Source organism: Nyctereutes procyonoides, unplaced genomic scaffold (genome assembly GCF_905146905.1).
Source record: "Nyctereutes procyonoides isolate TBG_1078 unplaced genomic scaffold, NYPRO_anot_genome, whole genome shotgun sequence".
Lineage (NCBI taxonomy): Eukaryota > Metazoa > Chordata > Mammalia > Carnivora > Canidae > Nyctereutes > Nyctereutes procyonoides.
The window spans coordinates 14,436,225-14,673,570 of record NW_026575130.1 but is presented as its reverse complement, the minus strand read 5'-3'; the positions used below and the strand labels follow the sequence as shown (position 1 = coordinate 14,673,570).

Sequence of the window (237,346 nt, the reverse complement as noted above, 5' to 3'; positions counted from 1 at the left end):
TCTTTTATTTTAAAAGAGATTTATAATATCCATTTGACCAACTCTGGAGAATAAGACTAGCAAAATGGCTGGGATTAGAAAAGGAAGAGGTATGCCATAGTACCACCGTCTGCATACACTGCCCTTGGATCTGTTGTAGATATAGAACCAAAGAACAGGGTTGGGCACCATCACAGACTAGATCATATTAAAACCATTTCTAAAGTAGGTTCAGAGATGCCTGGGTTTTAAGATAATTAGATAACATTTATATCACTGTCATGTTTACTCAGATAAATCCCTGCTGAAACTTTAGAACTCAGTATTTATGACTACAGCTCCAATGTCATCAACAAAATATCTGTAATTTGCTCTCTCAAATCCATAGTTACTACAGCAACATAATTACTCTGAAGCAATCTGGTCTATGGGACAGGTCTGGTGGAGGCCTACTATGAAGATAAGAGCATTTTCACTGCATCATCCAGATTCATATGTAGTTGGCCAAATGCCATCTTTTTCTTACAGATGTTATTTTGGTCATATAATATGTCTTTGAATTGCCAACTGGCATTTCAATTCTAACAAGTCAACATTTGGAAAATTAATTCATTGCCTTCACCAGAACTCTTCACATATAGTTTACATTCTTAAATATTGGGAGTCCCTTTAAATCAAAGATAGGCCAAATACAGAAAGGCAAATTGGTTTTTAAATGTTGCCTCATTTCAAACAAAGACCAACATAAAATCATAAGCAGCATATATTTCACATTTTTAATCTTCTTTTAATATAAATATTGATAAGGATGGTAAAAAGCACTACCTGCTAATAAATTGATGTATGTTTGAGAAAAAAACAAAATGAGACAACGTCCGGCAGCCCCAGTGGCTCAGCAGTTTAGCGCTGCCTTTAATTGATCCTGGAAACCCAGAATCGAGTCCCACATCGGGCTCCCTGCATGGAGCCTGCTCCTCCCTCTGCCTGTGTCTCTGCCTCTCTCTCTCTCTCTTTTTCTCTCTCTCTCTCTCATCTTTCATGAATAAATAAATAAAATCTTAAAAAAAAAAAGAAAGAAAGAAAGAGAGAGAGAGAGACAATGTCTTGTCACTGGGCTTCTTGCCAAGAAGCCAGGTCAAAGTACAAAGAAGCTGCAGTGTTTGACCAGCCGGTTAAGTGGGTTATGACGAATCCAAGTGTGCTTGTTCATGGTACTTTTCTACCTGCAACTCTTTTAGAACTGTTAGAATGGGTTCTCCTTTGTTTCATTTTGGTTTTTTGATTTTGTTTTTTGATTTTGGGTTTTTTTTTTTTCCACTTCTTTTCTTGGCCTGGATTCTTCTACCAACTATTATCTAAAACATATGACAAAAATAATAATATGGAGTTCCTAAACATTTGAAAAGACAAAAGAGGGACTTTTTGCTTTGGTTGGTTTGGGACCACTTGATCCTGTCATTTATAGAACATGGTTGATTATTGATAAACATTGATTTTGTTTATTTATTTGACTGAGAAAGAGAGCACAAGCAAGGGGAGCGTCAGAGGGAGAGAAAGAAGCAGGCTCCCTGCTCAGTGGGCTCCCTGCTCAGCCCCAACTTGGGGCTTGATCCCAGGACTCTACGATCATGACCTGAGCCAAAGGCAGATGTTTAACTGACTGAGCCACCCAGGCATCCCAACAATGATTTTAATAAAGTGGATTTATTTGGTAAATATTCACTAATTTATATCCTAAATATTTCTTTTTAAAAAGGTTAAACTGTTCTTTTCAACTTTGCACTTATTACATTACAACCTTCACAGGACTAATTGACATGTCAAGGCACTATTAGTTAACTTCTGGACTACTATGTGAACATGTTTAATACTTAATCCAAATCTTTGTGGTATATAGAAAAAGAGGATCTTTAGCCAGGAGATGCCTTTTTCAAATATTGTAAGAATTAGAGTAGGTCATATATGTAGAGTATCTAGCATAAAGGTGTGTGTGTGTATGTGTGTGTGTGGCACTGTGTGCATGTGTGTGTGTGTGGCACTGTGTGCATGTGTGTGTGTGTGTGTGGCACTGTACTGTACTGTCATATCCACCCCGGTTCCCTAAAATAATACTAATTGCAATTATGACATTGATCTGAATTTCAGATCAGAAACATTTGTTTCTTTAACCCCCAAAAGAGAAAATTATTTTCCTACATCAAATCTATAGCCCACCCTTACCTGAATTCTTTTTTTTTTTAAATTTTATTTATTTATTTATGATAGTCCCACACAGAGAAAGAGAGAGAGGCAGAGACATAGGCAGAGGGAGAAGCAGGCTCCATGCACCGGGAGCCCAACGTGGGATTCGATCCCGGGTCTCCAGGATCGCGCCCTGGGCCGAAGGCAGGTGCTAAACCGCTGCACCACCCAGGGATCCCCCTTACCTGAATTCTTAAACAACTTTCCCCTCTGGTAGAGCAAATGAACATTCTAGGCTTTTTTTCAGGACCAGCCCTCCACTGGAACAATGGATCATATCTTCTTTTCCTTACTCAGGTTCTTTGTCCCCACGTTATACCTTCTCTCTCCTACCACATCATCGGTTTTTCCCTCTGTACTAGATCATACCCAAGCAAAAAGCGTTCTCTTATTCCTTAAGAGTTCCTTGCACCCTGTAAATCTCTCAAGCTATCACACTCTTTGTTATAAGTTGAATTGTTTTCCTCAAAAGAAGACAGAGTGAAGTCCTAACCCTCAGTAATTCAAAACACGACCTTGTTTGGAAATCAGGTCATTGCAGATGGAATTAGTTAGGAGGAGGTCACATGGGAGTAGGGTGGGTCCTGATCCAATATGACTGGTGTCTTTAAGAAAATGGGCATGTGAAAACAGAGACACACAGGGAAACACCACGTGATGATGAAGACAGAGATTGGAGTTGTGCAGCTGCAAGCTGAGGAATGCCAGATTGCTAGTAAACCACCAGCAGCTAGGAAGAAGCAAGGAGAATTTCCCCTAGAGGTTTCAGAGGGAGTAGGGCCATGTGAACTATCTGATTTCAGAGTTCTAGCCTCCAGAATCGCGTGAGACAACAAATTTCTGTTGTTCTAAGCCACTCACTTTGTGGTACAGCAGCCCTGGAAAACTAATAGATCATTTCCATTCTGTATTAGATCATTCCCATGAGCAGAAAACATTATCTTTCATCACTTACAAATTCCCTTGGCCCTAAATCTTCCTTAAGCTAGCACCCTATTCCTGCACTTCCTTTTTTATAGGAAATGTCTTTTTAGAGTCATTTCTAAGTGTTGCCATTACTTACCCTCCTCCTGTCCTCTAGTGTACTCATTCTGGTCAATACCCTCATCCCTCTCACCAGTCTTCAAATACCATTTTTGTCAAGATAACTTTTTTTTCAAAACAAATAATAGTATATGTTTATTTCTTAATTTAGCTATTGTCTATCTCTCTTACTAGACTCTAAGCTCCAAAATGACAGGGAATTGATGTGTCTTCACTTAGCACCCTCCAAGTCCTGGCACTCAGTAGGTCCTTAGTGATATTTTGTTGAATGATGCAATGCATTTACTTTTAGGGTATTAATTACATGTGATACATAAAGTTTCTATGGGGATTTAAGTACTCAATTATGAATGATAGAAATTTCATATGGAATTTGTTGCAGTTTTCAGGAATTTGAAGACGATAAAAAGTGATTTATGCTTTGCAATCATACATTATCACTAATATCACACCCTAAGGTAAACTATGACATCATTATTTTATATTATACATTCAAAAGCTATTAACAGTTATTAATCTTTGCATTCATCCTATGTATTGGGGAAAGGCAATTTTTTTTTAACTTTTATCTTACAGATTTGGAAACTAAAGTGACTTATGAATTAATGGGCCTTCTTGTGACATCTAAGTAGGTAAATGAGAAAATGCAAACTGACCAAATCAGTTTAATTTCCACTAAAATCACCCATCATCAACCCTACCTTATAATTTCATTGACATTTAAGATTATTATCTTGATTATACTAAATGAGAAAAAATAACTTCCTCCTGCTTATTATGACAATTTATAAATGAGGAGTATGAAATCAGATATATTATGCAAACAAATGCAATAAATGAAGATTCCTTGCTCAGGTCAGTGCTCTGAGGAGCAGCAGAAACTTAGCGTAATGAACTGGTAAAAAGAGAAAATTAAGGAGCACTGCTAAACGTATTCATAAAGTGTACTATCTACAATGTGAACAAGACTATGCTCACATTAGTCTATGATGTGACAGTTCACAGTCATCAATCATCTATAGCCACATAAACTTGTCTTCCCATTTTCTCATTGCCCTGCATATCAGTAACAGTAAGATAAGAGAGCAAATTCAAGATATTGAATCTTTGCTAATGAAGATATCAGAGGTACATTATTACACTTCCTATGGAGGCCTCTATAGAAAAAGAGCACTATTAATTTTATTTCAAGCTATTTTTTGGAAGTAGGAGTAATATAACTATAGTATTTTAATCACTTATGTATATATATATATATAAACAATATATATATATATAAACAATATTGGCTGACCAATACTTTTATGAATACTGTGTTTCATATTTCCACTAGCCTCATCTTTTTAAAAATTATGTTAACTCACTAATTTCATGAAGAAAATTCCAGCAATTTCAAGGAAAAGTGATATTGGATTTAACAATACAATAAGTATTGATAAAAATACATTTGCATTCCATTTTATGAAATCTTATTTCTTTTTGTTAAAGCAATTTGCATTACTTTTTTTGTTGTCAAGATTTTATTTGTTTATTCACAAGAGACACGGAGAAAGAGAGGCAGAGACATAGGCAGAGGGAGAAGCAGGCTCCCTGCAGGAATCCCAATGTGGGACTTGATCCTGGACTCCAGGATCATGCCTTAAGCTGAAGGCAGACGCTCAACCACTGAGCTACCCAGGCATCCCTGAAATATTATTTCAACCCTTGGTTTAATTCAACTATCTTCCCTCTCCCTCAAAACTCTGCCTCTTAATCACCCTTCCTTAGTCTTCAGTCAGATTTCCCATCATTTCCTCCTTCCGTCCTATACAAATGGAAGAGGCATCTCTACATTTATCTGAAGACAGTTCTGTACCTGAACTACAAACCCTCATCCCTTCCCTACACCTGAGGCACTGCTCACCAATGGTCTCCTCTCTCTCCCATACCTTCAGCCTTTTCCTGGTCCTCGGTTTCTTCCCAGCAGCACTCAAACCCATCCACATACTCCATGCCATGCTGGAGCCAACACTCTTCTTCTCCCTGCCAAAGTCTTCTTTTCAATTACCAATCCTCAGGCTCACCTATCTCATTGTATCCCTCCTTTGCTAGGCCTCTTAGCAGCATTTGGCATCGGCTGACCACTCTCTCCTTGAAACAACCCTCCTTGTCTTTCACGAAGCCACACTCACCTTGTTTTTCTTCTACTTTTGTATACTCCTTATCAGTCTGTTTTGTTAATGTTATATGTGGGTCCTGCTAGCAGTTCGTGTTACTCCCATTAAATGGTGGTATCCCTCTAAAGCCTCTTCTGGGGCCCCTGGCTGGCTCAGTTGGAAGAGCATGCAACTCTTTTTTTTTTTTTTAAGATTTTATTTACTTATTCATAGAGATGCAGAAAGAGAGAGAAAGGCAGAGACACAGGCAGAGGGAGAAGCAGGCACCATGCAGAGCCTGATGTGGGACTTGATCCAGGGTCTCCAGGATCACACCCTGGGCTGCAGGCAGCACTAAACCGCTGCGCCACCAGGGCTGCCCAAGCATGCAACTCTTGATCTCAGGGTCGTGAATTTGAGTCCCATGTTGGATTTGGAGATTGCTTAAATAAATAAAAAACTTTAAAAAGAAAAGTCTTAAATAATAATAATAGTTAAAAATAAGTGAACTCTGTTCTAGCTCCTCTTTTCTTGAATAAGCTTGTCTATTCCCTTTGTGTCAGTTACTACCTGTTAGAACTGAATTGTGTCCCCTCAAAATTCAGATGTTGAAATCTTAATGCCCAATACCGCAGAATGTGACTACAAATGGTCTTTAAAAAGGTAAGGCATTAAAATAATATCGTATGAGTGGGCTTCATCCAATATAACAGATGTCCTTATAAGTAGAGGAGATTTGAGCACAGGTAGACACAGACAAAAGATGAAGATAAAGGAGATAACCAAGGAGAAAATCTTCACAAGAAATCATCCCTGCAAACACACTGGTCCTGGACTTCCAACTTCCAGAACTGTGAGAAAGTACATTTCTGTTGTTTTAGGCATCAGTCTGTAGAATTTGCCTGGCAACCCCAGCAAATTCATGCATGACCTGTGATTAGGCTGTGGCTCCTAAACTCATTACTGTGGTGTCATCTCTAATCACCAGATCATATCCCACTCTTGCTCGATCTCACCGCATGGGTGACTCAAAAATATTTTGAGAATTCACCATATGTTGGGGCATCTGGTTGCCCAAGCCAGGAGCATGGTCACCGTGATGGATGCTACTTGTGCCCTATGTCAAACTCCTTCACCCACCTCAAACACCAGTTTCACCTCAAGTAGTTCTCTCCAATTTTGTGTGTTGGAGTTTTCTCCAAAATTCTAAGAACTTGCTCAGCAGTTCTCAAGTGCAGAGGCGTTATCCCTGGAGGCAACAACAAACCAAAGAGAGGAAAGTCCAGAAATAAAGGTCATCTCCAGTGATCCAGAGGGATGCTTCCAAGGAGCTTTCAACATGGTTTAGAAATGACAAATACCCACCATTTGCTTCAACGTGGATGGAACTGGAGGGTATTATGCTGAGTGAAGTAAGTCAATTGGAGAAGGACAAACATTATATGGCCTCATTCATTTGGGGAATATAAATAATAGTGTAAGGGAATAGAAGGAAAGGGAGAAGAAATGGGTAGGAAATATGAGAAAGGGAGACAAAACATAAAGACTCCTAACTCTGGGAAACGAACTATGGGTGGTGGAAGGGGAGGAGGGCGGGGGGTGGGGATGAGTGGGTGACGGGCACTGAGGGGGGCACTTGACAGGATGAGCACTGGGTGTTATTCTGTATGTTGGCAAATTGAACACCAATAAAAAATAAATTTATAAAAAAATAAAAATAAAAAATAAAAAGGAAAGAAAGAAAGAAAGAAAGAAAGAAAGAAAGAAAGAAAGAAGAAAGAAAGAAAGATCCCCCTCAAAGCTTGTGCTCCAGTTTTTGCAGCAATAAACGGCTCAGTAAATGTATACATTTTTGGTTTTCCTCCTTCCTAAATTGGCTTTTCTCTTTTTCTGACTCACTCTCTCCATTCCTCCACTCTTACTTCCTGGGATCACCTCTAAAATAAGCCTCCTGAACCCCAGTCTTTTTTTTTTTAATTTTTATTTTATTTTTATTTTTTTATTTACGATAGTCACACACAGAGAGGCAGAGACACAGGCAGAGGGAGAAGCAGGCTCCATGCACCGGGAGCCCGACGTGGGATTCGATCCCGGGTCTCCAGGATCGCGCCCTGGGCCAAAGGCAGGCGTCAAACCGCTGCGCCACCAGGGATCCCTGAACCCCAGTCTTTATCTCAAACTTGTTTTGAGAGGAAACCCACATGAAGATAGTCAACAACATTCTCATAGCTTTCCCCTTTAATCATTTTATCTGGCCATCTATTCCTAAATTCTGGTGATCCTGCCATGGATTTCAAATTAGTTTACTCTCTCTAAATCCACAGCCTTTATCCTGGGTTCAGGCTGCCATCAACTCTTAATTGGATTATACTAGAATCTTCTCACTAATTTTCCTTGCCTTGTGAATTGCTCCTCACCAAATTGTTCTCCCGAGGGAAGTCAGTGTGTGCTTTCTAAATAGACTATCTGATCCTACTTACTCACTCATAAAAACTTTCAAATATTCCCAATTGTCTTTAGCATGATGTCCTTTATGTGATTTACAAGGTCTCTTAGTCCCCCCCCCCCAGTTTCATCTTTCATTTCTCACTTGGTAGACTAAATCTATTAAGCTATTTTTAGGTCTCTGATCAGCCATGCAATATCTTGCTTCAGGGCCTTTGCACATGCTGCTCCCTGCTCTTGAAATGCTTTTTTTCCACTCTCCATCACCACTGCCACTCAGCTTTTCCATTCCTAGCTTAGTTGGCACTTACTGCCAAAAACCTCTACTGTTGATTTATTAGGTACCTCTTCTATTTGCTCTCAAGACATATTATGCTATATCTTAATTGCCTGTTTATTTATGTCCAATATTTGATTATAATTTTTGAAGGTTTCTATTTCCCATTATTCTCAAGTACTTCACAGATATTCAATAAATGCTGGTTAAAAATATGAATTGAGAAATGAAAGGAAAAGTGTTGAATAATGTTACTAAACATTTTTACAACAACAGAGAACCTGGCAAACAAGTGATCATATCATATAGAAAGGCTGAAGCAAAACAGAAGGAAGATTAATAAATAGAAAATCTATAAAAATCTAGGACAAAAATGCTATCTTCAGAAATCTTTGATACCATTACTGCTGTAACCATGGATACATGCCTACTCAGACTTTTTAAATCTATTACTTAGAAAGCAATTTTAAAAGCTTGTAATACAAAGCCAGCATTTTCAATGGAAAATTAAGTCAATAACACAACTTAATGAATTTTGAAATGACTTTTAATGAGATGGTTTTAATTTATGATCTCACTCGATGGAACACTAAGGTGCTAAACAGGACTGCCCTTTCAGTAAAACTGAGAATTAAGTAAAACTTAATTTTTAGGCCTTGACTGCATGATTTCTCACTCTGACAATGCATTCTCCTCTCACTACTTCTACCTCAGGTCTGTGCTCTAAAGTCAGAAGCCTCCTATGTCTGCCCACCCCCCTCTCTGCCCCTTGGTGAATCTAAGAGTCTTACCAGATATACTGGTAAATGGCCCTTCCCAACTATCCACCATCTAAATAATGTATAGTCATTACTATTCCCTTCCTCTCCACTTTGTTAGATACAAACAAATGACAGCACTTGAGTGCATGAGTGGGAATTTGAGGTGAGCTATGGTGAGGAGGTTGGTTTTCTGGGCATTCTATAGGAAATTTGTGGAACCTTACCAATCACTCTGGGTAAATGATTCCCATCCCAGAAAGACTTGAGAAGCATTTTCTAGCTGAGACTCTATCATCAGGGTATCACTGCTGCCATATAGGAGTTGTTTTCAGAATAATCCAAACAGTGTTGCTCAGCCTTTTGGCAACACAGTGCCATTGTTTTCAAGAGAAGAGGCAAGGCAGGCACCAAACTACCCCTTCACTGAAATACCCTAAATTGTAGACATATTGTCATCACTAAGTTTATGAGAGAGCCACAAGTACTCAGTTCCTTAAAAATGCTATGTTTGAGACTGCACAGTTATTTCAATTCCCAATTTAGCAGGCAATAACTTTTACTATAAGTTCTTGGGTGACTCTAAAGAGTTGGCTAATGAAATCACACAAATTTCCAAAATACAATTCTTTCATTTATGCAAGAAATGTTGTCGGAGTTCCTGTTATGTGTCTGCCAGGCACTTTTCCATATACTAAAGGATCTTTGATGAACAAAACAACAAAACAGACTAAAATCCTTGCTTTCTTAGAGTTCATATTTTAGTAGGAGTAGAATGAAATAACACATAGTTCATTTTAAAAAAACACTTATCATATGATTAGTCACTGTGTAGTTTTAAATATCATCTCCCGAAGAATAAGATGTAAAGCTTTGAAAATATGTACACATAATGTTTCCATGTTAAGTGGGAAAAAGACTAGGATACAAAACTATTTCTATACAATATATGTACAGTGAAATATATGTATATGATATAGTTCTCTCTATATATATGATTCCTAAGTTTGTAAAAAAAAAATTAATTGAGTCATATGTAGACATACAGATAGCTTCCACATATAGCTAGATACAGATTTAGGGGAAAAAACAGTACATATATACAACCAAGACTTACTAGTGCTATCTTTGGAGTGAGATGATCAATACCTTTTTTTACATTTATTTTCTTTTTTATATTTCTTGTACTTTTGAAATTTCGTGATGAATATCCTTTTATTAGTAGCAAATGAATACTACATTACGTATTTTTAAGGGAAAACTGAGTGAATGGAAGAGGACTTATGCAAACTCTCCGTACTTTTACTCATCTTCTGTACACTTAAAGCTACTCTAAAATAAATCAATTAAATTTTCTAAAGAAATAGCTAAGATGAACTCTATCTCTTTTACCTTACAGTATACAAAACACTGTACGAAACAGTGGCTCCCAGATCTTGGAACTTCAGAGACTGGTAAAATTTCCCAGAGATAGGTTTTTACACTTTCCTTTGCCAAGTAAGTACATTAAATACATACACATGTGAACACACACACATACACATATATCCACATTCACTCTACATAATATTCCTTTAGAAGGAAGTATATTTTATCACCTAAATGCAAAAGCATAATCTTAAAGTGAGAAAAATTCTATTAAATGCAATAAGCTTGGTCTCACGAACCCACGCAATTTTGTGACTTTTCTCATTTCACCATGCCTTTGTGAATAACTGTACCAGGTGGGTTAGGAATCACTGGTATACAGCCCAATGTTTTATCCAACTACAAGTCAGAAAAGGAGAAGGATGTGTTACAAAAATCAGGATTCTTCAGCCTAGTGTTTCAGAGGATGGAGAGGCAATCCCTTGAAGTCATTCTTGAGCAGTTGGCTGGTTGCATGTTCCATGCTACTCTTAGTTATTTATCACGGTTGTGAAATCATATCAAATGTGCAAATGCTATCCTCCTGTAGACAGCGAATTAGTCTTCCAAGGTGGTCATTTGATTTGTTTATGATCTTGAAGTTCTCACACCTCTTCTTGTGAAACAGAACTAGGAGTGAATGTTCACAGACCAGATCCCCCGGTAAAACCTTTAGAGTATGGTTCACTGAAGAATCAATGAAGTGATGAAGGAGTACTGCCAGAGGAAACAGGTCTTGTTACTCACTAAAGATCTCAAACAGGTACTCTCTGCTTCTCAACGAGAGAGACTCAGAACTTCCAGATCCAGTGCTGTGGTCCACTGGTTCTACTGCAGACTCTCATTTCTGCCCCAGGCTGGCAGCATCACAAGTGTGGCTTAGATAGGATTTACTTCTATCTCTGTGAGGGAGTAGAGAATGAGGGGCACTTGTGTTGAAGAGCAGGAGTCACAGCCATCTGTTAGTTGTATGTTATTTTACACAATTATTAGAAATGACAAAAGTCTTTTCAGGGCACAACATTCAGGGGGATTCTTGATCCCCACCACCCAACTAAATTCTCTTGCTACCAATCTAGAGCATGTGGGGACTCTGTGCATAATACAAGGATTTAATGGCAAAGTCACTAGGTGGGATGGGATGGTCACACCCACCCTTCCCTTCCTCTTCAATCTCAGGCAGGTAAGAACAAGCCTACATTCTTCCTTTTACACTCTCACCAGAGACTAGAAATAAAGACTTTGAACTCTGTGTTGGGCTTCTCAGGCACTTGAGTGTTGTTATTCTGGGATGAAAGCAATGTGGCCATATCCTTTTATCTGACTCCTTCTCTGTAAATTGATAAAGAGAAAACAGATGAACTCATCTGGTTATTCCAGTTCCACGGAAATTACTCTCAAATTAAAGAGAAACTTTTAGGTAGAAATCTTGAAGGTTGAATTGCAACTTAATATATAATGCCTCTATTTATTAAATAAAAGAAAATTGATCTTTCTTCTGCAGGCATTGGTCATTCCAGAGAAAGTAGTCTCACACAACTGATAACAGACTGTGATAAAATTTAATGCATCCATTGTGATCCATTTAAATTATATGACTTCACTCACTGGTTACCTTTTGTAATAAATTAACACCTAAGTTTTGAGGGTTAAACTGCCAAATTCTACATACTGACAAAGTGGCCTGGTACAAATAAGTGCATTGTTAATAAGTAACCCCTCAGCCCAGACAAAATCATGGAAGTGCAGAACATCCCCAACACAGCAAAATTCAAGCTTGGTAGCAGACTCTTTCTCTATGCACACAAATTTAGACATGTTCTCTAAGCCTATTTTCCAATGTGATTTTTTTCCATCTGTAGAATCACTAGGAGATTACCAGCAGCCTGACTCTTGTGTCCTCCTGACAAAACTATTGATGATCTCTGAACCAATTTTCTTAATTCTCCAACTGTTGATTTGTTTGGACAGATTACTCTGGTGGGGCTGAGTCTTGGTAACAAAAGATAGAGAACCCAGATTAGACAATTTGTATAAACCTGAGGACCAGAGTAACTGTTATTATGGCCCATTAATACATCTTGCTTAAAAGAGGTAAACTCTGGGGCGCCTGGGTAGCTCTGTCAGACATTAAGCCGCTCCCTTCAGCTCAGGTCCTGGGATAGAGCCCCAAGTTGGGCTCCCTGCTCAGCAGGAAGTCTGCTTCTTCCTCTGCCATTCTATCTCCCTCTGTCCTTCCCCCTGCAGAGCCAGGTTCCCAGGTGCTCTCTCTCTCTCTCTCTCTCTCTCTCTCTCTATATATATATATATATATATATATATATATATGAGGTAAACCCTATATTTTCCCTCCTTTCCTCTTCTGGTAATTCTAGACCATTCCCCTTCCTGTCTTCCATCTTCCAGCTGTGCTGGTTAATCCTTTATCTGCATAATTAAGAAATGATGTATTAGTGACCTGTTTGCCAATCCTGGTTTAACTTTCTTCCCAAATTCTTTCTTCCTCATTCAGAGAATGAACCACTAAGGTCTTGTCTTAGCAAGAAATAATACTTTTATTTTGGACATACAGCAGTCAACTCTAGGTAAAATGGTTAAGGTACATTTATCTCAGCACCTCTCTCACCTTTGGTCCCTTTCAGGTACACATTTCAGTCTTCCAGTTTTTCTCCACTCTTCCCTCTTACACAACTTGCTTTCCAGAAAAATTAATAAATCATTCATTCTCGAGTACAAGATTAGCAATAATTAGCCCCATTCCAAAGATGTTTTCTTTAACAGAGAACCGAAAGCTCATTTCTAGTGCTAGAAGTGCAACATCAGTAAAAAGGTCTTAGGGAAAGATACCTTTGTGATATCCTTTAAGTCATACCCCTTGGGACATAGTACTCAAATTGGGGATAAGAGTCCACTGAGTGGGTTAACACTGGGCTATTTTTAATGAAATAGAAATGTCCAGGCAACACTTAAAGGTTTAAGTGTTTCTTACAATTTTCCTTTCTGTTTCTGTTTTACACATACATGTATTATTCATATATATACTTATATGTGAAATATATAAATGTCTGTCTTATAATAATCATTATCAATAAGTTTGAGAGTTATTTGCCCCTTGACTCTTAAGTTGCTAAATTCTTCTGATTTTTCTTGTATAGCTTCACTAACACCCAGCCTTGCTCTCTTTCCCACCACTATTGACATAGATTGGACTTTCATTTCAATTCTGAAATAATCACAAACTCTACATAACTGTAGTCTTGGTTTTTCTTCTGGGTTTTTAGAGTTTCCGAAACACAGCATGACCCTATCCAAACTCATTTTTAATTCTCGAACATTTGCAGGACAAAAACCTGAATTCCTTACCCTGGCCCTCTACCATCTGCCCCTATTTCACCTTGTCAACACTTCCCACCACCACCACCACCCCAAAACTCTTATACATCCCTGCAGGCATTCTTCTCCTGTCTTGTCTCTGCGGCTATGCTCACACCCTTCAGCCTGAAATGGCCTCTTCATCTTCATCCACATCCTCATTGTCAGTGTTCTGAATCACACCATCTTTGGAGGCACAGCTCAATCCCCTGCCCGATATCCTCCATAGATAAGTCCTGTCTTCCAACAATCCCCAGACCCTCCAAACTCTACAGTGCATGCCATTGATCACTCAGTACCTCACCTTCCTGGGAAGCCCTATATTTTATCATTTTTAACCATTCATTGGACATACTGTCATTGTCCTTATATTTCAGTTATTTTTTCTATTTTTATCTTACCTGTTCAAAGAAATTATAAGCCCATTAAAAGGCAGAATCTCGAGATTTTCTTCACCATCCACAGCACCTACAACAGAAGTCTTCAATAAGAATGCTTAACTGATAAATTTCTCCTATTATACACATGATGATCACTATGACCTAAGTAGTTGAAAAATTGACTATAAATTTAAAGAAATACTATTCAGTTTATTTTTGATATTTGACTTTCCATCAAATTTCATTTTCTAAGTTAAAAGGAATTAATATTTATTATTCTTAAATTATATGGGAGCGATTCATTTTAACTTCTAGCTAACTGTACTACTACTGATAATAATAATCTTATTTAGCTTACTTTACCACTCTCTGCAGAAGATTTTAATGAGAAAAAAGTTTAGATCATTGAAACAACAAATGTTCCAAAGTGCTCAAGGTGGAATGGGATGGAATTATATTATAGAATTTCTTCTCACCAGAGGGTTTGAATCACAGGTTACATACATACTTAGAAAAACTAAGTGTAAAGGGAATTCAAACATTGGATAATGGTTGAACTTTGTGGACTTGTAATTCCAACCTTGAAATCCTATGATTCTAAATTCTACTTGCTCAATAAGCAAGTCTTGAACAACCAAGAACTATCATTTCCCTCCCTCCCAGTTCACCTCTAAAATATGTCTTGAAATTTATTTAGCTCACAGTAGTTCATTACAGTAACAATAATAAAATTTAGAGTGAATGACAAATTATAAAAGAACTAGCTCTTTAATCTAACATTCTATACATTATCTTCTGGATTTTTAAAAGATTATTGTACATATTATAATTTGTAATATCCTAGTCTAGATTTATTTATACTTTACATAAAATGAAGGATTACCCTTTAGAATCTTAAAGTGGGGATCCCTGGGTGGCGCAGCAGTTTAGCGCCTGCCTTTGGCCCAGGGCGCGATCCTGGAGACCCGGGATCGAATCTCACGTCGGGCTCCCGGTGCATGGAGCCTGCTTCTCCCTCTGCCTATGTCTCTGCCTCTCTCTCTCTCTCTGCATGACTATCATAAAAAAAAAATCTTAAAGTGTTAAGATTTTGAATAGCCTAAAAAATGATAAAGTGAACCCTCACAGGAAGGAGTGGGCTGAAAACACAGTGGAGATACAACTCACATCTTATATATCTCTGATTGAAACAGAAGGGTCACCACTAAGATTAGTAACAAGACAAGGATGTCTGTTCACACCAGTTCTATTCAATATTCCATTGGAATTTCTAGCTAATGCAATTAATCATGAAAAAGAATTTAAAATGTCTAGATTGGAAAGGAAGAAGTAAAACCATTCACAAATGATACATTCTTATATATAGAAAACCCTAGGAAATACACATACACAAATATTAGAATAAATAAATGAGTTCAACAAGGTTACAGGATATAAGATCAATATACAAAACTCAATTGCTTTCCTATACAGTAGCAATGAACAATCTTAAAATTAAGAAAACCATTTCTTTTTTTTCTCAACTTTTATTTATTTAATTTCTATATCCAATGTGGGGCTTAAATACAAGACTTTGAGATCCAGAGTCATATGCTCTTCCAATTGGAACAGCCAGATGCTCCTAAGAAAACCATTTCATTTAAAATAGCATCCAAATGAATAAAATGCTTAGAAATAAATTAAAAGAGATACAAGACTTGTGCACTAAAAACAACAAAACAACATTGAAATAAATTAAAGAACTAAGTAAATGGAAAGACACCTCATTTCTACTGGTCATAAAATTTAATATTGCTAAAATGACAATACTCTCCAAAATGATCTATAGATTCACTGAAGCTCTACCAAAATCCCAGTAGGTTTTTTTTTTAATTTATAAGCTGATCCCATAATTCACATGGAATGCAAGAAACATAGACTAGCCAAATGGTCATGAAAATGAAGAACAAGTTTGCATATTTCACACTTTCCAACTTCAAACCTTACTACAAGATCTTACTACAAGGCTACAGCAATACAACCTGTATAAAGATAAACATAAAGATCAATGGAATAAGTTAAAAGTCCAAAAATAAACCTACACACGTGGAAACTGATTTTCTACAAAGGTACCATAACAATTCAATTAGAAATGAATAGGCTGTTCAACAAATGATATTGTAACAACTGGTTAGCCACATGCAAGAGAATGGTGTTAGACCCCTAACTCATACCAATATATAAAAATTAACTCTAAATGGATCAAAGATCCATTAAAGATAAGATTATAAAACATTTAGAAAAACATAGGTGCAAATCTTTGTGACAATGGATTAGACAATAGTTTTTTAGATTTGACAACTGAAGCACAAGTAATGACAGGAAATATAAATAAATTTGAATTTCAAAATTAAAAACATTTGTGTTTGGGGGCACCTGGGTGGCTTGGTGGTTGAGCATCTGCCTTTAGCTTGGGTCGGGATCCTGGCCAGGGTCCTGGGATTGAGTCCCACATCAGGCTTCCCTCAGGGAGCCTGCTTCTCCCTCTACCTATGTCTCTGCCTCTTTCTCTGTATCTCTCATGAATAAATAAATAAAATTTAAAAATAATAGATAATTAAAAAAACTGTGTTTTAAAAATACCATCCAGAAAATAGTGGATAAGCAATATGTGATGTGTCAATACATTAGAATATTATTCAGCCATAAAGAGGAATGAATTAGTGATATCTGTCAAAACATGGATGAACCTTGAAAGTATTACACTAGGTGAAAGAAGCCAGACACCAAAGGTCATTTTTATAGGATGCTTTTTATAGGAAATGCCCAGAATACGCAAATCTATACATACAGAAAGTAGATTAGTGTTTGCCAAGGCTTAAGAAGATGGGGAAATGAGGAGTGACTGTTTACGGGTTTGAGGTTTCTTTTCAGGGTGATGAAAATGTTCTGGAATTAGGTAGGGGTGTGGAGTGCACAGTCTTGTGAATATACCAAAAACTATTGGATTGTATATTTTAAAAGGGTTGATTTTACTGTATATGAATCAATTCCCAATTAAAAATAATAAAAGAGAAAAATAAACTACTTATGATATTAAGAAAATATTTAAATCAGAGATTAATTTTATGACAGGAAACCTAGTCATCAGTTATTTATAGTTCTTGATTATCTTTTGATTACTTGTAGTTATTTATGTGTCTGACGTATTTTAACAGGTGACTCTCAAACCAAGATAAAACTTTTTTTTTTTGTTTTCAGTCTGTCTCAGACTTTTTAAAAATATAATAAGAATAAATTACTAATAGAATAAAATCAACATAAATTATTCTGTTAAATTACTATATATTTCTTAAACAGTACTCTCAATCACTGTACTTATTTCACAATAGACTGGATAAGAAACAGTATGTGGAATGGCACTGGTCCATGACCCATACTTTGGGTAGCACTGCTTTAGGATATATATATTCCTAGATGATGCGGGCATGTTTTAACCACCTTTGTATCTCCTCACGTAGCACAGAGTGGGCCCAGGTAGCATAGATGGATTGCTAGTTAAATTAGATTAATCAATCTACTTATAGATAGCAGCTTCAGTGATAAATAATTCAAACAACCGATGAAAAGACTTAGAATCAAAACTCAGGCAATAGATATTGGCTAAAATCAGCTCAACAAGAATTAGTACCTACAGAGTCATGGTTCATAATGGCAGCACTAATTATTCTTCTACATTAAATGGTAGTTATTTTTTTCTCACTTCATAGGTTTATACCTTAACTTCATTAAGTAGGGTGACATCTTTAGGAGTTCAGTTACATAATCCAAACAAAGCCTAAAATAGAGACAGAACCATTTTAGCTCTAAAATGACAAAGAACTTTGCATCAAACTTGCATACAGAATTCATAGATTATTTACAGAAAGTGATTCCTAATGTTACTGAGAATAGCCCTAGCTTTTTTTTTAAGGGGGGCAGGGGTGCAGAATTTGAAATGCTAGCAATTATGGAAGTGGCTGCTAGAAGTCTTTACAACCAAGAGAATGAAAAGTGTCTGAGAAATGGAATCTGTGACTGGGCTAGGGCACCACACCAGATTTCAAAATACAGCTTTCCCCTGCTATCTGAAAACAGGGTGTTCCTGTGAAAATGTTTGTAAGCCCAAATGACCTAAAATGAAGGGTATAATTCAATTTCCAAAATTTCCAAAAATTCATGTGAGTCTATTTCATTTTTATGGAGGATCTACACTATTACAGTAATGGTGTTTTTCCTAAAAATGAAAATCCTCTTTAGATTTCTTTTAGTGAAAACAGAGACTAATGTAGGTCTCTCATAAAAGCAAAACAGAGTATGGGTTGCCTGGGTGGCTCAGTCAGTTAAGCAACCAATTCTTGATTTGGGCTCAGGTCTTGATCACAGGGCTGTGAGATCAAGCCTCAAATGGGGCTCCACATTCAGCGGGGAGTCTGCTTAAGGATTACCTTCCTTCTTCTCCCTCTGCTCACTCCCCACCCCACCCCATATGCACACACTCACATCCTCTCTCAAATAAATAAATAAATAAATAAATTTTTTAAAAAACAAAGTGGGGGATCCCTGGGTGGCGCAGCGGTTTGGCGCCTGCCTTTGGCCCAGGGCGCGATCCTGGAGACCCCGGATCGAATCCCACGTCGGGCTCCCGGTGCATGGAGCCTGCTTCTCCCTCTGCCTGTGTCTCTGCCTCTTCTCTCTCTCTCTCTCTCTCTCTCTCTCGTGTGTGTGTGTGTGACTATCATAAAATAAAAATAAATAAATAAATGTGGTAAATTAAAAAAAAAAAAACAAAGTGGGGTAATGCAAACTTTTGGAAAGTGGTGGATAGCTATACCCCTTTATTATTGCATAGAACATATAGAACAATGATTTTAAGTCTCTACAAACCCCACCTAAGGAGAAGATGTTAGCTGAAAAATTCCTGAGGACAAGATTTTTAGTCTTAGGAATGTTCCCAATTCTATCTAGGGCTTGAAAAAGTATGCCATGCTAACTTTATCAGCTTTTCACCACTGGAGAGTGAACAAAACTTTCTTATGGTTGCTCGTCTTTAAAGAAGTGAGGCAGGGAAAAAATAAAAAAAGAAGTGAGGCAGGGGAAGTGCTGGTGCACAGGAGTTACCCAGAATAGGATACCCTGAATGGGATCCACAACTATGGACCCAGATTATGGCTATGATCCCATGCCCCAAAATGTCTGGCCACTAGGACAGCCTTTCATGGAAGTACATCTCTTCTTTTTCATTTTTTGGAGATGAAGGTATTCTATTTCCTGAATGAAAGAAATAAAGTGAGGGGTGCCTGGGTAGCTCATTGGTTGAGAGTATGACTTCAGTTCAGGGTGTGATCCCGGGATCCTGGGATTGAGTCCCGAAGCAGGCTCCCTGTTATATATTTCTTAAACATCACTCTCAGTCACTGTACTTATTTCACAATAGACTGGATAAGAAACAGTATGTGGACTGACACTGGTCCATGACCCACACTTTGGGTAGCACTGTTTTTGGATGTATATTCCTAGACAATGGGGGCATGTTTTATCCACCTTTGTATCCCCTCAGGTAGCACATAGTGGGAGTGTCTCTGTCTCTGTCCTCTCTGTGTCTCTTATAAATAAATAAATAGGGGCAGCCCCGTGGCTTAGCAGTTTAGCGCCGCCTTCAGCCCGGGGTGTGATCATGGGGACCTGAAATCTAGTCCCACGTCGGGCTCCCTGCATGGAGCCTGCTTCTCCCTCTGCCTGTGTCTCTGACTCTCTCTCTCTCTCTCTCTCTCTGTCTCTGTGTCTCTCATGAATAAATAAATAAAATCTTTAAATAAATAAAATATTTTTTAAAAAAGAAATAAAGTGAGATTAATAGAATATTGTCAACTTTGATCCTCACATATTAACTCAATGAAGTAACTCTGTGATTTCTAACTTTCTTTTCTCCTGCAATATTTTATTGCCAAGTAATTTATGAAGTAAAATTTCTTATAGAAGCACAAGGACAGAAACTTCCATAAGGATAGTGATTTAATACAATGTATTATGTCATAGGGCAGACAAACAGTAGTAATTTGCCTTGCTTTACAGAAAAATTATTATGTGGAAAGTGAAGAGCAATAGTTATATTAGCCAAATACCATTATTCATCAACGTTTTTATTGTGCTAGTTTGTTTCTCCTGTGACACACACACACTCATGATGTATACCTTGCCAAAAGAGCCATTTTTTTTAATGCTAGCACAATTGCTAGCATTGTAGGTAAGAGAATTTTTTAAAAACCTTTTTCAAACCCCCTCCCCCATACATACATAAAATTAATTATTCACTTTCAGAGGGTGATATGGAACCAATTCCAATTCTTTACTTAAAAAGAGGGCATTAATCAAAAATCTAACCTGCCTTTTCTATATACTTTGCACTAGTAGAACTAATCCAGTAAATGAAGGAAGCATCTCTTCATAAAGTATTTTAGATAATAATGGAAAACCATGATAGAATTAGAGTATTACCCTTTTACAATTCTCAATGAATGAATAATTTGAGGCAATAAGTGTTAATGTCTGCTAACATCAGATAAAGTAAAGGAGCCAGACATATGGGTCAATGGAATAAAATCTGAGTCTGATCAAGCTCCTGAACCCATCTGCCAATGTCTAGGAAACACAAAAGATAACAGAGAATGCTGAACTTCACCATCAGGATGCAATAAGAAAAGTCCAAGGTGTAAGACACTTTATGTTAAACAGCCTACGTTCTTCAACAGATAAACTGAGGCAAAGAATGTAATGGAGGATAAGCCTATAGAATGAAAGAAACATAAAAGTCGTACTAATTTTTTTAAGACAGGCAAAATCAACTATATTATCGGAAAAAGCATACCCACATGATATAAAATTCTAAAGAAGGAAGTGATTACCATAAAAGCCAAGATAGTGGTCATCTTTGGAGAGGGATAGGTGTAATTAGAACAGATCACCTGGAAGGCTTCTGGAATGGTTGGCAAAGTTTTACATTTTGATCTGAGTGGTAGTTAAAAGAGTGTCCAGCTTATAATAATTTGAAGCCACACAATTCTTTTGTGTGTTTTTCTGATCTGTATTTTATTTTACAATAATATATATATGCCTTGTGTTAAAAAAAAAACAACAGCAACTAAACAAATTATCTTTATTTGACACCTCATCATTCACATGGACAACACCACACAGGCTCACTCAAATATTTTCCCTGCATGATTTACAAGTATTGCTTTCTCTAAAATGAAGAGCTCTTTCCAGTAAGTACAAGTGTTTTAAATTCTTTCCATATCTACAAAGTACACAGTTGAAACTGCTCCAGTGGTTAGTTATCACATTCTGAGGTAAATTATCAGCTTTGCTAGCAATTAAAAATCATACAAATAGTTTACAAAAATTCTGGGTGAAACATACACATACATTCTGGCTACAGGCTAGGACAAAATGCTGGCTTCCCAGCTTCTATTCCCAACCCCTTTCAAACCTCTCCACACTGCAATCAAAATGGTTTTTAAAACTCAATGAGAATGGCATGAGCAATTCAAAAAGGGTCATCTAGTTTCTTGTAAAATGAAACAGACCTATTCTATGACTTATCAGCACTCCCAGGTATTTGCCCAAGAGAAATGAAAGTACATGTTTATAGAAAGATTTGTACAAGAATTCTTTTTTTTTTAATTTTTATTTATTTATGATAGCCACAGAGAGAGAGAGAGAGGCAGAGACACAGGCAGAGGGAGAAGCAGGCTCCATGCAGGGAGCCCGACGTGGGATTCGATCCCGGGTCTCCAGGATCGCGCCCTGGGCCAAAGGCAGGCGCCAAACCGCTGCGCCACCCAGGGATCCCTGTACAAGAATTCTTATCACAGATGCCCCTGGGTGGCTCAGTGGTTCAGCATCTGCCTTTGGTTCAGGTCATGATCCCAGGTTCCTAGGACTGAGTTCTGCATCAGGCTCCACGTAGGGAGCCTGCTTCTGTCTCTGCCTCTCTCTGTGTATCTCTCATAAATAAATAAATAAAATATTTTTAAAAAAAGAATTCTCATCACAGCTTTATTCATAATTTCCAAGCACCACAGACACCCCTAAATGTCCACCAATTAAAAAAATAAACTGGAATATTTATATAATGGACTACTATTCCATAATAAAAAGGAACAGGTTACTGATACATGCAAAAAAATGAATGAATTTCAAAGAAAACATGTTGAATGAAAGACATCTTACACAAAAGAGCACATACTGTACAAATATATTTATAGAAAGTACTACAATAGGCTTCATTAATCTATAGTGTGAGAAAAATGAGCACAGTACCTGCCTCTGGAGCAGAGAGTAATAACATTAACTGGAAAAGAGCACAAGGTTTTTGGTGTGATGCTAATTGTCTGTGTTTTGATAAGAGTTCAAGCTGGAGGTGGATGTATTTGTCAAAAGTCAGCAATTTGCAAAAATGAACTATTGAGATTTGATCAGGATAAGAAGCTTTTGCACAGCTAAGGAAATAATCAACAAAACTAAAAACCTATGAAATAGGAAAAATATCTGCAAATGACATATCAGATAAAGGGCTTAGTATCCAAAATCTATAAAGAACTTATAAAACTCAACACCAAAAAAAACAAAAAATCTAGTCAAGAAATAAGCATAAGACATGAACAGACATCTCTCCAAAGAAGACATGCAAATCACTAGCAGACACATGAAAAATTATTCAACATCTCTCATCATTAGGGAAGTACAAATCAAAACCACAATGAGATACCACCTCATACTGGTCAGAATGGCTAAAATTAATAACTCAGGAAACAATAGATATTGGCAAGAATACAGAAAAAGGGGAACTCTCTTACACCATTGGTGGGAATGCAAACTGGTGAGCCACTCTGGAAAACAGTATGGAGATTCCTCAAAAAGTTGAAAATAGAGCACCCTATGACCCAGCAATTGCACTACTGGGTATGTGATAAAACAAGTTTGGAAAAATGTGAATAGTAGAATCTAAGGACATACAAGTATTGGATGTAAAATTCTTTCAACTTCGTTGTATGTTAAAATTATCATAATAAAATGTTAGATGGAGGAGCAAATTTCATTCCTTATATAGAACCTAAGGAAGCTTCTCATCTCATTTGAAATAAAACACAAACTCCTGATGCATAGCCTGCATTGCCCTGTATAATCTAGGCCCAAGAGAGCTCTCTGTTTTCATCCAAAATGACTCCATCACAATGTCGTTTTGCTCCAATGATTTTGGTCTCTCATCTACTCTTAAGTTTTCACCAAGTTTATTTGTCCTCAAAGTGTCTACATATGGGTCTACCTGGAATCCTCATGTCCCAAACCTGCTCATTGCTATTCTTTCCCAGTCCACTCCTAGCTCAGCTATAACCTCGCAAAGACTGTCCCTTACCAACCAGTCAATGCTACCATACCTAATATTCCCACGTCCATTCTATCACACTGGCCTGATTTATTGTTCACATACCACTTACCTTCACTGAAATGATTTATTCATTTGGAACTGCCTAAGGTCTAAAGGTCTTCCAAATACATGTTTCCAGACAAGAAGCTGGCATCTCCATAGAAATACTAGGAACTGTCTATGTAACTAATCTTGTAAGCAATATTACCAGTATAAAAGAAACAAATCAAAATGAAAAGAATCTACTACTTGGAGAAGAATTGAAAGTAAGCATAATAATTGTCCTTAAAGACACACAAGAGTATAGTAGTGATACAAAAAAGGAAAAGAAGTCATAGAAGTTGAAGAAATATCATAATTGAACTAAAACACAATAAGCTGGATAAATAAGGGATCCCTGGGTGGCGCAGCGGTTTGGCGCCTGCCTTTGGCCCAGGGCGCGATCCTGGAGACACAGGATCGAATCCCACATCGGGCTCCCGGTGCATGGAGCCTGCTTCTCCCTCTGCCTATGTCTCTGCCTCTCTCTCTCTCTCTCTCTCTGTGTGTGTGTGTGACTATCATAAATAAAAAAAAATAAAAAATAAATAAAAAAAAACAAACATCTTAAAAAAAAGCTGGATAAATAAGCAGATACTATTAATGAATAAAATAAGTCAATAAAATGGAAGATAAAGTGAAGGAACTTCTCCCAGAAACTGTCAGAAAGTGTGAAAGGACAAAAATATAGAAGAAGGGGTGCCTGAGTGGCTCATTCAGTGGAGCATGCAACTCTTGATCTCAGGGTGTGATTTCAAGCCTCATGTTGGGTATAGAAATTACTTAAAAATAAAATCTTTTAAAAATAAATAAATACAAATATTGGAGAAAAACTAATAGGTATGGAGAACAGAAGTAGAAATGCCAGCATCTTGAAAATAGGATCCTAGAAAAAGAGAAAATATATAATTTCTTAATATATAATATAACTTCTCAATTTTAGTGAATTTTTCAACTCAAGAAACTCAGTGAAGTAATTATAACATTGATATGAAAGAATAAATGGCCACAAATAACTAAAGCAACTTTGAATGAAAGAGCAAAGGGGAGGACCTCCTTGCCAGATATTAAAATCTATTATGATGATACTATAATGCAAGAAGAGAAAATGAAACAATGTACCAGAACAAACTACTCCAAAATAGATTATTGTATACATGGGAATTTAGTATAATTAAAAAGACATCATAAATCAATGGGGACAGTAATTACTGTTGCAGTGGATGCCAGTAGAAAGATGAAAACTGTATGGATTGAAGATCTAACATGATAAGCATCATGGGGTCACAGAGGATTACAGACCCAAGAGAGAATGCTAAAATGATATGCTTTAGAGAGGCTGATGTAGGAGAGTATCTTCATGAAAAAGAGAAAGAACTTATATAAAATCCCAGTAGTACAAACCATAAGGTTAAATTTTACTCGCTTGATTAGACCAAAAGTAAAGCTGTCTTTCCAACAAATAACAATGTCAATAAAATAAGCAAATGAGTGGTAGATTGAAATAAATATGTGCTATTTACTAGAATCTAATATGTAAAATAGATAAACTATATAAAAAAAAGAAGACAGGTATATGTTATGAACAGGCAACTCACAGAAGAAACCAAACTTATCAGCTCTTAGAGAAATTCAAATTTAAGCAACAGAGAATTTCACTTTATATGTTATATTGTCAAAAATTAGTAAGCAAGCAGGTAATACAAGTATTGGCAGGAATATACAGACAGAGGAACCCCATGCCCTACTGACAGGAGTGCCAACTGGTGCAGTCTTTCTGGAAAGAAATATGATAATCCCTTAAGTCTGTGGGAAACATATTCAAGGCTGCTCATCACAGCACTATCATAAAAGTGAGCCAAAGACAATTTCACAGCCTTCTTTCTGGAGAACTGATAAGTACAATGTGATGCACAGTAAAGAATATTACACAATATTTGGAAAGACTATGCTATTTACACAGTTACATGGATAGATCTTACATTAAGAAGCCAAGTTCAAAAAAAGGGGGGAATAATGAGATGAATCTACAAAAGAATAGCACTTCTATTATCTCTTTTTAAAAATGCACATAGATAACTATACAATTTAGCAAAACAAACAAATAAATGGATCAAGTCCACATATAAATTTTGGAATAAGAATGCAAATAAGGTCTGCATATATTTAAAGATTTAAGAGTTATAAATTAAGCCAATAAGTTGTGAAATAAAATATTTTATCCTTTTATTTTGACAAATATACCTTCCTAATGATATAATTTTAAAGCATATGTGAAGATATCTTTACAAATATATATATATGTAAAAGAAAATATCAGCAATGAGCTTGAACTTCATTATTACAATGCACATATCTAGGAGTTCTACTATAGTATAACAATGTTTGGCTGAGTAATTATTGCATTACAGACTATTCCTTAGCTGCCAGGTATTACTGTTGCAAATAACCCCCTAATTTACAAATCCTTCTTGAACCACACAACTTGAACACAAAGAGAAGCAAGAAATGTACCCAAAGAGAATTCAAGAAAATATTGAATGCTTAAAATGATATTTAATTTAGCCATAATCTGTGACATTCATACTAAGAGCAAGGATTTGAAAAAGTAATTTGTCTTTTCTCTTACCTAAGTGTTTACCCTGCTCAAACCCTTCCTGCACTGTAGACACTGTCTGTTCTGATGGTGGCAACAGCCCAATGCACAAACTTTCTGTGTATTGGCCCACAAAGGATACAGACAAAAGACACAGATGTTCTCCCTGGAGTAGTAAGAGGTGTTAATCAGGAGTATGAATGTTGAGAGATACAAGCTATGTTGTATCTCTGAACACTGGATTTCAAGTGATAGAGGCTCCTGGTGCTCTTAAATAAATTTGTTTTTGTGATATTCAGGTCCCTCAAATGTGGAGTCTAAAAGTCAACAGCCAAGGTTCAAAGGATAACATCACTTGGATACACAATAAATATGTTAGAGTTCATATGGGAGGTTGCTGAACAGAATTAGGAAATAGGGTAGAAACAGAATAGATGAGATAGATGAGAGATGGATAGGTGACGTTGTTGATGACGATAAGTAGATAGATAACAGACAGAACAAGAGAAGGGCCTAATAGAATAATAGTAACGGTATGCCATGAGGCAAAAAGTATTATTAACTTAACCTTTTCCACTTGTAATCAAACAAAAGAGGAGTAAAAAGTAAAAAATATGAGCCAAAGTACTATTTGGATTTGGGCGTCTTTTGGTAGAATTTTTCCAACAAAATTCCAAGAGGTCACTGTATCCTTCACATTTGATCATGCAGCATGGTCTAAATGTCATCATTTTTGTAGAAATATTTGAGTGCTGGTACAGTAGCCTCCTCTCTTATCCATATGGATATGTTCCAAGTCCTCCACTGTATATCTGAAACCATGGATAGAACCAAACTCTATATATACTGTTTTTTTCCTATGACAAAGTTTATTTATAAATTAGGCACAGTAAGAGATTAACAATAACTAGTAATAAAATGGAGTCATTATAACAATATATTGTAATAAAAGTTATGTGACTGTGGTCTCTCTCTCCATATATCTTATTGTACTGTATTCACCCATATTCTTCTTGCAATGATGTGGGAAGATAAAATGTCTACATGATGAGATGAAATGAGGTAAATGATGTAGGTATTGTGATAAAGTGTTAGACTACTGTTGACCTTCTGACAATATGTCAAATGGAGGATCATGTGCTTCCAGACCATGGTTGCAGATAAGGGGCGGGGGTGGGGGGGCTAATGTATAATTCTTTATCCTTTGATATTCAAAATGTATTCAAATCAATCTTTTGAAGTTCCAATTATTCTGTCATCTATGTAGATTTTTGCTATCTTCTATCGCTCAGATTTAATTGCACTTGATGTTCTTTTTGCAAAAAAAGGGTTGAGAAATTCTTCAACACTGTATATAATCCTCCTTTTTTTTGCAAGATATGAAGTTTCACATTGCAATTGATTTGCATTTTATCTTGGTATCTAAAAATCTATAAGGTGCAGATGGAGAAGGCACATTATAGGCCTCAAAATCTTCAGTGGTGATAAGGGGAAGAAAAGTATAAGTGAGGACTAACTTTTTGAGTAAAAGTTCATTAGTAAACACTTCCATATTAGAAGGACTTTTGCTTCCCTATGACAATTCATAACTTTATTTGGGGCATGCTACGAATCTCAAGCTCCTCTAGTGAGTGTGATTAAGACTGACTCAGGTGGCAGATGTTGAATTATGACTCTACTTGAGCAACGTATATATTAATCTCCTTTAATTCATATATCTTTTAATATCAAATAATTGTAACTCTTCTCCAATATTTCTGGATCTGACAGTGAGAAGAGCTGTGGAGTTCTAGGATTGTCATAGGAAACACCAAAGAAGAATTTCAAAGGAGAGCACAATCTAGAAAAGCAGTCACATGTGAGAACAGGGTTGCCAGGGAAAGGGTCATACTGACGGTATGTTCAAAGGGAAGACTGTCATTTAACCTGTTCATAAACATTAGAGCTAGTTTATTGTGACAACATTCAAACAGAAATAAGATGAGTATGTACTATAGCTACCAAAAAAATTTTAACAGTTAGGCAAACATAAAAGATTCTAATGACCACAGTTCTAGATATTTTTAAAAACCTTTGAACTCATACAAGTTTTACAAAAAAATTGTCAACATAAACTCTTTACCTTCCTTTGGCCTTAGTCAACTCCTCCTGCCTTATTTCTTTTTGCTCAGATATTCAGAAATGTACTACGACTAAAGTCTCAATTATTTAACAGCTGACTATTTAAATAGCTGGATTTCTTGAGCTCCTTTGACCCTTCTTCTCTTCCTTTGTATATTGGGCAAGTCTTTCCTAAGGTTCAGGAGGACACAAAGAAGCAGAAAGATTAATCACTTGACTTTAGGAAGTCTAGTAAGAATTTTATGAGAAGAAAAGTATAGGCTATTATATTAGTGTTCTTCAGAGAAAACAGAACCAATCTGATGTACATACATTTCTATTTTTCAACTGAGGTAAATGAACCATCATTGCTTCACAGTAGAACCATCTTTTTAGGGAGGCTAATTACTAAAAGCAAAGATAAAGTCCTCTGTTTCCTGAAAGATGATATGGCTTTCCACTAAAGATCTATTTTGTTAAGTAATAATCTTCACCTTTAGAAGCTTCACATGGGTGAAACTGCAGTTATTTAATTAAGCAAAGGGGTCTGGCTTTCTTCCTAATAGACCAGGCATTCAACAAGTATTTCTCATAGCCCCTCCCATCCTGTAGCTAAGTATTAAGGAAGAACTCCTTGACATCAAGTTAACAGAAAATAAACTCAGCTCTGTTTTACTTCTTCCCAGTTTTAGAGACAGAGATATTAATTGGGAGCATATTACTCTTTAGGTTTCAAGTAACAAAAGCCCAATTCAAATTGTCTTAAGCAAACAAAAGGATTTACTGGATTACACAACATTGAAGTTTAGGGATATGAAACAGTTTCAAGCACAAACTGCTCCAGGGCTTAAGGGTGTCATCAGGAAGCTCTCTTCAGCTCTTGGCTACGTTAATAATCAGCCTTTTCCTAAATTATAATCAAGTCCATCTTGAGGCTCTATTTTTCCACACAGTGCCAGATTTACCTCCTATCAATTTGACAATTGCAGTAGAGAGCCTCCCTTGTGAGAGCCCCACAAAAGCCCCCAGTTGTTCTCATTAGACAGGCCTGTGGCCATGCCCACTCCTAGAGCCAGGGAGTGGAGTCAACCCCATGCTTGGTCATAGCTGAGAGTGAACCAATGGTGGCAATGAGATATCTCCCAAAAGGAAAAAATGGTAAACCAAGAAAGCAAAAACAACAAATGCTCACTGTAATATGGAATCATATTTGATGCTTAAAAAAAAATAGACCATTTTCTAAAGCCCCAGAATAATCTAGCAAAGACAGAACCTTCCAGAGACTCAGATATCTTGATTTCTTGTTTAGACTAAGGGCTCTAATTACTTATGTGACCTTTCCAAGTAACTTATCCTCTCAGAATATCTATCTCCTGTGTTAAATGAGAGAATTTGATTAGAAACTCTTTAACTGGGACGCCTGGGTGGCTCAGAGGTTGAGCATCTGCCTTAGGCTCAGGGCATGAGTCAAAATGTCCTGATGTCGAGGGATCGAGTCCCACATTGGGCTCCCTGCATGGCGCCCGCTTCTCCCTTTGCCTATGTCTCCGCCTCTCTCTGTGTGTGTCTCTCATGAATAAATAAATAAAATCTTAAAAAAAAAAAACTCTTTAACTTTTCTTTTAGGCTTCAATGTAACAATTCTATAATAATGGCTATAAAGCAACACAATCTATAACTTGAGTTTCCAAAAAGGTAATGACTATATAAATGGCTTTCCTTTATATCATTAACATTGTGGGTGTTTCTTCAAATTCTTCCCTTTCTTTCTTTTTTTTTTTTTTTTTTCTTTTTTCACTCTCTCCTTGATGGCAGCCAAGAGATGGCCAGGCCCACATGAGGGTCCCAGAGAACAAGAAAGCAACCTAACAGAAATCAGAGTCCATACAAGAACGGTGTCTGAGTGAGTCAGGGTTCACACAAAGAGAGTGGTGAAATGGGACTGCAACCTAGTGAGGCCAAGAGAGCAATATTTAGAGGGATTGAAAAATTAGGTATGAAGAGAATAATGGTAGCAATGTTACTCAATGTCAGAGAAAAAATGTACAAATACAGAAAGGAGGAAAGCTGGAATATACCTTGTGGTGTTGAGCTTGAATAGGAAGCATGGGTGTGAACTCGTGTTTTGCAATATATGTAGAAATAAATAAGATAGGGATGTGTGCATACCTATATATTTTAGCAGCAATAAGGATACCTATCACCCAGATCTTGGGCTTCTAAATATCACTCTCCACTAAGCAGAACCAAGGTGCTTGGAAAAAGTGGCTAGTTCTAGGACTTGAATACAGAAAGAAGAAAATGATTCTAAAATATGTCCAAAAATGATAGAGATGCATCAAAAAGATTTAGAAACCTGTTTGAAGTGACAGTTAATGGCAAAATCTGGAATAATCTGAGCATCACAATAGGTAGTAACAGCAATGAATTATAACCCATTTATTAAAATAAGGATTCAAAGGACCGTGGATATAAATAAATATATGAGTAAATAAATGGGAGAGGAGTAATTTTCTCTTTAGAGTCGAATGCCAATTAATAAATGTAGAATGAATGACAAAATTAAAAATCACAATTTGACAATCACCATCATAATAATTTGCACAATTATTATGAATAGTTGCTAAAACTAATAGGTGAGAGTAGGAAAAGGAAGAAGACTTTACCAGATCTCCACCTAAATATAAGATAGGAAACCATCAAAATCCTAGAACAGATAACAGGCAGCAACCTCTTTGAACTTGGCCACAACAACTTCTTACTAGACACATCTCCAGAAGGAAGGGAAATAAAGGCAAAAATGAACTATTGGGACTTCATCAGGATAAGAAGCTTTTGCACAGCAAAGGATACAGTCAACAAAACTAAAAGACAACCTATGAAATAGGAGAAAATATCTGCAAATGACATATCAGATTAGTATCCAAAATCTATATAGAACTTATCAAACTCAACACCAAAAAAAAACCAAAAAAATCTAGTCAAGAAATAAGCATAAGAAATGAACAGACATCTCTCCAAAGAAGACATGCAAATCACTAGCAGATGCGTGAAAAAATACTCAACATCTCTCATCATTAGGGAAGTACAAATCAAAACCACAATGAGATACCACCTCATACTGGTCAGAATGACTAAAATTAACAACTCGGGAAACAATAGATATTGGTAAGGATGCAGAAAAAGGGAGCCCTCTTATACCACTGGTGGGAATGCAAACTGGTGAGCCACTCTGAAAAACAGCATTGAGATTCCTCAAAAAGTTGAAAATAGATCTACCCTATGACCGAACAATTGCACTACTGGGTGTTTACCCTAAAGAAACAAATGTAGTGATCTGAAGAGGCACCTGCACCCCAGTGTTTTTTTTTTTTTATTTATGATAGTCACACAGAGAGAGAGAGAGAGGCAGAGACACAGGCAGAGGGAGAAGCAGGCTCCATGCACCGGGAGCCCGACGTGGGACTCGATTCCAGGTCTCCAGGATCGCGCCCTGGGCCAAAGGCAGGCGCCAAACCGCTGAGCCACCCAGGGGTCCCCACCGCAGTGTTTATAGCAGCAATGTCCACAATAGACAAAACATGGAAAGAGCCCAGATGTTCATGGACAGATGAATGGATAAGAAGAAATTGTATGTATGTGTATATATATATATATATATATTATATATAATATGTATTATATATGTATTATATATAATTAATATATATAATATATGCATATTATATATAATATGCATATATTATATACATATATATATAGGTATATTATTCAGCCATCAAAAAGTGAAATTTTGCCATTTGGAATGATATGGATGGAACTAGAGGGTATTATGCTAAGTGAAATAAGTCAGAGAAATATAAATCCCATATGATTTCACTCACATGTGGAATTTAAGAAATAAAACAGATGAACATAGGGAGAGGGAAGGAAAAATAAAATAAGATGAAAACAGAGGCGGGGGACAAACCATAATAGACACTTAACTGTAGGAAACAAAGCGAGGGTTGGTGGAGGGAGGTGAATGGGGGTTGAGTAGTTGGATGATAGGCATTAAAAAGGGCACTTGATGTAATGATCAGTATATGTTACACACAGCTGATGAATCACTAAATTCTACCCCCAAAACTAATAATACAGTATATGTTAACTAAATTGAATTTAAATTAAAAAAAAATTTTAAAGGGCACCTGGGTAGCTCGGTCGATTAAGCATGTGACTCAGGATTTTGGTTCAGATCATGATCTCAGGGTTGCAAGATTGAGCCCCCACATTGGATTCCACACTGGGCATGGAGCCTGCTTAAGATTTTGTCTATCTCACTCCCTCTGCCCCTCCCACCCCGCTCACACTCATACTCTCTCTGTGTCAAATAAATAAATACAAAAATAAAAATAAAGAGCGGGGCAAACCATAAGAGTCTCTTACATATAGAGAACTGAGGGTTAATGGAGGGGAGGTGAGTAGTAGGATGGGCTAGGTGGTGATGGGCATTTAAGGAGGGCACTCTTTGGGATGAGCACTGAGTGTTATATGTAAGTGATGAATCAATAAATTCTTTTTTAAAAATATTTTATTTATTTATTCATGAGAGACACAAAGAGAGAGAGGCAGAGACACAGGCAGAGGGAGAAGCAGGCTCTATGCAGGTAGCCCGATGAGGAACTTGATCTCGGGCTTCCAGGATCAGGCCCTGGGCTGAAGGCAGCGCTAAACCACTGAGCCACTGGAGCTGCCCGAATCAGTAAATTCTACTCCTGAAACCATTACCACAGTATATGTTAAATAACTTGAAAATAAATAAAATTTTAAAACAAGGAAAAAAAAGAATCAAGTAGTTAAAAAAAAAAAGATTTTAGTTGATCTCCAGGTGTCTCCCCACAAATATTTATTAATTAGGTGGAGTAGCAACTTTATAATAGAAAAACCAGGCAGATACATCTTGATAAAGTGAATAATATTAACTGCACCAGTAATGGGACAAATAGGCACAGTATGATCCCAATAGGACACAATGAGAACAGAAATTACTTCTGTGATTCTGCAAAAATGTGATATTCTGCAAAAATACAAAACTTGGCCATAATCATGAGGATACAATGGACAAATCCAGATTGATAGAAGTTCTATAAAATGATTGACTTATCGTGTTCAAAAATACCATGGTCTTGAAAGTGAAGGAAATATTGAGGAACCATTCTAGAATGAAGCAGACTGGAGACCTTGACAACTGGATATAACACATTGTGCCCAAGAGGATCCTTTTGCTATAAAAGCCATTATTACAATAATGGGAAACTTAAATGTAGTCTCTGAACAAAAGATTTATGGGAGTTCTTTGGAATATTCTCATAACTTTTCTGTAAATTTAAAACTATTTTCAAAATTAAAATAGATAGATACTTCTCCAAACTGTTTTACCTGGCTTATGCATGCAATCTTTCTCTACATGATTGGTATTATGAACTTCTTAACTTTTCATTGAGCATTTCGGAGCTAAAAAGATAAATTAAGGAGAGTGACACTTCATATGAATTTTTCTTATTATAAAGTAAAATATGGTTATTATAGAAAACAGAAATAAGCATAAAGGAGAAAATAAGAACTCTCCAAATCTTCTCCCTTCCTGCAAACCCACACACACACCCCAGAATGTTAAGTTGGAAGTTGCAACTGTAGACCAAGGTACAAAAGATTATCAGATATAAAATTTAGTTATTGCTAAAATGTGAATTTCAAAGGCAATTTTCAAGGATTACATATACAACACTTGGTGCCCTTTTCTTGGATCAGAAAAAGAGTTTAAGAGAAATCTGTGAGGAAAATTCCTTTGGAGAGAGCTCCCCAGACAAGAAGCCACAGGCTCAGAGCCCTGACCTGCGTCATTCACCTCTAGCTTCAGGCATGGCGAAGGCTCACAAGTCACCATGATCTATAATTAGATCTCCAAAACCCAATCCCTAAATTTAGTACCTTCTTTAATTAAACAGCATGTCTGGACTAGACTGAAACAATGGTAACAGTCTCACTGTAACAGCTACTCAGATACTGTTTAAGGAGTTCAGCCTCAGTCATGTTTAGTCCCCTTGGGAGTAAATCACTAACCCTCCTGTACGGAATATTGCTTTCGTTTGTTAAGTTTTATTTGTTTTTGTTCTCGTTTTTGTTTTTGTAGTGGTGGTGCAATGTGGGGAAGAGAGGGATGTTAATCCAAACTTCTCTCTTCTTGATTTTAGCAGGGCTGACGGATGATTTGCAAAACTCAGAGTGGAGGGGGCCGGGGGTTGGGGCATTCATATGCGGGCAAACTGGAGGGAGATATGTAGGGTGGTTTGTGCTTTGCAAAATTCAGCTGTCACTCTGGCCATCCTAGTCCGTTCACATGCTATTTTTTCCATTCAGCAAAAATGGGAATAGATGCAGTCTCTTAAAAAAAGAAAAAGAAAAAAAAAAAAAAGGAAGACTGTTTACTGAGAGCTTTTCCAGGAAGGTTCAGCTTCAAATCACCTCCTGGAATAAATTCCTGGCAGATATCTGCAGAACATTTCACTGCTCAGCAGCCTAAAACTAGGGCTCTTTACCTGCCTGGATTTTCTTGGACTATTGATTATTTTTTCTTTCTAGTTTGAATCTATAGTTCAAAGTTCTCTTCAAAAAGAATACAGTCACACACAACCTCAGAATGTTCAGAGCTAGGCTATTCAGTAGATACGGTCAAAGGCCCTTCAGAGATTAGATACACATCACCATTATCCGATTGCTAAATAACCCCACTGACCCTGAGGTATCTTGCCTCATTATTATTTTCTTAGAAAGTATGTCCTTTCTTCAAATAAAAAACTTGCTGCACCTTAAGACCCTGGCCCATGGGTGAAACTTTAATCTCACACCAGCCTGCTGAGCTCTTGTCCTGCAATACTCAGCTCATCCTGGACTCCTTGGTGAAGAGCCTTTCACATTTGCCACTGTTGGCCTCCTCTGGCACCCCTTTACAGAGGCTCTGCTTTGCCCTCATATGTACTGGATGTGGTACCACAGTTTCCATTTTAAGTATGTATCTTCCTCTGATCCCCCAATGTTTAGGCTTCCCCTCATATCTATGCCCAAAGTACAGAGAAAGATAGAACTCTATTGTTCCTTAAATAAATGACAGGGGCACCTGGGTGGCTCAGTGGTTAAGCACGTGCCTTTGGCTCAGGTGTGATCCTGGAGTCCCAGGATCAAGTCCTGCACCCGGCCTCCCGCAGGGAGCCTGCTTCTCCCTCTGCCTATGTCTCTGCCTCTCTCTGTACATTAAAAAAAATAAAAATAAGATAATAAATGACAATCAAGTGACCAAGAGCTGAACATCTTTTTCATGATTAATCATTGTGGTACTGCATCTTATTGAGAATGCCCTGTATCCCATACATACAAGTATATCTCGGAGAAGGAAATAATGTTGACATGGGCAGGGTTTGGGCACCTGAAGTAAAGGGTTAGGGAACTAACATGTGAAAAATGCCCAGTATGTACAACTCCACACAGGACATGCTCACACTACAGTATTAAGGATGGTGCTGACAGAGCCGGGGCCTCCAGGCCTGTGGTGCCGGCTGTAGGAGCAGGCTGTCAGCCCCACAGGTCTGCCTTGAATCCTGGCTCAGGCACTCACTCCTGATGATTTCAGGTATATTATTTGACCACCTTGTACCTCATTTTCTCTTCTATTAATGAGAAAATCGTGCTTAGTTTATAAGGTTGGGTATTTTTGTTAAGGTTTTATTTATTTATTTGAGATCGTGTGAGAGAACACGAGCTGGAGGAGGGGCAGAGTGAGTGGGACCAGCAGACTCCTCGCTGAGCAGGGAAGCCCAGAAAGTAGGACTCAATCCCATGATTCAAGCCAAAAGCAGACACTTAACCATCCGAGCCACCCAGGCGCCCCTATAAGGTTGTTTTAATTTTTTAAAGATTTTTATTTATTTATTCATGAGAGAGAGAGAGAGAGAAAGGCAGAGACCCAGACAGAGGGAGAAGCAGGCTCCATGCAGGGAGCCTGATGTGGGACTCCATCCCGGCTCTCCAGGATCAGTCCCTGGGCCAAAGGCTGCACAAAACCGCTGAGCCACCCGGGCTGCCCCTATAAGGTTGTTTTATAGACAAAAATAATGAATGTGAAACACCTGGTAGGTGCTCACTATACAGAGCTATTATTATTGTCTTTATTCTTCAGAGAAGGAAACGGGCTTAAAAGAATGTAAACTGAGGCACGGATTTCTTAATTTAAGAGCCACTCAAGGTATCAGTCACCTTTTGATGGATACACATGTGCTTGGTTTTGCTTCTTTGGGCAAGATTTTCCAAGTAAGGTGTTTCAAGGGACAGGACAGACCATAAAGACAGGATGGAGGAAATACTGCTTGGATTGGGAAACACATGCCTTTTATACCACCCATTTCCCAGGACTTCCTCTCTCCTGGTGTCAAAACACCATTCCCAGATGCAAATGTTATAACCCAATTATTACTACCGAACTTTGCTCTTAGGTACCTGTCAATTCATTTCCCTGGAGTCTCTCAAACCACATCTACATTGCTAATGTTAAATCACTGGATGGGTAAGAATTAACATTGTCCATTGAAAAAAAATCACTCTAATAAAAGAATGAATCTATACCCGACAGCAGGTTAGAGCAGGGGAAGATCAAGCCTCTAAGTCACTACTAAGCATTTCAGATCATCTTGGAATAAAACAGCATTTACTGGAAGTCTTATGATAAAACCTTTTCTGTCCTTTCATAAACAAATAGGTTCTTCTTTTTTAGGTGCTTCCTTATTTTTTCTTTCGCTATCTCAGAATTGAGAAATATAATAAATGCTTATTGAAAAGGCCTGGCCCTTATTCAGTACTTGTGCAAGCCTCAAAATAGTTGATTCACATTATGGAGCTTCCACTATTGCTCAATTGGCACACCCTTTTCAAATTCCTTAGAGCCCTGCAAATCTGAAACCATCAGAGAAGGTGAGTTTTGTCCCATCCCACGTGCCAAAAAAAAAATTCTTTCTCTTTCTTGGAAAATTCAAGCTCTTCTATGCTCCAGGTCAAGTAAATACAATAACCAACACTACACACACACACACACACACACACACACTTTATGGCCATCCTTGGCCTGCCCACCTGCTTTATCAGCCATGCCTCCTGTTTCCTTCCTCCTCCAGCTCCTGGAACTCTGTGCATAAGCTATGACATATGTCTCCCCCAAACACAAAGAATACCACTTATGAAAGATAATACAAGCCTGATCTTATTCCATGGGAAATTAACATAGAAGATCCATAGATTTTAGAGATAGATCCCAATTTGGGGACATACATGGCAGTTAAAAACTCAAAGAATGGCACAAATATCACTTATCTTCAGAGTTCTCAGTACCTCTCCCTCTTACTTTCCACCACCCCTCTTTTCTCTTGCACCTACATCCCCCTGCAGTTTACGGCCATGCAGGGATAGGAACCAAATCAGAGGAGCAATTCTATCTGAAGAATTGGACTCATAGAACACTAAGACTCATAGAGCTAAAATGAGCTGCACAAGGTCAAATAAGTAGGTAGTCTCAGAATCAAGACTTAAACCCTGATGGATCTGACTTCAAATCTTACTCTTTTTTCTGTAAGACACTGATGAGAAGTGGGATGAGAAGGAAGGAAATAACAAGAAGTCTGCTCTGTGTCTGGACCTACTCAGGACCATCGACTTCTAAGGTTAGAAAAGTAGGTGCTGGTTACCTGCAAGACCTCTCAGCAAATTGTCTGTGCTCTTTTTAATGTTCCAACTGAATGAGACCTGGCCCCTGGGGATGTAAAAAACTTCACCCATCCACCAGTCAATACTTATGAAAAGCAAGAATAATAGCTCCACAATGGAGGTAATATTTAAACTGAGTCTTAAAAATGAGTCAACACTTACCAGGCAGTTCAGAAAGGAACATTTCAGATTTTTTGCTTTACCAATTGGTAAAGCACTTTCTGAATATTTTTGCACTTAACACTAAAGAAAAAGAAAAAAACTTTTGTGACCTACACAGGACTGTTATCATTATTCCCATCTCAAAGATTAGAAAACTAAGGATGAGGGAGGCTGAGCTGGCATACTGTACATCTTCATGACACATTTGGACAGCAGCGTACTAGAACATCATGAGGAGGGGAGCTTTTTGTGTGTATAGTGTTAAAAATGATTCAAGAAAAAAATTTAGGTAACACCAACAACTTCATCCAACACTTCATGAAGTGGGCAGCCTCTCTTCACAAGGATCCAGAGAACTGCAAAATGGGGTGAAAGGCAGGAAACTTTAATAGCATAAAGGATAAGGAACAAAATAGAAAAAAAATAGAAAAATGAATAAAAAACAATAAAATAAATATAGAGCCCAAAGTTGGCTTGGCATTCTGGAATTGACTGACTGGGTATACTATGTTTCTGGTCAAGCCCAACATTTACAGGGAAGGAAAGTTATCTAAGTACGGACTTAGCACCTGGGGCAGGAGTGGCTCCATCTTGGGCCTAGAAATTCACTTGAACAATGAGGTCATAAAGGTGGCACACCTTAAGCTGATAAGACTGGTATCCTTAGAAAAAGGAAGAGACAAAGATACCAGGGATGTGTGGCACAGAGTAAAGGCTATATGAAAACACAAGAATGAAGCCATCTGCAAGCCAGGAAGAGGAGTCTCACCAGAAACCCACCCTGCCAGCTCCTTGATCTTGGACTCCCAGGCCCTAGAACTGCAAGAAAATAAATTTATGTTGTTTAAGCCCCTCAGCCTAGGGTATTCTGGTATGACAACCCTAGCAGACTAATATACTGCCTAGCAAAGCATATGGAGAGTTAGATCAATTACAGATACACAATCTAAAGAGGCATCAGAATATGAAACAGTGATTACCCTTGGCCCTGCACCTGCAGCATGGTGCTCTTTCTAAAGTTTGTACCATTACTCTGGAAGGTAACTGGTGAGGAAAATTGAGTAGTTCAGTTCATTTAACCTGTATCTACTGAGCTCCCACATGAGCTAGATGTGAGGAATCCAGCATATCATTGGACAAGGTTTGTATGTAAATGAATAAATGTGATTCCATATAAGAAGTGCTATAATGGGACTCCTGGGTGGCTCAGCATTTGAGCATCTGCCTTCAGCTCAGGGCTTGGTCCCAGGGTCCAGGATCAAGTCCTGCATCGGGCTCCTTGCGGGAGGCCTACTTTTCCCTCTGTCTATGTCTGTGTGTGTGTGTGTGTGTGTGTGTGTCTCATGAATAAATAAATAAAACCTTTAAAAAAATTTTTAAAAAGAAATGCTATAATAAAGACAGGGTAGATAGAACATAGAATTGGAACCAGGTTAATCCAGTTTGAATTACAGCTGTCTTATTTATTCTAACATTATGAACTAGGGCAAATTATCTAGCCTCTCTCTCCAAGTCTGGATTTTTCATCTATAAAATCAGTTTAATACACATACCCCACAAAACTTTTGTAAGAACAAATGAGCTATATATGCCAAGCAAATCTAAAGTACATGACATACAGTAGACAATAAAGTGTGTATATTGTCATTATTGTAATTATGTACAAGGTCTATTGAAGGTAATCATAAAAGATTCTCACTTCTGCATGGAAATATCAAGGAAGACTTCCAAGAGAGAGTAATATTTAATCTGAGTCTTTAAAAACAAGTAGGAGTTTACCTGGCTGATGGAGAAAATGTATTTGAAAATGTATTTCTGGTGTAGGGAACAGCACAGGCGAAGGTAAAAAGATATATAAAACCACATTGCAGGAACACCTGGTGGCTCAATCAGTTAGGCATCTCTCTTTGGCTCAGGATCCCAGGGTCCTGGGATCAAGCCCTGAGGGTCCTGGGATTAAGCCCCGAGTTGGGCTCCCTGCTCAGCAGAGAGTCGGCTTCTCCCACTCCCTCTGCCACTCCCCCTGCTTGTGCTCACTCTCTCTGTCTCTATCTCAAATAAATAAAATAATAAACTTTTAAAAATAAAAGGTTAATTAAAAAGGACCCCAAACTTGGTTTAAGTTGGGACAGAAAGCTGATTAATAAATGAAAGAATTGTCCTAATTTAATTGCAATACAGAAAAGCACCTAATGATGCTGAAGTAGATGATTGAGTCTAACAGTAATAAGTGCATTAATTAAAGAAATGTTCAATATATTCAAGATTTTGTGCCCTATGGTGGGTGATTCAAGGAGTAAAAGAAAAAAACAAATTATATGACTTTCTTTCTGCTTGCCAGCAAAAATCTGCTTTTTCTTTGTTATAGAGCTTAACATAATATAGGCCCATGTGCCTAACTCAGTGGTTCTCAATCTATTTGTTCCTGGAATCACCTTGAAAGCTCTAAAAAATATATTGGAGTACCCAGGTGACACTCTAGCACCAGGAAAACAGACTTCCTGAAAGTGAAGCTTAGCAACCCAGGTGATTCTTATGTGCAGCCACAGTTGGGAGCCACTGCTGTAATTAGACTATGAACTCCTTGAGGGAAGGGATGATTTCTTGGTCATTCCTAAATTCATCACAGTGCCTGACACAGAGATATTCATATTTTAACTAAATGGCTAGATGGACAGATGGGTAAAAAGCTAGTATTTCCTACCCTCAAGATATTTATTATTATAAAGCAAGAAAAATACAACTTGTATACAGATAGTTGAGTGGATATAAGCCAGTGGATGTTGCGTGATTGCCACTGTATTTCACAACAGAGATTTTGATCTGAAAGAAAGCCTAGTTAAATGCATATAATGGAGCACTTTCATTCACAGGCCAAACAGGAAAGGTTCAATTACACTGCTGATTAACATCTAATTTTTAAAAAGAAGAAAGGAGTCATCACACAGATTGTATCACTTAGAAGGAATAAAAATGAAAATGCTATAAACAGTGAGGGAGTGCAAAGACTAAATCTTGGAAGGGAAATTCAGGGCTTCCATAAGCCCTGTCCCAGTATCACCCTCCTAGGGCAGACTAAGTGGTTTGACTTGGTTTGATTTGGTTTTATTGTGACTTTCCTCCACTGTTATGATTATTTCTAGGTCACCTGGCTGCTATATACTCTCTTCTACTCTACAAGCAGTGCTTTCATCCAACTAGATAATCCAGCATTTGGATATTAATCCTTCCGGCACAGTTAGCCAACATCATTCCGCCCTAACTCCACCACACCCGAGTTAAGTGTCACTTAACATCTGAACTGAGCCCAGATTCTTTGATATCAAACACTCTTCACAAGTGACTGGGCAAATTAAATGATTCATCTTAAACAATTGGAGCATTTATAATTAATACACTTCCCAGTGTAAACTGAATGAAAGAATAAATAAACTATGGAAACAAATGACATTTGGACAAGTCTTCTCTTCAGGTCAGCTAGCTTGTATATTTACGTTTGATGAGGAAAGAGAAAATTCTTACCCGTTTCCCAGAGAGGAAGTTATTAGAATAATTTGAAAATTTTTCCAGCATAAAATTTCATAACATGTATACTCAAAAACATTTCTAATATAATAGAAAGCAAAAACTTGTATTCGACCAGAAAATAACAGGGCGAAAGAAATTCGGGCACAGAAAACAGGTTTGTTGTTTTTGTTTTTTGTTTTTAAGATTCATTTATTTATTCACAAGAGATACAGAGAGAGAGAGAGGCAGAGACACAGGCAGAGGGAGAAGCAGGCTCCCTGCCGGGCACCCGATGTGGGACTTGATCCCAGATACCGGGATCACGCGCTGAGCTGAAGGCAGACGCTCAATCTCTGAGGCACCCAGGCATTCCCAGAAAACCAGGCTTAAAACTTAAACCTAAAGTGCTGTTACCTCCCCAGATACAGCAGTGATGTCTTCCATGTTTTTCACATTTTGGAAAATCGTGTCCAAGTTTCTAGAGTCTTCTCTTTCTCGGGAGTAAAACCAATCTGGAAAGTGTTCTAACTCCTTTCTGACTCCTGACTGGCAAGAACCAAGAGGGAGGGCCAGGAAGCACACAGGATACCACCTTCAGTGCAACCATCAATGGCAACCTCCCAAGCACCAAGACTGACAACTGACCCTTATTATATCTTTGTCATGACATGGCCAACATCTGACCCTGGCATTCACAGAACTTTGGTCAGCAAAGCAACATTACTCATCTCTTTGACCTTTCCTCTCTTCCAGGAGGCTAATCTTGCCCTGGTTCTCCTCCTTATCCACTGATTTCACATCTTTGTTGATTTTTTTTCTCTTTTGCCAAATATTTGTTTAATTTTCTGTCCATTTGCCTCTCTTCTGGCCTCCAAAAATGGGCCTCTACCCTATCTTCTCTCCCTATTTGGATTCATATCAAAGTTTCTAACTACCTATTTTTTTTCACTTGAATATCCAAGTATCCAAAACGAAACTTGATATCATTTTACAAAATCTGTTCCTCTTCCCTTTTTCTCCACCTTAGATTCATGATCTTACCATCCATCAAATGTTCCATACTAATGAGTGGCCAAGCATTCTTGATTCCACCTTAAAATGCTATCACAGAATTAACCTCTATGCTCTGTTCCTTCTTCCCATATTTTTCTCTGGCTTTCATTACTCTGTGTTCTAATCTAGGCTAATACAATAGTCTCCTAAGTGACCTTCCTGTCAATTGTCCTTTCCCCAATTCTGAGACCATCCTCCTGGGTCTATCTTCTTTTTTTAAATTCTTTTTATTTTATTTAAAATCAATTTGCCAACATATAGTATAACACTCAGTGCTCATCACATCACATGCCCTCTGTAATGCCATCATTCAGTTACCCCAAACCTCCACCCACCTCCCCTTCTGCAACCTTTTGTTTGTTCCCCAGAGTTAGGAGTGTCTCATGGTTTGTCTCCATCTCTAACTTTTCCCCACTTTGTTTCCCCCCTTCGCTTATGGTCCCTTTCACTATTTCTTATACTCCACATATGAATGAAACCATATGATACTGGGTGTATCTTCTTAAAGAACCATAAATCCCATTTTGTCACAAACCTATAAGTTTTTGCTGATTCTCCCTTGACTCTAAGATTAAGTCCAAACTTAATCAGAAGAGCTATCCATACAAGGCCCTTTACTGTATGACCCCAACTTACTTCTCCAGCTTCACTGATATGCCTCACTATGCTCAAAAATGAATTTCTCTTCATCTCCCAAACCACCCTGACCCTTGCTACTTCTTGTATGTGTTGTCTTCTGCATGAAATGTCTGATCTTCCCCACTCTATCTCCATTCCAAACTGGAAAACTTCTATTTTTTTTCATTAAAAAATCAATCAACCAATCAAATGTCACCTGACTAGAAAGGCTCCTCTGATTTTTCTCAGGGTCTGCACTACCCTACATTTGACTATGCTGGGCATATAATTCCAAGAGTTGAGGAGGCATCATACTAGAACTAAGTTCCCTGCAACCAGCTCACCACTATATCCCCAGCATCTAACATTTTGCCCAGCATATAGTTACTGTTCAGCTTATATATGTTAATGAATGAATCTCTTGCCCTCAGGCTTTAGAGCACAGATATAATAAACAGCTTTGAGATAGGATAATAGGAGGAGATGAATGCCAGGGAAAGAGATTAAAATAGAGGTCAGAACTTAAAGTAAAAAATCTAGGCAGAGGGAAAAACTGGGCTTGAAGACTATCAAAGAGACATCCTAGAAGTCCAGATAAAAGATAAGATTCAAAGGCTCAGATGCGGACAGAGAAGTAATGGTTATAGGTGCTAATCCAGGTGAACACCCAGGCAGGAAGATCTCCCTCTGAGATCACCTGATTCGTTTACAAGTAATGCCTTGTGTTGCAGTTTATCTGTTGGCATGCCCAAAACACCCACCAGACTGTGTTCTTTGTAAGCAGCCATCCTGCCTTATTCATCTTTGTATCTAAGCACCTGATACCATGCCCACCACTTAGCCATAGTTTTACTGTAAACTTATTGCTGCACTGTGAACCCTTAAGTATAATAAATGATTGTGCAGGGCCTGCATTCCACTGTTGGAACCACTAATGAAGGTAGATGTGGAGATAGAGAAGCCGACGTTATCATTGTGTTGGGTGAGATCATGCACGTCCAAATCACACGTGATGCCTGAGAAGCTTGCTTTTCTCAGCTTTATTTTTAAGGCAATGACTGAACTTTGTGACGCAGGCTTATTTCTACCTCAGTGTTAGTAAAGTTTTTACCTTTAGAAGAGGTGATTAACAACTCAAGCTCAATAAAGTACTTAATGAGGAATTCTTGCCATGGTTCAGTTAAAGTCTTTTCTGGCAAGCTGACTTTCACACTTAAAATCTCTCTTGGCACTTATAACCTGAAAGAATATGGTCCTGCCTGGTTAGACTCAGAATATACCCAGCCCTATGTTTTCAAAGAGCAACTTTTAAAAGAGCTACCACAAAATCACAAAATCATCTGCCCATTAGCATTTCTGTACTCCATTTTGATGCAATGCAAATATGAGCTTCTCAGATAACTATTTCATATGAGGGCTCTTAAATAATGACCACAAATTTTGTACCTGACATCCCATCAAAAGGTGGGACCCATGTGCTCATCCTCTGAACCTGGGTGCCCATGACTCCTTTGACCAAGAGCATACAGAGAAGCAGTATAATGGGATTTCTGAGGTGAGGTCATATAAAGCCATGCAGTTTCTACCTTGCTCAACTTCGGAATCACCTGAGTCATCATAGAAGAAATCTGACTACCCTGAGTCCACCATGACAGAGGGTACAGACAGAGGCTCCATTGACAATCCTAGCTGAGCTAGTTCTTCAGCCATCACAGCCCAAGAGAGATGTGTAATGAAGAAGCTGTCTTAGAAGTTGATCTCCAGGGATCCCTGGGTGGCGCAGCGGTTTGGCGCCTGCCTTTGGCCCAGGGCACGATCCTGGAGACCCGGGATCGAATCCCACATTGGGCTCCCGGTGCATGGAGTCTGCTTCTCCCTCTGCCTATGTCTCTGCCTCTCTCTCTCTCTCTGTGGGACTGTCATAAATAAATAAAAATAAATAAATAAATAAAATAATAAAAAAAAAAGAATTTGATCTCCACCCCCAATCATTCAAGTCACCCCAACCATTTGAATCATCCTAGCTGAGACCCCAGAGCCATCTCCACTGTGCTCTTTCTAAGTTTCTTACCAGTCCTCATTTCATAGTCCAGGTTACTGTAGCAGCTACCCAATGTCCATAAGAAAAAATATAGTCCAGGGGCATCTGGTAGTTCAGTCAGTTAAGCAACTGACTCTTGATTTTTGCTCAGGCCATGATCTCAGGGTTGTGAGACTGAGCCCCAAATTGGGCTCCATACTCAAGAGAGGTCTGCTTGAGATTGTCTCCTTCTTCATCTGCCCCATCCCAGCTCACGCTTTCTCTCTCTGTGTCCCTCTCAAATAAATAAATAAACCTTAAAGAAAAAAACAACAGAAGCAGAAAAAAGATAGTCCAAGTCCAGGTCCATTGAGAGAAAGGAGAAGCTGAATTCAAGACTCATGGGATTTCACATGCATGTACATACAGGTTTAGGAATGAATGAGCATGTAGAAATGTGTGAAAGGGTGGGCACCAGATTGTTAACATCTGTCACTTGTGAGGACTTAGGAGAAGGGGAGTGGGGGAAAAGGAGGTGGGAAAAATTATTAATCATTCACTTTTTAAATTTATCTTTATACTATTTTACTCACACTAAACTCACATTACTTTCACAATTTTTGAAGAGAGATTAAAAATGATTTAATCTCTCTTCAAAAATTGAAGATAAAAAGATTTTTAAAAGTTGTTGGGGCATCTGGGTGACTTGGTCAGTTAAACATCCTACTCTTAATCTTGTGACCTTGATCTTGGGGTGGTGAATTCAGGCCACAAATTGAGCCCCACACTGGGCATGAAGCCTACTTAAAAATAAAAAATGTGAAAAAATTGTTGTTTTAATTTTTTTAAAGTTGTAGAACATGCCAACTTTCTTTTTCCTTCCCCCTTCCTCCTACCCTCCTATGATGATGTTTGTTCATCAGACTCTGATAGCACCTGAGTTAAACGTAGAAATGAGGAAGGAGGCTTGAGCTCACTCAAAGGAGAAAAGCCATTTACACAAGTAAAATGGAATATGACTCATTATACACAAGTTCAGTCACTGAAGGCTCCTTCAACACATATACTTTTCTTGTTTTAGTAAAACAAAACAACAGGGGGCTTGAACTCACATTCCCTAGATCAAGAGTCCCATGCTCTACCCACTGAGCCAGCCAGGTGCCCCATACACAGTTTTGGTCCATATCTACTAAGTGGAAATTTTGAAGACCTCTGAGTAGTTATTCTAATATTCCACCTTTCTCAAGCTATTGTGTAGGAAATCCTAATATTTACAATTTGTTAATAACTTGTAGACAAATACCCATTAGCAGCAGCAATCTCATTAAGACTATCAGAAATTGAGAGACACCGATCTCAAATTTATAACTTGGAAAAAAAAACTGAAAAAGAAAACTATTTTGTGATTGTAATGGGCTCCATATACAATCTTCCTACCATGTAAGGGTCCAGAAAGAGTTCATTCAAGGTCAATTATCTCTAAACACACAATTCACATTTCTGGCAGATGTCTTCCAATGTTTAATTGACTTAAATCAACAATTCTAAACACCGCGTCAATACTTTTTATTAGTATAGGGTACATTGCATAAGTACCCCTAGAAGATTGTCTGGGAAGCTCTCAAACTCACACATTTCACAAATGGATTTCTAAAATTTTTCTGTGGGCAATTCTGCTTTGAAGATTTTCTAGGTTAAAATTGTCAAAGCCATGGTCTACAGTGTAGAACTTTGGAACCTTGTTTATTGATTTGCCCTTATCCTGGAGCAGACCCAGAATTGTTTTCTGAGAAAAATCTTTATACTGTCTACGGTGCTCCCCAGGCCTCTGCTCTGCAGAGGTAGGCCAATGCCTGCTCAAGACAAAGTCTAAGTTAAGCACCTTAATTTTCATAAGGGGACATTTACTTTTTTCTCTTTGCTCAGCTGATTTTTAAAATAAAAACTTTTCAAAGTGTGTGAGTTTTAAAAATACATGTACTTCAATGAATAACACCAAATAATTACTCGAATAACTACACCAATTACCTGTCACTGGCAACTTTAATTAAAAGTCAAAGTGCAGGGATCCCTGGGTGGCTCAGTGGTTTGGTGCCTGCCTTTGGCCCAGGGTGTGATCCTGGAGTCCCGGGATCGAATTCCACATCGGGGTCCCTGCATGGAGACTGCTTCTCCCTCCTCCTGTGTCTCTGCCTCTCTCTCTCTCTCTCTCTCTCTCTCTCTCTCTCTGTGTGTGTGTGTGTGTGTGTGTGTCTCATGAATAAATAAATAAAATCTTAAAAAAAAAAAGAGTCAAAGAGCAAGAAATAATATTCCTGAAGGACTTATTAAGGGTAATAGAATCCATTCAGCCCAGTAAGTAATTTAGATATTGATCCTTAGATCAACTCAGACATTAAGAAAACTTATTTGTTGTCTTGTGTTTGTTTTTGTACTACCCACTAATAGAGAATTGCATTTACTACCTCGTGGTAGTATTGGCCCTATGCCCTCCACTTCCATCGAAAGGCACTGTAGGAAATAGCTGCAAAAAACAAGCAGTTTTAATTTTAAGGGTGTTGTTGCTAATATTGTTCATTCCAAGACTCTGTGTCCTATTCTTAAGTATACAAAATACTAAATTTGTGCAGAAATTTTCCTCAAATTTTATAAGCAGAAGAATATTGACTTCTTTAGTTCTATCTGCATTTATTATTATTATTATTATTATTATTATTATTATTACTATACAGACAATACTTCACTTCATAATTGTGTCCTTTTGACTTTGATGAACCAGAAGTTTGGAATCAAATATTAATATGTAGTTCTCTTTTAAGGGTAGTATGGAACCTTGCAGCATATATTTCTGTGTATTAATAACTTTCTAAAATTATATTTCAACATTTTAAATCTCTTTTCCTTGAAAATAAATTTCTTTAATTTTTATATTATTGTACTGTGTGTGATCCAGTGAGATATCTCAAAACTTTTTTGAAAGGAAGTAGGTTGGGACTCCGGTGTGGCTTAGTGGTTGAGCATTTGCCCAGGGTGTGATCCTGGAGTCCCAGGATCGTGTCCCACATCAGGCTCCCTGCATGGAGTCTGCTTCTCTATCTGCCTATATCTCTGCCTCTGTGTGTGTGTGTGTGTGTGTGTCTCATGAATAAATAAAAATTTAAAAAATCTTTAAAAAAAGAAATGAAGTAGCTTATAATTTAATAAATGATCATGATCCTGCAATAAGAAAGCTTTCTAAGCATTTGTACAGTGGGTAGGATTTGGTAAGAAGCAGAATAGATAAAACTTGTAAAGACACTACTGTGTTAATCATGACAGATATCCCTGAAGGTATCACATATTTTTAACTAAATGAAAATTACTAAAAACCATGATCTGGTTTATGTGAAAATAATAATATATAGTATCCTAATCTCAAAAGGGAGCCAATTTTCAGTTTTCAACATTTCTATCGAAACACTTACTCTGAATAGTAATTGTAAAAATCTTGAAAAGTCTGGTATTGCCTTGATCAGAATTTATAGGTTTTATATAGCAAACTGTATCAAAGAAACATTAATCCTAAGTGAAATTCTGAACTGCCAAAATGTAGAAGTGGAGAGGCAGAATGAAGTTGCAAATTTCATTCATGCTGTAATTCAGATATGCAAAGAAAATATATCTCAGTTGTTTTGCCTCAGTTTAAAATGGTCTTGTTGCTCAGTGCCAGCCACTAATTAGGAGGAGGGAAAAACACACTTTTATCTTTATCCGGTTTAAAATATAATGCTTCAGCCAGTGTCCAGCCAAGAAAACAAAAAAACACACCAGTTATTTCAGATATGGAGATTTAAAATAGGGAATTGGCTACTCAGTTGTCAGAAGACTGAAAACAAAAAGTCATTAAGCTAACCCAGATGGCAGAGAGTGAATTAGTTGACTAGAATACACGGGTGTTATTTTTGAGAGAAAAGCTAATATTTTCCAATCTGTTAACACAGTTGCACTTGATTCCATACAGTCTCTATGTCTGTATTATCTTCTATTACTCTATCAAATTCTCCTTGTCAACAAATTGAACATTTTTAATTTAAAAACAGAACAATTTTTTAAAGATTTTATCTTATTTTTTAAGATTTTATTTATTTATTTGACAGAGAGAGAGAGCACAAGCAAGGGAAGCAGCAGGCAGAGGGGGAGGGAGAAGCAGGCTCTCCACTGAGCAGGGAGCTCAGTGATATGGGGCTCGATCCCAGGATCCCAGGACCCCAGAAACATGACCTGAGCTGAAAGCAGTTGCTTAACCAACTGAGCCACCCAGGTGTTCCTAAGATTTTATTTTCAAGTTATCTCCATACCCAACGTGGGGCTCAAACTCACAACCCCAAGATCAAGAGTTGCACACTACACTGACTAAGGCATCAGAAAAGTTTTCACTTGTGCATACAAATTTATATCATACAATACTAGAAGTATTATTTCTTTTGTTTGTTTGTTTGTTTGTTTGTTTAACGAGATTCCATATCCGGTGTGGGGCTTGAATTCATAATGCTGAGAGCAAGTGTTGCATGCTCTACAGACTGCATCAGCCAGGCGCCCCATAATACTAGAAATATTGGTGAAAGAATAAAGTTGGCTTTCTGATCTCTGGTATTACTATAGGAGACCAAAAATTTCTCACTAAATTTATTCATAGAGAGCAGTGATAAGCCTTTGGGGATTAATGATTAAAAATCTGGTATTTTTTCTCTATTATGAAGAGAGTAGAAAAAAGCCACTTTTCTAATTTTGGTTAAAAGCTCACAAAACTTCTACCCCTTATGTTAAATAGATTATCCCTTATGAACACACCAGAATATTTCTTAGTTTGGACTAGGAATGAAAAAGCGTCCAAGTGCCTATAAATGCATACCTTTCAATCAATTGAACAAAGGGCAAGGCTACCTCTCTGAGAGAAGGAAATGAGAAGACAGGCAGTGCATCCAGGATAATTATGGTACCTTTAAAATAGTCCCAGCTCTGGGTGAGAGAAGAGGTGCCATTTAAGATTTGTTCTGCATTGGAGCTTATCACAAAAATAAAACCTGCACCAAAAATTCACCAAACTTTTCATTATCTTAGCATAATACCCTTTAGTTCCATCCACGTCATTACAAATGGCAAAATTTCATTCTTTTTGATGGCTGAGTAATATTCCATTGTATATAATGCACCACATCTTCTTTTCCATCCACCTGTTGATGGATATCTGAGCTCTTTCCATAGTTTGGCTACTGTGGACATTGCTGCTATAAACACTGGTGTGCAAGTGCCCCTTTGGATCACACATTTGTATCTTTGGGGTAAATACCCACTAGTACAATTGCTGGGTTGTAGGGTAGCTCTATTTTCAACCTTCTGAGGAATCTCCATACTGTTTTCTAGAGTGGCTGCACCAGTTTTCATTCCCACCAACAATGTATGAAGGTTCCCCTTTCTCTACATCCCCACGAACATCTGTTGTTTCCTGACTTGTTAATTTTAGCCATTCTGACCAGTGTGAGGTGGTATTTCATTGTGGTTTTATTTGTATTTCCCCGATGCCGAGTGATGTTGAACATTTTTCCATGTGTCTGCTGGCCATCTGTATGTCTTCTTTGGAGAAATGTCTGTTCATGTCTTCTGACCATTTCTTGATTAGATTATTTGTTCCTTGGGTGTTAAGTTTGATAAGTTCTTTATAAATTCTGGATACTAGCCCTTTATCTGATATGTCATTTGCAAATATCTTCTCCTGTCTGTTGGTTGTCTTTTGGTGTTGTTGACTGTTCCCTCTGCTGTGCAAAAGCTTTTTATCTTGATGAAGTCCCAATTATTCATTTTTACCTTTGTTTCCCTTACCTTTGGAGACATGTCCAGCAAGAAGTTGCTGTGTCCAAGTCACAAAGGTTGCAGCCTTTGTTTTCCTCTAGGATTTTGATGGATTCCTGTCTCACATTTAGGGCTTTCATCCATTTTGAGTCTATTTTGGTGTATGATGTGAGGAAATGGTCCAGTGTCATTCTTCTACATGTGGATGTCCAATTTTCCCAGTGCCGTTTGTTGAAGAGACTTTTTTCCATTGGTATTCTTTCCTGCTTTGTCAAAGATAAACTGACCGTAGAGTTGAGGGTCCATTTCTGGATTCTCTATTCTTGTTCCATTGCTCTATGTGTCTGTTTTTGTGCCAGTCCCATACTATTTTGATGATCACAACTTTGTAACAGAGCCTGAAGTCGGGATTGTGACACCACAAGTTTTGGTTTTCTTTTTCAACATTCCGTTGGCTATTCCGGGTCTTTTCTGGTTCCATACAAATTTTAGGATTATTTGTTCCAACTCGGGAAATAAATTGGTGGTATTTTGATAGGGATTGCATTGAATGTGTAGATTGCTTTGGGTAGTACAGACATTTTAACGATATTTGTTCTTCCAATCCATGAGTATAGAATGTTTTTCCATTTCTTTGTGTCTTCCTCAATTTGTTTCATGAGTGTTCTACAGTTTTTGAGTATAGATACACTTTGAATAATTAATAAAGCTTTAAGAAGTGCATCTTGGGTCACATCTCCTTAGACAAGACATAGCAGATTTTTAATGCTAGGAGCACCAGTTGGCTCCCTCATTTTAATGACCTTATCAGCAGTTGTAGTGACAAGACAATCCATACATTCAAGCCAAATAACCAATTTGCATTTAGGTACTGATGGATTAAATATGGCTCATTAGTCAGACAAATCATTACAGAGATGTGCAGATGTTATTTCAGGGTATAAAACCCCTTTATCCTCATTGAACTTTTCCCACTTACTTTTACAAAATAAATTCATAAACACAGTGAGAAGCTCCTATTATTAGATGAAGAGAAGATCAAAGAACTGGTTAAATATTTTTCCACTAGTGCACATGACAAAGGAAAAATAAGAAGCCACTGAAATTATACTTTTGAGGGATAATTAATGATGTAATGTTTAAAAATAAGTGGAATAAACATTAGAATTCCACTTTTGCTAATGTATTTATATGCATATACGTTATATATATTGTGTGTTTGCATATTCACACAAACACACACATACACACAAACGTGTGTATCTGAAAGGAAATATCCCAAAATATGTACAGTGTGCATCTCTGGATTTTGAATTAATAGTAATTTTTATTTTCTTCTCTTCAGTTTCCATATTTTTCAAATATTCTGCAAGGAACATATAATATTTTTTTAAATGAGGAGGGGAAATTTGCTTTAAAATAACTCAGGGAAGCCTCATAATAATATAAATTAATGATAAAGAGCAGAATTCTGTACAGGGCAGAACTGCCTTAGACTCCAGCCAACAATATTTTCCTACCTGAAAAACTTGATTGCAAAATTTCACTTTTATGCTATGCACCCTAAAGTCTTCAGGTTTGAATTATGTAAACTTTTTCAAGCTGTATAGTACCTCTTGTCTTATTTTTTGCTCTCAAAATGACACAGTTGCATTATCTAATTTCTTTGTTTTTTAATTACTTTATTTTTATTTAAATTTTATAAATTAACATGGAGTGCAATATTGGTTTCTGGAGTATTAGATGAATCAATTCAATGATCATCACTTACATACAACACCCAGTTGTTGTATGCTTATCACAAGTGCCCTCTTTAATACCCATCACACATTTAGCCTATCCCCTACACACCTCCCTCCATCAACCCTCAGTTTGTTCTCTATCATTAAGAGTCTCTTATGGTTTATTTTCCTTTGTCTTCCCCCCACCTTCACATATATTTATGTTTTCCTTCTTAAATTGCATATATGAGTGAGATCATATAGTATTTGTCTTTCTCTAAACTGACTTATTTCACTTAGCATAATACACTCTACCTCCATCCATATCATTGTGAATGGCAAGATTTCTTTCTTTCTGATGGCTAATATTCCATTGTATATATAAACCACATCTTCTTTATCTATTCAACAGTCAGTGGACATTTGGGCTATTTCCATGATTTGGCTACTGTTGATAAGGCTGCTATAAACATCAGGGTACATGTATTCCTTTGAATCTGTATGTTTTTATCCTTCAGGTAAATATCTAGTAGTGCAATTGCTGGACCAAATGGTAGTTCTATTTTTAACTTTTTGAAGAACCTCCATACTTTTCCAGAGTGGCTGCACCAGTTTGCATTCCCACCAGTAGTGCAAGAGGGTTCCCCTTTCCCTGCATCCTCATCAATGTGTTGCCTAATCTCTAAAGTACTTATGTGATGTCATATCCTATTCACTAAGAGAAATATTTTAAATTCTCCATTAACAGAATAGCTCATACCACACTGTTCTACGTAATTCTTGACTCCAAAGTCTAGTAAGAATTTAAAATTGGGGGCAAAAAAATTAAGTGTCAGGGGAAAGAATCCATTATATGATATCGTATGATATCGAACTGGCTAAGATCATAAAGCTTTGCTAGCTATTTATGTCTTATCCTGGGATAACCTCTGGAATGATGTGATAAAAACACATTATGGCTGCTTTCTATTTAAGCCTTTCAAATCACTTAAATATAGAATATCCCTTTGATTTACATAATAACCCATTAGAAAATTAAGGCAAAGATTATTATTCCCATTTTTCAGATGGCAAAACTGACATGTGGTAATTAAAACTCTGGAATTCAAATTAAGAGTGATTTAAGAAATCAGGTTAAAGCAGAAAAATATCTACTGAACAGCTTTCGAGGTTACATTTTTCCACATCTCTGTTGAAGCTAAAAAGCAGCCTAAATGTTGGCAAAAGGGTTAAAGAGAAATTTGCTGTCTGTTAAGTGTAGTATCCCATCTAATAGTAGATAATAGGTGGGGTGCCTGGGTGGAACAATCAGCTAAGCCTCCAACTGATGGTTTTGTCTAGGGTCGTGATCTCAGAGTAGTGATCTTGAGGGTCATGGGATTGAGCCCTGCATCAGGCTCCATGCTCCATGAGAAGTCTCCTTGAGACGGTCTCTTCCTCTTCTTCTGCCCCTCCCCCCAGGTGCATACTGTCTCTCTCTTGAATAAATAGATAAACATAAAAAGAATAAATTAAAGAATGGCCTGCTTTTTTCCATCTATAAAATGATTTTGAACTACTTAATCAAAGGGTGTGACCTGGCAGGATAATGAACAGATTCAAGTACAAATTTCATTTGATGTGCAGAATGTTGGCTCACAGAAAATTTTACACTAAAAAAATCAGAGATTTCCAGCTTCTCTTAAAATCTGAACAATTAGTTACACTTGACCCACATTTTTGCATAGTAGCAATCAAATGGAGATCAGCTATGGCTTCCCAATTTTCCAGGGCATGTATTTCTTAATTTCCCGTGATCTGTACCACTTCTTATTACTTACACCTAAGTTGCTTCATTTACTTGCAATATTGCTTGAGTTCTGTAGATACTGGGTTTAGTAATCTCTATTTACTATCACCCATTTTGGCCCACCCATCTATTCACTTACTTGTGTGATTCAATGAGCATTTATTAAGCAAAGCTTATGAACACAGTATTCCACAATACTTAAAAGAAAGGGATGACAGAAACCCTCTCATTTGATGAGGATACAGACACATAAACAGATTACCATGACATGGGTGCCTCAGTGTTTGGACCTTCATTCATTCCCTTGGTAGTTTCATTCAGTCTCCTATCTTTAAACACCCTTTATATGCTGACATCTATTTCTGGTCTGGGCCTCTCTTCTGAATTCCAGTCTCTTTTAGCCAAATGCCTAATCTATAACTTCATTTGAGGGATGCCTGGGTGGCTCAGTGGCTGAGCATCTGCCTTTGGCTCAGGTCGTGATCCCAAGGTCCTGGGATCAGGTCCCACATAGGGCTTCCTGGGGGGAGCCTGCTTCTCCTTCTGCTTATGTCTCTGGCTCTCTGTATCCTCATGAGTAAATAAAGTCTTTTTTAAAAATCTATAACTTCCTTTGGATATCTAATATTTATTCAAACTCCATATACATGTCCAAAACCAGATCATGATCTTAGCCTCTAAAGCCTCACTCCTTCCCATCTCAAAGAATGACAATCCCATTCTTCTAGGTGCTGAAGCTCAAACCTTGAAGTCATCTTCAGTTCTTCCCCTTCTGATCTACCCCATCAGCAAGTCATGTAACACAGGGAATTAGCCCACAAGTCTTCACAGTGTGACACCTGGGAATGAAGAGGATCCAACTGGAGAAAAAAATTCCAGATAAAGGGGACTGCATTAGTACAAGCATTAAAGTGAGAAATACCAGGATATCTGAGGGAACACCTCATAATTCAACATAAATCAAGGGTAACTAATGGGAAGAAAGGAGCTGGAGATAGTTGGAGAGAAGTTGGTACGGTTTGTTTGGATCAGGGAAGGCCTATCTCATTGATCCTGTTACCACACCACACCGTGTCATCCAAGGATTTTTGGTGGGTAGGATGTTGTTACATAAAACCAGATTCAAGATGATTAGGGTCTGAACTGAAGCAGCAATAATTCGGATTTAAATTCAGTAGGATTGAAGATTGGTTGAATATAGGAGAGGAAAGGAAACAATGAAGATGACTCCCATAGCATGGCCCCTGAATGGAAAATACCAGAAAAACAGGTTGGGGAAAGAAGACAATTTGGTGTCAGAAATGTTGAGCTTGTTACCCGTTGGGGCATCTGTGGGAATGACCTGCTGAGTAATTCATGAATCTAAAGCTTCAACGATAGAGACAGGAGATAAGAGGTTGGGAATTATCAGCAAATGGAAAGTTAAAACCATGACAGCGATGACCTCCTGCATCTCCTTAGCCAAATCACTTTATGGCTCAGTGCCTCAGTTTCCTAATCTGTAATGTGGGGTTTATCATAGAGTTGTTTTGAAGGTTACTTAATAAAATTATTATATCTTTTAGTTAGTCCTTGATGTATGTTAGTTGTTTAAAGGCTAAATTAATTGCTAAGATAACCTTGGAAGACCACACAGAACAGTGATTGTTAACCGTTTAAGAGATATAAATGTCTTTTAGAATCTACTGTAAACTCTGGACTTCCCCACTAAAAAAATTACACATAACCAAACTCTCAAAATGCGGCACACAGTTTCAGGAGGCCTGTGGACCCCTGAAGAACTTGTATTTAAAGAAATTATTTTTTAATTTATTTATTTGCAAGAGAGAGAGAGAGAGAATGCAGACTCAAGTGGGGGAGAGGAAAGAGTAGAGGGAGAAGGAGAGAGAGAATCTCAAGCACACTCTGTGTTAAGGACCAGCCTGATGAGATGCTCAATCCCACAATCCTGAGATCATGACCTGAGCCAAAATCAAGAGTCAGATGCTCAACTGACAGCCACCCATGAGCCCCACCTGTGTTTAAAAATTTGTGATACCAAATGAGAAGAGGAATAATTTGAGAATCAAACAGGAGGAAATCAACATTTAAGGAATAAACAGAGTAAGAGAAGTTCAAACAAATTACAAGAAAACTACAAAGAGAACAGTGGATGATTTCAAGGAGAACATTATGATAAATTCAGGAAAATTTGGCAAAGCTGTCCAACAAAATAAAGAGCTAAAATGGTCTTGGCAACTTTCACAAATTATGTCAATCTAGTGAGGGGAGAAGAAACTAGGGTGTAGTGAATTGAGGAGCAAACAGAATGTGAAAAAATGGAGACAACTCACGGACAACAAAGGAAGGAAAAGATGGAATGCAAGTCAAGGGTGAATTTCAGGTTAAAAAAACAGCTGATTTTTTGTATGTTGTATCTGTTTTGCTTACTGGTTATGAGGGTTTTTAGAAATTGTTTTAGAGGGTATTTTGTTTGTTTTTTAGGGATGAGAAAGACTTTGGGTTTGTGGATTTAGGATCAGAGCCAACAACAAGATTAAAGAACCAAATGGAAGTGACTGATGAGGTAACATTCCAGCAACGGAGATGGAAGCGAGGGCTCAAATGAAGGGCTCCAGGTCTGGCTTTGAGCAGAAACAGGAGTACATCATCCCCTGAGGATGAAGGAAGGAGGCCAGGAAATGCTTCTATATTAGTAAGAGGGGAGGGGAGGCTAACACCCGACAGGTGGTCACAACTCTGTCAGTTAACAGACAAGTCTCTCCACTGAGAGCATTGGGAGTCAAATGTGGAAGAGAGTGATGGTGATTTGGAATAGAGGCTAGCAGGGATGACAAAGAAATCTAATCAAACAAGTAAATTTTTTTTAATTTGGGTATATTTAACACACAACATTACATTAATTTCAGGTATACAGCATAGTGATTGGACAAGTTTATATGGTGCGCTATGTTCACCTCAAGTGTAGCTACCATCTGTCCCCATACAACACCGCCGTAATATCATTGACTATATTCCCTACACTGTGCCTTTTATCCTGGTGACTTACTCATACCACAACTGGAAGCCTGGATCTCCCTCTCCCCGTCACCCAGTTTGCCTTTCCCCCCCACCTTCCTCCTCTCTGGCACCCAACAGTCTGTTCTCTGTATTTACAGCCTGATTCTGCTTTTCAAACAAGTATGTTCTATTGCTCTGTGACAAGCTATGGGAACTCATTTCTCATAAGCCTTTAAAATCTTGATAGTCATTACCAGAACATACACCAAAAAAACATTTTGGCAATTATTCTTTGTATTTCCCTAGCAAAAATATTTAGACAGAATCATTATATTTTTGCCATTAATATATTAGACTTACAAAATTGTAAAAGCTAAACAAGACAATATGGATGTATATGATATAGCCATATGATGGATAGGTGGACAGATGAATAGCTAGATAGCTAGACAGATAGATAGCTAGATGATAGATAGATGATAGATAGATGATAGATGATAGATAGATAGATAGATAGATAGATAGATAGATAGATAGATGATAGATGATACTAAATACCAAAACTGTACTTGCTGTTTTAATGTGTTTAGGGTACAGTGTTTATTTTAGCCAGCTGTTATGTTTTCAAACATTGATTTGTTTTATCCTTCTCTTGCTTGCATAACCATAAGGGAAGTCAGCTTATTAGAGCAATTTCCTCAAGAATTTTTTTGCCAATTAGAGGAAATGGAATTAATTTCATTTCCCACTGTCAGTCACTACTACAAAATTTGATGGTATCAAGAAACAAAACAAAACCTGATGTTCACATAATAGATTACAAAAATTTCCATACTGACATTCTTGATTTTCTGGACCCAAGCTATACATCACTTTATAATGAATTCTCATCTCTGGTAAATGCTCTTGATAGGGGTACATTTTTCCCACTAGATATAATCCTAAAAACAAGTTATCCCCTCTGATAACACACTTTTAAATACCAAAAAAAAAAAAAAAAAAACTGTTATGGTTTCATCTGAGTTTTTTTTTTTTTCCTTTCTTCTTCTGGAGTATGTGGGAAATTGTTCCATATTTTCACTTCGTGTTTTTGCAAATGTTTTAAACCTTTGTCCTCATGTTGAAATTGGTTTGGATTACAGTTTTATGGATAAAGGGGGGAAAAGATGAAAGGACAATCTAGTTTGAATTACTGAAAGTCATAAAACATCAAGAATCAGAAATTAAATCTGAAGGTGTTCAGGTTTCTCATGACTTATGTATGAGGTTAAACCCAAACAGCAGTTCCAAAAATATGTCAGATTGTCTTAGAAAGTATAGCACTGTTCATCTAAAAAGGAAAACAATGTATTTGTCACATTTAACAAGCTCTTAAAATCAAAGCTAAAGCAAATAATACGGAAATGGTGAATTGTGCCTCGAATATACTTGTCTGTAGCGCCACCAAGAGGCACTATCAGTTTACAAATACTGCTAAACACAGTAATTCAGTTATTCTAGGAGTTAGACGCTAGGTGGCAGTAGATCTCTTTTCTAAAGTGGCCTTGAAACCTGAAGAGTTGGAAATTTAGTCACATTCAAGGGCAATTATTTGTTTTTTAAAATATTGGGATAGCTATAAATCTAGCTCAAAAGCAAAGAAAATATGCCACAGTTTTGCATGCTTTTAAAATATTTGCAACATAGTTTGGTCGCATTTTTTAAATGACCTATTTTTCATGGTTTTAATCATCATTTAGTTCTCAAATAGAAGCAAAATATTAAAATAACTACTTGTTTCCTAGATGAGCATGTCCAACCTAGAAAACAGAACCTCACAAATTTTCTCTTTCTCTTTTCCTGTGATTAGCACTAAAAAAAAATCCAGCTGTAGTGACTCTTTAAACATAGTTACTAATTAACAAACCTTGACTAAGTCATGACTTAGAGACAGAAATGAGAAATTTATGCAACTAGTTAGCTTAGATTTACTCATATACTATTTTAACATAAAGAAAGAAATATGGGGATGGAGGGAGGAACCCTGTGACTGTCATTCAGCTTCCCATTTTTCTGAGCTTCCGGGGCTAAGGATTCTTTTTAATTTCTCCTGTGAGAATGAAATGCCATGTCACCTTGAAACACAAACAGGGCGCCTGGGTGGATCAGTTGGTTAAGCTTCTGACTCTTGGTTTGGGGTCATATGGTGATCTCAAGGTCCTGAGACCAAGCCCCCTGTGAGGCTCCTTGCTCAGCTAGGAGTCCACTTAAGATTCTCTCCCTTTCCCTCTCCCTCCCTCTCTGCCCCTCTCCCCACTGCTTGCCTACTCTCTCACTCCCTCTCTCTCTAAAACAAATAAGTAAGTAAAATCTAAAAGAAAAAGAAACACAAATACAAGACACATGGTTTAGGGGGTTTCCCTGGTTGCAACAGCAAGTGCCACATAATACATAAGAACCCAGCAAAGCCATGGCGCTTTGTACAAAAATTTGTCTCTTTCCTTAATATAAATAAAATCCAGATCTTCCCAAGTGGCCAAAGGATTGCCACACAAAAAAGAACAGCAGAGGCATGAAGACCATATCAAGTTGATAGATTCATTTCTCCTTAGGAAATTCACTTCTGACACCTTCCACTCCAAGATGACTCTTTACGTGGATGACAGAGCTTGCACATAAAGATGTGCACTCCTTGAAGCCTGGCAGGATCAGGGTCCAACGCTTCAGTGATCAGCAACCGCCTCCCACAGGCATAGTCCAGGATCTTCTGATGTATTTAGACTTAGACTAAGAGACTCAGAAGAGGAAGGGAATTCCTTCCTCCACCCTATGCCAGTCTGGTTCCAGTCTGAAAATCTCCTCTTCCCAGAGCACCTACCATCTGGGATTACCATCTCTGACAGGAGATCATATTCACCTACAGGGGTGTGGCTTTCCAGCCTCCTCAAAGCCTCATTTTAAAACTGACCAGTCACCTTTATTCACCGAGAAGACATATGTGTGTTTTACAAAATCACACTGATACCGTGTGGCACAGCATAACGACTATACATTGCCTTTCCTTGTCAGATGAGCACTTCTCATCCTAATCTTTAGTCATCTTGCAGTGATTTGGGGGGAACAGCTGTGAAAAGAGGAAACAAAGCTTCCCTTTCCCACTTCAGCACTATTGGAAACACATTGTTTTCAGTTTTGTGAATTTCTGGATGCACTGTTCTCAATACAGTTTCACAGGGTGGCTCTTTGTTCAGATCCTGGAATGAAGACTTCACAAATTTAACACACAAACATATGTAAGTATCCTGGAAACACAACAGACCCCAGATGACTGACTAAGCTCCACACTGCAAGGATGCAGGTCTTTAACCTTCTGTATACTTAAGGAGTGGCTTATTGCTTCTGTGAGTTCTGGCTTATTAATTATAACAATTATTTTGTTCACCTATACGAAATGTCAAATGTCATCTATCTGTTTAATCAGCACTTGAAGAACTAAAAAGCCATTGCCTGTGTAAGAAAGACCAGCTTGATGAAATGTCTTGGAGGCAGTCCTCAGTACTAATTAAAATCACAGACATTGTCACATGGTGTAATTATTTTCCAGAAAACAGCTGACGTGTACACCCTATGCTTGGCAAAATTCCTGGCCAGTTTCGCAAGAATGTTTATTCCAGACTGAGATCATCATCTTTAAAAAAGAAAAAGAAAGAGAGACAGACAGGGTGGGACAGAAAAAAAGGGAGGGAGGATGGGAAGAAAGGAAGGAAGAAGGAAGGGAGAGGAGAAGATTTCTTAATAAATCAAGAGAGGATTTTAGATTTTAAAGTTGCCTTCCTGCACTCTGACCAGATGCTAATCTAACCCTGTAACAAAATTTGGTTAATTACAGAAAGGACATTTTAGTACAAATAAATTTTTTAGTGGTTTAAAAAACATCTGGAAAGTAGTTCAAAAAGTTAGCATATCATTTCTATAAAATTCAAATATAATGTTTGCTATCTGTATTTCAACAAAAAAATTTTTTTAAGCTTTAACAATTTCAAGAAAAAAATAATAGGAAATCATGAAAATAATTACATATAGAACAAATAGTCTGGAGGTGAAATATTTCATTTTCGCTAGAGAGATTCATTCATTTAAAATATTATAAGATCGGGGAATCCCTGGGTGGCTCAGTGGTTTAGTGCCTGCCTTTGGCCCAGGGCGCGATCCTGGAGTCCCGGGATCGAGTCCCACGTCGGGCTCCCGGCGTGGAGCCTGCTTCTCCCTCTACCTGTTGTCTCTGCCTCTCTCTCCTCTCTGTGTGTCTCATGAATGAATAAATAAAAAAAAAAATCTTTAAAAAAAATAAATAAAAAATAAAATATTATAAGCTCAAATTCACACTGAAGAATTATAACATTTGATTTTTTTCAAATTTTAATAATTTCTGTAACATAAATGATATTATGGAGAATTAATCAAGATGAAACTATTTTCAAAAGCCTCCTGGAAGGGGAAACATAAAGTGAATATTCGCAAATAAAGGCAAACATTATAGAAATGCAAAGTTATTTACTCATTCCAATTCTGTAGATGCCTAGATACATCCATGAATAGTCTACTTGGCTTCCATAATAGACTATACTCAAACACTAACACAGCCACTCACAAACCCAGAGAAAGTGGGGCATCGTCAGACCTAACAAAAGTCAGTTATGACATTCGATCCCTTATCTGGGAAGAGGGAATCATAAAGCACTCTTTCTATCAAACTTAGTTTGCTCCTTACTAAAAGGCAAGGAGGATATATTTTTTCTTCCTCTTTTGATTCAGTCTGGAATTTTGGCTAAAAAAGTGTTGTTTTTTTTTTTATTTTTTACACTAGTCTAAAAGAGGTTTATTTAAGGACTGAAATTTATTAGCTGCTAATATTTTGACTTGATGAAAACTGGTATTTGGGGTTATGAAAGGAAAATAAAGTTTGTAGCTTGCTTTAAATTTATTGTGGTCTTCAAGATATTATTATTAAAATATAGGGGATCCCTGGGTGACTCAGTGGTTTAGCACCTGCCTTCAGCCCAGGGCGTGATCCTGGAGACGCAGGATCAAGTCCCACATCAGGCTCCCTACATGGAGCCTGCTTCTCCCTCTGCCTGTGTCTCTGCCTCTGTGTGTGTGTGTGTTTCTCATGAATAAATAAATAAAATCTTAAAAAAATAAAATATATTCTTTTTTTGTTTATCTGCTTCTATTGTTCTAAATGTTCTAGAGAAATAGATTTGGATAGCACTTCGGTTTCTTGCCAAAAGTGAGCATCCCAGATAATGGCTTCATGGTTCAATTTGGATGATCATATATAGTTTTAAGTTTTCACATAAAGATTGCTTTAAATGTTCCCTCAATAAATCATTTGCAAAATATGCAGAAAGAATTATGAATGAGTGAATAGTTGTGGGCTTTCTGAACTTCCAACTCTACAGATTCTCTATCAGAAAGTTTTTCAACTAATAGGGATGAAGTAGGATAGTCTTAATATAAAGAGATGAAGTGGGCTATAGAATGAGCTTTTCCTTTTTTTAATTGAGATATAAATTGACATATAATTTATATTAGTTTAAGGTGTAGAACATAATTATCTGATATTTGTATACATTGCAAAATGATCACTATAATAATTTTAATTAATATCCATCACCATACATAGCTACAATTTTTTTTCTTGTGATGAGAACATTTAAGATCTCTCCATGCAACTTTTAAATATGCAATAAGCTTTTCTTTTGTGCGTTTCTAATCTATAAGATCATAATTGTTCATGATAACTTTTTTAAGATTTTATTTATTTATTTATTTATTTATTTATTTATTTATTTATTTGAGAGATAAAGTGTGTGTGTGTTCATGAGAGCAGGGAGAGAAGCAGAGGGAGAGAGAGAATCCCAAGCAGAGTCTCCAACTGAGGAGCCTGACACAGGGCTCGATCTTAGGACCCAGAGATCAGGACCTGAGTTAAAATCAAGAGCTGGATGCTCAACTGACTGAGCCATTCAGGTACCCCCATGATAACTCTCTTTTAGGACTAAGCAAGATAGAATATTATCAACATCATAGCATTTTCTCTTTTCCATAACTTTGTCCATACAAATAAAAACAGAAAAAAAATTTCCATTATATTAGTTACAGTTTAAAATCAATTATGACTGTATCTTACTAACCTTTTAGATCTATTATAATCAGAAAGAAAAAAAATGTTCTAAAGAGATGTACTTTTGATAGGAAATCTTTAAATAAATGTTAACTTTCTGGTCTAACCATCTCTTTTTTTTTCCTGAGTGAATGTATTTCATTGAATTTTCTTATAAATTGTCATCTGAATTTCCTGTCTGCAGTAAAAAAAAAAAAAAGTTCAGCCCACATAAAATCTTTTTTTTTTTAATTTTTATTTATTTATGATAGTCACAGAGAGAGAGAGAGAGGCAGAGACACAGGCAGAGGGAGAAGCAGGCTCCATGCACCGGAAGCCCGACGTGGGATTCGATCCCAGGTCTCCAGGATCGCGCCCTGGGCCAAAGGCAGGCGCCAAACTGCTGCGCCACCCAGGGATCCCCCACATAAAATCTTTAAGAAAGCATTAACAGGAGTGACTGGCTGGCTTAGTCAGTGGACCATGTGACCCTTGAACTCAGGATCATAAGTTCAAGCTCCATATTGGGCCTGGGGCCTACATAAAATAAAATGAAATGAAATAAAATAAAATAAAAGCATTAAGAGACTTAAAAGGACCAATACTAACAATGCCAAATTACCATTATAGATTTATTCCTTCAGTCTAACATGTACTGAACTTCTACCCTGTGCCAGGTACTCTATTAGGTGTGGGGATACAAGCTGAATAAAATGCATAAGCCCTGACCTCAAGGAGGCAACAACTTCCTGGCGAAGACACTAACAGACAACGTGATTATGATGTGATCTTTGTTATGGATTGGCTTGTGCTCCTCTCTTAGCTTTCCCCTCATCTGCACTGGATTTGTTCTCAAGCTCCAGTGATGGCCTGGGGCAACCCCAGCTCATCTCTCACCATGTATTATTTGAGGAGATTGCCCTTTTATAACTCAATATTAGCAGAAGGGTTAGATTTGTAAACTTAGTAATATATCTTTATTTTGTCTTTCTCCCTTTCCCTATTGGTTCTGTATTTTGGCTTTATGGGGCCCTATTTCTAAGATAAACTTAGATGTACTAAGTATACCTAACAGCATAAGCCTTTGTCTCAAGTTCTGCTTTGGAGAGACCCAAACTAAGAGTGGGGTGTTATCCCAGCACACACTGACTCCCAATTGCCTCTCTGATCCATTGCAGAGACTTCCAGCAACCATGCTTACTTCTACTATGTAGTCATGGTCCCTTGGCCACAGGGACAGAAGCCTGATAGACAAGCTGGGTCACTAAGAATTTTCCCCAGAATTTGGGAAACAGAATGAGAAAAAGTTTTTCCCTCACTGTGGTAAATCACACAGGATGAAGCTTAATGGGTGTCCTCCTTCCCATGTGGTTCTAGAGCACATTCACATGGCTGATAGTTAAACACTCAGAAATTGTGTCCAGCAGCCTGTTGGGAGCTGGAAATATACCGTGATGGACCATTTACATTAAAAACATTAGCAACTGCTACAAATCCAGCCCTTTCTTCCCCTACCCCACCAAAAGTCGGTTTACTGGCACACCACTGCTTTCTTAACTCTGGTTTCTAAAACTTGACAAATATTCATAAGGATCCAGTTAGAGAACAAAGTACTGGCCAGGCATCAGAGGTCAGGTAAAACCAAATAATCCCCAAGCAGAGAGTTGGGTAATATATTGGGGCACACAATTTTCAGCTGAGGCCCTTCCTGAAATGAGATCTCTGGCCCCACAGAGCAGCTTCACTTGATCTACTCACCCATTAGCAGGCTTAGAACTCAAACGGCCTGCTGCAGATATGATTTGTCTGGCCTCCTTACTTCCAGGAGACAAAGGATAAGTGTCAACATAGGTCCATAAGAGACCAGAGACAAGACATTGCTACCCACATTCTAAAGCCATGATCTCACTGCTGGTTAAGAAAACTCAAGTGACTCCCCCAAGTGCTAACACCTAAAAATCAGCACAACAGGCCCTCCCCCAGAAGACCAGCTAGAAGGACAAGTTCCTGGGGAAGTCAAGGGACTTAAAGTATACAGAATCAGAAGATACATCCCTGTGGTTTTTTGGTTTTTGTTTTTGTTTTTTGTTTTTTGTTTTGTTTTTTTTTTGCTTTTTGATTTCTGTTTGCTTCCCCCACCCTTTTTTTCCTTTCTTTCTTTTTCTTTCCCTTATTCTTCTCTTTTTTATTTTTTTCTTCCTTTTTTCTTTTTTCTTTTTCTCTTTTCTTTCCTTCTTTCTCTCCTCTCTTTTTCTCCTTTTCCCAATACAACTTGTTTTTGACCACTCTGCACTGAGCAAAATGACTAGAAGGAAAAACCTCACCTCAAAAGAAAGAATCAGAAACAGTCTTCTCTCCCACAGAATTACAAAATCTGGATTACAATTCAATGTCAGAAAGCCAATTCAGAAGCACTACTATACAGCTACTGGTGGCTCTAGAAAAAAAGCATAAAGGACTCAAGAGACTTCATGACTGCAGAATTTAGATCCAATCAGGCAGAAATTAAAAATCAATTGAATGAGATGCAATCCAAACTAGAAGTCCTAACAACGAGGGTTAACGAGGTGGAAGAACGAGTGAGTGACATAGAAGACAAGTTGATGTCAAAGAGGGAAACTGAGGAAAAAAGAGACAAACAATTAAAAGACCATGAAGATAGATTAAGGGAAATAAACGACAGCCTGAGGAAGAAAAACCTACGTTTAATTGGGGTTCCCGAGGGCGCCGAAAGGGACAGAGGGCCAGAATATGTATTTGAACAAATCCTAGCTGAAAACTTTCCTAATCTGGGAAGGGAAACAGGCATTCAGATCCAGGAAATAGAGAGATTCCCCCCCCTAAAATCAATAAAAACCGTTCAACACCTTGACATCTAATAGTGAAGCTTGCAAATTCCAAAGATAAAGAGAAGATCCTTTAAAGCAGCAAGAGACAAGAAATCCCTGACTTTTATGGGGAGGAGTATTAGGGTAACAGCAGACCTCTCCACAGAGACCTGGCAGGCCAGAAAGGGCTGGCAGGATATATTCAGGGTCCTAAATGAGAAGAACATGCAACCAAAAATACTTTAGCCAGCAAGGCTCTCATTCAAAATGGAAGGAGAGATAAAGAGCTTCCAAGACAGGCAGGAACTGAAGAATATGTGACCTCCAAACCAGCTCTGCAAGAAATTTTAAGGGGGACTCTTAAAATTCCCCTTTAAGAAGAAGTTCAGTGGAACAATCCACAAAAACAAGGACTGAATAGATATCATGATGACACTAAACTCATATCTGTCAATAGTAACTCTGAACGTGAATGGGCTTAATGACCCCATCAAAAGGCGCAGGGTTTCAGACTGGATAAAAAAGCAGGACCCATCTATTTGCTGTCTACAAGAGACTCATTTTAGACAGAAAGACACCTACAGCCTAAAAATAAAAGGTTGGAGAACCATTTACCATTCAAATGGTCCTCAAAAGAAAGCAGGGGTAGCCATCCTTATATCAGATAAACTAAAATTTACCCCAAAGACTGTAGTGAGAGATGAAGAGGGACACTATATCATACTTAAAGGATCTATCCAACAAGAGGACTTAACAATCCTCAATATATATGCCCCGAATGTGAGAACTGCCAAATATTCAAATCAATTAATAACCAAAGTGAAGAAATACTTAGATAACAATACACTTATACTTGGTGACTTCAATCTAGCTCTTTCTACCCTCGACAGGTCTTCTAAGCACAACATCTCCAAAGAAACGAGAGCTTTAAATGATACACTGGACCAGATGGATTTCACAGATATCTACAGAACTTTACATCCAAACTCAACTGAATACACATTCTTCTCAAGTGCACATGGAACTTTCTCCAGAATAGACCACATACTGGGTCACAAATCGGGTCTGAACCGATACCAAAAGATTGGGATCGTCCCCTGCATATTCTCAGACCATATGCCTTGAAATTAGAACTAAATCACAACAAGAAGTTTGGAAGGACATCAAACACGTGGAGGTGAAGGGCCATCCTGCTAAAAGATGAAAGGGTCAACCAGGAAATTAAGGAAGAATTAAAAAGATTCATGGAAACTAATGAGAATGAAGATACAACTGTTCAAAATCTTTGGGATGCAGCAAAAGCAGTCCTAAGGGGGAAATACATCGCAATACAAGCATCCATTCAAAAACTGGAAAGAACTCAAATACAGAAGCTAACCTTACACATAAAGGAGCTAGAGAAAAAACAGCAAATAGATCCTACACCCAGCAGAAGAAGAGAGTTAATTAAGATTCAAGCAGAACTCAACAAAATCGAGACCAGAAACTGTGGAACAGATCAACAAAACCAGGAGTTGGTTTTTTGAAAGAATTAATAAGATAGATAAACCATTAGCCAACCCTATTAAAAAGAAGAGAGAGAAGACTCAAATTAATAAAATCATGAATGAGAAAGGAGAGATCACTACCAACACCAAGGAAATACAAACGATTTTAAAAACATATTATGAACAGCTCTACGCCAATAAATTAGGCAATCTAGAAGAAATGGACGCATTCCTGGAAAGCCACAAACTACCAAAACTGGAGCAGGAAGAAATAGAAAACCTGAACAGACCAATAACGAGGGAGGAAATTGAAGAAGTCATCAAAAACCTCCCAAGACACAAGAGTCCAGGGCCAGATGGCTTCCCAGGGGAATTCTATCAAACGTTTAAAGAAGAAATCATACCTATTCTACTAAAGCTGCTTGGAAAGATAGAAAGAGATGGAGTACTTCCAAATTCATTCTATGAGGCCAGCATCACCTTAATTCCAAAACCAGACAAAGACCCCACCAAAAAGGAGAATTATAGACCAATATCCCTGATGAACATGGATGCAAAAATTCTCAACAAGATACTAGCCAATAGGATCCAACAGTACATTAAGAAAATTATTCACCATGACCAAGTAGGATTTATCCCCGGGACACAAGGCTGGTTCAACACTTGTAAAACAATCAATGTGATTCATCATATCAGCAAGAGAAAATCCAAGAACCATATGATCCTCTCATTAGATGCAGAGAAAGCATTTGACAAAATACAGCATCCATTCCTGATCAAAACTCTTCAGAGTGTAGGGATAGAGGGAACATTCCTCGACATCTTAAAAGCCATCTATGAAAAGCCCACAGCAAATATCATTCTCAGTGGGGAAGGACTGGGAGCCTTTCCCCTAAGATCAGGAACAAGACAGGGATGTCCACTCTCACCACTGCTATTCAACATAGTACTGGAAGTCCTAGCCTCAGCAACCAGACAACAAAAAGACATTAAAGGCATTCAAATTGGCAAAGAAGAAGTCAAACTCTCCCTCTTCGCTGATGACATGATACTCTACATAGAAAACCCAAAAGCCTCCACCCCAAGATTGCTAGAACTCATACAGCAATTTGGTAGCGTGGCAGGATACAAAATCAATGCCCAGAAGTCAGTGGCATTTCTATACACTAACAATGAGACTGAGGAAAGAGAAATTAAGGCATCAATCCCATTTACAATTGCACCCAAAAGCATAAGATACCTAGGAATAAACCTAACCAAAGAGGTAAAGGATCTATACCCTAAAAACTATAGAACACTTCTAAAAGAAGTTGAGGAAGACAAAAGAGATGGAAAAATATTCCATGCTCATGGGTTGGAAGAACTAATATTGTGAAAATGTCAATGTTACCCAGGGCAATTTACACGTTTAATGCAATCCCTATCAAAATACCATGGACTTTCTTCAGAGAGTTGGAACAACTTATTTTAAGATTTGTATGGAATCAGAAAAGACCCCGAATAGCCAGGGGAATTTTTAAAAAGAAAACCATAGCTGGGGGCATCGCAATGCCAGATTTCAGGTTGTACTACAAAGCTGTGGTCATCAAGACAGTGTGGTACTGGCACAAAAACAGACACATAGATCAATGGAACAGAATAGAGAACCCAGAAGTGGACCCTGAACTTTATGGTCAACTAATATTCGATAAAGGAGGAAAGACTATCCACTGGAAGAAAGACAGTCTCTTCAATAAATGGTGCTGGGGAAATTGGACATCCACATGCAGAAGAATGAAACTAGACCACTCTCTTGCACCATACACAAAGATAAACTCAAAATGGATGAAAGATCTAAATGTGAGACAAGATTCCATCCAAATCCTAGAGGAGAACAGAGGCAACACCCTTTTTGAACTCGGCCACAGTAACTTCTTGCAAGATACATCCACGAAAGCAAAAGAAACAAAAGCAAAAATGAACTATTGGGACTTCATCAAGATAAGAAGCTTTTGCACAGCAACAGATACAGTCAACAAAACTAAAAGACAACCTACAGAATGGGAGAAGATATTTGCAAATGACGTATCAGATAAAGGGCTAGTTTCCAAGATCTATAAAGAACTTATTAAACTCAACACCAAAGTAACAAACAATCCAATCAGGAAATGGGCAAAAGACATGAATGGAAATCTCACAGAGGAAGACATAGACATGGCAAACACGCACATGAAAAAATGCTCTGCATCCCTTGCCATCAGGGCAATGCAAATCCAAACCACAATGAGATAGCACCTCACACCAGTGAGAATGGGCAAGATTAACAAGGCAGGAAACAACAAATGTTGGAGAGGATGTGGAGAAAAGGGAACCCTCTTACACTGTTGGTGGGAATGTGAACTGGTGCAGCCACTCTGGAAAACTGTGTGGAGGTTCCTCAAAGAATTAAAAATAGACCTGCCCTATGACCCAGCAATTGCACTGTTAGGGATTTACCCCAAAGATTCAGATGCAATGAAACTCCAGGACACCTGCACCCCGATGTTTATAGCAGCAATGTCCACAATAGCCAAAGTGTGGAAGGAGCCTCGGTGTCCATCTAAAGATGAATGGATAAAGAAGATGTGGTTTATGTATACAATGGAATATTACTCAGCCATTAGAAACGACAAATACCCACCATTTGCTTCAACGTGGATGGAACTGGAGGGTATTATGCTGAGTGAAGTAAGTCAATCGGAGAAGGACAAACATTATATGGTCTCATTCATTTGGGGAATATAAGTAATAGTGAAAGGGAATAGAAGGGAAGGGAGAAGAAATGTGTGGGAAATATCAGAAAGGGAGACAGAACATGAAGACTCCTAACTCTGGGAAACGAACTAGGGGTGGTGGAAGGGGAGGAGGGCAGGGTGTGGGGGTGAATGGGTGACAGGCGCTGAGGGGGGCACTTGATGGGATGAGCACTGGGTGTTATTCTGTATGTTGGCAAATTGAACACCAATAAAAAATTAAAAAAAAGAAAGAAAACTCAAGTGTATTCCAGTCATGGTTCCATGTCACCAGTAATATAGTCTAGTCCTCCTCCTATGAGCAGGAACATGCCACAGGAATAGGAAAAAGGGTAGAATTGTTTCTTCTGATATTGCTCCCTTCTGGATGGGAAAGGCGAAGGGTCTGCTCCTTTCTAAAAATGTGAGCAGCTGGGCAGCGGCCATGTTTTCTGCTCTAAGATCTGAGGAGCAGAGGAAGCCGCGGCTGAAGAGAATAAGGAAGCAAAGGATGCAAGATGAAGAGCAGCACTGCTGCTTTAGGTTCCTGGTGACTTGTAATTTCTTTTGGAGGCCAGCAGATAAAGCACTTAATTCAGTGTGAACAATGGTATTCTATGAGTGTTGGCAATTATTTATTTATTAATGCCAGCATGCTGTTTCAAAGATTTTGTTTTTGAATTTATTTAGTCAACCCACTACTATTAAATATTAAGGTTGTTTCCAATTCTCTACTCTAAAAAGATAGATGATAATGGTGATAGATAGATAGATAAATAGATACATAGATGATAGAGTGAATCAGTTAAAAACAAATTATTCTGATACTTGTTAAAATAGTAAAGAATTTGTTCACTCTATTATAATACAGTATTATATTATATTATGCTATTATAATAAAAGTATTGCAATAAGAAGGAAAGATTAGGCTCAATTCCAAATACAGCAAGGACAAATGGCAATGTAGAGCCAAGAAGCAGAATGAGGAGGTCAGTGGATGGGAAATCAGCAAGAGGAGCCATCAGAGATGGGAGGGATTCTTGCTAAACTGACTTCACATGAATCTTGCTAAAGCCAACCAAAGACTTAGACTTTGAAGGTAGGGATAAGGAACTTGATCAGATATCAAGGGTGGGGGAATTCTTGCTAAAGTAATCTAATGCAGGCCCAGCTAGGACAAGACAGACAAGGAAGGCCAAGGTTAAGGTCTTAGTTGAAAAGAATGCTCAGAGGAGCCTTACTAAAGTTTGATCGAAGAGAGTCTTTATCAAAAGACAGAAAGACAATTACTTGATTAAAACAAATTCCCGGGGGATCCCTGGGTGGCACAGCGGTTTGGCGCCTGCCTTTGGCCCAGGGCGCGATCCTGGAGACCCGGGATCGAATCCCACGTCAGGCTCCTGGTGCATGGAGCCTGCTTCTCCCTCTGCCTGTGTCTCTGCCTCTCTCTCTCTCTCACTGTGTGCCTATCATAAATAAATAAAAAATTTAAAAAAAATATTAAAAAAAAACAAATTCCCCGGGGGCACCTGGGTGGCCCAGTGTTTGAGCATCTGCCTTTGGCTCAGGTTGTGATCCCTGGGGTCCTGGGATCAAGTCCCACATCAGGTTCCTCTGCCTATGTCTCTGCCTCTCTCTGTGTCTCTCATGAATAAATAAATAAAATCTTTTTTTAAATTCCCAATAATGGTTCTTGTTACAAAGTATCAATGGCTCTTTGAAAAAAATGAAACTGCTTACAATACAAATGCATGAGTGTAAAAGTTTCTCCAGTTTTTTAACAGCATTTCCTTTTGACTAATTCTTAATATATGTAAATATCTAAAATCCTTTAGTCATCCTGAAAAAGAAAAATATCTAAGCACAATCTTTGTTTTATTAACAAAATTGAATGTTTCCCTCACTAAACTGGCAGTGCTTTTGAAGCTTTTTTTGGAATTGTGGCCAACAAGCATATAACAGAGGCCACACATTCTTTTAAGTGTACACTGGAAATTATTTCACATGAGATGGTTTCTAATTTCTAACCACTTGTTCCACTAAAACCTAGACCACTGCCACACACAGGAGGATTAGCTTCCTAGTATTCATATTCTGCATGACTTTTTTCTTTCTGACTCAATCAAGAACAAGGTAACATCTTGGCCAGAATTCATTGTTCATGGGAGTTTTCTCTCCAATCACTGAACCATTCACTAGGTATTTACCCAGTCATTCTCTTCATTCAGCATCCTTCCCACATGCCTAATATGTAGTCAAGTTGAAGCAACACAGAAGATGCAGGTTTAATAGGAAAACTCTTAGTATCCTTGTCAGATTTAAGATCTTCAGAGCTCCGAGACAATATGCAAACAGTTGGAAACAGTTAGGACATGGACTCTACCCTCCACAGACAAACCTCACATATCACTAGAGGGTTCCGCATGAAACTTTTGTGTATGGAAAAACAAAAGATCTCAGTAAAAAACATTTTACTGAGATACTTCTGCATTATCTTCCTAAAACGGAGACCAGTCTGACTGGGACAAAAGACAAATAGTTCATGCTATCTTGTGCATTGACAATGACTAATAATGTTAGCCAACAATCACTGAGCCCTGTCAATGTACCAGTCTCTGTTTTGTACACTTTTCATGTGTTTAAATTCAATGAGTTTAATTCAATTCAAAATTAATTCAAAGTGAGGATCACCAGTGTCCCATTGTACAGATGAGAAAACTGATGAACTAAGAGGTTAAGAATTTTGCCCAGGGTCATATAACAAGAGGCAGAACTAAGACTCAAACCTAGGCCTCTCTGGTTCCTGCCACCAAGCTCTTGGATGTCTATCTCAAGGATAAGAGATAAATAATAATGCCAAATTTCCTCAATTACACATTAGGGATATGTGTCCCTTAACTGATCAAAGCTTTAAAAACACATTCATGTTTTTATCCCAATTGGTCTAGTTACTTCTATTAGTGTAGAATAATCCAATACCTGAAACTTTTTATTTAGACTAAACTCTCAAGACTTAAATTATTCAAGCTTCAATAGTATTTTGTCATTTGTTTTAAAAGTTGGTCGTACATTTTGTAATTCTTAAATGTTATACACGGTCAGGTTTGTTCTCCTAGACTGAAGCACCCTCATTTGCTAAGATGCCCATACACAGCAATTCCATCATCCTTTTTCCAGGTAGTTCTTGGACCTTCTACAACATCTTTGTATATTTTTTTTTAAAATGTGTTGACTGGAGCCACAAAGAATATTACAGATTTATACATAACAGGGGCTTTGTTGAAATGCAGGAAAGCTTTATTTTGCTTTGACTATGCTGCAGATGATGAATCTTCTTGGCCTTTTTGGCAATGGAGATTTAAATAGGTTCTTCTTGGAAATCTCTGCCTCTGGGGTCATAATGAAATGTCTAGAAATGTGCTGTAATGGAAAAAACCCTAGCCTATAGGTGGGCAACTCACACTCAATTCCCTGCTTTAGCAATTTATAGATGTGTGATTCTAACGAAACTCACACTCAACTTGCTCACTCACAAAATGGGAAAATTGATGAACAACTTTATCACGGTAGTTGAGAGCACGGACATTGGAGTCAAACTGGTTCAAAATCAATCAGTTGAAATTGATTCTCTACGAACATTGCTTGGGCAACTTATTTCACCCTTTTGTGGTTTAATTTCCTTATATGTGAATGAAAATTATAACAGTAACACCTATTTTCAAGAATCAATTGTTACAAGCAACAGATGAGTTAATACACGTAAAGAGTCTAGAACATTGTCTGGAACAATTGAGTTAATTATTGCTGCATCATAAGGGTATTGCCAGGATTAAGTGAGAAAACATGAGTGGGTGGTGCCTGAACTGTTAGCAAGCACCTAGACACTATTTCATTCATACGCTCACCTACATTGAGCACTTGCAAGACAATCCTTTTTTTCTGCTAGGAATTTTCTTGCCACACCTTTTTTCCATTAAAAATCTTCCATTTTGTACAACTCCTTCCAGAACTTCCCCTCTACCTACTAGATGGCATGCTGCCCAATTCACATATTATTTAATAAAGCCAATTAGACTTCAAATTTACTCGACTGAATTTTGTTTTTTTCAGGGAGCTCGATCTGGAATTAGATCCTGGGTCTCTGGGAGCACGCCCTGAGCCAAAGGCAGATACTCAACCACTGAGCTGCCCAGGCATCTCTAAATTTTGTTTTTTAACACCATTAAACCACAGCTCAAACCTACCACTGTTAACTTAAAATTTATTTTTTTATTTTTTATTTTTTTTCTGAGAAGACCCACGATGTCCCACCAGGCTTGGATCTGTCTGACTCTAAAGTCCCAGGCTCTTTCCAGGATCCTTAACCACCTACTAGTACACAGATCATTTCTACAAAGAGTGATTAAGTACCAGGACGAGACCTTCACATGTGTTAGCAGTTCATTTTTTCTAAATATGTTTTCTTTCTCTTGCCACAGGTTTCCAGACTTGCATACAGACCTCTTCTCAGGAAAAAGATGGCCTGGCCCCAGGCAAACTGCAGCTGGCACTGGTACAGCCTACTTTGTCTACTGGAGCTGACTTTAAATGTATATACTTAAGAGAAGCATCTCATTACATTGAAAAGCAAAAGAACAACTACTGTAAGTGCTTTACTATACTAAAACTCTTAGTAACTTTAGGCAGGTTAAAATCAGATGAAGTTGGGCACCTGGGTGGCTCAGTGGTTGAGCATCTGCCTTCCAGGGCGTGATCCTGGAGTCTGGGGTTGAGTCCCGCATCCGGCTATCCGGCTTCCCGCAGGGAGCCTGCTCTTCCCTCTGCCTATGTCTCTGCCTTTCTTTTTGTGTCTCTCATGAATAAATAAGTAAAATCTTAAAAAAAAAAATCAACCAAAGTTGCCTTTCTTTTTCTTTTTTTTTTAAATTTTTTTGTGGGTTTTTTTAAAATTTTTTTATTTATTTATGATAATCACACACACACACACAGAGAGAGAGAGAGAGAGAGAGAGAGAGAGAGAGAGAGGCAAAGACACAGGCTGAGGGAGAAGCAGGCTCCATGCACCGGGAGCCTGACGTGGGATTCGATCCCGGGTCTCCAGGATGGCGCCCTGGACCAAAGGCAGGCGCCAAACCTCTGCGCCACCCAGGGATCCCCAAAGTTGCCTTTCTAATAAAAACTAAGTTGTTGAGTTAATTAAGTGAAAAGCAAATAATTTACAAATTGGTGGCCCAACCCCCTCCATAAATTTACCCATAGCCAATCTCAGCCAGGGAAGAAAGCCTAAAGAAAAAGAAAAAGACTTGTGATAATTACTTTCTCCTTCAGGAGCTGTTAAAGTAATTTGAAGTAGGAAGTCTTCCCTTAAATTTGTGCCAGGTCTATACCATACTAAACAAACATTCTTTTATGGAAGAAAACTACATAAGCAGCAATATCTTCATAGCCACCCACTGGTCCAATCATTTAAAAATTTTAATCAGATGGTCCTAGAAGGGAGTTTCCCTTATAGAAAGCCCCCTGACTCACAGCTCAGCAGTAGGAATTCACAGTTTCTAAGCCTGACCACCCTTAGAAAAGAAACAAAGATGTGAAAACTTATTTTGCATACACTCAATTAGAAAGTAGTGCAAAGTCTAGTCATAAAAGAATTTTATTTAGGAAAACAGCAAGCTATGGAAGAATGAATTCTATAGCCACACAGAAATGATAATGGCAGCAAAGATGCTTCAAAGCAGTGCTTCTCAGACTCTAACAGGTAGAGGAATTGCTTGGGGCATCTTGTTAAAACGCAGCTTCTGATTCTGTAGGTCTGGGGTGGAGTCTGACATTCAGCCTTTCTCATAAGTTCCCGAGTGACACCAGTACTGCTGACCCCCAAAACACACTCTGACCAGTAACAATTGAAGAGTGTGACCCTGCTTATGGCAATGGCAATATCCACTGATTTTAAAGAGAATTTTATAAATTAATGTAAAGAATTCAGGCACCTTGGGCCACCTGGGTGGCTCAGTGCTTGAGTGTCTGCCTTTGGCTCAAGGCATGATCCCGTGGTGGTCCTAGGATCAAGTCCCGCATCAGGCTCCCCAACAAGGAGCCTGCTTCTCCCTCTGCCTATGTCTCTGCCTCTCTCTCTCTCTCTCTCTCTCTCTCTCTGTCTCTCATGAATGAATAAATAAAATCTTAAAAAAAAAACAAAGAATTCAGGAACCTTTACAAATGAAGAGGCTGGGAATTATTCATTTCATTAGCATTACAGAGCTTAGTATGTGCTAGGCTTTGTGGTGGTTATTAGGCATTCAACAATAACTAAACCAAAAAGTGCCTTAGAAACAACATATTTCAACAGATTGAATGTAAAAGTGGATATGAAAATTCAGTCATGTTCATTAAGCCAGGCATTAAAGAGACATGCAAAAATGTAAAATAATGTCATTCAGTGCATTGAATGTTGTTTTGGAGAAATTAGTTTGGAAAATATAGTTATTTTACATACATATTTCTTTATGTTACTGTTTAATAGGTTCATTTTTTTTAAATAATTTTTTTTAAGGTTTAGGTGCCTTTGATAAAGCTACTTTTGACTGTTCCCCAAAAAGAACAAAAGGAACATGGACTGAAAGACTTTTCATCAGTCAATAAATAAATGAGCTTTCTTAATTCACAGGTCAAAATGAATTAATGTGTTCCTTGTGTTAACTTTTTCCATATTTTTAGGAATTCAGCCAGACTGTTTACATGTTGAAAATCACTGTGGCAATTTAATCCAATGAACCAGCGTTGGTTTATTTTGAATTAACTAGTGATAAAATTTTTAAATTTTTCATATGCATGGCATAATTTACTAGCAACTACATTATTGCAAGCATTGCAGTAATCAATTAATCTTATGAATTAATTAATTGATCATATCAACTAAAATTAAAGCAAATATGCATAGTAACATGGCAAGAAAATTTTCAGTTAATTTTGGCTTGGTATGGCCAAGTGCTTCAAATTAAAGTCATGGCTTCTACCTCAAACTTCTGTGTATAGTATAAACAGCGTAAATCTTGTACTCATCAAAATTTTCACTTTTTTTCAGGAGCATCGAGTACTATCCCTGATACATATTAAATGGTAAAATAGAGTCACCAACTAGGTTTTCAAGTTCCATCAGGTTGAACATACTAGGAGAACAGATGTCCCAACCCAAGATCTTTTTGTTTTCCCATAAGCACCCCAACATGGATGACTCTAAGCAAGCAGAGAATAAATACATGAAGGGCCACATCTGAGGAGTGTAGTTAGTGGCAAATAGCATGAGAACCAAGTGTGCGAAGTCTTTGCTTACCAGATTTCATCTCTTCAAAAGGTACCAGGAGATGGCAGCATTCATTGCAGCTTGTGTGATTGTAATTCAACCAGAGGTTATCCGAGAAAATGGTCTGGTACATTCCATTCACAGGGAGTAAGAGAGTGTGATAAGGGTAATGTGGCAGCAGTCTGTTTAGATCGAAAAGGCATTGGGACGATATTATAACTTAATTTTGTACTTGAAATGAAATTAACCTGGGAACATAGGACAAAAATCTTGGCTAGTGAGAAGAAAAAGAAATTACTGCAATTTTCAAAGGATCAAAAGAGAGACATGAGGAGAGCACAGATTTAATTTAGAGACAAGGACCAAAGGGTAGTTCTGCAACTGTCTTCATGAATTGCTTCATACATTATATTGGTGTCAATTGGGCATGATGCCAAGTACACAGTAAGAAAACTCAATAAATGTTCATTCCCTTTTTTTAACCTATCCCCACTATTGCAGAAGATTTGCACTACGGATCATAGTTCCTAGCTACTTCTCAATCCCTAGGAGTTGTGTCTTCGCTTCTCACACTTTCCCCACAGGAAAGTCGTTGAAAAAGTATAATAGCCATGGATGTCTGCGAAATAGTAGCAGACAAACCTGGCAGAGAGGAAATCAGGAATAAAGTTGTTCTTTCTGAGCAAGGCTTCAGACTAACAATAAGACACAATTATTCTAGTTGCCACAGTTTCATATCGATGTTCATTTTGAAAGGTCTCCCTTCTTATCATCAATCAGTCGCTTAATCTATGCTCTTGTACAGAAAGATACTCATCATATGTCTCATCGTTTTAAATCATGAATAATTTGTAAAAAAGAAATCCTTTCCTAACTTAAAAAAGTGGCCTGTATATATCCCATTGAGATACACTGTTAAGACTTATTTGTGGGGGCACCTGATGGCTCAGCGGTTGAGCGTCTGCCTTTGGCCCAGGGTGTGACTCCGGGATCCTGGGATCGAGTCCCACATCAGGCTCTCTGCAGGAAGCCTGCTTCTCCCTCTGCCTGTGTCTCTGCCTCTCTCTGTGTGTCTCTCATGAATAAATAAATAAAACCTTAAAAAGAAAAAGACTTCAAGTTATGTTGATTAAAAGCCCATCTATTCTTTTCCTACAAAATTCTACTTCATCATTAATGTATAATATTCTTATTATTGGAAACAGAGCTTAAATCTTTGAAGACTAAAATATATTCTAGGATGATGTCTCCCTAGACATCATCTTGTATCTTGTGAATTTTTCGTCCAGAGTGAACTAAAAATGAACAAGCAATGAATCATGCGCAGTTTGGAATGACTCAAAATTCTAAAGAATAGACATGCTAATTGTTATAGATTATTTCCCAGAAAAAATATGTGCAAGTTTGTGACCCAAACTGCTTTTTAAAAATCCACCAAATTCTACTTTACTAAGGCTTAAAAGGGAAATTTAGAGCTAGCAGAGAAGCATATAGATAACATAACATTTTTATATAATAGATGAGAAAATCTAAAGAATTCGATGAAGATTTATATTGTTAAATGTTAAAAATGTTATTTTGAACCATATGATTTCACTGATATATGAAATTTAAGAAACAGATGAACATCAGGGAAGGGAAAGAAAAATAAAATAAGATAAAAACAGAAAGGAGGAAAACCATAAGAGACCCTTAACTCTGGGAAACAAACAGGATTACTGGAGGGGGCGGTGGGCTAACTGGGGGATGGGCATTAAAGAGGGCATTTGATGCAATGACCACTGGGTGCCATATACAACTGAAGAATTACTAAATTCTACCTCTGAAATTAATATAGTATATGTTAATTAAATTGAACTTAAATAAAAAATTTTTAAACATGTTATTTCAAAATATTTGTGGCTCTATCTATATCCATGATATATTCACAGATATATCCATATATCCAAATTATATATATATATATAATTACATATATATTTGTAATACAGAATTAAAAATTACATATATATATGTAATTTAAAGTATTTGGTTTTGAAGTCTTCCTTCTTTTCAGGAAAAAAGGTTACATTACTAATCATGTGAACGTGAATTGCATACAGCCAGTTATATGTTTTCTTACTTGAAAAGGCCTTTCCATGAGATTCTCTCTGGCTGAGCCTGGCGTACACTTAACTATAGCAAGCTTAAAAAGAGACAATACTAACATCTACGTACCTGTGTAGTTTAAAAAGAGGAGAAAATGCTTAGAGTGGCACAAGTATTTGTGGAAGAGGAAAAGAGATGAAATGGACTAATGCATTTTTGTGGCAACAAAAGTACAAGGAAACTCTGCTATATCACAGAGAAATTACAGGGGGGGAAGTACTTCTTTGTTTTGTGGGCAACAAGAAAATTAAAGAGAAAATTTTTCAGGACTTTAGGAGGCAGGTTCAATTTCCCCTAATAAGCTTCTTTCCAACTTTTCATTAACACACCCATGAATAGGGGATCCCTGGGTGGCTCAGTGGTTTAGCGCCTGCCTTCAGCCCAGGGCCTGATCTCTCTCTCTGTGTCTCTCATGAATAAATAAATAAAATCTTTAAAAAAAAAAACAAAAACGAAAAACCATGAATATAGTTGGTTTTTTATTAATTTATAATATAATCTGGCTCCTTTTTTTTTTTCTTTAAAGATTTTATTTATTTATGCAAGAGAGACAGAGAGAGGAAAACACAGGCAGAGGGAGAAGCAGGCTCCATGCAGGGAGCCGGACGTGGGACTCGATCCTGAGACCCCAGGATCATGCCCCGAGCAGAAGGCAGACAGGCTCAACCGCTGAGCCACCCAGAATCCCATCCTTCTGTCTTTCTTTCTCTCTTTTCCCCGGGATCCAGAAGAACTTTCATTTTTCTGATGTAAAACTGTATGATGTGACTGACTTGCAAGGGTATTTATCATCTTGCTACAAAATTATGTTTGGATGAAACAGTTGATATTACCCTGGTTCTTCTGTTTGTATTTCTTCTAACCCAGGAAAATAGTTACTTAGGGAAGACTAAGGTGGAAGTCCTGTGTCTCCAAAAGTAAAGAGAAAGGCACATTGATAATTCAAAAATGCAAACTCCCTTTTACTGAAATTCTACATTGAAATGTGCAAATACACTTTATTGTGAATATATGTATTTTTATACTCCACTTTAGGTCCCACTCCTTCACTTGTGGTCTAGGCTGTGGTGGACACATTAGACAACTTTATGTCCATGGATTTGGAGAATGTGCATATGTTCTGCTACTATATCTTAAAGATAGTTGAAGTATGAAATGTAAGGTGAGTTGAAATTATGTTCCCATCTCCTTCCAGACTGTTTTTGGTTTGACAGCAGAAGCATTTGCTATATGGTGCCTCCCTTCGCACTATTTTAGTGAAAAATTTACCCCAAATTTGGCTTAGGGTCTTCTAAGTTTACAGAACTATTTCAAGTTTAAAAACAAAACTAACTGGGGCACCCAGGTGGCTCAGAGGTTGGATGACTGCCTTTGGCTCAGGTTGTGACCCTGGTGTCCTGTGTTACAGGATGAGTCCCTCATCAGGCTCCCCATAGGGAGCCTGCTTCTCCCTCTGCCTGTGTCTCTGCCTCTCTTTGTGTGTCTCTTATGAATAAATAAAAAAATCTTAAAACAAAACAGAATATATTGTAAATATTATAATGTGGTTACTAAATTGAATACAAAAGCCAAAAAAATTGAAGTTGAAATTGGCATATTTCTAAAAAAGTGTTAAACTAGCTCAATGAACCTCAGTTACATGAACAAAGTCTCCATTTGAGGTGAGAGAATTGGAGTTAAAGAAGCAAAGTTCTGCTTACCCAAGCTCCTTTGACCATACCCACAAGGGTTAATAGAAAGTGTGGTGACTTTAAATTCTAGTCACAAACTCAAAAGCATCAGGAATAAAACTTATGTTATTCTTCTACAAATCAACTCAAGATCTATATCAAGATCCCATTCCACCAGGAGCCAGTCAAGGTGAGCCTGACTCCTCCCTTCGCCCCTTTAACGTTGTTTATATAGAAAGGCAGGACATTTGCTCTTAGGGTTGACCATCCATATAGGCACCAGCTGAGATGTTCCTCATCAAGTCTATTCCTCAGAGCTTGAACATCATCAGTCCAAACTAGATGACAACGAGACATGTCTCCACTCTAAGGTGGCCTGTCTTTCCTTCTCTGGGCAGATGCCATTTCTTAAAGCTCTGTTAATAAGACAGGATACAAGGACCCTATACAGAACTTCCAGTGATGATGTCCTCTCTTTCCAGCTTTAGGAATCTTTCTGTATTCAGTGGAGTAGCAGAAAATATCCAACCACCAGTGCTCAAACATTTTCTCCAAATCTCAGTATTTCCCTAAAGACCCTACACTTTTAAAAGACAGATTACATAACTATAAGAAATAAATTATTATTTCATTTTACCCTGTCACATCCCTTTCCTGAGCTAAAGAGTACAGATTGGCCTAGATGCTTGAATGTTGAAACAATGAAGGGGAATAAAAAGAAATATGGGTCAGATGGAGAATTGTCTCTAAAATTATTATCCCCATAGTACTAACATTTTCATTTTTATTGACTTTAGATTCTCTTTTTTATCCTAAGGTTATGGGAGAAAGATTTTGTTTTTTTAAGATTTTATTTGTTTATTCATGAGAGACACAAAGACAGAGGCAGAGACACAGGCAAAGGGAGAAGCAAGCTCCCTGCAGGGAGCCTGATGCAGGACTTGATCCCAGGATCTGGGGATCACGCCCTGCGGCAAAGGCAGACACTCAACCACTGAGTCACCCAGGCATCCCAGGAGAAAGATTTTTAAATTTTTCTATGAGTCTTTGTATTTCTTTAACCTTTTACAATTAATTTCTAAGATGTTACATTTAAAAGAATGTGTTCTTTGAAAGTTATGTTTTGAGGAATAAAATGAGGTTGTTTTTGTAGCTAGTATACTGCTTATTTTATTTTATTTTTTAAATTTTATTTTATAAGTTGGCTCCATGCCTACTGTGGAGCCCAACCCAGGGCTTGAACTTACAACCCTAAGATCAAAACCTGAGCTGAGATCAAGGGTCAGAAGCTTAGCCACCTGAGCCACCCAGGCACCCCATATACTATTTTAAAAAGAAGTACAGTACATCTCATTTCCAAATCCATTATTACTTTTATTATTCAAACTCTCTGAAACCTATTTTTTCCTGCTTGAACTGCTACGTTGTTAGGGATCTTTTCGTTGCAAATAACAAACCCAATTCAAACAGGACAATTCATTATAAGAACTAGTGAAATAAAAAAAAAAAAAAAGAACTAGTGAAATAATACAACTCAAATTCCCGAAGTACAAACTTCTTCAGCAAAGGCTGGATCTCAGGGTTCAAATGATGGAATTGGTACTGTCTTTCTTATTCTCTTAGTCTTGTTTCCCTGAATTCATTCCTCACTCAGGCTCTGTCTATTCAGCAATGACATAGCTCCTGGAAAAGCCAGATTTATGTGGTGCTTGCACGTTGTAATCACAGAGATTTCTAAAGACATTCTTCCTTTTTCCCAGCACTATTCCAAGACCAAATAAAAGATCCTGATTGACCCAGTTTCAGTAAATTGTCCATCTCGGGCCAATCCTTGGGTTAGAAAGACAAACCACCCTAACTGATCCATTTGGGTCACCTGCCATCTCTAGTCAGGCTTCACATGAGCAGATCTTGAGTCAGGAAATCCACTGAGAGTGATTTATTAGGACCAGCTTCTAGGAGAAAATGGTAAAGGAGTAGGCACAGCCCAAGAGGAAGGGAAAGAAGCTTACAATTCCCAAAGCCAAATAAGGGAGCTCCAGAGTCTAAGTTATACCTCCAAGTTTGTCCTCAGGGAAAGAGACCAGGCCAAAGCAGACCCAGCACCCAGATGCCAGCCTCTAAGGAGCTCAGCTAACAAACAAGCTGGGTATGGACTCACAAAACTTGTCAAAAGGGATCCAAAGAAATCTGAGTGGGGCATCAAGCATCTCCTAAACTCGCCCAGTCCTGTATAGTCACAATGCAGCAGCCTCTTGCCCCAAACCCACCAAAATATTCTGATGGGTTGGCAGAGGCAGTTCTCCAAAGAAGTGATGTGGAGCAGAAGAAAATAGATGCCCACTCTGTTCTTCAAAGCTCAAGATGTGAATGTTAAATTTTCCTGCAACTACAGGATTGTGTTCATTTCTTTTTTCCTCCTAATGGTTTTTTGCTCCGTATGTTGAATACTATTTTACTCAGTGCATAAGAATTTATGATTGCTATAACTTGATTGTGTAATGTTGTGTGCATGAGAGAAATTGCCTCTGTAGCCTTTTTGCTTAGTTTTGTTTTGTTTTCTTTTTGTAGCCTTTTAATATTTTAACCCTTAACATGTATTTTGTTTGAAATCATTAATCACATCTCTTTTTTCAATTTACCTTATGAATCTTTGTTCAATCTCTTATATTTAAAATTTGGGGTTTTTTTAGAAGTGCCCCTTGAAAATAGCCCAGAGATACTGTTTCTAAACCTCTTTATTTGACAAAAATTTGTTTTATTTTTTTAGTTATTTTTTTTTTTAGATTTTATTTATTTATTCATGAGAGACATAGAGAGAGAGGCTGAGACACAGATAGAGAGAAGCAGGCTTCCTTCAGGAAGCCCAATGTGGGACTCAATCCCCAGATGAGTATCATGCCCTGAGCCAAAGGCAGATGCTCAACTGCTGAGCCACCCAGGCATCCCCCAAAACTCTATTTTAGTTAGGAAGCATAACCCAGTTAAATTTATTATCAGAATTGATATGTTTCATCTTATTTTACTATCTTTGGTTGTGCTTTCTTTTCTTCCTTTTGGCAGGCTTTTATGTCACTTCCTCTGTTTTCTGTCATTGCTATTTGGGTTGATTTTATCTTCTACAGATTTGGAAGATTTCAGTCCTGTTTAAGTTATATTGCTACTCTATTTAAAAATTATTCTTTTCTAATTTTTGCTGACTTTCATGTAAGACTTTTTTAAAACGTAATATGCTATCTTCTTACTTTCTCCCAGTTAGCATTCTTCACAGTGATTCATTATCTTCATTCATAGTATCTGGACATTTAGGCCCACTTTATTGTGACTTAGTTTTATATATAATTTTAACATTATTCTTTTCAAAGAACAATTTCTGACATCTGCATTCACTTTTTATAACCAAACCCACAACAAAGTATTACAATCTAGCGTGATGGTTAATTTTATGGGTTAAGGTGGCTAGATCACAAAGTACTCACATAATGATGTGTTTGAAGAGCACTATCATAGGTGGGTCTGGAATGGGTGTTTCTGGATGAAATTAACATTTGATTCAGTAGAGTAAGTAAACCAGAGTGCCCTCACCGATGCAGGTAAGCCTCATCCAATCCACTGAAGACCTGAATAAAAGAAAAAGATCGATTAAGGGAGAATTTATTCTCACTGCTTGGCTGTCTTCAAGTTGGGATATCAGTCGCCTCCTATCTTAGGACTGGACTAGCACTTACACATCAGCCCTCCTATTTCTTAGGTCTTTAGATGTAGTAGACTGAAACTATACCATGGCTCTCCTGGATCTCCAGCTTACTGACTACAGATCTTAGGACTCCTCTGCCTTCATAATTGCACAGTTTTTCATTATATATATTATTATATATATAATCTTCAATTGGCTTTGTTTCTCTGGAGAACCCTAATGCACTTACTTTTATGTTTGAATTATTTCAACGTACCCTATAAGTCCATATGTGTGTGTGTATGTGTATGTATAAACACTTCAACATGTGATTAACATTTTGATTAACCTCACAGTCATCTGAAATATGTCTTTGTGTAGGTTTTCTAAAATAAAAAGCATTCAGATAGTGTGTTTTCTGAGCCATTTTATATATGTGTGTGTGTGTGTGTGCACATGTGTGTGTGTCCTTCTGTTGCCTTTGCAGATAAACAAAAACTTGAGTGGATTTAGAATTCTTGTACAACAGTTTTATACATTCAAAATTCTGTAGAAAAGATAACCTTATAAACTGATATTTACTACTCTGAAAGAAAATTCTCAAATCTGCTGACTTTTGTTTTAAAAGTAACATGTTTTATTTCAAAATGATTATATCTAAAATTTTTAAAAATTATTTTGCTTTATCCTTAAAATGGAAATTTTTGCTAAGATATGCTCCTCTCTCCATTAATTTTCTTTGTAACATGGTAAGTATTTTATTTTATTTTTTTAGAGAAGGAGAGAATGCAAAGAGGAGCAGAAGGAGAGGGAGAGAATCTTAAGCAGGCTCCCACACAGGGCTTGATCTCAAGACCCTGAGATCATGACCTGAGCTGAAATCAAGAGTTGGACACTTAACTGAATGGCCACCCAGGCACCCACATGGTAAGTCTTTTATTTTTTTTTAAAGATTTTATTTATTTACTCATGAGAGATACACAGAGAGAGAGGCAGAGACACAGGCAGAGACAGAAGTAGGCTCCTCACAGGGAGCCTGATATGGGACTCGATCCCCATACCAAGGATCATGCTCTGAGCCAAAGGCATAGGCTCAACTGCTGAGCCACCCAGGCGTCCCACCTGGTAAGTCTTACAAACCAATAAGCATTAGGATGTCTCTTTTTGTGCTCAGAAAAGCATTGGTTGGTTGATTGGTTGGTTGTTTTTTCCAATTTTAATCTTTGATAAATACTTCTCTGATTTAAAACTCTGAAAACCTATGTGGGTTTTTTTTTCTTATTTTTAAAGAAGCAGACTGCCATACACAAGATCTCATCTGGATGTGTCTGGAGTCTTGGAAGCTTGACCACCCACATTCTCCTACAAATAGACCTCAAGAGTTTGTTGGAAGTTCTAGTGGGAAAACACAGCTACTCCTATACCCATGACCAAAAAATGGCCCTCTATCATGGAAGGTCCTAGTGTTAGACTGAGCACACAGCTTTCGGAAGGGTGAACACACGGAGCAGTGAGGGAGGACCAGGACACCTGCTTAGCCAGCCAGATCAGCCAAACCAACCTTGGTGATCAGTGAGGTGACAGATATTGCAGCCAGATCACCCTCACATCCTGAAGACCTATAATTTTTAGTATGGATCATTGTTCTCTATCCTTTGTACCTATCATCTTTTCTTTCATAGTTTTTTTTTCTGCCTTTACATTCTAGGAAAATTTTTTCAAGACATTCTTTCATATCATTGATTAAATTTCCTGTTAAATCAAGTCTACTTTTGTTGACTACATTATTGATTTTAATTCTACTGGATTTCTCATTTTCTCGACAATTTCCTCATCTCAGGCAGATGATTTTATGTTTATCACATATTTCCAGCACATTTTATACTGCTATCTCTTTAAACTAATTTGTATTCTCTTCTTCAGATTTATGTTGCAACTTCACAAAGACATCTTTTCTGGTATTTTAATAATTTTACCAGAAAGTTTCCCAAAACATTCTCCTGGTTCTAGTAGTAAATCATTTCAAAATACACAATCCTTCTGAATTTTGAGGTAAAAAAAAAATGACTTCTTCTTGTCTTCCTTTTTCTTTTAAAAGCACATGTTAAGAAGCATCTGGGTGAGTTCATTCAGTTAAGCATCTGCCTTCAGCTCAGGTCATGATCCTGGGGTCCTGGGATCGAGCCATGCATCAGGCTCCTTATTTAGTGGAGAGTCTGCTTGTCCCTCTCCCTCTGCCCCTTCCACGGCTTGTGCTTTGCCTCTCTCTCTCTCTCTATCTCTCTCTCTCAAATAATAAATAAAATATTTCTTAAAAAAAAAAAAGCACATGTTAACTTTTTCCCTCTTTAATTCCATTGAATAAGAAAGATTTTTATCCAGCCCTTATAAATGCCAACTGTCAGAGTCTTACTTGCCCATAGTCATACCTCAGTATATGAAGTTAATAGAAGTCTCTTCTTAAAGGCTATTTCTGGGAGGCAACTTGATATACAAATGTACTGGTTTAATCTTCTCAACTAATAAACCTGAGTTAGAGTCTTCTGAGACCCAGACTGCCAGTTTCTTTGACCCTCTCATCCCACAGAATACACATAATCCACAACCCAGTGCTCTCCCAATATTTACCCTGAATAAGTTCATTTTCTTTCAGGATTATATTTCTTTGTATACAATGAGCCACTATTGTTCTCACTTGCACAGTGTCTAACAGGATCACCAAAACTCCGAATGTCCTGTCTTGTTTCTAAATGGTTACATAAAGATTACAGTTTCGAAATGGATCTATGAAGATGAGTACCAATTAAATAGGAAAGAGAGTGGGGTCAGAATAGGAAGCATCTTCTTGGTGCTCAAAAAATAATTCCTGGGTTACAGAGAGACAGTTGCCCCACTTTTTGTCCATCACCATAGAACTTTTTTTTTTTTTTTTTTTTGAGAAGGGAGCAGATGACAAGTTTCTTAACCTACTTTCAAGGAAATATGTTTATTCCATTTCAGAAAGAAAGAGAATAAAGAACAAACAAAACAAAACTACCCACCCATACTGGTCACAAATTATGAGCATGACCATCAAATATGATTACTCTTTAAATAACCTGAAAAAAATGCTGTCCAGCTTAGTTTTCATTGCTATAAGTTTTCATCTTTTACTGTTTCTTCATAAATATTTTTTGAGAAATTCAAGGAGTTACTAAAACAGTACCTGTTAGACTGTCATTTAAACTTAAAACTCCAGTTCAATATTTAAAGTAATACTGAAATCTTTATTTATTTTATTTATTTTTCTTCTTGTAGAACAGTAATAATACCCACCACTTGTTGGATGTTTATTATCAGGCAGGCACTATGGTAGGCTCTTTATTTAAACTTTTTCTAATTCTTATGACACTGAAAGGTAATTGTTACTAATCTTACTATTCATAAGGAAATTAAAGTTCAATGAGCTGGAGTAACTTCCCAAATCATACAGTTAATAAATTGTAATACAAAGATTGATCAGATAGCTTTGACACCAAGCTCCCTACTCTTGCTTCCACGATAAGGCAACATCTAGCCAATTATCCTATAGTTATAGAAACACAACCACCACCACTGCCACAACAACTGAACTTCTTCTTGCATGTAAATTTTAGTATAGCAAGCATTTTTATAGAAGGCTCACATAAATTGCCAATAAATCTCACTAGAAATATATACAGGAGAAAATGAGAAAGCAATTGATAATACAGCAAATTGAAGTGAACAACACAAAATTTCTGATCCATTATTAATGGCTGCATAGATACAGGTTTGATCCAAGTCTGTGATGCTGGTCCTGATGGTAGAGATAGTTTTTTTTTTTTTTTTCAATGCATCACGTCATTAAATGAGTTATTTCCTGTATTCAACTTCCTTCCTTCAGCAGGATTTAAGCTTGTTGATAAAAGAAATGTGAACTGTTTGAGGGAGTACAGTTTACTATTCACATCCTTTCAGTTAAAAGCCAAATTTAGAGCTATTGGGAATGAAAGTTTGAGTCCTCCCTATGAAATTGTAAAATAGATTATTTTGTAAAAGAACAGATTGTAAAAAGCAACTCTTTAACTCTTTGTCACTTCTTCGTTACTAGTTTTTAAAAACCTAAACTGTAAACAACTTCTACGGTATTGTAAGAGTTTGAATTCCAATCTTAAGTATGTCATCAGTGCTTTATTAGAGGGAGGCTGGAAATAAATATTCCACTTAAAATGAGAATAAACATGTGTTGTTCTGAATCACAGTTCCATACAGTTGGTAGGTCTTTAGAGACAGAAAGGATCTTAACTGGATAAAGCCTCTCATTTCACCTATAACTAAACTTTAATCCAAAGGGGTCAAAACAGGCACCTGGGTGGCTCAGCGGTTGAGTGCCTGCCTTCAGCTCCGGTCATGATCCCGGAGTCCTGGGATCTAGTCCCACATCAGGTTCCTCACAGGGAGCCTGCTTCTTCCTCTGCCTATGTCTATGCCTCTCTGTGTCTCTCATGAATATATAAAATATTAAAAAAAAAGGGGGTCAAACAGATATGTCAGGAATAAAATAGGGAAATCACTACAGACCCTGAAGACATCACAAGGTAGTAAAGAAACAACTCTACATGCACAAATTTGACAATGGAGGTGAAATCAATCAATTCCTGGGAAAATGCAGATTACCACAACTTATCCAGTATAAATAGTTGAATAGCCCTATAACTATTAAAAAAATTGAATTCATAATTATAAGGCTTCAAAAAAAGAAATCTCCAAGCTCAGAGAATTGTTCTGGAGAATTCTACCAAAAATTGAAAGGACAATTAACACCAATTCTACCCAATTTTTCCAGCAAACACAAGAGAAATCTATTTTATGAAGCTAGTATTACCCTGATACCAAAACCAGACAAAAACAGTAGAAAAAAGAAAACTATAGATGAATATCTTTTATGAATAAAGATGTGAAAATTTTATTTTTTTAAGATTTATTTATTTATTTATTTATTTATTTATTTATTTATTTATTCATGATAGACACACAGACAGAGAGAGAGAGAGACAGAGGCAGAGACACACAGGCAGAGGGAGATGCAGCCTCCGTGCTGGGAGCCCAATGCGGGACTCGATCTCGGGACTCCACGATCGCGCTCTGGGCCAAAGGCAGGCGCCAAACCACTGAGCCACCCAGGGATCCCCAAAATGTGAAAATTTTAACAAGTAGATTCAGCAATATCTAAGAAGAGTTACACTATCACAAAATGAGATTGTTTTCTGGGATCCAAGTCTACTTCAATATTTAAAAAATCGATCAATATAATTCACAGTATACAATACTAAAAAAAAAATCACATGATCATACCAATTGATGCAACAAAACTTTTGGCAAAATTCAAAAACCATTCATGATAAAAACAAAATATATAAAAAAAATAGAATGGAGAACTTCCTTTACTTCATAAACAGCATCCATAAAAGCTCACAACTATTATCACACTTAAAGGTTAAAGATTGAACGCTTTCTTTCTCAAATAGGGGCAAGGTAAGCATCCCACTCTCACCACTTTTATTCAACATAATGCAATAGGTCTGGCTATTGCAGTAAAACTAGAAAACAAATAAAAGGCATACAGTCAAAAAAGGAAGAAATAAAACTGTCTCTATTTAAAGATTTTTTATGTAGAAAATCACAAGGGCCCTACAAAAGAGCTCCCGTAACTAATAAGAAAGTCCAACAAGGTCACAGAATGTAAAATACACCTTAAAAAATCAATCGCATTTCTATATACCAGAGCAATGACTACATGGACACTGAGATTAAAATATAATACAATTTATATTCACTCAAAAAAATAAAATATTAGTTGTAAAATAGGTACAGGATGTATATGCCTAAAACAACCAGCTGGCAATAAAAGAAATTTAAGAGCTAATAAAATGGAGAGACACGTTGATGGACACAAAAAAGTCAGAGTAAATATGTCAATTCTCCCAACATTAGCATAGAAGTTTAATATAATTTCTATCAAAATCCTAGCAAAATGTTTAGTAATACAGACAAAAATATCCTAAAATAAAATGGAAATATAAAGAAACTAGAAAAACAAAAAAGAAAGGACAAAACTACTCTAGAAATATATATGGAAAGACAAAAGAATGGGAGTAGTTAAAATATTTTGGGAAAAAAAGGAATATTTTTTTTTTAATGGAAGGAACCGGTCTACCCAATTTCAAGACATTTTACAGCGAAAGCCATCAAGATTGTGAGATATTGGCATCGGGATAGGCGCACAGAACAATGGAACAGAATAGAGAACCCAGAAATATACTCACAGAAATATGCTCCTCTGATTTTTGACAAAGGTGCACAAGCAATTAAAAAGCGAAAAGAGGGATCCCTGGGTGGCGCAGCGGTTTAGCGCCTGCCTTTGGCCCAGGGCGCGATCCTGGAGACCCTGGATCGAATCCCACGTCGGGCTCCTGGTGCATGGAGCCTGCTTGTGTCTCTGCCTCTCTCTCTCTCTCTCTCTCTCTCTGTGACTATCATAAATAAATAAAAATTAAAAAAAATAAAAATAAAAAGCGAAAAGACAGCCTTTTCAAACTGTGGTGCTAGAACAATTAGACATCCATAGGCATTAACAAACAAACCAAAGAAAAATCTCCTAAGTTAAAAATTAACTCCAAATAAAACTTTTTAAAAAAACATAGAAGGAAATCTTTGGGATCCCAGCTAGGCAAAGAAGTCTTAGATTTGACACAAAAAGCATAATCTGTGAGGGAAAAAAGATACATTGGTCTTTAACAAAATTAAAAACTCTTGTTCTGCAAAAAGGTGGCTAAGAGGATCAAAAACCAAGTTGCTGCCTGGGAGAGTAGATTTGCAAACCACATGAGCAACAAAGGACAAAGTATCTAAAATATAGAGAGAACTCTCAAAACTCAAAATAAACAATCCAGTTAGGAAATGGACAAAAGACATGATTAGAAACTTAATTGGATAGACAGATGGCAAGTAAGTACATAAAAACTCCATTAGCCCTTAAGAATGTATAAATTAAAATCACAATGAAGTTTTATAATACACCTATGGCTAAAGTAAAAAAATAGTGACAATGCCAGTCAGTGTGAAGAAACTGGAGGACTCCGATATCACTGGTTGAAACGTAAAAATGGTATTTAGTCATTCTGGAAAGCAATTTAGCAGTTTCTTAAAAAATTAAACATGTGGGGCACCTGGCTGGCTCAGTCAATAGAACATGTGACTTTTTTTTTTTTTTTTTTTTAGAGAGAGAGAGAGAGCAGGGAGAAGGGGCAAAAGGAGGAATCTCCAGGAGGTTCCACCTTCAGTGCAGAGCCCAACACAGGGCTCAATCTCATGAACCTGAGCTTATTATACCTGAGCCTAAATCAAAAGCCAAAGTCTCAACTGATTGAGCCACCTAGGCACCTCAAGCATGTGATTCTCGATCTCGGGGTTGCAAGTTAGAGCCCCATTTTAGGTGTGAAGATTACTTAAAAATAAAATCTTAAAGAAAAATAAAAGTCAAAAAAAATTAAACATACAACTGACATATGACTTAGTAATTACACTCCTCGGCATTTATCCCAGAGAAATGAAAATTTACATTCACACAAATACCTACACAAGAATGTTTATAGGAACTTTATTTGCAACAACCAAAGAGTAGAAACAACCGAGATGTCTTTCTTTTTTTTTTTTTTTTTAAGATTTTATTTATTTATTCATGACAGACACAGAGAGAAAGAGAGAGAAGCAGAGACACAGGCAGAGGGAGAAGCAGGCTCCATGCAGGGAGCCCAACGTGGGACTCAATCCCGGGTCTCCAGGATTAGGCTCTGGGCTGAAGGCGGCGCTAAACCGCTGAGCCACCGGGACTGCCCTTGAGATGTCTTTCAACTGGCAAAGAAGCTGAAGCATCTATACCACAGAATACTACTCAGCAATATAAAGAAATGAGCTATTGACACATATAGTTACTTGTATGAATTTCCAAGGAATTAGACTCAGTGAATAAATTTTTTTCAAAAGGTTACATACTGTATGATTCCATTTATGTGACATCTTTGATATAACAAAAATATAGAAATTGAGAACATATCAGTATTTACCAGCTAGCCAATTACCAGTTAAATAAACAAATATCATTAAAAATATAAATACGAGGGGATCCTGAGTGGCTCAGTCAGTTAAATGACTGACTCTTGATTTCAGCTCAGATCATGATCTCCAAGTCCTGGGACTGAGCCACACATAAGGCTCCATGCTCAGTGCAGGAGTATGCTTGAATTTCTCTCTCCCTCGCTGTGTGCCCCTCCCCCCGTCTTGCACACACTCTCCCGGTGTCTCTCTCAAATAAAAATCTTTAATTAAAGATTTTGTGTGTGTATATATATATACATATATATGTATATATACATATATATATATATATTTATGGATAAATCTGACCAAAAAACTATGAAAATTTTAAAACACTGGAAACTACAAAACATTGCTGACAAAAATTAAAAGATTTTCTAAATAAACAGAGACCCTTATTTATGGGACAAGAACACTCACTATTATTAACACAATGATATTCCCCAAATTTACCTGTAATTTTAAAGGGGTCCAAAATCCTGGTAAACTTAGTGTAGAAAGTGACAAGCTGGTTCTAAAATACATACAGAAACTCAGAGGATCTAAAATAGCCCAAATAGCTTTGAAAAAGAAGTTGGAAAGCTAGTACTACCTGATTTCAAGATGTATTATTAAACTCTAATGGTTAAACATCATGTTATCAAGACAGAAAAAAAGATCAATAGAACAAAATAAAGACTCCAGAAATAGACCCACACATATAGAAAATTGTTTGACAAGTTGTGAAGGCAATTTCGTGGAGAAAAATTAGTCTTTTCAACGAATGATACTGGAGCAATTGGATAACCATACTTTAATAAAAGAAAAAAGGAATTTCAATCCATATTTTGCACCACTATACGCAAAACTTAACTGAAAATGTATCATAGATCTAAATTCAGGCTTCAAATTACAAAAGTTATACAAGAAAACAGAGAAAATCTTTATGAGTTTGAACTAGGCGAAGAGTTCTTAGGTATAATTCTGTCATAAAAATGGATAAATTAGACTTCATCAATATTTGAACCTTTTGCTCTTCAGAAGTGGATAAAAAGCTTTGCAGACTGGAAGACAATATTTGCAAATCATATATTTGATAAAAGAGTTCTTTTTTAAGATGTTATTTATTTATTCATGAGAGACACAGAGAGAGAGAGGCAGAGACATAGACAGAGGGAGAAGCAGGCTCCCTGTGGGGAGCCTGAGGTAGGGATCCCAGGGCCTGGGATCATGCCCTGAGCCAAAGGCAGATACTCACCCACTGAGCCACCCAGGCATCCTGATAAAAGAGCTCTACCCAGAACATACAACTCTCAAATTCAGTAATAAGAAAACAAACAACCCACTAAAAATGAACAAAATATTTGAACACATTGCATCAAATAGCAAATAAATACATGAAAAGATTAGAAATTAGGTTAATGCAAAGTAAATCACAGTGAGATACCACCATATATATTTATAGTGATTAAAATTAAAAAGACCATCCATACCAAATGTGACAAGGGTATGATGGATCTAGAGCTCTCATAAGTTGCTGGTGGGATTGTAAATACTATCGTCCTTGAGAGAACAGATTGCTGTTTCTTAAAAAGTTATACATATGCTGACCATTTGTGCCAGCCATTTCACTCCTGGGCATTTACCCATGAGCAAAGAAAGTATATGTCTACACAAACAATTATACACAAACGTTTTAACAACTTTATTTGTACAGCCCCAAACTGTAAACAACCCAATGGTTATCAACAGAGAAATAAGTCAATAGGTTATGGTATATCTATATAACAGAATCCTCCCCAACTATGAAAGGAATGAGCTGTTGATACACAGAACAACATGGATGAATTTCAAGATGATCTTGCCAAATGAAAGAAACCCAATAAAAGAGGACACACTGAATGATGCCATTTATATAAAACTCTAGGAAATGCCAGCTAATCTATAGTGACAGAAAGTTCATCAATTAGGGATGGAGGACTGAAAATGAGAGAGTACAGAAGGCCATGAAGAAACTTTGGGGGATAATATATATCATCATTATTTTGATTGTGGTGATGATTTCATGGTGTTTACACATATCAAAACTTACCAAATTGTATACTTTAAATATGTGTGGCTAATTGTATGTCAGTTATAACTCAATAAAGCCATTTAAAAAGAATACATGGGGAAGCCTGAGTGGCTCATCAGTTAGGCATCTGCCTTCAGCTCAGGTCATACTGTTGGGGTACTAGCATCAAGCCCTGTGTCAGGCTTCCTGCTCAGCAGGGATTCTGCTCGTCCCTCTCCCTCTGTCCCTCCCCACTGCTTGTAATCTCTCTCACTCACTCTGCTCTCTTTCTCTCAAATAAATAAGTAAAATCCTTAATAAAATAAAATAAGAAGAATGTGTGTATGAGTCAGTTCTGTCCAGTAAGAATCAAAGAAAATGTTGCTGAAAGTTTTGGGGAAAGTTCTACTTTGATCTAAAAAAAAAAAAAAGCTGTAAGAACAAACTCTCTCTCTCTCTCTCTCTCTCTCTCTCTCTCTCTCTCTCTGTCTCTCTCAATTTCTCAGTGTAAAAAAAAAAAAAAATGTTGTCCATGGTATAGCTGGAAGCCATCTTTTGACCAAGAAGAAAGCCAGCAAGAGAAAATTGCTAACACAGATACAGGAAAGCAGAAACAAATGCCTCTGAGGAGAAGGGGCCCAAAGTCCTGATCGCACTGGATCTGAAGTCCTCTTTATCTAAGGATTTCAACATTAGATTGAATGTATTCAATTGAATGATTGTAAGGATACAATCTAATAATATTCCATAATTGTTAAATCGTGAAAAATGTCCTAACCAAGATAAGCATATTCTCATTTGAGAATCACATTAACAATTACAATATGCAATCAGGATAGAATTCTTTGCATAAAGCAAAGTTCTGAATTTCATGGTCCCTAGTGAAAGATCATCCTGAGAAACATATTAACACCTTCAGAAAAGAGCTACACATGCTTATTTATGTGTCTGTTTTTTGTGAGAGGTGACCTCATCCAGACAGATAGTATGGAGGAGAGCTGTACCCATGAGATGAGTTGCTCCTGGCCCCCCAGGCTAAGAAAGAGTCCCCACTTGCACCCGGGGAGATCTGAAAGAAGAAAGGCTTTCTTCCAAAGCTTCAGCTGGACGTTGACTATTGCCAGTTGCTTCACCACCAGTCCGCCAGAGCAGAAACTTTCCTCCTTGCAAATTTGCCACTACATAAAAGACCCTAAACTACTTGACCCATACTTATAGGTCAGTGTATACAAACTCTGAGGTCTGAGCAGGAAATGGAAAATAACTACTTGCCCTAGTAGTACCAACAGCCAGAGAGGAAAACCAAGATAAACACTTCAAACAGGTGTTTCTCTGAAATAGATCTGTTGGCAGAATCAGATGAAAACCTTTTTAAAAAGTAATAAAATCACTCGAGAAGATATAACTAAAATTTAAGAGATTAACAGTTAAATCTATGCAGATGCTATAACTGGAGGGGAAAAATTATCATTCAAAAATAACTCTGTTTCTCAGTGTGCACTTCTTGATTGAAGTGACTAAAATGAAATAACTAATAGAAATAACTGATTGAAATCCCACATAACATGTTTTAAAAATTGATGAATTGCTGAGGTTGCATGAAAATCAGAAATTCATACACTCTCAAAGCTGAAAGCAAGAATGAACAACTGAGGGATGCCTGGGTGGCTCAGGGCCTGATCTCATGGTTCCGGGATTGAGTTCCACATCGGGCTCCCTGCATGGAGCCTGCTTCTCCCTCTGCCTGTGTCTCTGCCTCTTTCTCTCTGTCTCTCATGAATAAATAAATAAAAGTTAAAAAAAAAAAAAAAGGAATGAACAGCTGAAAAATTGCCTGTCTAAGCCCTGTCACTGTGTAAAAAGAGGAAAAAATTCTCTCCTGGGAATTCATAACCACTCACCCTATATGTGGAGGTCAAATACACTTGAGTGGGGAATTTAATTTAAAGTGTTCCCAAGCTAGAGGCACCTGGGTGGCTCAGTAGATTAAGCATCTGTCTTTTGGCTCAGGTCATGACCCCAGGGTCTTGGGATTGAGCCCCACATAGTAGTGCTTCTTGTTCACTGGGGAGTCATCTTCTCCCTCACCCTATGCCTCTCCCCCACTGGCTCATGTACTGCGTGCTCTCATTCTCTTTCAATTAAATTAAATCTTTAAAAAATAGAAAAAATTTTTATAAGTGTTCCCAACCTAATAGTGTGCCCAAAGTATAGGGGAAAAAACCCCATAAATATTCTTTAGAGCATTCAATTTCAACCTAAGCTTCAAACAATTTCCAAAGATACAGTTTCAAGAAATGTGGATATTTATTATTTTAAATTCAGTTGCTGTAGTAAATAGCAAATGAGATGTGGTTCAAGAGAGAATTGATGAACTGGAAGATAAATCTGAAAAGAGAATTAGTAAACTGGAAGATAAATGTAAAGAAATTATTCAGAATGTACTATAAAGAGAAAAAGATATTAAGAGATATTGAGACCTAAAAGTTACAGTAAAAACTTTATAATGGTATTTATAATATTAGTAGTAATGTTAGTAATCAGTAATATAATATTAGTCATAATAATGGGCAATATTGGAAAATGTAATAGATTAGGATTTTTCCAGAAAGATATTAAATTCTGAGATCCATAAAACCCTATAAAAAAAACAATAACATTGATGTGGATGGAACTGAAGGGTATTATGCTGAGCAAAATAAGTCAGTCAGAGAAAGACAAACATCATATGGTTTTACTCATATGTGGAATAGAAGAAACAGCACAGAGGATCACAGAGGAAAGGAGGGAAAACAGAATGGGTAGAAATCAGAGAGGGAGATGAACCATAAGAGAATCTTAACTATAAGAAACAAACTGAGGGTGGTTAGAAGGGAGGTGGGTGGGGGATGGGGTAACTGGGTGATGGGCATGAAGGAGGGAACTTGATGTGAGGATAACTGGTTGTTCTATGCAATTGAGGAATAACTGGACTCTACATCTGAAACTAATGATGTACTATATGTTGGCTAATTGAATTTAAATAAAATAAATAAAACTAAAAAAACACAATAAAATCTAAATAGGGCATATAAAAGTAGACCACACCTACCCTCATCACAACAAAATCAGAAAAAAGAAAAGAAAAGATCAAAAAAGGAGCAATCAGGCTGATCCAGGCTGACTTTTTGGAAGCAACAATGAAAATTAAAGAGAGTACAATGAAACTTTCGGTGTATGAAAACAAAGTAACTCCTAATCTAGACTACATATTCAATGAAACAATTTTTTAAGAACAATGACAATCAAGTGACACTAAAGGAAATTCCAAAATATACGTTTTGCTACTTGAATATAGCCAGATCACACTTTGAAAAAGAAAAAAGTGACTCGAATTAACAGTGTTACATAAATATGATTGTACCACTATTCCAGAGGCTGAAGGGCTTATGCTGCTATTTTACAAAGTGCCATTTATGCAGAAATGTGAAGGAAGTGAGGGAGTGAACCACATGGAGGGTTGCCAAATGTTTCAAGCATGGAAGACAGCGTATATGTAAGGTCCTGGGGGCAATGTGGGGAGTGTGCTTGATGTGTTCATGGAACAGCAATAACATCTTTCCTGAGACAGAGAGTAACCAGCAGAGAAGTAGAAGATGAAATCAGAGAAGCATCAAACAGATTTTGAAGGACCTTTTGAATCATTTTAAAGATTTTGCTATTTGTGCTGAGTGATTGAGGAAGCCTTTGGAAGATCTTGAACTGAGAAGTGACTTGATCTGACCAGGTGGATAAAATGCTTTAGAAATAATTTAGGTTCAAACCACCAAAAGTTAATCTTCCATGGACCAATGTAATCTGGTTTTAGGAGGGGCTTTCTGCTGATCTAGTCTGTTGTAAGAATAGGTAGTTCTCTTTCCTACTTATAATCTCCCTTTAACACGCTTGTAAACGGAACTGGATTACTGGGTATTTAAAATCACACTTGTATAATGATATTTCCCGGCATTGTACTATTCCACACCCCACAACCACCCTCTGTTCCCGTCAGGACAGATGAATTAACAGCAGGTGTCTGCCTGCACCACTATAAACTGACCAGTTGAATTCTTTTTATAATAATGACTTTGCATATGCATTATGGTCTGGATACTCTGCTTTTGCTCCTCCAGATCCACTCTCTCTCCACTTCTCTCCATCCTGCTCTGTGGCTTTGGCTTGCATTTCAGTCCTCTTAATGGGAAACACTGGAGATGTGAATTGGGGGGAGAGGTTGAGTAATATATTCTGTTGTTTCCCTTCCTGCCATGTGGTGAGTGGTCCCTGGCCAGTTTCTCTAGTGAAGTGCCCAACTCTTTTCTAAAACTCTTCTACAGCCACCAGCTTGCTTGCTCTCCTTAAAGATTTTATTTATTTATTCATGAGAGACATAGAGAGAGGCAGAGACACAGGCAGAGAGAGAAGCAGGGAGCCTGATGTGGGACTCGATCCCGGGGCTCCAGGATCACGCCCTGGGCGGAAGGCAGACGCTCAACCACTGAGCCTCCCAGGTGCCCCTACAAGCTCTTTCTTGATTCTGAGCAACCATTGTCTCTCCTTGCCCTTAAAAGCCTAGGCGTGATAAAGTCTCCCTGCTCTTGTTATCCCTGGGATGCCTCACCACCACTTATTGGTTTCCCTTAACTTTGCCCCACCCTTGTCAATAATTTCTTCATTAAATTCTCTTTCATGACTGTTAAGATACCATCTGTTTTCTATCCGCACTCGGATTGCTACATAGAGGAAGTTCAATTGGTTATATTTTATACTCTGTACTTTTCATTTGTGACATTATGTTTGAAAGTTTTACATTTTTTATATTAAAAATAATTAAATATGAGGGCAGCCCGGGTTGCTCAGCGGTTAGCGCCGCCTTCCGCCCAGGGTGTGATCCTGGGGACCGAGATGGAGTCCCATGATGGGCTCCCTCCGTGGAGCCTGCTTCTCCCTCTGCCTGTGTCTCTGCCTCTGTGTGTGTGTGTGTGTGTGTGTATCTCTCATGAATAAATAAATAAAATCTTTAAAAAATAATTAAATATGGACTTAATGATTTGCATGATATATATAATACAATTCAATATAATACAATTCAATACAATGAGCTAATAGTCCAGGTACTAGAGAAGCAAATAGGAGGATCTTAGACAACTTTGGCAAATGGAAAAGACTCCACTGAGGTCAGTAGGGTTTAGTAACCTCACTGCCCTTTCAACTCAGGATCTGTGGGTCTCACTGCGTGATAGCCTCAGGACTACCAGGGTTTGTTTCTCCCAGTGTCACTCCAAACTTTCTTCAGTAGATCTAATGGCATCTGCCTACAACTGTGTGGGCATGTGTATACACACACACACACACACACACACACACACACACACACACACCACTAACACCCTCAGAAAAGGTTGGCTGTAAGGACTATATAAGTGCTGTTAAAATAATTTACTTATGTGATATGGCTGTAATTTTAAAGTATACTGAACTGAAAGTTTTTAAAAATTGTTGAGACAAATAGTCAATAGATAAACAGCATTGTTTGAATTTGCACTTTGACAAGTCCTGATAATGTTTTCTATAGAAGTCTTGCTAACAATATCATGAATAGAGATCTATTATAATGGGTATTACTATTACAATGAGTTCTTCAGGTTTCTTTGAAAATCTTGTCACGAAAAAGATGTATGCAAGGACATAATTATCTTATTAAAGTTATAAATAGAGAGAGGGATAGATTATTAAACATATTAAAGATATATACAGAAAGAGATATACAGGCCTCAAACCATCACTTATGAATAGCTTTGACAGCTAGATATGGAATCTTTCAGGAAATAGAAACTTCCTTCATAAAACCAAGTAATTGGCACCTTTCTAAATGGGATGCCCATTAGCCAGTCTGATTTCACTCAAACTAATTTTGTTGGCTTCATGTAGCCTAATCAATCACCTTGGTTTGCCAGGGACTGAGGTTTCTTAGACAAAGTATTTCTGTGCTTGAGCCAGAATAGTTCTGGGCAAACTGGCATGAGTTGGTTTTCTAGCTCCATGTATTCATGCAAATCAATAGAGGATATCTCTATTATAAGATGAGTCGTGTCCTGACCAAAATTCACATGCCGAATTCTTTATCTGCAGTAGTTCAGCATGTGACTGTATTTGGAGAATACAAAAATTAATTTTTTTATAAGCCACCCAGCCTGTGGCATTTTGTTACAGCAGCCCTGACAAACTAATATACTCCTTATAAACTTTTCTTAGTTGAAGTTTAGTGCATTATAGCTGGTGATTAGAGTCTAATCTTCTAAGCTTCTTTTACCTTTGCTCTGCCTCCTCACTTTTCACACAGGAAGACTTGTCTTCCCTAATCTCTTTACCTAGATTGTGACCTCCACAGATCCCAGTTCTCTTTTCTTCTGGCACCTTGCCCCTTCCTTAATCCTCTTTCTCTTATGAACTCTACTAACCCATTAAACTATCTTTCAACCTTTCCAAAATTCCATAAATGTTAGTCAAATAAATGAAGAATCACACTAACTTCTCTTTCCTTCCTTCTCCCTCCAAACTCTGAGATTCTTTTGCATTTACTGTCTTCTCTTCATTTCCCACTCACTTTTCAGCCCCCTATGATCTGGTTCTTGGCTCTCATCATTATACTGAAACAATTGCATATAGTAACATCAGACCACAGCCACTGTTATCAGCACCATTTTGAGAGTTAATAAAATTCCCTTTTCTTCCAGAGAGAACAGGGCAAGCAGAATGCGGACTGTTTTTTTCCCCCTTGGCTGCACAACCATCCCCTATAGCCATGCTCGGGATTTCATAATTTCCAAATTCAACTGTCTTTTCTCATCCCCACCTTTCAAGAGCTGACTTCAGTATTTGACACTGTTGAGCACTCTGCTCCTGGAAACTCTCTCTCTCTCTCCTCTGGTTTTCTAGGCCTTCTACCTGTCTTTGATGGCACCTTGGGAGCCTTTAAGCATCTCCTGACTGCCCCCCCACACACACACATATCTCAATACCAGCAATAATTATTCCTCAAATTTCTGTCTTTGGTCCTCTTTTCTTCCAACTTTCTTTGGTCACTAATATTTGTTCATTACAATTATCACATCTTTGAAGTTCTTTTTTTTTAAGATTATTTATTTATTTGGGAGATATAGTGAGAGAGATAGAACAGAAGCAGTGGGGAGAGGGAGAAGCCCTCAGCAGGAAGCCCCACATGAGGCTTGATCCCAGATCCCAGGACCCAGGGATCATGACCTAAGTCAAAGGCAAGTTTAACCAGCTGAGCCACCCATGTGCTCCTATAGTTATTTCTTGATTTAGAGTTCCAACCCTATGTCTCTCTGAGCATCAGGCTTGAATTTCCATTTGAGCATTAGTCACTTTCACATGGAGATCTCATTGAGTTTACCAAACTTAACATGTCTAAAACTGAATGTATCATATTCCCATAGGTTCTTTCTCAGTTGTGATGTTACCATTCTGATTACCCAGATGAAAACTCTCAGAGCTGTCTCTCACTCTTCTTCTCACTCAAACTGCACATATAATCTATAAACATGTCCTATTGACCCTATCTTCTAAAAAATCTCTTAAATTCTTCTCATTTTCATTTTGTTGGAAATATAGTTTAGTTTAGTGGCTGAGAGCATGGGTGTTAAAGCCAAATTAACTGGGATGAAATCTGTTTTCCCCTACTACATAATGGTTATGAAAACTTAGAACAATGATTTGACTTCTCATCTGTCAAAACAGGAGGAATAACCTATCTTATACAATTGCTTGAGAATTAAATAAGTTAATAAATGTATAGCAATTATTAACAATACACTCACTTAACCTGTGTCCTCTTCCTAAACACCCAGCCAAACTTTTTCCCATGTCCATTGCATCTAAGTGGAACCATGGAATGTGAACAGAAGTACGGTGTCACTTCCAATAAAAGACGGCTAAAAGAAGATTACATTTCCTTTGCTCTCTCTTCCTTTTCTGAGGCAACACTGGAAACAACACATAACAATGGTGAAGTTAGATGATGGAAAGATTCTGGATTACTGCAAAAGAGCTGCCCAGGTGAGCTACCCAACCACAAACTTCTGCAGTGAGTTTTGTGTGAAAGAAAAGTAAACTTTAAAACTTTTATTGTGTTAAACCATCAAGATTTGGGGGGTTTAATTTTTATTTATTTTATTTTATTTTATTTTATTTTGATTTGGGTTTTTTTTTTTAAATAGCTGCTAGTATTATTACTCCAAACATCATATAAATATGACTGGAAACAATGTCACAAATAGTAAGCACTCAATAAATGATAGAGATTACTATTTCTACTATCATATATTAGCTTGAGTCCAAATCATCTTTTACTTAGATTATGAAAGGACCCTGTAAAATATCAACTCTTTCTGGCTTTACTGAGTAGTTCATTTATTTAGGATATATTGTGCTATCCAAGTTTTTGTAAAAAAGTATTTGTTTTGCTCACTTATATTGTTGGTAAATTCCAGAATGATTATTGTCTAGAAGCAACAAAAGAATTATTTTGTGATATCCATAAAGAGAAAAACAATGTATATTCCATTCCTTCTTTACTGACTCAAAGAAAAGTGTAAATGATGCCAGGACTTCTCTACATGTTCACAAATTGCAACTTGTTTCCCACCACCTGCATCTCAGCCTCCCGCATGTAGATGTCAGGTTGACTTAGAATAAAATCCTGGCTCTCTCACATCCTCTCCTTCTTCCTGAGTCTCTCTCCATGTATAGGATATGCTTTTATGGCCAATTCTTTGGTGAAACAATATGTGCTTCCCTTGTTTCCATCAGGCCCTTAGTTTACACTTTTTAAGAGAATAGTCTTAATATTTTCTTAATATTTATGGGACATATTTTAAATGCTATGAGTGTGCTTTTAGAGAGGTGATAGACAAAAAACGTTTGCAGGTGGGTGCCTGGGAATAAATCTAGATTTTTTTTTTAAGATTTCATTTATTTGAGAGAGAGAGATAGAGAGAGCATGAGCGGGGGGTGGGGGTAAGGGGGTGGAAGGGGTGGAGAGAGGAAGAAGCAGGCTCCCCACTGAGAAGGGAGCCTAACGTGGCTTGATTCCAGGATCCCAGGATCATGATCTGAGGTGAAGGCAGACCCTTAACTGACTGAGCCACCCAGGTGCCTCTAAATCTAGATTTTTTATATTAATTATTACAACATACAATTCTACTTTTAGGAAGTGGAAGTCTTTTTGTTGCAAACTGTGTTTTATTCTTTTTTTAAAGATTTTATTTATTTATTCATTATATATATATATATATATAGAGAGAGAGAGAGAGAGAGAGAGAAAGAGAGAGAGAGAGAGAGAGAGAGAGAGGCAGAGACACAGGCAGAGGAGAAGCAGGCTCCATGCAGGGAGCCTGACGTGGGACTCAATCCCGGGTCTCCAGGATCACACCCCGGGCTACAGGCGGTGCTAAACCACTGGGCCACTGGGGCTGCCCCACTAAGTGTGTTTTAAAGCCAGACTTCATGCCTTTAAATCTCCCCCCCTCATCCAATCTGTTTTCTTTCTCTTCATCAATTCACCATCATATCTTATTCACTATTCCAACATTCGCTAGGTGCTATCTTCTTCATCAAGTTTTTCCTTTGAAAAACAACAATATCCATAATAATAACCAATATAAATGAGTTTCCTGAGCATCTGGTATGCATCTCATTTGACCCTTACAATACCAATATGAGTTGGATATAATTGTCATCATGTCTAACACGTAAGAAAAAGGAGGCTTTGAATAATGATGTTCCTTTTCTAGGGTCACACACCTAGTCAGGGCAAAGCAGGAGGGAATTACTTTCTGTGAAGAGCACAAACAGGTACAGCTTCAGATCCGAACTTAGCACCCGACTCTGCAGCCCAAGGGCATAAGCACCCGACAATACTGACAGCATTGTGGTATCTCTCTCTACCTATACCTAAGTATTTAATATACCTCCATGAAAACATTCACTATACTTTGCCTTATATAATAATTTTAAGCACTCCTTTGTGTTTTGTGAACTCTTTGAAGGCAGTGATGGCCGTACATAAATATCTGTTTGAACAGATAGGAAAGACACAGGGACATTCTTCTTTTAATATTTTAATTTTTATTGTATTATTTTTTTTAGAATTATGATACTGTTTGGTTTTTGTCATTGCTGTTGTTTGTTTTGTTTTTTAAGCAAACTCTATTCCCAGCACGGGGCTCCAACTCACTACTCAGAGATCAGGAGTCATATGCTCTACCAACTGAGCCAGCCAGGTGCCCCAGTGACATTCTTCTTTTAAATGTGTTGCTGTCTCTATTTCAGTGCATCTTCATTGCCAAGGGAATAAAATTCTCAATTCTTTATATAATTGAAAGAGGAAGATGATTTCTTTGCCCTATCAGGTTGGTTTTACTCTTAGTGAAATAATCCATTGTACAAATTGCTTTTGTCTTGGTCATTCCATAAGGGGTCATTCTTCTAGTAGAGATTGTATCTTCTTTCTCTTTTATAACCACTTATATAGGCTAACTGAGTGTCCCTTCAATAAGACATGGTTTAACTGTGCAAGCACAACACAGAATATGGCAAGCACTTTAATGGTGGTGAAATGAAATACTCCACTATCAGTATGGAGAGACGTTGCAAGGATGAGAGAATATTACTCAGTGTCTTTCAATAGTGCAAGTACATATTCCCTGGAAGCCTATGACAAAAATTAATTTCAAGTCTTTTTTCTTAGGATAAATGTTTACATTTGTATAGGCCTTACATTCTTTATCTCCTCTTTTTCTCTAGAACTTTGTGAGGTAAGGTTGTTAATAACGTTATATATACGTTATTGTTTTGTATATATCTTAGTCTGCTAACTCGGGCAGCTATAACAAAATACCACAAACTGGGTGGCTTATAAACAACAAAGATTTATATGTCTCGTTTCTGAAGACTGATAGTCCAGCATGGTCTAGTGAGGCCTTTTTCCTGGTTGCAGACTTTTCGTTGTATCCTCACATAGCAGAAGGGAGGAGCTAGGTCTCTGGAGTCTCTCTTTTTATCAACAGCGCAGGAGAGAATTTAATAATCTCTTTAGTTGTTTGAATGTGATATTTTCTTTTAACATCCCTGAATGCACTGAAGGATAGGAAGTAGGGAAACCAGCCTTTGCAGTACTAAAGCTGTATATTTGCAGCTGCTGTCCATTCTTCAGGAATTGGTTTATATATGCCAGAAGATACGCTTGTAGCACAAATTGTTCCACAAACCATTGTAATAGCTTCCAAATAATTTGTTGATTTTTTGGCTGATGTGTGTGTGTTGTCTGACACAGCTGTCACTAGTCAAATGATACCCTCTTCGTGCCTCTACTGAATGGAGGAGCATATGTACTCCTCAATGGCTTCTCCATCAAACTGATAGTCATTGGATGATATATAGTCCATAGGTGGAAAAATGGTCCATAGTGTTGAATTATTTCTGTGTCATTTACCAGTGTATTGAAGGACATGATAAAGGATATGAATCAATAGCCAGATGAAGAGATCCACAGGGCAAGGTATGGGGAAAGGGCACAGAGCTTCCATGCTCACTCCAGGCATGCCATTTTTTCCCCCACCTCCATGTGTTCACCAGACTGGAAGCTCCTAGGGTCTCTTATAAGGATACTAAATCAATTATGAAACCTATCCACCTCCTAATACTTTCACTTTCAAGGTTAGGATTTCAACATATGAACATTCAAATATTCAGATCATAGCAATACAACATATAAACGTAAGAAATTATAGAAAGCTATTATACAGCAAAATAGATAATATAAGCCATAATGTCATGCTTATTGTACAGGTGAAGAAACTGAAATTCATAGAAACTATTACTTGGCAGAGGTTACACAGATAATTCAAGGCAAATCGAAGACTCCACCTCAAGTCTGATTTCAAATCTAGTAAAACCTTTCTATTTCATCTTGGCGCCCATGGCCAAGGCCGGTAACCTGGGTGTTTCTAAGCATCTGGAGGTAGTTTCATGACCTGAAGCAAGTTGTAACCTCTACAGAAATACAATTTAGGCCTGTTATATCACTAAGATGGGTCTGAGAGTTTGCAAGACTCAGATATATGGATCTGTATTTGTGAATCCCCTCACACCCTGTTTCATTTTTCATTGTCAATACACACACTATAGAGTTCTCAACCTCAAAATTCTCTGGACACTGACATTTCCAAAACTCAGCTTCAGAAGAAGGGATGTTTATGTAATTTCAAAGACTGGTGACAAACACAACACAACTTGCCCTTTCCACAGTCCTGATGTGTGAAATTCTATATTTAGGCTTTCTTTTTTCTTTGTAGCCTGATAATGGCAAATGCCCTTTGACACTTTAGGGTAGTGAATTTATAAGAAACATTCCTTAAAGCAGGTATGTACCAGGTGTAGAGAAAGTGTTAGGAAACAAAGCAAGAGTATAGGAAGATTAACCAGTGAACCAAAAAGAGCAGATGGGGAAATTTTACAGCTTTGCTTACTATAATACATGGAATTGCATTCCCCTAAAAGATAAGGTTGAAGTCTAACCCAAGGCACTTATGAACGTGACCTTATTTGGAAATAGGGTCTTTACAGATGTAATCAAGTTAAGATGAAATCATACTGGATTGGGGTGGGCTTCAATGACTGGTGTCTTGATAAGAGAAAGGAGAGATATAGCTATAAAGACACAGAGGAGACACAGAGAAGAAACCATGTGAAGACAGAGGGAGATGTGTGACTGATGCAGCTAAAGGCCAAGGAGTATTAGCGATTGTGGGAGCCCCTGGAAGCTAGGAAGAGGCAAAGATTCTTCCCTAGAGCCTTCAAAGGGAGCATGCCAATAACTCCATCTCTGACTTCTAGCCGCCAGAACTGTGAGAGAATAACTTTCTGTTATTCTAAACCACCTAGTTTTTGTAACTGTTATGGAGGCCTCAGGAAACTAATATACCTGCTTCTTCCCACCCCATCCTCAATTTTATGTTTCTCCTGTGGGACAATTTTGAATTTGAAATTTGATTTAATTCCTTTTTACTAAATAATGTTCTTTAATTTTTGTTCCTGGGGATCCCTGGGTGGCTCAGTGGTTTAGCGCCTGCCTTTGGCCCAGGGCGCGATCCTGGAGTCCCTGGATCCGGTGCCACGTCGGGCTCCTGGCATGGAGCCTGCTTCTCCCTCTGCCTGTGTCTCTGCCTCTCTCTCTCTCTCTCTCTCATAAATAAATAAATAAATAAATCTTAAAAAATTTTATTTTTGTTCCCAAAATATGTCATGCAATCCTATCTCTCCATTCTTTCATCAATGGGCCATGCCATCCCCACTTCCCCAGACCCCACACCCCTCCATGAAGCCTGTGAATGTTCACCTCTGCCTCATAAAGAAGAAAACTACTCTCCTAATGCTCTTTTGTCTAATGGAAATTTGCACTCTTCATACTCGTGTGAGTGGCAACAATCATTTTACGTACGCTATACATTCATCTGCAGAGACTCCCCCCAGACCCCCAGACCCAGCCAAATGGGTCTCCGTTCCTCCGCCAAACACTGGAGAACCTTGTCATAGCCTTGGGGAGGGAGGGAAGGGGGGTTGTAAAGGGGGGGGGCTGGGAGCAGTCTGGAAACAATGGCCAACTCTCAAGGGCAATCAAATGCCATAGCAACACCATAACACCACCTAGTTATTGCGAGATTATTAAGGTTTTAAGTTAAATTTACACAGTGGCCAGGGAACTCAGTGGTGAGATGATGAGCTTTGTAGTATCTACTTTAACGCAAGGTTTCTTATTCGGGGAGCTAGTCCATCCTCAAGTATCCCCAGCCCTTGCCTAACACAGTGCCTGGAACACGAAGAAGCCCCAAAGCTAGTGCATGGCGGTCGCTGGGGTTCTCGTAGTGGCCCCTCCAGAGAGAAAGAGAGGAAGACTCCCATCCGCTGGATTAGTTTTTCCTTCGTGGGCTGTGAACCAACAGTAGCGCCACCGCCGCTGCTATGATTCTGTCCACGGCGGTCATCACAAAGGCCTGACAACACCCTGCAGATGAGTGTTCTGAAGAAGTGTCACAAGCAGGAGGGAGATCTGGGACCTCACAGAAGGTCTCAAAGATGTTCGGAATCCCCTGGACAGAAGTCGGTCAGGACGTAGCCCTCGCACTTCAGTCTGCGGGGAGGTTTCCGCGTAAATGAGGCGGCTTACAAGGCATCTATAAATGAGATGCAGGCTCCGGGCCGCGCCAGCATCCCCTCCGGACGCTCGGGCCTGCCCCTGGGGCTCCGGACCGCCCGCGCCGCCGGCCGCGCCGCCCGCCCCCGCCCTCGGGGCTCCGCGGGGCGCCCACGCGTCCGGGCCGCCCCGGTCCTGCGCCCCTCGGCGGCCGGGAGGGGCGGGAGCCGGGCGGGGCGGCCAGGCCGGGCGGGGCGGGCCGGGGCGGGGCGGGCCGGGCCGGGGGCGCACGGCGGCCCCCAGCAGCGCGGGCTTCCCCCGCCCCCGGCGGCGACCCCACCTCCCGCCCCCGCTGCGTGCGCGCCGGTGTCCGTCTGTCTGTCTTCTCTCTCGACGTCAGTGGGAATTTCCAGCCAGGAAGTGAGAGAGTGAGCGAGAGAGGCAGAGAGAGAAGTGCACCAGCGAGCCGGGGCAGGAAGAGGAGGTTTCGCCACCGGCGCGGCCCGGCGACGCGCTGACAGCTTCCCCTGCCCTTCCCGTCCGTCGGGCCCCGCCGCCGCCCGCGCCCCGCGCCCCGCGCCCCGCCGCCGCCACCGCCAACGCCGCCGCCGCCGCCGCCGCCGCCGCCGCCGCCCCTGCTCCGACAGCGCCCGGCGCAGCCCAGGCCGGAGCCGCCGCGGCCCGGCCACCCGCGCCCTGCGCTTCCCTCGGCCCGCGCTGCGGACATGGCGCGGCGCTGAGCGGCCCGGCCCGGCCCGGCCCGGCGACACCGCCCGCCCGCCCGCCAGCCCCGGCCCCGCTCCGGACGCCCCGGCCGCGGTCCCGGCCCGGCCCCGGCCCCGGCCCCGGCCCCGGCCGCCGCTCCTCCCTTCGCCCGCCCGCAGGCCCGCGCCGCCCCGGGGGAGCCCGCAGGCGCAGGGAGGCCGAGCGCGGACTCGCCGCCAGGGTAAGCCGAACTCGGGCAAGCGGGGGCCACGCCGGGACGTGCGGCCGCGTCCCGCCGCCCCCCCTCCCCGCCCCGCGCCTCCCCGCCCCGCACCCCTCCCGCGCTCTCCGACTTCCTCATTCCCGCGCTGACCGCGGGGCTAGACCGACGCAGGACCCGGGGGGCCGCGGTGGAGGGGCGCGTGGGACCGGCCCGAGGGGCAGAGGCGCGCGGGGACCGGGACCCGGGGACCCGGGACCCCGGGGCCGCAGGGCCGCAGGGCCGCGGCCGCCCCGCCGCCCTCCGCGCCCTCCGCGCCCTCCGCGCCCGCGTCCCTGCGCCCGCCGGCGGCGGGAGCCCGGGGGGAACGCTTGCATTGAGACACTTTTTAAAGATTTTTGTGATGTTCACCCCCACCTCCACCCGCTCCTGGCGGGTGGCTGGACGGTGTCGCGGTGCGCCTCGGAGAGGGGAAGGTGGCTGGTGCAGTGCTGAACCAGATTTCACCTTAGGGCGTTCCATGAAATGAAAGCAGAAGCGTGTGTCAGTCCTCTGGACTGGGAAAGCCCTCCCCAGCCCCCCCAGCCCCCCAGGTTGGAGAGAACAGCCTCATTCCTTCATCTCCCACTTCAAAAAGAAGCCCCCACTTCACACACACGCACACGCACACGCTGGCCAGCCAGGACGGAGTATATTCACCTACTCTAGGGTCTGTATCTTCGTTTTCAAAAACCAAGGAGGGCCTGGTGCTGATCCTACACAGCCTGGCATTCGAGAAAAGAAATTGTCTACTTAGAGCACTTTTTAAACACCGATTATGTAAAACACTGGGACTGCACGTCAACGCCGCGATGTATGGTGCATGACCTCTAAAACAAAAACAATGCGATAGACAAAGACCATTTTAAATACAAGTTTTCTTACGGCCTTTAAAAACAGATACCAGTGTAGAAGTTCGCCCCGATTTATTTACTGGTCTGTACCGAAATCTGAATGGGACTTGATGATACAGTGCTTAATTAGGTTTAAGACCTTTTCATGGACTTTGCCAAGTAAGGTTTTTCAGCATTGCGGCTTATTAAATGCCTATATTTAACTTAAAGGTTTTCTTATAAGGCCCATAATCGGAGAAAATGACTATAGTATTACTAAAACCTTTAATAAACTCTGGAGTACAAATGTTCTGTAAACTGATGGTCTTTGGTAAACACCGAAGTTTGCGATCAAGAGGCTCAGTGCTTGTTTTTCCAGCAAACATCTCAACAGAATATTTTTGAGTAGTTTAAATTGCATAGCGTTTGTTAAAACTCAAAGGGAGTCTTGATTAACCTGAAGTTCTTAGCCGAAGTATGTTGTTTTCCTAATTTTGATATTGTGCTTTCTAGAGATAAACCAGTTTACTGTTTGATGCACTAAAGAAATGTAAATAACTTAAAGTGTCTTTTGAGCTTATGAACTTGGGAAGACAGGAGATACAAAGATTTGTTTCCTGTAGCATTTTACGTTTATCATGTAATTAAGTTGCTAAGGGGAGTTGAACATGTAAGTGGAAACATGAAATTTCCTGAAATTATTCATCCATATTGGTCTACCTGCAACTCTCAATGCCCTCTGGAGCTTGTTTAGATAAAATGTCTTCCTGGGCCATAGCCTACTGGACAAATGTGAACACAAAGAAAGGCTCATTATGTGTAGATTTAATGCTGGCACTGAAATACTGTTTGCTGTGGATAGTAAATCACTTCCAATCTGTTTGAAAGACTTTTTAAGGGAAATATAATCCAGTTAGGTGTTGGTGGGTTTGAAAATTATGGTTTCGAAAGTCTGTTATCTTTATTTTTCAGATTTCAATTTGATCTTATGTTCTGCAGCTGGCATTCAGATGGGCTGAATAAACACCTTGTTTTTCAAACCCAGTTAGTAAATACTGGAGTATACATACAAAAATAGTCGTTCCCCTTTGTAAGCACTACTTTGATCTTTGCACTTCCTTCTTATTTCTACCTCTTAAACAAGTTCATCTGAGATGACTGAGTTGCCGTTGGTAAAAAAAAAAAAAAAAAAAAGCTCAGTCTGAAATAGGCAGAATGTTAGATTTGTGATCATATTCCTCCTATTTCCCTTGTCCTGTTCTTGGAACAAACAAGCTAGTTTAAGAAACTAATACTTAGGTTGTTTTTATTACTGCTTTCGGACTTCCAGATAATTGATGGAGTAAGCTACTAGCTTGCCTTTCAGGGATTGCTCACTGTGGTAAGATAGAAGGTCTAGATAAAGAATTGGCAGCTGCAGGAATCTTGGACTATCATTCAATCAGCAAGATTTTTTTTTTTTTTTTTTTTTTTTTACCTAATTTATGAGAGGTATTCCCCTGTTCAGAAGAGGTGAAAGTTCTGGCTTCTGAGGGGGGGAAGTGGTTACTTCATAACCTTCAATTAGTTTGAACTTGGAAGAAGTAATAACAGTATTGACATTTTAAAATAATAAGTTAAAAAATATGAGTTTCCAGATGGATTCTTGATAAAGTAGTGAAAATACCTTTTTCTTCTGAGAACATGTTAGTAGATATGCTCTTCTGAGCACAGAGATGACTGCAGTAGAATGTGTATCTGGAAATGCAGAGTAGTTTAACCAATAGAATAAATATTGAGATTATGCTATTCTAGTCTACAGATTGAACAGGAATCATATTATCAGGAATGGATGTATAAGAGTCAATGGCTATGCAAATTAGTAGGGAAATTGTTTGTTTTATTGGTTTTCTGTTTATTGTATGAATCATATAAGGTGGCCTGATTGTTAACATTGTAAGAACAGAAGGAAGAGAAGGAGGAAAAGAATTTTAGTGTCATAGGACATTTTAAAATGTCTTACTCATAGATCTACATTTATGTCTGATTAGAGTTAATTGACAACTGCTTCTTGATGACCAGTAAACTACACTTCAGTGTAGAAGCAATTTGTGCTGCTTTCTGGGAAATAATTCTCGTTTGCATTCTTGCACCTCCCACAAATCCTGAACTCCACTGTAGTGTTCTTAGAGGTGAGCAGCTAAACCATCAGAAGCATATATACTCCTATGAGTTGACCCTGTCATTTCTAAGAGGACCTTGAGGATTTTCAAGAACTAGAAGCATTCAGCCTTAGGAAAGAATGTTTAGACTTGTGACACAGTCCTACAAGTTAGTTTGGCTCCTTGACTTTAAAAAAAAAAAAAAAAAATAAAGATTAATATTTCAAGCCATATAATTTGGTAGAGTTAGTAGAGTAACGTAACTGAGACTGTTGGTAAATTTCATTAATGAGTCTCTAGTGCCTCACTATTGGAAAAAAAAAATAGCATTCTTCTCATGATGATAAACTTGCTTTGTACCTTTGGTCTCTGCTATATTTGAGAGAGTGTTCCTGGGTACAAATTACTGAGCTGTCTTTTATATTTTGGCTGAGGTTGACAGACCTACCCTTGAAAATCAACTAATAGTTTAGAAATAAGTTGTGAAATAATATTTTATTGCTTCACTACAGATAATTTAAAGCCTAACAGTTTTATTTTATTTTTTTAAAGATTTTATTTATTTATTCATGAGAGAGACACACAGAGAGAGAGAGAGAGAGAGAGAGAGAGAGAGAAAGGCAGAGACACAGGCAGAGGGGGAAGCAGGCTCCATGCAAGGAGCCTGACTTGGGACTCCATCCTGCGACTCCAGGATCAGGTGGTGGGCTGAAGGCGGTGCTAAACTGCTGAGCCACCTGGGCTGCCCAGGCCTAACAGTTTTACATAAAAGTAGTATAAGATGTCATTTGTTAAAGATTACAGAATCTTTAAGAGTAGATTATGAATTAAAATATTTAGAGTGTTAATTATAAAAATATCATTGCATTATAAATCTTAAAAAGAAATCAATTATTTTCCTTATTTTTTCTGTAGTAACTCATAGATTTAATTATCAGTAGTACAAGTTTCATGAACTGCTCTAATTTGCTGCCTATTTTTGAAATTAGAATAATGAAATGGACTACAAATTGGCTTATTACTTTATATTTCACCATTAGGCCAAAAATCTTACAACCAGCTTTTATTCTGACCCATACTTTCAATAGATACTCAAGTTCTTTAAATGGTGAAAAAAGATTCTGACTAGTGGAGCTTTAAAGAAGACTATAAAGACTATATGGCCTATTCTAATTATTTTTTAAGATAATAGAAAGGAGAAGAAAAGAACTATCTGAAAGAATAAAAATCCTATAGTTCCAGCCAAAAAGAGATCATATCTAATTTACACTGACAAAGCAATATCTGATATTCAGCATTGTATTTGTTGGTACCTAGTAGGTCATCAATAACTATTTTTTGAGTGAAGGAATGGCATAAGTTTTCTTTGTTCAAAAATAAGACAGCTGTTTTCTGCAAGGAACAAAAATTACACTATTTTGCCTTGCCTTTAGGGAAGAAAGAAACCAAAATTTAGTTATGGCTTCCTAGATATTATATTCTTATCTAAAGATTACTTGAAGTTTACTAGAACAAGGAGCTTATTAAAAAGTACCCAGTGCCTTTCAAAAGGAAAGCATTTCATTCTGAAAGAGGAGTTTATGAACTGGAAAAGAAAATGGCTTTTAGTTTCCAGGTTTTAGAGGCACTTATGAAGCAAGGTAATAAAGTAATTGAAATGATAAAAGGTGCCTAAGCAAGTAAATAAATTTGACTTTTTTGGCTACTCTAGAATTTCTCCATTGAAACTGTAATTTCAACATTAGTATCTAAAAAAGGAAACAATGCTACATGCACTTCTTTGTAATCTAAAGCTTGTTAAAGCCTATCTAAATTAATCAATTAAAAAGTAAAAACAAAATAAGTTAAGCCATCCAGAATTAAATACTTACCACCTATAAAAAACTGAGGGGAAATAGTTACTAGCAGGAAATCTTAGGAACAAGCAGGCAGTTAGGAAGGTTTACTGTATTTTCCACTTTCATACTTTAGTGATTTTGCAATACCTAGGACCTCCTCATGTCAGGGTTTGGTTGATTATTTTTCACTCGTAGCATTTTCAGAAAACTGTCCTTAAAACTCTAAATCTAACCATGTATTGTCTGTGGACACAATTTATGAAATCTACCATCCAGACCAGAAAAGAATACAATGCCAGCACTCCCAGTCCTGGTGTCCTGACCCCAGGGAGAGTAAGAACCATTTTATTGGAAATTGCTGATTTTGGTCCACTGTGTTTTGCTGCCCACCTAATTCTGGTTCTGACACTTACCTGTCTTTGAATCACTTACCAACATACTTTCAGGTTTAAAAAATTAAATTTAAAAGTTGTTTACAAATATTTATATGTATAATCATTTTTATTGTTGCCAACAAACTGCAAAAGAAACTAAATGTTTACTTATATGTAAGTCCACTGTAAAGATGTTATTGTTGAAAAGTACTCCCAGCAGCAATTTGTAAGTTAAAATAATAAAATAATCCAACTACCTTGCCTGAAGTTTCCCTGCAAGAAGTTGCAGAGGATACATTCTGCTGTGTTCCATTACATAATCAGCTCAGTCTACAGCTCCTAGGCATAGAGAGAAGCATAAACAAAAACACAAAACTAATGTCCTTAGCTTTACTGTATTAGTCAAAAATCTATGGACAATTCATGTATTCCATCCTGAAAAATAAAGCTCTGGATTTTTCTTAGGTTTAAGGCTTTTGATATGAGTATTTGTAGGCAAGATTGTCTTTTTTCTAACTTCAACTAAAAAAATACAAAACCTGCATAAAGTTAAACACACCTCTATAGAAAGCATTTAACATTTAAAAAATTCAGTTGCTATAATGAATTTTGTCAATATAGCAGTCATTTTAAAAACTTGTTATTATTGTTTATCATGTGATTTGGACTGAACATATTACACTCTATTTCAATGTCAGGACATATCTCTCCCTCCAGAAGTCAGTTTTTATCTCCAGAAATCAATTCTAACATATATCGAGCATGAAAGAAGAAAAAAATGATGACGGACTCCCTAATCAGTCTACCTGCCTATTGGTCCTGTGTCCACACCTGCAATTCATTCAAATAGTGAGAAAAAGTTACTTGATTGTCTTAGAAAATATGCCTTCCAAGACAAGAATTTTAGGAATGGAGAGAATGACTATTTTTTGAATGTTTTAACTTGAATTCCTCATATCTTATTGATAGTTGAAGAATTTGCTAGTTCTTAATTATAAGTTTGTTTTTTTAGGATTTAAGCATTTATTGGTGTTTGATCATTAAGACCTGGTTTATAAACTTCAGTATTTTTTTTTTCTTTTAAATAGGGGCTAGGTATGGTGGTGAGGCGAAAGGAAAAGAATCCCTTAAAATTTATAGCATTTTGTGTAATGCTCTCTCAATAATATAAGCACTTTCATGGCTTAGAAAGTTAAAGGTAATACAAAAGGTTGGAAGTAGTACGAATGGCTGTTTATACAGAGGAAATTTAAAGTAGGAAGAAACATGAAGAAGATAAAGAATAAAAATTAAACTGGATGTTTTTAGTTCTGTTGGATATTCAGAAAAGTACTTGAGGGAATACACAAAACCATTGGTTTATATAAAATTAAAATTTAATATAGAATCCAGGCAGTCAAAAAGAATATATATAAATATATATATATATATATATATTTTTTTTTTAATGGAGGGGTGTGCAGTGGGGCAAAGAGAGAGAGAGAGAGAGAGAGAGCATCTTAAGCAGTCTCCATGTCCAGTACGGACCTTGATGCAGGGCTGGATCTCACAACCCGGAGATCATGACCTGAGCCAAAATCAAGAGTCAGATGCTTAAGCAGCTGAGCCACACAGGTGCCTAGAAAAGATTATTTTATAAAATGTATTCACACTGCTGATTTCAAGCGAACCAGGAAGCCTAGGAAAATACTTTTTGTTGGAGATGGATAAAATGAACCAAATCCAGAGCGAATCCCATACTATATTATTTAATTCATTCATTATGAAGTTAACATATAGTAAGGTATGTAAGTTAAGTATTTGTGTGTGTGTGTGTGTGTGTGTGTGTGTGTGTGTGTGTTTTAAACCTATAAGTCTCAAAGATTTGGTCACAATCAAGGATAATGAAAGCATAGGTAAGGACTTAGTGGGAGTGTTCTCTATAAAATTAGATCTTGAACTTTATTACTGACTTGAATATGAACAAGAAAAATAACCTAGAAAATGAATCAGAATTCCAGAGAAAAGAATAAATTCTCTGTACCATGGATGAGAAGGAGAGGCCATAATGAAAAGAGAGATTGAAAAAGAACATTTTTATAGGCATTCATCTGCGGATTATCCTATTTTTGATTAATTCAAAACAATGGTTATTTCCCCCTCATTCCTAAAATATTTTAGAAATCAGTTGTGATTAAGGAAACCTCAGTACACCTGGGAAATTTAAAAGCACGTGTTTAACAATTAAATGTATTTCCTTGCTCTCATGTCATGACATAGCATTCATTTGATAAAATATCTTTATGGTTTCTCTTCATGTCTTTACCCAATTTCCCATTTTAGTCATTTAAGTGAATTTAACAAGCACATCTTAGAACATCTTAATAGTTCCTATTTTGAAACATTACCTCAGCAGTAATTTATGCTCAAGTTCTTTTTATGATAGTCAGGGAAAGTATCCCATTTCTCTTAGAAAGTCTACTGTAATAGCCAAACAGGACTTAGAAAAGTAGTCCAATCCTGTGTTGAAAAAGATGGATGATTTGGGGGGCAGTTGCGCTATATTTACTAAATATTTGTTAAACTGAAGGAACCCAGTCATTCAAGGCAAGCCACAGAAAATAATTTTATTGCTGAGCCACTTAAATATCTTCATATAGATATCCCCATCAGTATGTCAGTATCAAATTTAGCGTCATCCTCATTTACCAAATTGCAACCCCCCAGCCCAACACACACATTAAGAAATGAAGTTTTTAGGAACACCTGGATGGCTCAGTGGTTGAGCATCTGCCTTTGGCTCAGGTGGTGATCCTCGAGTCCTGGGATTGAGTCTCGCATCAGGCTCCCCACAGGGAGCCTGCCTCTCCCTCTGCCTATGTCTCTGCCTGTCTCTGTGTCTCTCATGAATAAATAAATAAAATCTTAAAAAGAAAAAAAGAAATGCAGATGTTAGCCCACTGTGATCCATTCAGTAGTTTCCTTATGCCAGAAATCTAGGAAACTATTCTTCATGCATACTCACTTATCTCCTCCAATCATCAAGTTCTGTTAATTCAGCCTCTTCCTCATACCCAGAATCCATCCCTTCCTCGCTGAATTTATAACTTTCATTTTTGCATTGCCTCCTGATTCATTCATTATCTCCTTCTATTCCATCTTTCATTCCAGCATAAAGGTCAGCTTTCTAAAGTACAAGTCTGATCATGTCATAATCTTTATATATTTTTTTAAGATTTTATTTATTTATTCATGAGAGACACAGAGAGAGAGAGAGGCAGAAACACAGGCAGAGGGAGAAGCAGGCTCCATGCAAGGAGCCCGATGTGGGACTCGATCCCAGGTCTCCAGGATCACACCCCGGGCTGCAGGCGGCGGCTAAACCCGCTGCGCCCCCGGGGCTGCCCATGTCATAATCTTTATATTTCTGAAATGAATCTCTTGTTGTCTTCACAAGCTGATTCTGCACAGCTCACCTCCCACTCTTGCTCTTCACCAATCCCCTATTTCTCAAATCATCCACATCAATTTTCATTTCCTTATCCACTGTGTTTTCTCATTTTCAATGCCTCTGCATACACATTCCCTATGTGAGGAGTGTCCTTTCCTCCCTAGCCAACTACTCAACCTTCAGGGGTGGTTCAGACATTTCTCTCTCTTCTATCCATTCTCCCTGACGTCTCCATGAAGAGTTATGTGCCCCCCAATCCGTGTTCTCTTGACTTCTTATGTTTTCGAGACAGAAAATATCTTGAGGGCAGGCATTTCATCTTACTTTTTCTTTGCATAGCACCCGGTAAGTTTGCTAAATGAGTAAGTAAATAACTAGATGGAATGTCAGCAGATATTGACTAGGTAGCTATTGATTAAGCTCTGTGGCTCTGGGCAAACTAACTTTTCTGGGTCTCATTTTCTCTGTGTGTAAAAATGAAAGGGTTAGACTAAACCATCTAGTTCTAAAATTATTTGTTTCTTTGGTAGAGTAGTATTATTTAGAAGACTTGAGATTTTCTTGCTTTATTGAGACAGGTCACCTTAAGAAAAATGTATGTGGGAAGGTACAAAGACAATTCTTGTCATTATGATAATATAAGGAACTGTTCATTTTGGGGTTATTAGTTATCATTTATGGTCTCAGTCTAGTTTCTTTCTGGCTTCAGGTGTTTCTGGGGTTGCATCTTTTGCTTAATAATTAATCTCTGCTATGAACTTACATTCATATTTCTCCAAAGAAATTGAAGACAAGCTGGATACAGAAATTGAATATAAAATTCAGTATTTTAACTCTAAATGGGTTCAACTTCTCATTCATTATAGCTATAGTTAGAGGAGGAAAAAGGAAAATGATGGTATTGTGAGTTCAATGTGTCAGAACAAGAACATAATATCTAAAATAGACAAATGAAGAAAAAAGACATAAACATAGTATTTGGAAATATGAAAAAAACACCCAGGAAAACAAAAAAGAGAGTTAAAAGTGTTAAAAAGTTAGTCACTCTGAAAAGCAGGATTGGAGATGAGAGGTAAGGTAGGGGAATCTTTGCTTTCTTATAGGAGCTCGTCTATGTTTGCATAGTAGGATTTCTTTTTTAGCCATTGTTCATTTGAATATATGTTGGGTCCTTTACATGTGCCAGGTACTAGACATTGGAAAACTGAACAAGACAGAAATCCATAATTTCGCAGAGCTTAGATCATGTCATGTTTTCAGTTTTAAAATTTTTCTGTTTACATCAGCCTTTTTTAAATTGAACAATCACGTAAGTAAAAGATTGCATTAATCATAAGAGTACAGCTTTAATGATTTACCTCAAAGTGAATACACTTAACTTAGGTGGTGCTCTAGAAAGAATGTTACCAGTACCCTGAAAAACCTATTTCTGTCCCTTCATGTTCAGGACCGTCTACTCTACTTTACTGTCATATAAAAGTTTCACTAGGGGCGCCTGGGTCACTCAGTCCATTGTGTGTCTGCCTTTGGCTCACAGGGTCCTGGGGTTGAGCCCCACATAGTTTCCCTGCACAGACGGGAGCCTGCTTCTCCCTCTCACTCTACCCCTCCCCCTGCTTGTTTGGTCTCTCTCTATCAAATAAATAAATAAATATCTTACAAAATATAAAAATAAAAGGTTTCACTAATGACTTTTGGACTATATGCATGTTGAGTCCATAAGTCCACATATAAGTTCATCTACATAAAATTGAGAATTGACTGAATGAATTCATTGCTCCAAGGTGCTAATAATGAGCTTCACACAAGTATGAACTTGTGGTTAAAAGCCTTTAGGTCAGTTCACTTGAGACTTTAATCACTAAACAAAATATGTTAGTAAAAATACAAAACAAATCACACTTTCATGTTAATTTGTCATTTTTGAGTGTGAGTAAATTAACCCACACTTTATTCTACTATTCTTTATTGCCCAGCAGTCAAGGTCACTGACAAAGAGTCACGGGAGAAAGAAGTATTCACATCAGACCATATCAGACATGGAAGAGAATGTAGTTCATTTTTTTCTTCCTGTTCACTTTATACATTGACATCTGCATAAGTTGAAGGATTTATCTCTGTGAATGGTCAGTGTGGAAATGCCTTCATAACTTCCCATATCAGGCCTGATTTTGATGTTTGCAAATCATCATTTATGTGTATGTGCAATTGGAAGGTCACCGTTGTGCTTATTTCTTCAAGGAAATGCTTTTCTTCCTCCAGACCAATTGTCACCATATCTGTAGAACCAAGCAAGTATTGATGGTTCACATAATTAATCCTTTTCATTTAAAACATAAAGGAGCCCCCCCCCCCCAGCCGCCGTGCGGGTGAGGAGCCTGAAGTGGCAGCTGAGGGGGGGGGGCGGCTCCGGGCGCGGTGGGTTCGGGGTCAGAGAAACATGGCAGCTAGGCGAATTGCACTGGAGACTTTTGATGCTGTATTGCAAGAAAAAGCTAACCAATATCACATGGACCCCAGTGGTGAAGCCGTAGGTGAAGCTCTTCAGTTTAAAGCTCAAGATCTTCTAAGGACAGTCCCAAGAGCAAGAGCAGATATGTATGATGACATTCCTAGTGACAGCAGATACACTCTGGCTGGATCTGTAGCCCACCCTCGAGACACTGGGAGAGAAAGCTTGAGAGGTGATGTATTTCCAGGACCTTCCTTCAGATCAAGCAATCCTTCTGTAAGTGAAGACAACTACTTTCGCAAAGAGTGTGGCCAGGATCTGGAATTTTCCCACCCTGATTCCCGAGACCAAGTTTTTGGCCACCGGAAATTGGGACATTTCCGTTCTCAGGATTGGAAATTTGCACTCTGTGGCTCTTGGGAACAAGACTTTGGCCACCCCATTTCTCAAGAATCCCCTTTGTCACAGGAGTGTAATTTTGGTCCTTCTGCACTGCTTGGGGACTTTGGTTCCTCTAGGCTGATTGAGAAAGAGTGCTTGAAGAAAAAAAGTCGGGATTACAATGTGAACCGTCCAGGGGACACAGACTCTGTGCTCAGAGGCAGTGGCCAAGTCCAGGGCAGAGGCCGAGGTCTAAACATCGTTGACCAGGAAGGGGCCCTTTTAGGAAAGGGAGAGACTCAGGGCCTGCTCCCATCTAAAGGGGGAGTTGGTAAACTTGTCACACTAAGAAGTGTGAGCACGAAGAAGGTACCCACTGTAAATCGTATTACTCCCAAAACTCAGGGCACCAACCAAATCCAGAAAACCACCTCAAGTCCTGATGTGACCCTGGGGACAAACCCAGGAACAGAAGATATCCAGTTTCCCACTCAGATCCCTTTGGGGCTCAATCTGAAGTATATTTGGCTTCCCAGAAGAAAGATGAGCTTCGACCTCATAGATAAGTCTGATGTTTTTTCAAGATTTGGGATAGAAATAATCAAATGGGCAGGATTCCACACCATAAAAGATGATGTTAAATTTTCTCAGCTTTTCCAGACGCTCTTTGAACTCGAAACCAAAACCTGTGCTAAAATACTCGCTTCATTCAAATGCTCCTTAAAACCAGAGCACAGAAATTTTTGCTTTTTTACGATCAAATTTTTAAAGCACTCTGCTTTGAAAACACCCAGAGTTGATAATGAGTTTTAAAACATGCTTTTAGACAAAGGTGCTGTGAAGACCAAAAATTGCTTTTTTGAAATCATAAAGCCTTTTGACAAGTACATAATGAGGCTTCAAGACCACCTTCTGAAGTGTCATACCCCTGCTCATGGCTTGCAATGCCTATGAGCTGAGTGTCAAGATGAAAACCCTCAGTAACCCCCTGGACTTGGCTGTTGCCCTGGAGACCACCAATGCTCTCTGCCAGAAGTCTTTAGCCCTTTTGGGACAGACTTTCTCCTTGGCCTCTTCTTTCTGGCAAGAGAACATCTTAGAAGCTGTTGGGTTCCAAGATATAGCTCCCTCTCCTGCTGCATTTCCAAATTTTGAGGACTCTACTCTGTTTGGGAGAGAATACATCGATCACCTGAAGGCCTGGCTGGTCACCAGTGGGTGTCCACTTCAGGTCAAGAAAGCTGAACCTGAGCCTACCCAAGATGAGGAGAAAGTTGTTCCTCCTACCAAACCCAAAATTCAGGCCAAGTCCCCAAGTGGTCTCAGTGATGCTGTCCCCCAGCGAGCGGATCACAAGGTGGTGGACACCATCGATCAGCTGGTCACTCGTATTGTCGGAGGCAGCCTATCTCCCAAAGAGAGAGCTCTTCTCAAGGAGGACCCTGCTTACTGGCTTTTGTCTGATGACAGTAGTCTGGAGTATAAATACTACAAATTGAAGCTGGCAGAAATGCAGCGGATGAGCCACACCTTGCCAGGAGCAGATCAAAAGCCAACAGCAGCAGAGTGTGCGGTCTGGGCCATGCTGTATGCTCGGACAATCCGGAGCCTCAAGAAGAGGCTCCTCCCAGGCCTCCAGCGGGGGCTGCTCCACACTCAAGGGCTTCGGGGCTGGAAGGTGAGGAAAGCAACCACTGGGACCCAGACCCTCCTCTCCTCAAGCACCAGACTGAAACACCATGGCTGGCAGGCTCCAGGTTCATTGCAGGGAAAGCTGTCCCAGCCAGAGGGAAATGATACTGTCAAGGACTGCCCACCTGACCCAGTTGGACCCTCTCTTGGGGACCCCAGCCCAGAAGTCTTGGGCCTATCCCACAAGCCAGCAGGAGTGGAAGTCTCTGAAGCTCCTCAATCCTCCTCTCCCTGCCCATCTGCTGACGTTGACATGAAGACAATGGAGACTGCAGAGAAACTGGCCAGATTTGTTGCTCAGATGGAACCAGAAATTGAACAATTCAGCATAGAAAACAGTACTGACAACCCTGACTTGTGGTTTCTCCATGACCAAAATAGTTCAGCCTCCAAATTCTATCGAAAGAAAGTATTTGAACTATGCCGTCAATTTGTTTTTTCATCATCTCCACTGAACCTCCACACCAGTGAGAGCACTGATTCTCGAGAGAGCCCCCTTGATCCCATGGAAGGGGAAGGAGAGTTTGAAGATGAGCCCCCTCAGCATGAGGCTGAGTTGGAAAGCCCAGAGGTGATGCCTGAGGAGGATGATGAAGACAAGGAAGATGAGGATGAGGAGGGGACCGAAGAGGCCTCCACTCCTAGAGGGGCCTCCAGGCAACCAGGAAGGGCTGCCAAGTCCGAGGGCTATAAGGGCAGCACCCCCCCCCCCATGGCTTCCCGAGTGAGGCAGCCGAGGATGGTCTGGTGGGTGCACCTGCCCTATCACAGGCCACTTCCGGTGCCTGCTTCCTTCGGAAGAGGGTCAGTAGCAAGTCCTTGAAGGTTGGCATGATTCCGGCTCCAGAGAGGCTGTGTCTCATCCAGGAACCCAAAGTTCATGAACCAGTTCGAATTGCCTACGACAGACCTCGGGGTTGTCCCATGTCCAAAAAGAAGAAACCCAAGGATTTTGATTTCGCCCAGCAGAAGCTGACCGACAAGAACCTGGGGTTCCAGATGCTGCAGAAGATGGGCTGGAAGGAGGGCCACGGCCTGGGCTCCTGTGGGAAGGGCATCAGGGAACCCGTCAGCATGGGAACTGCATCGGAAGGGGAAGCGCTAGGTGCTGACGGGCAGGAGCACAAGGAAGACACGTTTGGCATGTTCCGTCAGAGGATGATGCAGATGTACAGACACAAATGGGCCAACAAATAGTTCCAGGGTCTCTTCCATGAGGACAACAGGCATCCAGAAAGTGCTAACTCACCACTTTGGGTGCTTACTGTCTCTGGCTTGTTTCCATCACTGGAAATCATATAGAGAATTTTAGCATTTTTGGTCCTTGGTAAAACCTAGAAGACATTTGTGATGTTACAAAATGGAAGTTTTTGGGTTTTTTTTTTTCTTCTTTTTTTTTTAATCTAAGAAGTTGTGAATGTTGTTAATCATTTAGCAGTTACAATAAATGTAGAGGAACCCCCCCAAAATAAATAAATAAATAACAAACAACAACAAACAAATAAATAAATAAATAAAGGATATACTTTTATCAATATGTGAAGATTAATAAGAATGAAAACCCAAATTGAAGTTGCCATACTCAAATTTAAGAGAACGTGATCATTTTTTCTATATCTGATTTAAATAATATTAATCTCTAATTCATAATTTTTGAGATCTACTTCCTCTTCAATCTGAAAATACAAATTCTCCAAAATGGTGTTCCAGACAAAGGAAAGAGATGATATTAAAATTTGGTTGTACTGCATTTTTTTAAATTAAGTCTTAATTTTTTAGAGCAGTTTAAGGTTCACAACAAAATGAGGGTAAGGTACAAAGATTTCCCATACATCCCTGCCCCTGTTTATGCATAGTCTCCCTGTTATCAGCATCTCCCATCGGAATGGTACATTTGTTGCAGTTGATGAACCTACAATGACACATTGTAAGCACCCGAGGTCCATAGTTTGTATATGGTTCATTCTTTATGTTGTGTGTTCTGTGGGCTTGGACAAATGTACAGTGACATGTATCCATCATTATGATATCATACAAGAGTATTTTCACTGCCCTAAAAATCCTCTGTGTTCCACCTATTCATTCCTCACTCCCTACCCCCACCATCACACTTTATTTTTAGTGAAGAAATCTATAGTAAATCAAACCTCTTTCTGATGCCATCTAAATGAAAGACTTCAAACCTTGAGAAAACTTACTGAATTGGTTTTTATGTGGAAGTGGAAGTCAGCAATACCTCATAAGTGACTTTAGTTATAACATGTAAGGTTTTATCTAATTTACTATAATCTTTAGAGAACTTCTATAGCTATACAAATTTAGATTCACCGTATTTTATTCTACTATACTATTAAAAATTTACTTAGAATGGAATCTGCCATTTAATATATATGACATTTAATTATAATATGATTAGAAAATGTTCAAAACATCTCTTTGATCCTATAAATTTTAATCATCTATGATTAAGAATACAAGCGTAGGCAAAGTTTGATACTTATGGATCACATTAGAATGCATTCTGATCTTTTTAAAGAAAATCCCTGTCCTCCATGGTTGCAGTGGACATGATACAGGAAGAATTTATATGCTGCTCTCACACAGGGAAAGAGGTTATGTTTACTATGTTTTATTGATTTTAAGAGGTATGTTCCCCTCCTCCCCCAGTTTAACATCTTGACTTAACTATATGCATTTGAGAATTTTCTAGGTATCTCTGTTATTGGTTTCTAATTTAATTTCATTGTGTTTAGATAACATATCTATATCCTTTCACCTCTTTGAAATTTATTGAGACTTGTTTTATGGTCTGACATATGGTCTGTCTTCGTGAATGTTTCATGTACACTTGAAAAGAATGTGTCTTCCACAGTCATTGGAGTGTTCTATACATGCACTTAGTTTTAATGATGATGTTCCTACATTTTCTATATCTTTACTATATATCTTTACTACTGAATATGATGTTCTATTGATTTGCTTTCATCAGTTACTGAGAGAGGAGTGTTAAAAATGTTAACTATAATTGTAGACATTTGTTTCTCCCTTTAATTCTGACACTTTTGCTTGTATTTTGAAGCTCTGAATATATGCATACACGTTAAGATCATTATTTCTCTGTGATGAATTGACTCTTTTATTCTTAAGAAATGTTTCTCTTTGCCCCTTGTAATATTTCCTTTTTTGAAGTCTGTTGTATCATATTTTAGTATAGCCTGCTTTTTTATATTTAGTATTTCCATGGTATAACTGTCATAACTTTCCATCTTGATACTTTTAAACTATTGGAGTCTTTAATATTAAAGTGTAATATTAATTTCTATGAGAACCATATACTTGAGTCTTCTTTTTGTTTTTGTTTTGTTTTGCCCAGTCTGACCATCTCTACCTTCTTTTGGTCCATTTCCATTTAATGTAATTATTGATATTGTTGGGCTTAAGCTACATCTTGGTCATTATTATTTACTTGTGCCATCTGTTCTTTGTTTTTTCCTCCTTTCCTGCATCTTTTGAATAAGTTTGTTTTTTAAATTCCATTTCATCTCCTTTATGGGCTGTATTTTAAACTGGTTACTTTAGGGATTACAGTATGCATCCTTGAGTCAACCATAAATTAATACTTTAACATTTCATATATAATGTAAGAACTTGACAGTGGTGTACTTCCACTTGTCCTTTTCCCTTCCTCTGTGCTATTTTTGTTATACATTTTACTTCTGCATATGTTATAAAACCCAAAATATACCATATTTTTTTAATAGCTCATAAGAAAAAGTCTTATATCTACCCACATTTTCATCATCTTTGGCATTTTTCATTCTTTCATGTAAATCCAAATTTCTGTCTGGTATCATTTCCCTTCAGCATGAAGAACTTTCTTTAACAGACTGCAGGCCTGCTGAGGATGAATTCTCTCAGCTGTTGTTTATTTGAAAAATGTCAATTTTACCTTAATTTTTAAAGGTTATTTTTTGAGTATAGAACTGTACACTAATCTTTTTTTTTTCTTTCAACATTTCCATTATTGTTTCTGATAAGTCAGCCATCATACTTATCATTATTCCCCCTTGTCCCTGGGTGCTTTTAAGATTGTTTTCTTTAGAATAAATTTTTATCACTTTGGTTGTGATGTGACTAAGCATGGTTTTGTCTTTATCCAACATGGGGATCTTTGAGATTCTTGGATCTATGTTTTTTTTTTTTTTTTTTAAACCAAATTTGGAAAATTCTTGGCCATTGTTTCTTCAAATATTTTTTTCTCTCTCTTTCTAGGGCTCTAAATGACACATATGTAAGACCACCTAGTATTGTCTCATAGGTCACTGAAAGTGTCTTAATTTCTTTTTGCCTTTTTTCTCTGTGTTTCAGTTTAGATAGTTTATATTGACTAATATTCAAGTTTTTTTATCCTTTTCTCTGTAGTGTTTAATATGCTGATCAGGTCACCCAGTAAAATCCCATTTTGATTTAGAATTTTCCATAGGTTCTTTTTCTTTTTATTTCCAGTTATCTTCCAAGATTCCCTATCCATTTATTATGTTCATCTTTTCCTTTATATTCTTAGACGTATTGCTATTAACAGTTTTAAAGTCATTGGTTGCTAATTCCATAATTTGTGTCATTTTTTTTTCTTTTGAGTCATATTTTCTTGCTTCTTTGCATGTTTTATCCTTTTTTTGTAGTACATTGTGGGTACCACATTGTAGAGTATGTATTTTTGTCTTCCTTTATTGAGTGTTGAGTTTTGTTGTAATAGGCAATAAATTTACTGGTGAATCATCTGGTTTTATAAAGTTGGCTTTAGAGTAGCCTTTATTCTAGAGTATGCCCCTTATTCCCATAGCATGGTCTTTCTGGGGTCACAGGTGAATGCTCAGATTGTTCAGTAATACCTCTTTATCTCTTTGCCCTGGATGATTGGAACTTCAATGTTTCTCATAAGTTCCCAAAACTTACGGAATCTCTGTTCAGCTTTTAGGTCACTGGCAGCTGTTTTTCTAGTAAGCTTGGTGGAGTCTTGTCCTGCACTAATACAGTTTAATATGTATTTGTTGGGATCCCTGGGTGGCGCAGCGGTTTGGCGCCTGCCTTTGGCCCAGGGCGCGATCCTGGAGACCCGGGATCAAATCCCACGTCGGGCTCCCGGTGCATGGAGCCTGCTTCTCCCTCTGCCTGTGTCTCTGCCTCTCTCTCTCTCTCTCTGTGACTATCATAAGTAAATAAAAAAAAATTAAAAAAAAAAATTTAATATGTATTTGTTGAGTAGAGGTCACTCGTATGCAGATTTCTGAGCCAGTTTGTCAGTGTAAATTACTCATTTCTGACCCCTGCTGAGTGGGATTGCTGTTCTCTGTTTCAATTCTACTTCCTTGTATCATGGTTTGGGACATACTCTGTCAAAATCTGAATTTAGAGCTCACCTCAAGTGTTGCCATGTCCAGTGTCTGCTATTATTGCTTCAAGTATTTTGTATAGTTTTACAGTTGAGTCAGGCAAGTTTAATAATCATTACTCTGTCATGACTGAAGCAAGGAGTCCACATTTTGACAAATCTGAAATTACAGTGTTTCCTACTATTAATATAATATCAATTTTTAAAAGTACTTACAATTTACTAATTTGATGATACAAAAAAGCAAAGCTTTTATATATACTTTTTAGGCATTTATACCCACTTAAGAAGATGGCAACTATATAAAGTTAAATTGTAGTAGAGCAGTATGTTGTCAAGTGTAAAATAACCAGTACACATAACTGTTATAGCCCTTATGTGGACTGCAGAGCTATAGGTTATGGAGTAAATACAGGGTTTTTGGGCAGGGGTCAGATTTGAGTCAAAGCTTGAGGAGTAGGTAATATTTAAGTAAGAGAGATGGCATTTCAGGATGCAAGGCTACCATGAACAAAATACAAGGTGGAAATGAGCAAGGCACTTTTGAATGCTCAGTCTGCTTATAATAAAGGATCTTGGTTAGGATATAGAAATAGATGACGCTTATAATGTGATTTAATGCAAGATAATAAGCTGAGTGGTTGAGGACTGTTGGGTTCATGACTACTACTGTCATGCAGAACTGAGGCAGTGAAAGCTCAAATACGAACAGTGGGAATGGAAAGGATGGGCAGATACAAGAAATAATACAAGGAAGAAATCAGCAGATCGGTTATTTACTGAATATGTGTGAGAGAAGGAGAGGGAAAGGAGGAAAAGGTGACTGAACTTTTGACCCTGAGTACCTGAGACAGTGATTTATTGGCAGAAATTAGGAAGGTAAGAGCAGGGCCATTGCTGTAGGAATGATTAATTAGTTATTAGAGAGTTGAAAGTATTAAAAGCATTATATTTTGTTTTTTAGTGGTATCACTGCCTAAAGCTAATAGCAGTGTATTAATATTTACATTTTGAGGGCTTTATACTGCTAATTTTATTTCTGTTTACATCACAGTATTTTTGGCTAATGAACTTGTTTCCTTTGTTTTATTAGGAAGCGAATAAGCAAATACAGCAAAAATGAGTACAAAGTGGGGGGTGGGGGCTGGGAAGTAGGTTCTGAATAGGACTCTAACAAAGAAAATGTAATTACTGAATTACCAAGATAACTAACCCATGCCCTTTTTTTAAATTTTTTTTAATTTTTATTTTTATTTATGATAGTCACACACACACACAGAGAGAGAGAGGCAGAGACATAGGCAGAGAGAGAAGCAGGCTCCATGCACCAGGAGCCCGACGTGGGATTCGATCCCGGGTCTCCAGGATCGCGCCCTGGGCCAAAGGCGGCGCTAAATCGCTGCGCCACCCAGGGATCCCACTATCCCATGCCCTTAAACACTCTTCTTTTCCTGTGACACTTACCATGTTGCATTGCTTTTGCCTATTTGTCTTCCTCCTTACTAAACTGTTGCATTGGTTAGCTTTTGCTGTGTGAAAAATTACCACAAAGCTAATTAAAACACAGACATTTGTTATTTCTCTCAATTTGGTGGACTCTCTAGGTTGTATGGTCTGGGCTGGCTCTGCTGATCTCTGAAGACTTTTGTTTAACATCTGATGCTGTTTGGTCTAGAAGGGCCTCCAATAGGACCTCTCTGCTCCACATGTCTCATTCTCCAGTGGGCTAGCTCGGGCTTCTTCACATGGCAGCAAAGTTCCAAGAGAGCAGGAATGGTTGTTGCAAGGCCTCTAGAAACTTGCATTTAAAACTCTTACTTCTATCTCATTCTGTTGGTCAGAGCAAGTTACAGGCCTTCCAAGATTCAAGGGATGGAGAAATAGATTTTACCATTTGTTGGGTGGAGTTGCAAAGAATGTTTGGTCATTGCTTTCAATCTACCACACCTGTGGACTCTTGTATACTTTGCTCTCTTTGGTAATTGACACATAGGAAGCCTAAATATTTTTTTAATGAGTGACTAAATTAATGAAAGGAGGAAAGCATTCAAGAAATATTTCAATATACCTTAGTTTTAAAGATATACATATTTTTATTATACCATTAGAGAGTATGGTGTTTTCTATGGACATATTTTAGAAAGAGTCTCTAGATTCTCCTCCTATCCTTTATAATTAAACAAGGAAGATATTTAAAACAAAACAAAATAAAAAGCAATATTGCTTGAGCTATGATTGTTTGGTATTTTCACCTTCGCATTTTATTGTCTCAGGAAGAACTCACTTGGATGCGTTGTCACAGTCCTATTCCCCTTCTCAGGCTCTGCTATAGGTAGACTAACTCCACCCTGAACATGCAGGAGACCAGGAGCAAAGATGCTGTATTAAAATTAATAAAATTGTAAGTCAAGGAAAAAAATCTTATCTGTCTCTTGGGTGAATGAACGAACCATAGTCTGTAGAATCAGGTTAGCTAGCATTACTCTGTCAACCTCAGCAAATGACTTAATCTCTGTAAATCTGTTTTCTCATCTGGGACCATATTTCTCAGGAAATATTGTGAAAATTAAATTGTGAAGCACTAGCTATAATTCCTGATTTATGGAAGGTAATCAATGAATTTTAGTTCTTTTTACATGTGAACCAAAGTACTGGAGTATGAAGGCATTCATCAGGGTTTCTCTTTTGTTGTGTTATTGACATTAGGGGGCAGATATTTCTTCATTATAAAGAGCTGTCCTGGTCATTACAGGATGTTTAGCAGCATCTCTACCTTCTACACACTAGATGCCAATAGGACCATCCACCAGTATGATAGCTAAAAATGTTTCCAGACATTGCCAAATGTCCCTAGTGGCAAAATATGCAAACATTTTATTCAACAGTTATAAGGATAGGGATATAGAAGAATGTGGCAATGTACCCACAATGTAGGATAGGAAAGAGAAGTACTTGATTCTTCTCAAAATGCCTAAAACCCTTACTGTCTTTTATTACTCTTCCCATAAGTTAACTTATTTATTATGCTCTAACAAAATGGTTAACATTTACTGTGTGCTACTGGCTATGCTAATAAGCCTCCTATGAGCTAATATTTGAATGTTGTGTATGTATCTGCCATCTATGAGAGTGGTATTCCATTATGAACAGGAACCTTATACCAGCTCTAGCCACAATGTATTTGTATTTATGAGGTAGCTATTCTACATTGATTAAATTGGTTGCATTGTACCCAAATAAAGCAATAAGGAACTGAAAATAGATGGAGGTGTGGAAAAAGATGGAAAATGAGTTTATACAAATCTATCTAAATGTGATAGATTACAAATATTGATTTAAAAAAAACAGCTATTTTGAGAAAAGTAAACCCACCATTAATTTTTCTTTCATGATCACTAAACCAAAATATCAGAAGATATAAATAAATATCCCCTTTAAAGTTAATTTTTTCTATCATATTTATTATGAAGAGGATTCCAGTAGTGTTTAGAAATTTTTCACTTACTCATACTTCATGTTTTATTCACTATATGCCATTAATTGTTAAACATGCTAAGCTTTTAAGTTCAGCATGGCGTTTGATTTTCTCTTTTTTTCCTTAAAAACATATATTTCTAATTACATATATGAGTTAGAAGATTAAAACAGGGGAATCCCTGGGCGGCTCAGTGGTTTGGCACCTGCCTTCAGCCCAGGGCATGATCCTGGAGTCCCGGGATAGAGCCTGCTTCTCCCTCTGCCTGTGTCTCTGCTTCTCTCTCTCTCTCTCTCTCTCTCTCTCTCTCTCTCTCTCATGGATAAATGAATAAAATCTTTTTAAAAAAATAATTAAAACAGGAAGGTGTAACTTAGGGAGTAATAGTCTCCATGTCACTATATATGGATCTGAATTATTTTTAACAGCTACATAATATATAAGGTGTAAGTGTAGCATAATTATAATCAAACAATCTGCTATCAAAGAACATTTAGATTGTTGCCAGTTTTTTGCAACAATGCATATCCTTGTACTATTTTTTTTTTTTTTTTGCACACTTGCTCATCTAGTTCCTTAGTACAAATTTCTGGGAGTAGAATTGCAGAGCAAAAAGATAAATGTCAGTTGAATATTTCACATTATATGTAGTACACATGTATTTGTGCTTTACAGTACACTTTCTCCAAAAAATTTCTCTATCTGGATAAACAGCCTTTATATCAATTTATTATTCAACAAAGAAATAGCAAAAAGTCACTCTTTTTCCTGTAATTTCATCCTCATTGTTGTCCAGGATGAGGTATTAAAGTGACACCTAGGTGGTGTCTGTACAGCTGAATATAATCTTGAAAATAGAGACACTGTATCTCTCTGATTCCCAGCTGCATCCTCTGAATGACCGAACATGCTGTTTTTCAGACTGCAGATTGTCACCCACTGGTGGGTCATTAATCAATGTGTTTGAAAAGTTTGTTGTTTTTCTTTTTAATGAAATGTAATAGAATTTTAAAAAGTATGTTTTCTTACAGTGGACCCTGATCAAAAAATGTGAATATATCTAATCCTAGAAAATTCCTCCAGATATAAGGAGGGAAGTGGCCTTGGTCTTGCTGCCTTCACTCTCTGTGCCAGCCTTTGATGTCAGTAGTGAGATTGTCACAGATGTGTAGAAAATAATCCATTAGGCATTTCATATAGAACTTGTCACGTATTTCAAATTTAGCCAGTTATAGCATTATGCCTCTCATGTGAGAAATACAAACAATGTGCTAGAGAAGCTGTTTTTCTTGCTAGCAAGTCACATTTTCTGTTTCTCTTTCCACTGTGTGAAAATTTTCCTGAAAACCTCACCCTTGGGGGAGAGAGATGCAGAGAGCTTAGGCCCGTCTTCTCACCAGTCAACCCACTATCTCCCTTTCTGTTTCAAGGTCCTTCCTCAAAAGCACAGAACTGTGCAAAGGGAAAGTGAGAGGAAGGGCTCAGGGAGCTGGGGGGCATTAGGGGCTTTCCCTGGTCTTTCCTAATCCTTCAGTTCTGAAGGCTTAGTTGGTATTTCAAAATTTTGAAATAAAACTTGCTTTTACAATTAATGCAAATAATTCTCATTGATTCATCCTTTCTAAATAATTCCTGGTTTCTTTTGACATTTTATTTTTAAATTATGATTTAACATTGACATCATTCTGAGGGTTACTGTTACTCTAGCTCTTTATGGTGCATTTAACTATAAAAGTTCAGATTTTAATCACCACCCACGTCTCTCTTGGGCTACTATTGGACTTTTTTTTAAATATTTCATTTATTTATTTGACAGAGAGAGAGGTACAAGCAGGGGGAGCAGCAAGCAGAAGGAGAGGGAGAAGGAGGCTCCCCACTGAGCAGGGAGCCCAATGTGAGGCCCAATCCCAGGACCCTGAGATCATGGCCTGAGCCAAAGGCAGACAGTTAAACTGACTGAGCCACCCAGGCACTCCTGCTGTTAGGCTTTTAAAACTGATCTTTTGGTACACGTTTGTGCATAAATCATGGGGATAATATTGGCAGGAGGACTGTGTTTAACTGGGTAGTGTAGTGTGTCTAGTGCCTACATATTCATTAAGGTTTTAACTACAATAAAGATCATGATAGGAATCCTGTGGCAGTTCTAAGAAAGTAAATTAAGTTTGTTTTTAAAATCTAAGTGAGGACCATTTTATATTAAATCCATATATTGGGCAGCCCAGGTGGCTCAGCGGTTTAGCATCTGCCTTCAGCCCAGGACGTGATCCTGGAGTCCCGGGATTGAGTTCCACATCAGGCTCCCTGCATGGAGCCTGCTTCTCCTCCCTCTGCCTGGGTCTCTGCTTCTCTCTCTCTTTGTGTCTCTCATGAATAAATAAAATCTTAAAAAACAAAGACAAAAACTTCTCACTTTACAGATGAGGAAACAGAGGCCACAGTGAGTGTCATTGTGTATCTAGAGTCACACACCCAGCAGCAGGAAGAACTTTGGAGTTTTGAATGACTTAATTCCTTTTTTTACTGCATCAGGGCAATTTTTCTTTTTTTAAACTGCTTATCTTAATTGATTACAGTTATTTGTGAATCTTTAGCAGTTTTATATTTTAGACAAGTATTTCTTTCAAATCTGCCTAGAGTTCTTACCCTACAGAATGTACCTTTCAACCTTCTGCTACAGGTGGACACTGCTCTGTATCCCACTAGCAGTCCTCACAAGGCTTGCTCACTCCTCAACAGGCACAGAGGTCTCTGACAAGAGAGGTCTCTGACAAGACATTTGAAGTCAGTGTCCTCTTTGGAGGATTTTGTTCTTACTGAAGATGTATTCATTAGGGTAAAGGCTAGTCTGTTTTAAGAGAGGGACCGAGCAATATTCTAGGTCAGAGAACAAAGAAATTTCTTTCTTTCTCATATCATCACCAGTATTAGCTATTATTCATCATCATCTGTGTGGAAGAAGCTAGGTCTTCTTCATGTCTAGATTTTATCCAGCAGCAAAGAGAAAAAACAAAAACAAAAATATGAAGGAGGAATGTCAAGGGCCTTATGCCCAGACCTGAAAGTGGCACACAAATAGTTTTGACATTCCATTGGTGAGCATTTCACCAAAGGAAGTGGAGAGGTATACTCTAGCTGAGCAGTCACATTTCCAGCTACAGCTGCTATCACCGTGCAAAAGGAGAGAACAGATTTTGGCATGTAATTAACATTCTCAGCCCAAGTCCCAAGGGCCCTTGAGTGCTTTATAGACTTCATGAAGGAAAAAAAAAAAGAAAGAAAGAAAAAAATTTGACTCAGAAATGCAGTATAACTGAAACTAATGTAAAATCATGTGTCAACTATATTTCAGTAAAAAATAAAAGAAAAAGTTATCTCAGGAATTAATATTTGCTTTCAGCCTTTTTTGTCCTTTAATCTTTTGTGTAAATAGATCTAAAATTTTATCTAGATAAATTTAAATAAAATCAGCTATATTTAAAGTAACAATAAGGATATTTCTAAAGTAAGTAAATCCAAAATGATATGTGATTTTTAGACACTGTTTTTATCTGGCCATGTGGTTTTTCACTTTTCTCAGGGCCTCTGGGTAATTGAAGATTGCTAGGGCCTGCAGTATGTTAGTATCTGGCTGCAGTTGTTTAAATCTGAGACTATAGCCTTGATAATAAGGATTCTTACAGTTTTTCTCTGCCACTGTTTTAAAAAAGTTTTATTTATTTTAGAGAGAGAGAGAGTGTATGCACACACAAGTGAGAGGAGGGGCAAAAGCAAAGACAGAATGGATCTCAAGCAGATTCCACTCTCTGAGTATGGAGTCCCAACAGGGCTCAATCTCATGACCCTGAGATTATGACCTGAGCCCATACCAAGAGTCAGACACTTAACCAACTCAGCCACCCACCCAGATGCCCTTCTGTACCACTTTGACAGTGGTAAATGGCTTACTGCAGTGGAACACACTAGAGGGCAGAGCATGGCACACGGTGGCTGTCCTCCCCTTGTGCTGTGCAAAGCACTGACCAGGCCTTCTGACAGCAGGAGGACCTTCTCTGAGCTCCTCCACTCGAGCAGTGAGCAGAAAGCTTGAGTACTGTTCTAGGACCATCACTGAATTCATGAAAGGTCGGAAAATAATCTTCACAAAAAGCTAAGACTAAATCCTTGAAGTCTAGATGGTGACAAATAGAAATGACCTCTAAGAATTTCAGTACATCTGACTTTTATACAGAAGGTGAAGATTGGTTGCACCAAACTCCAGGACACTGTTGTGAGCTTGACAGAGTTTTGGATTGTACATGAATGGTAATTCCTTGATTGTGCAGTTTTCCTGCTGTTAGATTTAGATTCCAAAAAGGAACTACTCTTCTAAGGTTGATGCCTCTTCCTAAGATCTTTTTAAAAAGATTATATTTGGTTGTAATGGAATAATATAGTGTTCTCCTGCATGATGGATTTCTTAAGTGTCATTCCATTCTTACAGTTTTGTTTTGTTTTGTTTTGTTTTGTTTTGATACACAGCTCCAGAATGGCAGAAGACGATACATATTTGGGAGCACATGAGCAAGTAAGTATTATAATCTCACTGATAATTTTTTGTAAATGTATTCATACTTTAAAATATATATAGAGGCAGCAGTAGTATTTATCAGAAAAATTCTAACATTGGTAAAAGTTTATTTTAAATTGTTTTTGCAGTTTCTGTGTCTCTCCATGTGAGGTCAGACAGGACATGTTACATAAAATGAGTAACTTAAACCCTCTTATCACACACACGACTGCATAAAAATTATATATGCTACAAATTTATCATTTATCAAATGATAAATACCATATTAGTTTCCTAGGGCTCCTGTAACAAATTATCACAAACCAGATGGCTGAAAAAAATAGATATATGGTGTGCCTAGATTGCTTAATCAGTTGGGCATCTGACTCTTAATTTGGCTCAGGTCATGATCTTGGGGTTGTCGGATCCAGCCATGTTGGGCTCTACGCTGGGTGTGGAGCCTGTTGGGAATTCTTTCTCCCTTACCCTCTGCTCCCTCCCCCTCTCCTTCTCTAAAAACAAAGCAAAACAGACAAACAAACAAAAACCAAATATATTCTGTCACAGTTCTGGAGACTAGAAAATATCAAAATCCAAAATCCAGACGATGGCAAGGCTGGTTACTTCTGGAAGTTCTGAAGGAAAATCTGTGCTAGGCCTCTGTCCTAGCCCACTGGTGGGTGTCAGCAGTCCTCAGCACTCCTTGGCTTGTAGCTGCATTGTTTCTGCAGACCCACCTTCTTTGCTATGTGTCTCTCCTGCATCACTGTATCCAAGTCCCCCTCTCTCTTCTTTTATAAAGTTCCCAGTCATTGGACTTAGAATCCACCCTTCAGTATGTCCTTATCTTGACTTGATGACATCTGTGAAGACCTCATGTCTAAACAAAACTATGTATGTAGGCACTGGGGATTAGGACTTGAATGTCTCTTTGTTGAGGGAAATACAGTATTTAAAACTCATCTAATGAGGAGGCAGATTAGTGTAGTGCAAAGACCTTTGGTCATAGAATTCAGATATCTTGATGCAGGTGCTGGCTGCTACTGATCAGCTCATAAAATTTGAGGAATCACTTATCCCCCCACCATCTCACTTTTCTCATTTGCAAAATAGGAATGCAAGCCCCACACTCACAGAGGTGTTGGAAAGACTGAATAGGCAATGAATGTGCTTTGGGAACATAAAACTATTCATTATAATTTTATTTTCACTTGTGAAGGGATACCTCGTGTCCTTTTTCCCTCTTTTTTTTTAATTTAAAGATTTTATTTATTCATGAGAGATACACAGAGAGAGAGAGAGAGAGAGAGAGAAGCAGAAACACAGGCAGAGGGAGAAGCAGGCTCCATGCAGGGAGCCCGACGTGGGACTCGATCCCGGGTCTCCAGGATCACCCTCTGGGCCGAAGGCAGCACTAAACTGCTGAGCCACCCAGGCTTCCCCCTTTTTCCCTTTTTCTCCCAGCTTTTTACTTTGAAAAACTTCAGGTCTATAGAAATATTGAAGGGATGCCTGGGTGGCTCAGCGGTTAAGCGTCTGCCTTTGGGCGTGATGGACTCCCACAATGGGCTCCCTGCATGGAGCCTGCTTCTCTCTCTGCCTATGTCTCTGCCTCTCTCTCTACACATGTCTCATGAATAAAATAAATAAAATCTTTAAAAAATGAATAGTCCAACAGATCTCTGTTGATTATTAATATTTTGTTTCTTTCCCATTCCTCCTCCTCCCCCACTCTCTGTATATATACACATGCATACATATGTATGTATTTTATATGAAATGTATATTAAATGAACCACTTGAAAGCAGCTTTCAGACTCTAGGGTAATTACAATAGCAATATTAAACTTTTAATGTAATGATTTTTAAGAAGTATTTAAAATACTGAGATTTATTCATTCATCAGCTATTTATTGAGGCATTACTATGAACTACCAGAACACTGGCTAAGAAGGACTACAAAGTAAGTGGTACAGCTGCCATTCTAATAGGAGAGACAGAAACATAGTTTCTATATAGTGGTAAATGTTTTTGTAGTAGTTTGCACAGAATGAGCTAGAGATGTTGAAAGGGATCACTCTACTACCTGGAGAGAAGAATAGGGTTATGAAGGACTTTCCAGAAAAAGTCTATGTAAGCTGCAATTTGTAAGATGTAGTTTGCTAGACTAGACCAGGAGAGAGAACACTAGGTATGAGAAGACCCTGGTCCAAGATTCATAATCATTTCACATTAAAACTTTAATGGCAACCACCTAAAAACAAAATGGATTTTCCAAATTTACACATGCAAATAATCAGTCAGAAAAATAAAACCAAAAGTGAAATACTTTTTAAGGGATCTGTATCACTTCTTCAAATAAAATAGACTTGTGTAGCATTCCTTACTCTTGACAATGTTCTGATTTATTTAGAAAGTAAGCATTGCTTTTCACATTAAGATGCTCCTTTTGCATTTTATTGTGCAAATGGTCTATAGGATCAATCTAGGAACATTTTCTTTGATTACAGCATAAAAGATATTTGGCTACTCATATTATCTAAAACCCATGTCTTACCTTTCACTTTTAATGTGCTATCTCGAACATTTGAAGGCAAACTCTAGCCAGCATTAGGGTTGTTCTGCTTGGTTTTAGACCATGCTTTCCTGTCTATACACAGGAAATCTTATCAACAGGAGATGGTCCTTTATGCCACACAAAAGTAAAACCTGCTGAAAACATTCATTTCGAGAGTTTTTCTTATGTGGGCACTTTTGTGATCATCAGCAACGGGTGCGGTACGATCAGATATTTCCATTTTTGAGGCGAGAGGTCCTTGAGGTAGGAGGGTTTTTTTTTTTTCCCTTGTCTCAAACTTAACGGTGTATATTTCCTGAAGTTTACATGTCCTCAGCGAAATATCCTCAGTGTTTTAATGTATTCTGGAATTTGCTCTCCAGCTGTGGCCCAATACACAATGCAAGCTTCAGCACACAACGTGGCTTCTGTCTTTCTTGTCTGAAGTGGACTGTGTGTCTCTCTCCTGAGACCAGTGCTCTGCCCTCTCCTCAGTGATTTCAGCCACCTGCAGGACAATAGGGAAGACATTTTTTTGCTAGGTCATCTCTTCTGAGACTTGTGAATACTCTCCGTAAGGTGGGGCCTGTTTCTTATAATACCATGTTTTTTGATTCCTATATTTCCTTTACAGTGAACAATGAGTAGTGTAGATGAGCTTCACTCTTCAGCATTGAAGTGGAGCACATTTACTGTTCCTCAATTGAAAATTTGCATACCTCACAACTGGATCTGAAATGTTCTTTATTTAAACACTGTTTCTTACTCTTGATTTAACTAGGCATACTAGGCTCTTAGGTTCCAGGAACCTCCAATAATATACTAATAAAAAAAAAAGGAGTAAATCATAATGCTGTTTTTTTTTTAATTTTTTAAATTTATTTATGATAGTCACAGAGAGAGAGAGAGAGAGAGAGAGAGAGAGAGAGGCAGAGACACAGGCAGAGGGAGAAGCAGGCTCCATGCACCGGGAGCCCGATGTGGGATTCGATCCCGGGTCTCCAGGATCGCGCCCGGGCCAAAGGCAGGCGCCAAACCGTTGTGCCACCCAGGGATCCCATAATGCTGGTTTTTGTTTAATACCAGCTCCAGCACACTTACTAACTAGCGTATCATAAAAAATGAAATATGGCTAGTTTTTGTGCAGTCCACAGATGTTTCAAACAGATGACTTATTTACATTGAAACAAATGCTTAGCTCAGAAATATGAATTTTAAGCCCTGAATGAACTAAATGGAAAGAAAATTTTCTCTTGAGATAAGTAATTATTAGTAACTTATCAAGATAGAATATATAAATCACTCAATACATACTGCTTGCTTGTTAGTTCTCTGTTGCTACTGTAACAAATTACTACAAATTTAGTTACTTAAAACATCACAAATTTATTTTCTTACAGTCTGAAGGTCAGAAGTTTAAAATCCAGGTGTTGGCTGGGCTGCATTCCTTCTGGAGGCTTTCCTGTCCTTGCCTTTTTGAGCTTCCAGAGGTGGCCTGCATTCCTTGACTTGTGACCCCTTCATCACATCAACCTCTTATTTTCATCATCATACCTCCTGCCATTCACTTTGATCCCCTCCGTCCTTCTTACTGGGCCCACTTCGATAATTCAGGATTTTCTCTCTAAGTCCATATTAAGATTTTATTTATTTGAGAGAGAGAGAGAGAGAGAGAGAACATGAACGGGGGAGGGGGAGGAGAAGAGGAACAAGCTGACTCCCTACTGAGCTTAGAGTGTGATGTGGGTCTCGAACTCAGGACCCTGAGATTATGACCTAAGCTGAAGTCAGACACTCAACCGACTGAGCCACCCAGGCACCCCTCTGTCTCCATATTCGTAGTTTAATAACATTTGCAAAATCCTTTTTTGCTATATGAGATAGCATTCAGAGGTTCTGGGGATTAGGATGTAGTTGTCTTTGGCAGGGGGTCGGGGGGGGGGGGCATTATCCAGCCTGTCACACCCACTAAATTCCAGGTATTTTGCATTGTGCTAGGTAAGTACAGGTGAAAAAAAAAGTGAGGGAGCTCAGTGCTCATTTATATCTGCTGCTTCAACTGTAGGTTATATTTTCAGTTTTTTGGTAAATTGCTCCAGGGTTTATGCTTAATTCTTACAGGCCTTGAAGTTGTATGGCTAGAGTTGAAGTTTCTTTTACCATCATCAAATATTTCTAGGATTTCTAGGACTATATCCCCATGCTCATATTTTTGAGAGTACAGCTTTAAATCATTCATTCAAAAGATATTAAATATCCCCTCTGTGATCAACATATACTGGACCCTGAAGAAATATTAGTAAGCAAGCCACACTGGGTGCTGGCTTCTGACCTTTCTTCTCAAATTCCTTTGTCACATAAACATGGCCCAGACATGTAGAATTCTGTACACATGAGAATTTGGCTAAGTTTCATGAACGTGTTTTTATAATCCCGATTTGAAATATTTTCAGATTTTTTTTTACTTTAGTTTTTGTTCCAGTAATTGTTTTAGGTGTTTCAACTTCAAATATTTAATACAATGTCAGAAAAATAAGGATCAAATTAAATTTTCTTTTTTACAGATGTTTCATTTGGATCCTTTGACTCATACAATATTTAATCCAGAATTATTTCAACCAGAGATGCCACTACCCACAGGTAAGAGCACTCTTCATCCCTGTTGCTCTGTCATTTATTTTACTTTTGCTTTTTTCTAAATTTGAGATTTGCTAATAGTTCTTTTAGAAAGTCAGTAATATGCCAAGAAAGGAAATGGTGCTGTATGTTTTAAAAACCAACTGGACTTTTTGGAACTATGTTTGCACAAAGTGTTCCACCCCACTTACTCATTATCTGATTTATATAATTGTTAGTGATTTCTGTGAGGATGGCACGGAAAGACTTTTTTTACTGGTAGCATTTTCCTTTTTACCCAATCTTTTTAGCTTTCGGATTCTTTATAACTCCTGTTTCCTTTATCCCAGATCCACATGAGGTATTCTGAACTTCTCAGATCTATTCCCCAAACATTTATTTGAGTCTCTTGTGTGCTGTCCAGTATGCCAGGTACTGGGGAAACCAAGGTTATAAAAGTTTACAAAAATCCTAAAAATCATCTCTGTAGAAAAATCATCTTTCTAAAAACCTTTGACTTCACATTCTAACCAATTGGGTGGAACTCATGATAATCATCCTTCCTTCTAACATGACTGTACTATTACCATGGACAAATTGTTGACTCTCATATGAATGATTTTTAAATCAGCTCATTTAGTCTCTTTTTATTTATTGATTTGTATGTAAGCTTTGTGTGATGGCTCTTTTTATGTGCTCCTCATATCACCAGTGAGACTTAACATATGTTCTGAAGCAATATGAGTAAATTATGGCAGCTGTATATAAAACAGAGAGTTTTGTATTTGGGGCATCTGACTGGCTCAGTTAGTAGAGCATGCCACTTTTGATCTTGGGGTTGTGAGTTTGAGTCCCATATTGGGTGTAGAGATTACTTTGAAAAAAAATTACAAAAAAAAAAAAAAAAGATCCAGAGAGTTTTGTAATCACCAAAGTGGACATCAGGTATTCTATTTACTGTGGACTTGCTTGTCCTCGTTGGGAGACTTCATCCAGTTTGTATCATTCTTGTTTGAAACTATTATTGTTACTCTGGTACCCACTTTTCATTTTTTTAGATGAAAATATTCTGCATTTTTATCTCTATTATGTATTTCTAGGAATTCTTGGGAGGGGGAAAAAGCAAATCTGCTATATGTTCACCTTCCCTAGCAGAAGTTGTATTGCTGAGGCCTTTCTCTCTCTACTCCACATAACATATTTTGTGGGCTGCTGTAAGTGAGGTCTCATGAAGTGCTGTCCAATCTGAGCTGTAGGTCAGCTTCCTGTGAACAAGTAAATATCTTGGTAGCTTCTGTGTTTCCTGTGAACTTTTTATTCTGGGGTTCAAAGTTCTTTCTTAGTATCAGTGCTTTATTGAAAGCCTAAGAACTTGGTTCTGCCCTCAGAAAGCATAAACATTTCCATTTAATGCCTTGTAAATTCCAAACAGTACCCTGAATAGATGTTTTTATTTCATCTAATTAAATACGTGGGTTTTTTTTTAATTTTTTTTTAAAATTTATTTATTTATGATAGTCACAGAGAGAGAGAGGCAGAGACATAGGCAGAGGGAGAAGCAGGCTCCATGCACTGGGAACCCGATATGGGATTCGATCCCGGGTCTCCAGGATCGCGCCCTGAGCCAAAGGCAGGCGCCAAACCGCTGCGCCACCCAGGGATCCCTAAATAGGTGTTTTTATTTCATCACATTTGTGGAGGTTGAAATAAGATTATCAAAAGAAACATCTCAGTAAATATTATGTGGTCAGAGCTTCACATTGTAGAAATAATTTTTGCCATATTTGAAAAACTCTTAAAATTATACCTTAAAATCTCATATCCCAATTATTACCTCATCATTTTTATTATTATGTTTTCCCCTGTCTGTTGTAGTGGTATAGTCCAATTTTTATGATCCAGGAAGATGTATAGATGTTTTATTCACATTTTAAAGGAGTAGAGAGGTTATGTAAACCAATATTAACTTGTAATTCTCATTTGGACTGTTTTATCTTCTTGAAATCTGAGACTATTAGTTCTACTACCTGTTGAAAACTCTATGTGATATATACAACTTTTAGGTCTGTAACATTATATGTACTGTAAGTTAAATTTCTCTATGTAGTAGGATGTTACTTCATGGCATAGAAATGTGGCCAAAAGAAAATTGGCATTAAATTGAATACATGCATATTAAATTTAATTTTCTAGTTGACTTAACTTTTGAGTGTATTCCCTAAAAGAGTAAATGGCCCCATTTCAGTAATAAAATTCCAAAACCTTAGAATTTCACGTATTTAAATGAAATTAAACCATACAGCAAAAATAATAGGAAACCTTCAAGTATTTTTTAGAAGAGTTAATAAGTGAGAGGCTTGGAGTTTAATGTAAACATGATGTAACTCTTCTGTATGTTCCATGACATACAAAAGTTAATTTTTAGAGGCCTCTCTTCTTGATTTTAGCATCCTAGAGGGAATGTTTTTATGAATAGATCTGTTACATTATCACACAAGTTATATTAGTTGTGTGAGAATATTTCTATTTCTAAGAAGTTTTATTTCCTTACGAAAAATTAAATTCTAGCCATTTTGGGGAATTTTTAAATTGGAATTTTTTTCTAAAAGTATTTAAAAATATCCAGGGATAAATTTCATATAGGCAAGAGAAGATAATTTCTTAAATTATATGGCATTGCCCAGTCACTACCCATTTTTCCTTTCTTATACATGTTTTGTACAGTACATTTTTCAACTGACTTCCTTATAAATTTCAGTCATTTTCCAATTGACTTCCTTATAAATTTCTTACATAATAATAGGAAATAATTATACCTTTGTTTCCTCCAGTTCTCTAGCCTTATCCTGATTCATCATAACATTGAGAAGATAAAAATAAATTCTCTCTTAAGTTATAGTTTATTTTTAATTTCATTGTGAAGGTTTATAAATCTTTGAAATTTATTTATCTAAAATAATATGAACCTCTGTTATCTAAAAGAATGAACTTCTGGCCAAGAGACAGTGAAGACTGAAATGAACACAGAAACATTCTCCTAGAATTTTGTTAGTATCAAACACCTTAATTTCCTGTCAAATGAGTGAGAAACACCATATGCCTGTATTGCAGAGCTATAGGTTGTTATACTATTGACATAAAAACTAGCTGGGGAGATTAGGGACTTTCTCATATTGAACAATTTGATTTTATACTACCAGAGGTTCCAATTTGCCTTTGAATTTTCCAAAGTCAAATATAGTCATGGTACGGATTAAGCTTCTAGTCTTCTTTATGTTTTCATACTAATTAATTGGAATGCACCTATCTTCAATGAAATTATTTTCAAGATTTTATAAAATGCCTGTGCTGTTTCAGAAGAGTTGATATGAGAGTACTCAGTATTCGGAAATTGTATACAAACATCAAAACTATGAATTAACAAGAGAAGTCAACCATGTCTGATAGACCAAATGATATTTGGGAGGGTGGGGGAAACAACCTAGCCATTTGGGGAATGAAGACAGTACTTGGGGATTCAACTAAGGGAAAGGAACCAAACACTTAGCTCAAGAAAGGCAGGTAGCCTGAGATCACTATCTCTGTATTTCACACATGTGGGTGCTAGCTCAGCCTCTTATACTTTCACATTAAGCACATTCTCTTTGAGGAATGGAAGTCAGTGTCTAATGATGTGAAGGCAAAAGGAAATGTCATGGTGCCCAGGAAATGGTTGCTGCTTTTAATTGGTATTTGTGTCATTTTAAAAGTGCTTTGTTAGTAGTCAAGTTTCTGAAAGCTGTTGACATCTTCATCCTTGCCAGACGAACATCCACCTTCTCTTGGGTTGTGCAATATGCTATCACCATTCAACAAATGTTTATTTGTTGTGGCTCTCTAAAGGCATAAAACTGTTGTTAAACACAAATTTGCTAGTCAGGTGAGGAAGGTAGATTATATCAGTATGGAATTGTAGCTAAAAAATGAATTTTTTGAAACCTCTATTTAAAAACATAATTTCAGAGTTTTTTACTTGCTTTATATTTTGTAGCAAATTTCAGAAGCCTCACACTTCTTTTGCTTTCTGTTTGTTGTTTTTGCTTTTAGCAGATGGTCCATATCTTCAAATATTAGAGCAACCTAAACAGGTAAGAGGGTTAAAGGGATGGGACTTCCTCTTTAAATGCTAGATCCATAAGCACTGAATTCATATCTCAAGCACTGAATAGAATTCACTTGTTAGTGAATTTTACGAAGGAAGTAGTTTATCTAGAACTTCAACACCCTGCCAATTTATGTGACAATTTCATTTATCTACTTCGTATTTCTCTTAGTCATTCTTCCAAGTGTCCTGAGCCTCAGTAGTAGTTCTGTGAAACCTAGATGATTATAGATCCTTGCTATCTCACTGTCTCCACCATCTTTTCTTAGCAGCCACTCCCTAGGAAAAACTTAAGTTGTCTCCATTCATTTATAAGGAAATAGCCATGTATGCAGTTTATATATACTGAGATACACCCATCAACCCTGTCCATGTACATGCAGTACTTCTTAGCCTTCCTCCTTCCTTTAGAAGCCCCACCCTTTTCTGTTTGTTCTTTGGAACATGTGACCTAAGATACTATAAGTACCAGTGGGGTGTAGATAAAGTATTAGAATGGACAATTGGGTCCTCTGCCCTCTGGTGTTAACTTTAGAGTCAGCCCCTTTGGAGACAGGACAGGAGCATTTTATTTTGTCAGGCTCTTCCTCTTACCACTAGATTTTGTTGAGGATACCTGGGAATTAAAGTGGCTTCCTTACCATGCCCCCCACTCTGTAGATAAATATTTATTGCAAGTTGGGTGGGACCATTGCTATGAAAGAAAAAGAAAAGTCTTAATACTTTTCTTATTGGGGACAGCTCAATTATTATGAGATTTTCAGGAGAATAGTATAGTCCCCCCCACAGAATGAGAGCAAAGTAAGGGCAGCCCTGGTGGCCCAGTGGTTTAGCACCACCTTCAGGCCAGGGCATGATCCTGGAGACCCTGGATCGAGTCCCACGTCAGGCTCCCTGCATGGAGCCTGCTTCTCCCTCTGCCTGTGTCTCTGCCCCTCTCTCTCTCTGTGTGTCTCATGAATAAATAAATAAAATATTTTTAAAAAAAGAGAAAGAGAGAGAAAAGTAAGTAAATCTCTGAATGGATGTGCTTACCACATTAGTGTGAGACTGGAGATGAGTATACCTGCTGTCTTGCAGTTATTACCCAAAACTTTTCTAAATGTTTTTAGTAGCTCAGCTGAGTGAGTGTAACACTTCTGCATTGTATAACATTTAACACATGCTAACTAGGTCAAGAACTTAAAGCATCCATTGTGGTTACTGTGACATGTGTTTGGATTTTGGTTAGAATTTAAAGGATATAACTTTCTTAACTATTAAAAAGCTGAACTTGGATAAAAGTTGTTGATGTGGAGACAGAATGCGCCCATGAGAGTTCATTGTATTATTGTTGCAGTTGCTTGCAGTGGCAGACAGATTCCATGGACTGCCAACATGACTTGCCTTTGTTTTACCTCCATGTCCAATTCTTTTTTTTTTTTAAGATTTTATTTATCCATTCATGACATAGAGAGAGAGAGAGAGAGAGAGAGAGAGAGAGAGAGGCAGGGACACAGGCAGAGGGAGAAGCAGGCTCCATGCAGGGAGCCCGATGTGAGACTCAATCCCGGGTCTCCAGAATCAGGCCCTGGGCTGAAGGCGCCACTAAACCACTGAGCCACCCAGGCTGCCCTCCATGTCCATTTCTCACAGGAGGTAGCTAATTTTCTGAAAGACTCTCCCAGTGGAAGTTTATCCCCTAGAAGTCTATGCAATGACCTGGCCTGGAAATTTTTCTAGCTTGCAAAACCTGCATAACCCATGAAAGTGAGAAATCAAACTAAAATCTGTTTCTCTACAGGCAAAGCATGTTTTTCAAATATCTATTTTCATAAGCATAAATAATAAGAATTTTAAAATGCAGTTCCTTATTACAGGTTTACCAGTCATAAGGAAAAATTGACACATATGATTTACCTAAAGGGCTATGTAGTTCCAAAATTCAAAATTTAATTCACTACACGTAGATGTCGAAAAGCTCACCTGAGTAAAACAATGTGTTTGTTTACCAACTAATGTTATTTTGATGTCTGACTCCAGTGAAAGTAAAAAGATCGTATTTAAGTCAGACTTTCTGACAGGATAGATGTAGCCCTTGCTTTTGAGGTTGATGATTCATTGTAAGCAAATAGAGTTACTAAAATGAATGGTTGTGGATCGACAAACCTCTAATCTCAAAAATTTAGAATCAGAAACACATTTAGACTATACATGTGGAGACAGCTTATCTTCCTGAAAAAAATGTAATAAATTTCCATCCTCAGGTTAAAAATTCCTTTGCATAGAAGTTTAGATATTCTTATGCAACCATTCAAACTGTAAGCAAGCTATTAAGACATGTCTTTTTACTCATATTGTATTTGACACTACTCCCAATAAGGTGTAAAAGCATATATGTATATATTTCTCCACCTGCCTAAAGGAATTTTGTGATTAAAGATAATGAATTACTTTATTAAAATTGTTCATTAAAAAATATTTTTTAAAAAGTTAGAAAAATTGTTCTTTTTTTTTCCTGCTGCAATTTTCCCTAGCTCAGACAGAGATGAGTCATACCATAGACCACTAATCTTTAGAATATCCAGTTCTGTTGCATATTATTCAGTGCTAATTATCTAATGCTTTTTAAAAACTGAAGTTGTATTTAAATAGATTAGCAGTCAATAAATCTCTATCTTTATGGTTAGCCAATTCTGGAGGCTCATGTTGCACATGCTGCTGCTTTTTCATGCTTTTAGAAATTTCATTTAAATATTAAAAATAAGCCAGCAGCCTGTGTCCACAAAAGGCATAGGGCGGAATTTGTAACTTAATTTTTAGTTTGAATTTTGTGAGAAGCAAAGTCGCAAAATTGCTCCTAATGACTAACCATACCTCAAGGTTTCCCTGGTATTGGGTTTGAAATCTCCTGAGGAGTCATATGCAAAAGTATTTTAAGTCTCAGTTTATTGAGTTGATGATACACTCTGGATCCACATATGACTTGAGGAACTTGCCCACACTAGGGAATTTACTTTGGGCCTTTCTCATCCCATAAAATATGCTTTTGGACTGATCCTCTTTGGAAATCAGAAAGTTCTCAGAAAATATAGGGACATTTCCAGATGTTTATCAAAGGTGTAAATTAGTTCAGGGCCCTTGGACCACTCAGACTATTTTGTAAGACCCTATGATGCATAGTGAACTATAGAGCGATCAAGGAGGACAAGAGTTTTTACATTGGCTCATAAGCTCAAAGCTGTGAAAACCTTTGCATTTGCCAGGCTTTGTGGTTGTTGAGTATGCAAGGTAGAACGCCTCTACCACCAGGTAGTGGGTGTGCAGAGCTCCTGATAGCCTAGTGCTCTAGCACTGTTTATATGAAATCAGTCCCACTGTAAAAATAATTGAAAGTTCCTTAAAGAACTAACTAACTTAATTAAGATCTTTGAAAAGGATTTGAAAGAAGAAAACCTTTGGTTAAGTTTAAACTGTAACACTACCATATATTGATTGACATCATTTTAAGTTGAGCCTTTTAGGAAAAATTCTGAAAGCTCCCTTAATATTAAGCTTCCCTAATATCAGATCCATTGTCATAATAGTCCTAGTTTTATTCTTAGTATGCAAATATATACAGTTATAACTGTTAGTTTTGTAAATCATAAAATGCTAGAACTGGATTAAACCTTACAAATGGTCTTGTCTTATCTTCTCATATGTATAGATTTAAAAAAAAACAAACAAACATAGAACTTCAGTGTTTATCTGCCCACAGTAGTTCACGTGCTAAAGACTTCCAGCTGTCTCTTCACTGATTTACTACATCTGTAGAATTCTTGAGTTAATAGTATTGAAAGGCATTATCTGGTTTTGGATTATTCGGGTCAGTTAATATATCAAGCTGGAGCTTAATAATATCAATAATCATAAAACCTAAAATCTTATCTTCTGAACTGTTGCATAGTGTCTTCTACAACACTGAAGCAATATATTTAACAGGACATTTCTGTATTCCCTTCTGAACCAACTGTAATCAGAGTAGATAAAAGAACTCCTTTAGGTAAAAGTCAAAGAAGCACAAATCAGTAACATGGCCAAGTTCAGGAGCTTGGCAGCGGCAATTTGAGATGAGGAAGCTCTGATTCAAACAAGCTGCAGCATGTCAAGTCCAAGGCTTAAACTCTTCAGCGGTTCACTCCCCACGTAGGCACAGCAGAAGAGGTTCTGCAGGGTGAGGGACCTGGCTTTTAAGCCACAGCTCAGTGCACAAGTATCGATTAACATCTATGTTTATAATAAGATTATGGGAAAAGTGGGTCTCGTTTGCAGTCCTCTTTCACAGGTTATGTTTTTCCTCTCTCACCTAATACACACAAGAATTAAACATTTATATATAACTTTGTTCGTATAATTTGTAATGAGTATTTCTCAAGTTTGTTGGCTCTGTATTCACCTTTGCAGAGAGGATTTCGTTTCCGTTATGTATGTGAAGGCCCATCCCATGGTGGACTCCCTGGTGCATCTAGTGAAAAGAACAAGAAGTCCTACCCTCAGGTCAAAGTAAGTTTGTGGTGTCCTTCTATATGATTCTGGAAGACTGGATTTCCTAAGAGCAAAAGAAAGGAATGCTCTAAGTGAATATAGTCTGCCTTTGGTTCTAAGATGTTTAAATGATTCTTGTACTTTTTAAGTAGAAATTTGTCTCTTAGCAGAAGTGACAAATTTTTAAATTGGATTAATATTTCCATATAGTCAAAATCATTACAATGCTGACCGACTTTTACTATTTCTTGATCATCCCCAAGGGTTTTTTAGTTGTATACTTCTGGAAATTTTAATAAGTGTTTGAAAGAAGTGCTTAATTTCAGCCTTTTGGAGATTTTTTTTTCCAGATTTTATTTGAGAGAGAAAGAGAGGGAGTGAGACAGAACAAGTAAGAGGAGGGGCAGAGGGAGAAGCCGATCCCCACTGAGCAGGTAGCCCAATGTGGGGCTTGATCCCAGGACCCTGGGATTGTGATCCAAACTGAAGGCAGACACTTAAAACTGACTAAGCCACCCTGGTGATGCTTGCCCTTTGAAGATTTAGTGAAAAACAACAGATGACTGGGTTTGTGGATTATGTGGCATCGTATTCAAGAGCCTGGACTAAGATCCAGGCTCTGTGACTAGCTGTGTGCCTTTGCCTAGGTTATCTGACACTTCTAAACCTCAGGACCCTACTGTGTACATTGCAGAAATGTTAATGGTCTGTACTTCATAGAGTCTTCTAGAGATTGAATGAGAGGGTGTGTGTGAGTGTTTTCAGAGAGCCTGAAAGTACTGCAGGGCCTCTCTTGAGCAACTGTGCAGCTACACATGCTAGTCCTCAGAACCCACTGCTTTCTGACATGTTTGGAGCGTGCCTGGTCAAACCTTTACACATCTTCAGGTTCTTTTTCTGTTCACTAATTTAATTGAGAATATCATTCTCAGAGTGGTTTTGAGTTTCTTATGTTCTAACATGATGCCGTGGTTCATGGACTGACTGGTAAGAATTGTGCAGATAAGCCAGTTGATAATTACAATTTGGCTATTTGTAAAAGTTTTCTTTGTCCAGTAATACTAGGCTTTGGCAAAAGGTTATCAATTCAGTTTCCACCGAGGGGTGTGTGCCTCTCAGGGTAGAACATACTTATTTCTTTTACTCTTGGTTTGTCTTTGTGAAAAGGTGAAAGGCAACAGGACAGACCCTCAGTAAAACCGTGATGTGGAGGAAATTTGCCTTTGGTTTTGCCAGCCTTGTGTTCTGCTTCCTCCCTCTCCTCCCTCTCCACTTCTAGGTCCAGAACTCTCTAGTGTCTCATCCCAGTTCCAAGACAAAAGACAAAATACTGTGATGTTACTCCTTACCTTTTGAGTGAAATTCACCCCTATTACATGGTCTCAGCCCTACTTGTCATATTTGCATTGGAAGTGTCCTCGCTGCCCTACAGAATGAAAGATTTTCCCATGCAGGGTCATTAGGTGGGGTCAATATAATGTGTTTAACTCATGGAAGGAGACCACAGTCTTATGGGCTCAAGTCCTTTAGAATCTGGGTAAGGAAAGAGGAGCAGCAATAAACACAGCAGTTAGCATTTATTAAGCACCAAAGAGTTGCCAAGTGCTTTACATACATAATCTCCTCTAATCTTCCTAACAGTTCTGACAGGTGAAAAGCATAATGTCTGTGAGGAGACTGAAGCTCAGACAGAGGAATTCACTTGCCTTTCTCAATGGTTGGTGGCTCTTCTTCCAACAGCAGACTGTTGCTTATTGCACTCTCCTGCAGAGTGTGTGCCTGTAGGGTCCTGGAGGCAGGGGCCTCGGGAATAGGATGTGGGAGACTATAGTAAAATAAAGAGCAGAGAATTGGAACTCTTGAAGACAAGAGGGAGAGAGGCTCAGGGGGCCAAGAGGCTTCCGATGGTAAGGAGTCAGATCCAACACTTCTCTTTCTTTTTCTTTTTCTTTTTCTTTTTCTTTTTCTTTTTCTTTTTCTTTTTCTTTTTCTTTTTCTTTTTCTTTTTCTTTTCTCTTTCTTTTCCTTCCTCCCTTTCTTCCTTCCTTTTCTTTTCTCTTCTCTTTTCCTTTCTTTTCTTTTCTTCTCTTTCTTTTTGAGAGAGAGAGAGAGAACCTGTGCACAAATGTGTCGGAGAAGCAGAGGGAGAGGGAGAGGAAGAGAGAGAATCCTAAGCAGGTTTCACACCCAGCATGGAGCCCCATGTGGGGCTTGATCTCAAGACCTGAGATCATGACCTGAGCTGAAATCAATAGTCAGATGCTTAACTGAATGAGCCCCCCAAGCACTCCTCTAGTACTTATCTTTTTAACATATGTGTCTGCGTATCATATATATATATAAGTATTTTATGCATTTGTGTATGTGCTTATAATAAGGATAATTGAAAGATACATGTTATCAGCATTGATACTGGTTCTAACTACTGAGGAATTAACATCAAGAGAAAAAAATAGTTTTTTTTTCCTAGACTGGTTCTGTACAAAAAATGTAAATTACGGTATTTTCATGAACTATTTACTTGTATTGCTCCAGTCTTTTGTGGCTAAGTAACAGTTTTTGATACTAACAAATACATAGCATATTTGTTGTAAATGTATCACCTAATTAAAAACTTCATCCATTTATGCTCAGTCTTCATATATCCTCCTCGTGTAGCGGTTGCTGCCTCACATTTACAAAATAATTCAGAAATGAAGCATCCTAATGGAGACATTAGATGTTCTTATCAAATTGTAGTTTCTATATCAAAGATTTTAATACTAGTGGGAAAATAGGTATATAAACAACAAATAATAAAGTCAGTATAAATGTATAAGGTTGCTCATTATTGAACTTGAGCTATGTGTCATTATTTCACCCAATCATTTATTTTTTATTCACTAATTCAAGGTATATTCATTAAGCACTTAGTCCAATTGTAAGAAAAGGAAGAACAGTTTAGAGAATCTGTTACAGACTGTCACTGTTCTCCTAGCTGTCATTGTTCAGTGAGAGTTTTAGTGCCTCTGTTGTTCATAACTGTTAAAGGAAGTCATTTTATTTATCTTAAAAGCTCTTAATCAGAAGGATGGAGAGGAGGAAGAGAAAGACAGAACCATGAGGCGTTTGTCCCAGAGCTCTTCTCCCAGTATCACTGTTAACAGTGATAGTAAAAGGGTCACCTTTCAGGTTCAAATGGATTTTCAATCCTTATTCTCTGTAAAAATTTAGATGGAGGAAAGAGTTGCTCTTGGTATATATCTCTTATCAGGAGGATCTTTCCAATTATACATGTCTTTTGTTGTAGTGAACTAAGCTCTTGTTCTTTGTGGGGCTGGAAGGGGGTGGGCTGGGTACAGCTCTGTCAGGGTTTCTCAGACTCCACAATACTGACATTTTGGCCCAGAAAACTCTTTGTTAGGGGGGCTTTCCTGTGCATCACAGGGTATTCAGCAGCATCCCTGGCTTCTACCTACTAGAAACCAATAGCCTCTCTATAGTTGCGACAACCAAAAAATGTCTCTAGACATTGCCAAATGCCAACTTTGGGAGTGGGGGGCAAAATGCTTTAGAACCTGCTTTAGAACCACTGATCTAGATGCAGGGTCAAATCACCCTTAACATTTCTCCTATGCGTACTTTTCTACTCCAATGCTGTAGCACATGGGTTATATGGAATTGCCTAAGTATATTATTTTGCAAACATACATACTTTTCTCCATTACTAGAAGATACTTATTTTCAAGATGATCATGATGACTATATAATTTCTTCTGGGATCTCTGAGCTAGCATATCTGGATATTAAAGAGAAGAAAAAAGATGTTTTAAACATTCCATATTCTATGATAACTGCATATCTAAAAGTTAACTTAGGAGTTCTGTTGGCACTCGGTTATGAACTGTTGCAGAAGAGAAACAACAGAAGAGAAAGTGAAAGTGAAATAGGTTTAGCCAAGGCAGTGACCCTGCAGAGCTGAGGTTGTGCTTGAACAATGGTAGCATCATTGGAATGGCCTTCATCCTCCCTTCCAGTGAAGGAAGGTATAACAGAGGGCGCCCCGCACTTACCCCAGAATCCATTCCTGCAGGAACTTCAGAAGGGGGCATTTAGATTTACTGCGAAGAAGTGTCATTTCTGAGGCCTACATATGCTTCAGCTGTAACAGTGAAATATTACAGGCTCTGCCTTTTCCTCACCTCCAGCCTCTTCCTGTTCTCTCTCTCCTCTCCGTTCTTATTCCCTCTCTTTGCCTCACCCCTCTCTTGGAGCACAGCACTTCCTTGACGGGCCTCTGAGAAGCTGGTGGCTCCCCATGCATTCTGTCACATGCAGGCACCAGCAAAGGGCCGGGGGCCATCCAGAAAGCTCCTGGGGTTGGCTGTGACTTCAGAGCTGCAGACCTCTAACTACACTTTACACAGTATGTGAATGTAAAATCTGGTTGGGTTACTCTCTTGTTAATTGTCCAAATATGATACTCAAGTTACCATTTTAAAACAACGCTAGGGGTCTACCCACTTCTACTTTTTCTACTGGAATTTTGTTCCATGCCTAAAACCCTATTTCTAATAAGTTGGCTCTGGAGTAGGCTTAGACCCACTCTTACTGGGTAGAGATTATTTCTAGAACTCGGGCTGTAGGCTATGGAACCATCTGGTGCTCTGCATGCTTCTTTCAAGGCAGAATCCCAATCAGATTTCTAGAGCCTTGCTGTGTAAGTCTTCACATTCTTTTCAAAAAATTGTTTTAATTACAAAATACTTCAAGCATACTTCAAGAGTATTTAAAAATTGGTACAACAAACATGGCATATGCTATCTAGATTTAATAGATCTTAACATTCTCCCATGTTCGCTTCTGATCTCTCTCTCAAATGAAACATAGTTATGGCTATAACTCTATCCACCTATAATTTTTTCCTCCTTTTGGTAAGTAAACCACTATTGTGAAATTTCATTCTCTAATATGCTTTGCTATTTTTACTGCATAAGTACGCTTCCATAAATACTGACATTTTCAAGAAAATTGATTTTACTGATATCCACCCTACTTTTCTATTATATATCATGGCTCCATTTCAGGGCAAATAGGAGTTAAAACTAGGCTCCACTGAAGATCAGTGTTCACTTTTAACCTACTGATTCCTCTTTATCATTTAGATAAAATGTATTCATTTACACTATGGAGTTTATTCTGACTCAACAACAAAAAATAGCACTAAGAGAAAAATCTTGGGAAAGTAAATATGCAAACTAACCCTTATGCCTCACCCTTCTTAAAGAATAGCTTTCCTGTTGTTAAACATTTAATATTCTATTATACTCTCCAATAAAGTTTCTCTTTAAAGTTTCCTCAGTTTTCATTTCATCACGGAACTCCTAATGGGAGAGGCTGGCAGAAAAGCACAAGTACCTTCTTCTTCCTCCGGGCCAAGCTTGTCCTTGCCTGTTTTTGACTCAGCAAGGAGTGCCAAGGAAAGCTCGTTTCCCTCTTTTTCCCGAAAGTTATGCATCAGATTTTTTTTTTATTAATCAAACCGCTTTCCTCTTCGCAGAGGTGGAAGGGTGCCAACAGGAGCAGCCCCGTGGGGTTTTAGAAACTCTCAGTGTTCTCTTCCAAAGTGGCAGAAAGCACCCATCCTCAGCCAGTTTGACATCCTCCAGCAGAGCCCACTCAATGCCAACCAGAAAGCAGTGTCAGTGACCTTGATTCGAAAATACAAATAGCTTACCAGTTGGTATTTTTATTTTCTCTTCAGTTATAAATATCAAATGCGATGGACTACAACTTGAACCACAGCTGATGTGAGCATAACTATTTTTAATCAAATGTTTTCTGAAAGCTTGTTCTCACATATGTGTTCTTTCCTGAGTGTTGTACATTGAACAGAAGGCACGTGTTGAGATATGTAGGTCAGCAACAGCTTTTTGGTAGTCCCTCCTGCCCGCTTGAATATTTTTTTGTTTTGTTTTAAGTCCCCACTCCTGGTGTCTCTCACTGAAAAATCCTAAATGTTAAGTTGTGTCGAGGTCAAATAAAGACTGGCTGATCTGCTGTGGCATTTAGAGATATCACATATCCTTGCATAACCTTTGCTTTGTATAGACTTGTCTGATCCAGGAGGTTTGTCATTTTGAGGATATGGTTTTAAGACTAATTTTGAATAATTTAATCTGACTCAATTTCTAAAAGCAACAGGGAAGAAAATCACCAATAATCAATGAGGCATGCATATAGAACCTAAGCCTGGAGCATTTATTAAAATTTATATCAACACCCCTAAGCTGTTTCCTATTTGCATATGTTCATAGGGGAAAAAAACCTCCCCTAGGGGCAGAGCCCTCTGCTCTGTATATTGAGGAGAAGGCTTTGTAACCTGGGTCCCTTTGGGTGTTTTCAGAGAATTTTAGGACTTCTGAATTTCCATGCAGAATTTTATGTAAACGTATATACATTTTTCTGAAGAGATAACTTTTTTTCAGGTTTTCAAAGGAAGGGACTCAAACAGGGTTAAGAATCAATGCCATAGAGTACATATCTCTTTAGCTTTTTGACAGCAGCTAATTAATAGATTGATGTGTGTGTATTTATATATATGTTATATCTTTGTAAATTTTTAATTTTTGTACCTTTTAATTTTATAGTTATGTTTGTCCTTTTTTAAAATCCATTTTAAGTGAGTTGAAATACTTCAGCGTGCCAACACAAAGCTCAGGAAAGCCTCCCTTGACTTTGACTACAGGATGAAAAAGAAGGGAGACTTACTATCAACAAACAAAAAAGGTGAATAGGCCTCACTGCTTTTTCCCTCTTGCCCTTCCATATTGATACTGATTTAGCATGAAGTAACCATTAGTGATTAAAGTCAAAAGAGAGAAAATTCCTTTAACAAATAGTCATTGAGCCCTGTGTATCCGGTCCTGCTCTAGGCAAGCAGATAAAATTCTCTTCCATGTGTAACCACAATCTAGACTTCTAGACAATTTTTCTTTCAAGTAATTCAGAAGTTTTGCATTCAGCCTCTAGAATAAAATATTACCCAGTAGAATATTTTTTAAAATAACCCTCTAAATTCACTGTATGTATTCATTGCCTCTGTTATGAACTAGAGTGAGCTATTCATTGAGGAAACTTCTGGCAGAGATCATAGCTATGAGTCTTAACCCTTAGAGATTATCAAGGGAACCAACCCCAAATTCCTGAATTTCTTAGTTTTGTTTTTGTTGGTCTGGCTTGGTGACCTTCTGCTGCCCATTCCCATTTTTCTTCCCTCTACTCTTCTCTGAATACATGATTGTCTTGGGACCATTGTTCAGTCTATAGCAAATTTCTAATGGCTTCTAACCCCTGTGGGTTCTGTCTGAAGATTATATGTAGTGTCTCTTTATTCCATTCAAAAATTCAGGTCTCATAAAGTCATTACTGGTAATTCTTCTTGAAAAGATAAGGGTATCTGGAAGTACTACAACCCTCGAAATCCCTTCCTCCACAGACAAGCTGTTTCTCTGCCTGTCAGCAGGTCTAGAGGTGAGGCTGTAGGCTACCCTGAAGTCTCAGCCTCCTCTTCTCCCCTGCACAGGAGTTCCAGATCAGAGCCCTCTGGTCTACATTTGCCTCCCTGAGGTCTCCTGAGGGTGGGCTGGAAGGTGCATGTGGACATTCACAGACGGTTCCTCTCCCTTGAGGTCCCTATCCACCCAACAGAACAATTATAAGAATGGATTGTTGTGCGTACTTTCATTATCTTGTTTAGGTATCACAATAATCTACTGACATAGGTTCTCTGAGCTCCATTTGTTAAATTAGAAAATTGAAGCCTAGAAAACTTAAGAAGTTTACCCTGAGTCTCATAGTCTTTCTGGGATGGAGGTGAAGATGTCAGTTCAGGCAGTATGCTTTAAGAGTCCATGCACTCTTAACCATCACAGGATACTATTCGTTATTGAAATATTAAGGGTCTGTGTGAGGGGCCTTTAAATCTGTGGTCTGAGACATCAGAATCACCCAGGAGTAATTTCAGAGATGCCTGGGACCCATTCCACACATGCTTTTTTTTTTTTAATTTTTATTTATTTATGATAGTCACACACAGAGAGAGAGAGAGAGAGGCAGAGACGTAGGCAGAGGGAGAAGCAGGCTCCATGCACCGGGAGCCCGACGTGGGATTTGATCCCAGGTCTCCAGGATTGTGCCCTGGGCCAAAGGCAGGCGCTAAACTGCTGCACCACACAGGGATCCCCTATTCCACACATGCTTAATCACAATGGATCATTTAGCCAATCTGGGCTTCTGTAATTCTATGATAACTTCTAAAGACTCATGTCATATAATGACAAGATATAACAACAGATGAGTACATAGGTAAATCATGATATAACTACAGGATAAAATATGATACTACTTGTTTTTAAAAAATAATATGAAGACTCTGTATAATATGGAATACTGCTTATCGACTAATGTTAAGAAGAAAGCAGGATTCCAAATTAAATATATAGTCACTGAAATGATTTAACTCAGTGAATGAGTTAAAATCAAGATTAGAGAGAGTTGATTTCATTTATTAAATATATTTGAAATAATGTCCTGGGATGTAGCACAGAAAGGTGGAAAACTTGAAGGAAATGGTGAGGTAAGGGATATAGGGGACAGAGCAACAGGTGTCTGACCAAAGTCCTGGAAGGAGGTGATAAAACTCCCATTCTACACTTAGAGGTTCTAAGGTGGGAGGTAAGATCAGGTGGCTTGAGGACCACACCTTTAGGTTTTAAAGCATTAGCTCTAAAGTTAGTTACTTTAGGGCTGGGTGTGATATTGATTCCTAGTTTTGCCACTTACTTAGCAGTGTCACTCAACTCAGCCAAGCCTCAGTTTCTTCATCTGTAAAGTTAAGATAAATAATACCTACTGCATAAGATATATGTATAAAATTGAGTTATTCAGTGCATAGAACATAGTAAGCCTTAAAAATTATAGGTGTATTTATTTATTTATTTATTTGAGAACATGTGTGATCAGGGGTTGCGGGGGGAGGGCAGAGGAAGAGAGAGAATCTTAAGCAGGCTCCACACCCAGCATGGAACCCAAGACAGAACTCGATCCCATAACCCTGAGATCATGACTTGAGCCGAAATCAAGAGTTGGACACTTGCCTAGTTGAGACACCCAGGCGCCCCTTTAATTTTATTTTTGCATACCCGCACTAATTTGAGTGTTGAATGACAGCTATGCTGATTGGTTTATGGAATCATGGAGTTATACAAAAGCTTCACCAGTCCACTAATTTATTTTTAGCACAACTTCACTAATTAGTATTGCTTCCACTCTATTTCCACCATGTCCTTCCTTTTATCTGGAGTTGTTAAAGTAGGAGATTGAAAAGAGATACTATGCCAAAAAGCTTACTTTTAGATGTAGCACATGATTTCTTATGAAAATATAGGTAGTAGGAAGCCAGAAAGGGATATATTAAACTTTTGTTAGGCTTCTTAACTGTGTTCTCTTAGACGCTACGCATACATGAATTTCATTTGCATGAGCACTGTATTAGTTTCCCAGGGCTGCCATAACAAATTACCACAAACTGGGTAGTTTAAAGCAATAGAAATTTATTCTCTCACAATCCTAGAGGCCAGAGGTAAAAAATCAAGTTGTTAGCAGGGCCATGCTTCCTCCTAAGGCTCCAGGGAAGACTCCTGCCTTCTTTCTAGCTTCTGGTGATTGCGTACAGGCAATTCTTGACACTCCTTGACTTGTTAGCTGCAGCACGCCACAGTTTCTGCCTTTGTCTTCACATGGCTGTCTTCCCTCTGTCTGAATCTGCCTCTCCTTTCTATTGTAAAACTCAGTCATTGCATTTCAGGCCCATCATAATCCAGTATGTCCTCACCTTAATTAATTACATCTGCAAAGACCCCATTTCCAAATAAGGTCACATTCTGAAGTGCTGGGTGAACATGAATTTCAGGGGAATACTATTCAACTCATTACACATATGACCACTATAAATAGTGGTCTTAAAGCATGGGATAAAGACCATTTCAGTCCCATTTTGCACCTAGAAAGATATTTACACATATGTATCCATTGTTTTCCCTTATATATCATTATTATATATTTGGGGAGTAGTAGAAAATCTTTCAAGTTAGAGAAGTTTGGCAGAGTTTTGAATAATTTATTTAAGAAAGTAATTCCTATGTTATTTCCCCACTGAGTCGGGCCTTTAGTATAGTTGCGTGCTAGTAAATGTTTGATAACCAGCTTTCCTGGAGAACAAAAGCAAAACCCTGATTTGTAGTATTTGTCAATTTCCTGGATGTAAATACTCCCACCATGGTCAATTTCAAGCTATCAGTGTGAAGTGCTGGCTTACAATATTTCTGAAAATTTAACCATCTACTCCTGTGAGCTGGCCAGACCGATGCCATTCGTACCACTGCACAATTTCGTAAAGCAATTTCGTAAAGCAAACGGGTGTGAGATCATATCCTAGATAGTCTCCCAACCTTTCTGAGTTGAAATGGGGCCTCTTCTGCCTTGGGCTCCTCAGTGGACTCTCTCCATGGCAAATCTTCCTTACAAAACTACTTCTCCTAGTATCTTTCCCTTCTTGGAAAATGGCAATTCCATCCTTCCAGTTGCTCAGGCCAAAACCCTTGGAGTTATCCTGAAAACTTCTATTCTTCTACCACACATCTGATCTGTCAGGCCGTCTTACTGGTTGTGCTTTCCAATCTTACCCAGGACCTAATCACTTGTCACCACCTTCACTCTGCCACCCTGATACAAGCCACCGTCCTTGTCTTTTTCTTCCAGTGGTTTTTACATTCATGGTTGATTCTTTCCTGAATTAATTATTATTAGCAATTGGTGATTTTCTACCTACATCATTCCTTTTACTTTTTGTCAATTGGAATTCAGTTTAAAAAATAGAGCTTTCTCGAAAAAATAAAAACACAGAACTTTCTCTTCACATTCCTTTAAAAATGTTTTTTTAGTATCAGTTGTACTCATTGGTTATTTTGTTAGTGCATGTATTTTAAGCCATTCCTGTCATTATTTATTTTGATGCTTAAATTGGTCCCAGTCTTGGCCAGTGAAAGTTATTTGTATTTGCTCCTCTATCCTTTTGATATGTACCCACTCAATTTTTGAATACTTCCTTGTTTCTGAAATAATATAATGCAGCAGGCTCGTTCTATACATTCCCTGAGCCAACCCTGGAATCATCCATCTCTTCAAGAAGCCCTAGCTCCTTTTATCAGAGAAATTTCTTCAGGCTTTCACTAGACAGAGCTAGAAAATTAATTAAAAAATTTTTAATTCATTCTGATACCTCTAGTTCCAGTCTAACCCCACAGGCTTCTTCCTTTCCTTCCCCCATTCCATATCTGTATCACGTTTCTCTAATAATGAAAACCGTAGTTGCCAATGGTATCAGTATACCTCCTCATTTTGCTCAGCCCTGTAGTACACACAGAATAGCTTCTAAATTGCTATACCAATAACAATACTAGCTGCAGGCTTACTAAATACAGTTCAGACTTTCTTTGCAGTTTTGTTTTTTTTATCTTCAAATATATTCACGAGAGGATATTCAAAGCAATGTGTTCAAAAGTATCTTAGATTAAATTTTTATCCTTCTCTGTAGATATGGTATCATTAGGATATGTAATCAGCCTTTTTGTTTGTTTTCAGTTTTAGGAATTTCCCATCCTTATCGATGTAATTTTATTTTTTGAATATCAGTATTTATCAATCTCATTATCTGCTATTTACATGAAATTAACTAGACTCTTTAGAAATCATGGTAAAGTCAAGTTGTTTTGTTATTTTTAAGAATAGCAATATAGATACAGAAGGAATCAGTGAGAGCCTTGATGTAAGTTGTGTTCTGGAATATTCAGAAACCTGAATCCATCTAAACCTAGACTATTCCATTTCTAGGTTTCAAAGGATGCTTGGCTGTCTTTAGCACATGTTTATCTAGTGCACCCGACATGGTAAGCAGGGTGCTGAGCTATGCTCTGTGGTCACATACATGAATATGATCATCTCTGTCCCCAGGGTTTCATAGAAACAGATATATACAGGATGATAATATAGATGTTACCCAGATTTGCTGGAGGAATGCCTCTTCAAGGATGCTCTGCAGTGTGTGTGTATGTGTGTGCGTGCATGAAAGCGTTCGTGCATGTGTGTATCTTGGGGAGGGTTGGGGGAAAACACAGCCTTACTTGAGATCACCTTCTGGTTTCCACACTTCCAACCCACTGCCCACCCCGATTTGTGACTGAATGCTCCTGTCAAACCAGAGGCTAGAGAGCTGGATATCCATCTCAAGCCCCTTAGTAAGAACAGATCACACCAAATGTACTTCCTGTTTCTTGTTTAGCAGGTTTCTAGAGTGGTAACATGGTGAGATGCTGGAGACCTCTGGTTTGTTACTTCAGGGGTTAACAGTATTTTTCATGTTGGTGCTGTCAATGCAGGAATAGTTCCAGCCTTAGGGATCTTTCCCCAGCCACTCCAGTGTATTTTATTAATGTCTTCAATAGAGGCCTTACCACTTTTGCAGAAACATGAAGTATAGGTAACAAACAATTTGAGTTCAAATTAGTTTTGAAAAGCAAGGCAAAGGGCTAAATTCTTTTTCTTTTTAAGATTGTTTACTTATTTATTTAAGAATGAATGTGTAAGAGAGAGAATGAGGGGGAGAGAGAAGAGGGAGAAAGAGAAGCAGATGCCTGCTGAGCAGGGAACAAAGGGCTAAATTCTTAAGCAGTGATATTTAAAGGAGATGAATGCATCCAGAAAACAAATTACCACAAATACATTGTGGGCAAAGAGATCTAGAAGTTTTAGGTAATAGTGAATTTAACATCACAACAATGTGATATGACCACCAAATAAGTAATTCCACATTAGGCTGCATTAACAGAAGTAGGATGTATAAGACCACGGATGTGGTGGTCTCGCTTCCACTCTTTGTTGAAAGACTACCCCAGGAGTACTGTGTGTACTGATAGGCACCACATACATAGACAAATAGAAACCAACTTGAGTGTTTTCAGGGCAGAATGATGACAGAACTCAAACCTCCTTCAAAGGGGAGTAGTCTTTGAACCCGAGATTATTTATAGCCTGGAGAATTTGGTTGTCATCAAGTATTTGAATGGCTATCATGGGAAAGAAAAGGTGAGCTTTATCCTGTCTATCACAAGAGGATGAAATGAGGAGCAATGAAAGGAAGCCCTCCAGGGAGAGAGGTTTCAGTTGTTACTGAGAGTTAGAGCTGCCTGAGGTGGAATGTATAGCCTCAGGATGAAGTTCATTGCCACTGGGCTAGTTCAGAAATAAACTGGAATACTATAGGGCAGGGAAGCTAACTGGTGGAAGATCCTTGAGGGTCAGAAAATTTCCTTTTCTTAATGCCTTTGAAGATATTTTTTTCTTAATAAATTAATAACTTTATATTAAGGGAAATCAGGATTTGGTTATAGGGCAGTTATCATTTTCTGACGAATCTTTAAAAATGGTAAAAATTAATAACTTGCAGAATATTTCATCCATGCATCGAAGTGTATGATTCATTTCATGTACTTTGTGTTTTAGTCATCTTACACAGGCTGAACAATATAAAGTTATCATATTGAAGGGTTTTTTTTTTTTTTTAACAGGGTTAAAGTCCTGCCATTTTTCCAGAATCCTCACTGATGAGGAGCTTGTTAGAAATTTTGGTGTTTCCCCCTTCCTCCTTTGGCTTACATCATAGTGTGTAGATGGTACAAAATGTTGGTTAACCTCAGTCTGACACTTTGGTCGCGTTTTCTCTTTGGCTCCATCATGGTCTGGGATACAAATTAGCCAGTAAAGTGGCAACGAGAAATCAGACAAAGAAAATTTCCCAGTTCTACTCGCTCATCATTCTCCTGATTTAGTAGGGGTTTTCCACAGGAAATCACGGAAGAAGAATTGAAATGCCTTATCTTATGTACTTTCCTTCTGAAGAAAGGACCAGTTAATTGTCTTCTTCCCAGAGTGGTCCACATTCCTGTCCAGGCAGCTGTATTTGATCCGATACAAATTAAACTCTACAGAAAATGATGTCTCTAAGTACTTTCAGTCATTGAGAGCCAAATTATTTAATTACTTCTTTAACCAGTGGGTTTCAGTGGAAGTAAGAGAATAGATTTTTGTAAGCAAGAAAAATGTATCATGAGGATGACTGTACACCTTGAAGAAGAAGGAAATAAGTGGTATCTAATAACAACAATTTGAGTATCCGAATCAGAAGATAATCTTAATTATTTCAAATCACATTTGGGTCAAAAACAAAGTATTGAGAGACTTTACACTATTTAAAAATAATGTTAAAAAGTTATATTAATAATTTCTATTTTCAAAGAATACATAAATCAGAAACCTAAAGTTTTTATTTTGGACATACTTCAGTCTTATTATATCTGTGGTCTGATCCTTATAGTTATTTTCGTGTAATTTGTGCGGATTAAAAAAAAAAAACTCGTAGACTAAAATTTCTCCTTCTGACTTTGTTTTGCTTGTCTGTCTCCCCTCCCCCCAACTTCTGTAATTGACGCATTTTTTACTTATCCCCCTGAAAGACAGACCTTTATTATTAGGACTTACCTACCCAGGACAGGGCCCTCCTTGAATTAACTGAAAATAAACACTTTGGGTACTCAATTTCAGTTTTAATGACAAAAGTTGAAATCTGTGCCTAACATAAAGGTTTTCTTTGTCTCTGAATTTTGATTTTCCATGCTATCAGAGGCCCCATTGCAACAGGTAATTTGAGTGTTGATTGTATGTTTTCTCAGTTTGTAATTGTGGTGAAATGTTTTTAAAATGTTCACAGTTTTAAAATTATCTATTAGGTTCCTTCCAACTCAGAAATTCTGTGATTTTAAACTTTCTTTTTTTTTTCAGTTTGAGAATGTGATCTTTGGGTTTTGTCCTGTGTGTCCTATACATATAAACAGGAATCATAGAATTTTAGAGCTGGAAGATGTATTAGGCATTACGTAGTGGTTCTACACACGAAGGATTCAGGGGCCCAAAGAGGACAGGTGGCTAGCCCAAGATCAGAGCAGTAACTGGTGGCTACAGCTCTGGATGCTATGCTCACTGGAGCACTAAAACTTCACACTGAAAATTGACCCAGCTATTATCTGAAAATTTGCAGACTTGAGAACATTCTTTCACAAATGTCAGCATTTGAGGCACTTATATTCAGCACAATTTATTCATTTTCTGCAAACTGTGCTACCACCCCTATTGTTTTCTCCAAACCTGGGATCACACCTGAGAATAAGTTACAGCTTTAGGTAGGTTAAAGTTTCCAGATTTTGCACTCCTGGGATATTTTTCAGTGACTTAAAAACGTAAACTGACACTCTAAGGTCCAGACTTCTTTTGGCTGGGAGGGTGACAGCGTGGCTCTGGGATGCTGGCAGAGAAAGCCCTGCTCTGCCGCTGCCCCGGCAGAGTGTGGCAGGGATGGTGAATGTGAGGTCCACCGTCCCGATCGCACAGAGCCTGTGGCCAAGGCAGTGCTTCCCTCCTCTGGCTCTCACTTCTGTTTTACCTGGAACCGACCTTGATGATTGTTTTCCACCCATCCTACCACCTTGGCCAAGCCCCAGAACAATTGGGAAATTGCATGTCAGGGTTAAATCCTGCCTAAAAACTGAATTTATAAAAGTTAAAGAGGTAGCATCTCTGAGGCCAGTCTGTGCATAAATGGCAGTTCTTTTTTTCTCAGTGGAAAAGCCTAAGGGAGTACAAGTTCTTAGAAAAATAATCTTAGGACTAAAAATAGTGCCAGGGCTCCATGGCCTAACTGATTAAGCCAAGGAGTTAGTAGAGTTAATAGAATTTTATAAGTTTATTGGCTTCCTGTATCCCCCTTTTGTTAGAACTTTTCAGAAACTCCTCCAGGCAGTCCCTCCAGGTTCTGTTAGTGAGAAACCCTGTCACAGGACAGTGACCTCCAGGCAAGATAGCCTGCTGAGCCCTGCTTTTGGGGGGGGGGGGGGGGAGGGGCCTTTCCTCACTGGTGCCCTGGGGTGGCTAACCACTTCACTGCTCCTTCCTTCCTCCTTGTAGCCTGGAGCCAATGATTTACTCAGTCATTAGTTTGTTTATTTGTTTGTTTGTTTATTTGGTGTTGAAACCTAAGGTCAAACCTGTGTCATTAGTTCTTTTAAGAATTGATTAATGTGATACTGTTCTTGTGCTGGGGTTTGGGGAAACAGAAGAAATAACTAGTGCCTTTGTCCTCAAGGGTCAGTCAGTTTAATAGAGGAACTAAAATATGCCCTAAAATATTTGAAAGATGAAAATATTGTGTTTGTTTGGTTCACCGCTACATAATCAGCACCTGTAGCTGCCAGGTAGGGATGGTTGAATAAAGTTGTGCGGGTTGTTTGTTTTTGTTTTGAATAGAAGAATGGATGACCCAATGGCTCCCAGACAAAGATAGACGTGTAAGAGCTCGCTCCTTTGGTTGGTCATAGAAGACCCTGAGGCAGAGATTGCATTTTGGCCTGAATCTTGGGGGACAGGTGGAAGTTTGAGAGCTAACATCTAACTGGCAAAAAACAGCACAAGCAGGAAAATCAACAGCAAAGCCTCACAAATAGAAATCTGAGGTTGAATGGGAAATAGTGAATAATTCTGCCGGTTTGAAGAGTATACATGAAAGAGGAAGGTGGGAATAAGGCTAGAGAGGTATGACTGCCCAAACTGTGCAAGGTTCAAGAATTTAGGCTGGGTTTTGCGACAAATGGGTAGATTATCATAGAAGTTTCAATACAAGAATGTGATGCTCTACTCAGCATTGTGCTTTGGGACTATAGCACAGTAGCAATGTACTAAGGGGTTTAGGAAGGGAAAGGCACAGAGACACCAGGTAGGAGAACTGCAGTGATTCTTTAGGAGTTAAACCCAGAGTGCAGGCCGAGATGGATAAAAACTAAGGCAATGAGAATAGAAGAGAAAGATAAATGCCAGAGACCTTAGGGCTATGACCTGGCCAAAGTTTGGCAACTGTTTGAATGTGGAAAATGGGGAAGAATCTAAGATGATGAGGAGGATTCCAGTTCGACTGCTTGAAAGGAGGTGGGTTCATCTAACGGTTGAGTAGGTTTCAGAACAAAGGTGACAGGTTCAGTCATGGGCAGATTGAGTTATAAAGACGTTATGGACTGGAAGGTGCTCTGCAGACAGCTGGCAGTGTTACAGACACTTCAAAGAAAGGTAAGCACAGGGAATTTAAATTAAGGAGTTATCTGCTTGGCACAGATAATCAAATCTGGGAGACTGGATAAGAACATCAAGAGAGTGATCATGGTAAGATTAGAAGTGGACCAATGACTGAATCTCTGAAGGGACTTCTCTTTGGGGAAGGAGAGCACCTTTGCAGAAGTATGTAAAATACAGGAGGAGAGAATTTCTACATTTCTGAGAAGTTAAGTGGAATAAAGAATAAGAAATGGCTAGTGGGTTTGGAAACAGGGAGTCTGACCATGACGTTGAAGCACTCTTTCATTTGAGGAATAGGGGATTTAATTCATTTGCAGAAGGCTACAGATTAGGTACAGCATAGGGGATCAGAGCTCTGCTTGCACACTTGGAAAGAAAGAGAGTGGCACTGATGTAGGTACCTTTTAAAAACCTTCCTCGCTGAGTTAATAGGGGGAAGGTGAAATGAAAGAATATTTTTATATTTCTGTATTTCTTGGCCCATAGGTTTGAATAAATGCTAACCTTCACTGTTGTCATCATTATTATTAGGAGAGGGATTTTTTTTAGACTAAGGGAGAAGATTGGACATGTTTTGTGACTAAGGAGAAGGATCCCTTTGAGAGGAAGGGAGGAGGGTAATTCAAGGAGGTCTGGAACAAGCATGGCACTAAGGCAAAAACAGAATGGTTAACTCTGGAAAAGGGAACAGAGCTACCTTTCTCGGAATTAGGAGAGGATATGTGAAGTAACAGGGACATTTTGAGCCTGGGGAACAGTAAGAAGGAGGTTAAAGAGATTCGCATGCATTGGTTTCCACCTTCTCCACAAAGCCGGAGAAAATCTCAGCTGCAGACAATCTGCTTAAGGAACAAAGAGACAAATGAGAATCACTGTCCTTTATTTTGTGCCTGCCATGTATCGAGAACTTTATTGGACACTTTAAATGATCTCCTTTAATCCTTGTGAAAATTCGGAGATTATGTATTTGTGATTCACATCATACAGATGGGAAAACATAGCTCCTTTTCTCAAGATCACATAGCTAGTAATGGGAGGAGCCAGGATTCAGAGCCAGGACATCTGACTCCAGAGCCTGATGCCTTTTTTTTTTTTTTTTTGAAAGAGAGACTGGGGGGGGGGGGGGGGGCGATAGAGAGCCCCAGTAGATTGAGATCTTGCAAGTATAGCTGTACAGTATCATGATGAAGTCCTGTGAGGTGGTTACTCCTGTCAGTCACCAGAGTGAGCATCAATCAAAGAAGAGCCCTCTCACATGAGGAGGAAGGGACTGTGAAATTGAGGTGGACTAGAAATGTAAATTCTGGACCTCTAAGGGTAATAACAAAGCAAAGAATAGAGATATGTTGGAGTCAGGTGCTAAGATTCTTTAGCACTGTGGAAGAATGCCTGATGGGGCAGCAGCAGTAGGGTGGGGAGAGGAAGTACACGGGGGTGTCTTGGATGTGAAGAGAGATGCTACCTTGGTTTTCCAAAGGAGATGATTCAAGAGTGGCCTTCCCTTCCTTTTCAACCACAGCTACCAGAATTCCTACCACTCAGCAGTCAGATTCCTCTTACTTGTCCTGGGGTTCTAGAGCCCCCATCCAGAACCCTTCCACCAATTTAGCCTAATGCTGTGCTCTGATGCATAATAATCATGTTCTAATTTAAATAACCTAGTAAGAGGTTATATCGGGATCTAGCCATGTTTTATTTTTTTGAAAAGATAATACGAGAAAGAATATAGTTACTTTTTTTCCATCTTCAACTTCACACAGCTCTTTATATGCTAATAAGTTGCCTTCCATGGGTAACATTTTAATCATAGCTTAATTATTTAACCGTGCATTCACTAAAGAATGAATCATTGAATACCCACAATATGACAAATATCATTGCAGGCACTGGGGATTTACTAGGAAAGGAATCGGTGTCCCTACTCCAACAGAGCCTCTATTTTAGTCTGGAACGTAGGCAATAATCAATAAAAGTAAAGTGTGTAGTAAGTTAAGTAGTAACTAGTAGAAAGAAAGATAAAGCAGGAGAAAGGAGCCAGGAATGCAGGGATTGGAGTGGTCAAGTTTAGATAGGAGTAGGGTGAGCAGTGAAAGCCCCAAAGCCTGAAGGATGGCAAGAGAATATACAGGTATCCAGAGAAAAGAGTATTCCAGGCAGAGGACACAGCAAGTGCAGAAGCTCTCCGACGACGGGAGTTGAGCTGGCCCAGTCAGGAACAGCAAGCAGGCTAATTTGACTGCCCAGCTGAGATCAAAGAGGAAATGGGAGTGGAGGTGTCAGATAGCCCAGGACTCTAAGACAGAAAGGCATTGGAGGGTTTGGAGTTGTTGTTTTTTAACTTCTTATCATGGAAAATCTTAATCATTTATACTTGGAACAATATAATGAGTCCCCTTGTACTAATCATTCAGCTTCAACAGCTTTCACTTTGGGAGGACTTTGAGCAGAGGAGTGACAAGACTTGGCATGACCTGACTTGAGCAGGATCACTCGGGAGAATAGGTGGTGGGGAAGTGGGGCAGGCACAGGAAACATAGTTAGGAAACAAATCACAATGGTTTTAACCCAAGGAACAGCCATGGTGGTGGGAAGAAGCGGTCAGACTCGGGATATTTTTTTTTAAGATTTTATTTATTTATTCATGAGACACACACACACACACACACAGAGAGAGAGAGAGAGAGAGAGAGAGAGAGAGAGAGAGGCAGAGACACAGGCAGAGGGAAAAACAGGCTCCATGCAGGGAGCCAGACGTGGGACTCGATCCCGGGTCTCCAGGATCACGCCCTGGGCTGAAGGCGGTGCTAAACTGCTAAGCCACTGGGGCTAGTCGGGATATTTTTTGAGAATGACTAGAAATTATATATTTTATGCTTTGTTCAAAAAAAATAATAATTTGAGAATGCATATAGTGCAGTAAGGAAGGGAAGAGATGGACCAGGATACCACTACCCTAGTTTAAATCCCAATTCCAAAAAACTGGCTTATAAGTGAACATTTGGAACACACTTGATCCATAAGTTACATACTGTGCACTCCTCATCTATTCTTTTGCAACCATGAATGATTGGGCTGTGTAAGTGTAAGGATTTATTTGTAATTTTTTAATGAGGTGATGACACCTGTTGAGGTACAAGTCCCAACAATTCTTTTTAAAGATTTTATTTATTTATTCATGAAAGACAGAGAGAAAGAGGCAGAGACATAGGCAGAGAGAAAAGTAGGCTCCCCGTGGGGAACTCGATGCAGGACTCCATCCCAGGATCCTGGAATCATAACCTGAGCCGAAGGCAGATGCTCAACCACCGAGCTACCCAGGTGCCCCAAGTCTCAACAATTCTTAAAGAAAAGTGTGTTCCTTATTTTCTGAAATAATCATGATTTATGAGCAGCGATATTAATGTAATAAAACTGAAAATTAAAATAGAATGGAGATTTAATAGGGTAGCCAGAGGTTTTCTTCCTCTCTCTGTATTAGTTGAGAACACCCTCTTAGCACATATCATATTAATGGCAGAGTGTGCCTTTCTTACCCCAGCCTGACATCTGAGTCATCTGTGTTCTTGGTCAGATAAGTAGGACAATAAACAAGGTAAAAGAATGTGACTGGATCAATGCACAGCCAGGAGCAACTCCTGGAAAAACAGCCATTCGTTACCAGTGAATTGGGGGGGAAGAGGATATTTTCACATCGTCCCGCCTCACAAAGAACACCTCACTTACTTCCATTCAGAAGACACAGGGTGAATTCCAAGGTCCTCTGTGTATTGGCTGTCTGACCTTCGGTGATGTTAATCTGCCTGAACTTCTGTCTTCTTATCTATAAAATGGGGATGATAGTCCCATCTCTGCCTACCCAAAAGGGTCACTGAGGGGCCCAGGGAGGAACGGGCCCTTATAAATAGAAGAGAAGGAAAGAAACTGGTGCCTCCATGGAACCGGCCATGTGCCAGGCACTGTGTAGCCCGTCAGCAGCCATCTGAGGTCACACTACTGGCCCATTTTGTAGATGTGGAGCGTGAGGCTCAGAGAGGTTGGCTATCCTATGTAAGGCCACAGAGCTAGAAGAAGAAAGAGGTGGGATTTCATCTGAGACTGCATCAACCTTAAATCCTCTACCTTAAAAAGAGAGAACCATCTTTCCTGAGCATCTTCCTACTCCATGCCGGAAACTGTGTTAGAAAGGGTTCTATCCTGTCTCACTTAATAAAGGTTATTCTATTCTTCCAGGGTGCTCAACAAATAAATAACAATAAAATCAGTTTTTCACCACCGAGAGAAGATATATAATGAAAACTATTCTTTTCCTCCTTTTTCCTCTTCTCTTCCCCCTTCTCCTCCTTCAACCCCCTCTCTGTGCTTCCTCCTCTCTTTCTTCTTTGTCTTATCATCTGACTTTCAACCTAACAGAGAAGAATGAATGCATGGTTGAATAGTGTCCGTGGCATGTTTTCTTTAAATAAAGGAGCCTTGCGGGAGGACAGGCACACTTTTGCCTCCTCACTACTAACTCCGAGACCTCCTTTCTTTCCTCACAACACACACTAACAAAACCAAACAAACAGGTTATTCAGGAATAACCGTCACGTACCAGCACCATACTAGGCGAAGGGGAACTGTACAACACGGGGCAGACATGATGTTTACAGAAGGAAAGTCACTGAGCCAATGGCAGCCAGTGTAATGGAAAATGAGAATGGGCTTTGGAGTTGGGCAGACCCAGGTTCACACGGCTGCCCAGCACACCAGTTACAGGAATGATGGCAGTTTGCTTCACCTTAATATGCCTCAGTTCCTTAATCTGTGGAATGGGCTACCACTGCTCACCCCATAGAGCTGAGGGGAGGATCAGCTGAGTTAACATTTTCCCTTCCCTTCTATAAGAACAGTAAGTTAGGAAGCACAGATGTACGTGCTCTGGGAGTTTAACAAGCCAAGAAAGGTAAGCCAGTAACCTTTTAGTTGTCCATTGGTTTTACCATCTTCTTATTGCAAAAAAATTGCATTTGCTTTTCCTGCCCCACTCCAATCACATTCCCCCAAAAGGGGACAGTCGTGGAGTTTTGTGGGCTAAAGTGGTGAGGAGAATGCCATGGAGGATGCATATTTAGGTCTTACCTTTAGAGAATGAGTAGTGGTTCTAGATAGGGAAGAGATGGGAGGGACACCCCTGGGGTGATTGGAACCACTTGCAGGAAACACTGAGAAGCGGTGATGAGTATGGCTGGGAAGACAATGAGGAGGACCCTTACCACAGAGCCATTGTACATGCTGTACTCCCTGCTGGGAATACTCTTCTCAACCTCCTGTCTCCTACCTACCCCTTCCCTTGTTACACTCTGTTCGGAGCTCAGCTTTCATTGCTCTCAGGAACCTTTCTCCAGTTCCTGACACAGTCAGATCCCTATTTCTAATGTCTTTTGTAAGGGCTTCACAGTTAGGCATTTACATTCATTTGTGAGTTTCTTTCTTAGAGTGCTCTCAGCTCCACTCTCTAATTCCCATCAGAACAGAGGTTATGTCTGTTTTGCACTCACATTGTATCCCTTCACTCCCCGACCTATTGCAGTGCATGAAACATAGAAGGAGCCTAAGATCTACTCCCTGAGTAGATGGATATGTTTTAGTTTTCAGGGAAGTAATAGTCTGGATAGGAGAAAGGGTTTATAGTTGAGATTGCTAATCCCATTAGATGCAAGCACTGTATTTACTCGTTTAATCCTTAAAAACAATTTGTGAAATTAAGTGCACTTCATTTTATTTTAAAGATGGAGAAATTGGTGTCCAGAGATGTTAACCATCTTTCCCTATTGACCCAGCTATAATAAGTGGCAACAGAGGGATTTGAGCCTGGCAGCTTGACTTCAGAGTTCTTGGATCGACTCAGATTGCTCTGCTGCTTTAGTGGTAGAGGGGCAAAGTTAGGTACACAGGTAAAGGTAGGATAGATTTGTTTGAAAATTATGGATTTTTTTCCCCTCCTCTTCATGGTTATCACTTCTTGAGAAAAAATAAACAGAAAAGAACTACTTCGTGTGTCATGTCATACGTTCATGTTCCCTCTTCTGCCAAAGTGATTTGGTCAAATTTCCTCAGTAAACAGGACATTTCAAATTCTGATTGCCAGAAAATTTTAGACTCCTTCTCTTAGTCACCTTTTAAGAACCAGTATGAACTTTACTAGAGCCTGACAGAGTAACTTTGAATAAAAGGAGGTGATTTGACTAAGTTCAGTATTATCTGCAACATGAGGCTTCTGTTTTTTACTCAGAAAGCAGATCTAGCCTGTGATCGTCAGTACTATTGCATCATAAAGCTCCTGGAAGAAAGGTTTAATTTCATCAAGGAAGCTGATAAATCCCAAGCACCTCCAAGAATGATAGCTGTTACTATAATATTAACACAATTATTACTAGAAAATTAAGAAAGACCAGTAAAATATGGCACTCTGGGGGAAAAAAAATAAAAAACAAACTTAACCCTAGGAATAAAAGTGCTTAGAATTGGTCATTTTTTTTTTCCAGCTCCTGCCTTTAGACAGGATTTTTAAAAAGTCATCTCAGGCCAGTTGTATCATTTAAAAACCCCAAAAAGGGGAGTGCATTACAGTGATCAGTAGGATAATCGTTAACACTGTATATTGCTCTAACTTACTGGGTAGTGTTCTGCAAACTTTAACCTATTTAACCCTCTTAACAAACCTGCAAGGCCCCGTTTTGATCCCTGTTTTACAGATGAGGAACTGAACAGTGCCCAAGGTCATACAGCTAGTAAATGGTGGAACTGCCCTTAAACCTAGCTAGTCGGCCCCTGGAGTACATGTTTGTACGGTGTCCCTTGGTAGCTGACTACTCACGTTTTCACCGTTGTCTCCCTGGCTGACACTGGTGTCTAAGCCCTCAGCATTTATGAGCGGGCTCTGTGCAGACTCTTTCAAGAATAACCCAGCCTTCCTGGCAGATACATTGCTTTCTGGAAACCGAATTTTCAAGGGAACCACTATTCAAAGAAGTAAAAGGGAGGCTGAATAAAAAGGAAGGCCCAGTTCTCTGAGGAACAGATGAATTTTTGGATCAATTGCTAGTAGCTCTCAAGTCATGGCAGCATTCTCTGAAGTATGCCCTCCTCTGAGTTAGAATTCCATTGTCTTCATTTGCCATACAACCTGAAAATAGTATCATTTTTTTTCTGTCCCCACACTTCAGCTTTCTTCTTTCAAGTCAGTATTTTGGAAAGTCCACAAAACCCAGGGGCCTCCCTGTCGTTGCCCTGTGGTTGATGTAAAAACCAGATGATGCCATGCTGACCTGAAGTCTTTTAAATGGATCACACTGCGCATTAGTCACTGGCAAATTTTTCAGGTCCTTTTACCTCAGAGACTACTCAGTTCCTCATTCTTGCCACCCTTCGGTCATGAAGTAATAGCAAGAAAAAGATGTGAGTACTTTTTTTGAGGACACCTCCCACTCCTTCCTTCAGTACTAGTGACGGGTTCCTTCATAGTGGTGACATTTGAAGGGTCCTGATATCCAAAGGGATTGGGCTCTCATCACTAGATTCCTTCGGGTGTTCTGCTTAAGTAGAAATCCTACCTGATTTCACCCAAGTGAAGCATTTCATCATGCCTTACACTGTTGCATTCCTGTGCTCTGAGCACTTACAAGTGAAATTACATGGTCTATTTAGTGCTTTTCACTGTACATTTACTGCTAAAGAAGTCCCTGTAGAATATGTCAGCCTAACAAAGGCCGATTTCACATGTTGACACCAAGGCCCAGAACTGGCATTGGCTCTGCAGGGACTATGCAGGCACAGCAGCCAATTTTGGAGCAAACCCAGAACTTTTCATTCCTTGTCCTTCCCTGAGGGGCAGAGGCTTTCTTCTTCCTATTTTAAAAGGGAAAGCACTAAATTCATAATTGTTTTTATACCCAGAAGGCTTTCTTTAAGTGCTATACCTGTTTTAGAAATTATTTGTGCTTTGAGTTGGTGGTCAAAACTGAATTTAATCCTAAAGTTTCTTTGTGATGAAAGACACATATGCAAGGACAGAAGGCCACTTCCTGGGAAGGGCCTTCTCCTTGAGAATGGGTATTAGAGGGTTTGAAAGCAAACTTTGGCAGAAGTTCTGGGCCAAAGTTCAGGCAAAGAGGCCCCAGGTTTCCAGGGGAGCTACACTGTTGATTAGAAAGGATTCTGTCCTTTGCTCAGGGTGGGAAACTTCTCTCCTCAAAACCCTAATCCCAGCTCTGATCCACTTTGCCTCAACTCTTGAAGTGAGAGATTGGTTTGGGGGAAAAAAAATCCATACTGAAAAAATCCTAACAAAACCCTATCTCGATGGCATTTGAATCCATTTGATGATATTGCTAATAGAAGTAGACTGGCTGAAGGGGATCTGTCTTTTTCCAAGAAATTTTCTTGGCAAGGGTAGATTCTTCCTTAAATCAGTGTCAGAAAGACTTCCATCAAGGATTCATTGCTAGATGGGATTTCCATTTACTTTCTTTTCCCTCTGAGCTATGGGCTGCTTATACAGATTAAAATATTTCTAATGATTGTATAGTTGGGAGATTCTGGATTTAGGTCACTTCCTCAAAAAGAGACAATATGAGCTAAGGATATAGGATGACCAACTCTTCCCAGTGTTGGCCCTGAAAGTCCTAGAAACCTCCCCTCCCACCCTCCATCCTAGGCAAACCAGGATGGCTGGTCACCCTTTGAGGAAATACAATGTATTTCCAATAGTTTGGCTGAATTTATCATAGAATTCTGACTTACAGAATTCAGAAAAGTAAAAATAAAGTCATTGGTCTATTCTGTTAGTATGACTTTAGTATTGGGGCTTTCTCAAGGGAGGACTCTGTGGTCTACTCTGGGGGGCTGGAGGACCAACTAGAGGAGAAAGGTTGTTTGAGCTGTCTTTGCTTGAAAATGCCATTATCTCTGTGCTACTCCTTTTTATGGCTATTGTCATCATTTTAAAGATATAACAATTAAAAAGATAAATTACCTTACATGGAAAAATCCGATTTTATAAAACAAGAGCTAAATAGATGTCAGATCTAAGGATTTGTGTGTAGGGAGTGCACTTATTTGAATTGAAAAAACTTACTATGACCTGGATGTATGTAACCCAGTTATCAGAGCTCATAGCAGAGAGTGCTGCCAAAGGCTGCAGTATCCCGACAGATCACCACAGGCCAAGTCCATGGGCTTGAGTGTCCATGGCCAACCTTCAGACCCAGATCCCTGGCAAAGTTCTGTCTCCTGCCTAATCTCATGGCAGAGACTTGGGGTATATTGTTTCTGTTCCCCTCTCCTTCCCTTGATTTCCATCAATCCACCAATCCCCCCTTCCCTTCTCATGGATCTTTTACCCAGCATTTGTGATTGAAAGCTGTGATGAGAATGCAGATAAAAATGGGTTCTTGGCTAGTAGGAAGAGGGATGCCTTGTGGCTACACAGCATCCTCCAAGATGTGCTGTCCCAACTTTAACAATATATACAACATTATAAGCAGCCTGCTTCCTGGAGTATATCCTCCATATACAAACAACCAGCATTAGCATTGTACTTTATTTCCATCCCATCATTTATTCATCATATATATTTTTTAAATGGAACTGTGATCATATATGTATAGGTATGCCTAATTTTGTATCATACTTTTTACTCTTAACGGCTTTGTCATAAGCATTTTTCCATGTTGCAGTATAGTCAGATGTACTAACTTTTTAAATGTGCTTCTTATATAGATCTGCAACTATGTGGGACCTGCAAAGGTTATTGTTCAGTTGGTCACAAATGGGAAAAACATCCACCTGCATGCACACAGCCTGGTGGGAAAACACTGTGAGGATGGGATCTGCACTGTAACTGCTGGACCCAAGGACATGGTGGTCGGGTAAGTGAGAGCATGTGATACTGTGGAAGGTAGGAGCGGATACAACATGGGACTTTGATTATGTCCTTTTCATACGGAACTTTCCCAAGACTCTCAGAGGGCCTTGAAATAAAACTGTGAGTTCTCATTTGGACTCCAAGGAGAAAGATATCCACATGTCTAAGTTTTCCTAAGTTTGCACCATGGTTCTGGCCTAATTATTTATAGCACACACACCCCCCCTTTCAGTCTCAGAAATGGCCCAGTTTGGATGATAAATTAAATGGTCACTTAACTGATGAAGCATTTGTGCCACTTTTAGCTGTATCTTCCTTCTGGAAATAAAGATAAGGACAAATTAGAAGAAACCTAACTATGGCAGAAATAAACACCTAATAGGTGGTTTTTACTCTTGATGATTCTTTTAATGAGCTATCGAGTCTAGATTTATGGTATGAACATTTTAAACATGAAATAGATCAATATTGTTTCAGATCTATGCTGTTTAGAAAGTGTGCACAGATAAGGAATGCAAATTTGTTCTGACATTCATAGACTTGAAACACAAATACATATTCAGACATATTCATTTAAGAATCTTAAATGCAGACAGAACACGCAATTTTAAATGAATGAAATATTATAAAATAAATGCAGCCTAAAAGGAGTAAGAAACTTTAAATTAATTGTTTCATTTTTAAGAATATCTTCTAGGGTTTCCTAATGCTGTTTTAAACAGTTAGTGATAAAATCCCAGTTAATCTGGACTATTCACTCAAAAGAAAGGAATTGTTTAAATCAACTGTAATTAAGTGGATGGTAAGTATTTCAGGCTTTGAATTCCGATCAGGTTTTAAGTTGGTTGTCATTGGGGAGGTTGAGCTTTCATGTTCCTAGGTATTTCTTTGTTTGACTGTGAAAATATTCAAGTGTGAAAAACCTAGAGAGAGAGCTTTCTTTTAAGTCACTAAAATCTGATTCTTTTGATGTGAGGGAAAAAAAGACTCTAGATTGGAGGAAGAAGCTTAAATTGATTTGAAAAATTCAGTTGTGCTTTATATGAACTTGTTTCAACATTCTCTTGAAAGACTGGCCTGTTTCCTGTTGTATGTCACAGTTGGTTCATCGTCTGTTTTGGAATACTCTTACAGTTCCTGACTGACCTATGAGAGCTTTGAAATGTAGGGTAATTGTCAGGGTTTCAGACTAATTGATCACTTAGTGTTTCTGCGGATTTACCCCAGTAGGCTGCTGTCAGTTTGAAGTGTTGGTCCTGTCTAATCTGTGTGATAATCATATCCTTTATAGGAAATTATAGATGAAGTTCCTTACGAATAATATTTGTTATTGTAAAACTGCTAGTATGTTGTCTATAATTTGGTGTTTCTGTGGCTTGGCTTAGTAATCTTCTAGGATTTTAGAAGGAACTAATGGTTATTTGGTTTGAAACCTACAGTGGGAATAGAAGTAAGTTCCCTATTTCTAAGGAAAGGAAGGAAATCCTTTACTCTCTTGCAATGAGGTTGTGTTATTGGGAGAACTCATTCATTCAACAAACATTTTGAGCATCTACACTCCTAAGACTGATCAAGATGTCTCATCATAGCACTGTGGGATTTTTGTAACCCTATACAACAATTTTACTGAGAAATTTAGTCAAGAGGATGCCACTTAGGAGTTACAACAGACTCAGTAGACTTTCTTATTCAAGAGTGTTCTGTGAAATACTGGTACTCCTTTTATAATTGATTTTTTTTATTTTTGTTTTTTAAAAGATTTTATTTACTTATTATTCATGAGAGACACAGAGAGAAGGCAGAGACATAGGGAGAGGGAGAAGCAAGCGCCTCCCAGGGAACCCGATGTGGGACTCAATCCCGGAACTCTGGGATCACACTCTGAGCCAAAGACAGGCACTCAGCTGCTGAGCCACCCAGGAGTCCCAATATAATTGATTTTTAATTGAGAAACTTTTGCTTACAGTATTTCCTTCATGATTTGTCTCTCTTATTTATTTATTTATTTTAAGTTTCCAATGTCAGAACCTCTTGCATTTTAGTAGAGAGAATGTGCTAGTAATCTGGATTAGGGGCAATTTGTATGACTTCTTGAGCACTTTAATTCCTTCCTTTATAAAATATGAGTGTTGGGCTCCGTAATTAATCTCCAGGCCCTTTACCTCTCGAAAATTCTAGACTTAGCTAATATTATAAAATGACATGAGCAGACTTGCAACATATGTATTTATGGAATGTCATCGATTACTATTATTTGGCCCTAACTTGTAGGTAAGAATAGCACCTAGAAAAATTTAGGAAGATAGCCAGAGTTATTCCTTAGACTTGTCAATACTGGAAATGGAACCAAGATAACCTGTTTTCAGTAACACAGCTTAGGCTGAGTATATATTCCCAAACAGGGCACCAATCCAGCATATCAAAAAGAATATATAAAAAATAACTCTGAGAAAATGAGTGGGAAATATCAGTGAGGGTAACAGAAATGAGAGACTCCTAACTCTGGGAAATGAACAAGGGGTAATGGAAGGGGAGGTGGGCGGGAGGTTGGGATGACTTGGGTGACGGGCACCGAGGGGGGCACTTGACGGGAAGAGCACTGGGTGTTATGCTATATGTTGGCAAATTGAACACCAATAAAAAATATACAAAAAAAATTTTTAAAAATAACTCTGAGAAGATAAATAACTTTTAAATTATCAAATCCAGAAGGGAGATGGGGGGGGGGTGACTGAAATAGGGAAAGGGGTTTAGAGTAAACTTATCTTGATGAGCACTGAGTAATGTGTAGAACTGTTGAATCAGTATATTGTACACCTGAAACTAATGCAAAATTGTATGTTACCTATACTGGAATTAAAATTTAACAAATAAAGGCAAATTTTAAAAAATAAATTATCAAAGCCAAAGAAATACTTTTCTTTGGGGTTCTCAATAAAACTTAGTTTCTATTTTCAAAGATATTTTGTTATCTAGATTAAAATATTCATGTTTTAGATAATTTGAGTCACAACTGTAGGTTTAAATGCTTACATTTGGGGGATTTTGCCTTAAATTTTTTTTTATTTAGCTTTAATGTTTTAAATTTTATTTCTGATTTATTTGCTTAGTTAGCTTTTAGTGCCTGTCCTCATAAAAATAATTTTAGTTCAGTATTTTATTTTTGACCTTGAATATCTATAGTTTGCTTCAACAACATCTTAGTTCTCTGAAATTTCAATCAATGGAAACTATGTTACTTGACTTTGCTTTAAGCCATCTTCCTCACCAATAATCACCACACCCTCTGTTTCCTGGCAGCCCTGATTTAGAGAGATCTGAAGTCATTTTTTTAAACCCATATTTACAGCATTTACCAACTGGTATGCACTAGAAGTGGATATATAAATACAAAAGAGAAACAAGACCTCTCTCAATGAGCTAGTACAAACTGTATTAAATTGGTATTTTTGTAGGTCCAAAAACAATTGATTATTGGCAGTCTTATAGTGTTAACCCCAAATACACAGAAAAAAATGCTGGTTGGAGAAAATGAACAAAGTATGGACTGAGATTAGAAGTATCCAACTTCCAAATTAGCATGTAGATTGTGAGTAAGGGGTACTTTTGAATCTTGTACCAGCTATAGTATCAGTGTTTGAGTCCTGAGAGGAAGAAAGGCCAGATGGAGGGGCCTCTTGAGAATCCCAACCTAATGACATGGGGGTTTGAACCTACCCAGAGGGCAGCAGTAGTTCCCAACTGATAATGATGATGATGGAACATCTGGCACAGTGTAGAGGATTTCACACCTGACTGCTAATTAAAGTCACCTTTGGTCACTTCATAAAAATACTGGGCCAGGCCCTCCTCTCAGAGATTCTGATCTCATTGGTTTCGCGTAGCATAGAGTAGTGGTTCTCAAACTTTAGGCACATTGGAATCTCCTGGAGGATTTGCTGAAATACAAATTGCCAAGCCCCACTCTCAGAGTCTCAGATTCAGTAGATTTGGGATAGGATTTTAAATTTTGTATTTTAATAAGTTCTCAGGAATCACTGATGCTGCTGCTCTAGAAATTACATTTTGAAAACCACTAGTATAGAATATGGCATTCCTGAGTAAGACACAAGATTGTAGTCCCAGTCCTATTATTAGCTGTGATAGCCATCTGTTTAAAAGTTTTTTGTCGGGTTTCACTAAAGTAAAGTATAATTTAAATACGGTAATATTTACCCTTTAAAGTGTACAGTTCAATGAATTTTGACAAATACTCGAATAAGAACCACAATCAAAGTATATAGTTCCATTCTCCCAACCCCCCCCCCCCAAAAAAAAATTGTATGTGCCCCTTGGAGTCAACTCTACCTCCCACTCCAGGCCCCGGCAACTCTTGATCTGTTTTCTCTCCCTATAGTTTTGCCTTTTCCAGAATGACATAAAAATGTAATCATACACCACATAGCTTTTTTGAGTCTGACTTCATTTACTTAGCAGAGTGCATTTGCCATTCCTCCCGGTACTTGTGTGTATCAGCAGTTTACTCCTTTTCATTACAAAGTAGTACTACGTTGTACTCATGTATATCACAGTTCATCAATCTACCTGTTGAAGAATGTTTCGTTTATTTCTTGTTTTTGATGATGAAACCACTTTTTGTGTGAACATAAGTTTTCATTTCTTTTGGTCTCAAGTAAATTCTGAAGAGTAGAATTGTAGGGTCCATTTGTCTTATAAGGAACTGCCAAATTGTTTTCCAAAGTGGCTATACCATCTTGCATTCCCCTGTATTAATGTTTATGATCTTCAGTTTTTTCAGTTGCATGTGCTTAGTAATAAATGCCTGCTCTTGTTTTCTTTTACATTTTATTCTAGAAATTGTTGGACATACACAAAAGTAGAAAGAATACCACAATGAGCCCTCACTGTACGCATTACCAAGCTTTGACAATTAATCTTTACATCTTGATTTAAATATACCCCTGCCTAGTTATCTTTTGTATATTCATATCTGATCAAGTTCCATTCTGTTAAGAGGATACTTGGTATGATTTCAATCCTCTTAAATTTATTGAGACTTCTTTTACACATCAGAATATGGTGTGCCTGGTAAATGTTCATTGTGCAATTATAGAGAATGAGTAGTCTAATCAAGGTGAACGCGTGCTATAAAACGCGTATTAGAACACATTATGGGGATCCCTGGGTGGCGCAGCGGTTTGGCGCCTGCCTTTGGCCCAGGGCGCGATCTGGAGACTCCGGATCGAATCCCACGTTGGGCTCCCGGTGCATGGAGCCTGCTTCTCCCTCTGCCTATGTCTCTGCCTCTCTCTCTCTCTGTGTGTGTGTGTGTGACTATCATGAAATAAATAAAAAAAATAAAAAAAAAAGAAGAACACATTATAGAACGCGTGTTCTATAAATGTCAATTAGGTCAAGTTGTTTGATAGTAGTGTTCAAGAGTTCTGTATCCCTACTGACTTTCTCCCTACTTGTTCTATCAGTTAGTGAGAGAGGGGTGTTGAAATCTCTGATTATAGATATATCTATTTCTTCTTCCAGTTTATAAGATGTTGTTTCTTATATTGTGAAGATCTTTTATTCAATACATAAACATTTAGAATTCTTATGTCTGCTTAATGGATTGATCCCTTTATCGTTATGAGATGACCCTCTTTTATCCCTGATTATACTTTTTTGATCTAAAATCCACCTTGACTGATACTAATACAGAGCTATTTCAGCTTGTTTTAAAGATTTTATTTATTTATGCAAGAGAGGGAAAGCACAAGCAGGGTGGAGGAGGGGCAGAGGGAGAGGCAGACTCAATGAGCAGGAAGTGCTCATTCAATGTGGCCCAATTTCAAGACCCTGGGATCATGACTTGAGTCACAGGCAGATGCTTAACCAACTGAACCTCTCAGACATCCCTCAGCTTTCTCTTGATTAATGTTAGCTTGGAAAATTTTTTTTCCATCCTCTTAGTTTTTACCTATTTGTGTCTTTATATTTAGAGTAAATATACACTGCATATAGCTGGGTCTTATTTTTTTTTAATTCGATCTGACTCTCTGCCTCATAATTGAGGTATTAAAAACAATCTGTTTTTAATCTGATTATTGATTGGGCTGTGTTTCAATCTACCATCTTGCTATTTGTTTTCTGCTTATCACATCTGATTTTTGTTCCACTTTTCCTCTTTTTTCTGTCTTCTTTTAGATTATTTGCTAAGATTTTATCTTCTTTTTGGTTTATACCTCTTTATAGTGTTTAGAAGTTGTTTTACAGCTTGTTATGCTACACATCTTTAACTTACCATAGTCTACCTTTAAGTAACTTTATAGTTTTTTATATATAGTACATGAATAGTACTTCCATTTCTCTTCTATCAGCCTATTTGCTTTGTGTACTATATCTATACCTACAGATATGATAAATTCCACAATATACAGGTTTTTTATTTTTGCTTTAAATGCTCAATTATCTTTTTAAAATTAGTTTCATAGGTAGAATTTAATGATTCATCAGTTGCATATAACACTCAATACTCATTAAATTGAGTGTCCTCCTGGGCAGCCCGGGTGGCTCAGCGGTTTAGCGCCGCCTTCAGCCCAGGGCGTGATCCTGGAGACCCGGGATCGAGTCCCGCGTCATGCTCCCTGCATGGAGCCTTCTTCTCCGTCTGCTTGTATCTCTGCCTCTCTCTCTCTCTCTCTCTCTGTGTCTCTCTTTCATGAATAAATAAATAAAACCTTTAAAAATTAAAAAAAAAATTGAGTGTCCTCCTTAATGTTCATCACCCAGTTACCCCATCCCCCCACTCCCCTCCCCTCCAGCAACCCTCTGAAAGTTTCCTAGAGTTCAGCATCTCTTATGGTTTGCCTGCCTCTCTGTATTCATCTTATTTTTTCTTTCCCTTGCCCTATGTTCATCTGTTTTGTTTCTTAAATTCCACATATGAGTGAAATCATATGGTATTTGTTTTTCTCTGATGTATTTTCCATAGCATAATATCCTCTAGTTCCATCCCTGTTGTTGCAAATGGCAAGATTTCATTTATTTTGATGACTGAGTAGTAGTCCATTGTATGTATATGTATATATACATATATACACATATATATATACACATATATATATACATATATATATATACACACCATATCATCTTTATCCATTCATCTGGGCTCTTTCCATATTTTCACTCTTGTGGACATTGCTGCTATGAACATTGGGGTGCAGATGCCCCTGCGAATCACTGTATTTGTATCCTTTGGATAAATACCAAGTAGTGCAATTGTTGAGTCATTGGATAGCTCTATTTTTAACTTTTTGAGGAATCTCCATACTGTTTTCCAGAGTGGCTACATGCTCAATTATCTTTTAAAAGAAATTGTAAATAAGGAAAAAAATATTTATATTGAACTACATATTTATCATTTGCAGTGCTCTTCATTCTGTTTCATAGATCAAGATTTCTGTCTGGTAGCATTTTCTCCTGCCCAACGACCCTCCTTTCCTTTTTCTTCTACTGCTGGTCTGCTGCTGATAAATTCTTCAGTTCTCATACATCATTAAACTCTTTATTTTGTCTCTGTTTTAGAAAGATATTTTTGAAGAGTATAGAATTCCATGTTGACAGTGTTCTTTACACTTTCTTAAAATATGCTGCCCCAGGGTCTTTTGGCTTGCCTTATTTCCAGACCTCTGCCATCATTCTGATATTTTGCTCCTTTCACATAGCGTGTCTTTTTTCTCTATCAGGTTTCCAGATTTTCTCTTCATTAGTTTTCATTTCTCTTTGCTAGTCTGAAGCAGTTTTATTATGGGCTTTAGTGTAGTTTTCTTCATGACTTTTTGTGTTTTGGAGTTCATTATGATTTTTTGATCTCTGGGTTTATAGTTTTTTATTAAATTTTAAAATCTGTCAGCCATTATTTTTTTTAATATTTTTTCCATCCGCTCCTCCTTTTCTTCTTCTTCTGAAACACCAACTACTTGTGTGTTTGGCTGTTTGAAATTGTCCCATAGCTCACTGGTGATCTATTATTTTTTTAAAATTGTTCTTTTTCCTGTGTTTCGTTTTGAATAGTTCTATTACCGTGTCCTCAAGTTCACTAATCCTCTTATCTGTAGTGTCTAACAAGCTCTTAATTCCATCTAGTGTGTTTTTCTTTCAGTGAATTCAGTTTTCATCTCTGTAGGTTTGTGTGATGTCTCTTTTATATCTTGCAGGTACTCCTTAACATATTAAAGCTTTTTACCCTCTTACCCATATGGAATATATCTATAGTAGCTATATTAATGTATGTTCTACAAATTTTGTGTTCTTTCTCATTTCTGGATCTGTTACTATTGATTGATTGTTATCCTAATTATGAGTTGCATTTTCCTACATCTTTGCATGCCTGGTAATTTTTGATTGAATGGCAGATATTTTGAATTTTGGACAGTTGCATGCTGGCTTTTTTTTTTTTTTTTGTATGCCTTTAAATATTTTTGAACATTTGGATGAAATTAAATTCAAGAACATTTTGATCCTTTCTAGACTTATTTCTAAGCTTTGTTAGGGAAAGTAGAGCAGCCTTTAGTCTAGGGTTAATTTGATGCTATAACTAAGCCAATAACTTTTTGAATATTCATCCTAATGATTCATGTATTACAAGGGTTCTTAAACTATTCCAGTTCCATGTGTGCTCCAAGAAATGTTTTGCCTGCCCCATTCTGGTGGTTTTTTCCCCAGTCTCACACACATGCTCTGATCAGTACTTAACTGAGACTCAAGGCAGGGCCATTGTACATCTCTGAATATATCTCTGTTTATGGCTCTTTCTTCTCTGGTTCTCTGCCTGTGAATTCTAGCCTCTTTGGCGTCTTCAAATTTTTAACTCTGTCTCCAAAACTCAGAGAGATTGCCAGGTCCTGGCTAGGGTCTCCCTTCCTCTGCTGCAGCCTGGAGACTCTATGCATTAAACCAGCATAATTGCAGGATTCATCTTAGTTGTTTGTCTTAAGGATCACGATCCTATGCTACCTGTTCTCCAGGGTTGGAAGACCATTTTTTCATGGGTTTCATCTTACTTACTTAAGGTAAAAGGTTCAATCTACTCCCATCACTAACTGAAACAGAAGATTGGCTTCTGTATTATTTCATTTATTACCAGAATAAAGAAATTATTCACATAAGGCTGATGCCCTTTTCACAGGGATTAGTTAAATAATATACATTAAAATTACTTTCAAAATGGCAAAGTGTAAAGTGTAACATAGGTGTTTGTCACTCTTGCTACCTATATATAGGTAGTTGTGGATGTTCTGTGTAGGAGTACAGCCTAAAAGGCCAAAAGATGAAGGTGTCGTTTCAGAAAAACTGCCTCTGCTTCCATACATATCAGTATGTCATGTTGCATATTTTTCTGTGCTGTATTCATGCATTCATTAATTCAACTGACATTTATTAGACACTCATATGACAAGCGCTGTTCTAGACATTAGAGATCTTTGACCTTGGGAGCTTATATTCTGTTGGTCTATTTTCTTCTTTGTGTATCTCAGCTATTCTAACCATTTTATTATTTATTTATTTATTTATTTATTTATTTATTTATTTATTTATTTTAGTGTAGCTGACACACAGTTACATTAGTTTCAGGTACACAAGATAGTGATTTGACAAATTTATACATCATGCTAGTTCATGTCCTACTTTTTTCTATCACTGTCTGGACACGTTTCTCATTGTGTCCCTGGACCTCTGTATGAATGCTCATCTCATTCTGCCTTCACCTCCTATATTTTCTTCCCCTAGTTCATCATTCATGCAGTATCTTATTCTTTGTTTCATCTAGTCCAGTTGTCATAATATTTCTGTCTTTCCTTTTTTTAAGATTTTATTTATTCATTTGAGAGAGAGAGAGAGAGAGAAGGAGCACAAGCAAGGGGAGAGGCAAGGGAGAGTCAGAGGGGGAGGGAGAAGCAGACTCCCCGCTGAGTTGGGAGCCCAACATGGGGCTAGATCCCAGGACCTGGAGATCATAACCTGAGCCAAAGGCAGACACTTAACCATCTGTCCCACCCAGGCACCCCTATTTCTGCCTTTCCATTACTAATCTTTTTTCTTTCTTTCTTTCTGGGTAAAAGCCAGAGCAAAAGAAAAGCTTTTGAAAAGCTTATAAGGCTTTAAAAGATCTGTGCCACCAGTTACCTCTTTTCAATTACTACTGACCTCTTGTTGATTTTCCTCCAGCAACTTTGGCCTCCTTGCCATTGTTATCTTTTGAAAACACCAGTCATGTCTGACCTCAGGGTCTTTGCATTTGCTATTCCTTCTGTCTTGATACTGTTCTTCATATATCCACATCTTTTCCCTCACTCTCTTATTTTTTTAAAATTTTTATTTATTTATGATAGTCACACACACACACACACACACACACACAGAGAGAGAGAGAGAGAGAGAGAGAGAGAGAGAGGCAGAAACATAGGCAGAGGGACATAGGCAGGCTCCACGCACTGGGAGCCCGACATGGGATTCGATCCCAGGTCTCCAGGATCGCGCCCTGGGCCAAAGGCAGGCGCCAAACCGCTGCGCGACCCAGGGATCCCCTCCCTCACTCTCTTAAAGTCTTTGCTCAGTTGCCATCTTTTCAATGAGGCTTTTTCTGACCTCTCCCTATTTTAAAACATCGTATCTTATATTACTGCCTTTCCTTTTCTCCATCCCTAACTTATTTTTCTTGGTAACGCTTACTACCTTCTAAATTATGGAGCTGAACAAATATTTGTTGAATGAACGAGTCTCTTTGGTAAAGGACATTTTTATTTGTTGAATTATATTTATTGAACATACTTTTTTGTTTCATGTATGTGTGTTTCATATTTTTTAAATGAATGGCTGAAGTATTTCATATTTTTTCTTTAAGATCCCTTAACTTACTTTATTTAGCTTATTAACATGTTTTTGCCCAAAAGGTATGTAGGCTTCATAAGATAAAAGGTTCTCTATCCTGAATCCATGTAAGAATTGGATGGCATTCTAGTAGTAATAAATAATTCCATCCTTACAGATAACCAAAGAGGAAATGGCACTCCATTTAAAACCCTTCTAGAAACCCAAGGATGATCCAAATGAAAAAAGAAAAAAAAATCCTTCCAAATAAAACATTCCTCTTTTTTTTTTTTAAGACTTTATTTATTTATTCCTGAGAGACAGAGAGAGAGAGAGAAAGAGGCAGAGACACAGGCAGAGGGAGAAGCAGGCTCCATGCAGGGAGCCCAATAAGGGACTCGATCCTGGGACTCCAGGATCAGGCCCTGGGCTGAAGGCAGCGCTAAACCCCTGAGCCCCCCGTGCTGCCCATTCCTCTTATTCTTTAAAACAAAACAAAACAAACAAACAAAAAAATAATAAATAAATTAAAAAAAAACAAAACAAAAAACTAAGTTACTACTATATTCAGAATTTTTTTTAAAAATTTAAACAACTCTCCTAGAAAATACTTTAAAATGAGACTGGGTAAAACTTCCTTACTAAAATGTGTGTGTGTGTGTGTGTGTGTGTGTGTGTACCCCACTCCCATAATCATTTGAAAGTGTAATAAACCCTGAAAACCAAAAGATTTTGCTCAGTTTGCTAGACTCATTTGGTGGCAAAACCCAATCTGACCTAATGTGCAGTGATTTATAGTCTTTATTATTCCATTTGGTGAGTCTACCTTATATGTTCCACTGCAGAAATAGTAAGGTGTTTGATTATAGTGTGGGCTCCAGCAACCAAGGGCCTGTGGAATTTTTTAAAAGCCACCGTGCTAATGGAAAACCGGACTCTTCATTATCGACTGCCTAACTTTTGGTGATGGTTGTTGCTGTTACTGCTTTTTCTCCAGCTTTGCAAACCTGGGTATACTTCATGTGACAAAGAAAAAAGTATTTGAAACACTGGAAGCACGAATGACAGAGGCATGTACGAAGGGCTACAATCCTGGCCTTTTAGTGCATCCGGATCTCGCCTATCTGCAAGCGGAAGGCGGAGGAGACCGGCAGCTTACAGGTGAGCTTCTTCTCCCTACTTCGGTCCCCTGAGGTCAGGCTCTTCTTTGCTCATGTGTAGACCACACACTCTTCCGTATGTCCCAGACCGTACCTCAAGCTGCTACCCCACTTTCCCTGCTCAGAAACCTTTGATGGCATCCTGCTATTTTCTAGAATAAAATCTGTGCCTCTGTGGCCTAGTTTACCAAGCCCTCACTCAGTTTGGCCCCAGCCGGTTTTTCCAGCTTTACCTCCAATTGCACCATGTACCTCCTCTCCTCATCAGCTCCCTCTGAACACCTGATACATCTTCACACCTTTGTATGTGTCTTCCTCTACCTACCTAAAGCACGTACCCTGCCCTCTTCAGCCTGTCAAAACCAACTCATAATTCAACACTTAGTTCCTCTGTTTTAGTTTCCCACCATTTTACCTCCTGCTGTTCACCTTCTTATAAGGAACCTCTTTGGTCTCTTCGTACTCTTCAGGCACATCATAAACTATTCTCTTTCTTGTAAAAATGCTAAGATTTTATGTTTTCCTGCTTTTATCTATATTTTTTTCTTTCAGCCCCAATCCTTGTCCTACCCACCTGTGCCATTGCTGCTTTTACATGTTGTCCATTAGTCTGGTCACCCTGTTGTCATCCGATACTCAGGCGACCCCAAACCAATTGCTGTTATTTCACTAAACACATTCTGACATCCAGACTCAAAACCTTCACATCAACTTTGAATCCTCCTCCTTGCTTATGCTGTATCTCCAGTCTGTAGCTCCACTCTTCTGTCCTCTTTCTAGCAAGTTCCACTGCCCACTCTGTTTTTCTTGCTCTGCTGCTATCCATCTCCACCTCTGAACCAGTTTACACCCTGTGGCCAGATGAATCTTTCAAAAGCCCCTGCCACACCACTGCTCAGTATCTCCCTGCTGCCTACAAAATCCAAATTCGGTAAGCTGGCATTTTTAGGCCTTTCAAGACCTGGCCCCGTGTGCATTTCCAATGCTCTTTCCCACTACACCCCTTCACATCAAACTGAATTATTCCGTAGAAGCACCAGGAATTCTCATTTCCTCACCTTGGCATATTCTTTCTGTTTTTGCTGTTCCCTCTTCCTGGAATGCCTTTATGTACCGCTTTCATAAGTTCAAGTTGTACCAGCCCTTCAAGATATAGAGCATATGTCTCTTCTGCTCCAAAGCCTCTGGGTTCTTCCCTCCTTTGTAATTCCATCTCTCTTCACTTGTAGCTCTTTTACAGTACTCACCACCTTTGGTGATACTATAAGTTAAATACAGCTGGATCCATCAGCACGAAGCTCCATCTGGAGGCGAGGAAGGAGTCCGATGCAATGGAGCTACTCAGTTTCTCCAGAAGCACTTTTTGAGTACTTCCTATGTGCCAGGCACTGTGCGAGGCACGGTGAAATGAACATGGTCCCTGTGCTAGGGAGCTTTTGGAATACTTATTTTCACATTTCACAATACAACTGATGCCTAATCAGCTTATTGTGGTATCACATCTTTTGTGGCTTCAGCTGTAATGTCTTGTAGGGAGAAAAATGAGAATTCAGGAGAGGATAAGAAAGGAGAGAGCCAGTGGAGGACAGTTTTCACTATTTCACTATATTCACAGAAAATACAGGGAGGGCTTCTCTGGATACCTTTAATTTGGATGACATACATGAAACCGTTTTTAAAATTTTATTAGCAATACAAATAATTTCAAAAGAAAAAAACAGGTTTTTATTTTCAATTTATATTCTTTATTTGGGCTTTATAAAGACTTCTTATCTAAAACATTCATGCTTTACTCTTTCCCTGGGCACGAATGCGCTGTGCTGTATGGTCCCAGATCGGGAAAAGGAGATCATCCGCCAGGCAGCTCTTCAGCAGACAAAGGAGATGGACCTCAGTGTGGTGCGGCTCATGTTTACAGCTTTTCTTCCAGATAGCACCGGCAGCTTCACAAGGCGCCTGGAACCCGTAGTGTCAGATGCCATCTACGACAGCAGTGAGTACTTGACTTCTAACTGGAGGCAGCTTGGTATAGTGTCAAGTACAGACTTTCAACCCAGCCCTGGCAGTTACTTACTAGCTCAGAGTCCCAGGGCAAGTAACCAAATCATTTGGAGCCTCACATTTGACATCTACAAATGGGAATACTAAAATCTAGCTGGAAAAGTTGACGTCTAGATTAAAAGTGAATATTATGAGGTGAGCAATAAATGTGGTTCTCCTTCCTCAAATGGGCATGCTAGTCTTTCACATGCCATTTGATGATGGCAAATCTTTTATTATTCATGAATTTTTTGCCATGAGGATATATTATTGGTGCTCCTAGAAAAAGACCTCAATATTTTTTGTTGAGGCTCTAAAGAGATGTTAATAAAAACAACTATTATTCTCATCCATCTTCGTACTTGCATGTTCTAGCTTTTAATAAGATAAGAACTACATTTTAACCAAATGAGTAGTGTGGACAGCATGTGACTTCAAAATTCTATTTCAGTCTGTAGTTCCTAGAACTTTTTAAGAGTTTTACCATGGTCTTCAACCTTTACCATGCACATTTCTTGTTTGGTATGCATGGGATTTATTAAACAAATCAAAGAAGCCTGCAAGTGTGGTACTTAGGCTCACTGAAAGTTTATAGAGTTTGGTCTAAGTAGAAAACTCCATGCCCCAAGTACAACAACTGGCCAAATTCTTTAATTTAAACAAGTTTGAAGGGAAGTGAAAGAGTTATAAAATGATGTAGACTTGTATACTAAAGATCACCTTAAAATGCAGCTGTGGGAGGAAAAAAAAAAGGAAGCTTTATACTAGTACCACAAGAAACTTTTGCCCCAACCACACAGAATTCTAATTTAGTCTGGGGAAAAGAACTATAACCTCTCCCTTTTTCTTTTCTGTAAAATAAGAATGTATAAGTAGCTTAAGAAAATTGTATTTTTTCTAAATTTTGAAGACTCTTGTAAACAGCCTATCGGTAACATGGAAATAATTGAAGGTCTTGACCTACATGAAATTCCACAAATCCATTGGCTTGGTACTTCCTGAAACATCAGAAAAGTTCTTTCTCTTTCTGTATGAATCTTTCTTACTGTCTTAGTGGGAGACACAAATACTGTTCCTTTCTGCCTAGTCTGTTTGGGTAGTAATGAATAATCCATGTTCAAGAAGTGAGGACTTCTGAGGACTTCCAGAAGCTTTTTTATTTGTATCCTTGTTAAAGCAATGTAAATGAAGACATCAGTTTATTTTTAATTAAAGTATAATTAACATAACAGTATCATATTCCTTTTACACATAGAACATATTGATTTGACAGTTTTATACATTGCTCAATGCTCACCACGATAAACTATTTGAACTTTGTTTTGGTTAATGTGTGCTAAGGGCCAGGTTTCCCATAAGAGATTGACTTATGAAGCTGAGAATAAATTGTGATGTTGTTGTTTTTCTCCTGTGATCAGAAGCCCCCAATGCGTCCAACTTGAAAATTGTAAGAATGGACAGGACAGCTGGATGCGTAACAGGAGGGGAAGAAATTTATCTTCTCTGTGACAAGGTTCAGAAAGGTAAATATATTCTCCCATCTCAAGATGTGGAATGTAATTCTGAGTGTGTCTGTAAGTCACTTTTTGGCAGTAGATTCAGTAATATCCCTTTTCTACATGGAACTCTTTTAGAAAATGTACACATTTCACCTCTTCCAAGTGTGTCTGTGGGTTTTTTTTAAGCTGACTAATTAATTTTAAAACCTTCAATGGAAGTAAAGAGAAATAAAAAAAATAGTGATCATTGTAATCAGTGATATTTTAATATTTCTGTACTTTAAACTTTGGTATCTGAACTTAAACTAGAATAAATGAGTAATAGCCCATGTTTCACACACACATGCCACACAGAATAAATAATATTTTATATAGTATAAAATTGTTAATTTAATTTATCTTATAAGGCTTCATTGCAACACTGAGAGGGCTTCTCCAAAACTTTCATGTGACACTCTGATGTCAATTAAGAAAAAGAGAATAAGGACTATAGGGAAATTCTCAGAGCATGTTTCTCATAATTTTCACTTTCAGAAGAGGTTCTTGGCATTTACCTTTCATTAGCAATGGTACAAGATTTATAAATAAACAAAAGCTGAAAGCAATTGTAGTATTTTCTCAAACAGCTCATTTTTAAAATACAGTAATAAAGTTCTACTCATGACAAAGTGGTGAGCGTTTTCAAAGTAAAGAATGCATAACTGAAAATATAGCTACTAAATAAAAGAATGATGGCTAAAAAAAAGAAATAAATAAATAAAAAGAAAGAAAGAACATTATCATTCGAGGAAAATGGCCTGAGATTAAAAAGTCAGAAAAAGATGGGATCATATTTTAAGGTAAAGCTATATGTATCTTTATCTGAAAAAAGTTTCCACTGTCTCTGCATAATCTGGTATCAGCCTTCTTTTAACCCATTCTATCCAGTAATATGTGTACATTCAGTGAGTAAACACAATCTGAGTACCTTTGCTTATTAATGTGATTCTTAATCATCATCATTACATTGGAGTGGCTCATTAAGAAAAATCTTGTACCTGGCTTGAAGAGTCTGAATAACTAGGTCCAGTTTAGTCCTACCTGAAGGCAAAGGAATTGACCAGGAGCTAATGAGATGTTTTATCCAACCCTAATATTCCTAAAATTCTATTTATTTATTTATTTTTTAAAGATTTTATTTATTTATTCATGAGAGACACACAGAGAGAGAGAGAGAGAGAGAGAGAGAGGCAGGGACACAGGCAGAGGGAGAAGCAGGCTCCATGCTGGGAGCCCGATGTGGGACTCGATCCCGGCGCTCCAGGATCACGCCCAGGCTGAAGGCGGCGCTAAACCGCTGAGCCACCTGGGCTGCCCGTAAATTCTATTTAAATAGAAATATGAACTTAGTTTTCATAAGTCAATAGTGCAGTCCTTCCTATAAAAATGAGAAGTGAAGCCAGGGAGATGCCAATCTGAGTTATATTATGATATTTCTGCAGAAGTAGAATCCATGACAGAAGTGTAAAATTTAGGCATTCTAATCTCATCCAAAGGAACTTGACTGATACAATATTTTTAACAACTTGTCAGTATGGACTGATAAAGTATCATAGGGAAGCAGCATAGTAGAATGTTTATGAGCCTGGAATCTGTGTTCAAATTCTGACTTTCTCCATTTACTAGCTATTCAACCTTGGATAAGTCACTTAACCTCCATGGACTACAGTTTCTCTTCCGCATAATGAAGATATTAATAGTATACCTGCGTTGCAGTTACTGTGAAGATGAAATCAGTTAATGTGTACATATAAATCCTTAAAATAGTGCCTGCCATATAGTATACTTTACTAAGTATACTTAACTTTAACTTCATATAAGTTAAATATTATTATGTAGATCCATATGGAGTTTGAACCACCTTTGGGGATTATAATACTCCTCAGTATCCTTCATATTTCTCAGGAGTGAATTGGGCTAGTGATGGAAAGTGGGAAGGTCAAAAAGACTAAGTAAGAGAAAAGGCAGACTGAAGAGGTAAATCTGGTATTCTCTGAATGTAAATGAAACTCAAGATCCATTAGTGTGGTAACAAAAAAATTCAGTAATTTGTGAAAATTTTAAAAGGTTTTAAAAGTATCTTTCATATTCTTTTTTTTTTTTAAGTTTAAATACATAGTAGGTAGAATCTGGAAACAGCAGGCTTATAAATATTATTTCTCCATGTGAAATTATATACCTAAATGTGATTGCAGATGACATCCAGATTCGATTTTATGAAGAAGAGGAAAATGGTGGGATCTGGGAAGGATTTGGGGATTTTTCCCCCACAGATGTTCATAGACAAGTAAGTGGATTATGGTGATGGTGATGATTTTTCATTTTCTGTCCTGTTGAAGTTCAGTTCTTAATTTCCATGTACAAAAAAGAAAAAAATCATAAATATTTATTTAATTTGCATAAAAGGATACTATTTTTAAGACTCTTGAAGGTTTTCCAGAAAAGTTATCTACCATAGAATTATGAGAAAGGCCTTAGACCACTGGCTCTGAGACCTTGTCAAGACATTTCATTTGGGTGTCTGATCACCTAACCATTAGGCAATGGCCCTTGGATCCTTTAGTGGAACTATTTTAAGTATTTGCATTAGTCTGTTCAGACTGCCATAACAAAATGCCATCGACTGGGTGTATTAAGCAACAGAAATTTATTTTGTCACAGTTCTGGAGGCTAGAAGTCCCAGATCAAGGCCCGACAGGGTCGGTTCCTGGTGAGAGCTTTCTTCTCCTAGCATGCAGACAGCCACCTTCTGGCTGTGTCCCCACATGGCAGAGAGAAGAGAGTAAGTAAGCTCTTGGTGTCTCTTCCTATAAGAACACTAAAATCTTGTCAAGTCACAACCCTACCCTCATGACCTCATTTAACCATAATTACTTCCATAAAAGCTCTTTCTCCAAATATAGCCACACTAAGGGTTAGGGCTTCAGCATATGAATTTTGAGGGGACACAGTTGGTGCATTAAGTGTTCACCAGAGTAATTATGATGAGACCTCCTAATGAGATGTTCTAATGAAAAGCATTGAAAGGAAGAGTCTGCTACTTGAGGCTGATATCCTCATAATCAATCAAGAGTTCCCAGTGACAACTGAGTATATGAGTAAGAAATGAAAATGCTGTATCCCATCTTAATCACTCTGAGTGATTGAGAAATACTATTTTCACTCCCCAAAGTTGGAAGCAATCCAAATGTACATCAGGAAGTGGCCAGTTAAATAATGGTGTATTGTGTGATGGAGTATTATGCACTTATTAAAGAGAATGAGTAATCTATGAACTAATACGGAAAAAATCTCAGAAGTATAACATTAAAATTTTTTAAAGATATAAAACAAAGTGGATATAAAAAAGAATGTTCATGTTTGCATATGCATAAAAAAACTTTGGGAGAATACAAAAGGAATTAATAAGGTGTCGTGTTTCCCTCTGGGAGCAGGCTCACAGTAGGAATTGCCTGGATTGGAGTGCTAGGGGTGGCAAGGAGAATTTTCAGTGAATGCCATTGTGTCACAATGTATGAGTATAGAATTCTGGGTTTGTAACTTTCTCTAGGTTGCTGTATTTTTTAGTAAATATGTCTAAACATTGGGCATAAAGAATACATTTAATGAGTAGCATTGCTGGGAGAAAAAAGTGGGCCTACCCCAACATTTGGATCTTTGTATCCTGCAGTTTGCCATCGTCTTCAAAACGCCAAAGTATAAAGATGTCAACATCACAAAACCAGCCTCTGTGTTCGTCCAGCTTCGGAGGAAATCTGATTTGGAAACTAGTGAACCCAAACCTTTTCTCTACTACCCTGAAATCAAAGGTAACTTGGTTGCTTACATACTTGTGCTTGTTCCCATTAAAGGACAAAGCTGATTAGAAAAGATCTGTTGGCCACTTCCTTTGAATGACTTCCTAGGAATTGGCCCCTGGACCCATGGTACTTATTTTTAGGGAAGAGAGAAGTGATATACTATTTTGGGGTTCATGGAATTAAGACCAGCCTTTCAAAACAATGCTATTTGCTATTTTTTTTTTTTTACCAAACTTGTATGAGATTTAGATATTTGAGAATTGGTCTTTGAATCTGAGAGTCTGTAATTTGTTGAGGATCTTGGGGTTCAGGCAGCTGAGATGGAATGATAGCTTCCTATTCAGGAGAATCAGCCATTCCATCAACTGACCTCAGGCAATAGAACAGGAGACTCAGCCACCATGCAGTGTGGAACCATAAAAATGAATGAAGCACCAATCTTTTCCTCACAAAAGATACCCAAGAAGGGGAAAGAATAGTCTCCTTGCATAGTTATAATGTGAATTATGATTTTGATAAGCTCCAAAGAGAAACATCCACAAACACATATGAGAATGCTGAGGACTGTTGATTTGAAAGAAGCCATGAAGAAGTCAGTTTCTTCAAGGTCCTTCAGCCTGGGTGGGGGTAAGGGGTGCCAGTGTATTTCAGTAGCTGTGTGAGAAACAAGGAAAGAAAAGGGTTTCCTGGGCTTAGGGGACTAGAGGAGCTAAACAATTAGTGTTTGTTCAGAAAGAAGTGAGCCTTGTGAGCACCAGAATGGACCACTGAAGGCCAGGGCCAGGCTCAGAAGTACTGTGATTGGCAGCTGAAGAGCTCTGATTGACTCTGGAGAGGGTAATGACCAGGCCTGTTTGGATTTGGAATGTTGGCTCTGACTTCCTTCTGTGGACACTGAGACTATCTGAGCAGCAGATAAGGAGTACAAGTCCAACAGACAAGTCCAAACAGTAATGCAAGAGTCCATGTGAGAAATGGTGAGGTTCATAAAGATATTAGTGCAAAGAATGAAAGGAGAAGGTGGTGTCAAGAAGACCCAGATGCTGGTTGAGGTAGGAGGTGAAGGAAAAATTGGGGAATCATAGATGGTTTGAGGAATCCCAGCCTAGGACAATTGTTATGTGGTTGAATTGATGAAACAATCAAGGGAGCAAAAAAGTAGGTTTGAGTGGGCAAAGAAGGACCTCAATTTAAAATATGTTGCATTTTAGGTTCCTCTGGCAAATTCCTAACAAGCCAATCAAAAGATAGGACTGGAAATCCAGAGGGCAGGGTGGGAAATTCAGCATTGAGAATCCTCTCAGAATGAGTCTGATAGACTCCTAAATGAGATAATTGTTCAAAGATATTTCTTAACCTAGATCCAGTGACTCCCAAGGAGGGGCGGAGGTCTTTAAAGTTAAGAAATGGACTTTGATATAATCAGCTTTCTTTATAATCCTATTTTGTATTTTACATATACAACTATGATTCTGAGAAGAGATCCATAGACTTCGCAGGACTGAAAAAGGAGTCCTAGCACAAACAAAATCAGAAATCCCTGGATTAGAGGGAGGTCACAGGGGGAGGTCAATGAAATGATTATTACAGGGCACATCCTGACTGGCATCTGAAGCCACAAAGGTGCCATAGTGATGATCCATATGGGTGTTGGATCCTGTGATAAAAACATGTGATGCGTATTCCTTGAAGAGAGGTGCTTTTCCTAGAATTTGTGTTGTGGCAGAGGCATTTAGAAGATAATTCCATGAGTTCTTGTTTCTTTTCAGAGGTTATGACCTGTCCACTGATGGACCCAATTGATAGTGCATTCCATTACCATGGTGTGAAAACATTGTCAACAGAAGAGCCTTTTTTTCCCCCATCCACATAAAATTTCATGCAAAATCCCAGGACATTTGCCTGATGGCCTCTGGTTAAAGTGGAAGTGGGGAGCCAACCCATTCAGCCTTCCCAGAAGCCCATCTACCCTTATTTCTCCACCCAGCAATAGCCTGAGGTCTTCCAGATGCTGCAGATGAAAATCACTGCTTTCAATTAAACACTCTTCTTTAATAGATACAGAAGAGAAATATGGCTAATTTGGGGGGACTTTCTGAGGGAAAAAATAGATTTCTTCTCCTAAAATATGTCTTAACATAATGTCAGTTCTTCTCAACACAGAGGATTATATTTTAAAAGGATACCAAGATTATCTACACATGTATGAGCCTAGAAACTTACAAAGCTGAGCTTGGTTTCTAGGCTGCCTGTCTACCTTTTCCAGTAGTATCTGTTCATCAAAAGAGTAAGATGCAGCAGGGGCATGTTCAGACATTCATCCGTAATAGGATTTATCAGATGCTGGGGTTAAAGAATGGGGTCTCCTGAAGTTCAAAATCCCCACCTGCATGCTTCAAACACTTTCAGACTGTCATTGACTAAAAGCTCCATGTAATACAAACAAATAAGAAGAACCATGTGGAAAAATAAAGAGTTAGAAGTTGAGCTCCACAGAAAGAATGGCCAAAATACATTGTGATAAGTCGTGTGAGACTAGAAATGTTTTATTGAAGGTAACAAATTACCTTAGTAAAACTGTCTGGATTATAAAATCCCAAGATGAAATAATCACAAAGAGCAATTATCACACTAGGCATATGACTGGTCAGAAAAGTAGCAGGCCATTTAATATAAGAGTGAGTGTATGAAAGTGAATCCAAACTATACAACCCAGGGAATCATTGTATACATTTTTTAGAAGTTATTAGACACACCTTCCACTGCTCCAGCACCTGCAGTCCCTCCCTATGTCATTACCTAATTTTGTATTATTCATCATTTTTATCAATATGTAAAATTGTCTTATCTATTAATTTATATATCTATTGTCTTCTTCCATCTCCAATAGGAAAAATTTTCTTTAAGTCACAGATTTGGTCTTTCATGTTCATTGCTGCATTTCCAACATCTAGAACAAAATAAATTTTATATATATATATATATATATATATATATATATATATATATTTCTTTTTTTTTTTTAAGTAGGCTCTACGCCCATGTGGGGCTTGAATTTACGATGCTGAGATCAAGAGATGTGTGTGTGCTCTACTGACTGATCCAGCCAGGCACCCCTTAATATATGTCATATGGTAGATGCTGAGATATATCTGAAAGCTGACTTATTTTTTTAAGGTTTTTATTTTGATTACAGTAGTTAACATGCAGTGTAATATTAGTTTCAGGTGTACGATGTAGTGATTCAACACTTCCATACATCACCCAGGGCTCATCACAGCAAGTGCTCTCCTTAATCCCGATCACCTATTTCATCATCACCCCAACATACCTCCCCTCTGGTAACCATCAGTTTGTTCTCTGTAATTAAAAGTCTGTTTCTTGATTTATTTCTCTCTCTCTTTACTTTTTCTTTGCTTGTTTGTTTTGTTAAATTCCACATGAGTGAAATCATATAATCGTATATTTGTCTCTCTCTGACTGACTTATATCGTATAGCATAATGCTTTCTAGCTCCATCCATGTTGTTGCAGAAGGCAAGATTTCATTCTTATTTATGGCTGAATAATATTCCATTTTATATATGTGTGTATTATCACACACACACACACACCATCTTTATCCATTCATTAATCAATGGACACTTGAACTGCTTCCATATCCTGGCTCTTGTAAATATGAAAGGTGACTTATTGATTGACTGACCAAGTTGCCATCCTCATCCAAAAGGCTAGTAACTTCTTGGGTGCCATCAAGGAGGACATCAAGCAAAGAAATATAACATATTCCTTTTTATTTTATAGCTAGCCCAGAACTCTGCACCCTGTATGGTTATTGACATTATACCTCATACAAACTTCACAAAGATGGTTGGGTTTAGGGAAGACAATTAAAATAATAAGAGAGGGATGATTGAAAAGGGAAGAAGAGAGTTGAGGAACTGCTGTGTGTAAGCAAAAAAGACCATGTGATTTTTCAGTCTGAAAAGATAAAGATTCAGAAGAAATGTAATAATAATATTTAAATTATGAAAGGAATGCAGACATCTTTACTAGAATACTTAGAACCTGGAAATGAGAGTGAAGTCCTTTTAAGGCATACACATAGCATAAAGGGGTAAAAACTAAAAGTGCATCTAGATAATAGTTTGTGAACTAAACTGTTATCATAATCACCAGTTATTAAAAGAAACAGAGGAACCCCTTGGTGGCTCAGTGAATTAGGTGTCCGACTCTTGGTTGCAATTCAGGTGGTGATCTTGCAATCATGAGATCAAGCCCCAATGGGGCACTACACTGGGCACGGAGTCGGCGTCAGATTCTCTCTCCATCTCCCTCCTGCTCACCCTCTCTATCTTTTAAGTAAATGAATAAAATCTTTAAAGTGAGGGGTGGACAGGGTGTGGGGGGAGGAAAGCAGAGATATTTTGGGGCATTTCCCAAAGAAGGGCAGCCTAATATAATGGAAAGCTGACTAGACTTTGGATCTGATCCTCACCATGCCCTGACCTCTGACAAGTCCCTTAATCATCCTAGCTTCAATTTCCTCTTCTGTAAAAGGAGGGCTTATAGTAAGTGACCACTTTGGTCCCTTCTAGAATAGATTGATGTTTCGTAGTACAACCCATGGTGCCACTGTCAAAGGCAGACCACAAAGATAAATGAATACAATGGGAAAATGTCCATGGTCACTTCCGGGGAAATTTAGACTACAGATTCTTTTATTTAAAAACTTGTGAGAATGAAATTTTCTGTATCAGTTTCTTGACATTGAAATCTTAATGAATATAGGATAGTTGGTATTTTTTAAGTCGACTCAAAAATTCCCATTTTATAGTGAACATCTGTTTTCTAAGTCCAAAGGAGTAAGCAGCAAATACCAAATGCTTTGCTAGAAAGTATGTCAGTAGATAACATTTATCCCTGAAGATGAATGAAGTTGTCTGCTTCCCTCTTGTATTTCATATTTCATATTTCTATGTGAGATCAACAGTTTATAGGATGAGTAATAAGTATGACTATTAGTTGGTTATAGTCAATGGATGAAAAAATTTTATAAATCAGTCCAAAACCTTTGATAAGGACATTTAAAGTTTCTCCACTTTGAGGCCAACCCTTTCTAGTGGAAGCACTTTCTCTTCAAGTTGACCCACATTGGCTTTCTTCCTAACACGTCTGGATACAATCCATTTTTAAACGATTATTTTATGGGTGTTTCTCTGTATCCTACTTTTCCATGCTTCAGTCTTCCAGCTGCACTGAGGTGACTGTGAGGTAATCAGTAGGAGAAATCTCTTGAGCCCTGAGATGACTGGAACAATCACAGATTTAGAAGTAAGTGAAGATCTTTTTGAACATAAACAATGGCCAGAATCAACATTGAAGAATCAGAAATAGGACAATTATTAGGTATCAGCCTGCAGATTGAAAAAAAAGAATACCACATTGGCTGTTTATTTAAACAAAAACCTTCCGTCACCCTTTTAGCCCAAAAGAGAAAAGGGAGTAAAAAAAAAAAAAAAAAGATATGGTAGGAAGATCAGAAAAGAGAAAGAAACAGAAACAGAAAGAAGAAACAAGAACACAATAATGGACCACAAAGGCAGTGGGGCTGGCGAGAACGACAGATAGTGAAAAGCAAAAGAAAAACAGCAACTACAAGAATGAGGGACAACAGTCTAGCTAGTGTCGAGACCTGGATAGTCAAAAATCTCAGACAGCATCACTATATTTTAGTCATGTCGTGGTCTTAGACTTTCCTGGAGTCTCATCAGTCACCAGTGACTACCAATCCCTCTTTCGTTGTATTTCTGGGGTTTGCCCACTTGTATTGTCATGGTGTTGCCCAGTAAGGAACAGCCCCCATCTCTTTAGTCTGTGCTGTCTCTGCCTCTCACTTTGACTCTTTATTTTGTCCTATGCACCAGTAACAGAGGAGGCTTCCTAAAATACCACCCAGTACACATCATCCCCTAGTTCAGAAACACACAGTGGCTCTCCTGCTTGTAAATCTCTTAGTTTACAATCCAGAAGCTCTACAGTGTGGTCTCGATCAGCCCCATTTCTCAGGCATTTTTCATGCTAAACTTTCACTTCAGCTGGACCGATCCACTGCAGCTCTCAGAAGCACACAGCTTACATCTATCCTTCATTATTTTCCCTCTAGATCTCATTTCCAGAAAATCCTCCCATTGCCCTCCCCTGATACAGAGTTGATTCTGGGAAGCCTTACCTGAATTTTCTAACCCACAGAGACTTTCCTAAAAGTCCCTCTTTAAACTCCTGGAAAAATTGATGTGCACCATCAATTAAGCATACATAGCATTATGGTGCTATCTCTCCAAGTCTTTCCTCCACAACCTTAAAATTATATTGGAGGATTCTTTTTTTTTTCTTTTTTTTTTTTATATTGGAGGATTCTTGACAGCAAAGACATTATTTCTACTTCTCTTTCTCCCTAGCACTTAGCTTATGTAGATGCATTATAAATGTTGGTTGGTAATCGTGTGTGTATGACCAAATGAAAATCCTCAATATTGTTTTTCTTATTCCGGTTGCTTCAGTATCTTAACCTTTGAAGGGAAATCTAGTCTTTCACTATTTTGAATGACATTGTGGACTTCAGAAACTGTTGTGGAGAGGATTTGGGTGTGTACTGTTCTGTGGTCTCTCTGAGGCAGGTTCTTAGTCTTCAAATCCATTGGAATAAATATAATGCTTCTTGAAATTTGGCATCTCTTCCTCCTTGGGTGATTTCTGTTTCCCTTTAAGATGTTTAAAAATACCATCAGAATCAATATTCTTTCTGTGGCTAGTAGTGGAATGGAATCAGTCTTTTCTCCTCTGGTTTCTCTTCCTTTAAATACAGATAAAGAGGAAGTGCAGAGGAAACGGCAGAAGCTCATGCCTAATTTCTCAGATAGTTTCGGTGGCGGTAGTGGAGCAGGAGCTGGAGGCGGAGGCATGTTTGGCAGCGGTGGTGGAGGAGGTGGTGCTGGAAGTACGGGTCCAGGTATGAATTAAAGCTGCTCTTTCTAGAGCTTTTCACATTAGAGAGGGTAGAATTTTCCTTTCCTAGATTTCCCAGACCGTCTGCAGGTTGAACGGCTGTGACATATTAAATTAACTAAAATTTCCCAACAGAGAAATGCATGTTCATTTTGCAGTACATAGATAAGACCAAAAACTCTAAGAGGAAAGAAAAGTCACTCAAGGCTGGTTATCTAAAGAATATGTCTGTTAACATTTTGGCATATTTCTCCTTTCTTCCCTTCCGTACTTCTTGGTTTTCTTTGGAAACATTGGAAGGGTTTCGTATTATATATACTACATTGTAGAAAGTCTGAAGATACAGAAAATCTGGTCATTGAAGGGTAACTTCTCAATTTTTTTCTGTGCAAACATTATACTATGTATTTTTTGCATTTTCATGAGCACAGCTGCAATCCTCAAAATAGATAGTATTTAGCCTATTTACCTATATTATTTATTATCAACAAATCATGATTGTGTATATAGAATCATATATGCTGCTTTTCCCCTAATGGGTTAACCTAGGCATTTCCCCCATGGCAATATAAATTTTATGTAAGCATAATATTTTAAGCATCATTTCATCAAGTGAACATGCCATAGTATTACTTACTTGAATGTGTTTCCTGTTTTTTACTGGTTTTTTACTGAACTCCTTTGTCCATATTGCTGTTCTTTTATTCCAGATTGTTTTTGTAAATTAGATTCTTTGAAGTAAAATTACAGTGTCAGAGAGTATGACATCTAATACCAGCTGCTTCCGCAAAGAGTTTTAAGTACGAGTTTATGCTTCCACCAAAAATGCCGGAGAATGAACAATGTGGTCATGTTTCCTTGGAGGAGTCAGTATTTTTTCTGTATTTTGTTTGGTTTAGTTTTTCCCGCCAGAAGTTATTTCAAGGTCCTCTGTGTCAGCAAGTCTGAGTATGGTTGGTGACCACTCACCATTAGCCTCTCCTTTCCACGGAGTGGGAGCCTTTCTCCAACATGAACTCCATGCTGCCCCAAGCCTGGGCATGCTGCCCCAAGTCTGGGTATTGTCTGAATCGCCAAAATGTAAATTTGGTCAGAGTGGAATTCTGATCATCCCATGATCCCTCATAATGTGTCTTACTAACTCTCAACGGAAGCACTGTGTCCAGCACGCTGCCTTTCCACACCAAAGCCTGTGCTCACCTTAGGGAAAGACACCAAGCTTTGTTAAGTCTTTGTAAAACACAAACAAAACAAAACAAAACAAAACTAACTAACTAAACATCATGAGATTTTAATCATTTTGGTTGCCATTTCAGGGTATGGTTTCCCTCACTATGGATTTCCTACATATGGTGGAATTACTTTCCATCCTGGAACCACTAAATCTAATGCTGGGATGAAACATGGTAAGTAATATAGGTTTTTTTTTTTAATTTTTTTAAGATTTTACTTATTTATAATGAGAGACACAAAGAGAGAGACAGAGACAGAGACATAGGCAGAGAGAGAAGCAGACTCCATGCAGGAGTGGGACTCAATCCCAGGACTCCAGGATCACACCTTGGGCCGAAGGCGGATGCTCAACTGCTGAGCCACCCAGGTGTCCTTGGTTTGTTTGTTTGTTTGTTGGTTGGTTGGTTTGTTTGTTTTAATAGTGAGAATAGAATTAAAAAAATTAATGCCAAAAAGTTTTTTATCATTACCTATCACAATATTGCCATCTTGAAAAAAAATGATAAAGGTAAATAAACTAAGAAGATACTTTTCCAAAAAATATGATTTGCTGTGGCAAGTGTAAATTCTGTTCCCAATGCTATGTTTATACTTACATATTTACTTTGTAAGTGGCATGAACTGGGAGAAGAGAAGTGCTTTAAAAGGGGACATGTAGAGGATCCCTGGGTGGCTCAGCAGTTTAGCCCCTGCTTTTGGCCCAGGGCGCAATCCCGGAGTCCCGGGATCGAGTCCTGCGTCGGGCTCCTGGCATAGAAACTGCTTCTCCCTCCTCCTGTGTCTCTGCCTCTCTCTCTCTCTCTCTATGTCTATCATAAATAAATAAATAAATAAATAAATAAATAAATAAATAAATAAATCTTTTTAAAAAAGGGAAAATAAATAAATAAATAAAATAAAATGGGACATGTAAACTTGACCATTCAAACATAAAAAGGTAGCCAAACTTACCTTTTCTTTCCCTTTTTTTTTCCTCAAATACTATACTTTTGAAGACACTTTGAGTTTTATAAAATGGTCTTTCCCATCAAATGCATCCCCTAATTTGCAGTCGTCACACTGTGGGTTCATAGTTTATATAACATGTCCATTCTAGTGTATCCATTGAAGAAGTAACACAATAAAGCCTTCCTGGGTATGGAATGCTGGTTTCATGTCAGGTGCTTCTGCATTTTTTGACTGTAAACTTCATTATTGCTCTGTAAGGAAAATAGTAGTGTCTCCCATTTTACAGAGGACACTGAGGTTCAGAAATGTTCAGTCATTCACTGAAGGCACATATCTGTTATCAGCAGAACCAGGATTTGAGCCAGTTGTGCCCACAAAACTTAGGTGTTCTCATAGTACCTGTCAGATGACATGGTAGGACCAAAAGGAGCATAGAAATGGCACACCAAGTAGCTCCCACGCTGAAGAATGTGACTTGATAGCATGTCTTAACAACTTACTTGGTTAATTAGCATCAGGAAAAAAGTAATTCCTCTGCTTTTATTTAAACTTTAAAAATTCCACTTCTCTGGGATGTCTAGGTGGCTCAGTCAGTTAAGCATCTGACTCTTGATTTCAACTCAGGGTCATGGGTTCAGGCCCCACATTGGGCTCCACATGCATTGATTAAAAGAAAAAATCCACTTCCCTATAATTCACAAAAGAGCTGTATTTCATTTTTTCTCCTTCACAAATAATCAAAACGAAATGGAAGTTTTTAGAAATATAAACAAAAATTTTTCAAGATCTTAAAGGCTCTCATCACTAGAAAAAAATTCTGTAACTATACATGCTAACTGATGTTAACTAGAATTATTGTGATCATTTGACAATACATAAAAATATCAAATCATTATACTGTATAATATACTATATATATATAATCTATACTATATATATATATAAAATACCTGAATGAATATAATGTTATATGTCAGTTATATACCTCAGTAAAAATGTGTCTTTTAGAAGTGAGAGTTTAAAATACCTTCAAAACAAGTTACTTATGATTTGACTTTTTTTTTTAAGATTTTACTTATTTATTTGAGAGAGACAGCATGAGCAAGGGGAGAGACAGAGGGAGAGGGAGAAGGAAACTCCCCAGTGAGCAGGGAGCCCGACCTAGGGCTCAATCCCAGGACCCTGGAATCATGACCTGTGCCAAAGGTAGATGCCTAACCAACTGAGCCACCCAGGCACCCCTGATTTGACTATTTTAAAAGGAATTTTAAATTTCTGTTTTTTGGGATCCCTGGGTGGCTCAGCGGTTATGCGCCTGCCTTCAGCCCAGGGCGTGATCCTGGAGTCCCGGGATCGAGTCCCACATCAGGCTCCCTGCATGGAGCCTTCTCCCTCTGCCTATGTTTCTGCCTCTCTCTGTGTGTGTCTCTCGTGAATAAATAAATAAAATCTTTTTAAAAAATTAGTTTTTCTTTTCCCTTTTCAGTAAACTTGTCTCCCATCTTTATCTGACAATTAAAACAGCAAATTATAACTTAATAGATTTTACTGAGAAGAAACTAATGTTTCTGCTTTTATCTTAGGAACCATAGACACCCCATCTAAAAATGATTCTGAAGATTGTGACAAGAATGTGGACAGAGAGGCAGTAAACCTCTCTGGGAAAGTAACTGAACCCACAGAACAAGATAAGGAGTCCAGCATGGGGGTTGATGAGGTTACTCTGACATATACAGTGGGAATAAAGGAAGAGAATTCTAGGTTTCAAGGTAAGTGAGCACACACACGATTACATTGTACTGACTGGTGAGAAACTGGGTTGGTTCGAGGTGTGGAAACTATTGCCAGAAAACAAGTCTATTTTCTGTTAATCTAAAAATGATATATCAATATGTACTTCAACATGCTCTTCAGACTTCTGTAGCTTTTGAAAAGCATGTGTCCGATTATTTATTCACACTGATATTTCTGTTTTCCCTGTGTTTTCTCCAAATACAAAGTACTGAAGTTTGCATATGCATTCTTCCATCATAATTACACAGTTTCGGGGTATCGTGAGAGATAATCCAGTTCATTTCTATCATAGATAATAGAGAAAATTTTTCATGACTTTAATAATCTCCTCTCTCTAGACTATAGCTTGACTGTCATACTGCATAGTACTTTGCCTGAAAATAAGAAAATTTCCTCTTACCCTGAGGCCCTCTTTGAACAATTAGGATTGAGAGGGACCATCCACTCCGCATATTTTGAACCAGTGCTCATTAGAGAAAAGAGAAGGGAAAGATAGCAAATATTTTGACTCGTTCTCTACCACGTATTTTTTTTTTTCTTTTAACACCACCTTAAAAATGTACAAAGCACGGTTAGGTGGGGGATCATAGAAAAACAGGCCACCCATGGTTTTGGCCTGCAGGAGTCAATTTGCCCTCCCCTCACCTTCAGGAAGCAAACTTCACAGGAATATCAATGGCTTATGGAAAGTCTGTCTGTGGCATAAACTGTGTTTTTTGACACTTTGCCTAACGAGAGAGTTGTTTAAGACTCCAGTGGAGGATTATTTCATCATGAGACTGATTATTTACAGTATAGTAAATCGAATCAACAGTATTTAGAGATTGAGTGTTCCCCCTAGGATAACAGATATTTCTAAATGTCTTTCCCCTAACAAACCACAGACAGATTTTTCACATCAGCCTCTATATTTGTCAGTAAGCCAATGTCCAATTGTGCTTTTTCTAGTGAACACAATCTAGAAGTACTGAAAGGAGCATTTGCAACTAAAATGATGTGTGTCAAGGTGTCAGAACTTGATACTGATGGTTTTGACCTCAAGTATGCCATACCTGTAGAGCAAGTATAGGAAACTCAACTGTGATTGTGGTCATTGCCTTGCAGATAACCTCTTTCTAGAGAAGGCTATGCAGCTTGCCAAGCGGCATGCCAATGCCCTTTTTGACTATGCGGTGACAGGAGATGTGAAAATGCTGCTGGCTGTCCAGCGCCATCTCACTGCAGTGCAGGATGAGAATGGGGACAGGTAAGTCACTTGTAAACAAAGGCTGTTTTAATGGAAGGAAGAGAAAATCACTGTGTGCTTACTAGCTGGAGACAAAATAATCGTTTAAAGGTACTGGGCCAATAACTGGAAAACTATCATGGACAAGAATGTGTCAGTAAGGTTGACTCCATAATTTGCTGCTCCTGTCCTGTGGCTCCCACCTGTTGGGTTCTAGAATAGCTAGTTCTCATCTAAGAGTCCATCATTCTGAGCAAGAAAACTACAATGTGTGTGGGGGAATGCTACTTTTTCAGAAACCTTGCCTTATTTATTGGGATAAATTTGGAATAAAATTTAATAAATATTTATTGGATTAATAACATTTGTTTTATTTACTGAAATGGCATAATAGTAAACTTTGATCCAGCCAGATCCCTAAAGCACTCGTTATCCCAACTGCATATTTATAATGGTAGGATATTCAAGAAAAAGCCCAATAAAGACAGCACAGCAACAGCAAAACAATTAAGAGGCAACTGTCATTCTTTCCCAGTTACTATTTCCTTCCCTATTGCCTCTGTTACTGGTTACCAGTCTGTGACTGGATGGGGCTCCTGCGACTGCTCTGACTCATGCGGCAGTCGGCAGTCGGCCAGCATTCCAATCACCATGCGTCCGTTTCTGCTGTTACTGAGCTTATATTTGCAAAGCACCTGGCTTCTTTCTAAAACAGTTCTCTCGGCCCTTTCATGGAGACTTCTAAAATGATCTCAAAAGCCTGTGAGAATAACAAGAGACAACAGCCCTCAGATTGAAGTCAAGTGCCTTATCTAAAAACTTTCCTAAAATAGTGTCAACACTGAGAAATCCTTTTCTGCAGAGGAGCTCTTGAGTGCTATGTTTTAAACCTCGGTTTAAAAACTGAATCAAACGCTTTAGGAAAGTGCCAACCTCAGGGTTTCAAACGAAGACCTTTGTTCTCATTCCTTGCAGCGTAACCAAGGATGTGGTATAACCACTGGCCCTGTTATACAGTATGAGAGGAACCAGTAGAGCCTTCTTTGTGTAATGCTGTGAACAGCAGAATGTTTTTACAGGGTTAAAGAATCCAATTAGCATTCAATAGCATGTAACCACAAGAGAAAGCAGCGAGTTAACCGAGACAGAACTGACAGTGTTTCAAGCGACATTTTTAGGGGCCTGCGGAATGGAGGAGCCAAAGAAAGACAAGCGCTTGTAGAAATTAGCCAGAGACTGCTGGTAGACTGGGGGGGGGGAGGTTGTGAAAAAGATACACAGTGTGTGCATTCAAGGGGGTGCACCGAGGGGAAGGTGCAGGCACCTCTAAGGACACATGTGGAGGGACCCAGGAGGTGATCTTCCCTGCCCAGGCTGAATGTGAATAGGATCCCCTCCTCGGACCACAGATGGACTCCCATGAGCAGGCTCTTAGGGTTGGCCACAGCTAAAGGGCAGAGAGGGGAGACCAAAGAGGAACCCTCACATGAATGGTCCTCACACCTCAAGTCTCTTGTTTTCATTGAACTTGTCACGCTCAGCTAATAATCCTGAGGCCATTAGTCATCACAGAAAAAATACAAAAAAGAAAGAGAAGAGAACTTCTGGTATTGGGGAAATTCCCAGGAGGGGGTGAGGATTTATGGGGGAGGGGAATGTACCTCTGTTAGGAACTGCTGAGCTGCGCCTGGAAATTTTTTGCTGTTTTGAAGTATGACCTTTTTCTTGGTATATGTGCATCATGTCTGCGTCAGACTTCAGGCCCTTTTTAGAAGTCTTCCTCCAGCCTCATATTTCAAGAGACAGGAGTGAAACCTCGACATCATTCAGCTGCTCTCTCTAGTACTGAAGTCACAGGGTCGGTTTTTTCGACCCTCTTGCACCGTTATTCCCCCCCCCCCACTCTCCCCCCCATGCACTTGCTTTTGCTAAGAAAGAGGCCTGCGAAACATGACACCCTGTGATTTTTCAGTTGGAGAAAGTCTAGCCTGTGCCTTAGAATCCCAGACAGCCTGCCTCTGTGCTATGCTTTGAGTATACTGTGCGTCACCATCTGCCCATTCTCTGGAGTATTCACTATCTCAGGTGTCCCTCTGTAGCTCTACAGAGCAGTGCCCGGGTACCCCTTCAGCAGGATGGTCTAAGGGATCAAGAGATGGCTTTGGAGCCAGATGAGCCTGAGATGGACTCCCAGCTTTACCACTCGGTAGTTATATGACCTGGTTTGAGTTCTGTTAGACCTACAAGTCCCAGTTTCACCAGCTGAAAAATGAGGATATAATGTTACCTACCTCGTAGTGCTTCTTGTCATGATCAATAAAGCCATATATGTCAACAACTTAGCAGGGTCTGGTAAATAGAAACTAAACCCATAGCAGCCACATTTTATTGTTGTTACTATTGAGTCATTTCAAAGTAATTTTAATAGTAAGGGTTTTTTTGTTAATTAAAAAATTGTGTCCCTAGGAGTGATACTTGACACCTGCCAATATTTTTGACCTCTTTAACCTAAGCCCCTTGGCTCATTCTATCACCTTTATCTTAGTGCCTAACTTGTGTGCCAGGGCTGTAGGGCCAACCCAGGGAGGACCAGCCCTGAGATCACAGGCCAGAGAGGGAGAAAGACAGATAGAAAACTGTAGTTGCATAACCAAGCAGTAAACTTGAGGGGAGACTGTGTGCTCTGCCTGAGAAGTTTGGGGAGGAGGGAAGGTTTGAACTGGAATCTGAAGGATGGAGTAGGCACTATCCAGGCAGAAAAGAGAAGCAAAACCATTCCAGGCAGAGGGAATATTTGCAAGGGAGAAATAAAATCACTTTGTTCCTTCAGAAGTTTACCTCAAGAGTCTTATCCCAGTAGTTAAAACCCTAACTCCATCCTTCCTGGGATCTGGGAAGATCTTTGAAAAGCCACCACACTGTATTTTGGAGGAGGCTAGAAGGCTAGGTGAAGGCAACTACACTTTCCCGAACAGTTCCAAGTGCCAGGCATTTTACATACATCATCTCTATGTCAAGGGAAGCCAGGAAAAAGCTAGAGGAGAAAATTTCGTGAACACTCCCAGGGAGGCAGAGTTGGGATTTGAACTTAGGTGTCTCTACCTCGAGGCCCAGGTACCTTTACACCTCATGGGGTCAAACCAATATGCCCCCAGGGGTGAGGCAGGCAAGGTTAATGAGTGTAACTGCCTGGCTAGGCAGTAGAACATTCCTGCCTCAGATTTAAGACATTTGAGATTCAAGACATCTGGGGGCCAAATACAATGAAGTGTGAGACCCAAGTACAGTTTGCAGGTCTGATCCTTCCTGGGGAGTTTTTTTTTTTCCACTAACCTTTAGTTGATTGTTGCCATTCTGTTTCTGTTCCAGTGTCTTACACTTAGCGATCATCCATCTTCATGCTCAACTTGTGAGGGATCTACTAGAAGTCACATCTGGTTTGATTTCTGACGACATTATCAATATGAGGAATGATCTCTACCAGGTAAGCAGACATATCAACTAAGAAAAATCCACAGTTTGTACGTGCTCACATGTGTGTATGTGTTATTTCTAATAATGTGAACAGTAACAAAAATACAGTGCATCTCTTTGTAGGTTATATCCTAAAAGCCCATTACTTGGGAATACTATTTATGATTTAGGATCCTTTAACCTGTGAGCATAATAGAAATCACTCAGTGAAATTCAACATGCTGCTGGAAGGAAAAAGCAAGGTTTAAACATTAGAAATCTGTCAAAGAGGGCAGCCCAGATGGCTCAGCAGTTTAGCGCCACCTTAGGCCCAGGGCGTGATCCTGGAGACCCCGGGTGGAGTCCCATGTCGGGCTCCCTGCATGGAGCCTGCTTCCCCCTCTGCCTGTGTCTCTGCCTCTCTCTCTCTCTCTCTCTCTCTCATGAATAAATAAATAAACTATTTTAAAAAAAGAAATCTGTCAAAGAGTTGATCCATTTTCTTTTTTTTCTTTTTCAAATTTACTTTATTCTTTTTATTATAGGGAGTGTACTCTTTAATCCTCCTCCCCTATTTCTCTGAAGGTTCTCTTCTCCCCCTGTAACCATCAATTTGTTCTCTGTAGTTAAGGGTCTGTTTTTTCGTTTGTCTTTTTTTTCCATTTGCTCATTTGTTTTGTTTCTTAAATTCCACATATGAGTGAAGCCTTATGGTATTTGTCTTTCTCTGACTGCCTTATTTCACTTAGCATAATACCCCCTAGATCCATCCACTCATTGCAAATGGGAAGATTTCATTCTATTTTATGGCTGAGTAATATTCCACTGTGTGTGTGTGCATGTATCACTTCTTCTTTGTCCATTCCTCTGTCAGTAGACATTTGGGCTATTTTCCTAGTTTGGCTGTTGTCAGTAATGCTGCTATAAACATCAGCATGCATGTATCCCTTTGAATTAGTGCTTTTGTATTTTGGGGTGGGTGCGATTACTGAGTAATAGGGTAGTTCTATTTTTTTTAACTTCTTGAGGACCTTCCATACTGTTTTCCATAATGTTTGCACCAGTTTGCATTCCCACCAACAGTGCACAAGGGTTCCTTTTTCTCCACATCCTCGCCAATACTTTTTTCTTGTGTTATTTATTTTAGCCATACTGACAGGTTGTGAGGTGATATCTCACTGCAGGCTTTATTAGTATTTCCCTGATGATGAGTGATGTTATCTTTTTTTCACTGAAATATAATTGACAAGTAACATTCTATTAGTTTAAGGTGTACAGTGACTCGATATTTGTATATACCGTAAAATGATCACCAAAATAAGTTTACTTGTCATCCATCACCACCTATAGTTACAGATTTTTTTTTTGTAATAGAACTTTTAAGATCTACTGTCTTAGACACTTTCAAATAAGCAATACAGGAGAACCTACAGTAAATATGCCACATCTGTCAAGAAAAATACAATTGAAAAAAATCAAGTTTGGAAAACCAATAATATATAAGAATTTTGAGGCTGCAACACATTTTGACAACATCTGAATTAAGTGTATATCAAATAAAGGGTGCTGAAATCAGAACACAGAAAAGTAAACAGATTGGTTAAGGAGAGAGTGTCTTTCAAAAACAGAAAGACAGCTCAAATCGAGGAAAACAGGGAACACCAAAGTTTTGCACAGATCAGGTTCGAGCAGGAATTCAGTGGGTTCAAAAGCAACTTGAGGAACCCTGCTACAGAGAACTTGTCTTCAGACGTAATAGAGAAAAGGTAGCTGGGACCAGGGAGGCTGCCTGATGGGCACATGCAGACTTCAGGTGAGAAAAGCAGATAGGAGACTGAAATTGCCACTTGACAGAACCAAAGCCTGGCTGCTCGTGTTGGGAGCCTGAGACTTGGTCCAGCCACTCTGGCCAACGGGTAGCCGTGCTACCTCCACGGCTGCTCTGTCTCTCGCCCGGGGCACTCTCCCCTCCAGGCTGCCTTCACCTCCACCCACCTGGCTGTGGTGCCAGGCTCCTGGTCTCACTCCTTATCACCTTTCCCATTTTCTCCTTCCCTTCAGTCCACCCAAAGTGACTTCCCAGCCCTCCTTAGCCTCAGCGGTGGGCTCAGATCCCGTTATGGTCAGATCACAGGTATGGTCCAAGCATACCCGTTACTCTAAAAATGTTGATAATCATCTGCAATTAACTGCACAGGAAAGGCACCTGTTCCAGTTCTCAGTTGTTAAGGCAGGTAGTGTGAATCATTTTGATCTCGAAGCAGAACTGAAATGTTTACGTATAGCTCTCAGATTTTTTTTAAGCTTTTATGTATTTATTCATGAGAGACACACAGAGGGAGGCAGAGACATAGGCAGAGGGAGAAGCAGAGTCCTTGCAGGGAGCCCGATGTGGGACTTGATCCCAGGACCCTGGGATCATGACCTGAGCTGAAGGCAGACGCTCAACCCCTGAGCCACCCAGGTGCCCCTCTCACTAGATTTTTAAGTGTGAATAGGTGTTTCCTGATAAGGGAAAGATGTTTTTGCCATTTGATATAAGTCTTTAAGCTCCTCCCCTGGCAGTAGTGCCTAATGTCAGAGGAAGAATGAAGTCGGGGATTCTTCACTGACTCATAATATAAAGTAATGAGGGTGAAGTCTAATTTTAGGTAGACATTTAAAGAATGTCTTCAAATTTTCATACCATGTTGAGAGTTGTTGGTATTTAGAGAGTCATCTGGCCCTGAAAGCTCCATTCTCTCAGGCTTTATAGGACTGATTGTTTCTCTCAAACCATCACAAGCATGCGAATAAAACTGGGAACAGGACGCTGTCGTTTCTTGGTCCTCCTCTCAAAGACTGCTCAACTTCACTGCCTGTAGGTCAGATTCAAGGAATTACTTGTTTTTCTGTTTATAAATAGGCCCTGCAAAGGATACCGCACAAGAGGATTAGTAGTTGTGATTTATTATGTGCTAACCTCCTTCCTGTATCATTGGTTACATATATTGAGACTCTCTGGTGTGCTAGACACAAAAATCTCAAAACCACCACCTTTGACACTTCCTGCCTTCTGATTTGGGGCCTCTCAGGAGAACACAGATCCATTTCCCTCCAACTTACCACGCTCATTCATGGACGAGGATCCTAGGATCCCCTGCTAATGCCTTCTAGGTCTCAAACTTATACCTCATGGCAACTCTGATTTAAGAACTAGACAAGGCTAAAATTTGGACTTGTTTATCTTTGTAAAGGTTCTCCTGTTATCTATTCTCAACAGAAAAATGACACAGTTCTCTAAGTAATTTGGATTATTTGGCAATTGTCTTAGACAACCTCCTGAAATACCATTCACTAATCTTAGTACATTCTGGTGGCCATCTGTCATGAGCAGATCTCTCTCCCCACCCACTCTCTGGAGATACACTCAAAATAATCCCAGTGCGTAGAGTTAGGGTTCTTCTGGAACTATTTCTGAAATCTGTTGCCGTCAAACCCTCTCTCTTCCTCCACCCTGTGCCATAGATCACCACTCCAGTGTGTTCGATATGGATTGTTTTATCTGCATGTCTTCCTATATAACATTAATGAGGGCTTTCGTGCACGTGGATTTTTTCTTTTTATGTTTTTGGTTTTTAAAAATGTAACATATGTTCATAGTTCTTTAAATCCTACATAAGGGAATACACTGGAAAATCAAAAATTGCCCTCCCCGGCAGTATACAAGTCCCCCAGCCTCACTCCCAAGTATAACTATTGCATTTGTAAATATGTTTCCAGAGACTGGCAACATAAACATACACACTTGAAATACAGAGATATTTTGGTTATGCTCTCAGATACAAACCACACTATATGATATAGTCCTGGGGTTAAAGACCTAATGCCTGAAATTTTGTAGAAAACCTTTGGTGGGTCTGTGGGAGAAAACTTTAAAAAAAAAAAAAAAAAAAACTCTTACTCATGGTAACAGAAATTGTATAACGTGAAGAGAATCATGTTAAAACTAGAGATAATTACTAATTTCTGAATGGTATAATAGTTTATAATTTCAGATCTTCTTTTCTACGATCTCATTCTCTTCTAGACTTTTTCCATCTCCCCAAATAGCATTTCAGATAAATGAATGCAACCTTTTTTTTTATTTTTTTTTTTTACATATATATTTTGGAGAGGAAGGCTCTTCGCTACAGTATCTAAACTTTTGGAGACATCATTCTCTTTAAAGCTGGGGTATAAAAGAAAAAACAGAAAAAAGAGAGAAGGGCTGCCTGGGTGGCTCAGTGGTTGAGTGTCTGCCTTTGGCTCAGATTTTAATCCTGGGACCCTGGGATGAGCCCCGCATCAGGCTCCCTGCTCATCGGGGAGTCTTCTCTCTCTCCCTCTGCCTGCCACTCCCCTGCTTGTGCTCTCTCTCTCTCTGTCAAATGAATAAATAAAATCTTAAAAAAAAAAAAAAGGAGAGTATGGAAATTTGGCCAAAAAGCCTGTCTTTTTTCTGCTGTATGCAATTAACTGAACACAAGCCGCAGGAGCATCTTTCAGCACCTCCTGTGTTGTGATCTTCCTACACCAGCCAGGGCATTGACGATTTATCCTGTTGTCACTGCTGTGGCCAGCAATCGCTGACTGAGAGAGAAAGTTTAGGCAAGTTGTCACTAGACAGGCTGGATTTCACAAACTCCTGTGCGATACAATGATCTATATAAAAATATATCGCTATTCTCTGTCAGTGACCTCAGTTCTTTGAAAGATCCTTTCATGATTGTGTTTGTCTTGTTCATTTTGAAAACACTCAGTTTGCAAAACATCTCATTTGCATTCGCCGAGGCACTGCTTTCTGGGCAGAGTAATCAGATGGACTATTTATGCACCTGTTAGGTGTCAGCAATTCAGTATGTTCATCTGAGCCCTCTTAGTGAGATGGTTCTGTGGTCCTGGTTATAATATTTAGAATCCTTTGATAACCTGTTATAAAATGGGGGTGCCCACAGTGGCATGCTGATTATTTTGAACTGGAGCCACTTGGGAAGCAGCCAGTGCAGGGACGCTCAGACCCTCTTCTGACTCCCTGAAAGCAGGAAACACCTCTCCCACACGAAAGGTACCCTCCTTGTACTGGGAAGTAGAACACATCCCTCTCACCAGCGATAGGAACTTTGACGTTGAAAAAGCTATAGAAATAAAAACCTTGTTAATTTTTTACTAATCTATCTCAGCCCAAATTCTGCTTAAAATTCTTTACTAATTAAAGCTTGCAGGGACTCCTGGGTGGTTCAACGGTTGAGCATCCGCCTTCAGCTCAGGGTGTGATCCTGGGTCCAGGGATCAAGTCCCACATCGGGCTCCCTGCATGGAGCCTGCTTCTCCCTCTGCCTGTGTCTCTGCCTCTCTCTCTGTCTCTCTCATGAATAAGTAAATAAAATCTTTTAAAAAATGGGGGTGCCATTATTCTATTGATTGGTCTCCTCATGGAGCCAGTCCATAGGAAAATACTTTTTTAATTCAGCAAACTCATTTTCTATGTCAAAATAAAATGACAGCACTTTTGTTAATTGTTTTCTATTGAGTAGTTCATTTCAACTTCTTTAGTTAAAACTATAGCCTTGCTTTGATCTGTTAATATACAGAATTAGCAGCTGAAGATAGATTCCTGCTAGAAATTTAAGAAAGCTAAATTTATTAATAGAAGAATTAACATATCAACAGTCAGCAGGCAATACTGAGAAACAAGAAAGTTATTAAGAATTGTAATTTAGGGGCACCTGGGTGGCTCAGTCCAGTTAAGTGTCTGCCTTGGGCTCAGGTCATGATCCCAGCATCCTGGGGTAGAGCTCCCCATTGGGCTCCCAGCTCAGCGGGAAGTCTGCTTCTTCCTCTGCCTTTCACATCCGCTCATGCTCTTTCTCTGGCTCTCTGGCACGTGCTCTCTCTCTCTCTCTCTCTCAAATAAATAAATAAAATTTTTAAAAGAATTGCAAACATAAAAAAAAATCTTAATTATCCCATGGCTCAGTATCAGTTCAGCATATGTACTTTAGCACGGGTTATGCAAAGGTGAGGAGGATAACCTCAAAGGTGAGGTCATGCAAAACGGGAAATGGCCCTGAAGTATTATGCCACCTACTGCAGTGGCAGCTACCAAGCCCATAGGTTCAAGCCCAGGCATTTGAAGTGTTTGCCACTGACCAGTGTCTCTCCTAACCCTTCTCTACTTCCCAGACACCCTTGCACTTGGCAGTGATCACCAAGCAAGAGGCTGTGGTGGATGACTTGCTGAGGGCTGGGGCCGACCTGAGCCTTCTGGACCGCTTGGGTAACTCTGTTTTGCACCTAGCTGCCAAAGAAGGACAAGATAAGATTCTCAGTATTTTACTCAAGCACAAAAAGGCAGCACTACTTATGGACCACCCTAACGGGGAAGGTAAGAGACAATCAGGCATCATGCAATAACCTTCTTTCTCTGCTTTCTAAACAATTTGTAGCTACTTGATAAATGTGTGTTATTTGATTTGCACCCAGAAATGCTTCCCTTAGTCACCTGGAGTTTGTAATCTCTCATGAGAACTTCTGTTGCTCGCCATAACTAATGTCTTTAAGATGATTTGGAACAGTTAGTAAGGGGAAAAGGCAGAGGACTGAGCCAACGCTGGTCTTGGAGTGTAGAAAGCATCATTTATCCAGAGAATGTTTATTTGCTTTCAGTGTCTCCTGAGAGCACATAAGGAGACTGTGGCTTTACGTGCAGAACAGCAGACTCACAGCGCCTTTTTAGGGTCTCCAGAGGAAAGACCCTAGATGTGCCATAACTCGACAGCATTCCCTCCCTAGGGCTCGGTTGTGTCATCTTGTGAGCAACCTTCCAGCTCCATGACTGTCCCTGTGCTTGGGCCTCAGGTCTAAACGCCATTCACATAGCCGTGATGAGCAACAGCATGCCGTGTCTGCTGCTGCTGGTGGCCGCCGGGGCCGACGTCAACGCCCAGGAGCGGAAGTCGGGGCGCACGGCACTGCACCTGGCCGTGGAGCATGACAACATCTCCCTGGCTGGCTGCCTGCTCCTGGAGGTGAAGGACGCCCCTATTTGCCTTTGCAGTAAATTCCCGAGGGGGGGAGTTAAGGATGATGCCAGGAATAGCCTTTCTCCCTACAGTCACCTCTATTTATTCCATATCTACACAGGGCTTCAGAGTAGTCGGCTTTGGGCAGTCCTCACACCATCGGCCCCAGGTCTCTAATTGGGGGTTCCTCCAATCGCAGAGCTTGCCCCAAATAACACCCTGGGTAGTACTAAGACCTTTTATATGACCTACACATCATGCCAACAGGAGAAGGTGGGGACTACAGGGTGAGAGAACCTTCCACTAACTCTTTCCTGTGGACTGGATTTTAGGGTGATGCCTATGTAGACAGTACGACCTACGATGGAACTACACCCCTGCACATAGCAGCCGGGAGAGGGTCCACCAGGCTGGCAGCTCTTCTCAAAGCAGCAGGTAAGGCATCCTGGTGGTTAGTGATGGAAAATACTGTCAGGAATGCAAACGAAACTCCACTAGAGCAGCCACGTCTCCCTCTTTAAGCCGTGGAGCTACTGCTGAAAGGCACAAGTAAATAAAAATCACACTTCCACAGACATAATGGAGCTGTTGGGACTTGCAATCCTGGCCTTGGTCCTGATGGTCATGTCAGTCTGTACTCTCTGATTCATGTGTTTTGGATGTTGGTTGTTTAGGTTGATTTTCATGTCAGGAGAGCTTCTTAAAATTGAATTAGATTCCTTAAAGAACTCTGAGCAGGGGATCCCTGGGTGGCTAAGCAGTTTACTGCCTGCCTTCAGCCCTGGGCATGGTCCTGGAGTCCCAAGATCGAGTCCCGTATCGGGGCTCCCTACATGGAGGCTGCTTCTCCCTCTGCCTGTGTCTCTGCCTCTGTGTGTGTGTGTGTGTGTGTGTGTGTGTGTGTGTGTGTGATGGGTAAATAAATAAAAATCTTAAAAAAAAAAAGAACTCTGGACAGTACCAGCCTCAGATCATGTCAGAAGTCTCCAGGAAAAAAAAGTTGATTGGTATAAGACATAATTTTAAAATTTTCTTCAGCAAGAGAGGTCCTTTAGAAGTTGAAATAATAGGGAAAAAACAAATGGGCTGTGTATTAAGTACTTCCATATGTGAGGCACTAGAAATTGCCAGCATTTATTAACCTTGCTATGTGCCATGCACTGTGCTAGGCCTGTCAGATGCACTGTCTCATTTAATCTGCAATTACCCTTAGAGATAAATACCATTATTTTTTTTCCCATCTCACAGCCAAGGAAACAGTGGAGAGACCTGTGGGACCCTGTCCCAGGGTCCTACTAAGGGCATAGTTATGAATCACAGCTCATCCATCTGAACTTCCAGACTTTCTTCTCTCTACTGTTTCTCTCCCCTGCTCTGCTCCAGGACCTGCAGATGTTATTCCATTTATTCTCTAGTCCTGTGAAGTCAGAACATTATTCTGCTCACTCTTGAATCTGTCTTGCCTTGTATATTTAGAACCTCAACAAATGTTTAATGGAAGTAGTCTCTCAAACCTTGAGCTATCTGATTTACTGTAGAAGTTATTCAAACTTTTTTTAGAAAGTAAATGCTTCATAAATTCAAGAAAACAGAGAGAGTTAAATACCCTTTTAAAAACTGAGTCCAGGAAGATGTAGAAACTTTTTCTTTAGGAGCCCCACATATTTCTAAGCAAATAAAAGCATATACAAATAAACAATAGCCTTTTCGTAGTCTCAGTCAAGACAAACTTTTTCTTTTTCCCAACTTTCTCTTGAATAAAAGACTCTGATTGCAGTATGTATGAATTGTTTGGGAAGTCACTGGTTATAACTAAGAAATGCCTTCAGACAGGAAGCTATAGCCCTATCAAAAATGCTTTCTCTTGAATTCTCAATATCCCATGAAAGGAGCAGCAAGTAACGGTTTCTCCATTACATAAATGAAGGCACTCAGATGAAAAACCTCGTCCTGACTGTCTCTCTCTCTCTCTCTCTCTCTCTCTCTCTCTCTCTGTGTGTGTGTATCTGTCATAAATAAATAAATAAATAAAATCTTTAAAAAAAAAAAGAGGGAGGCGGATCCCTGGGTGGCTCAGCGGTTTAGCGCCTGCCTTTGGCCCAGGGCGCAGTCCTGGAGTCCTGGGATCAAGTCCCACGTCAGGCTCCCGGCATGGAGCCTGCTTCTCCCTCTGTGTCTCTGCCTCTCTCTCTCTCTCTCTCTCTCTCTCTCTCTCTGTGTGTGTGTGTGTGTGTGTGTGTGTCTGTCATAAATAAATAAATAAAATCTTAAAAAAAAAAAAAAGAAAAAGAAAAATCTCATCCTGAGCTCAGAGTCATGAAGGTCACTTAAGGAACCGATATGGCTCAGCCCCTCCAGCCTTTTCCAGTCCATAAATTGTTCCTCTTAATTTCTCTTCTGTTTCCATGGTCAGATGGCACTCACTGTCTTCTAGATCAGGCCAGGGCTGGAGGGTTGAAATAAGAAACAGCATGAAGATCCTTCTCTGACTCTCATTAGGCCCTCTCCTGTTATTGAAGTTGGCACAAATCAAATGATCTCCCAGCAAGATAAAAACGAGCTCTTCCCAGAAGGGTGTGCTGAACTTACTACTGTTTGTTAGACATCAGACTAAACACTCTCATCAACATAGCCTCTAAGAAGTAACTCTAGCTCTAATCTCTGAGTTACTTTTGGTGTTTTCTTGCTGCACATTAAGAAACAGACTAGGTTTTCCAAGATCAGCCCTAAACTTTTCAATAACTATCCATCTTAGTAGAAGGTTTTTGTGTTGTTTGTCTCTTTAAAGTATTGGGACCCTGGCAGTGCTGTACCCAAGAATAAAATTGAGCATCTTGTCCCTATGCAGCAAACGTCTTTGCCCTTTTGAGCAAGTGGGAGAATAGCCTGAGAAATGCTCAGTGGTGGGCACAAACTTGAACACTGACTCAGGTCCCTGATCCACAGGGCGCACCCCAACCCCTAAAAACTGCTCCTGTTAACTCCTTAGAGTACAGGTGCATCATTTGGTTGAAAACTGCCCTAGAACTGAGGGGGGCACTTGGCAGGATGAGCACTGGGTGTTATGCTTTATGTTGGTAAATTGAACTCCAATTAAAAAAATAATTTAAAAAAACTGCCCTAGAGAGTTAAATATGAGGGTCAGGGTACTCCAACTCTTCTGTTTTTGAAAATGTCCTTGGCTATATAGAGTATCATCTAACATCTTTACCACCAAAATAAATAGGAATTTATTTATTTATTTATTTATTTATTTATTTATTTATTTATTTATTTATTTATAAGAGACACACACAGAGAGAGAGGCAAAGACACAAGCAGAGGGGGAAGGAGGCTCCATGCAGGGAGCCTGACATGGGACTCAATCCCGGGTTTCCAGGACCACGCCCTGGGCCGAGGCATCACTAAACCACTGAGCCACCTGGGCTGCCCAATAAATGGGAATTTAAAAGAAGTTCTCTGAATATTTCAGTAGAAACATGTTATGTATTAAAAATTATCTGAGTAATTGCCTTGAGTGGCTGTTGTGCTTTGCCTTTGGAAGTCTGACCTCTGCCGGCAGGTAGTTCAGAGTCGACAGCACAGGGTTTTGCCTAATGCTGTGTAACTTCATAGGTGCAGATCCTCTGGTGGAGAACTTTGAGCCTCTCTATGACCTGGATGACTCTTGGGAAAAAGATGGAGAGGATGAAGGAGTCGTGCCTGGAACCACACCTCTAGATATGGCCACCAACTGGCAGGTGAGTGCTGCTTCAGTCTGTTTGATGGCAGCTCCAGAGGGAGCTAATGGTTCAGGAATGTACGAACAGATGGTCTTTTTGGGTCTTTATCCCCCAAAGCACATGCCTTTTATTTTTAAGAAAGTCTGCTTATCAAGAGACATATTTATCTTGAAAAGCCTATCCATGAAAGATCTAGGTCAGCGGAGTTCTGAGTGTAAAAGTGTATGCCTAATCAGATCACAGTTCAGTTGTGAGAGAGGGTTCTGCAAGAGAAAACACGAAATTCACGTGAGAGTTTCCTCATTCTGAACTCACACCAGAATTGTTCCCGTCTCCATTTCTGAAGCTGGGATAAATGTTACAGTTTGCTTAGAACTTTCACAAGTGATTTCTTTATATAAAAAGAACCGAAGGATTCTTGAGAATTTTAATAAATATAAATCTAGTAAATAGACTAACTCTTACTCAATACTCCAATGACCTGAGATGAAAAGCTGTGAGTAGGTGTTTATGGCCCAGGGAGGAGAGCCAGAGGGAGAAGGGCCGCAGACACATCTCCAGCACAACCAGATCGACTTTCTTAGGGACAAGTGCTGCTCCACATCCAAAAACTGCTCGTTCTCCTCTTCTCGGCCCGCCGAGTGGGTGTTGAGCTGAGTGACCCTCACAGAGACCACACAGTTCCCCTTTTATGTTGAGCGCCTGGCTTTCCCAGAAGCCTTACCACAGAGCACAGAAAGATAACCCACTTCAGTGACCCCATATTGTCCTTACCTAGTCAGCGAGCACCGAGTGACTGTGAAGACACAGAAAAGTCTCCAGAGCTACAGAATGTTGTTTTTCCTTTTAACCTAAGGCTTTCCTGTCACCTCAGTTTAAAATGTAGACGGTGCTGGAAAGAGAACACCAAGCCGTGTGAGCATTACCATACCTCAGTGTGAGCAGGTTTTTAAAATTCCTTCTCAGCAGCCATTTTCTGGGGTGGAGGGCCAGGGAGGAGGCACAGCCTCCAGTTCTGTGTACATAAGCTCATTCCTCATCCCGGTTCTCAGGGAAATGTCACTTAGCAATGACTCTCTGACCAACACATGGCCGAGCTGGTGGCCTGGACTCTTTGTCCTTCCATAGGACCATGGCCCGGCTCTCTGTGAGGTTGGCTCTCTGTGAGGTTGGCTCGGGTCTTCCTGCCCACCTCAGAAGCCCCTGTAAGGCACAGCCTCCTGGCCCCAGAGCCCCTGGGGCTTTTCTTTTTCCCGAGGGCATTGTCATGACTTTGTGGGCCACAGGACTGACTTCTTGGCATTCCTCCATCTTTGGGGTACTAGGCCCCCTGCAGGAGGACCCAGTGAATTCTTTATTCCAAAGAGATTGATTCCCTGCCTGGTCCCTGTCATGTATAATGTTTTTCCACCGTTATCTTCCCAACAGGTGTTTGATATACTAAATGGGAAACCATATGAGCCAGAGTTTACATCTGACGATTTACTTGCACAAGGTGAGCTCTGAACCAGTGTTCGATCCACACTGTCATTTAAAGGGGCAAGGGAGCTGAGTGAAGTAAGTCAATCGGAGAAGGACAAACATTATATGGTCTCATTCATTTGGGGAATATAAGTAATAGTGAAAGGGAATAGAAAGGAAGGGAGAAGAAATGTGTGGGAAATATCAGGAAGGGAGACAGAACATAGACTCCTAACTCTGGGAAACGTACTAGGGGTGGTGGAAGGGGAGGAGGGCGGGGGGTGGGGGTGAATGGGTGATGGGCACTGAGGGGGGCACTTGAGGGGATGAGCACTGGGTGTTATTCTGTATGTTGGTAAATTGAACACCAATAAAAAATAAATTTATTAAAAATAAAAAAATTTTAAAAAAGGGGGGGGCAAGGGAGAACCAGCATTTATCCAGGCTGTCCTGCAAAAGGCACAGCGGCTTATTTCAGAATCGAAAGTTCCTGGGCGGATGCAAAGGAGGACATCCAGTTGTAATCTGCTAAGACACGTATACCGCCTTCCTTAGCGGGGCTGCTGCTGACACCAAGTAAAGGAGCCTCACTGCTTGCACCGGGTGTCAGAGGGCAGCGGTGTGGCCATGCTCAGTACCCCCCGAGGGTCTCTGGTCGCTCAGGACAGCTGTGTTTCTTCTTCATTCCCTCAGGAGACATGAAACAGCTGACTGAGGATGCTAAATTGCAGCTCTACAAGTTGCTAGAGATCCCTGATCCGGACAAAAACTGGGCTACTCTGGCACAGAAATTAGGTCTGGGGATACTGAATAATGCCTTCCGGCTGAGTCCTGCTCCTTCTAAAACTCTTATGGATAACTACGAGGTAACACATCAGCTCACATTTTTACTTGACTCCCCTCTGTTAACATCACTGACCCAAGCATGGCCCCCTTCCCCCTCCCTCAACCCCGAGGAGGAAGATCAGTCATGACCGGGTGACCTAGGGCAGAGTGGAAAATCTGCCTTCGTCAGAAAGATGGTTTTCAGATATCCTAAGGTGTTCCCTATTTTCAAATACCTTGAGATTTCCTGCAGAAACCCTACTAGAAGGTCAGGTTTGTCGCAGAACTTTGACCCTTTGAACCAACGTGATATACTGTGACCCACATGCGTTCTCTTTCCCCAAGAGCACGCCTTGATCTCATGTCAGGACACCGAGTCAGCTTTCTGTGAGGTGAAATGATTGTCTACTGAAATTTCCTTGGTAGTTCTTGTTTCTCAGTGGTTTTCAGAGCTCCAGCCTAAGCAGGGATACTGCATGACCTTCATGGCAGGTAGAGTTTCACTGCCTCAGCACTTCTCTCCCTCTCTGTCCTCTGCTTACTGGAAGCCGCTTCTCTGTGATTTCCTGAGTGGTCTCTGAGCTGAAACAGGAAACTCGACTCGAAGGTCACCTGTCTTCTTAGCCGGTCTTGGCTCTGACCCCTCCAGGACCACTGGGCTCTCGCAGGGGCCTGCGTCGCGGTGACAGCCTGCCTGCTGGCTCCTGACACCAGAACACACTCTTCACGTCTTCCTTGCAGGTCTCCGGGGGGACGATAAAAGAGCTGGTGGAGGCCCTGAGACAGATGGGCTATACCGAAGCCATCGAAGTGATCCAGGCAGCCTTCTGTGCTCCGGAAACTGCGGCCCCCAGCCCAGGGAAGGGTGCACCTCAGACCCTCTCGCTGACCCTCTCATCTGCCTCCACGAGGTCGCCAGTAGGTAAGGGAAAAACAGAAAAAGCTGCTGAGATTATCTCCTGCTTCCCCTGGGCCTCCTGCCTGGCCCCCAGCACTGACGCTGAGACACACAGCACAGACTCGCAGCACAGCCCAGTAACCCTCTGTGTCCCTGCCAGGGTATCCTCGCTTGCACTCTCAACAACCACTCTGCACACCGAGGATTCCCTCCTCTTTGAAAGACCAATGCTTGGCCTGGCCTGGCCTGGCCTGGCCACATCAGGCAGAAGCACTTGCCCCTTGACCACTGCGCACGCACCCCGCCAGCTTCCTCTGAGACAGCCTCCCCTGTGCATTCACCTTCGTTTCTTGCCTCAGTTGTGGCAGCGACTCCTAGTCAGTCTCCCTGCTTCCAGCCCGCCCCTCTCCCTTCAGTCCATTCCTGACACAACAGGCAAGGAGATTCTTTTTAAGTTAGTGTGATACCTGTACCTGTTGTATACCTCTCAGTTATCCATTCGCCAAATCTTTACTGAGCACATCCTTTGCACCTAGCACTGTTCGAGGTTTGAAGATGGAGCAGTTAGTAATAAAGGCAACATTCCTTTATCCCTTTCATAGGCCCTTCCTCCCGCCCCACTTCCCTGCACCCTCCTGACCCCAACCCCTCCGCTCACAAGTCTGATCCTGTCTTAAGAACCCGAACCTTCCCTTCCCCTTCCCTGCAAAGATCCTCACCTGGTGGCTCCTTCTTGCCCTTCAGTTTCAGCACAAGTGTCACCTTCTGAGGGGCCTTCCTAGGAGAGTCGGGACAGATGTTGTACACACTGGAAAGAAATAACAGCCCTCGTGTCCTAATGACTCCTTCCACACAAAGAAATAGGAAAATACTTACATCGTTAAATTTTGATTTGATCCCTGACTTACAGTCATTTAAAAAAATACGTCCTAGCACATAATAGAAACCCAATAAAGATTGGGTGACCAAATAAATCAACAAATCGATAACAAAACAATAGCATGTCACTGCCATTAAGGTCTTCATATTTCAATATTGGAACTTAAGATACAAGAAGATGGCATTTTGATTTGTGTATATTAGACTCTATTTCTTGGTCACTTTCTCCCTATAGGAAATAAGTCAACATTGTTCAGGTCTCTAAAGAGGTTCTCAACAGGGAGGATGTGACTTAATTATTCATCACAGGCTCATTTTCACCGTAATCAACTTTTTTTTTTTTTTTTTTTTTTTTTGTTACTAGAATGTTTTTGAGGCAGTGTATAGCATTTAATAGCACGGGAGGCCCAGAGAGATATCTCATTTTTAGTTCCTACTTCTGTCACCCATTTCTTTTGCCTGGGTTCAGCCATTTCCCCAGCTATAGAATAGGTAACCTGGTGGTTGGAAAAATAGACTCGATTTCTAAGAAAAAAAGGCACACTGTGAGTCAGGAAAATTCAGAAGGGATTCTGATAAACGTGAGGGTGAGGAAGAGATGTGAAAACACCTGACAAACTTTGCTGTCTCCGCGGTGTTTCCATTGCCTAGGGCTCTCCCGCCCTCAGCCACTGCGTAGGACAGGCGGGCCACAGGGGCACGCTGCGGGGACCCGTGGCAGCTGATAGGCAAGAGCAGCCCACGAGCCTTCTGGGAGCCTGGCTGGAAGAGCAGGTGTCCGAGAGCCAGGGCTCTGCGTTTTCCCAGCCATGCTTCCCAGTGAATCTGTGCTTCTCCCCCCAGACGAGGTCCGAGACGACAGCATCTGTGACAGCGGCGTGGAGACCTCCTTCCGCAAGCTCAGCTTCACAGAGTCTCTGACCAGTGGCAGCTCCTTGCTGACTCTTAACAAAGCGCCCCACGAGTACGGGCAGGAAGGACCGATAGAGGGCAAAATCTAGCCCGCTGCCCAGTGCCCACACTAGGTCAACCAAAGCTCTGCGATTCCACCGTTGTCCAAAAGAAAGAAGGCAAAGTGCATCCCAAGGTGCTCGGAAGAAAACCTGCCTGCCTGAATCTCTCTGAATTTAATTCAAGGCCTTTTGAAGTAGGCTTTCTTTCTCGGTTCTCACAGGAACGTTGGTCTGGCCCACGGCCACAGCGTCTGGAGCAGTCAAGGCCTCAGCCGGCCTGACGCCTCCATGTGGGCCAGTCCGCTTATTGAGCTTTTCCAGCTGCTTCCATTGTCACCACTGCTGCCCCTCGCTGCGCTCCTGCTGGCATTCAAAGGTGGCACAGTCCCCACCTGGTGTTCCTTCTCGCCGTCCACAGCACTGCCGTGCATTCAGATTGAGGATTAAGAAAAGGGATATTTTTAAATGAAAGTTATGTGGTGTATAATAATAAAAAAAAGGCTTTACTGCTTTTTCTAATGTGGTTATCTATGTGATTTGAAAAAAGAACATATAATGTCAATATGTAAACATGGTTACAATCAGTGCTGAAAATGGTCTTTTCCCCCTTTTTCTGCATTTTGCTATTGTAAATATGTTTTTTAGATCAAATACTTTAAAGGAAAAAAATGTTGGATTTATAAATGCTATTTTTTATTTTACTTTTATAATAAAAGGAAAAGCAAATTGATGACCTCATTTTGTTTGATCTCCAGAAATACTTTTCTACGATGATTTCCTTGTAATCATGGGATCATTCCACAGCCGGTTATCACATTCACATTCCCCTTTAGAGTCAAGTTTTTGACCCAGAAATGAACCCAAAAGATGATCAAAAGAGCCGTATTTTAAGCTGAGATGAAAGCTTTGGGTTTGCCAAATCGAATCCTCGCTTGGCTCATTTCATTTCAGTTGTATCCCCCTCACCCCCTCCTCCTCATGCAGGGCCATTCCTCCCACCCCGCAGTGGGCTCTCTTGGGTCTGTGATGCCTCAAGTCCTGCCCGCTCAGCACCCCAGGGGCCTGGGGCCAGCGGCCTTCCAGCATGAGGCTTGGCTGACTGCTCTACACACAGAGGCTCAGAAACAAGGGAGGGGAGAAATGAAAAGCATTTGGAGGAGGTGCTGTGATGAACACTGTCATCTGCAACCAAGAACCCTCTTTAACAAAGGCCATGTCAACCCCACCTCTGGGCTCCCACTTGGCCAAAGCTCTCTCTGCCTGTCAGTTCCTTCCGGGATTGTCTCAGCCACAGAGAGCCACCTCAACAGGTCACACTCATTTCCCTGATGGCCCCAAGTAACCCTGATTGACATGGCATACAAAAGGCTATTCAGCCCAGGACTAGGTTGTAGGGCCCTCTTACTGGCTGAGCTGTTGTCTGGGTCTGCATCACAGCACCGGCCTTCCCTCTACCCACCCTCTGCCCAGGACGGCTTCCTCCCCCGCTTGCCACAGGCACTGTTCCCAGGGCCCCAGGCTCCATCTCAGAGCCGGCTGCCAGAGCCCAACCAGCACAGGGGCTGGGAGCTAATGGTAACCTCTAGTGCCCAACACCTGAAGTCATGAAACCCTGAAAATAACCCAATCAGGCAGACAGAATTAGCTCCAATGCACAAAGAAGGAAATTGAGCCCCAAGAATTCAACGAGGCAGTGGCTAAGCTGCTTCTGAGTTTATATCCAAGTCTAGTTCAGAGCACATGGGTTAGAGAATTATCTTGCTGTGGGATAAAAAGATAGATTAAAATAATTGAGTCCAGAAGTAGACCCCAAAATATATAGGAATTTAGTATAATGGTAAATTTCAATTCAATGAGGAAAAGATAGATAATAAGTAGATATTCCATCTCGTTCATCACTGGGAGGAAGTCCATCTGAACTCCCATTTCCCTCCTTTTATCAAATAATTTCCAAATACATCAGAAATGAAACCATTAAAATGCTAGAAATACCAGAAATCATGGATGAATAATCTTGAAATAGAGGAGGCATTTTTAAGCAAGACTTTGTTCTTCTGTGTAATACAGTTTGGGTTCTTCGTTTCACAAAAAAATGAAATACATTTTTAAAATTTGACTTCTATTTTGTATTACATTGCCATTTCTCCACATGCTCCAATCCATTCTTCCAGTTTTTGAAAGCTATATCTTAAAAAACAAAAACAAAACCTTGCTTTCCTTAATTTTCCAACAACAAGCCTGTGCCTGTGTTCCTTCACCCATTGCTCTCAGTGGCCTCTTCCAGCTGGCCAACACCAGGTCTCCTCTCTACCGTGTGAAGGCAGATACTCCTCCCACTGAGGAAGGGGCCTATGCGCCTCCCTCATCCATACAGGCCTATGACAAGGGTAGAAGAGATGGTAAGTGGCTTCCAAGGTTAGGTTGGAAACTGCAATGCAGCTCTGTCCATCGGGGCCCTTGCCCCCACCCCTTACCCCCAGCCCCAGGTCACTCCCTCTTGGAACCCAGTTACCATGCCCTGGGGGGAGCCAAGTGGTGTGTAGGTGTTCCGCCAACAGCTTTCACTGAGGTCACAGTCAATGCCAGCACCAACCAGCAGATGTGTGAGAGTGGGAAGCCTCTAGATGATTTCAGATGCTAGCCATTGAGTCACACGGGTCTAACCTTCACGCTGCCTCTGCCGATGCTGCCCAAGGAGAGGCGAGCCCTGCGCAAATGGCAGATTCATGAGTGAAATAATGGTCAATGGTGGATGTTTTAAGTCCTACCTGTGGAGTGTTACCACTCTCCCGGTCTCTGACCTGATAGCTCCCATGCCAGAAAGCCACTTTAAAGGGAAGCTGACTCCGGGAGGAACCACTAAGCAACACATGCCGAGAATTAAAAATAACATTCCACTTCTTCAATAAGAAACCTGGTTTCTCTTCTGTTCCAGAAACTTCCTCTTTCTCCTCCCACATCTCCGTGTGGCCTGAGCCTCTGCACGTTGCTCGAGCAAAAAGGCTATGCCTCTGAGGAAGGAGCGTCTTTCCTATTGTACCAGCAGATGGAGATAAACACCAGGAGGAATGCGGGAGACCAGGGGGACGCTACAATGGGCCCGGAATAAACCTTTCCAGAAAGCTGGTCTCTCAGCAGGAAGCCTTTTAAAAATAGCTTTCTCAGAACTTTGTCATCTTTCCTCTGCAGGCATCACCTAGGCTTTCGCAGGACGGGCAGGCTCTCCTGGCAGAGGGAGGCCCTCCTCACCCAGCGCCCACCCCCCCCCCGCAGGGGTCCTCCGTGGATATTCCTGGTCACTGCCGTGGAGGTGGAATGCAGCCTCACAAGCCACACCCTCCACACCTTAGCAAGAGAAAGGAATGGGAGGAGCCAGGCGAACTTATGTGCCATCCCCTTTGCATTAATGATTTCTAAATGACAATTATGGGGGACATCCCTGTGAGGTATTTAACCTCAGTTTTACAGGGAGGATGATCTGAATATTAACTAATTCACCCCAGATTTAAATGCAGGTCTGTCAGAGCCCAAGGTTACTCTTTAACCATGTCTGAAGACCTTTGAAGGAAAGCTGTTGTGTCTAAGAAAGAAGGAAAAACAAATTCCATACAATTCTATCCAAGGAGGCTGGGATCATAATATATCCCAACCAAAATACAAAATGAACCCGGAATATCATGAAATGGGTATGCTCCTTAAGTGTTAACCTGACTTGATTTTCCTTCTAAAACCAAGCTACGATGTCTAGGTATGAATTATCCATGGACTGAAGGTCACTGGGTGCATTTCATTCTCCTTGTGCTTTTGGGGGAAATTTTCTCTCTGATCTGTGCTTTGCCAGGTAATGGGCTTGGGGAGGCACAGGAATCAAGAGCAGGTGAAACCAGAGTGCTGTCTCTTTGTGGGCGCCTGGCTGGCTCAGTCAGTAGAGCATGCGACTCTTGATATCAGGGCTATTCATTCGAGCCCCATGTTGGACACAGAGATCACTTTTTTTTAATGCTGCTTATTTCTTAAGCATCATGGAACTTAGGGCTGGACAGTATCTTAAAGATCACCTAAGTAAATCATTTAAGTTGTCATCTTTTTAAAACACCTATGATAGAAAGTATCTGGTCTGTATAATCCCTACTAGAGTCTGCTGCTTCATTTAAACACCAATCCCAGAGACTGTAGGTTCTTGTCCTGTTGGTTGGGGGAGGTGCAAAAGAGGGAATCAAATGGATTCCCTCACTCTCCATTGTTATGGATTCCATTATGCCTCCAATGGCCTGCTTCCATTACCCTGGACAAATGACAAGTCCTACAAAATGTTCAAGCTTCTTAGAATGAGAGGGAGGAAGGGACTGAATTATCATTTTGTTACTTCCATCAACTAGCTTTTCTATCTTGATCTCTCTCTTTCTAAAATGGTAACTTCACTGAAATATCACAATAATCCTCCAGGTATGAAGTTATATATTCAGTCAACATTTTTTGAGCACCTGTTGCATGCCAGGCTGTATGTACTACAATGGGTGGTCACCATTCATTATTTCATATTTCTTGTTTGAAAAACCTGTGAAGAAACCTCCAGTCCCTATTTTACAGATGACTAAACTAAAGCACACATAAAGCCTTTAACCGCAGGATCTCCTGATTCCAGTAAGGTGGTTTCATAAGGCACACCTGCAGCAGGGACAGGGTGGCTGGGGCATGTATGGATCATGTACGTATAGTCCTGAAAGGATCCTGGCTGACAGTCCTCTTCCTCCCACCCTTCGCTCCCAGGGTCCCAGGCAGCTGGAAGGGCAAAGGGGCATGGAGGAGTACATGGAGGAGTTTTGAATGGCCATTTCCTCTCACATTGCACTAGAGAAAGACTTCAGTCCCATGGCCATGCTAAGAGCAGCGAGGCTATAGGCGTGATCAACTTTTGTTCCCAATATTAGGAGGGAGGTTGATCTTGGTGAACAGATCCCAGGCTCTGGCACAGATCAAAATTTTTTACCCAACTGATAGAGGAGCTTGAACCCAAAGGATCTTCCTAATTCCAGCTTAGATGCAAAAATTCACTCACCCTGAAAGTCCCCCTGCAGTCATGGTAAGTGGCCATTACCAAAAGCAAAATCATTTCCCAGGATTAAGAATGGAAGATGCACTGTGAGGACAGTCGCAGTTCCTCTCCAGGAACTCCTGGGAGATGACCCAGGGTGTTAGACCAGGTGGGCAGAGGAGAATTACAGCAGAGTCGTGTGGCCCTTGCACTGACCCAGGAGGACTCCTGCTCTCCAGGCCTTGAGGTTTGTGGTTCCTTGAATGCCGCATAACACACCTTGGGCTTGCTGATGCCAAGATTAAGAGTCTTGTTGGGTGGCCTTGAGGCCCCACCCAAAGGAGAGGGGCAGGCAGGTTTATCATCCTTGTGATCCGCAGAGAACTGGCAGGACCCTGATTCCCATTCCTCAGATGGAATCAGGAGCAGCAGTGGGTTCCTAGGGACCTAATATTCCCTCCAGGCCAGAATAGCAAATGAAACAGAACTCTAGAAACCCCTTCTCTGAGGGTTCCTTCTTAGGACCCAGGAAGCTGAGTTGGTGCTGAAGATGGTCAGATGAAACCTCCGGGCACATGAGGGGAATGTGTAGGATCAGAGGAGGTTAAATGAGTTGATGCTGGATACCAGACAACAGGGTACTAGGACTATTCTCTGGCAAAAAAAAGATTTTTTTTTCTCATTTCCAAACTGTTATGCCGTTCCCCTTCCCTTTCCTAACGTAAAAAGAATCAACAACAAATTATTATTTTTGTTTCAGAAATTCAAATGAGATACTTCTAGTTAATGGATTTTTTTTCTTTTGCAGGACACCCTTTTATCACTTTGTTCAAATGTAAACGTCCCCTTTTGCTTTTGAAATACATTTCCTTTTGTAGTTTTAAGGGAAAAAACCCAAAAGCAAAATCCCAAACTTTCCCCTACACAATATTTCCAAATGTTTGTTTATTCCCATAGCAATCTGAGAAGTAAACAGGGAGGGATTTAATTCCCACCATTTTCCACAAAACGGCAAAGCCCCCGAGGTACCTGGGATTTCCTGGGCTGGTGTAAACAGTGAGGGCTGGACTCCGCCTTCAGTGCTCGCACTGCCCCCTCACTGAACGAGTGGCTGTGCCCTAAGGGAAAGGTCACACGGACATCCGGGAGAGGGAAGGAACAGCGGCCAAGTGCAGGCACTGAAGGCTGGCGGGAGTGGCCGGGAGCAGCATCCCATCAGCAGTGCCCACGGCCACACAGGGCACCCCACACCAGGCCCTGCGAGCAGCCCCCCAGGGGCCGCTCTCCCCTTCCTGCCCGCTGTCCTCCCTGTCCTTCCTCCCGGCCCCCTTTGCTTTGGGGCTCTCAGGAGCTGCTTCTCCACACTCTGTCTGGTTCTGTGTTTTCTTCCCCCAACAATTCAGCCAAGACCTCCAAACTCTCCCGAGGGCCCCCCAAGTTTATGTGGGATCCCGCCCCACAGCTGCAGTGCTGCTTGGCCTGGAGAAGCCAGAGGGCCAGAAATCACAGCCCTAGGAAGCCCGACTGCACCCCCTCCCTAGAGTCCCCGGCCTGCACCCCTCCCACCACACCTAAGACCACTGCGGGGGAGGGGGGAGACGTGACCTCCCCCGCAGGGGCCCAGCCGCCCAGGAGGTCCAGGTACTCCTGGACCCAGCAGTCCTTAGAGGCCTTTTCCTTCCCAGTTTTGCTCTTTGGCCCTGACTTCCTTCCTACCTGGCCCAGAGCACCTCTTGAGTGACAGTCATCATACTACACACACTTACATGAGCCAGGGACCACTTGAGCTCTAAAAGGCAAAGCGATACCAGATTTAAAGCTTCAAGACAGAATTTGTGGGCGGCGAGTCACCCGCAAGCCCAGGTGGCCGCCTCCTTAGCCAGTCTCCATCTCCCTCTTCGTCACCAGAAGGTCCTGCCTTTCTTCAGACGATCCTGAACTGGGTTTCCGTCCCTTCCCACTGCTCGCCTCCACTGCACCTTGTCAGAGCTCCTCTGACTTCTCCCTCATCCCTCACCTCTCCAGGAGGCTTTATGCCAAGTTTTCATGACCTGTAGTAACTAAATTAGGATTAAAAACCATAATCCCTCCCCGCTCCCTCATGCCTTCTATTTTTCCTCCCTCCCTCCCTCCCCTGTCTGCTTGGCTTCCTCCTCTGGCCCCTTCTCTCTTCTTCCTCTTTCTTTCCCTTTCACTCTCTCCCTTTCTTTCTTCCTTTCTCTTTGCCCCCACCCCCACTCCTTTCTCCTCCCAACCTCCTCCCCCTCTTTCTTTCCATCCTTGAAGAAGACTCATCCATTCCAGGGCACTGGGTTCCAGCACTCTGAGGCAGAGAGGGGCTGGTGGGGGGGGGGTGCAGGGGGAGACTCTGCAGGCTCTTCCCCAGAGCCTTCTCCCTACCTTCTTCAGGGGAAGCCTCCTGGAAACCAGTGCCCTGGCCCGCCTCCGTCCCCTCCCCTACCAGCAGCCCCATTTCCTGTGCACAGGAGGCCTCTGCTGGAAGCAGCAGAATTTTGCACAATCATGCAACAGCTGGTATGCCTCTTGCTACTCAACTTTTTTTACTTCGACAAATTTGGAAAACGGCTTACAAGAAAAGGGAATTAAAAACTTCTTGGGCTTTCTGCCTCAGTGTTTTTCCTTCAATTCAGGTCACAGAAGCCTGATGATTGTTTTCCCTTAGCAGAGAAGACTTAAATTGTTTTTTCTTTTGGCAAGAAAAATGTAAACTCTCCTAGGCCTGATCCTTCCAGCCAGGGCAACCTTACTGAGAGGAATAAGCCTTGTAAGCCAGCATTTACTATTTGCTCAT

At 39.1% G+C, this 237,346-nt stretch overlaps 2 protein-coding genes across 4 annotated transcripts; both read left to right on the top strand.

Annotated features, from left to right (window-relative positions):
* The first annotated feature begins 110,961 nt into the window (after window positions 1-110,961).
* NFKB1 (nuclear factor kappa B subunit 1) lies at window positions 110,962-230,237 on the top strand. Of its 3 annotated transcripts, none has more exons than XM_055342467.1 (24): window positions 110,962-111,084; window positions 137,632-137,677; window positions 142,781-142,856; window positions 146,919-146,959; window positions 151,399-151,497; window positions 178,510-178,658; window positions 190,518-190,681; window positions 192,515-192,673; window positions 194,139-194,243; window positions 196,454-196,545; window positions 197,929-198,067; window positions 204,926-205,069; window positions 206,382-206,471; window positions 208,830-209,015; window positions 210,145-210,286; window positions 213,635-213,749; window positions 219,923-220,124; window positions 220,598-220,767; window positions 221,094-221,196; window positions 224,377-224,501; window positions 225,912-225,978; window positions 226,638-226,810; window positions 227,511-227,691; window positions 229,390-230,237. In XM_055342467.1, the coding sequence occupies exons 2-24, from the start codon at window positions 137,639-137,641 to the stop codon at window positions 229,545-229,547; spliced, it is 2,919 nt and encodes a 972-aa protein (XP_055198442.1). In that variant the 5' UTR covers window positions 110,962-111,084; window positions 137,632-137,638; the 3' UTR covers window positions 229,548-230,237. The 3 variants fall into 3 exon arrangements, with proteins under 3 accessions (XP_055198442.1, XP_055198441.1, XP_055198440.1); XM_055342466.1 differs by lacking the exon at window positions 110,962-111,084 and adding an exon at window positions 134,034-134,052 and having other exon boundaries at window positions 146,922-146,959; XM_055342465.1 differs by lacking the exon at window positions 110,962-111,084 and adding an exon at window positions 134,034-134,052.
* On the top strand, window positions 122,153-125,601 carry LOC129521192 (SURP and G-patch domain-containing protein 2-like). Its single transcript, XM_055342468.1, is given in 3 exon segments — window positions 122,153-123,468; window positions 123,470-124,912; window positions 124,945-125,601. Coding segments are annotated over 3 exon segments (3,249 nt in total). The 5' UTR covers window positions 122,153-122,158; the 3' UTR covers window positions 125,441-125,601.
* Window positions 230,238-237,346: the final 7,109 nt, after the last annotated feature.

Coding starts and splice junctions, on each gene's coding strand:
- NFKB1 (XM_055342467.1), top strand. CDS start 137,639: ATGGCAGAAGACGATACATATTTGGGAGCACATGAGCAA. Junction 213,750..219,922: donor TGAGGAATGATCTCTACCAG/GTAAGCAGACAT, acceptor TCTACTTCCCAG/ACACCCTTGCACTTGGCAGT. Junction 220,768..221,093: donor CTGGCTGCCTGCTCCTGGAG/GTGAAGGACGCC, acceptor ACTGGATTTTAG/GGTGATGCCTATGTAGACAG.